This window comes from Sphaeramia orbicularis, chromosome 16 (genome assembly GCF_902148855.1).
Source record: "Sphaeramia orbicularis chromosome 16, fSphaOr1.1, whole genome shotgun sequence".
Classification (NCBI taxonomy): domain Eukaryota; kingdom Metazoa; phylum Chordata; class Actinopteri; order Kurtiformes; family Apogonidae; genus Sphaeramia; species Sphaeramia orbicularis.
In genome coordinates this window covers 7,287,333-7,567,491 of record NC_043972.1, presented here as the reverse complement: position 1 = coordinate 7,567,491, position 280,159 = coordinate 7,287,333, and the positions used below count along the sequence as shown (strand labels likewise).

Genomic DNA, 280,159 nt, shown 5'->3' with positions numbered 1-280,159 from the left:
TGAAGAACATGACCTACTGAATACTAGACTGACCTGCAGGCCAATTCACTCAATTGGAACATACACATGATTAACAAATTAAAGGAAAGCCTTTTTGATAATGTGGAAATTATGTGAATCAGCAGTGCTTTCCATCATCATCATCAAATCACAAAATGAGGGAATATCTCTTGGAAAAATGGAGTTTCCCCATTCACACGTCTTTTTTTTTTTTAATTTGTCACCTGTGTGTGCAGGTACTTACCCCAAAACCAACAAGCAGACAGTTTGATTTCTTATGCTTGTGTCTCACCTCCATTTTCTGAAGTTTATGGTGGTATTCCTCTTCTTGTTTCTGATAAAATTCCTTCAGCTGCATCAAATCTTTCTTTGTGTCTCTACAACAGAAAAAACCCCCAATAAAAACAGAACCATCTTCACCCCTCTTCCTCCCTTTTACCCTTCTTAAGCTCATTGATTTTACTTTTCTAGCTGCATATTTTGACTATTAATTAATGTTGTCATGTGATGTTCTGAGTAACCTCAGTTTTTCAGTAATCTCCTCCTGATCTTCTTCCTCCACTATCTGCTGCAAACAGCTGAAACTCTGCTTTTCCTTCAGCTCCAGATGCAACTTGGACACTTGTTCTGATATAAACTTGCTGCAGAGAGAGATAGTAAGCTGAGTCCAGTAGGTGTGGGTGGTGACACAAAACAATAATAAGATTAAAAGAGTCATGAAGATGTTCTCAGTGCAAAATATGTACCAGTCTTTTTTCAGCTTGATCAGCCTGGCCTTTTCCTAGACATGATCAAAAAGAAACACAGTCAATACTTACAGTAATCTAAAGTGAAAAAACAAAACCATTAGGAGCCAGTGTAAAATCAACCTGGGTCACTTTAAGGCTGGATTTCTTTCTTAACTGAGCTGTGAGAATATATGCCATTATATCCAACCGGTCTGCACAGTCCTCCAGGACAGCTGCTGCTCGGAGACTGGACACCCGAGAGAGACACATCCTTTGAAGAGTGTTGGGAGACCAGGAAATCCCTGGAAAAAGAAGGAATTTCACACAGATGCCTTAGCTTAGCTCGACTGGCTATAGTTAGCTAGACATATTTTGAAGTTAATTCTAACACAACATGATCATAGACAGAATAAGGGAGATGTAGCTAAGTGAAACCATCATCTTCCAAAATTAATAAAGCATATTTTTTACATGTAGTGCTTCATTAATTAGGGAGACAACATCCAACCATGAAACACCGGCTCAACCAGCTAGTGTAGTTAGCTACCTGTTTACTCCGCCCCTTCAACAGTAGTTCACTTTAACAGAGAAATTAAATCATGAATAATGTTCATATATCAACGGCAACAAGAAAATACTCACCTGATTAAAATGTAGATCTTACTCTGGGAGAACAATTGCTTGGTTAAATATGAATATTTCCTTTAAAATTCAACTACGATTAGCTAGTAAGTTTGACGGTGTACATGTTGCCATGGCAACCCGCAGGCGTTCAATAGGTTTAGAAACCGGAAATACAAATCAAATCAAATCAAATCAAATTAAATCAAATAAAATAATGCTACTACTACTTATAATAATAATAATAATAATAATAATAATAATAATAATAATAAAAAGAGGATCATCTACATCTAGTGTTAAGTATTTCTCATTGCATTACATATCATTGCATTTAAAGTTGTGGATAAGGTGCAATGAAGTTATGACAGCTGGTTTATCAGGCTGATGGCCAAGGGGTACAAGCTGTTTTAAAGTCTGTTGGTTCTTGTTTTTAAGCTTTCTCTGTTTTCCACTAGAGGGCAGGAGGGAAAACAGACTGTGGACCAGATGAGAACTATTCTTTATGAATTTTTTTAGCCATTGCTAATGCCTCTGGAGAGGGCAGCTGGCAGCCAATTAAAATTAAATACTCATATTCAACTAAGCACAGGGTTGAAGTATTTTCATTTAACGCAGATTTAAACTAATGCAAGAGGCATTTATACTTTTTATTCCACCACACTGACAGCTTCACTTTTCAGATTATAATTTTCATTCCCTTCTTGTCACGTGATCACAAGTTGACTGAGAATATTTATGAAGATGAGAAATTTAAGCCAAATAAAATCTGTAAATGCTTTTGCATCAGTTGGAAAATGAGCTCATGATAAGTCGTCTATTCAGAGATATGCGTTTGTCACACAGCAGTAATGTTACAAACATATGATTTTATATATAAGACTTATACTGTAGAATATGATGCATTGCTAGTAGGTCAAATGAGCTGAAAGTTAAACATATGAAGCAAAATGAAACATATACATTAATACAGCAGTATATTAAATTAAGTATCATATCATAGCAAATGGCAAACCATTTTACATTCCTTGAGTAAGAGCTAGTCCCTCAGTGACTCTCTTGCCCAGGTTACATCACTTTGGATCAAACCCTTAGTTTACCACCTACCCAAAGAAACATCTGGAGCTTCCAAGCAGAAGAAAAAAGAGAAACACGTCACGCATTGCATTACAGTTTATTGTTGTAGTCATCATTTGTTGCACTCTGCAGGAAATTACAGTTTGAAGGTAATACAGACTGAACGTAACAAGCTACACCTTAGTACATGCACGATGATGCTGTCACACTGTGAGGTTTCGTCTTCCCGCTTCTCCCCTTCACTCCGGTACCAACACCTGTACTGGAATAGTTTTACCTGCCAGCGACACAGACCTACAGTAGTCTTGCTGTCATAGTATCATCGAGGCAACACAGACCTGATCTACAAACAAAGTATGTACAGTAACTGTAGATGACTGTTCAACTAATCATAAAAGGCAATGTTTAAGGCAGAAATCCATTAAGGGGGAAGATAAGGAATGAAATGAACAAAAAATAAAAAGACATCCAGGTGTTTCTTCCTGTTAATTAGAATGAATAATGGAGTAAAATCATAAAGGCATTATATAATGGCTGAACAGCAGGACAGAGTATTGTCATCTGTGCTGCCTGTACAGTGAACTGAATTTCACAAACTCTACGTTTGTCAGAATGATGCGTTCATGGAAGTTAAGATAATGCAAAAAATTCATTTAATATGATACTAATTGCTTAGTTTTTTGTAGTATCTCGAAATAAAAGCAAAGAATTTACATATATTTACTATATCACAACTTATCAACTCAGAAATATGTGTAAGTAATGTAAAAATATGAAAGTATTTCATGTAACTTATTAAAAGACAATAATGTCAGACCTGCACATGATGCTGCAGGCAACGATGTCTCTATCCCTGCTTCAGTGAGTCATGTAAAAATTATGAATGCAATGTGCTTTAACAAGCAGGGGTCAAGCCAGATTGCTGCATCACTGTTTTAAGAACCAGGGAAACTTCTTTTCTTTGGGTCACATACGGGGGAGAAACAGGTTATTTGGCACACAAACAGATCTGTAACAAGACGTGGGTACTGTGACCTTTCCTGTGCACGGTTCCTCATTAAAAACATGCTTACAGGTAACGTATGCTCCATTGAGATGATCCAGAGGGAAAGTCTGATTAAACATCTTCAGCACAAATTAAAAACAGAGGGCGACTCTTCATCGAACAATCATTTACCGTTCACACACATGTAAAAAACTAAACGAAACCCATATAAAATGTACAGTTTGATTTCCATATGTCCTCACTCTTCAGTTCACAACCAGATCTCTGCAGTTCATGTGTCTCTGAGGAAGCCAAACACAAATCCTCCTTCCGTCTTGTGCTTTTTAGATTTAATGTGAGTTGGTGGTTCACACTGTTGTGCCATCACAGGGGAGGGAAGTCCTTCCACTCGGAGGCATTCGTCCTCTTCACATTGGTCAAACGTCTGTGACCAGAAATTAAAGGATCATCTATGATACACTTATAAAAGAAGGCAGATCTACAGTACGCTATTGTCTGGAGGAGCTGCACACGATGATGAAGACATAGCAACAATAACACACTCCAGGGCTCGTATCAGCCGCTCTGATAGCTTTATCTGACTGATATATGCATGTACAGTGAGATCATATCCAGTGTCTTTATAATTGTGCCATCGGGGCTGGAAGCAGCCGTAGAGACAAAGAGAAGAGTTTTAGATTTCATTGATTGTTCGTTCAGAGGGCCGGTAATCCTCCCTCCCTTTCGGAGATGATAAGTAGAAGGACTGGGTCTTGCGTTTTAAGCGAGCCCTCTTGGTGGCCAGTGACAGGCTGTGCTTGCTTGAGGCGATAATGTCAGAGATGAACTTCTTGCAGTCCACACACACCTCCATGGAGGCCCAGTCCTCTGTCAGCTCCGAGGGAAGCTCCAGTTCTTCATGGGATTTTAGAGAGCCGTGCTTGGAAAACCTGAAAAAAACAGAAGCAGGATCAGAAACGTGGATTTAGAGGAGTGTGCATGGAAAATTATTGGTTACTGTGGACTTGCATCACATTAAAATGCCTTTTAATTTAATTTTCACCAGTGTATATTCCTTCCATCCATCCATCCATCCATCCATCCATCCATCCATCCATTTCCACTTCCACTATGTATTACATGTGTATTTCATTGTTTCACTGTATTGAAAATGAGGCTTTCACTTCAATATTTCAAGTAAAACAGGGTTAAACGAATCAATTTAATGTTAATGGTTACACTGAAATGGCTTTTAGTTAATTTTTCATGAGTGTATATTCCATCCATTCATCTGTACATCCATCCACCCACCCACTGATCTGTCTACATATTACATGTATATTTCATTGTATTTCACTGTATTGAAAATTAGGCTTTCACTTCAATATTTCAAGTAAAACAGGGTTAAATTAATGAATTTTAGCATTAATGGTTACATTAAAATGGCTTTTAGTTATTTTTTCACAAGTGTATATACCATCCATCCATTCATCCATCCATACATCTACGTATTACATGTATATTTCATTGTATTTCACTGTACTGAAAATAAGACCTGTACTTCAATACTTCAAGTAAAAAAAAATGATTAAACAAATTAATTTTAGAATCCACTTCATTCTCATGAACCTCTACTAATATATACACATGGAAATCTAGAAGCTAAAAATATTTTAAAAACACAGCAGCATCTCTGCATTATTCTCCAGATGTAATTTTTTCGCCATTATAATAATGCATATGATCCCCGAGTATTCAAACTGACACTGTTTTATACAGATGCTTTGACTGCTTCAGTAACAACGAACTAAAGCCACTTCAATATTTTGAGATCACATGTAAAAGTAGATATATCATCTAATCACAGAAGACAGACCACCGATGTGCAAACACCAACCAAAGCAAAAATAACATCAAATATCAAAATGAAAACCAAAATAGGAGGCAGTAGAGATAGTTATACATTCCAAATTAGGATCCATTTAATGTTGAATTGCTCCCATGGCAACATATGAGCTAAAAATTTAATGAGCTGCTGTGCTAATCAAGTTTGCCTAAGTCACAACATCATAAAACATCAGTAAAGTCATATTTCTGTTTGATATTTACATTCAGTAATTTTTTAAATTGGACTAGTTGAAGATCGTACAACATTTAATTTATACCTCACATGATCCTGTCATAGTTTTTATGAGATAATTTATCATGTACCATGAACTCTATTGTATATTTCCTCAGCTGGAGGTTGTATTTTCATCCACTAGGTGTCATTAAAGGGGAAATGACAGTCCAAAGATGCAGGATAGAAGTATCACCTATGGAAACTAGACTGAGGAGTTTATTTTGAAGAGCTTATTTTTGCTTTTTATGCATTCCTTCTTTTCTCTTTTTGTTTTTAATGCCTGCATCTATTCTTACTTGGACATGGTCTTCTGCAGACTGTGGCGCTGGGGGCTAGAGGAGGATTTCTCTGATTTAACAGCCGCTGATGCAGAAGCTTTTCCAGCTGCTTTGGGTGCTGCTTTTGTTGCTGCTTTCAAAGCTGGGGCTGCAGAGGCTTCTCCCACGGCTGAAGGTGCCGCCACAGAGAATTCCTGTCCGACAGAGGCCATGGCGGTCAGCCTCTCCCTGGGCAGAGTGTTGGTGGAGCCGATGGAGTAGATGGGCAGACTGGAGTAGGGTTTGGATGGAAGCCGCATCTGATGGAGAATGAGAAAGGAAACAGAACAGAAATCATATATGATAAGTGATAAATGGTCCATATCTCTGTTGTTTATATTGTGTAGTGTATTTATGATTCACCGCCTTAACCCATCAAGACCCAAACAGCCCCTGACGACCAAAATGACAGTCGAAAAATAGCTTTTTTGCTAATACTGGCACATTTACAGAAATGTTCACTGATGTGTACTGTCCCTGCTAAATAAACAAATAAATAAAGATAATAAATAAATAAATTAATAAATAAACAAACATCTACTGATCTAAATGTTTAATAACTTCTGAACCACTAAACCTATCAATGTGTTGAAGTATTTCAGGTAAAATGCAGTTTGTCATCTTTTCATCATCATCAGATATGACCTATTTGGACATTCAGAGGCTCTTCAGTTACCGTGGAAACACTGTCATCTTCTACAACATTGAGTCACCAGTAAAACCCATGGAATTTCATAAATAACAGCAGCCGTAGAAACTTGTTTTATGTACAGGTAATAATGTATTTTGCTGAAAAAGACACTTTTTCTTCAGTTTTTCTGTTTTTGATATAATAATCCTCAACTTTAATCTGAGCTTTTATGAACATCTACATGATCAGTAAATTAAATACAGAAAAATACCTGATGTTCACTGAAAAAAACAAAAAAATACAGAGGATTATGTCATAATAAATTGTGATAAATCACTTAAGAAAAGTTAAATATAGAGAACAAAATATTTTGGAACTCACAAAAGTAACAGTGGGTCTTTATGGGCTAACTGAAAATGGAGACTGTTAAACTGAATTGCCCATTGAGGGATAATGTTTATTTTAATGATGATAATGATGTTTTATTATGAAACCTGATGTTCTGTTTACAGCTTTAGGTTTTGCAGTTTTTGGCCCTTTATGAATAAGAAGTTATAAATGTGGTTAAATAATCAAATATATATTCTGAGACATAATAATGACTCAAAAAAGAGAGACAGACTTGAGAGGAATACATGAATAGAAATAAAAAGCTGTGCAAAGACTACTAATCAGCTGATTCATTCTAAATGACTCACCTTTTTGCAGCACTGTGAGCACACAGGCCTGAGGGGGGAAAAGAGAGAAGTCAGAGAGCATTTACTAAAACTTTGGATGATGATTGATTGAGTGAGATTAAGACAATGATCTGAAGCGTTTTACTTTTTGCAAAACTGGCAGATGTAGGACCAGGTGAAAAAGGAAAACCTCTTGGTTCGACAACAGAAGCAAAGCTGTGAGAAAAAAGAAGAACATATCAAAAACAAAATCCTAATTGAGTTTTTATTCAGTGTCAGAACAACACATACAGTATAGGCCTTAATAACAATAATAATAATAATAATAATAATAATAATAATAATAATAATAATAATAATAATAATAATAATAATAATAATAATAATGGATTACATTTATATAACACTTTTCTATTTTTTTTTTAGTCTTTTTATTGAAATTAGAACAATGACAATATAAAAAAGTCATATATAGTATTCAATATATGTGATGTCAGAACAAGAACACTATATCTGCACTCACATGTACACATAATGCTTTTCCATTAACGCATACTCAAAACATGTACAATGGATCCATTATTCATTCACTCACACATTCACACTCTGGTGGTGGTCTTGTTAGGGATGGGAATCGAGAACCGGTTCTTTTTGAGAACCGGTTCCCAGTAGCTCGATTCCATTTCTTCAGAAGAGTGGAATCCCTTCAATATGTTCAAACATTTGTCCACAGCATGTCATTCATGTGATACTTAGTGGCGCTTGTGAATCTAGCGGCAGAGTGAACACCAGAACATCATCTGGGCCTGGTTCCGGTGCGGGTACCAAATGTTGTACCCCCTCAAATACAAGTTTCCGAAGGTAGGGGAAAGGAAATGAGGTGCATGACAACGGAAGACGGGCTGAGCTGGTCCCACGTAATGGAAATGCAGCAATAGAGTTATTAGTAAAGCGTCTTAAGTTTCACTTTCACTGTACGCCCCCCCACCCCCACTCCCCCAAACCGGGTCCGGCGTTATCTGTTATTATTATTTGTACATACTGTAAATGTTATATTTTCTGTGCAGAGATGGAAATATAAAAGACAGTTAATGCAAACACACCCGTTTGTACTCTTTTATTCCCTCACCCAATGACAATCGATAAGAGAATTGATAAGGAATTGGATCGATAAGCAAAATCGATAATGGAATTGGAATCGTTAAATTCTTATCGATTCCCATCCCTAGGTCTTGTATTGTACTTTAAGTATTGGTTGATTATTTCATGCCTTTGGTGCTTTACAGAGTTCATGATATGAGCCGTATGTGTTGTGCAGACGTTACCTTTCCCTTCTTCATGGCATTGTAGACTTCTTTGTACTGCTGAAACTTTTCCAGCTCGGCCTTGACCAGCACCTGTCTGATGTGCATCACCTCCTCCACGGTCAGAGAAAGACACTCCACAGGGAAACAGAACTCCTCCTGCAGATACACACATGTACATATGCATTGTATGTCAAGGAATATCTTTCAGGGAGTTTTAAAATGAAGTGAAGAGGATTCTGTTTCAGCATCTGAATGCACCACAAGCCGCTTTAATGTAAAGTTCAAGAAGAAAGCAGCTACTTGAAGCCAAATTATGTGTTTTATTTAAAGGTCGGAGTTTGAAGCTTTGACTGGTCTGTGATGAAAATGGGTCATGGCATGATTTTCTGACATTTGCAGTGGTTAAGAATCTTAACCTAACCTTTTATGACGAATGAAAACGCTGTGAAAGTACCTGAAAATCCTTACAGCTTCCTGTGTATAATTTTTTCTGAATGTTTGTCCTTCTCTGTGACTTGTATCCACTGCATTTAACAAGTGAACCAAACTGAAGGCACATTCTTTTATTTATACAATTTATAGTTTAAAAAACATCTTTTGCAAAACTGTTATACTTAGATTAATCCAGTGTAATGTGGATTAAACTGAGACCCGCAAAGAAGACAACACAAACTTCTAATTTTCCAATGTGCTCATCAGATCTCACTCCTCGTTTCAGATTTGGGAGGTGATAAAAAGCCTCAAAATGATGTTGAGTTTAAAACCAGTGTCTGAGACAACTCCTCCCTTCTATTTGTACAGATTTTCATGTCAATCCTAATAGTACAGTCTTGACTGCATTGACTAAAATCAATTTCAGTTTAATTTAACACGAACCATCAGTGTTAGATACATTGTGGAAGCTGGAATCTTTGTGATTTTTTTGTACATTAAAGCTATAAATGTATTAAAACTGGATTGAAATGATAAATTCATTCACATTTTCATACAAAAACATGTCATTTATCCCTCATCAACATTTCTACTCCCTTAAAACTGGTGAAATTGTTTATGAGCTTAAAGTCCATGGTAGAGAAATAAAACTGGGAAGAATAAAAATACATTTCAATTACAAGGGTCACTTTATTGTACAAGCAACTACATCTGAACTAGTCAATGGAACAAGATAGTGTTTTAATATTTTATTTCTGCTGGGTATACTGTCTCTCTTGTGGTATTTGGAAGGACAATGGGCCTTAATGGTTTATATTACTTGAAGCGGAGCCAAACCCACTGAACCAGAGGCGTTTACAGGATGTATGTGGTTTATAACCATTAAGGCAGAGCTGACAGCAGTGAAATAAAGCTGATTCGTGGTAAGAACTTACGTCTCTTTTGTGTGGATGAATTGTTTCCTGAAGTACAACAGTGTCATAAGAGGTGGATATTTCATGTCAAATTTTATAGTGATTCAACAGTTTCTTAACTTGCTTTATACTGGTTTTAAAATCATATAACGATAATAATAATAATAATAATAATAATAATAATAATAATAATAATAATAATAATAATAATAATAATAATAATAACAATAATAATAATATATTGGTCATTATAAAAGGAAAACAAATATGCAATGTCCTTAAGTGCAATTTGTGGAAAGTATTTCTTTTTAGATATTTATTGCAGGCCACTGTATTATTGTATTTTTATTTTTTTTTTTTTTTTATCTTTTTACTCTTGATTGTAACTTTTAATCTTTTATCCTTGTACTGTGGGCACCCTCTGCACAAGAATTTCCTATGTACCCAAACAAGTGTAGAAATAGAAGATAAACTTTATCTTTATCTTTAATCTTTAAAGATAAACCCATAAAGAGCCGTTCAAAAGACTCGACTTGTTCACAAACATCACATCTCTAAAGGTTACAGGTCTGGGGATGGACTGGGACTCGACTCACACCCAGAACTAAGGAGAATCTATGTGGTCTTTAAACTTGAAAGGTATAGTCACTGTCTTCAGGTGAGGAAATGCGTCTTAGTGTGTTGTGCAAAATTATTCTCTCAAACGGAAATGAAAATAAACGATATATTGGTAGTGACAATTTATGCCTTGTCCAAATTTTATACAAACCTACGCTCATGCTTTAAAGGGGTCGTATTTTGCTAAAACCACTGTTATTAGTCTTTGGTTCATTTATTTGTGTATTTGGACCCTAATGGTTCAAAAAGTTTGAATTTGAACCCTCCAGGTGCTGCAAAGCTGTCTTTATATTCATTCTGGCAAAAATCGAATGGATTTCTACAACGTGTTTCAATTCCTGCTTAATTTGTTACGTTTTATAACTAGTTACGTCATGACATATGCACATATAAGGTCAAGATTTCTGACGAACATTTCTCAGAGTACGCCGTGAATTGTTTATCAGCAGCAGCGGTTGTAGTAAAAATTAAAAATATGTCCAAACTTTTAGCTGATTACCTAAAATGTTCAGTTGTTGGTTGTATTATCGAACACAAGTGGCTGAACGGGACAGAGCAGCACGGTCAGCAACCTGGAGGGGGCGGGGTGTGAAGTGGCTCATTTGCATTTACAGGGCCAGCGCTCAAAATGACCTTTCTGGTGTCATTACTCAAAAATATTGTTGAAGATGGACCTGTGGAGTTGAATTAATGAAGAATTCAGACCCAAGCATAGCATTTACAGTTTATGTAGACCACAGGGAAATGTTTTAAATTGCATAATTCCATGTAAAAAAGCAAAATATCACTCTTTTAATGTGAATACAACAACTTAGTAAATGCATTATTGATAAACTAGTAATTATTAGTTCTATGCTATTTACATGTCATATTAGTAAAACGCTTTTGTGTTAGAATATTAAAGCAAAGCAATTAATGAAATAATTATTGCATAAAAAATTTTCAGAAGACAAGGGTTTCTGTGTAACATCTAACACCATTTTGCTCTGTTGAATGACCTCTATAAAGCAGAAGTGTTAGGAGACGATGTCCGACTACGGTTACTGGACTGGGATAGAACAGGCAAACCTCAGCGGATTCTTTTCCACGGGTGTAAAAGCCCAAGCACAGAGTAAAAAGTGCCCTCATCAACCCCAAAGCAAACACCTCGATAGGGAAGGAACTCCCAAAAAGGTGAACGGTAGAAGGAGAAGAGCGAAGGAGGAGGAGGAGGAGGTGGGGAATCCGGGGATGCAGCGACGCTACCATCCCAACCTGAACGAGAAAACATGTTTTTATGTGTTTAAGGGGATTTGAATCAAAAAGGCAAACTGGATGAATGTGTGTATTTTCAGTCCAGTATTTTATTTCCTTCCTTGTACAGTTTCTTATGCTCATCTCATTTCTCCTATTTTCTATTAGCACCCCCCACCCCCCTTTTTTTTTTTCTTTGAATTAAGATGTTTGTGTCTGGAAGCGGTTAAAACTGTTCTCAGAAAACCTCCAGAAAGTGGAAAACAGAGATGCATGTGTTCAAACACTGCTGCAGTCCGAGATTCTTAATATTTTACCCCCTAAAGGTCATGAAAAAAAAACAAAACCAACTCTCCTCAAACCAAATATTCTCATTGAAACCAGTCAGGATATAACTTTAAACATTTCCTTTGTGACTCACCAGAGACTTGGAGCTCTGTCTGGAAGGAGGCTGAAACTGTCGGACATTAGTCGGTGTTTCCTTTTCGATGGAGTGTCTCCTCTGGGGGGTCTTGCGTCTCTCTGGTTGAGGTGTTGAGGAGATGGGCAGAAACATGGGAGGAGCTGGTGTTCACAAATGAGGAGGAAATAGAAAAAAAAAAGTCTGAGGCAAAGAAGGTAAATGAGTTTATTACCAGAAAAATCAATAGAACGCTCATTGCGGTGCAAATGAAGTACTTCTTTGGCTGCAAATAGGCAAAAAAAAGGTGCTGTAAGATTAAAACTCATCAATCAGTGTCAGTCTAGTTTTGGTTTAGGCGGCGACTCTGTGACAGGAATAGGGAAATAATTCCTGACTCACTTTTCTTCCCGATTGCAGCCTCCGGGGATGTATCGTCCATCATAGATGTAGCTACACTGGAGCTGCTGGCCGATGTCCGCCCAACTATTTCATCCTGAATATGCAGAATTTGCAATTGCTTAAATCAATATAAATTTCAGTTTTGCAGTGTAATCCACATAAATATGATCAAACTGAACCTCTCACCAGAATACAACATTGCCATTGTGTGTTTCTGCAAAGTAGGGATACAAATCCTACACTGTAAGCCCGGATAAGTAGAGTTTACTCAAAAAATTTGAGGCAAGTGATTGCACTTACATGATTTGAGTAATGATCGACAAATCAATTGGGTTAAGTAGGTTCAACTTTAATGCTAAAAGTATTGAACTTAAACTATTAAGTAGAAAACACTAAAAGACTAGTTATTTGTACTTTAAATCTGTTGTAAAATCAACCCCACTATCCAAACGTTCAACTCAGCATTTTAGGTTACAATGACTAATTTTCTCAATTGCAGCCAAATTAATTTATCATTGATTAAACAACTTTTTTTAAGATAATCAAACTCTAAATCCTATTCCTGACCAAAACTGTTATGAAATTATTCAATTTAATATATTGTAGCTTGAATGGAAGTTAGCTCAATGTCATTTACTAGTACAGGAACTGCTTTTAATTTGCCAAGATATTAAGATTTTCATTGTATAATAACAATCTTTGATGAACAGGAAAGCCATTGTTCTTCCTATGGCTCTGACTCATGGTGCAGCTCTACAAAAATACAAAAACAAACACAAAAAGGCCAATAAACACTGCCATACACACATTAAATCCAAATTAACTCTAACACCACAACCCCGCTGAACCCCTGCACAGAAAAATAACACATTTTCAACAACATGCCCAATACCCACAATGCAATGCGAAGATAAAAAGGTGTGGTCATGACTAAAACTTAGTGATTTAATTCCATTTAACTTAAACTTTTTCGTACTTTCAACTATGTCTACAAATTAGTAGAATATACTTAATTTTTTATAGTAACATCATAAAACTTAAATCATTTAAGTGCATTGTAATTAAAGCATTTTAGTAAATACAAATTGCGGGCTTACAGTGTACTCAAGGTCTCATCAGCATCAACATCTGCAGATACATGTGAATTAAACTCCTGGTCACTCAGAAAAAAGGTTTACATATAACTCTATTTTTATGGGTGAGTTTAAGTATAAACAGGACTTGGTCAAAGTTACAAAAACACACCTGGGCTTGCATAAATACAGAAAAACTCAGCACAGATGTGATGAATATAATTTAGTAAACATGTATTCACAGACCACAGTCTTTTCAAACCTTATTCACAGAACTTTTATGCACTTATTCTGAGACTGGCTCGCTGAAACTCAGAGTAATGGTGAGTATTTCTGTCGTGCTGTGGCAGCGGTGGCAGGATTTTGTCATCCTCCCTCTTTTAGCTCTGTGTATTCTAGTTAAGTTTACTGCTTAACAGAATAACAATATCCAAGCTCTAACTGTACCCTGAAAATGTCAGGTTTTGAAAGAAAGATCTTTTTATGTGCTGTTTTGTTGTGTAGAAGAGGACATGTATGTACTGTATGCATTATTGTTCTGGTAAGTAGTAAAAAGTCATTTCGGATTTTGCATAATTTTTGACTTTTTTTGTTACAGATTTGCGTTTGCTGTTGAACCAAGAGGTTTTTCTGTTTCACCTGGTCCTGCATCTTCTAGCTCTTGTTTTTATGCTCAGTGATTTTAACAACATGATGTGCTTTCTCATGACACTGATATCATGAAATCGTGTTGTATGTTACGCTAGTTCTAATGGTAGTTGTCCTTTTGCGTGTTATTCAATGGCATTTAGTCGCATGTCAATTTCCGCCAAGATCTCCGGTTCACATAACTGCAGATAACACGCCAATTAACACCAATTAAAGGTGGCGTGTATATTTACGCAATTTCATGATATCACGTTGTTCCTCATACACATGCTCTACCACAGTAACTTCTCTCCCAATGCTATTTTGCAAATAATACTGTCCCTGCATCCTGTACTCAGTGCTATCCTAGAACAAGTCAAACAAAGCAGATAAATTTTACCCATATCTACAGCACTATCACAGAGCTAACAAAGTGTAAAGATAAGTTTACATATGCATGACGAGCTAAACCTAAAAGCCTACGTCAGTCAGGATGCAAACACTCAAACACTTCCTGGTTTCTGCGAATTAATCACCTTCTGCCCATTGAGGAACAGCAAAAAAAAAAAAAAAAAAAAAAAAACCAGCAGATCCTTCAGTGATATCAGAAACATACAATGGCAGCATTTTCTCTTGGTGACTGTGCTAAAACACACATCATACTGACATCAGAGTCGGAGCTGTCCAGCTCAGCGAGGCTCGGAGCCTTCAGCAGCCTCTTCCTCTGGGGAACAGACTGAGATCCGGAGGGTTCGATCCTGGGAGAGGCCGACCCGTTGGTCAAAGACAGAGAGCTGGACGTCCTCCTGCCCATGTAAGGGCTGAATTCATCTGCACAGAGCCACAGATGACAGCATTATTCACACAAAGAGATGGAAAGCAAATGCATCGCAAAACTCTGCCTCTTGTGATTCATTGCATCCTTCATTTAATTATACAGTTTCTTTATTCAGATCTTGCTGTTGCTTAATGTGACTTAAGTTGTAAAGATGCAATGAATCCTAATGAATCCGAGGATTGAGTTTTGAGATCCATCTGAAAGTTAAAGGGGTCAGGACCGGGGATTTTAGCTGGTCTGAAGGGATGCAAAGGAGCAGGCCGGTGTTACACACAGAGCATGGACACCTCTTTCATCAAATATTTACATAAAACTCCTAAAAAAGGCACCTCTCCTGACAACCTCTGTGGTACATTTGTGGTTCGCTCTGCTCAGACGAGTCACTTCCAGACAAAAAAGCCTAAAGTTAGCTGCCTTCCTCTAGCTGTGGTTTCGAGAGCACAGGAGGTTTAAAGCAAATAAATGACCTGAAAAGAATAGATTAGAGGGAGGTAGGGTGTGTGAGAAGGGGAGACAAGCAAATGCTGTAGAAGACAGATAAAGAGCTGCAGCCGATAGGATCTATGGGAGCCTGAAAACCTCTTCTTCTCTGTGTGGGAAAATGGGAAAGCACCCACATGAGCTCATCGTACTGTATCAAGTGAAGCTCTGTTTTACTTCTGGACTAGAGCTAACTTTTACTGCTTCCCAGGATTTGGACCTAACGCATGAACAAAGCAGTCATATTTAGACCACGCAGGCATATTTTACACCACAGAGTGAATACAGAATAAATATTTCAATAGGGGAAATATTAGTCTACAGCCAGGGAGGCAGACAGACCAGGTCATTGGGTTAGGGGGCAACACTTCCCTCGAAACAACAGCCGTGTTCATACTTTACCTAATCCTGTACGGAACAAATCCTGTGGCATACTGCGAGTTTTGCCAAAACCTAAAACGGGACAGCTCCTTTGTTACGATCGCCACAAGAACATTTTGGCATTTGATATGACAGTGGTGTGAATATCTCAAAAGCAGCTACAGACCTGCACACACATTTGCTCACATGGTGTCAATTTGAATTAAAAGGTGAATGCTGGGACTTATCAATTTTACTGCATTGCTTTAAGCTTGATGTTAATAGTTTCCTGAATGTGTAAATGCTCATTCTTACATTTGCACATTTAGCAGCTACACGCATAGCCAAAAGTTTAAGCAGTAACATTTTGTTTTTGCAAGTTCTGCTGCTCCATGTTTTTTTTTCATGTGTTTCTGAAGTACACAAAAGAGCAATTAGGCTATAAATTGGAAAAGGAATCACATTTTTGCAAAGACTTATGCTAATTTGTGTCACTGCCAAAACTATTGCCTACGACTGTAGCTTAAAGGTTTTTCTATCTAAAAATATTTATCATATGGAGGAAAATATACTTAGAGTCTTGTAAATTTCTTGCAGTGTGCATGAAGTCATGAAGTAATTAGCTTAGCTTAGCTTAGCATAAAGAACTCAGGCAGCAGTTAACCTAGCTTGCTGTAAAAACTAATACCAGTCACAAACACTTGTAAAAATGGAATAAATGTATTACGCTATAAATTATTTAACCCCATGAAGATGCCAGTTGCCAACTTTGGTCGGACTTATGCTAGTTTTTTTCTGCTGCTTCTACTTTTCTGCTAAGCTAAGCTAAGCTAAGCTAATCACCCGATTTCCATGAAAATAGGTGTCAATTTGCTTATTTAGCGCTCAAAACAAACTCAAATAAGATTTAACCAGTTATACCTGGAACAAAAACAAAAACATATCCAACCAAACTGGACACAGAAATGCAACATAGGCCTAAATCACAATATGTTATGTATATATAGCCTCTTTTTTGTTCTTTATATTTCCTAAATTGCATTCCTCTGGTTACTGATTTAGCATGAGTCAGTGTGTACTATCTCCCCATAAAATATAAAGTGAGAATAAACTGCTCTCTCTGTGATATATTGAAGGGTAGTTTGTACACACATTGATTTTCAGCATGAATGAGTGAGGTGATAAAGCATGTGGTTCGATGAGAGACACTGGATTCAGTAGGAGGAAGCCATCAGCATTAATGCCCATGTCATCTCAAACAAAACACCTTATCATTTGAGATTGCAGTTAAGTTTGTTTAGTCCTGTGCTGTTCAGAGGAGTCTGGAGCCAAGGACCCTTTAATGCAACACAGATCCGTCAACACCCTGATTAAATTCTGCAAAGTCACTATGGCACATGAAAGAGTCTTTTGTGTGAAGTCGATGGCTTTCGGAGACACTTTTAGCTTCGCGGTCCTTGATTAGATGGTTGACTGCAGACTCCTAGTGTCCTTAAGATTCACATTACAGCAGTGTATTTGATACTCGAGGTACTTAGAAAAGGTGACACTTTTCCTCAGTGTTTAAAGCCCAGAAACAACAACTAGGAATAATATAATGTTAAGAAGAAGACAGACATAACCAGATGCTTTTAACACTGCTACAGGTGTACCGGTAGCAGGATGTGTTCTAAAATGTGGCATTTCTTTCAAGTTTATTTTAAATAGAGTTACATCCTCCTGAGACCCAGCAATGCATTTTTATCCTCTGTAGTGGACAAGAGTTTCATGGCTTTACTTTAAAATAAAAAAATAAAAAATGTCCACTGAAAAGGACATTATATTAAAAAAAAGGTTTTTAATGTGTCTGAAAAAACTGTTGCATCAAGCTGTTTCCAATTAAGGCAATTATTTAATGTAAAATGGCAAAAATGTTTCCTTACTGGGTCTCAGGAAGATATTCCAATATAATTTTATTAAATGTGGCAGCAGAGACTTTAAACATCCCAGCTGGACAATTTACTCTCTCCCTGGCACTAGATTTAGTATCTAAACACTCACTTCTTTCCCTTTTACACCCAGAGTTGTAAAATCTTCTTAAATATCTTGATTCGGTCTGTGATCTTCTAATCAGTCGGAGTTGGGTTTAATCTCTCCCTTCAGGGCGGGTGATGCAAATGAAAAGTTAAGATCCTCTTTAGTACCAAAAAAACATCCACACTAAGTTCACAAAAGGATGTTTTCATTCATTTTTACAAGTATTTTTGTTTGATTTTGATTTATGAGTTTAAAAAATGTGTTCTGATAAATTAATCTGTTTTAGTTTAGATTTTAATAAGTTTTACTGTAGTTTTTGAGGTTTTAAGAGGAAAGTTTTGCTTGAGGAAGAAATCATTGTTTATTAAAGATATATTAACCATATTGTGCAAAGTTTTCTCCTTTTTTTCTCCTCACTATGAAAACAGAATGAAGCTGATTTTACATGTAATTTTATGTACATCGTGTTAAATTATTCATATAGCTTAATTTACGTTCTGAAAACTGTTGTATTATTTTCATATCAATTAACAAAGATACATACATTTTTTTCAATACAATACAGTATATTTTATAGTTCCTTTGGGGATATTTGTCTTAGACTCAATGGACTCTATGCACAGCCTCACTACTTCCTGAACTTCAAGTGGCTCCTTTATTTCCTGTCTTTGATTATTGGACACACTGATTAATCCAGGTGTGTCTGCTACTTCTTGTTGTGACTACTGATTAATTCGGCACACCTGGATTAATCAGTGTGTCCAATATAATGAAAGACAGGAAATAAAGGACCCACCTGAAGTTCAGGAAGTAGTGAGGCTGTGCATAGAGTCCATTGCTGCACAGTAATTTAAGCAAAAATACAAACAAAAATGCACCAACTCTATCAAATACATTAATGCATTTCACATCGATATTCCTCACACCCACAGTATATATATATATATATATATATATATATATATAAAACAACAGAAAATATCTGGTTGTAGTTTTAGTCTTAGCTTTCATTGACCTGAATTGTTAACTGCTTCATTTTATTTAGCAAAAGTTGTTTAATAAAAATGTTGTATTCAGATGTTCTTTAATAAACTTTGTTCATATTGTTAACTGTTTAATTTGCTTGACATAAATGCAGGTTCTGACATATGAATGTATTACGGAGCAACAACTGCAGAATGTAAACACCCTCCAAAACTGTAAAAAAAAACAAAAAAAAAAAAACATTACCACCAAAAATACCATGGACATTGCATTAATGTGACTGAAAATTCTCCTACTGATCAGCGTCAACCCCCACCATGTTTCACCTCCACAGACCGAACAGCCAAACCGTCACCAACCACGGAAGCATGAGGTGAAATGTGAGCGCTGATGAGTGAACTGTAGGTGTTTATATGCGAGCAGATGAACACAACACAGAGTAGGAACAGAAAGAGGTAAAAAAGCCAGGTAAGCAGCGGGGTGAGACTTTACCTGACGCATCAAAACTGAAAGACATGCTAAGTGGCCGAATTACTGCAACGAGAAACAGTCATGACATCGACAGTCATTGTTATTAGAAGGTAAATTAGAAGGACTTAATACAGAACAGTAAGTCATCTGCTTGTATTTGGCAGTAAATGCAAGGGTAGAACATGCTGATTGTCTGGGATTACTGCTGCAGATTACAAACAATCTACAGTCAAGGGTGATAGATTACTGACATCAGAAACAGTACACGTTTAGAGTTGTTAGTAGTCATAATGGGAATTGCAGACACTTAGCATCATTATTCATTGGTAATTTTCACTATATTGCAAACAATATAGTAAATATAGTAAAGAAAATGCTTGCAACACAAATGTGAAAAGTTGGGCAGCATTATAGCTTCAACAGCAAAGAGCAAATAATAGTAGAGAAAAGTAATGGATCAAAAGATACTGTTAATATTTCATTTGTTTTGCAGACGAAGCTCATCAGTATCACTCATCAGCTGCATTTATCCTTTAAAGAGACACATTCAGAGTGAAGAGTGCGTGCATGTGTAGTGAATTTCCCCCTAGGGATCAATAAAGTTCATCTGTATGTGTATCTGTGTATAAAATGTGCAGATGAAATAAAAGACGAGGGGTGTGGCGGCGTCTTACCCAGCCTCCCCCTGCGGACCTCATCCGGGGACACAGGCCGCAGCTTCCTCTCCGCTTTGATTTCCTCCAGGATGCGCTCATGCAAGGTGGGAGGAGCCTGAGCCTGAGGTTTCAGCTTACGGGCAGAGACCTACGACGGGTTGACGAAGCCGTGAAATACAGCAGCAGACACAAACCAACTCCCCCCTCTCATATCTGAGACTGAATGTTCACCTCATTACTCAGAGTTCAACACCCGCCAGATCTGCTCTGAGATTTATATCAACAGAGAACTCACAGAGCAGTATAACTGGAATTACTTATTTATATTTCATTTAACCAAGAAAAAATGACTCGCTGAGAATAAAAATCTCAGCAGAAGTTACAGAATGTAGAAATTTCATCCATACATTCACACTAAAAATGTACAAAAAACACATAATAAAACTCAGTGCTAAAACCATACAGTTTTGTTGATTATTTTCTTCATTTTGTTGATTATTTTGGTCCTTTTTACACATTTTTACCTCCGCCAAGGAGGTTATGTTTTTGCCGGCACTGGTTTGTCTGTCTGTCTGTCTGTGTGCAAGATAATTCAAAAAGTTATGGATGGATTTGGATGAAAATTTCAGGAAATGTTGATACCGGCACAAGCAACAAATGATTAAATTTTGGTGGTCTGAGTGCTTTTCTAGTGTTAACTAGAATGTTAACACTAGTGTTAACTAGAAAAGCACTCGGAGAGCGCAGACCTCCGCCAAGGCAGATCAGTGCCCCCCCCCCGATCACCACCAAAATTGAATCATTTGTTCCTTGTGCCAGTATCAACATTTCCTGAAATTTTTATCCAAATCCGTCCATAACTTTTTGAGCAATCTTGCACACGGACAGACTAACAAACCAGCACCGGCAAAAACATAACCTCCTTGTTGGAGGTAAATATTGTTATTAATTTTGTGATTAATTAGTTTATTTTTGTTCATTGTGTTGATTATTTGTATTTGTATTGTTTTATTATTATTACTATTAACCTTTATTTAACCAAGAAAAAATGACAACATAAAATGAATGACATATAATTCATGTTTTCTATCTTGAAGGGGAAAAACACTGGAAATTAAAAATGCAGATCATCCTTCTATAGCTGTCTCTTCTTGTTCCAAATCTAAAAACTAAAGCCTGATATCATTTAATGCTGTTGAGAAACAGAGGGGGTAGCAGAGCGAAGTCCAGGTTGTGTCTGATCAGTGATTGATTAATAAAGCTGTCAATCACATATTAAACCTGCCTACCTATCTGAAAAAAACCCTGTGATTGGGCAAAACCAGAAGCATGGAAACACAAGTAAGGAGCAGATGCAGAACTTTCATGTCCTCTCAGACTACTTGAGCTATAAATGTGGTGAAAAATAATTATGGCTTTTTTCCCCCACTAATTCTAAAAATCTAAAAACTCAGCTGTTAAATCCTGGGCGTGTTTTTCTACTCACAGGGTTCAGAGGAGGTCTGGACCTGATGAACTCCAGGATGACTTCATGAGCGCTCTTCTTTAACCTGGGGGGGATGTCTCCATTCACCTGAACACAAAGAGTACAAACAGTTTTCATCTGGGAAGGGACACGAAACATAAAAAAACAACTGTATATCTAATCCATTTCCAAGGCCTGTCAAATTATATCTAACATTTATCAGGTGTAAAATTCAGACAATTAGATTTCAGGCTTTTTAAGACTTTGAAGGACCTGCAGAAACCTTGTATAATCCTTTTACAGTTTGCTAAAGTGGTAAAACCATATTTTTAACAAACAACAGTGGAAACGTGGGTTTTGTCGTTTGTAAAATAACAAAATCTCACCATGACTTTGCGTAGTTTGTAGCGTTTGGAGCGGATATCATCCATGAGCATCTCATAGGGAGTGAGCTGGTACTCGATGGGCAGAGGGTTGTACTGACGCTCCTGCACCTTCTTCAGCTTGACTCCTTCTCGCAAGTTCCTCATCACCTGGACCCAGCATCGAGCCTGGAGGAGGAAGAGGAGGAGGAGGGGGAGAAGGGGGAGGAGGGGGAGGAGGGGGAGGAAGAACAATGTATGAGCGTTGTTCTCTGAGAATATGGAGATAAATACTTCATGGGGTTATAGAGAGGACGGGGTTCATATTATTTTTGCTCCTGTAGTTTCTGTTTATAATCAATAAAGGTCAAAGGTCACAGGTCAGGAGTCTCGTACCCAGTCAGCGTTTTGTAGTTCATTCAGTTCTCTGCCGGGCTCCTCTGATGAATCCTCCTCCATCTTACGGAGATTCTGGAAGAAACGCAGTAAGATTTAAGAAAAGAATCCAAAAAGATGGTTTAACATTGAGAAGCTCAAGAAGAAAAGAGTCGAAAAATAAAAGTGTGGAAAGTCAGTGCATATTGTGAAAGTAAAAGAAACCAGATGTGTATTCATGGATTAAAACCTCTAGATCTCAACTCATTTCCCTTTAGGATCCATCATCATTAAGTCACAACCTATTTTTAGCATTAGCATTTAAGCATTTAGCATTTAGAACATAGTCTGGTGAGGTCATATTCAACACAGGGGTTAAATTATACAGGGTGTCCCATAAGTCTCCATACATAGGACACATAATACATATGGTTCTACCATGTATTTCTTTATATTTCTTCTTTATAGTTCTTCAGCAGTGGACGACATGCATTGAAATGTGTTCCCGACAAAATGGCAGTCATATAGAGCATATTATATAAATAAAAATGGTTTGTGTTAAGAAACGTTTATTTTTCCTATGTATGGAGACTTATGGGGCACCCTGTAGAGCAGATGAATTAAAGCCAAGTAAAAACATGAATCAGTTTACAGGAATTTCTATAATAAAATGTTTAAATAAATGTAAGGATGAGGAAAAGCAGTTTCATCCAGGACAGTAAAGTCAGTGTTTCAAGAAATTTATTCTGTGATTTATCGAAACAATTTGATTTGTGTGTAATGGGAACATATAAGTATCTATCTATCTATCTATCTATCTATCTATCTATCTATCTATCTATCTATCTATCTATCTATCTATCTATCTATCTATCTATCTATCTATCTATCTATCTATCTATCTATCTATCTATCTATCTATCTATCTATCATCAGCATTATACATCAGAATATCCACATTTCCTGAGTTAATATTATATTAATATCATACCAACATAACTCTGTGGCAGATGTTCTGGTTCTTAATTACATTTCACATTACATTTACATTTACATTACATTTCAAAGGGTCACCAATTCTATTCCCCAGACCAACAGAGAAAATGTTGTCTGATATGCCCTTGAGCAAGGCACCCAACCCCCCATTTGTTCCCCAGGCACCTGACATGGCAGCACACCTCCCCCAGCCTGCAGTGTGTGGTGGTCCTGCATGTGTCAGCTAGTGATGACTTAAATGCATACGGGGAATTTCAGTGTGTGTTGCATGTCTATATACTGTTTACATATACTGACAAATAAAGATTCTTAATTCTTCTTAATTAATTAATCTGCAAAATAAAAGTCTGTCATCAGTTAGCTGCGCATTTATAGAATAGATAATATTACAGCAACATTAATAAAACACTAATACCTCAGAAAACAAAAATAGAGTGAATAAAAAATTACAAAAACTGAAAATAAGATAATAAAATTTAATAAATTTCTTTTTTTTTTTACTAAAGTAACGTAAGAATAGAGCTAAGTAGAACAAAAAATTCAAAATACACATAAAATATGAATAGACACAATATTTACAATATTAACAGTATGTATTACCTATGAAAACAGTATGTATATCTATAAAACAGAGCATATTATACAGATTTCTGGGTTAAAACTACTCTTTAAGGTCAAAACGACTAATAAAATGTATGCGTGTGATTTCAGTGTGTAATCTGTGGGAAACGAGGCGCTGATCTATAACCTGCCTTCATCTGCTGCTGGTTTTAAAGTTCAGCAGAGGACAGCGGGAACAGTGTGGGAGCTTGTTCACAGAAAACACTTTGCTAGTTAAAATGATTGTGAGTCTGTGCTTGTCATAGACAATTTAATGCCATGGAGCCTGATAATCACGGGAGTCTGCCCAGCTGACTGTCACGTTAAGACCTAAACCCACACAGGAAATCACAATCCACCGTCATCCACCCTGGAACCAGCTGCCTCCACTGGACAGGAGGTTCAGTGTCGCTGTTACGTAATGATGCATTTTGCTGCATCATAACTCTGTGATCCTGCAGCACATACAGTATACAGTGAAACATTTTAATGTAAAGGGTTAAAAAGAGCCCAGTTAACCTTTAAAGAACTGGACATATTTATGTGGTGACGTCCACATTTAACCTTAATCCCTACATTTTTTTTTTTTTTTTTGGTTTAGTTTATTTCGAATATGCAACAAAACAAAAGTAATCTTACTTAGTCCTTAGAAATAAAACAGATAGTAAGAAATTATGGAAAAAAAATACTTATACATATACATGAAAACAAAGTATGACTTCATTTGCACATTCGAAAAAGAGTGGGAGAAAGTATAATTTATTAAATCCCGCCCCTTCTCTACACTTTCCTGAGGTATTTATCACCAAGTTCCACAATATTATCCTTTATATTTTCCATTTTTCAGTGAAAATCTGGTATTTTCCTGTATTTAATTTACAGATCATGTACACATTCATAAAAGCTCAGAGTGAATTAAACTCTGTACCCTTACTACAGGATCATTGCACTTGCTTTTAGCCTTTTTTGGTTTTTTAATACATGTCTCCATATGAACTGTATCTGTTTCTTTTAGTAGTGGTAAGACATATTCTACCTGCTAATAATTACTCTGTTTAAAATATCACTGTAAATAATATTCTGTTTTAGCACTATTATGGCTTGTCACGTGACTTTGTAACTTGTAACTTGCTTCTTTGTTTCGTTTTTTTGTTTTATCTGCCTACTATACTGCCTCTTGGCCAGGTCGTCATTATAAACCATGGTTCCATTAAGGCTATTATTATTTAGAAGGGAGCAGGAAATATAAGATTTTCTTCATCCTGCTCCTTTTCAAACAGGGACGTGTAAATGTTTGTTCACCTGATGAATGTTGAATGTCTGCTGATGAAATGCACAACCATGAATGAAATAAATGCAATGAAATAAATTAGAGCTGGTTCTCAATTGACCTATCTGGTAAAATAAAGGTTAAATAAAATAAATAAATTAGTTAAACTAATAAAATGGTTATTATATCAAAACAGACAAAACTGAAAAATGTAATTTGCTCGCAAAATAGATCATTAACTGATTTAAAATAAATGTCTACAATGAAACTACAGTCACAGAAAAAAATATTAGACCACCCCTTGTTTTCTTCAATTTCTTGTTAATTTTAATGCCGGGTACAATTAAAAGCATATTTGTTTGGACAAATATAATGATAACAACAAAAGTAGCTCATAAGAGTTTAATTTCAGAGCTGATATCTATCCATTTTCCATGTTTTCTTGATAATAACCAAAATCACTTCAGTTCTTACATCAATATCTATGGCATTGTACTGACAAAAACAGTGCTTTTAGACATTCCATGTTTTCTTTTCTGTCTGTTTTAGTCACATGATACACACAGGAGTTAGTACTTAATTGTATAACCATTGCTTTTGATGACTTTTGATGGTCTTATAATTTTTTCTGCGACTGTATATGGGTTTTATTGGTGGGTCAGTGTTGCAAAAGATGACGGTGTTTCCACGTTCACTACGGAGCCTCTGAACGTCCAAAAAAGACAAATCTGATTCCACAGAAAAGCTGAGAAACTGCATTTCACCTGACTTATTTAAATGTGCTGATAACATTAGTAGTTCAAAAGTTATCAAATATTTTAGATCATTAGATGCCTTCGGTCATCGAGGGTTAAAGCAGAACTAATGAACCCAGTGGAAAGCAGATTATCTTATCAGCGTCCAAGTGCCATCATCTCACATCATGACGCCACATCAAACCCACGTATTTACACTTCAAAAGGTTTATCTAGAGCTGTTTTCTGTAAGTGATGGTGCAAAATTTTAATTAAACCATGCAAAGTGACCCTCTTGAGGCTGACTGCTGCAAGTCCACATGAACAATTAGGCCAATTACCACACCTCGTTTTTCCAGCCCCGCTCACACTTATTCACTTTCTGTCAACAGCTGACATGAAGCACTTATCCATGAGCAAACAGAGGCCGAGCTGTTTCCGTGAATTGCCTCCGATTCAGTCGCTTTTCAGTGAATCTGCAGCAGCAGGAGGTGTCTTTGTGAGAGACAAAGCCCGTCTCTGGTTGCGGTGGATGGATAAAAGCAGATCCCCTGTGGGAAGGCTCTGCTCTCCAATACAGACCATGAGGGGGGGGTCATGGAGATCTGGCACATAGACTGTACATATGGACACAGATTCACTTACATTCACACACCAGACCGCCGTGCACACTCATATATGCATCCATCTGCTGTGGTCTGGATGTAGAGCAGTCACAACACTGAAATCACACCATACATTTTGTGTTTTTTCCAGTTTTCTTCTTCTTCATTGCTATTTTATCTTTTGCATAAAGTGATGCGTGTTCATTTATTCTATCTCCTTTTTATCTGTTTTAACGTCTGTGATGTGTGTATGAGAGCAGCAGACTGCACAATTTCTTTCAGGATTAATAAAGAAATTAGTCTAAGAAATTAGACTTACCAAATTACATTTGGTAAGGAGCATAATATTGTTAAAAAATTTGGAGTTTGGAACTAAAAGAAGAACAATTTCTCATTCAATTTCTCATTTGCCCAGGTCATTGTTCTTCTTGGTTGTTCTTTGAGGTTCAACTGGACTGGTTTTGCTTCAAAAGAGCAAAACTAGTCCAGCTGAACCTAGAACCTAGAAAAATGGAGTTGTCACTGTTTATAGGTTATTATGCTATTATTTTACTTCAGATCATATAGGTCTGTATGTGGAATCTGAGCTAAAATGAGTTTCACACCCTTGATTGTTTATATCTTCAGTGTGATTTTTTTCATTTCGCAAAGTCATCCCGTGGCCCAGATTGGACCTTTTGGCGAGCCGGTTTTGGCCCCCAGGCCGCATGTTTGAGACCCCTGGTTTAAAGGATGTTTAAAATGTATATATAAGTTGGCATGGTCTTCAAACCTGTGGAAATATGTATTTCACCCAAAATCTACTGCTTTTGCCTAAAGTTTGATTAATGTTTAGTTTTTTGTACCAATATCTGTGCATTTGCATATTTGTTTGTTAAAAAGAAATCGTCATACTGTTAAATTACCTAGTTCGTTCTGGTATATACACAAAAATAACCTAATAATGAGTTTTCTTTGTTCTGTTATTTGTCAAATATGATTTGTTTGTTTTTTTAGGTATTTGGAAATAGGTTTTATTTCTAAAAGATATTACCGTTAATGACAGAAGGAACACAATGAACCCAAATGGTGGAAAATCACATGACAGTGGTGATAGAATATAACATGTGATTAGTTCATACAACTGACACACATTATCCACAGTGGCATGAACACAGAAAACACACACTGCAAACTGGTCTAAATGAATTTGACATATTAATACCAGTTCACATTGTTCGTTTTGGATGTTTTTATAATAGTTCTTCTGCTTATGCGATGCTTTTGTAAACATACAGTACATTTGAGGACTTCAAAGACCATAAAGGGAACTGGTTGGAAACTAAAAATACAGACGACAAATTACACAAGATTTTTTTCTGTTTGAGGTGCCAGGTTTAAAAAGTTCCACTTTTCCTCTTTCAAATGCTACTTTCTTAGCTCTCATCACCCTGGAATCTGGAGTCTTCTCTGTTCTCTCTTACATAACTGACCAAATCCCCTCTTTTCATTCAGATGCATTACGCACACTCAAAAGGGCAGCAGCAGTAGTGGTGCATAGCAAGAAGGAAGCCTGAGGTGACACACAAACACACACTACTCCTCACAGCTGAGCTCCAAATACCTCCTGAGGAGAAACAAAGCCCAAAATGACTCCTGTACTTTCACCAACAAGACCAGGCTTTGTGTTGAGAGGAGCGGTCTGAATGTGAACGGAGGGGAAATGAGAACGAGCTGATGATGTGTTTGTGATGAAAGAGTCTGATTATCAACTCATATTCATTTTCCCAAAGTCACGATCAAAGTCAGACTTTTCAGCAAGTTCAAACGTAGGATCTGCAACAGAGGACTAATGAGAGAAACTGTGTGGAAGAATTTCACGTCACAGAAAATCAAGTCATGGACACTTCACAATGTACTTGCATTCTGCTGTTGTGTAAATAATGGGAACGGAACCTGTACTCAGGACGTTTCACTATTCACTTTAGTTAAAAACACCTGACATCATTATCATTACTGTCACCTGTACATCCTGCACATTTTATTGATACCGGACTCACTTTTGCGTGTGTGTGTTTGTGTCGTTCTACTTGACTGTTTTTCTATTTATATTTTTATTCTTGACTGTTTTTATAATTAATGTGTATATTTTTACTCTGAGCACCTTACAGAACATAGAACACATTTCGTTGCACTGTACAACGGTATTTTGCAATGACAATAAAGTCTATTTTATTCTGTTTAATTCTTTTCTAGTCTTAGAATTTCTTTGTAGTTTTGTATATAGTCAATATTTTTCAGTTTATATTTTCAGGACAATTTTGTGTGATTTTTTTATATACTTTACACATTAGGCTATGTACATTTTTATACTTTATATATAATTTTTATATCATATACATAGTCTTTCTTCACTTTCACTTAAAGTACTTGTTGCTTAAACAGATTTTCATTGCTCCTGCAACAGTGACAATAAAGACCTATTCTATTCTATTCTATTCTATTCTATTCTATTCTATTCTATTCTATTCTATTCTATTCTATTCTATGTATTTTTGTAGTTTTGCAAATAGTCAATATTTTTCAATTTCTATTTTCAGTATAATTTTGTGTGATATTTTATATACTATATATTTTTTTATACTTTATATAGCATTTATATTATCTATTTTATAAAGTCTTAGTCCAGCCTTCGCCCATAGGTGAATGAATATATAGTCTTTCTTTTTGCACTTTAACTATTTGCTGCTGAACAGATTTTCACTGTTCCTGTTGCAGTGGTAATAAAGATCTACAGGGGTTGGACAAAATAATGGAAACACCTTCACCTCAAGATGATAATGCCCCAATCCATACAGCTAGAATTGTTAAAGAATGGCATGAGGAACATTCTAATGAAGTTGAGCATCTCGTATGGCCGGCACAGTCCCCAGACCTCAACATTATTGAGCATTTATGGTCAGTTTTAGAGATTCAAGTAAGACGTCGATTTCCACCGCTATCATCTCTAAAAGAGTTGGAGGGTATTCTAACTGAAGAATGGCTTAAAATTCCTTTGGAAACAATTCACAAGTTGTATGAATCAATACCTCGGAGAACTGAGGCTGTAATTGCCGCAAAAGGCGGACCTACACCATATTAAATTATATTTTGTTGATTTTTTAAGGTGTTTCCATTATTTTGTCCAACCCCTGTATTCTATTCTATTCTATTCTACTCTATTCTTGGTATTTCTTTGTAGTTTTGTATATTATCAATACTTTTCCATGTATATTTTCAGTATAATTTTGTGTGATATGCTATGTTTATTTATTATGTACTTTATATATATATATATATATATATACATATATATATATATATATATATATATATATATATATATATATACATATAGTCTTTCTTTTAGCACTTTAAGTATTAGCTGCTGAACAGATTTAAATTGTTCTTGTAACAGTGACAATAAAAACCTATTCTATTCTATTCTATTCTATTCTATTCTGTTCTGTTCTATTCTATTCTATTCATTTCATTTCATTTCTGTTCTACTTTACTCATTTCTATTCTATTCTATGATTATTTTATTCATGTGTGAAGCTATGAACCTGAACTAACTGGTCTTGACAGAATGAGAGTCAGCGAGTCTGCAGATTCTGTCGTCTGTGTCCGACATGGTCATCAGTTGTGTCATTCCTTCTTCACGGCGGCTCATTTCAACCTGTCAACCCATCGACCACACACCGGACAGATGCCTCAAATGAAAAACAACAACAGTGACGCACACGCGGCCTGTTAGTTTCACTTATAGAGGTAAAGATGACGATGAGCACAGAAATGACATGAGTGAAAGCTATGACTTCAGAGATACTGAAATTTATGCTATAGCATGAACACTAAAGGATGTGTGATGAATTCCACAGCACATGTCCACTCATGTCTTTATGCACACTCATTTCCACAGATGCACTTCAGTGTCAGCTGGTTGTTCTCTGTTCTAAAACAGAGAGCACAGATGTCTGATGGCTGTTCCTCTGCTGTTCATGCCTATTAAATGCTATAATCCAGATCTTTTAGCAGGAAAGATGAAAAAGATGCAAGTACAACACAAAAATACTGCAGAGAGGAAACGTAGCATCATATACTGTCATCGTTTAACTAAAACAGAATAAAATATCTTTATTGTTATTCATATTGTTTATCTGCAACACATATTGACATTCCTTCTTGTGAAACAGTCAGAATGTGTCTTTTTTCAGCTCTGAAACTAAGTTTCGCAGGATCTGTGGTGGTCATTGTTATGCACAATCAAGATATTAATAGAAATAAAGAGAAAAAAATAGGGTTACTAGTGAAAAATAGGGAAAAATAGAGAAGGAAATAAATTTTTGTAACTGAAACGGAATTCTTCATTTGGCAAGAATAGAATTTGGCATCCTTCATTTTTCTGTTTATTAGTTTAATTTAAGCAGTATCTACCCACACGAATACAGTTGTAGGCAACATTTTTGGCAGTGACAGAAATTGTCTCTTTGCAAAAATACAATTTATCTGCCAATAAAACTCCAATAAACCTCTAAAAAAGTGTTCTTCAATGCACCTGGGAATAAATATCTAAAGAAAACTGGGGCAGAGTTTACAAGAATAGAATGTGGTTGCATGTGTTGCATAGTATCCTGAGGGTTTTTTGGATGTTCAGCACAAATTTCAAGCAAATCAAATGAAAAATAAACAATTATCAAGGTTTAGATGTTTAATCTCAAGCATCTATAGCTAAAAAAGTATCTAAAATCTCATGAATTTAGGTGAGACTTTTCATATTTAGGTTCATATTCATATCAATTTTCCATACAAAATTCAAGCCATATTATATTGAATATTTCTGGGTGATTTGGTATGGAATGAGCGTTCAACAGGAAACAAAATCAATAAATTAGCAACTAAATCTTCAAAGTGTCTCAGTGGTATGAATGACAATCGCTTAAATGCAGACAAACATGCTCTGTGTAACGGACCAGTTTTCACCACATTCAGCAACAGTTTCCCTAACTCTGCTGCTGGTTTTACCTCACCCGGTGCTGTCACTGAGCCCAGTTCACTCACAACACAGGAACCACATTGATCAGTAGAGCGTACAGCCACAAACCTCCTGACGATGACGGCCCGTGATCATCCCGTGGCCTTGTTTTACAGTGGATCATTTTGTGCATCACGTTTTCCTTGTTAGATATGACGCGTATATGATGCAGATGTTTTACTGTGCATGAATATCTAGTACAACCAACGTATAAGTAAAAAAAAAACAAAAAAGGATCAACGTCCCTGTATTTCATCAGCATGTTCTATCAAGAATCAATAACAAGTTGAATTTGTGAGGTTGTCAGGTTCTGTCTCTATGTTAGAGTCCTGTGGTCTGGATGCAGGAGATCAATCTCCCAATAGAAGTGGATGGTACTTTCACTGGAGGAGAACTCAACTAATCCAATCAAAGTCCATGTATGACTTCTACCAGTGATCAATAGTAAATATATTGAGATCTCTAACCATTTCCTTGTAATAAACCATCAAAATGTGGACCATTATAACTAAAGGCAAATTTTTAATATTTCAAAAATTCATACAAGAAATCCAAAAATCCCAATAATTAAACACTCTTAGTTGAAGATTTACAGGTATGTTATTAATGTTATAAAAAGACAATTTATGTTATGCCTCAAGCTCTTTATATTAGGTGACCCTCAAGTGCTGTCCGCATTTCCCAAACCACTAAAAGACTGGATACAGACTGTTCTAATGACTGGACGACAAATTATAATGAGGAACTGGAAGAAATATGGAGAACCTGCATTCCAGGAGTGGATGACAGAAGTGGGAAAAGTAGCGGCATATCCTCCTGAGACCCAGCAATGCATTTTTGTCCTCTGTAGTGGACAAGAGTTTCACAGCTTTACTTTAAAATAAAAAAAATTACATAATGTCCACTGAAAAGGACAAAATGTAGAATAAAAAAATGTATCTAAAAAAACTGTTGCATCATGCTGTTTCCAATTAAGGCAATTATTTAATGTAAAATGGCAAAAATGTTTACTTACTGGGTGTCAGGAGGATATGAAAAAATGTCATATAGGATGCAGAGCAAGACAGAAGAATATTTTTTTGAAATGGAGCAAATACCTGAAATCTTCAGATCTCAAAGACTAAAGGCTAAAGAGGACTCACACTGAAAAGACAATGATCACATACCTTATGTTTGTACGTGTGTGTACTATGATTAGATTGTTATGACCCTGGGTCATAATTTGTTTATTCACGTGTATATATGTATATATGTTTCTGTTTAGTGTGTGTGTTCTCCGCCCGTCCTGTAGGTGTGCTATGCCCTTTTGTGTCTGTTTGCTTTACAGGAAGCTGATTAGTGGAGCGTGATTGCCCGGCCCCTTTAAAAATGGCACTGATCCTCCAGTTCGCTCTCTCTCTTGCCTCCTGCCAGCTTGCAACCGTGTGTTCCCGTGTGTGACCGTCAGTCTTCGTGTGTTAGTGTGTTTATTCGAGATTGTATATAGCTGTAAATAGAATCCATTTGTAAATTCGATCCCTTTTTGGTAGGGGAGGTCGGCTCTTTTATTTTCACCTTTTTTCCTGTTTTTGGTTAGGGAGTTTAGGTTAGTTTTCTGCATTTTATTTCTTGCGTTTATTTTGGTTTGGTAATTTAGTTGGAACTCCGAAAGAAGATATTTTGTTTGTCGTTTTAGCCGTGCCCTCCCCTAACCCTTCTTTAGTTGATTTAAAAATAAATACTGTGAACTTTAGTTTTTTTTGACTGACGTGTGTGCTTGGGAGCTGGGAGGGGATAAAGTGAGCATATTATGTAAACCCCTAGGCCGGGGCATAACATAACATAACCTCTGTGTAGATATTTATGGTGTATATATATATATATATATATATATATTATATACATGGATACTCAAAGTTGATGTATGTGGGATAAAAAGCCACTATATCGATATGAAGACCCCTTCTGGTTACAGGTGGGTAATTTACCAGTGCTCTAATATTAGTAGTTTATGCGTGATGATGTGATATGTTTGGAAAAAGGAAATAAAAAATCCAAAAATCTCAAAATTGTGAAGAAACTTTGTTGACACGGTCCCGAGGAAGATACATATAAAATTTGAAGTAAATCCAACCAATAGTTTTGTAGAAGAAGATGACTGGAAGAAACTGATAATAAAGATGAAGATAGCGACAACAATGATGAGGACAATGCCGGACACAGCGCCTTCACAATAGCTGGTGGTCTATTGGTCGGTGAACTCACAAAACTACATGAGGAGGAGGACCCACCTCTTTGGCGCTCTTGATCTTCTCCAGGAAAGTGCGCAGCTCCCTGGTTTCGGTGTACAGAGCCCGACACACCGCCTGGTAGTGACTGGGGGCGTCAGACATACTGGGCAGATGAGCTGTGCACAGCTAAAGACAAAAAAAAAACAAAAAAAAAAACAGTTACACTTATCAGTTCATCCAGACGCCTTTATGATATATTTACACTGCAATAGAAAATCATTTACTGCAGGATTTTCTAGGAGGGTTTACAGCTATTTCAGACCCTCAGCAGAAACCAAACATCCTTCTACATGGACTGTGTAAATCAGGGGTGTCAAACTCCTTTTAGTTCAGGGGCCACATTTAACCCAAACTGAACTCAAGTGAGCCGGACCAATAAAATAATAACAGTGAAAAAAGTAAAATTATATCATGACCAGGTTTACATCTACAAAGTTTCCTTAAAAATCTAAATAACATGAACAACTTGAATTGTCTTAAGAAAAACAAGTGCAATTTTAACAATATTATGCCTCAGTTTCTCAGTTTATCATTTACACATGTGCAATACAATCTGCATTACAATTGCAGAAAACATTTACGAACAGGCAGAATATCGGTTAAATTGCATTTGCTTTTCTTAAGACATTTCCATTTCGTCATATTTGTTTAGGTTATTCACATTTTTAATAAAAGTATAGTTTGGTAATGTAAACATTTTCATGTCATTTTAGTTTTTTTAAACAAAGAGAAAATTTGGGGTTGTCATTATTTATACGTTATTATGATAATATTTTACTGGTCTGACCCACTTGAAATCTAATTGGTCTGTATGTGTCTGTATGTGGATTGATTGTTAATATCTTCAGTGTAATTTTTGCATTTCACAAATTCATCCCGCGGGCCGGATTGGACCCTTTGGCGGGCCAGATGTGGCCCCCGGGCCGCATGTTTGACACCTGTGCTGTAAATGGAATCTGAACATAAATACATTTTCTTAACCCTTTCATGCATGAATTATGAGAACCTTAGTCAAGATTATTTTTTTCTGGCATGTTTTTATACCTCCTTAGGCATAAAAAAACAAATTGCGATCAAATTTTTTTTTTCATGGAGTTACAAAAATGTCCATGCATTTAGTTTTTTAAGTAGAGAAATATGTATTTAAAACCCAATATCAGAAAGTAGAATGAAAACAATGAAATAAAGACATTTTTAAGGCTGCTAATTTGATGTTTTCTCACATTTTAACATACTCTAATGCTAGTTATTACCTCATATAATATGCAAAAAACAACTCTTTTTGTCTAATAAATAACAACTGATTTACACTTTAACCTTTTCATGCATAGTGGTCACTACAGTGGACAGCTATTCAAAGGTGTTGTTCTCTTATATATTTAAGGATTTTGTTGGTTTATTTCCATATCAGCCAACACAGTGAACACTTATGCATCATCCCATACACTGTAATTCACACCATTACTGTAAATTTGCTGTTCTAGATAAACCTGATCTGCAGAAACATGTTTGAGTGTAAAAAATTTCTAATTGTTATTAGACTGTAATTAACTGGGTTTTTTTTCGTTTGTTTTTTTAACAAAAAGGTTGTTTTGGGTTTTTTTGGCAAATTATCTCCATGCAGGTATGTTAAAATGTGAGAAAACATCAGATTAGCAGTATTAATGTTTTTATTTCATAGTTTTTATGCAGTATATCAGTAAATACATGTTTCTTTACTTCTAAAATTAAACGCATGGTGTCCAGCTGAGTGGATATTTTTGTAACACCCTGAAAAATAGGTTCATAAAAAAATTCAATCACATTGTTTGTTTGTTTTTTCATGCCTAAAAAGGAATAAAAGAAAAACAAGGACAAAAAATCTTGATTAAGCTTCTCATAATTAATGCATGAAAGGGTTAACATGTTACTGCAGATCAGGTTTATCAAGAACAGCAAAGTTATAGTAATGGTATGAATTGCAGTGTATTATGGGATGTTGCATAAGTGTCCAATGTGTTGGTTCATATGGAACTAAAACAACAAAACCTATGAATATACAAGAGAACAGCTGGAGAAGAACTGTCCACTGTAGTGACCACAGTGCATGAAAGGGTTAAAGTAGGGGTGTCAAACATAAGTGGGATGAATTTGTGAAATTCAAAAATGACACTGAAGATATTAACAATCAATGGTGTCAAGAGTTTTCTAGTTCAGGGGACACATACAGACCATTATAATCTCAAGTAGGATGGACCAGTTAAATACTATCATAATAACCTATAAATAATGACAACTCCAAATTTTTTTAAAAGTTTTTAAAAAATGCAAAAAAAAAAGGTCAAATAACATTAAAATTACAAATTATCCTTTAACAAAAAAAAGTGAATAACTAGAACAATTATGAACAACCTGAAATGTCTAAAGAAAAGTAAGTGTAATTTTAACAATATTCTGTCTTTTACTAAATGTTTTGTGTATTTGTAGATCCACTCCGATCTGTAAGTTGTAATGCACATGTGTAACCAATAAACTGAGGGAGAATATTGTTAAACTTGCACTTATTTTTCTTATTAAATGTTAGGCTGTTCATGTAATTCACATTTTTAAAGGATAGTTTGTACATGTAAACATTTTCATCATGTAATTCTAAATTCTAAAGTCTTCGCTCTAAAACATGATAGAAAAGTTTGGTGTTGACATTATTTATAGGTTATTGTGTTTTTATTTTACTGAACTGACCCACTGGAAGTCAAATTAAGTTGAATGTGGCCCCTGAACTAAAATTACTTTGACACCTATGGGCTAAAGCATTTAATAAGTGTAATTTTGGCTGTTTTATTTATGTATTTCCTCTGCGTAAACCAGAGCTGCAACCATAATAGTCAAGTTGTTCTATGTATATTGTTGAGTGTTTTATGTTGTACTTCTGTATTTGTGGTAGTTTTGAGTATAAAGACTGTATATTTTGTGTAGTTGTGTATGTAAGAGCCCAAATAGTAACAGAGGTTTTAGCAATACAGAAAAACAATACATGCATCATCAGTTTTAATACTCTGAACTGTGTCAACTGCCTTGTTTTTGTTAAGAGGTTCAGTTTTGAGAATCTGGTTGCATATTTAGTTGTTTTTTTTTTTTTTTTTTTAATTTATCTTATTTCGTTCATGGTTGTGCATTTCATCAGTAAACATTCAATAACACTGGTCAACAACAAATTTATTGTTTAAGTTTTCTGAGCTGATTTAGGATAATTTTGGTGTGCTGAATCCAAAAATCACATTAATTTTGCTCAATCAGGTCAACTTTCTGAACTATGCTACATATTGGCTTTTTTTTTTTCCCAACTATATTTATTGAACATTTTCAATGAACACAACAGACATATCAATTTGTAACAGTCAATGCACAGTCAACCCATCCCTTCCCACCCACCCAACCCACAGGCCAAAAAAAAAAAAAAAAAAAATCAATCAATAAATAAAAAATAAGGAAAAACATAAAAGACAATCAAAAACGGAAACATAAATAATGATAAAGGAACTCAAATCGTAAAAGTAAAACGTTAGTATAGTACACAGAAATAAGAGAAGAAAGGAAAAGACTACACATAATTTCTCGTTCCCTCTTTTCCTCTCCTTTCCCCTCTTTCTCACACATATTGGCTTTTTAACATTTTTGCTTACATTTATGGGCATTTTCACATCATATGATACAAAATTCTTTATTTCTTGCAATAAACGAGTTCTGAAGATTTTACTTTTGCCAATTTATGATTAATGTTTTTTTTAATATTACAGGTGAATGAAATGGCTTCGACTAGAAGATCTTGCAAAAATAAGCCTGACGTATTCTGCTACATCTGCGGTGAATACACCATTGTACCTAACAGGAATCCTGTTAGAAAATGATTTTTTTTCTCTTAAAACCTATTTTGGGTGAGAACTATATAAAAAATCAACTGATAAAGTCACAAAAATGAAATCAATTTTATGAGAAGATTAAATTTTTAAAAATCAAATTAGCAAAAAAACCTGACCTGATTGAGAAAAACAGATGTCATTTTTGGATTTAGCGGTGCAAAATGGTCCTAATTAAGTTGAAAAAACCTAGACAACTTGCAAAAAACCTTTTTTTGTAACCCAGTGTAATCATCAAGTAAACAAACATGTACACACCCATGCTCGAAAAGGAGCAGGATGAAGAAAATCTTATATTTCCTGCCCCCTTCTAAATAATAATAACCTTAATGGTTAGCCATACACAACTAGCTATAAAATCATACTGTATAAAGTCAGACAAACCAACTAAATACATCCAAAGATAGTACCAAATGAATACAAAACCAAGTGCAAAACTACATATCCAGAAAGTACAAAACATAAGTAAATATAAACCTGATGAAATGATGCAAAAACATTTTACCACCAAATTAGGGAAGTAATATATGTGTCTGGATATAAAACCTGGTTAAATGAGAAAAAACTGGTTAGACTTAGAGAAAAACACCCAATAACAGCATCACTTCTTTGGACTCAAACTAATCATATTATTGTCATTATTATCAGATCATATTAACATTATCATCATTATTTTTCCTATTATTCAATCTGCATTGACACTGAAGCTGTGTTTTTAACATATACAGTCGACATTCTGTGCAGGTCTAAGATATGGAACATCCCTGATTAGGAGTGAGACATTTTCAGACATTTGTAAACAGCTGTTATCCAGTGTTGAACTACAGACGTGAAAGCGACGCCTGAGGTCGACTCTGCTGCTGAAAACGCCAACAACATGAACAGAATGTGTCCTTGTCTTGTCTCTGAGTAACAGATGGTACGACGGCGCACTGTTTGACATGCATTTGGCATCTATTGTCCATACTGCAGGTGAAAAGTAAAAATCTATTTGTATCCCTCTAGTATGTTTTTGAAGGAACAACAACAATGACATACGCTGTATGGACAAAAGTATTCTGATACAATGATTTCCGGTGTTTCTTTAGGTCTCTCAGCATTAATTTTTTTTTTTTTTTTTTTATCTGTGACTATGATTTTAATGAAATGTTCTACTACTAAATTTCTAAAATATTTTTCATGCCCTGACAGTAAGTAAAAATTTTCTACCACAACCATCTATTTTCTTCACATCTCACTTATGAGGAAAAATCTCCCATTAGACATTAAGGAAATATTGATGTTTTTATCTCAAATCACCATAAACAGGACATTTTACAGCTGTAGCCATGATGTGTCCCAATATTTTTGTCCATATAGTTTATAAACATCAATTTTACAAACATTAGTCATGGATTAAAAAAAACAAACAAAACAACAAAATCAAAGTTGAGAGAAATTAACCCATAAAGACCCAGTGTTACTTTTGTGAGAGTTCATATGAAACAATTTTCTTTCTATTTAATCGTTTCTTATGTGATTTATCAATATTCATTATAATATTATCCTCTCCATTTTGCATTTATTTCAGTGAAAATCTGGTATTTTCCTATATTTATTTTACTGATCATGAACTTTAACCATTACGTGTAGATTACATTTCAGGATTATCATACCAAAAACAGAGAAAACATGAGAAAAAGTAAAATCTATCATTAACTGAACATAAATCAAGTGTCTCCATCCACTGTCATTGATCAAACTTCATGGATTTTACTGGTGAATCAATGTTGTAGAAGATGATTGTGTTTCCATGTTCACTATGGAGCCTCTGAACATCCACATGGGTCATATCTGATCACCATGAAAAGATGATAAACTGTATTTTACATGAATTATTTACATGTATTGATAGGATTAGTGGTTCTAAAGTTATTAAACATTTTAGATCAGCAGATGCTTTTGGACACTGGTGTATATTTGGGTCTTTATGGGTTAAGTAAAAACTATCTCTGAGACATTTTGGAAGCAAAGATAACAATTTAAACAACATTGATTGGTTGACTGATTGATTGATTGATTGATTGATTGATATCTTTATTTTGATTATGTAAATGACAATTTGAATACAGAAATGCAAACAAATGATAAACAAGAGTAACTTAAAACTGCAATTTCTTAAGCTTCAAAATTTACATGAGTGAAAAGGAGGAAGAATTAACCAATGCAATATTTATCACAATATAAAATTTTATTATTACATTTTGTCATTGTTGCTTTGTATCCCAGATCCCTGTAACCCCTGAATTCAACGTGTCCCAATACTTTTGTCCATATAGTGTAACTAGGGTGAAAGAGAGCAGATATTTTTTGCCAACACACAGAAAAGCAGCAGTTACAATAACAGAAAAATAAAGCCTTGTTGGCTATAAAAGCCATGTCAGCTCGATATTGTACAGTAGGGCATGAGGTAAACAGAAGGGCACAGAGAGCGAATAGAAAACACACAGATGGAAATCGAAACTGACAACTCGCTAGCCATCGGCCGAGCCAGATCGCCACGCTGCTCTGATCCATCTCCTTCGAGAGCAGTGTTGTCGTTGTTATGGTTGTGTGTATTTGGGCGTGTGACTGGCTATGCCTTATGTAAACAGTATGAGGCCATGTGAGGACTGACACAGTGACTCGGACACTCAGGGACACATGACCACGAGGCAGGATGAGCCAACGTAGACGTAATATCTGTGTTCAGAACCAGCATTAATGGTTTAACCTTCACATCTGTTCATCTAATCTCAACAGTTGAATTAGTACCACTATACAGAGGTGTCAGAAGTATTCACATTCATTACTCAGGTAGAAGTACAGATACTAGGGTTTAAAAAGACATAGAAGTTGAAGTGTCAAATCAAGCTTTTTACTCAAGTAAAAGTGTAAAAGTACTGGTTTCAAAACTATGTGGATTTGGATGAAAATTTCAGGAAATGTTGATACTGGCTAGGGATGGGAATCGAGAGCTGGTTCTTTTTGAGAACCGGTTCCCAGTTGCTCGATTCCTTGGAATCGTTTGCCTGCCTGCTTAACGATTCTGCTTATCGATTACACCTTCATTGCGCATGTGCGATGACGTCACACGTACGCCGCATTGTTTTGGTCAGAACGTAGCCAACATGGCATTGAGGCAGAAACGGTCTAAACAGACGACACCAGGTCCTCTTACTTGGAACACTTGCAAAGCTCCCATGTCTTCAAAAGGGTGGAATCCCTCCAATATCCTCAAACATTTGTCCACAGCATGTGACTCATTTACAGGAATGTCACGTATTTGATACTCTACTTAGCGGCGCTTGTGAATGTAGCGGCAGAGTGAACGCCAGGCCAGTTCTGGTTCCAGTGCGGGCAACAATCATCGTAACTCCTCAAATACAAGTTTCCAAAGGTAAGAAGGGAAAGGAAATGAGGTGCACAACAATGGGAGACAAGCCAAGCCAAGTCAAACCGGTTCCACGTAGTAGAAATGCAGAAACAGAGGAATTAGTAAAACATCTTTAGTTTCACTTTCACTGTACAACCCCCCACCCCCACCCCGAACCGGGCCCGGCATCATCTGTTATTATTATTTGTACATACTGTATATGTTATGTTTTCTAAGCATAGATGGAAATATAAAAGACAGTTAGTGCAAACACACCCATTTGTACTCTTTTATTCCCTCACCCAATGAGAATCAATAAGAGAATCGGATCGATAAGCAATATCGATAATGGAATTGGAATCATTAAATTCTTAATGATTCCCATCCCTAATACTGGCACAAGGAACAAATGATTAAATTTTGGTGGTGATCAGGGGTGGGGTGGGGTGTGTGTGTGGGGGGGGGGGGGCACTGATCTGCCTTGGCGGAGGTCTGCGCTCTCCGAGTACTTTTCTAGTTGCTGTTTGTCATGCTGCTGCTGCTGCTGCTGCTGCTGCTGCTGCTGCTGCTGCACTACAGTTTCCTAGTTTGGGGTCAATAAAGTATATCTATCTATCTATTGATAACTTACACTGTACCGAAAACGGAGGTGATTTGTGGTTTTACTGTGGCTGTTTTCAGTCTAAAATCAGAGCTAAGCTAACAGAGCTATAATGTAAACTATGATGCTGACGTGGAGATTATAAGAAGCAGTGTTAATTTGAGTGACTGTTAAAATAAGCGTCTATGAGTTTTAGTGTGAAGAAAATTTGATGATACCATAATACAGATGTGTGGAAACAATGAGTTTTATACTTTATTTAGTCAGTGATACTGTTTGTGGATACATAGTGTTGATTTGTTGGTGGTTTTGGTGCTAAGTGTGTTCTGGTGGTACATCAGTACTACACAGAACCACTTTAAGGTCTTCCCACCATGAATCACCCAGTAAAGACTGTGTCTTGGGACCAGACTGACCCCATAAAGACTACACATTGAGACAACACATCTGCCTACCTTGAGGATGTCTCTGTAACCATGGACACCAGAGACGCCGTCGGGGTTGTCCTCTGCCTCCTCGTCTTCCTCTGTGGCCTCGTAGCCTTCGTCGGGGCAGGCGTCGTTCTCTGTCTCGGCCATGTTGGTCATGAGGTCGATGAGCTGCTCCAGAGGAGGACTGAGCTCCCTCTCCTCATTCTCCTTCAGACCAAAGTCCAGAGCTTTGTAGATCATGATGCCCAGAGACTCAATGACCTGCAAGATGCCAGAAGAATATGTTTAATGTATGAATGGATGGAAAAATATCAAACAATACAGCATTAGTAAAGGTGGGGTCTCCTTTATGGTTGTGATTCATTCAGGCCTGATTCAGGTTTAACTCAGTGATTTAAAGGGGTCATATTTATCTAAATCCACTTTTATTCGTCTTTGGTTCATTTATTTGTGTATTTGGACCCTAATAGTCAAAAAACTTTGAATTTGAACCCTCCAGGTGCTGCAAAGCTATCTTTATATTCATTCCGGCAAAAATTGAGTGGATTTCTACAACCTGTTTTAATTCTGGCTTAATTTGTTCTGTTTTATAACTAGCTGCGTCATGACATTTGCACACGTAAGGTCAAGACTTCCAACGAACATTTCTCCATAATTGTTTATCAGCAGTAGTGGCTGTAGTAAAAAGTGAAATTATGTCCAAACTTCGAGCCGATTACCTAAAATGTTCAGTTGTTGGTTATATTAACGAACACAAGTGGCTGAATGGGACCGTAAGCAACAACCTGGAGGGGGCGGGGTATGAAGTGGCTCATTTGGATTTAAAGGGCCAGCGCTCAAAATGACCTTTCTGGTGTCATTCCTCAGAAATAGGGTTGAAGATGGACCTGCAGAGTTGAATTAATGAAGAATTCAGACCCAAGCAGAGCATTTACAGTTTATGTAGACCACAGGGAAATATTTTAAAAAGCATAATTCCATTCAAAAAAGCAAAATGTCACTCCTTTAACAATTACACTGTGAAAGGGTCAGCATCCTGCCCACCAATGGGTCCAATCTGGGATGAATTTACAAAGTTAAAAAAAATACACTGAAGATATTAACAGTCAAGGGTGTTAGTTCAAGGACCACATACAGACCAATGTGATTTCAAGTAAAATACTGACATAATAATCTATAAATGATGAAAACTTCAAATGCTCTTCTTAGTTTAATGTGGGGAAAAAGTACATTTACATTCACAAACTATCCTTTCACAATAAAAGTGTGATTAACCTGAACAAATATGAGCATGAACATGAAACATTTTAAGAAATATAAGTGGAATTTTAGCAGTATAATGCCTGTTACTAAATGTTTTGTGTGTTTGTAGGTCCACTGTGATCTGTAAATTATGTTAATAATAAGCTGAGACATAATATTGTTGAAACTCCACTTATTTTTCTTAAGAAATTTTAGGTTGTACATGATTATTCAGATTATTCACATTTTCATAATGTAATTTTACTTTTTTCACACTAAAACAAAGAAAAATTTGGATTTACAGGTTATTATGCCTGTTATTTTCCTTGTCTGATCCACTTGACATCAAATTGGGTTGAATGTGACCCATTAACTAAAATGAGTTTGACTGGTCCAGAGGATGCACCATGTTCTCCTGTTAATTCACTGAGGAATAAAAGCACATATGGATTGCATCTTTGTTATGCAATATGATCCTCTTGTTTGCCGTCCTGTGTTGAGCTGCTGTTATATAGTGACCTAATGACATGACATTAGACCGGAGCTGCCTCCATTTATACACAAACACCGGCTTCTGAGCAGCTGACCAGCAGATTAATGATGCAGATCTTGTGATTAAGCGACACGTGGCAAAAAAGACTCATCACAGCATCACATCCGGCATGTCCTTGTATATATACAGGCAGTTTTTAGAGCGTGAAATAATTCATAAGAATAAAATATGATCTATGATAACGCTGCCCACTGCTCCTACTTTACCAATAATAAACAACATGAACTGGTTTTATTTTCCTCCACAGCCTGAGTGTTCCATATACAAACAGTACAGCACATCCTGCAGCACAGAGCAACTAAAACAACAGCTGTAAAGCAGATTACATAACATAATTCACCACTAGGAGCATCACAGAGCCCTGTGCATTAAGAGGAGATTCCTATGAAGTGAACACAAAACAATGGGTAGAAACCGTTTTCAGTTCCAAGGTTTATTTTAGTTGTTTGTACCAGAGGTTTGTACTGAACCCACAAAATGAGCTGGTTTTACACTGATTTAGAGGTAGAAACTTGGCTGTAGATGTTCAGCCTGATTCAGTTTTATATTGATAATTTTCTGGCCAACATTTGCTGCGTCATGCATCTGTTTTATTTCATCATTTATTTACTGTAATGTGATTTATCTGACATGTGTGTATGTTTTGTTGTATCCCTGTCTAAACCCTGATAACTGCTGCACGTCTCTGTCAGGACGCTCTTATAAAAGAGATTTTTAATTTAAATGAACCCTTCCTGATTGACTCTCTGACAGTTTACTGTGTTATAACATGACAATTAATTGCCTCTGTGTGACATTACAAACACAGGAAAAATATAAGAAAATATACTGTATGAATAAAATACTGCAGACATGTTCAACTTGAGTCTTACATTCAGTATTTTGCTACAGTCTTTTATAGAAGGTTAAATTTTCAGTCATCTTCTATTTATACTACAGTTCTATTTCCCCATTGAAAACTATTTACATTCTGCAACTCAACCCCAATTACAAAAATAATTGGGACAATGTAAAATGTAAATACAAACAGAACGCAGTCATTCATTCATAAAATGTTTAAACTGAGAAAATGAATCACTGAGGAAAAAAAAATAGGAAGCAACATATCTCAAAAAAGTTGGAACGGGTGCAACAAAAGGATGTCAAAGTAAGTGGCACTGAAAATAAAACAGCAGGAGGAACATTTTACGACTAATGAGGTTAATTATCAATAGGTTGGTGACACTACTGGGTGAAAAAAAAACATCTAAGAGGCAGAGTCCCTCAGATCTAAGGTTCAGCACTTTAACCTTATAACTCCAAACGTATCATATTTGATACATGAGTTTTGAAGCCCTCTACATGATCAGTGTGATTTTTTTTTCTAGAAAAACCTGATGTATACAATTAAATACATGCAATACACGGATAATCCACCAGGGGGGAGGATATTGTTCACCAGAGGCCTTTCCAGTGACACTAAAAGACTGTCATTAATGAAGAAGGAGGAAGAACTGTGACAATTTTGAAAAAGAATAACCAATTTGTTAGACATGTTTGTGCTGTATTATGGGTTTTTTTGTTAAAAAAATAATAATATTTGAGCATTGAGAACCGATGTATCAAATATGATACAAAATTGAAACTCATACATGGGAATTGATATTTGAAAAAAAAAAATTTGGGTTGTTCACAAGGACCAATAAAGGCTCCAGTTTCAAAGAACTGAAATTTTCTGTCAATGATTTAATGGTTTACAGGGTTAAGAAAAACAGTATCTAGACCAGGGGTCACCAATCCTGGTCCTCGAGAGCTACTATCCTGCATGTTTTAGATGCTTCCCTCTTCTAGCACACCTGACGGGTCATTATCAGGCTTCTGCAGAGCTTGATGTTAGGCTTATCATTTGAATTAGGTGTGTTGGAAGAGGGATACATCTAAAACATACAGGATAATGGCTCTTGAGGACCAGGGTTGGTGACTGACCACTGATCTAGAATGTGGAACAATTTCAGAATAATCAGCCGACTATGACTTCTCCTACTTGGTGCGTCTCCCTTTATGTGCCTCCACATCAAATCATCTTCTGTCCACCTAGCTGTCTCCTTCACATCCATAAATCTCCTCTTCAGTTCCATCTTCATCATCCTTCTACAAATGTATTCACTTTCCCTCCTCTGCGCATGTCCAACCATCTCAGTCTGGACTCTCTCACTTTGTCTCCAAACATACATCCTGAGCTGCTCCACTGATGTGCTCGTAGCCAATCCTGAATATTTCAACTTCTACAGTCGATAATATAATAGAAAAAAAATGAGAATGTGGAGAAACCTCTGCGCCCAACAGACAAGACTGAAAATCAATACGGGTTCTTCAATTCTCAGGCAGAAATGCATTAAAAGCAGACATGATTCTGTAATGGAAATCACGGCATAGGCTAAGGAACATCAAAGCTCTATCATGAAAGAAGAAGCCATACGTGAACAGGACAACTTCATATATTTCATCGAGCAGAGCGAACCCAATCTATATAAGACATGATGAAATACAGATGCTTTAACCCAGTGGTAATATATCATCAACGAAACATAAACCAAGTGTCTCCATCCACTGTCATTGATCCAACTCCTTTGGTTTTACTGGTGAATCAATGTTGTATAAGATGACGGTGTTTCCACGGTAACTACAGAGCCTCTGAACGTCCAAATGGGTCATATCTGATGACCATGAAAAAGATGGCAAACTGCACTTTACACCAATTATTTACATGTATTGATAGGATTAGTGGATCAGCAGGTATCAAACATTTCAGATTAGTAGATGCTTTTGGTCACTGGTGGATATTTGGGTCTTTATGGGTTAAAGGGGTCATATTTTGCTAAACCCACTTTTATTAGTCTTTGGTTCATTTATTTGTGTATTTGGACCCTAATTGTTTATAAAGTTTGAATTTGAACCCACCAGGAGCTGCAAAACTATCTTTATATTCATTCTGGCCAAAATCGAATGGATTTCTACAACCTGTTTTAATTCCTTCTTAATTTTTTCCATTTTATAACTAGTTATGTCAAGACATTTGCACGTATAAGGTTAAGACTTCCGACAAACATTTCTCAGAGTACGCCTTAATTGTTTGTCAGCAGCAGCGGTTGTAGTAAAAACGGAAAATATGTCCAAACTTCGAGCCAATTACCTAAAATGGTCAGTTATTGGTTGTATTAAAGCTATACCTACCGATGTGGAATTTCTCACAGCAGTTAGTAAAAATCTATTATTTGATTTTTTTTGTGTATTGTTTATCATTATTATTATTATTATTTTTCTGTTGTTTGATTTTTTTATTTGTGTATTATTTATTATTATTTTTATTTTTGTTTCATGTTTTGTATTATGTCTGTGTCTGAAATAAACTAACCTAAACCTAAACCTAAAAGTTTGAACATGAACAACCCGCCTCCCTCCAAAGCCCCACCCACTTCCCTCTGCCTGAGCTCTGAGGCTCCTCCTCCTCTCTCCTCCTCTCACCTGATGCGTGCGGAGGAAGCAGAGGTGGAGGTCCACTCCGCTTCAGTGTGTCTGCGGACCCTTCCCTCAGTAATCAGATATATCATGCACCTGCTGCGTGCCCACGGCCCCTGTTCCATCAGTAGACCCTGTATTTAAGGGTCTGGTCTGCGCAGTGCTGGGTCAGTGTCTTCACTGCACCTCATCACCCAGGTGACGGGCACGTGCACTGTGAACGCGTGACCTCCGCGAATTTTCTGTGGACATTTGAGGTTTCATAGTCCATACATTTATCATCCTACACAGTGTGACACCATGTACATGTACCTGTATGAGTCCCACGGTCATAAAAGCTGACCTTTATGCAGACCTGTTTAGTCCAGTACACCTGACTTCCGGACTTCTATCTCCATCCTTCATTCATCAGACTCCTGTTTGTTCCCCTTAGTTGTTGTTTCTTTTAATAAATCCGTTTTTTCCCTTCCACATGTGCATTTGAGTGTTATCCATTCACATCCTAGACAGCAGACTGTGGTCAGTGACAGGAGAAGCAGCACGAGTGAAGCCTCAGATTCAGAGGGACACACATTGGATGCGGGGATGGCGATAATGGATCGGATGCTGGGCGGCCGTAATTGATGATTGACAGGAGGCTCAGTCAGGTTCGGCCAATTATTTCATTCAGACCGAATAAAATGATTGGTCAGACTTTTGTCAGAAATATATGAGAATTAAACATTTTTGAGTTTCAGTACCTGGTGGATTTCTTTTACATTTTAGTTTGACACATGCTTATTAGGAGTATTTTAAGATGACAAAAGAAAAGTGTAAAAATGCAGCATTATACGGTATAGCTTTAATGAACATAAGTGGTTGAACAGGACAGAACGCACAGTCAACAACCTGGAGGGGGTGGGGTCATGTGCATTTAAAGGGCCAGCGCTCAAAAACAACCTTTCTCATTTCATTACTCAAAAATAAGGTTGAAGATGGACCAGTGGAGTTGAATTAATGAAGAATTCAGACCCAAGCAGAGCATTTACAGTTTATGTAGACCACAAGGAAATGTTTTAAAATGCAGAATTCCACTTAAAAAAGCAAAATATCACTCCTTAAATATTGACAGAAGAATGATCCACAAACTACTATCAGGCCCTGTCATGAAACTCCTGGTTCTACCACCCAGCGCAGTGCACTAAAGATACTGAAACACATTATTAGTTCGTCTAAGATTGATGTTTATGAGTCAGAAGATGCTGAGCTCAGTTCCTGCTGTGGAAATGGTGGATAACGCCAGCGATGCCAAAGCCGAGACAAAGGACAAGAGTGAGAAATCACACAGGGAATTATTCTGCAGCCCCGAGCTCTGGAAAAAACGATTGAGTGGGCGCAAGACGGCACATAAACAAATGAGAGAAAAGAGGCAGTGAGGATGGGGGAGGATGGCTGAAAGAGGGAATGAATGAAGATACAGAGAGTGATCAGAGATGTCAGGAAGCAGGAATAAAATGATGGGTGTCTTCCAATGGATCGGAAAGGTCACGAAAGGCGAGGAAAGGTGAGACATCAAAAAGAAAAAGAGCCATAAGAGAGTGAGCCTCCACATAATGAAGATCAAGGACAGATCAATGGACGCTTATGTGTGGAGGAGGGGTCATATGAAAGATACACCCCACCCCACTCCCACTCCCACCAGCGGCTCAGAGCTGGGTTTCCTCAGGGGGTCGAGGCTTGAATGCGACCTCTTTGTCTTCACACCCGATGATATACGACACCACGGAGACAGGCACGCACGCCCAGAAACGTACACTCCACCAGGACCGAAACCCAGCGTCAGCACACAGCTACAGGACATATGGAGCAGAAAATACGACAATAAGACTGATATGGATTGCCCTGCCCAGTAGCAAATAGTTTCATGTGGATTTTCTGCTCATGTTTCTTATCAGCAGATTAACTTGGTGTCTAGACCTGCCACACCTTCAGCCTCACAATGAATGAAGGAGAAATCTGGACATACATGATTTTAGAACTGATTGAATTGTTTCTGCTTTGAGATGCTCTGGGTTTACGGCAGCAACTTAAAAACACATACAGCTTTCACAACTCATGGCATACATCAACTTACTTCCGAGAAAATTCCTAAGCTTCATAGGTAATGCTAAGCCTCATGGGAAATGTAGTTATCCCAACACAAACAATCTTAGCATTCAGTATTGCTTCTTCAAAGTTCTCGTTTGAATATTTGCTACTACCACCAAGATCTGCACCCGCGGCGGCTCCACCCGGGCCCGCGCCCTAGGCTTCCGTGCTCACTGCGGCTGCCCTCCTACATTGAGTGTTAATAAATTAACACTCAATGTAAAAAAATGTAACTTCATGATCTTCTGCAACAAAAATAAATCCTACACAAAAGACGAAGCTAAAATATTAATTAACGGAACTGAAATCCGTCACGTACCTCACACCACATTTTTGGGTGTTGTTCTGGATGAAGGTCTTAATTGAAATAGCCATATCAATCATGTATGCAAAAGATCAATGAAGATGCTTGGTATACTGAGAAAAGTTTGTCCCCTGATTCATCACTCTGCTCACTTGACTTTGTATTATAGTTTTCTGTTTCCATATATGAATTACTGCAATATTGTCTGGTCAGGAACTTATCCAACTTATCTCAGCAAACTCTCGATAATCCAGAAGAGATTCCTGAGAACAATCTCACTGTCTAGTAGATACGAACCATCTGCACCAATTTTTAGGAAATATTCAATACTACCCATTCATGAACTCAGTGTTTATCACTCATGTTTATTTGTGCACAAGTTTATCAATAATAAGCAAGATCTTCCGGACACTTTTCATAATTTTTTTAGTTTTTCATCCGATTTACATTTATACTCAACTAGACATAGCGACAATCTTCATTTACCCTTCTGTCGAACATCTGGTCATCAATTTAATATTTTATTTAGAGGTCCTAAATTGTGGAACAATCTAGACATGTCTCTGAAGTCTATATTGTCATTTACATCTTTCAAAAACCCACTGAAAAAACATCTCCTGTCCTGACTTTTTCAGTGTTTTCTATATTGTTAATTGTTGTTTAATTATTGTTTTCTTATGTTTGTACATTCTATTTTTTTAAATTTTATAATAGATGATGGGAGTGGAACTCTGTACAAGCCCTTTGGGCTTCGTTCCTTCCCTGCACTGTTTTTTTTATTGTGCTAAATAAATAAATACAAATACAAATTGCTTATTTTAACTCCACTTTTAAAATAAATCACAAATGAAATGTATTGTATCTTTTACTCAGAAATAAATTAACTGCAATTGCATATGCATCATGAAATTATAACAAATCCAAACACAAATTACTTATACTTTATCTTCCCCAAACAAAGTCACAACATTTATGAAACATTGTTGTGTAGACAGATTGAATTCTATGGAGCTGAATTCCTGTTTAAGTTTTTGACAGGAATTTAGCGCCAAAATGTAATTGCAAAAACCTGTAGGGCACAAAAAATAGAGCTGTGAAGTGTGGCCAGTCATTTTAAAGGACTGGGAAAAGGACAAATCTGGATGTAGATGTTTCTGTAATTAGTGATCTGCAAAAGGAGATTAACAGAAAGAGAAAAGCTGCAGGATGATGATTTTCTACATTAAAATACACAGAGTTAATGTGTTTCTTCTCATTGCTTTTTTAAATTAATTAAAATAAGTGTAAATGAAAGTATGCACCGTCTCTAAAACAGACTATTGTTCATATCTGCTCTCATTCACATCTTTTTTTAATAATCTTTTTAATTAGGACACATTTTCAGTATACATATCCTCTCAGCACAGGTACAAGCAAATGTCCAATTTTCCAGTTTTCCAAAAAACTAACTAACAACAAACTATTCTATTCTGTTATGTTTTCTATAGATGATTTATCAAAATGAGGGAGGAAAGGCTTCCATGCTATGTAAAATTTCTCAATCGATCCTTGGAGAGAAAATTTTTATCTTTTCCAGTTTCAAGGTTGGTTGTGGATGCTTGGTTTTATGTTCAGTTAATGATATATTTGGCTGAAAAATTAATGCTACGTTCAGACTGCAGGCAAATGTGGCCCAAATCCGAATTTTTTTGCCCATTTGTGACCTGTATCTGATCTGTTAAAGACACTTTGAACAGCACAAATCCGATTTTTTCAAATACGATCCAGGCCACTTTCATATGTGGTCCTAAATCCAATACGTATCTGATATTTTGCAGTCTGAATGGCCAGGCCACATTTAATAATAATGGATTAGATTTATATAGTGCTTTTCTATGAACGCATACTCAAAGCGCACACAATGGATCCATTATTCATTCACTCTCACATCCTCCCTCTGGTGGCGGTAAACCACATATGTAGCCACAGCTGCCCTGGGGCAGACTGACGGATGCGTGGCTGCCAATCTGCGCCTATGGCCCCTCTGACCACCACCGAACATTCACACACATTCATACACCAGTGTGAGTAGCAGCACTGGGGGTAAGAGGGGTGAAGTGTCTTGCCCAAGGACACAACAGCACATGGACAGAGCGGGATTTGAACCGCCAACCCTTCGGTTATTGGACGACCTGCTCAACCAACTGAGCCATGGCCGCCCCGACCTTTTTTATCCGACCTCTACGTCATTGAAACGTGACAAACATCACAATTCTGCGGCCCAGGAGGAGGAGCGGCGGTAAAAACACACTTACTTCCATAAACACAGTGCGTGCCTGTGTGGTCGCATATTGCGTCAGGATCTCTTTTGCACATGTGGGGTCGCATTCAGTTCATACTCAAAACTGATAGAAGTCGCATTTAATGTGTAATATGAACGAGCACACAAAAAAATTCAGATTTCACAAAAAAAAAAAATCTGAATTATGCACTAAAACCTGCTTTCTGAATGTAGCCTAAGTTTCTCCAGTCTTTGCTGTTTTGATGGTGTTTTTCCACATACTCATAGTTAATGCATTCCTTCTTTAAATCCATTAACATAAATGTAAACGAAACAATGCACCGTGCTTAGAACAGAACATTGTTGACGTCTGCTTTCATTTATGTCTAAAAGAGTCATTTTTTACACATCCTTCACATCTATTAACTGCAAACTATGACCAATTGCTGGAAATAAAGTCATCCTTGTTCTGACTCCAAGGCGACAAAGAAAACATGTCTCCATTATTCTTAAAAACCCCAGACTCTCAGACTGGTTCCCAGGATGCAGTGCAACCAAGCAGAATGATGGGATGGAGGTGAAGGGACGCTGTGGGAAGAAGAAAGAGAAAACGTGCAAAGAGGATGAAGAGATTTACCGGAGCTACAAAATACAGCAGTGGACATCATCACAGGAAAAAGAGCAACATCAAACGGCTTCAGCTTCAGCTTCAGCTTCAGCCTCAGCATTCCTGTCACGTAGAGGAGACAGGCCACAGGGACAAAACAAAAAACAGTGACGCACACAGGAATGCTTTTACATTCTCACTAGTGACCGGAGCGTTTCTGGAGGCCTCATAACCTCACCTGAACTTGCAATGTAATCTAATGAGTTTGGTGTCATGTTAAGGACATGTGCAGCGAATAAACTGGAATAAAGGCTTCATAGTTTAACTAATGCTGATGAATTACTCTCATTGTAAACAGTAGTTACTAGTACAGTATGGAAGTATTTCCATTTTGTGCAAATATTGTACTTTTTAGTTCAGCTTATTTGCACATTTATGTCACAATACTGGAAGGTCTGGGAGCGAGTGTGTTTCTGCACAGTTCGGAGAAATTGAGACGTTTTCAACTGGCCAATTTAGTACGTACAGTTGAGGAACAGTCCCATCTCCACATTAAATATCTTGGCAAGTTGATAGGACGTTTCATAGTTTTGTCGATTCTTATTTATTTCTACGTGCATTGCTTACGATGTATTTATTTATTCATTTATTTTATTTATTTATTCATTGTTTTGTTATACTTGTTTATGACTTATTTCCTTCATTTAGTTAATTTTGTTTATTTATGATTGTATATCATTATTAGACACTGCAAATACTTTTTTTATTTCAAGTCTTTGGGGAGGCCCTCGATAAACCACTTTGGTTTTTGGCTTCCCTGGCATGTTTTTTACTGTTATTATTATTGTGTTTTATTGTCATGTATACATGCGAATAAACAATTAAAGAATTAAACCAATATTTTGGGAGATATTAGTAATTTTTGAACACAATAGCGTTACAATCATATTGCATTGCCCATTATAGTGACGGACCTGCCACTGCTGGGTGCGGGTGGAGACCTCATTTTTGACGCACTTCCAACAATTAATGTCCAAACAATTAATGTCCAGACAGAATCCTTCGGTGAGCTTTTCACTTTTATTGAACATTCTTAGACGATCACATCAGTGTCTCATGAAGATTAAAATACAAACATGACTACTAAATGATGCTGACTTCTAACTGATAGTGGTAAAAAACGTATGATCTCCCCATCCCTTCCCAGTGACCTAGTTATCTACCCCTTATATAGATTTCCGTTCACCCCCCTAACTCAAACCGGAAATCCACAATTTACTAGACACAAAAAAAAAACAAAGAAAGAAAGAAAGAATGGCTCCTACACCCATGACTGATCTAAAATGTTTAATACCTGTTGATCCACTAATCCTATCGATCCATGTAAATAGCTGGTGTAAAATACAGTTTGTCATCTTTTCATGGTCATCAGATATAACCCATTTGGACATTCAGAGGCTCTATAGTTACCATGGAAACACTGTCATCTTTTACAGCATTGATTCACAAGTAAAACCCATGGAGTTGGATCAATGACAGTGGATGTAGAAGCTTATTTTATGTTCAATTAATGACATATTTTGATGAAAAAGTCCATTTTTCCCCAGTTTCCTCTGTTTTGATGTAATAACCTTCAAATATACTCTGCGCTTTTATGAGCATCTACATGATCAGTGAATTAAATATAAGAAAATACATGTTTTTCACTGAAAAAGGAAAAATGCAGTGAACTGTATTATAATGAAAGGTCATGAATTACTTAGAAAGGTTAAATGTAGGGGGAAAACTGACATAATAACAGTTCTAGGTCTTTAAGGGCAAAACAACAACTAGCAAATTGTGCTACAGAGGTTGGAAGCCAAAAAATAAAAAATAAAAATTGCGACTTCTATACAAATTTTCCAGGATTTATACAGACATTTGTAGATCAGCGTTGCTCTTAGGATAGAATATTCTACAACTCAGTGATTTTCTCTGTGTTAAGAATATCTGTAACTGAAGAGTGTAATTACTATTTCTTGATGGTTTTGTCTCGTGCGTTTCCTTGTGTTTATACACAAGAATCGAATCGAATCGAATCGAATCGAATAGAATAGATCTTTATTTTCACTGTTACAAGAACAATGAAAATCTGTTTAGCAGCAAATACTTAACCCTTTCATGCATACTGGTCACTACAGTGGACAGCTATTCTACTGCTGTTCTCTTGTATATTCATGGATTTTTTTGTTCTTTTCATTGTTTCTTTTTGTTAGTTTGTTTTTTTGTTTTTTTTTACTCATATCTTTATTAAAGTTTTATGACACTACATATCTTTTCTGACATGAATTGGTAACATTATGTAGATTTCTCCTGAGCATAAAACCCCAGAATCACAAGCCCTCCCCATAGTTTTCACACAATTTATCAGTAAATACATATTTTGTGTGCATCAAAAATTAAACATGTGGTGTCCAGCTGAGTGGACATTTTTGCAACTTCATGAAAAATAGGTTCATTAAAAAAAAAAAAAAATCATTATTATTTTTTTAATGTATTTTTTAAAATTAAAAAAATATATATTTTATTTGTTTTTGTATTTTTATTTATTTTTCAGAAGAAAATTTTCAATCACATTGCTTTTTTCATGCCCAAAGAGGAATAAAAACACTCAGGAAAATTTTTTATTAAGGTTCTCATAATTCGTGCATGAAAGGGTTAAAGTGTAAAAACAAAGAATGTACATAAAAATATCACACAAAATTACACGGAAAATATAAACTGAAAAATATTGACAATATACAAAATTATAAAGAAATATTAAAATTTACAAAAGGCCAACTCTACACTGCAGATAAAACAACATATAAAGGCTACATACAGGTAAAATAAGGTGCATGAGTCATGTCTATTGTACTAATGTAGAGCATCTATCTATTTATCATCTCTGTTTACTGTCATTAAAATAAAATAGGTTCTGGTGTGGTGTTTTACCAAAAACAAAAAATCCTCTGACCTACATTTACAGGGACACTAGGTTTTTACATAATGAATTCTAATCATTCAGGAGGAGAAACCCGGATGTTGCCTTCAGGTGTCGGTTTCTGAGTCAGCCAAGGTTAGATTTCACTACAGCTTTGGCGAGTAACTGTAAAACATGGACTCAGGTAAAAGAACATGACACCTGAAAGAAATGACATAACAGCGGAGCCTCGGGCTGAGCAGAGACATTTAACCTTCATGATGTAACGCTGATATTTGGGTGAATTTAACCTGGCGTGCTGTGTTTACTGTCACCTTCGTGCATCAGCAGACTCTAACGACAAATGAATAATTATCACATTAATGTCAGCTCACACCTCCACACTTCTACATCATATCAGTGTGTGAATATAAATCAGTGTTGTCAAACATGCGATCTGTGGGCCAAAACCAGCCCGCCAAAGTTTCCATTCTGGCCCACAGGATTTGCAAAGTGCAAAAATTACACTGAAGACATTAACAGTCAACGGTGTCAAACTTGTTTCAGTTCGGGGGCCACATACAGAACAATTGTGATCTCTAGTAAAATAATACCATAATAACCTATAAATAATGACAATGACACATTACACTATGAAAATATTTACATTTACATTACACAAATTATCCTTTCACAATAAAATGTTAATAACTATGAAGGTAGATTTATTTCTTTATTGCTTTAACCAAAAAAAATAATAATTTCAATCCAAAAAAAAAATATTTTTGATTAAAAAAAAATTCACTTCGATCAAAAAAAACCCTTTTCAATCAAAGAAAAAAGTGTTCAAATGCAATTTTTTGGATCTCAAATTTTTTTTTGCATTTAAACAGTTTTTTTATTTGATTGAAAAGTTTTCTTTTATTGAAGTGAAGTTTTTTTTTTTGATTGAAAATATTTTTTTTTTGGTTAAAGCAAAAAGAAACAAATCTACCTTCATAAATAACCTGAACAAATGTGAATAACCTGAAACGTCTAAGGGAAATGAAGAGCAATTTTAACAACATTATGCCTGTTACTAAATGTCTGTGTAACATTGTGTTTAATGCACATGCACAAATGATAAGTCGTGGCATAATATTGTTAAAACTGCACTTAATTTTCTTCAGACATTTCAGGTTTTTTCACTTTTTTTTGTGTGAAGGGATAGTTTATAAATGGAAATGTTTTCATAATTCAATGTTTTTTATTGCACTAAAACAAGAAGAAAAACTTGGAGTTGTCATTATTTATGGGTTACTATGCTATTATTTTACTGATGTGGCCCACTGGAAATCAAATTGGGCTGAATGTGGAACCTGAACTAAAATTAGTTTGACATCCCTGATATAAAACGTACCCCATTTAGACTCATAGCGTTCTTAAGCTAGTCTGGATCACACTATTTTTCACAGATCGGAGCCAGTTGTGTTAATTAAACCCTGAGTAAAATCTATGATCTGCACCCAGTGGAACAGCCCTGCATCCATCACCATTAGCCAACCAGCAGAGGATTACCAGGATCAGCACAAACTGGTCAGAATTAAAGGACTGGAAAAACAATGTGGGATCTGAAACACTTCTATTTCCTCATTACTGGTTCACAGGAATGAGGTCACGACAGCGGAGAGAGTAAACAGGAAGAGAGATACATGGAATATTATTAAAACCCGTTATTGTGTTATGATAAAACACAATTTAAGTGTTAGTCCATCTGGGTAGGTTTCACTTTGCTTCTTAACAGCATTGATTGTTCTGAGGCATAAATTCAGCTGAACAGCTTTCGACCAATTGAAAACACACAGATCTGCTTTAACTACCTCCCAGAATCCTTCACTGCTCCTGTGATGATCCAGGCCTCGATAACAAACAAGACAATCCTGTTTATTCTGTCAGTTTTATAGAGAGATGTGACAAAAACATCTATGGAAAAAAAGATAAAGTGATGAAAATGATTCGACAACCAGACAAAGTAAGAAATGAACAAAATTAGCATTAAATAGTAGCATAAAATTTAATAAATAGAAACAAGAATGAATAAAATAATGATTTAAAAAAAAAATATGGAAGCGACAAAATATCAAAAATGAACAAAAATGGGAAAAAAAGTCAAGAAACTCAACCGAAAAAACTACAAAACAAGTACCATACGCAAAAATAAACAAAGAAGCAGAGTACAAAATAAGTAACGTAGTAATGAGCAAAACAACCCAAGTGAAAAAAGTAATAAAATGAGGCTCCACATGCAAAAATACAGGTTAAAAAAAAGCAACACATGAATAAAAATATCTGCACAGGCTCTTCTTACTTAATTTCTCTCAACGTTGATTTTAATGTTTTGTTGTTTTGTTTTTTTAATCCATGACTATGATTTTAAATGTTTGCCTCTAAATTTCTAATATATTTTTTGTGTTCTGACTGTAAATAATAATTTTCTACCACAACTAAACATCTATTTTCTTCACATCTCTATTAATGTTTATCCCTATTGATGTTTGTATCTAAAATCAGCATGAACAGGACATCTTACAGCTGTACCCATGATGTGTCCCAATATTTTTGTCCATATAGTTCATAAACATCAATATTTTCTTAAAATTTAATGGGAGATTTTTCTTCCTAAGTGACATGTGAAGAAAGTAGATGGTATGGAAGCAAAGATAACAATTTAAACAAAACTAACCAGTGCAATGCAAGGATATTTATCTCAATATAAAACTATATTTTGACATTTGTCGTTATTGTTTTGCATCCTAGACCCCTGTTATTCAGCATGTCCCAATACTTTTGTCCATATAATGTACATGAGTCATGAAAGCCTGTCTGCGTCAATCTAATTTCCACAAATGTTACACTAACAGCTGTGAGAAAAGACATGACTGAATAGTAAAGGCTGTTTGTTTATGTAAAAATAATGTAACGTCGACAAACAGGCGTCGTATTGTTAAGATGGTGAATTATTTCCTCCCGAGCACAAACAAACGCACATCAGATTCTTTTCTGCGATGCTTACGTTACTGCCGCGACCTCTGACTGTCATATGACCGAGCAGCGGTAAATGGGTTCACATAAAGAACAGCGAATACATACAAAAAAACCCCACAAAAGCACATGCATTCTAATGCTCCTGTGGTGTTTTTAATCTCTTTCATTCCATCCACTCACTTGTAACATCCCTCTTTCTGTTTTTTTTTTTGTTTTGTTTTGTTTTGTTTTTTTTATGCTGCTTTATACCTTTTGGCCACGTGAACGCACATCAATCAGCTGACCTCAGTATTGAAGCAGTTTCATTACTCTTGACTGAATTTTGTGTTGATATTAAACACTGAATGTGACACTCGCTCTAATCCCTGCCCAGACTTCAAAGCTCAGACATGAAGAGAGCACAGATCATGCATAGTTTGACTGTGAGAGCCAGGAATGTGATAAAAACATAATCCGCAAATGTCTGAGGTTCCAGAACGTCACGGGACAGGGGAGTCCAGGGGTCATCGACAAAAGAAAAAAAAAAAAAAAAGCACGAGGAAATCACAGGAATGTGTAGCTGGAGAACACAATTATCACGTTTAAATGACTGGAGACCGAACAGCTTTTAAATATCATATGGAGATAATGCAGAAAATCAGTCTGTTTGTGGTGAGTTCAACCCATTGGCTGTGAAGAAAACATCATCTGACATTCCCAACAGAACCATTCGCTGCAGCTCATGTTGTTTGAAGCCACGTGGAGATAATGTGTGTCAGCTACCACCACACATGTGTACGGGCTCATCCAGCTGTGGGCTAATTCCACACTGCTGGATGTTAACAGAATGCCTCCGCTGCAGGATTCACTGCCAAGCATCCACGACTCAAACTACATGCCAGTAGTTTTCTCAGTCAATCCGTTATTGCTGGTACAAAGCTGCTTAGCGGGGATTTGTCTATAAAGTTTCACATTCTCTGCCTCCACTGTGAACACTACGGTTGTGAGTTTGCGTTATTCACTGTCCATCTGTTATCACAGCGCTATTGGACCTTCAGAAAGCATGAAAACGACTGCAAACTGTCTTTGAGAACTGGGAAGAGGAGGCAAAACACAGCAGAGAACCCATAAAAACATCATAGACGTATGTAAATTTCTGCAAAGCATATCCAGCAGCCTGTTTTTTTTTTTTTTATTATTTCATTTCAAAATCCGCAAACGGAAAAGCATTTTTCTGTTTTCAGGTCAAAAACAGCAGAAACTACATGTAAAAATAGGACCAATGGTCCTGTAGCTTACCGGCCAAATTAAAAGCTTTGGGAAATGTATCCAGATGCCATTTATTATCACCCAGTTCTGTGTATTTATTATGTTACAGAAATAGCCCATGTTTTGGTCATATTCCAATCAGATCTGTAAAAAATTCAAATTCCAACTTGATATCATTGATACTGATTTATTGGATCAATCCACTTCCTATCTCTTATAATGGGAAATTTTTTCGAAGTCGCCCCAAATCCAGAATCAAAATAATTTCAATACCTTGTGTGGACACCATCATACAGAAGCTGTATACCAAGTTTGAAGTCAATCAGAACTGGAGTTTCGGAGAAGAAGACGATTGAAATGTTTTCCTCATAAGAGCCCATGTTCAATTTTCCGTAAGTTCCCAGATCCAGAAGAAGATCCTGATCAGCATATAGACATTATGTTTTGGTCATCTCCCCATCAGGGCTGGACTGGAGAAATTTACACTGGATATCATTTATATTTACTGAGTTATTGCATCGATCCACTTCCTATCTCTTATAATGGGGAAATTTTTCAAAGTCGCACCAAATCCAGAATCAGATCCGGATCCAAATAATTTCACCAACTTTTGTTGACATCATCATAAAGAAGCTGTATACCAAGTTTGAAGTCAATCAGAATTGTAGTTTCAGAGAAGAAGACAATTGAAAGTTTTGTAACAGACGACAGACGCCGCATGACAACAATAGCTTACAGCCTCTCAGCCGGTAAGCTAGAAAGGACTTGACTTCTTTTACTTATCATATTGATAATAATTGTCTCATACAAATTGTACAAATTGCTGTCATAATTGTGCTCTAATATAGTGTTTTTAATGTGAATATTTAGAATATATTTATGTGTGTGTGTGTTTAGAGTTTTACATCTATATGTATATATACAGCTCTGGAAAAAAAATTAAGAGACCACTGCCATTTCCTGTGAAATCAGCCTGTCTGCATGTATGGCAGCCATTCCATTCCTGTGTCTGCTGAATTTCACCACAAACACACCTTATTCTACTGAATAAACACCTGATCCCTGTCTTATTTAAGAAGGAGAAGTATAAAAACCACTACTGTGGCCATCACTATCTTCTTACAACAGACAAAAACAGTGCTATTAGTACCGAAAAAGTAACTGGAATCCAAAAATAACTATTGAAAACTACTGGACTTCTGCTCTGACAATGTTCCTAAACTCTGAGGACTGTTTTTTCTATCAGGACAATGCTCCTGGGCTCAGCTAGGTCCATAAAGGTGTGGAGGTGTGGTCTGCCTAATTGTTCATGCTGTCCCCCAATTCCCTTCAAATCCATGAAAAAATTCCAGCATGTGTCCACGTGTACTGTGTGAAGACTGTATGATGTCTTATATTTGTGCTTTGCATTATCTTCTGTTCGTCACTGCAATTTTTTCGAAGAAAGGGGTTTATGGCAGCGCTCCACTTAGGAGCAGCGGCCTGATGTCCCTAATCATTAATTAGTTAACTAAACTAAACTATTAATTAGTTAACTAAACTTAATTTCATTTGATATACTCTGTACTGTCAAATGATAATAAAGACAATCAATTCAATCAATCAGTTCAATCAATGACGGACCACCAGATGAAGACCCTGTCATGGCCAGCCCAATCTGCAGACCTGAACCCATTTTGAAAACTTCTGGAAGCAGATGGATGGTCACAAGCCATGGAACATTTCTGAACTTCTTGAATTTCTATGTCAGGAGCTGTATAAAGTCATCCAACAGTAATGGAGGAGAGCCAAGACATGTGAAAGCTGTCATTGAACATCAGGATTATTCCACCAAATGCTGATGTTTGAACTTTTCCCAAGTTAAAACACTAATATTGTGTTTAGAAATGAATATGAACTGGTTTTCTTTGTATTATTTCAGGTCTGAAAACACTGCATCTTTTTGTTATTTTGACCATGAGCCGTGTTCTGCAAATACATGCTCTAAATAATAATATTTTTATTTGGAATTTGGCAGAAATGTTGTCAGCAAACACATACCTATAAATGGTAAAATCAGAGACAGTGATAGTGATAATTTTGCAGTGGTCTCATTTTTTTCTAGAGCTGTATATTTTTGTAGTATTGATCATTTCTTTCCTGCTCCTTCTTCTTATACTTGCATGGAGCAACTGTAACACACAACATTTTCAACCGGGGATTAATAACGTATTCTGAGTCTGATTTTCCTTTCTGGCCTTTGTGAAACAGAAAATAGAAAAGGTTTTTGTTAAAGTACTTTTATACTGAATATATCTCTCTCTCTTCACACCTCTAGTGTTGTAAGACACTCCATGCAAAAGCGCCTACTTTTCATCTGTTTCTTTATTGCTTATAATGATAAATAAAGGCAAAATCAAGTGGTTTGTAATGATTACGTCTGATGTTTCTGACCACAAAACTGAAAAAAATTTCTTCCAAAAGTCCTGTCTGTTTCAAACACACCAACTGAAAAGCCAAAATGAGCATAAAAACACACTGTAGAACCACTATTACACCATCCATTAACAGCAGATGATAACAGTACAGGGACACGCTGGGAGGGGATGGGCGATGTCATTCAGCCCTTTAATTAACTCTGAATTTTCTCTCATCACACAGGGGGTCTGGCTGGGTGACATTTCCAACCAGTCAATCAGAAAAACCAGCTGGAGGACACATAACGGGAAGGAGGAGCCTGGGGATGAAACTCAATAATGGGAACGTTTGTCTCTCTAGGCTTATTTATACAATATTTGAAAGTATAGTTCGTAATATTAAAATGATCAATGAGAAGGGGGAGACCATTAGCGTGGTGCAGTATCAGAGACACTGAACAGTTGAAGAATGAGTCCATGAACCATTGGAAGCTGAAACCCCACCCCTTCTGCTATGCCCCATGGGACATCACGTCAGAAATATAATATAAATATGCATGTCAGTGGTGAGAGACATTGTGCCACCAGTTACACATATGATGTTTATCAAATTAAAAGATAATTTTACAAGCTAAGTAAGTCATGGTTTGATGCAAAGATAGTAAAGAAACGTCTTTAGTGTGAAACTTCATGCATTATTTTACTGTACAGTGGTGAAAAAAGTGTTTGTTCACTCCAGACATGTGTGATTCAGTGTATTAAAAATCACTTTTTCTGTTATTTTTCTCATTTAATGCGATTTTTAATTTGTACTAAAAAAAAAAAGCCTGAATGGAAACACTGAAAATCTGGCAAAACTTAAAACTGCTGAATTAAAGGTGAACATGGACAACAATTCTGTGAATAATTCAGTGATTAAGACAAAACAATCCATTATTAGTCTCACAATGAGGAAATTTGCCGTGTTACAGCAGCATAGGGATAGTAAAATAAGTAAAGATTATGGTAGAAATATAAAAAATATATATAGTAGCACTGGATAGAAACAGCAATAATACAAAAGAACAGAAAATATACGTAAAAGAGCAAAGAATGGAGTATTACAACAAGTCTGGCACCATGCTAAGGACCATAAACAGTATAATAACTGTACATTGTCATTATGTTTTAATTTATTATTTATTATTTTTTGGTATTATGGTCTATAAGGTTGTTAGTGACAGCCTCAACTAAGGTTTATTCAGATGTTTTTCAGTGACTTCAATACAGAGCAATAACTTAACAGCAATCACAAAGCTTAGTTTCATCTTGTGCAGGAGCCTCTAACTTTATATTCATTAAAGTAAAAACTATGCTTGTTTTCATGTATTTGCTTGTTTGTTTTGTTTTGTTTTTTAGAGATTCAGGTGTGAAACAGATCCTTGAGGAATAAGTGTAATTTGTTCCATCTCTACAGCCTAAAATCCAATAACTTCTCTATGCACAGGTTCCATCTGGATGGATAAAGTAAACTATTTTTTTAAAATTTTATATTGACAAAAGCTGGTCTAGATGGGTCTCTTTCCTTAAGCTAATCATGCAGCATCCATGCCTCTCATATCACATTTTAAGTCATGACATGATCCAATTATTCCCACAAAAAGTCAAACAACAACAAAAGCCACCAGTTTGGCTTCACTCTGCCAAATGTCAGACATCATGTGGGCGCAGAAACACAGAAATGACACTTGAAAACACACAGTCTGGTTCATCTGAGTCCTAATGTTTGCAGCACAACCTTAACTCACTGCAGAAACATCACAACTTGTTTTATTTATTAAAGGTATTAGTGTAAGCAGTGGGGGAACTGCAGCCGCTGCATTGCAGAGTTCAGGATTATCACATCACACACCCAGGGCTTATGACAGTTTCAACCACACACTAATATCAGTTGTTGCACTTGAACTAATCCTGCAGCGAGGCCACTAATCTTAATCGACGCTGTGAGGGGCTGAACGCTCCGACTATAACTGGCTAATGAAACCAGCTGCACAGAGCTAATATTTACAGAGGAAATGCGCTATTGTTGTGGTTAAACCAGCCATTACCTGCTGAACACCTACATGTTCTCTACCGGATGCTCCTTGTTTTCATTCATTAACTGATTAGTTCACAGAATGTGTTCTCAGAATTCATTCTCTGAACATTTAGCCACTTTTCCACAACAGGAATGTCAGTTGTCATCAACCAACAAAATATCAGTAATGATACATAAAAGGTTGATAAGTAAAGAAAAGGGAAAAAAAAAATTAAAAATAAATAAATAAATGAAATTAAACAAGCTTGAAAAGGAGTAGGAAGAAGTAAAAACTTACATACTCCTACCCCAAATCTCTATTCCTTATGATCTCTATATAGCAATTATTATTTTACATGAATATCAATATAATAATAATAATAATAATAATAATAATAATAATAATAATAATAATAATAATAATAATAATAATATCACACATCCTTATCCCTATAGACACTAGTATGATAATACCCATTTACAAATTTATCCAGGATTTGGAAAAATCTTGGCACATTTCCACTGAAATTATGCAGGAAAAATATTTCCATCAACCCCAAACTTTCCCTGGAAAAAAGTTCCTTGTAGGGGGCGGGAATTTTCAGGTTGCCAAGAATTCTGTGGGGCGGGGCTTTGTGCTGAAGAACACTGATTGGTGGAACACACTTGCAGCGTTCCAGATTTCCGTTCACCTTCCATGTTTAATCCAGCATCTGCAAATTTATTTGTTCCATTTCTACATGCTTCATTTCTGTTTTGATCATTTGGAAAATGGACTCCTATAAGTCTATTATAATAATTTGTCTTTCCATCTGTATAAGCCTGGACCTCATTGAAAATATTTCCCAAATACACTTAAGAGAAATTCATCTAAACTTTGAATGAGCATCTTGAATAAATTTGGAATAAATTTCCACGAACTTTGAGGTGGAAACACACAACACAGAGATTACTAGGAATTCTCTTACCAGGTAAAAGAATTCCTGGTAATAAAAGTTCCTGAATGTTGGTGGAAAAGGGGCTTTGAGGTAATCCACAAAAACAGCACAAATGTTGCCAAACTACTGAAACTAATCCACTCGTGATCAAAATATTCCACTTAGACGTGTACAGTTACATAGAGATCATTTAGTTTTACTTTAAATGAATGCAGAACGGTAGATAAAACAGTGGAGTCACTCACCTCTGTCGTTGTACAAGGGCTGTATTTACCTGAAATAAGAAACAGAATTATGATTAGAGCAGGTTTAAGAAGCTCAAACATACATTACACTTCAGTGCAAATATATAACATAATTCTGTTACAAAACTTCAAAAGGAACTATTGACATTAAGGGAAAATAAAATAACAGTTACAACAAACTAGAATCACCATTAAGAGTTAGTTTAATGTTCAGCTCCAGGTTTATTTAGTTATTTATTACTTTGACTAAGATGTTCAGAATCTTCTAATAAAATTAATTTCCAACAATGTCTGATTTTTCTTCCTTTCATTCAACCAATATCAACCGATATCAGTCCAACACAATAGAAAAAGAATCATTTTTGTTACCATTATAGCTGAAAACTGCCTTCTGGTTACCTTTTTTCATATCGAACCATTATTATACTATTAATATTTTCTATCTTGTCAGTTCAATTTTGGTTGAGAATAAAATAAATAATTATATATCAGTGAGGTTTAATTTTTGAGTGTGTAAATCCAAATGTGAGCAGCAATAGCACCTCACATTTAGTCGCATGTAAACAATACAATTTGCAGTAAAAGTACTGTAGAGTAAAATAGAAATAGAGTCTCTTTTTGTCACTTTTAGTACAATCCAGCATGAAATTAAAAAAAAAAAAATCAATCTACAAACAGATGCATATATAATTATCTGAATATGACATGACCAAGACTAGGATTTGAACTTTTTAATTAAACATTTTTGCATTTTAACAAAACAATAACAATAATACAGTAAAATAGACTGATTAAACATGAAGAAAAGGAGGAGTAAATAGGTCTTTTTCTTAGAGCTGAGACAGTTCACCAGATCCAAGTTATATAAAAAATAATTAGAATTGCCACTGGGAGTAGAAAAGGAAAACAACCAGTACTTGATATAAACTCTGATACCAGGATTTGAGGTTTTGGTCATTTTTTTTCAGCCTTATTTTAATTAATAAAATCTAAAAAGTGTTCACTCTGCTCTGTGGCATCGAACTGTCTGCAGTTCACTATAAATGAAGACATTTTCTCTTCTTCCCTAAATTAATCCCTCTGCGTTGTAGTTATCATTATGAAACTGGATCACTTTTAATAAAACCTCTGTTTGACTTTAATTACTCTATTCTCTGAGCAGAATGTGACTGATGACGACAGAACTCTTCCCCACAGAGTCTCTATCCATGAATGCACTCCTTCACAAAAGAAGACCCACTTTAATTCTTCCTCAGGCGATGGCATTCCAGCTTTTACCTAATGAACAAACATCCCGCTCACTGACGACCTCCTTAACAAACGGCTGTTTTGTGTTGTAACGCGCGGTAACCCGACATAACAGCGGCTCTGACATCAGCTCATGACCAAGTTGCATCAGGAGACATGAACACCTCGCTGACGTATGGATCAAGTGGAGAGTGTGATGTTTGCCGAATAAAGACGATAAGAGGAATAGTTTTGGGGCTGAAAAGTCCATTTTTGATTTGATTTAATCAGATTCATTGTGTTATATTTAACCTCCTCAGATCCAGCTATGGGTTTTCTGTCCACAAGAGTTTCACAACTTTATACAAAAAAAAAGAAAAGAAAACTGTCCACCGCCAAGGACATTCCATAAAGATTTTAAAAACTGCATCTGAAAAAACTGTTGCATCATGATGTTTCCAATATAGGCACTTATTTAATAAAACACAAAAAAACCTTGTACTTTGCTGACATTTCCTGGGTCTTTGGAGGTTAATGACTTACAGGGTGGGGAAGCAAAATTTACAATATTTTGAGGCAGGGATTGAAAGACAGTGTATGACCAATTAGTTTATTGAAAGTCATGAGAATTTATTTGCCACAAGAAAATGTACATATTAGAAAATGTTTTTATTCTATGTGTCCTCCTTCTTTCTCAATAACTGCCTTCACACGCTTCCTGAAACTTGCGCAAGTGTTCCTCAAATATTCGGGTGACAACTTCTCCCATTCTTCTTTAATAGTATCTTCCAGACTTTCTCGTAATAGTTTTGCTCATAGTCATTCTCTTCTTTCCATTATAAACAGTCTTTATGGACACTCCAACTATTTTTGAAATCTCCTTTGGTGTGACGAGTGCATTCAGCAAATCACACACTCTTTGACGTTTGCTTTCCTGATTACTCATATGGGCAAAAGTTTCTGAAAAGGTATGGATAATAGTGTTAGGTGTGATTATGACATCAGTATATGTTTGGTTTCAAAACAACTGACGTAGTGCCTGCTGAGAAAAAACAACTAAATGTTCATTGTAAATTTTGCTTCCCCACCCTGTATAACAGTGTTTTTCAGCCTTGGGGTTGGGGTTGGGTGGTGCAGTGGTTAGCACTCTTGCCTCAGAAGAAGAAGGTCCTGGGTTCGATTCCAACACCAGTGGGACCTTTCTGTGTGGAGTTTGCATGTTCTCCCCGTGTCTGCATGGGTTCTCTCTGGGTATTCCGGCTTCCTCCCACCATCCAAAGACATGCACTAATAGGTTAATTGGTTAATCTAAATTGCCCATAGGTGTGAATGCGAGAGTGATTGTTTGTCTCTATATGTTCAGCCCTGCGATCAACTGGCGAAATGTCCAGGGTGTACCCCACCTTCACCCGTAAGTAGCTGGGATAGACTCCAAGCGACCCCCGTGACCCTAGTGAGGATAAAGCGGGTTCAGAAAATGAATGAATGAATGAATGGGGTTGGGACCCCACGTGGGGTCACCTGGAATTCAAATATGGCCGTCTGAAATTTCTAGCAGTTGATAAAAATAAACAAAAAAAATGTACTAATAAAAAATATATGGTGAGTTGAGAGAGACAATCCCAATCCATAAAAGACATGACAAACTGTGAAGCTGAAACTGAAGCACTGTGGTTCTGTTTATCTGTCAAATGTTCATTGTGGTCCGTTTCAGATGCTGCAGCTCTTTCCTAATTCATAGTTTGAATCATTGTTTGCACAGTATTCATTTGCAGCCCTGTAAATACAAGCTCGACTGACTGCACATTAAAAAAATTTAATTCTCACTTTGTGCAGTAATCTACACCTGGCTTTTCTGCCTCCATCCATAATAATATACATTATATAGACTAAATGTCATCTAAAATTATTGTTTATTTGCAACATAGTATTGCAAACTATTACATGATCAAAAACAAATAAATTTTACCAAAAAACAATGTCTCCGTTTTGAATGTCTGGGGTTGCCAAAAATTTGTGATGTTAAAATGGGGTCACGAACCAAAAAAGGTTGGGAACCACTGACTTATAGTATATATGCATGTGTCTCAAAAACAATAAAAGACTACATTTTTCCAAACTTCTGAAAAACAGTGTAAAAACATAACAGAATCCATGAACACTATGCCAATTTTTTTCATGATTATACACAAATTAAGACATAATTATGATAAACATATTCCATTTCTGCCATTTGACTTTCAAACTATCTCACAAACTAGGCCTTTACATGAAAAAAAATTAATTAATAAGATTTATATTGTATCATATGAATATACAGTATGTCTTCTTGTTGGTGAGTGACGTTTGATCTGTAACTCAGAGCACTAATGAGTCCAATTAAACAAAAAGAAACTGATGTAGCTGCTTTGTAAACAACATAAACTGATTATTTACTGCACTTTGGCCGATTAATAGGCACTAATAGGATGTTTACAAACTCAGCATTGGCAGAACTAAGCTCTGATTGTGGCTGATTAATGGTAAAGAACTGGAATTACAGACTGGTGTCTATGGACATTTAGAGACCTCACAGAATCTATTCCCATTGTCTAAAATATTGTATCTATTACTATGCCTGAGTAAACTGTAACAAACTAAAAGAGAAATTAGAATTTTTTATCCTCGCCTGTTTTTTTTTCGGCTGGATTGACGATGATATGCATAAATTAACTGTTCGTGTTGGAGATTTTTAATAGCGTATATTTCACCCCACAAAGATTAAAAATCATGTTTGAACATTAAAGTTTGCACTAAAATACACTTTTGATGTACTTTTATTAGCATTAGGGTCTAAACTTTGAGCAAAAGTTGAAAAAAACATCCATTGTCCTGATTTATTATATTTTTACAGTAGATGAATATTAATATAATTTTTTAGCCCTAATATAATTTTTTAAGGGGGGGCTAAAGGGGTTAAAAGTATTTTTGTGGATCTTTAGTTGAATCCTTTTCCATCTTCCCTCCATTGCCACTTCATGAATAATTTTCTAGATCTGACATTAAGCCTGTTTACATGACCATAAAAGTCCGACATCTGGGAGTAATTGGATAATTTACATGCACTTAAGAAATGCGATAATCGAAAAAAAAAACCTGGTTTAGACGCTCCAGTCCATTATCGGATTTCGTTTGGAGTATGAAGTGATGGTAGACTTAAACTTCCTGTTGTCTTCTGCTCACATTTCACTATTTAACTTTCGTTCTCTTTTATTTTTTAATTGCATTTACACATGCGCAGACGTAAAAGAACAAAATAAATCAGATTAACCTGTATGCATGCGTGAAGACACTGGAGTGTTGACGAGAAATCTAGATGTGTTAGTCTGATTTCTCATAATCAAAGAACTGCTGTTATTGGATAAAGCCTATCACATTATCCTGTTTACATGATCACTGGAATAATCTGATAACTCCAGAAATCGGATAACGATCGGAGTATTGGTGTGCATGTAAATGGTCTCAATGAGTAAAATAATCCCAAATAAAGGTTTTAAATTCTAACAGAGACCTGTTGAGAGTAAAGTTATCAGAGGAAAGTTTCAGAAGAGTAGAGATTCCTTACCATTCTTGGCCCAGATTTATGTCATTCTTTACCTAGACGGCTTTATCTGCCTGAGATTTGGTTTCTAACAGGTGTAGATAACAGACAATTAGATCAGCACATTACCCTGAAACTGAAACTGTGTGGATAACACTCAAAACTACCTGAAAGCATGTGCAGAACATCTAAGACAGGGGCCAGAGCAGTAAAATGCTATCAGAATAACCTATACATGATGACAGTTCTAAAAATGCGAAATTATGAAAATGCTTACATTTACAAAATATCCTTAACCCAAAAAGACCCCGTGCTACTTTTGTGACAGTTTCCAAATGAATATTTATCTGTATTTTTAATATTTCTTAAGTGATTTATCACTATTTACTCTAATATTATGCTCTGTATTTTGCATTTTTAAGTGAAAATCACCTGCTTTCCTATATTTAATTTACTCATCATATAGATGTTCATAAAAGCTCAGATTAAAGTTGAGGGTTATTGTATCAAAAACAGAGAAAACTGAAGAAAAAGTGACTTTATCAGTAAAATATATCCTCAACTGAACATAAACCCAGTGTCTCCATCCACTTATCTCCGTGGGTTTTACTGGTGAATCAATGTTGTAGAAGATAATGGCGTTTCCACGGTAACTACAGAGCCTCTGAACGTCCAAATGGGTCATATCTGATGACCGTGAAAAGATGACAAACTGTATTTTACACCAATAATTTACATGTATTGATAAGATTAGTTGGTCAACAGGTATTGAACATTTCAGATCAGTAGATGCTTTTGGTTGCCGATGTATGTTTGGGTATTTATGGGTTAAACAAACCAAAAACATGCAAATAACCTAAAAAAAACAGAAATTTCTAAAGAAAAATAAGTGCAATTTCAACAATATTATGTATCAACTTTTCATTTACACACTAGTTTATCATATGGGCCAGATTGAACCCTTTGACAGGCCGGTTTTGGCCCGCTGGCCCTATGTTTGACACCCCTAATCTAAGAAATCTGATGAGAATGTAGTGAACAGATATTGTTGTTTATGCATCTTCATATTGAATTGTTTCATGCTTTTTAACTCATAAAGACCCAGTGTGACATTTGTGGCAGTTCCCAAATGAAATTTTCTCTATATTTAACCATCCTTATATGGTTTATCACCATTTGTTGTAATATTATCTTCTTTTTCTATTCTATTCAATTTTTTCTATTCTGTTTTTCTTCTATTTTGTCTTTTTTTCAGTGAAAATCAGGTATTTATCCATATTGAATTCACTGATAATGTAGATGTTCATTAAAGCTCAGATTAAAGTTGAGGGTTATTGTATCAAAAATAGAGGAAACTGAAGAAAAAGTGACTTTATCAGTAAAATATATCAACTGAACATAAACTAATTGTCTCCATCCACTGTCATTGATCCAACTCCATGGCTTTTATTGGTGAATCAATGTTGTAAAAGATGACGGCGTTTCCACGGTAACTACGGAGCCTGTGACTGTCCAAATGGGTCATATCTAACGGCTACAAAAACATGACAAACTGCATTTTACACCAATTATTTACATAGATGAGTGGATCAACAGGGATTAAACACTTAATATCAGTTGATGATTTTGGTAGATGGTGGATGTCTGGGTCTTTATGAGTTAATATGAATATTTAATGTAACCTCATCTAAGTGACAAACCTCTGAATTTCTCTAATATTTTGCTCATTCGGCCTGATTTGACAGAAATTACATAATACTGACAGTGTCTTTGTCTCTAATATGAGCAATAAAACTCTAAATATGACATGTACTATATATTCCAGTGATGTACAGGAGGAACAGCACCCCCCCCCCTCCTCCTCATCTCTAATGGTAGCGTCCATACTCTAAAAATAGCCCATTCATTCAGACCTTATGTACCTACAGGCCACAAACAGCAGCATCTCAAATGCACTCATAAAAGTTGATTAGACAAAACATGTGGCGCATTTATTAGATGAAAACATTGACTCAGCGCCGTTGTGCGTTTGGTGTGTGTACACGGAGTTAAAGGCCCGTCCCTCAGGCCCTGGGGTACTCCATTACAGTCGGAGGAAGACGGATGGAAAGGCATTTAGTCAGTCTGAGCTGCAAATGTGACCGGTTTGACAAGTGTTCGGTTTAAGTGCATTGGTATTTGTTTTTGTTTTTTTATTTGCAGACACACCCGTAGCTACAGCCTGATGTGTTTGGTTTCAGTACAGTTTGTTAATCCCTTAAATAAGAGAAGGAATGCAGCTCTAATGTAATAATAGAATCTCTGGGAAAGCACTGTAAATGTAACTCTAACCCATATGAGGCACTAATGACCATAAAGTGCAATAAAGTCACTATAAAGGCTCACTGCACATCCCAAATGAGACGTTCCCACAGTACTGCTGGGATTTGTCACTCGGCATGCTCCGTCTGTCCTTGTGTTCTCGGATATTTTCATCTTAGCTGCATAACAGGTTTCACTATTTCACTCTACTATAGCTCACCCCCGTCTGATGTCTCTGGTCATGAATCTATTCGCACTTAACCCTTTATCGGGCAAGTGACTATTTTCGTCATCTCCGCACATGTTACAAGACAGTGACAGCAATAGTTCCAGTGAGGACAGTGAGGCAACAATCTCAGGTCCAATGTGGTCTACAGGGTCTAGAAGGTCCACCTCTGCATGAACAGTGAGTGGACCTGCTTTGTTCGGTAACATGAAGTAATGGTACTAATGTAAGGAATGATGTTCAAAGGGATCATGTGGATGTTTTTGTTACAGATGGAAATTAGCACTGCAGCTACAATCTGGCATATTTCCAGCTGCAATTGTTGTAGATGTTCATTAATATGCACTGTCCCTAATAAATAAATAAATAAATAAATAAATAAATGTTGACAAGTGTCTGGATCAGCACTTACAGTCGTGGAAAAAAAATATTAGACCACCCCTTGTTTTCTTCCATTTCTTGTTCATTTTTATGCCTGGTACAACTAAAGGTATTTGTTTGGACAAATATAATAATAACAACAAAAATAGATCATAGGAGTTGAATTTCAGAGCTGATATCTATCCATTTTCCATGTTTTTTTGATAATAACCAAAATCACTTCAGTTCTTACATCAATATCTATGGTGTTGTACTGACAAAAACAGTGCTTTTAGGCATTCCATGTTTTCTTTTCTGTCTGTTTAAGTCACATGATACACACAAGAGTTAGTACTTGATTGTATAACCATTGTTTTTTATGACTTTTGATGGTGTAATAATTTCTTCCGCGACTGTATGTTGCTCTAATGTTTTAAAAGTGATGTTCTAATGTTCTACAATACATGTTCCTTCCACATTACATCTGTATTTCTTGTATTTTTTTATATATACTTCTTGGATTTTTTGTCATTTTGGCAGAAAACCAAATATGGTAACTTCACTGACTTTGATTTTCTACAGGACTTGCACTTGATAATGTTTTGCTTATTGTAGTTTAGCACTGATGCTTGATTTGATCCTCTCTTTTGTGAGTGACGATAATTTTTCTTTAAATTTCACAGAAGTAATAGTCTTGTCATGTCCTAAAATAACACACTAAGGTTGAAAGTTTGAATCTCAGAATATTTCTGAGTGTCCTATATAGGGTTAAATGTCATTTTGCACCTTCTCATTCTGAATATTACAGCTTGTTTTGCACCTTACAGTTTTATTTTGCCACACAACAGGTTCTTTATCCAGATATTTTTCATACTTGTAGTTTATTATGTATAGTGTTTGCTTTTGTGTTCTATTTTTGTGTCGTGCTGCTGCTACACTGTAATTTCTATCTATCTATCTATCTATCTATCTATCTATCTATCTATCTATCTATCTATCTATCTATCTATCTATCTATCTATCTATCTATCAAGTCAAAGCTGCATATTTATAGCACATCATTAAGTACTGGTATAATGAGAAGCTGAATCATCTACAGCAGGGGTGCCAAACATGCGGCCCGGGGGCCAAAACCAGCCCGCCAAAGGTTACAATTCGGCCCGCGGGATGAATTTGCAAAGTGCAAATTAGGGCATCGAACTCAAAAATAATATCATAATAACCTATAAATAATGAAAACATAATTTTTCTGTCTTTGATTTAGTGCAAAAAACATGAAATCATGAAAATATTTACATTAAGAAACCATCCTTTAACAATAAAATGTGAATAACCTGAACACATATGAACAACCTGAAATGTCAATAGAGAATTAAGTGCAATTTTAACAATATTCTGCCTGTTACTAAATGTTTTGTGCCTTTGTAGATCTGATCTGTAATGCATATGTAGCCTATAAATGATAAGTTGAGGCATAATATTGACAAAATCATACTTATATTTCTTAACAAATTCCATTTTTTTTTCAGGTTTTTCACATCCTTTTTGTTTGTATAGTTTGTAGATGTAAAGATTGGCATAATTGAAAGTTATTTTTTGCACTAAAACAATTTGGAGTTGTCATTATCTATTGGCTATCATGCTATTATTGTACTGGTCCGGCCCACTGCAGATGAAACTGGACTGAATGTGGCCCCCGGAAGAAAATGAGTTTGACATCCCTGATCTACAGAATCAATAAGGTCCAAAAAAAATCATCTATTTCAGCACACCTTGATCTGATCAATGTCCACATTTTCACTTGTAATGCTTTAATCAGATGGAACACAAGTGAACACCCTGATGTGATGTGATGTGAAGCGGCAAACCGGCTTTAAATAAAAGATGAAACCACATGATGACCACGCGTGCCTCCAGTGATGGAGAAAGAGTGAAAAATCAGTGAAAACACCATGAGGAGCCATGGAAGTGGGAGCAGCAGGGGCCCTAGAGGGGGTGGAAGGGTGGGATGGGGAGGGATGGGGGGTACAGACATTCCTTTGTTTACCAGGTCAAGTGTAATGCAGACTGGACTGTGGCTGTAGATAAAGGAGTAATCCTGGAAATGAAGGAGGGAAAACATGTATACAGGCCTGACCCAGAGGCACCACAGACACACACACTGACTGTGCATCTGTGTTTGGACCACAGGATGTTGAGCTCACACAAAACCATCAGCATCTGCTTTACAGCCTGTTTTTTTTTTTTGTTTGTTTGTTTGTTTGTTTTTTTTCCCATATTCTCATCATTACCTTGTGGTTCCTGGTGCTGCACCCTCACAGACCCGTCCTTCTGGATCCTCACATCCCCGGGTCCGGTTATCCTCCTCGCAGCCGCTGAGGATGCTCCGGCCCCGGCGGAGCCCCTCCTGGCCCGGTGGCCCCTCGCCATGGTCCTGCAGCTCTGGAAGCACACGGCCCACGCCTGCTCCTCATTGATGGGCTGGTTGTAAAGCGTCAGGATCTCCTCCAGAGACAAATCCTCCGCTTCCTCCGACGAAGCGGCCGCCGCTGCAGCATCCATCAGCCCTCCGTGGTCCCCGCATCTCCGCTCCGACATCCTGGCATTATCTCAGCGGAGGAGGCCCGAGGAGGAGAAAGAGCCCAGGCCGATGTGCGCCGAGCAGCCCGGAGGCATGGATGCGTCCGGAGTCCGGGTCCGGATCCTGCGGCTGGTTCACGGGTGGACGGCGGCTGTTTGTGTGGATCTACACGGAGTGTGCGTCCAACATCACAACACAGCGACTGGGTCCTGGTTCGTCTCCTCCATCACATGATCCCTCCTCCTCCTCCTCTTCCTCCTCCTCCTCTTCTGTTTCATAAGGTGTTCCCACTGATCCAATTCTACTCTTTCATTTCCGTTTTGTTTCTATCCCTAGAAGTCTGAATAACTATTTTATTATTTCTGCAACATAAGCAGTGGATCCTTTATTCCAGGGGTAATCTGACTATTTTAGTGTGAAAAAGTAAAAGTATATTATGAAATTGTTTACAAAAATTCATGGGAAGGAACAGTGGCGGCACCAAGGGGGGGCATGGGGGGGCAAATGCCCCCCCAGTCACAACCTTTGCCCCCCCAGTTGCCCCCCCACCCAGATTTGGGCAAATCTTTGGGAAAATTCGGGCAATAAAGAAATATGAAAAATCCGTCAATGAAAGCGTCCATAACACATTTTGATCCAGTTATAATCCAACCAGGCAGACAGTCCCCTGGAATGGATTCATACCTCCGCTTGTATTGCATTCATGTTTCTTCTACATAAGAAATGTAAAGCAAAGAATTAGCACAAGTAGCATAAGGACTAGTTTTTTATGTTTTGAACCCACCTATTAATTACAAATAGTTTTGTTAACTGTTCAGGTCTGTTTTATCACTCAATTTAAATTTCTGCTAGAAGATTATACTGGTTAGTATGAAAGTGTACCTAAGCCTATAGATGTTGTCAGTGATTATATACAAGTGCATGTAGTGGAAGCCATTGTATACATACGTTTTGTTTGATTAGTTGGTTAGGCTATTAGTTTTATTTTGTTTTCAACATTTATTAACTTGCATTCATTGGCATTGCTGTTTGTTTGCTGCATGTTTTTCTGATGTGTTTAGAGAAATATGTGACAGTAGATTGTACCTATTAAATAATCATAACAGAGAGTCTGAGTTGTTCATGCTGTAGGTTTTAATGAATACCTTGAATACATTAAGTATTACCTGATTTTACCTAAAACTGCCCTCTATATAAAGTGTAATGGATAGGATATACTTTATATGAAAAAAAAATAAATAAAATTTAAAAAAAAAAAAAAAAAAATATATATATATATATATATATATATATATATATATATATATATATATATATATATATATATATACATATATATATATACACACACACACACACATATATATATATATATATATTCATATATATATATATATATATACATATATATATAAACCGCTAAAGCGCAAAATGTTAATTTCGCGCACTATGCATGAAATTTTTTGTCCGCCCCCCCAGCATTCTCTTTGCACTCCAGCTGCCCCCCCACTTTTAAAATCCTGGTGCCACCACTGGTTCCCACTGATCCAATTCTACTCTTTCATTTCCGTTTTGTTTCTATCCCTAAAGTCTGAATAACTATTTTATTATTTTTGCAACATAAGCAGTGATGGATCCTTTATTCCAGGGGTAATTTGACTATTTTAGTGTGAAAAAGTAAAAGTATATTATGAAATTGTTTACAAAAATTCATGGGAAGGAATGCTTGTAGGACCAAAAAAGTTTGTTCGAGGTACTCTTTGGAAAAAGGGATTCATAAAGTAGATGACAAACTGGAAGAAAACTCCAAGGCACTCTCTTTAAACATTAAAATGCCTTTATTATTGTTATTAGTCATATCCTTCTGACACCCAGTAAGTAAACATTTTTGCCATTTTACATTAAATAATTGCATTAATTGGAAACAGCATGATGCAACAGTTTTTTCAGATACTTTTTTTTTTTTTTTTTTTTTAAATACAATGTCCTTTTCAGTGGACATTATGTATTTTTTTTTTTTTTATTTTGAAGTAAAGCTGTGAAACTCTTGTCCACTACAGTGGACAAAAATGCATTGCTGGGTCTCAGGAAGATATCTCGACCTTAAAAAAGTGTTTTTTAAGGTCTAGATATGACCATGCCATGATAGTAAAGGCATTTTAATGTTTAAAGAGAGTGCCTTGGAGTTTTCTTCCAGTTTGTCATCCATGAAATTGTTTAGATCTACAAACTATTGTTTAAAAAAAAAAAATGTAATAACATGAACAACCTGAAATATATAATGCCAAACGTATCATATTTGATACATGAGTTTTGAAGCCCTCTACCTGATAAGTGTGATGTTTAAAACCTGATGTATACAATTAGATACATGCAATACACAGATAATCCACCAGGGGGGAGGAATTCACCCACCAGAGGCCTTTCTAGTGACACTACAAGACTGTCATTAATGAGGAAGAACTTTACCAATTTTGAGAAGGAATTATCAACTTGTTAGACATGTTTGAGTTATATTGTTTTTGTTTGTTCATAAATAATAATATTTAAGCATTGAGACCTGACATGTTAAATATCATACAGACTTGAAACTCATACATGAAATTGATATTTGAAAAAACATTTTTTGGGTTGTTCAGAAGGACCAACAAAGGCTCCAGTTTCAAAGAACTGGATTTTTCTGTCAGTGATTTAATGGTTCAGGCTTTACAGGGTCAGGAAATAAAGGCCAGTTTTAATAATATCATGTCTCATTTTTCCATTTACATCTAATCTCTGAATCAGATTTACACCCAGTTCTAACAAAACACTTCTATGAGATTATTAAAGTACATCTGTTTATGACCATTTAGACATGCCACAGACACATTTAACATCATTTATATACATGTTAAAAGTGCATTTCTATGGTGGAAGTGTGTTATTCTTTTACCCCACTACGTTTTAGAGGCAATTATTGACATTTTCACTGAGCAGAACTTTAACTTGTGGTGAAATATTTTCATTTTCGTACCAATACTTTTAAAAGCTGCAGAGTTTGGTCTTGTTCCTATTGTACATGAAGAACACACAGTATAATATATCAATAAACATTTTAAACATATTTTTGTGTATCTGAATCCATTTCCATTCTCCCTCCATTGCTACCTCATGAATATTTTCAACAACCTGAAATATATTAAGAAAAATAAGTCCAATATTAACAATATTTTGTCCAATCTTCTCATTTACACATGTGCATTACAATTTACAGATCATAGCGGATCTACAAACACACAAAACATTTAGAAACAGGGCAGAATATTGTTAAAATGTTGGCAAAGTCAGGTATTTAGTGTCTTAATCTTCAATTCTTTTCTTTAGACAATATAGACTTACCGCACTAATATTCTAGTATTTAACACCATATTTCATTCTAGGCTGCTTTTTATCAAAAGAACAGAGGTCACATTTACTACAGATTTTTTTCAAAAATCATTTATTATCTAATACAGATTTTTATCAAAAACATACATTCAAATATATGTGTAAAAAAGATTATGCAAATATATGAAATATTTCAATGTAAAAGACTGGAATCAAAGAACTTTTCTTAAAGATTACTCAAACCTATAATCAATTATATGAAACAGTTGGATGTTAATTTAATATTTAGTAACTAATCAATGAAGTTTATTAGAAAAGGTTTTCATTAAATGGATGATGATGCTTCATTTTGACTTAAAACATAAGGACTATTTGTATCTTCAACATGCTGTTTTCTATTTTCTATTATTTCATTCATCACATACAATGTTGTCATTAAAATATGCAGGTTTTACAGTATTTTTTATGCTTACGAGAAAAAAAAAACACTCAAAATAAATTGTGTATGTTTACATCTAAATATTATCTTTAATTAATGACAGAAAAAGGTGTAGAAACATTTTTCACTGTGGAATGGGAAGTCACGTCTGCTGTTGCTTCATTGATGGAGCAACCATCTCCAGAAGAGTCTGAAAACAAGGAGAAATAAGAACTTAATTCATCTGACAGAGTCCACTGCTGCTCAATTAAAAGCCTGATTAAAAAGAACCTTCACCTTGAGCTGCTGGTTGGTTCTCCTGAGGAACTGAATCTCTCCTGCAAACTTCTCCTCCTGCACCTGACGCTTTTCAGTTTCACTCTGTTTTATAGCGTCACATTCAGCTTCGACCATGTTGAACTCCTTGGTTAGTTTATGAATCTCAGCCTCCATATCAGAAATCTAAGAGCAAAGCAATTAGTTCCATATTAAAGATCAGTTACTCTTTCATCATCCAGGCTTTGTAGTACATTTGAAAGGGAAACAGTGCACTCTGCTGGTCACCAAATGAACTGCAGCTGTACAGTGTATGAGGATTTGTCCCATGTTTCCCATTTTCTCTGTTATTTGGTATTTATTTAGTCATAACAGCCTAAATAACCCCTTACTTTTTTTCCCATGTCCTCTCTTCCCAGAAGCTCAGCCTGCACGGCTTTCCTCATGCCGAAATTCACGCCGTCTTCGTGCAGTTTCTGGTACGCAGAAAGAGTCATCTGAATTTCATCTTTGACCCGTGATAGCAGCAAACCACTCTCCACAGAGGTGATGGTCACCAGTCTGATCAGCTCATCTACATGAATAATACACAGTGTTACTGTACTGGAGTTAAGGAAAACCAGACTTTCAACGATCAAACTGAATAAACACAAAACCAGTTCTAGAAAACTTTTGAATATCTGTTATCATGATGATTTCTGAAATTTCAAAAAGTCATATTGACTCTGATCATAAAATCTGGATACTTGGTGATGTCAGCTCCTTGAACATGACGTATTATATATAGGAAGTATTTTATCTAAATCCATTCTTAACAACTGGAAATCTGAGGAATCCCCTGCAAGACAATAGTGGACAAATGAACTTCTGTCTGAACTCCTGAGAAAATCCACAACTCTGTTTGGGGAAAACCTTTTTTTTTTTAATAAGAAAAATGGAATGTATATGTGTTTTGTTTTCACGTATATTCTGTTTGCATACTGTGTGCATACATTCCAAATAAGCGTATCTTTACAAAAACAGAAAACTCTATAAATTACTGTCTTTAATCTCTCTGTGTGTTACTCTGCTGTATGTGTTTATATGTTATACAGTTGCAGAAAAAATTATTAGACCATCAAAAGTCATCAAAAACAACAGTTATGCAATCAAGAACTAACTCCTGTGTGTATCATGTGAGTAAAACAGACAGAAAAGAAAACATGGAATGCCTAAAAGCACTGTTTTTGTCAGTACAGTGCCATAGCTATTGATGTAAGAACTGAAGTGATTTTGGTTATTATCAAGAAAACATGGAAAATGGATAGATATCAGCTCTGAAGTTAAACTCTTATGAGCTATTTTTGTTGTTGTCATTATATTTGTCCAAATAAATGTACCTTTAATTGTACCAGGCATTAAAATGAACAAGAAATTGAAGAAAACAAGGGTGGTCTAATAATTTTTTCCGCGACTGTATGTGTTGACCCATCCTTATCCTCACCAAAGCACTGTGAATAGAGCTCCCTGCGCACTGGGCAGATCCCTGTCTCTCTGGCCTGCCTGGCCTTCAGCCTCGAGTCCAGCAGCGCCCCCAGCTCCACCACGTCTGACCGGGTCCACGGTGCCCTGGACACCAGCTGCACCCAGACATCATTCCCCTCCTTCCATTCCCTGAAGGAGCAGAAACCATGATAAATAATAGGATTGACAGGGCTGAATTTTATTCCTTATAGAATGTAAAGAGGGAAAATTCCACCTGGATGGAAAGATGGTATTGAGGACCTCCTCAGTTCTGGGATCAGGTGAATCTGACTTTGGTTTGGGGGGCGGCGGAACTGGGACGGTGGAGTCGATACTCTGCTCTGAACTCACTTTCAGAGTACGTCCCTGGAGATGGAATGTGCAGTATGTTACAGTGTTAAACGCAAGTACAGGACTGTGATGGCCATGTATGGAGTTGGTGAACACTGCATCCATTAAAAGACTGTTTTGATGTTAGTTTGGACATCCTGACACTCATATTCATATATACACAAACCTAGAGCTGTACAATTAATAAAATCTCAATGTCTGAACAACTATAGAATTATAAAAATTTGCAAATTCACAAGATGCTTCTGTATTTTTTTTTTTTTTTTAATTATTTGCAAAAAATACACATTTCAAAGTGATCAATAATGTGTGTATTTTCAATATCTTTTTTCACAGAATACATAGTAAGTAAATTCAAAGTTACATTTTAATTTTAGACATGAACTGGTTGGGTAAATGACAGGGATTTAGTTACACTTTTATGACCTGAGTCACTGCTAGAACTAAGTAAATATCTTAAAAGACAAATCAGAAATCTCTGCTCGTAACTTTGCATTTATAAATCAGTTTTGGACAGATTACAGATTCAACCAAACATTAAAAAAATAAAAAAATAAATAAATTGTAATAAATAAATAAATAAATAAATTAAAAAAAAAAAAAATAATAATAATAATAATAATAGAAACCTTACATTTTGACCACATTGTCAGTATGACATGTACCTTTATTAATTCATGGAGGAAATTAATGTATTCTTCAGTTCAACGAAATGAAGAAAATCAAATTAATCACCACCAGTGGTTCCTATGTTATTGGTAGCAGGATGCTAATCTTACCATGCTAACTAAACTTCTAAACCTACCTTTGATGATTTTTTCAACAAAATCGGATCATCGTATTTCAGAAGAGACTCGAGTGGTGTAACCATTATGTTTTACCACGTAATTAAAAACTATTCACTATAGAATCACTAAACTTTTCGTTTCAGTTTAATATCAGTGGTGAAAACACTAGCCGTCTGTTAGTGTCGTCATGGCAACAGCCTATCCGCGTTTCACTTAAGTTGGTCCGGATGGAAACAGAGGCTGTGCCAGTGTCACAAAAATAAGTTTAATTTTAACTAGAACAAACCTGAAAACGTGGAGCATTCTGAGTTATGTATTTAATTTTTACATTTTACAATGTTAAGCGTTTTCCAACTTCAAACTATTTAAACACAATTTATTTTTATTAATTTTCAATACTTGATTAAATCTCATTTCTGCTCCTGTTTTAATTGATTTGTTTTGTAATTCAGTGTCTGCAATTACCCTGCACTTAAGTCTTGAAATAAGCTTTTTACTTTACAGGATTGCATTTTATTATTGTTTGACATTGTATATTGTATATTTTACTCCAATATACTGAAAATGAGGTGCTAATATGAATGAAATGACAGTAGACTACTCAGATCTGTGTTGTAGCAGTGAAAACATCAGATTTGTTCAACTCATCTTCAGTGAGAATGGAGCCAGTCTCTCTCTTCAGTGCTTTTCTAGCAGCTTCTTGGATTCCTCATGATTTCCACTGAAAGAGGAACTTTCCTTGAAATCGCCATTGGCTCTGCAGATGGTCATGAGTCATCCGCAGCTCCTCTTTATCTACTGTTTATACAGAACTCCCTCATAACATTTTACACTGTGTCCTATTTCAAAGGCTTCTCACTCTACAACTGTGGACAAGATCACAAGATGCATCCGGCAGCTACGCTCATATTTATTACTTCACTGATTCCATCATATTTATTAAATCAATGGCAACACGATACGCAGATATAGATCTCTTTTGACAGCAAATATACACAACATGAAACAACACACACTCATAGAACATCTCACAATGTCTGCAAGGGCGATCAACAATCTCAAATACATACCGGATCTGGTTGCCGTGGATACAGCGATGCGATTGCCCATATGTAAACACAAATCAGTGAACACCTACACAGAGGATGTAGCTATCGATACACACCAACACGAGTGGAATGACAGTAAAGATACAGCTCTCGATTGTGATTTAATTACTCATTTCACATCAAAAAAGCAAAAAATCTGTGTGGCTCGAGAAAGGAAATGAATTGTAAACAAACCAAATATTTCAAAGTCTTTATGTCCCTTTGTTGTTAAAGTGGCTGAAGCTTGTTGATGACCTTTTCACCACAAGGAATGGACATGCAGCGTCTTTCAAGCAGCGGATGGAGACGACAGTGAGGAGGACGACAGTGAGAAGGACAGGAGAAGAGGGACGGGGGGAAGGTGAACCAGGAAAAACATAACTTAATTAAGATTAAAAATGAGAACGAGGGAACAGTTAAACTTTTAGGTCCAACAGGTTGCATTCAATCTTGTAGTAGACGTAGGGGTAATACTCCTGCTGGCTCAGGTTTAGGCCTGGGATGTCCATCGCCGACTGGAACAGAAAGACAATAGTCAGGTTTCCATCCCAAAAAATCAGAACTTTAACCAAATTCCAACTAAACCAAAATTCTAACCAATTCTAAGAAAAAAAAAAAGCAAAATACGATGTACATTCATGCATTTCCATCCACTACCATCATCGAGGTATGTCTTATTAACAGTTGCATATTTTAATATTTTAGTTGAGCTGAAGCAATAATTAACACTTATAAAGTTTCTGTGCTTTAGTGCTTCAAAATATCTTATCGTCACAAAACATGTATTTAAAGCTGATTTTCTTCTTATACAGAAACATTTCATTGTCATTTCCAATCCAATATGTTTGATCTCTTTAATTAATTCAAATAATCCTCCATCTCCTCATTAGTCCAGATATAAAGACACTCATTTAATCATTCAGTCTTGGAGGAAGGATGTAAGGTTTGTACATAAAATGGCTGTTTTTAATTTGCACTTTTTTAACCAGTATTATGGTCAGACTATTTATACATTCTGGTTTTGACTATATGGTTTTATAAAGTTATATAATTAGAATTAAAAGATGTGTATTTATTTTAATACATCATATATAGTTCTTATCTTGCGTTTTATAATGAACTTCACATTTTTTACTTGTTTGTTGTTCATTCCCTATTACTTTAATTCAATAATGGGATGAACTAATTACATTTCATGAATCTATTCAATTTGCTGAATCATTAGCTGAATGTTCTGTATCTTTTAAAGAAGCTTTAATTTTTCCATCTCTCCCAAGCATATAAACTTTTCTGCAGGGTTTTAGGTTTTGCCAGATTTTTAGCGTTTCCACTCACAGCTATAGTGCAAATTGAAAGAATGAAATTTGCACTAAATGAAGAAATATCCAAAGTGAAATGAAGAAAATATCCAAAATGTTATTGTCACAGTGAGTCGTTATAGATACTACACTATACACTTCAATTTTAATATCAATTTCGGTATTTACTTCCTAGGATGGAAAATAAATTATTGCAGCTTTTTACATTAGAAAGAAAAGAAAAAGACTGCAAAGCTTTGGTTAAAGAAGTGATATTTTGTTTTTTTTAAATGGAATTCTGCATTTTAAAACATTTCCCTGTGGTCTCCATAACCTGTAAATGCTCTGCTTGGGTCTGAATTCTTCCTTAATTCAACTCCACAGGTCCATCTTCAACCCTATTTCTGACTAATGACATGAGAAAGGCTGTTTTGAGCGCTGGCCCTTTAAATGCAAATGAGCCACTTCACACCCCACCTTCTCCGGGTTGTTGACTGTGCTGCTCTGTCCCGTTCAGCCACTTGTGTTCATTAATACAACCAACAACTGAACATTTTAGATAATTGGCTCTAAGTTTGGACATATTTTCAGTTTTACTACAACCGCTGCTGCTGATAAAAAATTATGGCGTATTTGGAGAAATGTTCGTCGGAAGTCTGGACCTTATATGTGCAAATATCGTGAAGTAACTAGTTATAGATGCAACAAATTAAGAAGGAATTAAAACGGGTTGTAGAAATCCACTCAATTTTTTACAAAATTAATATAAAGATAGCTTTGCGGCACCTGGAGGGTTCAAAATCAAACTTTTTGAACTGTTAGGGTCCAAATACACAAATAAATGAACCAAAGACTAATAAAAGTGGGTTTAGCAAAATATAACCCCTTTAATGTAATAATGTTTTGGCCATTAGGGTGAGCATCGGTGAATGCATTAGAGATACCGGATCTCATAGGGGACTAAATAAGCCTAAATGTGTGCAATAATAACGTGTCAACACTCCATTTTCAAAGCACTCACATCAATGATCGCTGCTGCGCTACTGTCCAGATGTTTGTACAGATCATTGAGCACCTCCCTCAGCCTCTTCATAGTCTTCTTGTTTGGCTGCAGAAGCATGGCCTGAAAGTTCACAGGAAGCCCGTACCTGTAGGAAAACAACACTGCACAGATTACCCCCCTGCAGCTGCATCCTGAACGACCTTTGGTTTCACTGTAACGGAGACGTGGGTGCAGAGCTGTGATGTACGACCACAGTACCGTAGAACAGACTCCACAAACACCCTCAGAGCTTTGATGTGGATCCACGCGATGAAAGCTTCACTGAAGTTCACTTTCAGCCATCGGACCAGTGGACCCTGCAGAGACAAACACCGGTCCGTTACAGTGACCATCTGTTTTAGACGTGTCAGCCTGCGAATCTTGGCCAAACTGAAGAGAACGACATTTATTTTTTTACTTTTGTGTCCTGAAATAGACACTTTTTCTACTGCATAGTAACAAACTTTTCCACTGCAGTGGATTTGTGTGAGCTCAGCATTTTCTGACCGTTGTTGGCAGCAGAGAACAATTATTTATTTATTTATTTATTATTCCACTGGCTTCAGGCTCTGCGATGGTTCTTTTCTGATAAAAACATATATTGCATTTTTTTCCTGCACAGAACAGAAGGAAAAGTAATAAAGTCTGTATTTAAGGATGCATTGACTGAGTTTTATGAGTTTCATTCTGGCCAACATCATTAATCCTAGAAATGAACAGATATACGTAATGATTTTACAGCATCTACATTCACAGAAACATCTCTTATCCCTTAAAACTATTAAATCTTGGATGTTAAAGCACCCTTTAAGTCATAACGAAGAGAAGCTTTCAGTGTGGCTTTACTGGTACTCACTGCTCCAGGATTATCATGTAACTCAAGACATAGATTATTTATTTCAGGTAATGAAATTAACGTGTAGAATCCCTTACAAACTGCTTCTTCTTATCTGTGGAGAGTCGTGTCATCTCCTCTTTGTCCGCCTTCATCTCCTCCTCATTGTACTGGAAATCTCTGACTGTGAACCTAAAAATAAGACAGAAAAAATGGAATTTAGCATCATTCAATCAAAGATAATTCAGGTTTTAGTTCAGAGATTTAAAGCTGTCAGACAGACGCTTAAATGTTTGAGCTGATCAATCTGAGCTGAGAACTGACACCACTGTGCTTCATTTAGTCAATATTTGCTAATTAAAACATATTTACTCAGCATTCTTGTTTCTTCTAAAAATCAAGCCCTTTCACACCTTTTTGTGATTCATACAGTCTTGTGAGAGGACAGTGTAAGTTTGCACAAAACACAGTAAAGCGGTTCTTACTTGTTCTCTCTGGCTTTGTGTTTGAAGTCATCGATGGCTTTTCTGAACAGAGTCACACTGAAGAGTCCACTGTCATTGTCTTCAAATAACAGACTGGAAGAAGAACAGAGACACTGGTTTTACAGTCGATCAGACACTAGTGAGACGAACTATCCATCAACAATGATTGTAAGGCACAAATGGGACAGTAAACACACACAGATACATACTTTGAGGATCGAGGCACCACCATCTCAGCCAGTGTTTCATATGTTTTCTGCCACTCGGGATAAGCCGTCCTGAAAAGACAAAAAAAAAGTACATACACATGACAGATTTATTCTATCTTCTCCTAAAAACTGCAGCCACGTGTTACTTTCTAATTCAGTATCTGCGTTAAATCATGTTTGTAAATTATCAGAAGTGATGCTTACTTTGGTACAACTGCCAGTAGAGTAATCAGATACTCTGAGTCAAGTACAAAGTCATCCTTCTTCACGATGTCAGCCAAGCTCCTGGTCAGCAGACTCCCCCTGGTGGTAAAATATGGTATTACAATAACATGAAAGCTGCACAGTTATCATGCATAATGTTAACAATACTTTGCAGTGTTCAGTCATATTCATAAGGAAACTTAGAGGAACATTAAGTATAAGATCCGTATAAGTTTCAACATACTTTGTCTTTGTAAAAATAAAGTGTAAGTAAGAATCAAATTTGGTTTTATTACCAAGTAGGTTTTCAGGAATTTGCTTTGGTCGGTTGATGCAATGAATGAGCAGTTGTGGGTTTTTTGAAAACAACAGACAGACAACATAGCGCAAAGGGAACATGGATATAGTGCAAAACACTATTAGTTAGTTATAAAAAAAAAAAAAACTGGAACTGGCGGAGACTAGAACCACCAACAAAAGACAGATGGTTGAAAACTGGCACAAACTGAAACTATAAGGAGCACAATTGGATGAAAAATGGAGAAAATTGACAGTAAAAAAAGACTGAAACTGGCAAAAAAAGTGCTTGGTTCAATGTTGCTGATCTTTAACAAGTAAAAAAAACCTCATGAATAATCATAGGACAAGGAAAAGAAGAGCACCAATGCCTCTGATGCCTCTGTTATAACTTAAACAATACCTCAAATGCCAGGGATAACGTGCCAGTAACCGATGTGGGTGAAGAAAACCTGTTTTGGTTCTTATGCTCTTATGCAGGAGGTTTTTAGCTCATTAACTTTAGTTTGGCTTAAAGCACAAAGTCAAACCTCAGCAGAAATGTAGCGTTAAAAACAAAAGCTGGAGCAAAAAGACAACTTACGCATTCTTTCTCTCCAGGTTCTGCAGGTTTCCCTTCAGACTGTTGTACGCTGAGGCTCTGGTCTTCAAGTCATTGTCAATCTGAGTAACTTGCTGTAGCAGAAGAAATGGCGTATAAACAACAATCTTTCACAACAGTGACCAAAAAAATCAGCACTAATACTTAAAGATAAGCAGTATTTTATACCACAAACTATATTTCTGCTTATCAGATTCAGAGACGTACCTTTGAGATGATTTCAGAGATGTTTTTAAGTGACTGTTTGATGGGGTATTTGGCCATGTCCCACTGAAATCTGGTGATGTAGGTGACAAGATCAACTGAAAAACAAACAAAAAAAATTTGTCAGTGTAATATTTCTTTTATAGGATTGTAAAAGGAGATTATAGAGGAAATATACTCTTTAGAAGGTTGAAATGTTATCTGAGAAAAAAAGACCCTTGAATGAAGATGGAAGAAATGTACAAGTCCCATTCTCCTCATATTTAAAGGAGAAAATGATCAAGTATAAACTACTATACACATCATGAGTACCCCTCCTTTCTGTATGTTTTCTTTTTTTTTTTTTTTATTTTGGAATATTGACTTAAAAACTGTTCTCAACTACATATGTACATTTATGTTAAATTGTATTTCGTTACTTTTTCTGTGATTAATGACCGTTGATGGGTGCATATGTTATTGATTTCTTGCTTTTATTGTTTTTTAGTTGTTTTTTTTACTTCAAAGTTTGAGACAAATAAACTAAGCTGAATTTTAATTAAAAAAAACCCAAAACATCTCATTTTATTCTCTGTATTTGTTTTGTGCAAGTAGTTTCATCTTCATATGCTGACATTTTTCATGTGTCCTTGGGATTTGTTATCCCCATCTACACCCAAAAATAGTTTATAAATGTGAAATTTAAGCCTGTGTATCAGTCAACACTTCATTCTGATCCACAGGTCACATTGTCAGCAATTTTCATAAGAACATTTCTATATTTTCTGACACAAATAGTCCATATGTGGGGCCAGTAGCAGTGAAATTTGTAGGTACAACTTCTGTTAAAAATAAAAATGGAGGTAATGAGTAATCTGTGCAACAAACAAAAAGATAATGAAGTTGAATTATTTTTTAAAGTTGTAAATTCATTTCATCTGGTATAATTAGGTGTTTTCAGAGAAAACTGACAGATGTTTTTTTGAAATTCCAAAGGTGTGTCTTTCTCAGTTAAAAATATTAATAGCATTTAATACAGTATGATATGCTTTGTAAATATTGTGACTGTTTGACTTAACTTGTTCAAGACTGATATTAAAATCAATGAAATGTGTGGAACTGTACCTCCATTGGCCAGCAGATTCTCCTGTACTTTGTCTCGACTGTCCTCCAGTACGTCGGCCATGTACTGAGCCACCTTCTTCACCACACTGTGAACAACCAGGAGACATCAAAACACGGCTTGCCAACACAAACTACATCTACAAAGCGACTGGAAACCACACGTTCGTCCGACACATGCTCCGATGACCAGCACGACCTCATTCTCAAAACTTAACACAAACATACACACACATCAAACACTTTCACGTACTGATGCTGAGCTAATGTTCTGACAAGGCAATTTATAATACGGGAGACGTCCAGGGTTCATGGTTTTTAAACACACTGTTCGGCTTCACATCAAACAGAACTATGTCTACAGTAGTGAAGCCATGGGAAGACGGAGAGCCAAGTCACATTCATACCTAAAATGATCATAGGAGGGCATGACTGCTACTTAGAGTTTATTTCTATTATATATGATAATTATTAATACAGTAATACTTAAAGATGACAAAATCATCCAATGAACGCCTGAATAAAAACCCTCCATAGAGCAAAATATACAAGTGAGGAGTGACAGAAGTGCATTTCTCTGTTTTCAACAAATGGCGGACACTTTCAAAAAGGAACTACACTGAACAGAGGCTGTAGTCAAACAAGTGAAACTGTGTTGTAACATTGGCTGTTCTCACAGCTGTGGAAATATCCACAAAGGAAGCAAAGTAGAGCATTTGCAGTAATGGCTGTGTGTTACTTTTAGATGTCAATATTTCCAAAAGACTATAAATTACACTTCAACATACAAGCGGCACATAAGTCACCAAGTATAAATATGACTAAAGAAAGAGCTGGTGATGTGTCACCCAACTGTAAATTGCCAAGTTTAGACTGAAAGGCTCGCTAGCCTCGGGCCCTTGTGAAATTCCTCATTGTTACAAGGTAAGGGAAGGGATTAGGGAATGGTAAGACGGCTACATCACAGTGTCAGGGGCGCTGCGGAGGTAAGAGAAGAGTTTTTTCAGCAGTATCTCACGTTGGTGAGAGATTGTGTCGTTTTATGTCACGTACTCCTGTTTCTAAACTCCACAGAATGATTTCAAAGAGCACGGCCAAATATGCTTCTCTTTCTTCTTTAGCATGACATACAGCACATGCCAGTGCATCTTAAGTAACAGCAATTTGGTGGACAAAGATCTGCACTTAAACCCAAACCACCTATATCTGAATGAGGCGATTGAGAAATTGAATGTATAATAAAGGTAGCAAATGCATACTTTTACAAGAATATCACTCCTCACCTTAATGCCAAATGTCAGTGTAAGATTACAGGACAAATGTTTAATAAGTTACAAAATTTAATAAAGGACATGCTGAGTTGTCATTATCAAATTAACCTTAAAGGAGAATACTTTAGTTTATATTGTGATTTTATGATGAAGTTATAGTTCACCTATTTACTCTTCATTTTAATAATCCTATAAACCATAGTATTTATAATTGTTTAAATGCAAAATAATGATATGTAATGGAAATAATGGTGAATGATATAAGCAAGCATGGAAATCCACTTGCTGTGTCTAGTCGGTCTGCATTCTTTTATATGTTTAAAAAGATCATGAACTGTGATTAAAAATACTATGACATGGTCTTTTGGTGGCGTACCTTTCAACAAAGGAGTCTAACTTTGCCAGTTCATCCGACAGTCCCACCAAGACATCTAGCGTCCCCACCTAGTTTCGGAGAATGAAAACACAAAGTACAACATCAGCACATTGTGACGTTCGACTCATGGCTGCAGAGATGTGGGTCAGAGGGGTTGTGTTTAAACAGTGTCATCTGGGGCTCAATTGGCCCTCAATGACGTCCACATGCAGGGGGCCCTATGTGCTTAGGATGGCGCCTCTTTGTCCCGAGCCACTCATGCGTTGCTAACAGTTCCTGGAGAACATTACAGACCCATGCGGCAGCAAGGTCAGCAGGGTCACTTCAACTTCACCAAGAGACCCTGAACTAGATAAGCTGAGTGGCTCTGTGGATGAAACCCTCACCAGAGCAAAACCTCAACATGCAGGCAGCGGATCTGTTCAAAGGCGGCTTCCCATACAAACAATCAGCTTATTCTTGACAGTGGATGCATAAGGTGAGTCTAGTAAATTGTAACAGTTTTATTCCAACCTTGAGGTCTGGGATGCTGAATTTGTGGTTGGTGGAGAGGTTGTTGGTGCGTGTAGTGGCTGCCATCATTTTGTCCCACGTCTGCTGGCATGTCTTCTCTCCCGGAGCAGATATCAACCAAAACTCTGTCATGATTCCAGCACTGATGCAGCTAGAGGAAACTAAAAAGAACCCAGTATTAGAAGACTATCTCTGTTTGTTTGACGCCTTTTAATCTCATATTCTGTGTGTGACATCTGGTGTTAATCCAAATGAAGATGCAGATCATTTCTGTCACTATCATTGCAGCACTTTTAAGGTAGAAATACAAGCACTGTGTTGTTCTATGGTAAAAAATCATTTAGGAAGATGCTAACTGACAGTATATTTAACAGTAAAACAAGCTAATGAAATGATGCTACACTCGCAACATGTATTCTTTCACGGTTGACTAAATAAATACTGATGTTACTGTTTAAATACAATATATATCCTTATCTTAAAACAACTTTCTGACGTTATTAATTCATATACGAGATATAATGACACCTAAGCAGGTAAAAATGATGGTTAAGGTCAAGTAACATCTAGCAGGGATTAGCTACCGTTAGCCACATAGCTTTACTCACAACAACACGAATGACTGTAGCTATTATTTAACAGCTTTACTCACCTGTGTATCAAAAATATGGCCAGGGAAAGTAAAGCTCTTTGTAGTGGGTCTATAACCTGAAAATTTTCATAGTGGCAATTCAGTACAGTTCGTGAGGTCTCCTGACAGCAGCATCAGAGTCAGCTGATCTCTGCCAGAGGAACCGGAAGGCCTCACACAAACCGCACCGACAAAACGCAAACAGCGACCACAGATGGTAGACAGCGGTACTGCAGGCAGAGTTCACGCTCTAGAACAGGGGTCTCAAACTCATTTTCTTTCAGGGGCCACATTCAGCCCAATTTGATCTCAAGTGGGCCGGATCAGTAAAATAATAGCATAGTAACCTATAATAATGACGACTCCAAATTTTTGTCTTTGTTTATTGCAAAAACCCATTAAATTAAGAAAATACTTACTTTTATAAACTATCCAAATAAAAATGATGTGAATAACCTGAAAAAATCAGAAATTTCCTACAAAATAAGTGCAGTTTTAACAATACTATGCCTCAACTACAACTACAAAGACACTAAACACTTAGCACAGGCAGAAAATGTTAAAATTGTGCTTATTTTCTTTAGACATTTCAGGTTGTTCATATTTGTTCAGATTATTCACATTTTATTGTTACAGGACAGTTTGTAAACGTAAATATTTTCATAATTTAATGTTATTTTTTGCACTAAAAACAAGACAAAAATTTCAAGTTGTCATTATTTACAGACATAATGAAATACAAATTTTTTCACATAAAACCGAGAAGAAAATATGGAGTCATTTTTTGCAGGTTATTATGCTATTATTATTTTACTGTAGATCATATTGGTCTGTATGTGGAACCTGAACTAAAATGAGTTCCACAGCCTTGACTGTGGAATTTTTGCACTTTGCAAATTCATCCCATCGGCCGGATTGGAACCTTTGGGGGGCCACATTTGGCCCCCGGGCCGCATGTTTGAGACCCCTGCCCTAGAACATAGGTGTCAAACATGCGGCCCGGGGGCCAAATGCGGCCCCCCAAAGGTTCCAATCCGGCCCTTGGGATGAATTTGTGAAATGCAAAAATTACACTAAAATATTAACAGTACTTTTATTTCAGATTCCACATTCAGACCAATTCAATCTCAAGTGGGCAGGACCAGTAAAATACTATCATAATAACATAGAAATAATGACAACTCCAAATTTTTCTCTTTGTAAATGTAAATGTTTTCATGTATATACACTAAAACAAAGATTAATTTTGCAAAAAATGTGAATAACCTAAAAAAAATATGAACAACCTGAAATGTCTTATGAGAAGGACAATTTCAGCAATATTCTGCCTGTTACTAAATGTTTTGTGTGTTTGTAGATCCACTGTGATCTGTAAGTTATAATGTACATGTGGAAATGATAAACTGAGGCTTAATATTGTTAAAATTACACTTATCTTTTTCGGTTTGTTCATTGTTATTCACATCGTTTGAAAGGATAGTTTGTAGATGTGAACCTTTCCATAATATAAATTTACTTTTTTCACTCTAAAACATAGAGAAAAGTTTAGAGCTGACATATAATAACATAATAATATATAAATTTTACTGGTCTGGCCCACTTCAGATCAAATTTAGTTGAATGTGGCCCCTGAACCAAAATGAGTTTGACACCCCTGCTCTAGAACCACGGTTCTCAGTCTTTTTCTGTCGTCCCCCCCTTTTGGAGGACGAAAAATCTCCAGCCCCCCCCCCCCCCCCCCCCCCCCCCCCAACCCCAGCAACATTGTAACAGTGGTGCAATTCTAACTTTTATTGAAAGAAACGTCAATATTGTAACAATACTTTTTGTTTTTCCTTGAATAATTTGTTGTTCAAATTAAAAATAACTTAGATTTTTGCTTGAATAGACTCAACCAGACTCTTCTGAGACAATATTTTTCCAAATAAAAATTGGAAATGCGCAATTATCTTACAACTATGACAGCAAAGTTACTTTTTTTAGAACAACAAACAAATTTTGGTAATAAAGATGAACATTTTAACAATATCAGTGGCTGCAATGAGCCCGTTTCCATTGCACATCTCAGAACATTAAAGTGCAAACTGTACAAACTGTGCAAAAACAGAAACATTCCACATTTTTCTTTTCCAGTCCAGTCCTTGTCCATTGTCCAAACCTAAACTCTTTGTCTAATCTAGTGACAGATCACCATGGCAGTAGATTTGTTTGTTGTTCGTCCCTAAAATGAGTCCAGGGTGCTCCAATACTAAAATATTAGTTCCACCTGCTACATGCTCTAACCTGAAGGAGAAAAAAAAAACAGCCACCCAGGAGAGATCCCATGCCCCCCCCCCCCCCGGCACACCTTCGCACCCCCCCTGGGGGGCCCGCCCCACACTTTGAGAAACACTACTCTAGAAAGAGTTTGAGGTTTAGTGTTTAACATTTTATGCAACTTCATGCTTCATCCCCAAAAGGTAAATATTGTATTGTTTACTCCACTTACAACTTTTCAGATTACAGATTATTTTTGATTCCTCCAAATGTGTTGATTCTGAAGTTTAACCCATAAACAGCCACCGACCATAACTATCTACTGATCTTAAATGTTTAATAATTTCTGATCCACTAATCCTATAATACATGTAAATGATTGGTGTAAAATGCAGTTTTTCATCTTTTCATGGTCATCAGATATGACCCATTTGGACGTTCAGAGGCTCCGTAGTGAACGTGGAAACACCCTCATCTTCTACAGTGTTGATTCACCAGTAAAACCCATGGAGTTGGATCGGTGACAGTTGATGGACACACTTGGTCTATATTCAGTTAATGATATATTTTGCTGAAAAAATCACTTATTCTGCAGTTTTGTCCATGTTTGATATAATAATCCTCAACTTTAATTTGAGTTTTTCTGATCATTTACATGATCAGAAAATTAAATAGAGGAAAATACCTGATTTTTCACTTCAAAATCCAAAATACCAAGAATAGTAATTTTCTGGTGTCCAGAGAAGTGGCATTTTAGAAATCCAAACTTATCACACTTCAGTAATGTTCCAAAAATATACTATTTTTTTTTTATCATTTCTCATGAAATATTTGTGACAATGTGATGTATTCTTGATAAATAAAGTGTAACTGGGACTCAGTATATAACCACTGCACCTTGTCAAAGATGATTACTTATGTGTATAAACGGAATGGGTCTAAAAACAAAATCATTCCAACTTTATGGATATCAGTGGATAATGATCTTTGAGAGCACGATGCACTCCTGTAGCATTATATAAAATAGTTTAAATGAGCTCAGCCTTAGATATCTACAGTAATAAACACAAAGTCTTTATTAATACAGCAGTTATATCAACTTAATGCTTTGCTTTTCAAACCGCAAGTGCAATTTACTGATAATACTGTTTTGAACGCCAAACTTTTACTTGCAGTGGAGTAGTTTCATAGTGTGACATCAGTATGCCTTCCAACACCGGTCATAATTTCTCAGGTTCATAAATACTTCAACGTGGCTCTTAATATGTAAGATCCTTCATATAATTGATGGTTTAACATGGATAGGTCTATGAAGTCGACAGCTCAGTCAGAGGTTGTAATAATTTTTTTTTTTGCAGAGTGGGACTGATGTCATAATAGCCAATGTTATAAAAGCTACCTAAGACAGGGGAACATTTTGTTTATTGACATGAAATTTCAGCAAATTTCCTGATACACTAAGACCTCCACCCCAGACTTAAGTATCAGTCTGTTATTTCACTCCAACATTCCAAGCACATTATTACCTTATTAGACAAGGAGACAGACGACCATTGATGCCAAGTCAGCAGCAACGCAGCTTAAGAGTTGCTAAATTTGGAAAAGCCGGGTCAGGTTTCCTGACTCTGGGTGTCTCCTGTATAGAATCTGAGGAAAACGCCCCCAAAGGGACATGTTTATAGTTCAGTGGGTCTGGGGTTCATTGTTTAGGACACAATGCTTGGTCTGCCTGGAGCCAACCCTCGACATCAAACAGCAGGGTGAGTTTGCCCATGGCTGGATAGAGGCCAGTCTGCAGGGATGTTATCAGGACACGCAGACGGACCGTAATCAGTCAGTCTGCAGAACGCCGCTGCTCACAGTCTGGTGGCAGCAGCTATTCTATTCAATAAGGGGGAAAACTGTGACAGCAGTAAATAACCCTGAAAACGCAAGATAGTATTGACAGGGTTAATACTATCACCTCTCACATATTATCCAGTGTCCACATGCCTGAACACCAACAGATCTCTGGAAACCAGCACTGGAGGATGAACTTGCTCCCATCGCCTCTGCTCTTCACTCATTCCTTTAAGAAAATGATCCCCGTGTCTCTTTTTATTCTGAAACAGAGACACAATTTGAGAATTTTAATAGTTTTAGAAGTTACATTTGCAGACATATTTGACACAGTTGAGTAGACACATGCAAATATGAATACAATCTGCACAAATTACTGTATTCCCACATTTGCACTGCCTATTTTGGCACTTTTTAAAATCTCTCTTGTTCTATTTTTTTATGTTTTTATCATTTATCTACTTGTACTTTATACACTTTTTTTTTTCTTTCTTTCTTTTTTTTATTTTAATATTTGGCATTCTCTGGATGGCAAAGCAAGAATTTCATTGTACATGGAACATGTTTCCTCACCATGCATAAGACAATAAACACTTCGAATCTTGAATCTTGAACAAACACAGAAAAATCATAAGTTATTAAATACACTAATTTCTCAGTTTCTATGACACTTGACTAGCTTTAAATTTACGGCAAATTAATGATCTCAGTCACTGACAAAAAGTACAAGATGAACTTATAATAAATTACACTGTGACAGAGAGGAAATGAGGTTGAAATGTTCAACATTTTTTAGATTGTGTTATTGTTTGACCATCATACTATATCTTACAGTATCTCTCTGCCACTTTGACACTATTGTTATTAATGACATGTTCTCGGAAAGCCTAGAGATAAAGACAGTTCCGCTTAGGTGGCATGTTGTAGGACCAGAAATGGAACCATTTGTCATTAGTGCAAATAACTGCATTCTTTTTTTCTTTTTTTTTTTTAACATATATTTATAATAATTTAACCAAAAAAAAACCAAACACATCCATAAGTCCCTCCACATATTTGTTTATTCCTGCATTCACTGGATTTATGGCCCTGTTTAACATTCAGATCAGTGTGAGGATGTTTGCTTGTGAGTTCCTTAGCAACATTCTTGGGAAAAAAAGGGGTTGAAACCAATGCTGAGTGACTTAACAACACTTACAACATTTAAGTCTATTGCACAAGACCAATTCATGGTGGAATTAACAAGTTACTCATTCACAAACTGCTCAAACTGCAGATCCAGAGAGAGTGTCTGACTCCACAGATGCTGTTCGTGTACTTATATGCATTTGCTGTGAAATTACATGCATAAAAAAACAAACCAAAAAAAAAAACAGATATTAATTCATTTTGGTTTTTACTTCCATAATTTTCCATTTCACCTGTTGATATTTGAGTGATTCCATCTCAGACTCTTGTTCTTTCAGGGTTAATTCAGAGCCTTTCTAAGCCTGTGCATTGATGTAATCTGTTTGCAATGTTTGCAAATAAGAATTCCTGCTGCACAATGCAGCCACTGGAGTATTTGCCCTCGCTGTGGGTGGTACACACGTCTTGGTCCCGCATACCCAGTGGCTGCAATGGCTATTATGGTCCAAACAATGGAAATCCAACATTGTGCGTTACTGGAAGCCACTTTAGATGTTATGTGTGATTAGACTTACATGTACATAGTCTCATGTAGTGTTGGTGAAAACAGGCACAAAACACGGAACAGCTTTTGTGTTGGAGACTGAGGAAAAGACGCTGGCTCTCCAGCCTTTACAATGGACCAAGCAATAGTTTTATTGGAGAAACAAACGCTGCTATTGTGTATTCCTTCCCCAAGGAGCGCTTAAAGCCCATCTAGAATTTCCAAGAGAGAAGAATTTCAGTTATGTGAATTTCTAACAGTTCTAGTAACACACGTGTTCTGAGTGATATAAGTATTTGGTGCATCATCATAAAAGATATGTGAGAATTTTGCTACAAGTGTTCAAATCTGTTAAAAAGCTTTGGTATGTTTTGTTTGATCAATTACAGAGTACATTCTTAACAAAACAACTGAAAACTGGCCAAAACAGCATGAGACACGCCTGAAAATGAACTTTGACAACAAAAAACAGATCTATATCAAGGGAATCCACAAAAAGGTGATAATAGGCTATAAATGCTGGTTCTTTCCAAATACACACAGACGTTTAGTTCTGTGATCTGATTTTCTCTCCAGCTATGTTGGCCTTTTGATCATGTGGTGATGTCAGTCGGTATTGATAAGGAGTCAAAACAACCTCAAGAAAAAAAACACTTTGCTTCTGTTTAGCAAACAGTAGCCGGGCTTTCCTTGGCACTCTCCTCCTCCTGTGTTGAGGAGGGAGACATGCAAATTTATCTTCTTGAAAAAAAATCACTGCCCCAGACTCTGCTTTTTCAGAGGCAGGCACAACTGCTCAAAAGTCACAATAACACAGGCGACGGTCGGGTACATCCAGTTTGAGCTTGCACTTGAAGAAAAACACATCCAATGCTTCGGTTTACTCATTACTCGAGGAGCTGAACATCTGAAGTTACTGATCGTGGCAACAGAAAAATAAGAGGAAAACTGCATACTTTATTGGACAGAATTTTGTCCTCATCACTCAGCCATGGGGGAAAGAATGAAGACATAACACAGGTAATTTATGCACATTTATAAAATACAGATAGCAGGATGCAGTTAACTTTATAGCCAGTTATATCAATTTAGTATTCATAATATATGTCAAGTCTTAATGCAGAAACTTACAACTTTGGAAACAGTTGTGACAAAGTCATGTAGAAGTGTAAGTCATAAGAATTCTTTATTGTCATTATACACATGATGAGATTTCAACGGGTGACTCAGCTTATAAACAGACAGTGTGACACTATCTTAAAATATGTAAAATATGCAGCATTTGTCCTAAATGTGTTTTGTAAAATAAAATACAAACAAAAATTTTTATGGTGTGCAAATATCAGGTAAAGATATGGCAAAACATATGTGGAATACTTGTTATACAAATGTAATATAGAAATAAAGTCAGTTTAAATTCATGATAAGAAGTTACACAAATTAAGACAAGTGATGTAGAAGCAATTAATATTCCAAATAATAAAAACTTAAAATGTTGAATTTCATTTTTTGCGGAAAATTACGCTCTTCTTCTGCACTTTCTTCATTTTCTATTATTATTATTATTATTATTATTATTATTATTATTATTATTATTATGTCAGTTGTTTTGTTGGTATTTGGGTTTAACTGCAGAATCAGTCTGCTACGATAAACTACTTTTCTTTTTTGAGTCATAGATAACAGAGAAGGGTGTGTGAAGGTGAGTCAGACGTATTATCAAACCGGTTTTGAATTTGACAGTTCTAAACTCCGCCCAGATAAAAGATGCATCATTTTCACACAGTTTAACAAGATCAGACCGGAAAAAGAGTTCATAATAATATTTAATTCTAATGGATTTATCACAATAATTTGACGGATGTGCAAAAAAACTCTGACAAATCACACCTGTTACTTAAAACACATTAAGCTGAATTTCATTTTTACGTCCCCGTGTGGATTTTTAACACTTTAAAACTCGTCTTTGTTGTTTTATTTTGATACTCTTAACCGGATGTGTGTCTGCGTCTGTCGGTGTTTCTGGCCGGTGTTCGTCCGTCCGTCTGCCGCTCATTCTCCATCCGTTTGTTCGGAATTAACGGATTACCCGTACGAGCTCAAACCGACAGAACCGCCGCAAATAACAACCCCGCTCGTCACGTTCATGGCAGTTATTCTTTTCTCTTTTAGTATCCCCACCACTCTTTAAAAATTCCGCCTAAAAAGAAAAAGCGTTCTGCCCCCTCTTATGGGTTTACAGCTGATGTAAGTATCGTTAAAATAGCTGACTGCGTGGTTAGCTTGTCAGTTAGCAGTTAGCGCTAGCATGCTGGGAAATGTACCGTAGTTTATCTCATTATAATGAACCCAAAAACGTCATACAAATACTGCTATCGTCAACAACTACTAACATTGTTTAAAAATAGTATCAAATGTTCAGCTTTTGCTTAGCTAGCATGCTAATGCTAATCGTCGATGTAGCTGTATTTACGCACAGTTAGCTAGCTAATCTACCTGTTACAATATTACAACGTATACCTGGCTAACTATATAAATATTAACCGTGATTATGAACAAATAGAGAGACAGTGTTAAATAATAACGCTATAGCATAGTAATAGATCTCCATCATTACATCAGCTCTTGATTATTGACCGTGTCATTGTTGATAAAGGGTAAAATGACAAAAGCAGAAATACCATTAGATATAAATGTTACAAGCTAAACACAGTATGTTTTTTGAACCAGGTCTGCTTTTCCACTTGCCCTCACATTACAGATTTGGACAGCTCATGTTAAGTATAGGACTGCTGTGCCAAAGTACTATTCTTGTGTCCAGATGTCATCACAAATATGTAACTAGCTGTCCTTAAATGAATGGCAACAATATCCCAACAAAAGTAAAATTCCAAAAACAGAACATCTAAAAGGGATATTGAAGGACTCTTATGTAGACTTTGTACATACAATCCATGGAGGTTTTGCATGCCAAACAGTGTGTCTGCTTAGTTAACCATTTACTTAACTTTTCAACAGTCGTACAGAAATGTTTAATACACTTGTGATGCATTAACATGAAATGAGAATAAAGTATACACCAGTGGGATTCAACTACCTGACCTCCTCATCAGAGTTTTTATCTTTCACTGACTGGTTCCTTTGTGCTGTCTCTTTGCAGGTGTACAGTAATTATCCAGAGGATCTAGGGGCAGCTCTATACAGAGAGCCGTTTGACTTCAACGCCGAGCCACCTTGGGATCCTAGCTGATAGTGGACGAGTTCAACCCCGGACTCATCCATGTGAGTTGATCTAGAATTAAATGACAAATACGTGCATGCTCTTTGACCCACATTTTTGTTTGCACCTGTATGGCTGTTTTTGAGGATTATTAATAATGCTCAAACTTGTTGTGAAAGAATGTATCACCAAAATAGCTGCAAGGAAGAAAAAACTCAGTGAGGTTGCCAACAGCATGTCCCAGTTACTTCACAAATAGTATGTAGTTATTTTAGATCTTGCATTTCAGATCTATTTTAAGCACTTCTATAAAAAATAACTGGAGTTGATGCTCTAGACTGTTTTCAGCTACAGTATTTCTTTCGGTCTCTCAACATAGACTGATTCGGTGTAATTATGTAAATGTAATTTTTAAGTTTATCTTTTGGTGCAGAGTCTTGTGTTCATGATTAACTTAATAAATCAGTATGTCCCTGTTGAAATATTACAAGACAAAGTTAAGCATTTTTCCAGTTACATAAAGACACTTTTGGTTGATTTTTAAAGAGATAACCATGTCGCGGCATTTTATTTACCAGTGTTTCAGTCACTAAGGCTGGCCTCCTTTATAGGGACTTGGTTCTTATCACACTGGAGGTCTGTCTCATGTGTTTCAATCTATAGCCCCAGTATTGTTGCAATAATGTACAACACAACACACATTTTAGGTAGATGGAGACACTGATACTTTCCTCTTTTAACCTCCAATTTCACATCTGGTCCAGACGAGTCTAGCACAGTGTCTGCCTCTCTGACGCACTGTGCAACATTACTGAAAGTAAAGTTATGACACCGATGCCGCCAGTATTGTACCTTAGTTAATGCCATAAAAAAGAACCTTTACGGGTCACCACCTCTGGGATTAATGGTGATTGTTGAGAGTAATTGATGGTAAAGTGAATGAACCCTGTGCCCCAGACTCTGTGTTTTCACAGGGGCTTTCCAGAAGAATAGGACTCTTCCACAAAGCTATCCCAGAACGTTGAACCTGCTCTGTGCTCTGATTGGAGGCTGACTAAAAAAATTACTTGTTTGAATTGGGTGCTCATCACAAAGGTTTAGCTGGGAGTTAGACGGCATCAATAAATATCAATTACCCTGAAATGACTGAAATGTCTTATGTCTTGGACTTTGATCCTTATGTTGAATTTTTTCTTGTTCTTGCACAGTTTGTTGCATAGGTCTAGGACCCAGGGGCTCGAGAGGGAGTGAGCAAGACCACTTTGGACCAGCCATAATCTTTATGCCTGTCGGATTAACAGAAAACGGTTGAGAGGATGAAAGGAATTGCTGATGAACCACAGTATTCTGTTGGCCTACTGGAGGGAGGCACAGCCCTCTGTGATGTGATCGACAATCATATTTATGAGCAAACTCTGGTAAGAGATTTCACTGTAACATGAACCTTTGACAAATCTAAACACCATCATCATTTTACAGTAGATGTTTCAACACTGGTGACAGACTCCCTGTCATGTCTTCTGACTCATCCACATCTATGTTTCTTTCTTCCTCAGTGTGAGAAGAATGCCTTCTTTGTAGCAGACCTGGGAGTTATAATGAGGCAGCATGTTCGCTGGCGGACCCACATGGCACAGATCAGACCGTACTACACTGTCAGATGCAACAGTAGCCCAGCTGTTATTGAAGTTCTTGCTGCTCTCGGCACTGGATTCATATGTACCAATAAGGTATTTTACTGTATAGACAACTGCATCATTGTTAGTTAGAACTATTAAAATGTGCTTGGGTTGTTGAGCACAATATATGGGAAAAAAAATAGCTTGGTTAACAGAGTTTCTGCTTGTTCTAAAAACTCTTCAAATACCTTAAATTGTAAACACTATTTATCGGAAGCCCATTGAAAAAATTATTTTAAAGCCCATCCCACTTTGAAGAAAATAAACATTAGACACTAGAGTGGCATAGCAGTCTGAAAACTATAAAGACACCAACAAACACTTAAGCATCTTCGTCATCACAGTCAGGTTATTTTATTTATTGTTTATTATTATTTAACCAGGTTGGTCCCATTGAGATGAGGGATCTCTTTTTCAAGGGAGACTTGGCCAGGACTACAGCGATACAGTCACATCATTACAGTTTTACAAATAATAAAAGCATTTGCAAACACTGAAAAAGCATGTATAATCACTCAAAACATTTACAGACCAGCAGCCTTGATTCCAGAGTTTTAACATTTGTTGTAATGTGACGAGATGTGAAACTATATTAATAATGATTTTTAAAAGTTTTGAATCCAAGTTGTTGAAACCTGGAGGAATCTGTTTACAATCAAAGTCTGAGTGTAATTGTTGCTCTGTGTTTGTCTGTTTCAGTCTGAACTTGAGCTGGTGCAGAGCCACAGTATTCCCTCAGAAGATATCATCTACAGTGCTGTTTGCAAACAGATTTCTCAAATTAAATACGCTGCTAAGAGTGGTATTGACCTCCTCGTGTGTGATAACGAAGTTGAGCTGCGCAAGATCGCTCGCTGCCATCCCAATGCTAAGTAAGTGTTTCTGTGTGTGGGCCCTGGGCCAGTGATCATATGATTTACAAGCAGACTTGTCAACATGTTTAGTAACTGGCCTTTCAAGTCACTAGATACCATTTGTGTTGTGTAATTTCATTACTCTTACATCATGCTGTAAAAACATACTTTCATTTCAGCTTTTTCTGGAAAATTTTCATTGAACTCCTCTGCATTTTCCTCCTTTTATAGCAAAAAAAATTATCCAGATGTTTGTTTTGATTCAGGCTGCTGATCCAAGTGTCAACAGAAGCCTCTACTCAGGATGATGATATGAGCATGGCCTTTGGCTGTTCCCTCAAAGACTGCAGGCATCTGTTGGAGAGTGCGAAGGCGCTGGGGGTGCAGGTGGTGGGTGTCAGGTGAGATTAGATGAAAAGTTCTGTATCTAAAATATAACAAATTTTATAGCAAAGCTGATTTTGTGCAGACTCTTCAGTCACAATATAGCGACATCAGTGTTGATATACAGTAGAAGTTTCATTGGAACTCTATAAATAAGTGGTCATATTTCACTTCTCTTTGTCCTTCACAGATCTCACATTTCCAGCTCCTGTGACGATGACCAGATGTATATTCATGTCATCTCTGATGCTCGTTGTGTCTTTGATATGGGAGTAAGTCATTTTACATTTTCCTACTTGGTTTCTTAAATGTGTTGTTTCCAGGGGTACATGTCCAAAAACACTCATATACACATTTATGTTCTTTTGCCTCAGGAGGAAATTGGCTTCAATATGAAGATTCTGGACATTGGAGGTGGTTTCAGTGGATCTGAAACCCAACTGGAACAAGTCAGTGTCTTTTACCGACTCTGCATGACATTGTTGTGTTGTAGATACACAGAAGGTACATTTGAGGGGAGGCAGTGGTAGCCTGATCTGAAATACTCTGAGTCACATCAGAATGTGAATGGTACATGTTTGGATCCTAGTTTTTATCAGTGTTATTTCTTTCAGATCAATAGTGCTGTCATGTCTATGGTGGACCTCTACTTCCCTCCTTCTACTGGTGTTTCCATCATCGCTGAGCCCGGTAGCTACTTTGTGTCTTCTGCTTTCACATTGGCGGTCAATATCATTTCCAAAGAGGCTGTGGCACGAGATCGTCACGATCAGGGACATGGTCAGTGAAATGAATCATTTACTAAGACATTACGACCTATTTAGTGGAAGTAAACGCTAGGGGAAACGACTGTGTACCAGTCCTCATATGATTAAACTGAAGAATAGCTTTTTTTGTGACTTAGTTGCATTCTCATGTTTGTGCAATGCAATGATGTATAATGGGAGAAGCATCTTAAGTACTGGGGTATTGTTTCTTATCTGGAACTTATAAACATGGATAAATATTACAGCATTTAAAGTCAACCTTACAGCTGTTCAACTGAGAACTACACAAATGTTTTAATCATAGAATGATGCAAAAATACAGGTTGAAAATAGTATCAAACTCATGGATCCATCTCACTTATCAGGCTTGTTTGTCTTTCTATCTGTACAGATGATCCGTCTCCTAACGATGAGCCAGAGTTCCAGTATTACATGAACGAGGGAGTGTATGGATCATTTTCCAGCAAACTCACTGAAACACTGATTGCTGTTCCGTCTGTGCACAAGGTGAGTTCTAAACATTATTGTGTTAGTTAAGATGAAAACCAGGGCTAAAATGAGCAGTGAAGTGCAATATGAACAAAATCCACAAAATAGAAAATAAAATCAGCTTACTTTTCCATTTTCCCCCCACAGTTTGCCCTATGGTTGTTACACCACTGTGTCCGAATAAACAGGACTTAGAATGATGACACAGTAATGGATTACTTCCAGAGGGTGGCAGCAATGCAACGTAGCTGATTTTAGCTCCCGTAATACTCCAGGGAAGAAAATACTTGACCTGCAGGGATATTTTCTGAAAATGGCTGAATTACCAGGCAGAAAATGGCTCAGTCTTACTTTAATATATTCTTATTTTAATTGTTTTTTCTACATACTCGTTAGATATTAATTATAAGTTTAGCTCAGACTTCTGCCATGAGTCAGACAGTTTTAATAATTCATGGTGAAAATAACTCAATATGGGACATTTAATAAGCAGTTGGTTTGCAAATCATGGCTGATGTTGGGCTTTTATCCTACATTTTCTAGCCTCTATAAATGAATGCTCAGTCACTTTCTCAGAAATTTAAAAAATAAGTCTAAACTAATTAGATCTAAACTGAAATCAAAACCAAAGAGATGGACTACATTAACCCATAACGACTCAAACAGTCATCGACAGTCAAAATCATACACTGATCTTAAATGTTTAATACCCGTTGATTGACTAATCCTATCAATACATGTAAATAATTGGTGTAAAATGCAGTTTGGTGTCATTTCATGGTCATCAGACCCATTTGGACGTTCAGAGGCTTTGTAGTGAACGTGGAAACACCATCATCTTCTACAACACTGATACACGAGTTAAACCCATGGAGTTGGATCAGTGACAGTGGATGGAGACACTTGGTCTATATTCAGTTAATGATATATTTTGCTGAAAAAATCACTTATTCTGCAGTTTTGTCCATGTTTGATATAATAATCCTCAACTTTAATTTGAGTTTTTCTGATCATTTACATGATCAGAAAATTAAATAGAGGAAAATACCTGATTTTTCACTTCAAAATCCAAAATACCAAGAATAGTAATTTTCTGGTGTCCAGAGAAGTTGGCATTTTAGAAATCCAAACTTATCACACTTCAGTAATGTTCCAAAATATACTATTTTTTTTTTATCATTTCTCATGAAATATTTGTGACAATGTGATGTATTCTTGATAAATAAAGTGTAACTGGGACTCAGTATATAACCACTGCACCTTGTCAAAGATGATTACTTATGTGTATAAACGGAATGGGTCTAAAAACAAAATCATTCCAACTTTATGGATATCAGTGGATAATGATCTTTGAGAGCACGATGCACTCCTGTAGCATTATATAAAATAGTTTAAATGAGCTCAGCCTTAGATATCTACAGTAATAAACACAAAGTCTTTATTAATACAGCAGTTATATCAACTTAATGCTTTGCTTTTCAAACGCTTTTCGTTTATGTTCCGTTAATGATATATTTGACTGAGGAAGTCACTTTTTTCTTCAGTTTTCTCTGTTCTTATATAATAACCCTCAACTTTAATCTGAGCTTTAATGAACATCTACATGGTCAGTAAACTAAATATGGAAAAATATCTGATTTTCACTGAAAAAAATGCAAAATACACAGGATAATATTATAATAAATGGTAAAAAAAAAAATCACTTAAGAAGGGTTAAATAGAAAAAAAAATCATTTGGGAACTGCCACAAAAGTAGCACTGGGTCTTTATCTGTTGAAGTTAATAAAAATGACAAAAAAACCTTAAAAATTCTCCCATGGATATTTTATTCCTTTTAAAATAACAGTCCCCACTGATCCCTCCAGAACACAGACTGTATTCTCTGTCCATGTCAGATTTGCAGTGTTCAGTGCAGATCCCAGTTGTTGCATATTGTCTGATCTCTGCTTGTCATGTGACAGAACTCAGCCCTGGACACCCCCGTGTTCAGCAGCAGCCTGTGGGGTCCGACTGGGGATGACATGGACCAGGTGGTGGAGCACTGCCTGCTGCCGGAGCTCCATGTCGGGGACTGGCTCCTGTTCACCCATGCAGGGGCCTACAGTCTGGGTCAGCCGGTCTGCACCTCCAGCGACTCTCCACCCCCTCCCGTGTACTACGTCATCTCCTCTAGAGACTGGTGAGAATCCCAGGGGTGTTTTTGAGTTCACATTTTCAGAGTCACATCTGTCGCGGTTAGTTTTCATCCACCACCCGTTCTTGCTTTGCCAGGTTTGAAATGCAGGACACCGGTGTCACCCAGGAGGCTACACTGAAGAACTTCTCCCTGATCCCTTATTTCTTAAATTCCTGCCAAACAGAGGCTGCCCTCTCTGTTCCAGCTTAGCAATCATCAGACCAGGATGGCTTCTAACTTTCCTAGCTGGTTCCTGGCAGCTCCCTCTGGTCTACGTTCCACTAGGATGACCTGAACCCACAGAACAGATAGCGCTTCTAGTTGCTGGGACCAGACTGAATTCACCCTGAAAACCCCAGTGTACAGCATAGTATGTGATTAGACCTGGAAAAGCTAAGTAGATGTTAGGAAATTAGTATGCAACAAAATGGAAGACTCCAAAAATAAAGATGCATTTTTCCCCTTTGCTTTGGGCGTTCCGTGGCACTGCAGTTTACACTCGTACAGTAGAACTATTACTGATTTCAAGTCATTACATTTATGTGCTATATGTCCATCGCTGTTGCCAGTCTTGTAAAGATTTGTATTTCTGAGTGAATCAATATATTTAAACAGAAGGTGTTCTGATATTGTACTTTACGGCAACATGTGTATTTATGATTTTAATTGGTTGTATAATGTATTTTGTGCAACGAGACCTCGATCCCTGTTTTACATTTTTGAGTCTGTCGTCCTTCTCAGTGTTCTGACGTCTGGGCCTGAATATGAAGGTGCATTTATTTACTCATCCATTTGATGCAGTAAATAAAACCAACGTGATCCAAGCACAGTGTTCACACAAATTAGGAAAACGCTATGTCATGACACAGGTGGAAGGTGTATTCGCCAGCATGTGCTGCAGGTTGAACATTGGAAGTGTCGATGGATTTGGAATCAAGTGACATGTGACGTGATCTTTTCTAGTGCAAGAGCATTTGTTGCCATTTGTATTGATATTTATATTTGTTAAAGTATTATTCTGTGCAAGGACACATCTGTGAAGTTGTCTCTCAATTTGTGTCAAAGGCATGATGAATATTTCGGCATTTGCCTGTTCTTATTAACTTGTGGCTTGTGCTTGTACAAATGATCAGTAATAAACACCTCGCTGACTCAGCTGGGACTCACTGCATCTGTTTTGTATAAATTCCTGTGCAGAAGTCTTCCACCTTTACCCTACGGCACAACAAGAAAACTAGGAAATATGTGTGGAGTCTTATAACAAAAAACTGATCAAAATAGGCTGTAAAGGTTAATTACACATTATTTAGCGTGACCTCTGACCCCATGACAAGACATAGCACAAACAAGAAACATTTGACATGTTGAATCAGACCTGTTTTTTTTTGTTTTTTTTGTCCATTTGTAGATTTTTAAAAATTATTTTGTTCATTTCTTCATGTTTTTGTTCATTTTATTCAGTATTGTCAAAATTGCACAGATTTTTCCAAGAAATTCCAGGTTACACATAAAATAGAATTGCCATTATTGTCATTGTGTTCAATGAAATTAGGAAAAAAATTAGGAATAAATATTTTCCCGTAATTTTAAATTTTCACACTAAAAAGTGAAAAGATTGGAAGTAGTCATTATTTGCAGGGTATTTTGATGGTATTTTACTGGTCTAACCCACTTTAGATCAAATTGGGTAGAAAGTTTCCCCCTAACTAAAATGAGTTTGACATCCTTGATTATTTATATATTCAGTATATTTTTTGCAAATGCATCCTACAAGCAGGATTGGACAATTTGGTGGGCCACACACACTTTAAGATAACTATATTCACTTTAAACAAATGTAAATCCCAAGACAATGGGGAATGCAAGATTTTTTTCATTAATATTAAATTAGGGTTTATCTTTATCTTAAAATATGAAAAAACAAGACAAACCCCATGTTAAAAGAGTAAATGTATATGCAGTTTTATTAAAGAATTTTCCCCGTAAGATAAAATGCTTTTGTGCAAAAAAAACAATATTTAACATTCTTTGGTCAAATATTACAGCAAAGTAATCGTGCATTGAGTAAAATTAGTTACAGTTGATGTAACCTTATGATTTCTCTCAGGTTGGAGGTTGAATGTAAACAGAGAAACATGATTCACACTGAATAGAAACCATTATAATAACAGTAACGCGGCATAAAGTTACACATCATGTTTGCATTTCTGTCATGTAAACAATTTGGGAAGAGACTTTTTCATGCAGAAACTTGGCTTCTTCCATCTTTCCATTGTAGTCTCTCAGAACCCCTCAGACCGTCTGACCCAGAGCTGTAGAGGCGCTGTGGTCGGCCGGATGGTTGACCCCCGACGTCCAACAGGTCGTCTTCCTCGCTGTGAGGTGTCGTCGGGCGTGTTTGGCCAGGTGGTCGCTACGCATGAATCGGCTCAGGCACAAGGGGCAGGCGAACCTTTTCTCCCCGGTGTGGGTTCTTCTGTGACGAGACAGTTCATCGGAGCGAGCAAATTGCCTCTCGCAGCCTTCCCATTTACATCTGAACGGCTTCTCACCTGTTGAGACATAGAGGGTAAAGTGGACATTTAACATCAGACTTGGACATATGAATCACAACACAAATGCAGTCCTATAGAGCGCTACAGATAACAGACAGACAGTGGTGGTAAATCCCATGCATTTGTGATATATTACATTATTCCATTCTCTCAACTCACATACTCCTTCTGCACATGCTCTGTTCCATCAAGGTCAAAACTGAATGTTTCAGCAGATAACACTGGTCTACAAGGAAAATGCTTCCAGAATAAAAGTAATGAAATTTTACCACATGAGAGTCACTGATAAAGAAAAATCAAGTCAAAAATGCTGGTTGGCTGAACTTTGCAAGATACAACCTTGGGTCAAAATGTGAAACTCAAGAATTAACGAGAGAATGGGTTTGACTCAAAAGGAATATTTGTCTCAGAGCTACAAGATCTACTTCAAAACACTGTCTGCACATTAGAATACATTCACTTTACAGGTTCTATTTAGTGGAAGATCTCTAAAACTATTATATAAATGTATATAAACCAATATATATGTGTAATAACACTTAAATCATATACCTTGAAAACATTAGCAAACCGGCACTTTTGTCATTTATTTTCCAATTAATCTTATTAAAATACCTAACATTTATCACATTTAATGTCTGAAGCAAATCATTTCTAAAAAATTGTAGACCAGTGTAATGAAACAGATCCAGTACATGGCATGTCGAAACTGTCAAAAATGGTTTTGTTATTTTATATTGTTTAAAAAAAAAAAGCATTTGCATTTGTTGAAACATAAAAAATTGTTTCTGTAAATATTTCATGATAATATTTGAGATTGTGAAAATTTTTATGGGTGTCCCAAAACTTTTTTCCACTATTGTACAGCTAAAGATTGCAAGTGTGTTACCTGATCTAAGTTATTTTTCTGTCTAGCTAAGGGCTGTTATAAGCACATTTTGAATTTGCACTAAAAAAAAAAAAACTGTATGGAAACACTGAAAATCTGGAAAAATCTAAAACATTGCAGAAAAGTTTTTACACTTGAGATGGGGGGAAAAAAGATGGAGCATATATAACAGACACAGAAAATAAAGATGAGGTCAAAGGGAATAGATTCAGCAAATAAATGACTAAATGTAATTAGTTAATCACATCTGAATTGAGGTAATGGGCAATGAGCAACAAACAACTCAACTCTAGGGACTATGAATACAAAATTAGCATTTTCACTATATTAACATCTGATGTTGTTCAATGCATATGTTCATTAATGTTAGTGAAGCACATGTAGAGCAGATGTCGAGCACATGTATAAAAAGTAAAATCGTAGAAAACAGAAGTTACATAGTCAAACAACAGGAAGTTTGAGTCTTCTGTCACTGTGTGCGTACATACTCCGATAATGGACTGGAGCATCTAAATCAGGGTTTATTGATTATCAGATTTCTTAAATGCATGTAAACTTGTCAGATCTGATTACTGAAATTTTCTGATTACTCCCCTTTATTAGATTTTTCTGGTCATGTAAAACAGGCTCAGTGTGCGTGTACACGATTCGGACCTTCTCATGTCTAACCTGTGTGTGTCCTCATGTGAGCCTTGAGGTGGGAGCTCTTGAAGTATGTCTTTTTGCAGTCGTCATGGCGACAAACATGGCTGCGGATGCGGGGTGCTTGCGGCTGCGCGGGGCTGCTTCTCTGCACCGACGGGCCTCGACTCAAAGCGGGGGCGATGGCTGGTAACTTGGTGCCACTGGGGGTCACCAGTGGACGCTGAACGTAGATGGGAGGAAGAACCGGCTGAGGAACGAAGAGCATCAGAGGAGCTTTAGCCACCTGAGGCCCGAGGAGGATGACTTGGGCTGGTGCTCCTGGTTGTTGTTGTTGTTGAAATAGCGGCGCCTGTTGCTGCTGGGTGTTAGTCGTACTAAGTGGTAGAGGAAGAATCTGGCAGTAGAACCCAGATGGAACAGGACAAACAGACTGAGGTGGCTTTGGTTTTTCCTCTGGGCGTGAAGAACTCGTCTGGGGCTGAGGTTTCTGTGATGCTCCATTAGAGTCCAACTGTGTTACAGCACTCTCCTTATCAGAGTCCGTCCTCATCTGCACGCCTTCAGAGCTTAACTCTGTCACTTTAGCGTGGTTGTCCATCAGTCTGTCCTCCCTGGAGATCGGATGGACGTTACAGGAGCAGTGCTGTCCGTCGGCAGTGTGGCGGATTACACTGGTGCACTTGAACGGCTGAGAAGCAGAATGAGGCTCCTCCGTCGCACGCTCGCTTTGCTGATGTTGGCTCAACGATGAGGTGGGATGGAAGGCTTCACAGTGGGGTGGGCTGTACGGAGGGGTCATACACTGGAAGAAAAAGAAGGTTTTCAATGCTTGTAGACTGGCAACATTTGGATTAACCCATAAAGACCCAAAAAGCCACCGGTGTCACAAACCATCTACTTATATAAACTGTTTAATACCTGTTGATCCACTATTCCTATCAATATTGGTCTAAAATACAGTTTGTCATTTTCTCATGGTCATCAGATATGACCCACTTGGACGTTCAGAGGCTCTGTAGTGAACATGGAAACACTTTCATCTTCCATAACATTGATTCACCAGTAAAACTCATGGAGTTGGATCAATGACAGTGGATGGAGACGCTGGGTTTATATTCAGTTAATGATAGATTTTGTTGAAAAAGTCATTTTGTCTTCAGTTTTCTCTGTTTTTGATATAATAACCCTCAACTTTAATCTGAGCTTTTATGAACATCTACATAATCAGTGAATTAAATATAGAAAAATACATAATTATCACAAAAGAAGCACAAATACAGAGCCTAATATTATAATAAATGGTGATAAATCACTTAAGAAAGGTTACGATAAAGAGAAAAATTCATCTGTGAACTGCCACAAAAGTAGCACTGGGTCTTTATGGGTTAATCTGATGAAGAAAACTGAAAAATATCTCAAATTGGAAACACAACCTGTTTGTTTCTGTGAATGAGCTCCTGCAGTCATATACATATAGTTTTAGTAAATAAAGACTACGTTTCAGTTCAGGTGGCCAGAAAACAATCAATTAAAATCCTAAATCAGGGGTCAGCAACCCTGGTCCTCGAGAGCTACTATCCCTTCATGTTTTAGATGTTTGCCTCTTCCAACACACCTGACGGTCGTTATCAGGCTTCTGCAGAGCTTGATGATCGGCTTATCATTTGAATCAGGTGTGTTGGAAGAGGTGCTACATCTAAAACTTGCAGGATAGTGGCTCTTGAGGACCAGGGTTGCTGACCCCTGCCCTAAATCATCCATAATGTTGAAAAAAAGAGTAAAATTTTTTTGGCTGTATCTACTCCAGATGCACCTCTTGTCTGATGTTTACCTGGGATGATTCAGTCTATCTGCCCGTAACAGGTTTGTGACTCATCATAACTGGAAAAGCCCAGTTAGACCAGTTCAGGGAGTGGCTTATTTAAATAACATAAGGGTTAATTTCATGCAACACTTTCCCGATTTCATCAGCTACCTGGAAGAATTTTTTGTTTTTCTACCGGGATAAGGGAGTTAAATTTATGCCTGTGACAGTTTCTACAAGTCTTTTCATTCATATTTAAGTCAAATCATTTATTCATATGTTTTTCTAAACTCCTGTTTTTTTTTTGTAGAAGGGCTGATGAACTGACATTCAATTCAGAAAACTTTATCTGTCTAGAGCTGCTACAAGTCACATGAAACAAATAATATAATATATGATAAATACTAATAATAGGAAGAAGAGCAACAACATACAATAAATAACATGTGAATGTATGAATATGGTGGTAAAGCAGATAAAGTGCTGACAGAATATGTCTATAAGATGAAATGTGCATTATGGGAAATTTTATATTTACAATTGTTGTTAAAGAGGTAGTCATGAATAAGTAAATATAAATGACAAGAGAAGCAGTTATTACTCAAAAAAAAAAAAAAAAATTAAAACTAGGAAAGAGTCCATAAGGTGCAAGATTGGTGTAATGTTCCAATCCAATCCAACTTTACTTATAAAGCACTTTAAAACAACCACAGTGGACCAAAGTGCTGTACAGAAGAATAAATAAAAACCAAAATAAAAGAGTAAAATACAAGAATAGATTAAAAGACATAGAACAACTGAAAAACTGGACCCCCCCCCCCATAAAAAAGTGCTGTACAGAAGAATAAATAAAACCTACTTAAAGTATGAAATACAAGAATAGATTAAAAACATAAAAAGCTGTACAATTCAAAAATACCAAAAAATAAGAACAACTAGAAGCACTCGGAGAGCGCAGACCTCCGCCAAGGCTGATCAGTGGCCCCCCCCGTGGGCCCCCCCACCCCCGATCACCACCAAAATTTAATCATTTCTTCCTTATCCCATTTCCAACAAACCCTGAAAATTTCATCCAAATCTGTCCATAACTTTTTGAGTTATGTTGCACACTAACGGACAGACAAACAGACAGACAGACAAACAAACCCTGGCAAAAACATAACCTCCTTGGCGGAGGTAATAAACCAATACCAAACAAAACAATTGAACACTGACATTGTTAAGAAAATGTCTTCTTAAGTGTGTGCTTTGTGATAAGCAGAATTCACTATAAATATGTGCAAATTTATACAGTTTATATAATAACAAACAGTATAAATATGCATTTTGTCTTTTATTAGTTTACGTTTTCTTGCTGTAATCATTTATTTTGTCAGCTATTTGCCTGATGCATCCAATCAGTCATTGTAATACACCATAATGCAATAATCTAGACTAGATTACACAAAACTACTGACTTGCACAAAACAACAATTCAATGGAAATGTCATTTTCTTACCAAAGGAGTGTCTTGTGATGCATTAGAGCTATCAGAGGCAGAGTCATCGTCTGAGCAGTCTGGAGATGGTGTCAAAGGTCTGAAGGGTCGTAACCTGAGGCTCCTGGTTTTCCAGTGATTTGTCATGGACATCAGAGCCTCCACAGCCTCCATGTCACCTGCACCCAAAGGAGCCGGCTGGAATTCCCCCTGGATGTCTGAGTGGGATTCTTCAACTTCCATGTCAGAGTTCTGTTACAACAGACAACAGACGACCATAAATCAGGATCAGAACACAAGGGTTTTATCTTGGCATGTACAAAGGAAACAGATGAACCCATAAAGACCCAAATATACACCAGTGTCCAAAAGTTTAACAGTTTAATAACTTTAGAGCCAATAATCCTTTCAACACATGTAAATAATTGGTGTTAAAAGCAGTTTGTCATCTTTTCATGGTCATCAGATATGACCCATTTGGACGTTCAGAGGCTCCATAGTGAATGTGGAAACTAGTCACTAGTAAAACCCATGGAGTTTGATCAATAACAGTGGATGGAGACACTTGGTTTATGTTCAATTAATGATAGACTTTACTGATAAAGTCACTTTTTCTCAAGTTTTCCCTGTTTTTGGTATGATAACCCTCAAATGTAATCTCAGCATGATGACTAAAGTACATGATCAGTAAAATAAATATAGGAAAATACCTGATTTTCACTGAAATAAATGCAAAATGGAGAGGATAATATAGTGATAAATAGTGATAAATCACATAAGGATGGATAAAATAGAGAGAAAAATTAATAGATGAAGTCTCACAAGAGGAGCACTGGATCTTTATGGGTTAAAAGATCATGTTTAAATAGTGAACAGATACTGGAAGTAGAATTAATAAGTAATAAAACAAGAAATAATATAATACAATTGTTTGCAATAAAAATATGTGAGGATATAAGAAAAAAATCTGTACATTTTAAATGTTTTTAAAATGTAAAATGCTGCTCAGGTTGTGCAAGATTGTGCAAATGGCAAAATCAACATACCTAGTACTATTTAAGATGACTATAACAACGATAAGCAGTTTCCAAGTATTCACACTCAAAAGTCTTGTCATGTCTGGTTTAGTAGTTAAACATGTCCAATCAACAAAACATTACATAACCAGACACACACAGTACCAGTCAATGCTTCACATCATTGATTTTGCCAATAATCAACCTTTAGATGACGGGCTGTGTGAAGGAGCATGTGAAGTGAGCATGGTCAGCTGCTACTGCTCAGCTCCGGGCCCTTTCACCTACTTCCAACTCGGAGAAAAACTCCAACTGTGCCGGTTACACAAAAAGTCACACAACACCTGACATCCCATTCCCTCCTAACCTGACCTGGCTTGACCTGACTTACCCAGCAGCATTCTGATCATATCCACTGTAGATCATTATATAACGATAATAATAATGAAGTTAATGGCAGTTAATGAAGTTGATATGATGTGTAATCTGGTATATAAATAAGGCAAGTATAATTAGAAATCCAGGAAATTACAGGAAAAGGTACATTAAACACTTCAAATTATTTACCACACAAAACACTGAATAAGCAGAAAGAGTTTTTAACCCATAAAGACTGTTCTGAACCTTTCAAAAGTGATTTATGACCATTTATCAGAATTTATTAAAATTTGATTTGATTTGATTTGATCTATCTCCCCTTTATGTGAAGCACTCTGTAACATGTTTTAAAAAGTGCTATATAAATAAAGCTTTACTTACTTATCATATCATCCTTTGCACTTTTCATTTTTCAGTGGCAATGTATATGTTCATAAAAGCTCAGAGTAAATTAAAAGGTTATGACATCAGAAAAGAGAAAATGAAGAAAAAGTGACTTTTTCAGCAAAATATATCATTAAATGAACGTAAAAACAAGCATCTATAACCTGTATATTTGTCAAACTACATGTGTTTTACTGGTGAATCAGTGTTGCAGAACAATGACAATGACAAACTGCATTTATCTGAATTATTTTACTATTATTGGTAGGATTTGATAGAAACATTTTAAAAGGTACAGCTACATTTTAGGATTAAAACTAAATGTATACACTTTAACCTTAACAAACAAAATCTAAACACAAAACTTCAGATAAAGCTGTGATTTGTGTGAACACAACATCATACTTCATAATTCTACTTATATTTGGGAGTAAAAGTTAGTAGTTGTCAGAAAAATACTTGTACTTTCTCCTGTGTACATCATCAAAACAGGCTTGTTACTTTAGTTTTAACCCTGCTGTAGTGATTTCAAAATGGATTTATTACAATTTATTATAATACTGCCCTGTACATTTTACATTTTTCACTCTAAATCTGATATTTTCATGTAAATGTTCTTAAAATATCAGAGTGAATTCAAAGGTTATTGTACAAAACAGCAAAATATATCATACTTGAACACAAATCAAGTGACCCCCATCCACGGTCACTTATCCAACTCTATGGGTTTGATTTAAGTTGTAGGAGATGACGGTTTTCCACGTTCACTGTGGAGCCTCTGAACGTCCACGTGGGTCATATTTGATAACCATGAAAAAAATGACAAACTGTATTTTACTCCAATCATTTACATGTATTGATAGGATTAGATGATCAACAGTATTACACATATTAGATTACATGATTTTGGATGGCAGCGACATTTTGGGTCTTTAACCCTTTCATGCACAGTGGTCACTTCAGTGGACAGTTCTTCTCCAGCTGTTCTCTTGTATATTCATGGGTTTTATTGTTTTAGTTCCATATCAGCCAACACAGTGGACACTTACGCACCATCCCATAAACTGACTTTCATACCATTACTGTAACTTAGCTGTTCTTGATAAACCTGATCTGTACTAACATGTTTAAGTGGAAACCAATCACTAATTGTTATTAGACTGTAATTACCAGTTTTTGTTTTTGTTTTTGTTTCTGTTTTTTTTAAGTAAAAATTTTTTTGGTTTTTTTTTGCATATTATCTCCATGAAGTGAGTCATAATTTGTATTTGGGTATGAGAAAACATCTGATTATCAGCATTAAAAATGTTTTTATCGCATAGTTTTCCATATCACTTTCTGATATAAACTTTTAAATACATGTTTCTTTGCTTCAAAAATTAAATGCATGGTGTCCAGCTGAGTTGACATATTTGTAACTCCTTGAAAAACAAAAACAAACAAAAAACTCAATCACATTGGTTTTGTTTTTTTTTTTTTTTTAAATGTCTAAAGAGGAATATAAACACTCAGGAAAAATATCTTGACCAAGGTCCTTATAATTCATGCATGAAAGGGTTAAATGTTAAGGTTTTTTTAGGATGTAAAACCTATTAGTGTAAATTTTCTACTTACATTAAATGTCGGTGAAGTGATGAAACCCAGACCTACAGCTGACCGTCTTTTCCTTCCGTCTTTCACACATAAATAGTGTGATTTGCAGCTTCTCCTTCAGTTTCATTCACATTCATACTTTCAAACCCGGTGGGAAAATGTGGGTGTGGCCTCGTGTCTCAACCAATGGGGCGCAAAGGTGTGTGAGGCCCGTAGCCAATGGGAGGGGGGCAGGGTGCGTGATCGGGGGCTGACGGCGCCGTGGATGCAGCGTGGTACACAACAGCATGGGCGTGTGGAAAACACATTCCATTCTACAACCTCCTCCTCTCAGACTGGGATGAGTCACTTCATCTCCTGCAGATCTGTAGTTCTAATGTGACTCAGCTCAAAGAGGAATTAAAAAAAACATCCGGGTTCAGCATGGAATTGGGTATCAAATATAAGGTCCACGGGCCAAAACTGGTCCAATATGGACTTGTGCTGAATTCTGCTCCCTGCTGAAAACTGCTCCCCCTTCCTAAATCAGCCATGAAGAGGACGCTTTGCACCAAATTCACTCTGCTCACCCTGGCTGATTAACACTTTCATGCATGCATTATGAGAACCTTAGTCAATAATTTTTTCTTGAGTGTTTTTATTCCTCGTTAGGCATGAAAAAAACAATGCAACTGATTTTTTTTTTTTTTTTTTAATGAACCTATTTTTCGTAGAGTTACAAAAATGTCCACTCAGCTGGACACCATGCATTTAAGTTTTGAAGCAAAGAAACATTTATTTAAAATCTCATCATCAGAAAGTGATATATTGTGTGAAAACTATGAAATAACAACATCTTTAATGCCGCTAATTGCTAAATTGCTACTGTTTTTTCACATTTTTATCGTTCTATAATATTAGTTATTACTCATTTCATGGAGATAATGTCCTCCTGAGACCCAGGAAACTGACAGTTTTAGCTTTTTTACATCAAAAAATTGTCTTGATTGGAAACTGCACAATGCAACAGTTTTTTCAGATACATTTTTAAATTATTTTTATTTATTGATTGATTTTTTAATGGAATGTCCTTTGCAATGCATAGCATTTTTAAAGTAAAACTGTCAAATATTTTTCCCCTACAGAAGACAAAATGCATTGCTGGGTTTCAGGAGGATATGCCAAAAACAACTTTTTTTTTTTTTCCAGAAAACTGTTAATTACAGCCTAATAACAATTAGCAATTGATTTACACTCAAACATGTTACTGTAGATCAGGTTTATCTAGAACAGCAAAGTTACAGTGATTGTATGAATTGCAGTGTTTGTGATGATGCACTAGTGTCCACTGTGTTGGCTGATATGGAACTAAAACAACAAAACCCATGAATATACAAGAGAACAGCTGGAGAATAACTGTCCAATGTAGTGACCACTGTGCATGAAAGGGTTAAATTTTCTCCTTTCTGACTGTAGAGTATGAAATTAATTGTGAATTATTCAACCTATTAACACCATCAGTAATTAATAATATTGTAAGATACTGCAGTAATGTTTTTTTCATCTGTTTAATAATAAAGAATGTGCAAACTGTAAGGCAGTGTTTTTTAACCCCACGTGGGGTTGCCTGGAATTTCTAGTAATTGACAAAAATTTAATAAAATAAAATAAAATTACTAATAAAAGTATATGTTGAGTTGAGAGAAACAATCCCAATCCATAAAAGACATAAACTGTGAAGCTGAAACTGCAGCACTGTGGTTCTATTTATCTGTCAAATGTTCATTGTGGTCGGTTTCAGATGCTGCAGCTCTTTCATAATTCATAGTTTGAGTTCTTGTTTGTTCAGTATTAATTGTCAGCCTTGTAAATCCAAGCTGGACTGACTGTACATATCCTGACCAAGGAAAATCAAATTCTCACTTTGTGCAGTAATCTACACCTGGATTTACTGCCTCCATCCATAATAATATACATTATACAGACTAAATGTCGTCTAAAATTAGCGTTTATTTGCAACATTATACAGCAAACAATTACATGATCAAAAACAAATTAATTTTAGCAAAAAAAATTCTCCATTTTGGGGTCGCCAGAAATGTTTGATGTTAAAATGGGGTCATGAGCCAAAAAAGGTTGGGAACCTTGATTACATTTTGGTGGTGATCGAACAAATGATTAAATTTTGGTGGTGATCGGGGGTGGGGGGCCACGGGGGCCAGCTGATCTGCCTTGGCGGAGGTCTTCGCTCTCTGAGTGCTTTTCTAGAAAAGAGAGTGCAGACCTCCACCAGGGCAGATCAGTGGGCCCCCGTGGCCCCCCACCCCCGATCACCACCAAAATTTAATCATTTGTTCCTTGTGCCAGTATCAACATTTCCTGAAATTTTCATCCAAATCCGTCCATAACTTTTTGAGTTATCTTGCACACGGACAGACAGACAGACAGAACAGACACCGCTGGTATCGATCCAATACACACACACCTTAGTAGCAATACTATCAATATTTAGATTGATACTCCCTGCCATAAATTAAGTAGATGAACATATTCTTATTGCCAATTGAGAGTTAATATTACTCATAAAAAGTGAGTAATATTAAATCTTAATAATAATTAATCTTAATAAATCTAACAAAATATTCTTGGGAGCTTTAGTAGACCTAACATTTTTACATTCATGAACTAATCCAAAGCAATTTTTGTTAAATATTTAGTTAATCTTAGAAAATGTCTAATGTACATTGCACACTTCTAGTTTTTCATGTGAATACTTTGGTTATATTCCAGATACGAATGCATACACTTCGACCTTGTTGATCTCCAGGGGTGAAATTCACTTACATATTCAGGTTGCATTTTGCACATTTGATTAACAGCTGTAGATTTTTATCCATTTGTTTAAAATGAAGGATGATTCGGGCAGCGTGTTCTCATTTTCACAGTTAAACTTCACGTTATCCCTATAATAACACTACTAATGGAAAATCTTAACATGCTAATCAGTGTATTTTTGTGTTAAAGATCCACTGTAAACACACACTACAGTATCTCAATGATACTGAAGAGCTTTCTTCAGCTGACTTGTTTTTAATTTTCTCAATCCACATGCAGTTTTATTTCCAGGCCTCTCGTCCTTCATGGGAGAAAGAGGTCAGCCAGCAGGAGCTCGCCTCCGGCTGGCCTGTGGATTAGGTAAGTGTCATCTGTCTAGACCTTCCTGCACAGCACAGAGAACCAGAACAAAAGGCCAGCTGTAGACGCACAATGGAGAAACACTCACACAGACGCACGTCACTTTGACAGTGTCTGGCACTCTGGGATGTTCCTCAAAAGCACAAAAGAAACGAGTTTGAGTTCAGATAACACAGAGATGCATTCACGCATTTTTACACCTTTATTCCTGCAACAATTAAACAATTAAGGCCTCTTTTTTACTCACACAAACCCTAAATATGTCTCAATTGTTTGAATTGAATAAGAAAAATAACTTCTCACATTAAAACAGCATAGATATTTTGAGTGTGTTGGCATGTTGAAAAGCAAATTATAATGTATATCCTCTATACCTTGGAGTATGTATTGATAATAAACTGGACTGGGCCAAAAGCACATCATCACTCTACAAGAAGCACCAGAGCTGTCTCTACTTCCTGAGACATCTAAGGTCATTCAACATATGCTGGACAATGCTCAGGATCTTCTAGGAGTCTGTGGTGACCATGTCATCCTCTATGCTGTTGCATTCTGGGGCAGCAGGCTGAGGGTTGCAGATGTCAACAGATTCAACAAACTGATCTGCAAGGCAAGTAATGTTGTGGAGATGGGGTTGGACTCTCTGACAGTGGTGTCAGAGAGACCAGTGCTGTCCAAAATCAAGACAATATTGGCCAACTCCACCCACCCACTGCATGACGTCCTGGTCAGTCACAGGAGCACGTTCAGTGAGAGACTATGTCTATGTCTATTTGTTTTTTGCTTGCTTGTTTGTTTGTTTGTTTTGATGATGTCTATGTCATCATTATGTGTATTTTTAAAATTTTTCATCTACAGTGAAAGAGTGATGTATTAATGTTGGCTGTTTTATGTCTTGCTTTGTCACCTGCTTAGGGACTGCAAAGTAGTTATTTGTACTAATACTGGCATATTTACATGGGTGTATTTTTTATACAATGATGTTATAAATATGCATGGTCTCTATTAAATAAATCAAATAAATAAATGACTGATTCCACCCAAATGTATCACTGAAAGACACAGGCAATCATTCCCGCCTGTGGCCATCAAACTGTTTAACTCTACCTTATAACCACATCATTATAGTTACACACAACTATAGTTTTGCAAAGTTATTATGTATATTTCTTTAATTATCATATTGATAATATATTGTCAAGTGCATATTGTGCAAACTGCTGCTCCAATTTTGTGTTTTAATAGAGTGGTTTTACATATATACTAGATTATACTTGAATGGAGTGACTGTAACACCCAATAATTTCCCCTGGTATTAATAAAGTATTCTGATTCTAATTGTGATATAACTATTATAAACGATTTTCTATATCTAAATACATCATGAAGAACTGTGCATTTGTGCTATGAATCTGCATTTATTTGTCCACAGTCTAATTAATATGTGTCATGCCTTTAGAAAACAATCTAAATATCGTCAGAACGTCACTTCATGTATTTGTAATCAGCGTTTTTTTTAAATAAATCATCTAACTAAATTTCTCAGTGTTGCAGAGAAGCAGTCATTAAAAGAACATTTTTTCATTGGTCCTGCTCCATGCTGTTGGTCCTCAGCCAGTCAGGTTGCCCTAGATTTAAAGGATGATGCAACGGAGACCCAGTTTCTTTGCCAGAATGTACGTGTCATCGATTGCCACACTTCCTTTCAATGAACTGATTAACACAGATGCTAATTCTGAGCCAGATTTTGGTTGATTCAAGTGGCAGCATTGGGCCAGATGTTACTACTTCCTAAGTATCACCCAAACAGCCGGTGTTGGCTGTGAATCCAGGCCGGTGTGAACTCACTTCTCTGTGTTTCAAAAGTGGACACTTGCCTCTATCCAAAAAGTAAAGGTCCTTGTGAAGACTGCAGCCAGGACCAGATCTTTAATGCTCTTTATTTCAGTTGTGTGTGCAGTGTAAGTAATGCCGTAAGCAACAGGCTGCAGGAGCAGTCAGCCAGCGCCCAAGGCCTGGACCGTCCTGCTGGTAACAGACACTCATGGTCAGTCCTGGGCCTACAGAGATATGTCACAGCCACTGCAGAGGGGAGTTATTTTAAAGCCTCACGCTCCAGCTACGATCGTGTTACTACACAGGGAGAAATTTATAGTTCTAGTCAGACTCTGACTGACAGGAGCTGGTGCTGGTGCTGGGCCTCTTTAACTTGAATTATTCTGTTAGGTTACTGATGACTGGTGACAGATCAGTTTGTTTGTCTCTTACACACTGTATTAGATATAATATGACTTTATCTATTCCACTGTGGTGAAATTGTAGTGTTTATGGCAGCAAAATACAAAAACCAAAGACAGACAAAAAGGCAGAACATTTCAAGAGTGAAAACATTCAAGAGTGATTAAACCTTACTGCTTAAAAACTTATTATCAATACATCAATACCCATCAATACAGTGAGACTTGTTAACCCTTAAACAACATATTTTTTTTGGCCTTTCCCAAGAGATTTATCACCGTTTATTATAATATTATCCTCTGCATTTTGCATTTTTCAGTGAAAATTAGATATTTTCCTATATTTAATTTACTGATCATGTAGATGTTCTTAACAGCTCAGAGTAAATTCAAAGGTTATTGGATCAAATCAGAAAAAAAAATTAGGAAAAAGTATCTTTTTTCAAAAAAATATATCATTAACTGAACATAAAAAAACAAGTGTCTTCAACACCATACTTTATTAAACTCCATGGGTTTTATTGGTGAATCAATGTTGTAGAAGATGACAGTGTTTCCACAGTAACTACAGAGCCCCTGAATGTCCAAATGGGTCATATCTGATGACCATGAAAAGATGACAAACTGCATTTTACTAGAACTATTTACATGTACTGATAGGATCAGTGGTTCAACAGTTATTAAACATTTCAGATCAGTAGATGATTTTGGTCGATGTTGGATGATGAATCTTAATGGATTAATTAAAGCACAGTTTTCTATCTAACATACATTACCTAAAGCTTCAACCCCACTAACCTTGCTCTGATTGTAGTATAGTCTTTGTACCCATATTTAACAACATCAGAGGTCATTTGATAACCTAGTGTGCAACTATCTATAAATAGCTGTGGAGATTTCTTGGATTTGTTTGACATGAAGTGGGTTATAGAGTTGTTTCAGGAGGTCAATGGAATAGAGTTCAGTTGACTCTGTGTTGGACTGTAAACAAAGAGAAACATTCACAGAAAGGGAGATCACATGGAAGTAAATTCATTCTAATATAACAGATGTTGGCACTATGGCCAGTTGGTTTTATTATCTAAAACACATTTCTGTCAAATACTATTGCTGAGAACATTATTACAGCCTAATAATTTCACAGACATAGTTTAATAGAACTCTAGTGTATATGACCATGAGTTATGAGCAGCATTGTGAAATAGTGCTGAACTGATCAAGATAAATAAGGAACTAAACCTAAAGGGAAACAGAAATATCCTTAAATATGTGTCACGCTTTATTTCAACAGGACAACTTATTCTTGAGCAACCTCTCTTGTCTCCTGAGAACATTTTTAGCCAACCGTTAAGATATTTAGGATGTATGTTTCCCTATTTGTGCTGTATGTGTAAACGTATGCATGCTTTACTTCCTTTACTTTGTGCTTTTTGTCAGAGTGTACATATTTTATATACTTCCATAACACCAACCTTATGGATTATGTCAAGCTTGGAGCAGCAGTGAAATGCAAAACTCTAGCACCCTGTGGATTTCTGGGTACTTATCCTCCTTTCATTATGAAAGGTAAACGCTGCCATCTGCTGGTGTAAAAAGATAAAGGCTTTCATTAGATTATACACGATGCAAATTGCCTGTATTTCCCTTCGGGTTGCAATATATAGGAATATTCTCAGACCGGCTCTATTTTCTCTGAGAAGTGACAGTGAGAATAGGATTTTTCTTTCAAGGTATAATTAAGCAAACAGGAAACATGGATTTTTTTTTCTGTATTGTCTGTATTGGATGATTCAGATCCATCAGTGTCATCTTTGGATCCTCTTCCCCCTCCTCTTCATCAAATATCTAGGCTAGCTTTCCTCCACACAACCAGGACACCCACCAAAAACAAAGCACTGTTTAGAAGTGTTATTTTTACACAAGATTACCCTGAAACTTACATTCCTTTGTCTCTGTTTATTCTATTTCTAACCGGTACTTAGATTGCATTGTGGTTGAATTTTAATACAACTATTGGAAGAGCAAGAGGTCCTACATGAATATTTTCACAAGTGCATAATAAGTTACCGCAGTACTGTGGCAGTACTTTAAATTCCTCAGCTGAAATGTCACTATGTACATCCTGATCTGCAGAAAAATGAGCATAATCCTGTTGTTTATCCAATAAATAATGACATCAGAATTTGGGTGTGTTGTCATAACATTGCTTATCCTTGGGATTTTGAAACGTTAGCCAAGATTTGTAAAGAATATCTAGCAAGAAGTTCATAGTCTTTAAGAAATAAAAAATGAAAACTTTATAATAAATCAAAAGTCCTAAAATGAGCCACAGACTAGTCTAATACGCTAAATGCTGCGTTGCATTCGAAGCTTTGACTATTGATCAGGGTGTGCATCACATGATCCTTTTGTCTATGGCATTTGCCCTATTGTCCTGGGTTTAGAAGACGAAATATAAGACGTGTAGACTGATGGCTTTCAATGATCAGAGCATTAAAATGACAATGTGTAATAGAACATGCAAACAAAGAAACATACGATGAACCGAAGAGGAACAAAGAGCGTGGAGTGTGGAACTCTAGTATTTTTTTTTATCACAGTAAACATGCCTTTCTTCTTGAGGCCAATCGCGTCCAATTTAACACATTTCCTGTTTGTGCTGGAGCTCCAACCAGCGGAGCGGTTGCATGTGCACTAATCAACACACAGAGGAGCAGCCTGCTGGAGTTAAGATGGCGGCATGTGGGTGAGGAGGCTGGGATCCAAACTCGATCGCCATTAAACGATTCCTATGAATCCAAATATATACAGTATTCGAAAGAATAACTATTTCCTCATCTTTCACACGTCTGTGTGTGATTTTGGATTGACCCCATGACATCTATACACTTCGTGGTTCACCCGCTGCCCGGGACCGAGGATCAGCTCAATGACAGGTATTTTCTTGCGGCCCTTGGAAAAGAAGAATTAAAATCAAAATATATGTATAGGCTGTAGTATATAGAATTCAAGGTTGTATTGTTGGACGATGTTAGTATTGTCATGCGTGTAAATGGGGGTTTAAACGGTTTAAATGACCCCCCAGGGTTGAAAAAAGGCCCGGTATCTTTATCTGTTCTGGTTAGCATGATGCTACCTAAACAGTCGGCTCAGTACTAAATGCTAACCCGTTGAGAAGCTATCGGAGGAACAGCTAACGTTAGCAGCTCGGTTCTCTGGCAGGATTGGCTCCCAGTCAAAGTTGAGATAGACAATGCGGGTTGGGGGATGGGGAAAAGAGAGGGAAATACAGGTCGTAAAACACTGCTTTGTAGAGAATCTACACGTTTTCTGCTCTAAATTACACATAGACTCTTTGGGCACGGACCAGTATTTGTTTAGTGGGCGTCTCGTTAATTATCACGATCAATGAAGTAGCTAACGTCAGCTAACCGATAGCTCAGTGCTAATGCTAAGAAGCAATGCGCTACCATGCTCTTGACAAAGCCAAATATTTGTATTGCAGGGTCTTTGGAGTCAAGGTATATTTTAGAACCGCAATGACACAGTTTTCCATCGAAGGTTAATACAAATAATGATTTCGACTGGCTTTTTGTAACACTGCATTCTAAGATGAATATGTAAAAAATGCAGTGATGCACAACTAGCACATTGCATTAACATTAGGTTAATCCTGTTATCACCCTTTAGTAAGGCGAACAAGATGGGACCTAGAAAGTTAGGAATAATCAACGTTTTAGTGCTGCATTGGGCACGTATCACTCATTTAATTAAATTTTCCGTATTTATAACTGACTTCAGCGTTGACATAGTAAAATGGATTGCATAAAGTGTCAGCTTGTAAATTATACCTGGCTTATGTACTCTGTTTAGTGGCGTCTCTGGAAGTATTTAAACTGACAATATCGCTATTCAGTTGGAACGGTTAAAATCATGGAAATTCTTTGTGTGACCTGTATTTTGACAGAACATGTGATTTATAATAAACCTATTTTTATCATCCATTGAGATTGAACTGATTAATGAGGTGTTCTACTTAAAGACAAAGAGGTCGAGAAGTCACAGTGTTTTTAGAATGACCTTGAGATTAAGATCTGGATATATGGATGCATCAGAGTCTTTTCAGAGTCTTTTGTAGGTTGATGTTCAGTTCAGCTCTGTGCTCCCAGCTCTGTCAGTTCACAAGGAAGCTGCTGGAGGTCTGAGATCTCATTATGAGAAAGGCACTCAGGCATCTTGGTGGTGTAGATCCTCAGTTCCTTAAAGAGGTCATGGCAGTTTCATCCTCAGGCATGCATGCCATTGCCTGCCACAGTTACCATGTGCTGCTGTGGGGGCCCCTCCTCTATTCCCCATGAAGGAACTTGCAGTTGTCAAAGCAGATAAGTGCTTCTATCTGAACTAAAAAGGCTTGGTCCGGCATGGCTCATTAGAAGTTCTTCCCTGGCATGAACATCCGGTCAGATTTCCTCAAACAAATGCCAGTGGTTTGTTGTGCCCAACTGAGGTCTGGGAAGACATGTTAGCACAGCACAGTGGAATGATAAATGGCTGCAGTCAGATGGTCATTTAATCTTCTTTCTGTACTTAAAGTGTTTTAAATCACCAATAGAGTCAACTAGACTTTGTCATTTGTTAAACAGGTAGATTAGTGAATGACCTAGTGTTTTTACTCATGAAGTCATGTCTAATGTGTATCTGTATTTTTAGATGATTCCTACCTCTGATACACCTAATGCACAGCAATTCAGAATGTGTGAATAACAGTGTCTTATATTTAACTAGCCTATTCCAAAAAAAACAGACATTTGTGCATGAGAATACATAAATATTAGGTTGAACATGTGCAACTCATGAGAAGTTGAGTTGATGAATGTTTCTTGGCACGTGACACACGTTTAGCTGTCACGTCATGTGTGTTTCAAAGGCCCTCCATGTAGAAAGATGGTGCAGTGTATGCTTCACTGATGATATGAAATGGTTCATTTCCTGTTTCCAAAGTGGATGTAGTCAGAGGGATTGAGAATGTTTTAGAGATATGTGAAAGTAGATTAATATTGTTGAAATACATTAATAAGAACTAATGCCATGTTTTGCATCATTATAGCATAATTAACATTTGGTTTATTTTCCAGCACATTTTTCTCTCAATGGTATTATATTTGTATTCTGACAGTTTGTTACTGAGACAGAGAAATTCATATTCATTTCTCCCATTGAAATAAGAGACAGAATCTTCAGCTAGTCTTGTAAAGGGGTGGGGCCGTGGGCAAACCTTGTGACACTAAAATAGGAATTCACTCCCCGATGAATTGTATTACTCGAAAGCATCTTTGATGCTATCTAGGCATGAGGTTATTTGCATCTGTCCTGTATATCCTATCTTTGTCAGAAGGGATTTCAGCTTGTACAGGTTAAAGTTATTCTTAAGGAAATATGTGTCTAATTGCTGTCCTCATTGTTTACTCTGCAGAATTTCAGTGAACTACAACAAATAGCTGTTAAAGTAGATAGTACTGAAGTCAAGTCAGCAGTCTGTGAATGTAGAATTCCTTTTAGTTAACTAATCAAACCATAGAGTTCATGTTTTAGACTTGATTTACTATATAATTAATAGCATGTGTGCTATTTTAGATGGCTAGAGTGTCAAATGTTGCTCTTCAGTCTGTGACTGTTAAGTTACTGGCAGGTGGCATAGGCAGTCACACATCGGTTTAATCGTTAGGTCACAAATTATTCAGTGTGTACTGTTAAAAAAGATAGAGATCTTTGTGGCAGTCCATAAACACAGCACTTACTAGAGCAGCCTTTTATTTTATTTTAGTTTTAGGTCAATGCTGTGTCTATTATTAAAGTATGGAACAAAACAGTACAATTCAAAGTGTTAGCTCTGCTATGATCCCTGTTTCAGATAAGCATCTCTCCCATAGCAACAGCTTCTTCAGTGGAGATGTTAATGTGATTTAACATTTTTAGTCTTCATTTTGTATCTTCAAATAAAAAAACATTACATTTTTCTGAAGATTTTTAACCATTTGCCACAGCAAAGTGCTTCTGCACACATTACTGCATTGTTGAGGTATGTTAGATAAGCCTCATCAGAGAGGGTGAATATTTTCCATTTATTAGGCTACTTTTTAACAGAGAAAGAGACCTGTGCTATGATTGTTGTCACTGCTGGTTGTAAACTAATGAATGTTCAACATCAGCAACAGGCACACAAACCAATGGCACATACGTTTTAAATCACTGGTATTTTGTCACCAGTTAATTCCCATAATACATATGTTGCACTGTGATATGAAGCAGTGTTCAGATGTGTTTATATGTTTTTACTTCTACATACTTTGTGTCAATTCTTAAATGTTCTGGGTTTTATGTGCTTCTTTCTGTAGGTACATTAACAAAGATGTACAGGAGCTTGAGTCATTAGAATATTTGTCTAGTTTTTTGTTGATTGTTGAATATCTAAAATTTAAACATTGTCAGTAGTTCATGTTTGTATTTATTACATTAACTTGTGTTTCTCTGGTCTTTATCTTCCATCAGGCTCCGTGAAGTCTCAGAGAAACTTAACAAATACAGCTATAACAGGTGAGTTTGTTTCAACACTGTAACCACAGACTGCTTTGATCAACTGTTGTCACTGCGATACTGTGATGTTCTTTATTACTGTCATTTAATTTGTCTGCTCTCGTTTTATCCTCTTCCAATGCAGTCATCCACACCTCAGTCTGCTGGAGCAGGCCTCCCTGAAACAGTGTGTTGTTGGTCCAAACCATGCCGGATTTCTCCTTGAGGTAATGCTGTAAACATGATGGCATGTCCTGTTCACGCTTCAGTAGTTCTACAGTGTTTAGATTTTATCCCGGATATCTATTATCGGATGATCACTTACTCAGCTCCAGGTTTATTTTTGATGATGGTGTAGAAATGGTGTAGATGGTTTTAGGCACACAGAGACCACATTCACATTGGCTTATGAGGGTTAGTATGGGAAGTATGTCTTAAGTTGTACCTGTATAACCTGTTTGTAAAGTAATCTGCACAACCTTAACTGTTTGAGCAATTGTCATGTAGTTGAAATCTTACTTTTTCGATAGCTTTTAGCTTTCTTATATGTTTAACTAAAATTGTTTTTTTAATTTTCTGAAGGAGTTTGACATCAACACAATGGACGTAGTTTTACATTAATAATGGCATGATTTTTTCTGCTTTAACAGTTGACTGTGCGTCATTAAATGCCTCTCTTTCAGGATGGACGTGTGTGTAGAATCAGCTTTGCTGTCCAGCCAGATCGCCTGGAGCTCAGCAAACCGGATGGCAGCGATGGGTGAGACTTCTTTATGAAGGGATTTGTCCCAGAAATGATTTTAGCTTCGACACTGGCTTGGAAAAGAGATTGCTCATAGAGATATATTGTGAGGTGCTGTGAACATGCTCAGGCTTACTGATTCTGGTTGTTGTGATTTAAATTCCATTCGACACTTGTGCCCTTTTTGGCTGAATATGAAGCATCTAGGTGTGTTTTCTCCTCTAGAATAATACTTGAGTTCACTGCTCCCAAAGCTTTCTGTTTGTCAGGAGCAAAACATACATCTGGAATTCCAGAAGTTACATTAATTGGCTGTTTTTGGACTGAAGGCATGCTTTTGTGTTATGCTTGCTGACATTTTGATATCTGTTAAATAAAGCATTATTTCATACATTTTATATGGATACTGTTTCCCAAAATGAAGTGAACATCTGCCTTTCTTTGAACCTTGACTCAAAACTCACCAAATTGTTTTTGTAGCTTTCTGAAAGCTAGATGCATTAATGCTGTGCAAGTTTACACCTCATGCCATATTTCTTTTTCTATAAAAATAGCTTTTTACTTGGTGTTCTGTTTTGTGTTGGCTCTGAGCATGTATTTTTGGTGAATTTCACACTGATAGTTGTTGTTATCCTGCCAACACATCGTCCAACAGTGATTTTCGAGTTTTCAAGACCCCTCTGGCTGTTAAACATGCATGTGAATGAGGCTGTAAAAGGCTGAGGGGGTCTTTGCTTCAAACTCGTCTGCAGAAAATGTTTTGTTGCCTGCTGTAGACTTGCACAAGACTTGAGATGGTTTCAAATTGGAAAAGTTTTTAGTCAGTTTCTCGGAAGACTATAGAAAAGTGTGTTAAACTCTTGCCAAGTTTGTCAGCACTAAAGTGCTGATATCCTCAGTGACTTTTTGTTCATGTGTTTCCACCTGGTGCTGTTGGTTTTAATGCTTTTTCTTTTATGAGGGCTGCAACTAAAGATAATCTTCATTACTGATGGATCCTCATTTACATGGTAAAAGATAAAATAATAGTGAAAACGTCTCTGGTAGTTCAGACTATTGTAACTTCTGTTTTTCGTCATCTACAAACTGAAACCTAAAGATGTTTCATTGACTCTAAGACTAAAACAGGGGTACAGAATTGGCTTAATTGTTGCATTTGTATATCTGCTGTTTGCATTGTTTCCTGAAAAGTCACTGAAACAATTTATTAACATCAACAGAGTTAGATTTTGAAGTGTTGCTGTTCTACTTTGATTTATTCCTGCCTAATTCATATCCCTGTCTCTGTATGCCATTGTCCTTTGCTCAGGTACTATACTAAATATTATCATTTGTTAATATTTTTGTTGTTTCTAATCTAATATGTTGGCAAAATTGTCTTAATAATGTATCATTGCCTCAACAAAACTCTGTTCATACCAAATGTCTGCTTTGAAAACATTAGTTCAGAATAATGTAGGAAAGTAGCTTTTGTAGACGGCGAAGGCATCCCTTAATAAGAATTCTTAAAATAGGAGAAAGCAGCCGCAGCCCCAAAACCCCAAGAACTTTTAAAAATGGAAAGTTTTGAATGTGGAACGAGTTGCAGCCAATTCTGATTCCCAAGGGTGTTGCCATGCTAGTCTCCAAAATAACCCCCCCCTGTTTCACACAGTCTTGAATCAAAAGGAATAAATCCTGAACCGAGGGGTGTAATTTGACAGATACCTGGGGTAATTCTACTATTTGATCACCCAGGTCATAAAACAAGTTTTTTAGTCCTTTGCAGGACTTCTGTAGGTTTGTAACTGATCTCCCATCTTTTGTTTCCAGTTCAAAGTTGAGCAGTGGTTCAGGGACAGGAAGGAGCTCCAGGCCAGGCAGGACTAGTGATCCGCCCTGGTTCCTGTCTGGTTCTGACACACTGGGCAGACTGGCAGGCAACACCCTTGGGTAAGTTCTGGCAGGGTTGACAGAGACAAATGGTCCTGTGAAAGCTCAGTGTAAAGAGCATAGCACTGATGCTGCAGTGTGTTAGGGGTGTTGTACCCACAGGGTTCAGTGCCACACTTGCTGGAGAAAAACCTCAGCAGTGCTGGACCATCTGACAGATAAAGAGTCCACCAAATGGAATTCATCAAAAGACCTGACCATTTCCATCGACCCAGTTAAATTTGCAGCGTTTATGGTTGTGTGCCCTGTGTTTTGGTGATTATTTCTTCCAAATATAGTTTTAGCAGCTTCTGAAATTAGAGTTATGTTGAAGCACAACAAACCTGAAACTGCAGTCGAATGGAAACAAACCAGTAGATTATATATCCAAACATTACCTGATTAAATTATGAGAAGGGCCACTAAATAATTTCTGTCTTCCTGTAAATGCTGCTGAAAGTCGTCTGCTCTGCACTGTTTCTGCTGTCACAAGGCTGAATCCCTTCAAACCCAGATGTGTGCGTGCTCTGAGCCTGCTCTGTTGGTCAGATGGTGTTTTTGGCAGTTGTGTCTGACCTTGGCCTTGTGCTGTATGTAACAGGAGTCGCTGGAGTTCTGGTGTAAATGGAGGCAGTGGAGGAGGTGGAAGTGGAGGAGGAGCAGGGGGAGGTGGAGCAGGAGGTGGCAGCAGTGGAGGAGGAGGGGGTGGAGGAGGAGGCGGAGGTGGAGGCACATCGGGCAGGTCGTCAACAGCTGCCCGTGACTCCCGTCGGCAGACCAGGGTGATCCGTACGGGAAGGGATCGTGGCTCGGGCCTTTTAGGCAGCCAGCCTCAGCCTGTCATACCAGCCTCTGTCATCCCTGAAGAGCTTATTTCTCAGGTACAAAATGCTTAATGTGGGTTTTACCGTTGTATTAACAGCTGAGTTCACGTCGGTATAAACCAAATATTTTCCTTCCCACATCCTTTTCCTTTCTCCAAAGGCCCAGGTAGTTCTTCAGGGGAAGTCCAGGAGTGTGATCATTAGGGAGCTTCAGAGGACCAATCTGGATGTCAACCTAGCTGTCAACAATTTATTGAGTCGGGATGACGAGGATGGAGATGATGGTGATGACACGGCCAGCGAGTCCTACCTCCCAGGAGGTGTGTTCTCAAAACAGGAAGTGATGACTCAATGGGTGGCAATGCATATATAACCAACAAACTATTAGAAAATTTCACTATTTGTATATACTTTGTTCACAATATTAGGTTAGGGTCTTCCCTCATATTGCATATAGTTTTTGTTAAATATTTTTTTATTTTTAGCTGTTACAAATAAATGCTGATGCTGTAATATTATGCATCATTTTTTCATTTGATCATATCAGCCTGCACTATTTTGGACTTTTAATTCACATGCATACACATCAGCATCTGATCTCATGTCAAAGAAAACACTATTTAAAGGATTCATATCACAGTTATGAAGGCTTCTGTTGGCAACATTTGACAGGATAAATCTAGTCATCTATAACAAGTGTCTGAGGTTTATACATTCATATGAAGAGCCAATGTGACCTTTTGTTTAAAGTTTGGACCTCTTTGTGCCCGTCTCTCATGCAGAGGACCTGATGTCCTTGTTGGATGCAGACATTCACTCAGCCCATCCTAGTGTGATTATTGATGCTGACGCCATGTTCTCTGAGGACATCAGCTATTTTGGCTACCCCTCCTTTAGACGCTCCTCTTTGTCCCGCCTGGGATCCTCCAGAGGTAACTCAATAACTCATGTCTAACTAGTGGAGCGAAGGCAGGGTGTTGGAGAGGCTTTGGTGGCTACACTGGTGATGGCTTTTGTTTGTGGGGGTGGAGCTTTGAGGGCTTCAGAAGACAAAACCACAGAGATCAGGAAAGGAAGTTTCAGTCTATGAGATATACATAAGGATGAGGAAGACCTCATAGAGATGGTGAAAAGGGGAAATGTATTCTACATTTTTGGTGCTGTACAGGGGTGTTGCAAGATTTTATGCAGATTTTAAGCTTATATACAGGGGAAATCTAATGTTTAGCACTGTATGCTGCATGGCTGTAGTACATACTGTGAGCTCTCTGAGAAAGGCCCGCTAGGCCCACCTGTGTTAACAGGGACCCTCTAAGGCAGTCTATTCTAAAAACCTACCTAGCCCACTTTTAGCCCATATGCATGCTTTCTTTCTGTCTGTCCATTTCCTCTTCTACCTCGCATTTTAACATAAGAGCGTGCAAACTGACTCACCCATATACAATAATTTAAGACTCCCACTCAATCTTCAGTACTGCAATTATGATTTGCATCACAGTGATTCTAAAGAGTCTATCTCTCTCTTCTTAAAACTATGTTGACGGGTCTTTCCCAGAGAGTGGCTTACTTCTATCCCACTGGTGTGACCTTATTGCATACCAGTTCTCCTTCTTCCCTTAGAGCGTGACTCAGAGCTGTTGCGTGAGCGTGAGTCCGTATTGAGATTACGTGAGCGGCGGTGGCTCGATGGGGCCTCGTTCGACACGGAGCGAGGCTCCACAAGCCGTGAGGGTGAGCCTAGCCTTGACAAGAAGAGCATCCCAGTCCAGAGTCCTGTGTCCCTAGGAGAGGAGCTGCAGTGGTGGCCTGACAAGGTATGATGATAATGAGCTTAAACAGAACTGTAGACTGAATGTTTTATGTACTGTATTTTATTTGTGGTTCTGGTAGGGCCTCAAAGTTACAGTTGTTAGATATTCATTGGAAAGTGTATGAAAACAGCATACAAATGACTTAAATAGTAAAATGTTCTCAAGTTCAATTAATGCTAAGCTTGTTGTGCTTGGGTGATGATAATCTCTGGTTTCCTCCTCAGGATGGTGTGAAATTTGTGAGCATTGGAGCCATGTTTTCTGAGCTGGTAGCTGTTAGCTCCAAAGGAGAGCTTTATCAGTGGAAGTGGAGTGAACCTGAACCTTATAGGAATGCTCAGGTAAAGAGCTTAATCTCTGCCAATTAAATTACACATATGCTTTTGGTTATAACAAGCATGAGAAGGTCAGAATTAATTAAAAAAACATGTATCCATCCTCTGCTAATATATACATCTAGTGACTAATATTCTTTTTGTCTATTATTACTGTCAAATATTTAAAAACTTGACAATATTTGTTTTTTTTAATGATTTATTTTCTAGTATAAGATAATGAGCACCATGAAATATGTCTTAAGCCACTCTCTTTAACCCTCGTACCACTTATCCAACAGAATCCTTCCATTCATCACCCTCGTGTGTCCTTCTTGGGTCTGGCCAATGAGAAGATCACCTTATTGTCTGCCAATAGCATCAGAGCCACTGTAGCGACAGAAACCAACAAGGTAGATTGGATTTGCTGGTCTCGTGTTTGCTGTGTTCATGCTGAAGCTTCTACAAGCTGATTAGTATAACTTTTACACTGATTGAGTAATTAGGTGTTACAATATTAAGTTGTACCCTGACATCATGCAAATATGTTGAATGAATTATTTACTTTCTTGAATAGGTGGCGACCTGGGTGGATGACACACTGAGCACAGTGGCCTCTAAGCTGGAGCACAGTGCTCAGGCTTTCCCTGAGCTGCAGGGGGAACGTATGGTGTCACTGCACTGCTGTGCACTCTATACATGTGCACAGCTGGAAAATAGCCTCTACTGGTGGTGAGTTTCAAATTTCAACAAAATGAATGCTTTGTTTTTAACAATATCACTAGTTCGTTCCCAGTACATTCTTATTTTGTTGAGTTGTCTTTTGACTCTTTACTGGTTGCGTCTGTCTGTAGGGGTGTTGTGCCTTTTAGTCAACGAAAGAAGATGCTTGAAAAGGCCAGAGCCAAGAACAAAAAGCCAAAGTCCAGTGCTGGCATCTCCTCGATACCCAACATCACCGTGGGAACACAGGTACTGAATAATCCCTAGAATGAATAACTTGTCCTTCTTTCAGTTGATGTGAACAGATTTGTTGATATTCGGTTGACATAATTTCCTTCTTCCTTTTTAGGTATGCTTGAGGAGTAACCCCCTTTATCATGCCGGTGCAGTGGCCTTTTCTGTTAGTGCTGGGATTCCCAAAGTAGGCGTGCTTTTGGAGTCTGTCTGGAACATGAACGACAGCTGCAGGTTCCAGCTGCGCTCACCAGAGAGCCTCAAGAACATGGAGAAGACCACTAAGACCCAGGAAATCAAGTCAGTGTAACTTTATGTGATGAAAAAGTCTAGTTTTCAAAGTAACTATGTGGTCTAGACCTTAGGTCTTTTCATTATGTTATAAAACCAACCATCTTATAAATTTAATTCCTTCTCACTATCTTTTTTTTTTTTTATCCCTCAGAACTGAAAGCAAGCCTGAGCTTGTTAAAACGGAGATGGGTCCTCCTCCATCCCCAGCCTCTACCTGTAGTGATACCTCTTCCATCGCTAGCAGTGCCTCGCTGCCCTACAGTATGTGCACTTTCTCATTTATCCCCTTCCTCTTAACCTCCAGCTCTCACAAAATAAGTCTTGACTTTTTTTCCTCTATCTCCCAGGCACAGAACCAATTTCTTCCTCACTCTGTCCTCTCATTAGTCCTTTGACTTTGAAACAGATGGTACACAGGCTTTTATCAGTGATTTTTTTTTTTTTTTTTTTTTTTTCCCTCTTTCCCTGTCTGTTTTCCTGTGGAAGAAGCACAGCCAGCTCACGGTATACACTGTGCTGTATTTGGTTGGCTTTCTAAAACCTCTTATCATATGAACCATGTGGAAGTTCTAGGTTTTTTTTTTTTTTTTCTTAATTCATTTTCCTTATTCGACAAAGTTTTATCACCTGGTCAGCAAGTTTTTAATGCTTGGAGTTTATGTTAAACCTTTGTTTTCAATGTTTGGTGCAAAGAATGATACATTTTCGGAGATATTCTTATAGTTAGTATTCTGTATGTCTTGCAGAGCGAAGGCGCTCTACCCCAGCTCCCAAAGAGGAGGAGAAGGTGAATGAAGAGCAGTGGCCTCTCAGAGAGGTGGTGTTTGTGGAGGATGTTAAAAATGTCCCTGTGGGAAAGGTGGGTGTATCTGGAAAAACAGTAACAAACAGGCCAGAGTGTGCAAATACAATAATATCCTGTAAAAATTCATGTATAATGAAATCTCTTCATTTCTTGGTTCTGTGTGTGTGTGTTTTTGTTGTCATGAAATGTTGGTTCCATAACTTATTACTTCTCACTGTGCCCCAGGTGCTGAAAGTGGATGGTGCATATGTTGCTGTGAAGTTTCCAGGGACATCGAGCAGCATGAGCAACCAGAGCACTGCTGCTCCCACCGATTCAGACCCGTCATCACTGTTGCAAGACTGCAGGCTTCTCAGAATAGATGAGTTGCAGGTACAGACACAAATGGATCAAATATTTCTGTCTTTAGGAACTTCAGTGGGCATATTTGATCTATATGTTTTATGTCAGTATCTGATGAAGACATTCTTCATCATTTAGTTCTTTTTCTGTTTTTTGGCAGGTGGTCAAAACTGGTGGAACTCCCAAAGTTCCTGATTGTTTTCAGCGCACGCCTAAAAAACTCTGTATTCCTGAGAAGGCTGAGATTCTAGCTGTGAATGTTGACTCCAAAGGTTTGTCCTTTATTCATAAATCGCTATCAATGTTGTTGTTTGTGTTGTTTTGTGTGACAAAATATAAGGCAAAAGATTGTTGTGAGCACTATTGCAGCATCAATTTTTAGTGTAGTTGATTTATCACAAAAAAGTCATTTTAACTTGAAACAAATTTTGACTCAAATGTACAAGCTGAAACAAGTATTAAATATACAAAGTAAAATATACATTTTACACAGTGCCTTTCTCTGCTCATTGTCATCAAATCCAGCTCATTACCATACAACAGAGGTTGTTTTTTTCCTATTTGTGCAGTTATATCACCCAAAACAGTCCTGATCCTGACCTTTTTCAATTTTAGACAATTATATAATTGCGCAGGCTGATATTTTGATTCAATTAATTGTGCAGTTTTCATTAAGGTTTATATTGTAGTTCAATGTAAAGTATTTTCTGTCCTTACACATGTCTTCATCCTTCAGGAGTCCACGCAGTGCTGAAAACTGGTAACTGGGTAAGGTACTGTATCTTTGACCTGGCTACAGGCAAAGCTGAGCAGGAGAATAACTTCCCTACTAGTAACCTAGCCTTCCTGGGACAAAGTGAGCGCAATGTTGCTATCTTTACTGCTGGGCAGGTGAGTTGTCTTAAAAAGGTGATGTAGCTTTACAAATTTGTACGACCGATTCTAAACAGCACTGAATTCAAATGATGCATTGATTTTCTTTAGGAATCTCCCATCATCCTACGGGATGGAAATGGCACAATCTACCCTATGGCCAAAGACTGCATGGGTGGAATCAGAGATCCTGATTGGCTGGACCTTCCTCCTATCAACAGCTTGGGGATGGGGGTGCACTCTCTGGCTAATCTTCCCACAAACTCCACTATCAAAAAGAAAGCTGCTATCATAATTATGGCTGTGGAGGTAAACACTTCAGTGTAGACTTTTGCCAGCTCTTTTCCATGATATTTGCTTAACACATCAAAACACAAAGTAATGGGTCAGTACTCATACAGGTAACACCTCTTTGTCTTCAGAAACAGACACTGATGCAGCATGTGTTGCGCTGTGACTATGAGGCGTGTCGTCAGTATCTGGTGAACCTCGAGCAGGCGTTCCTTTTGGATCAGGGCAGTCAGGCCCTTGGGGCACTTCTGGGACACCGTTGTGATGGAAACCGCAACATCCTCCATGCTGCAGTGTCTGTCTGCTTTCCTGTTAGTAACAAGGAAACCAAAGAGGAGGAAGGTGAGCTCAGTCTGTCCACACTGAGGCCTCTTGATGAGCCAAGTTTGATAACATAGAACATCACTTTGCTCCCTCGACTCTCAATTTCAGCTTCGAGTGTGCTCACCTCTATGTGTTGAGTTTCCTGCTGCCTCTTGACTTTCCTGTCCACACTAATAGACTGTGCTGTTAAATTTCAGAAGCTGAAAGGTCAGAGAGAAACACATTTGCAGAGCGTCTGTCTGCTGTGGAGGCAATTGCCAATGCCATTTCTGTGGTGTCAAGCAACAGCTCTGGAAATAGGACTGGCTCCTCTAGTAGCAGAGGGTAGGTAACATTTTTAACAGATTGAATACTATTATTTTTGTGCTGCACAGGCTAAGTACAAAAAATCTGAAAAGCAAACTGCAAGTGTCTCAGACACTTGATGATAATGATCTTTCTGCTGTCCAGTTTCACGGAACATCGACTTCTTCAGTTTTGACATACGTGTGGCAGAACTAATCGTCATTTTTATTTTGCGTTGTGTCCAGGCTTCGTTTGAGGGAGATGATGCGGAGGTCTTTAAGAGCAGCAGGTCTTGGCCGCCATGAGTCTGGACCATCTTCCAGTGACCACCAGGACCCTGTATCCCCACCCATTGCCCCACCAAGTTGGGTCCCTGACCCCCCACCCATGGACCCTGGTCAGTGGATTTTAACTAGACTTCAGAAGAGAGAATTATCTGATCTGGTTTATGTGAATTGTTTAGACTGACTCTATCATTGCCATAGTTTTAAGTTTGAAATACAAGGTTTAACACTCCTTTGTGTAGATAATACTCACTGTGTCCTTTTAATAGGGTGTATTGTAACAGTATTGATACTATACTGAACTGTGGTTTCATTTCATCAACAGATGGTGACATTGACTTCATTTTAGCACCAGCTGTCGGGTCACTCACCACAGCTTCCACTGGGAACAGTCAGGGACCTAGCACCTCTACCATACCGGGTAAGGATGACAAAACAATTCAGTGAAATCAAAATGCTGTATGTTCTTTTAAACCTGCATGGCTGTAGCATTACAGCTTTTTTTTTTTTTTAAATTACACTTCCTTAAATTGTAAACTATGATATCATTTGTTACAGTGGAGGTTGTGTTGGTTATTAGTTTTAATTCTTTTTCTAATTCTGCTTTGATTTTCACACGTGCAGGTCCATCCACAGAGCCGTCTGTGGTTGAATCTAAAGACAGGAAGGCCAACGCTCACCTTATCTTAAAGCTGATGTGTGATAGTGTAGTTCTGAGGCCACACCTACGGGAGCTGCTCTCTGCCAAGTACGTTTGTCATCTTCATATTACAAATGCCATTTTGTGCATTACATTATTCAATTCACCACATTTGTTAGCTGATTTGCCTCTCTGCCTGCTAGTCTGAGTTTGTTATTGCTTGGACAGGGATGCCCGTGGAATGACCCCTTTTATGCTGGCCGTCAGTGGGAGAGCCTACCCAGCAGCCATCACTGTTCTAGAGGCTGCTCAGAAAATGGCCAAGGGTAAGACAACAACTCGGCTTTCTGCTAAAACTGGGTTATTATTGATGTGAAGTTAAATGCCAACTTTGCATATGTCCCCGTGTGTTATGTGCTTTTTCTACACATGAATTTCAACATTCAGAATGAATGTGGCAGGGAGTCGGGGATTAGGTTTGCTCTGAATAGATTCCTGTCATCTCAACAGGTTTGGTAACAGTAGAAACCCGGGAGGTTATCTATGAGTCATGTGAAACCTGATCTATTTTACTGCCCTGCATTCAATAACTAATAGTGTTGTGTCTGGCATTCCTCCTTCTTCTTATCTGATCTTTTGCTAATGTTTGCAGTGGGTGATCCGGGCATTGCAGAGAAAGAGGATGCAGACTCCGTGTTCATGGAAATGATTTGCCCCTTGGGGACCAATCCAGATGATTCGCCCCTCTATGTTCTTTGCTGCAATGACACCTGTAGTTTCACTTGGACAGGAGCTGAGCACATTAACCAGGTCAGAGGAACGTGATAACCTCACAGTCAAAATCAGAAAGTTAATTGATTCTAGAGAAAGTGGTCAACAATGTAGTGAGCATTATTGTCTATACTGACAACTTAACCTTGGACTATTTTCACTTATTTCCACTCACTTACTCTACACCAGTGTTTTATTTGTAAATTCCATTATGGTGTTTAATTAAAAACTGACACCACTGCTGTGATTTTGTCTCAGGATATCTTTGAGTGTCGAACCTGTGGTTTGCTTGAGTCCCTCTGCTGCTGCACTGAATGTGCAAGAGTATGCCACAAAGGACACGATTGCAAGTAAGTCTTAGTTTTGAGTCTTGTCTGTTTTGTTTTTGCCACTGGTGTTAATTTTAAACAAGACTGAATGGGTTGTGATAAATTTGTCTAACTGTTTTTTCCAGGCTGAAGAGGACTTCCCCTACAGCTTACTGTGACTGTTGGGAGAAATGTAAATGTAAAACACTAATTGCTGGACAGAAAGCTGCCCGCCTGGATCTGCTGTACAGGTTACTTACAACCACTAACCTGGTCACCACACCAAACAGCAGGTAAGACTTAGATTAGCTGTCTAATTCTTTAGTAGACTATCTATGTTGCAAACCTGAAGTATATTGCATATGATTTGTTTTATACCATTCATTTATGCTTATATCTTGTATTTTTGTTTCTCATCTGTAGAGGGGAGCATATTTTACTGTTCCTGGTGCAGACTGTTGCCAGGCAGAGTGTTGAACACTGTCAGTACCGTCCTCCACGTATCAGAGAAGACAGGAACCGCAAGGCAGCTAATGCAGAAGGTGGGTTCATATTTTTACTAAAAAAATATGTAATCTTGTCATCTCTTTACAGACTTCAACTTTCTAAAGAATTGCAATCAATCAAAGTGTTGCACTCCTTTTCTTCAGACTCTGATATGCCAGATCATGACCTGGAACCCCCTCGATTTGCTCAGCTGGCTCTGGAGAGGGTCCTGCAGGACTGGAATGCCCTCAAATCTATGATCATGTTTGGTTCTCAGGAGAACAAAGACCCGTATGTATTACCGTCACATTAGACAGACATCTTCTACTTCAGTATTTTTTCCTACATATACATCATTGCCATATATCATATCTGGGTTGGTGTGGTTATTCCTGTTTATCAAACAGTACTTTGAGTTTTGTCTTGTCTGTTAGACTTAGTGCCAGCAGCAGAATTGCCCACCTCCTGCCAGAAGAGCAGGTTTACTTGAACCAGCAGAGCGGCACCATTCGCCTTGACTGTTTCACTCACTGCCTCATTGTCAAGTGTGCCCCTGACATCACTGTAAGTCCACTTCAGCTTGATAATACCTACGACCATGCATTGTCCTCTTTCACTGCTGGTATCGCACCAAATATTTTTGAGATGCTAATGATTGGGGGGTTGGCTTGTCCTTCATTAGTTTATCGATACATTGCTGGGTACACTGGTGAAGGAGCTACAGAACAAGTATACGCCCGGCCGGAGAGAGGAGGCCGTCAATGTCACCAGGAGGTTCCTGCGCTCTGTAGCCCGAGTATTTGTCATCCTCAGTGTGGAGATGGCCTCATCCAAGAAGAAAAAGTAAGAATTCAGTTATGCAGGCTATTTATTGATGCCATGCTGCCTCGGAGTGCTAACTGTGTTTAGTTTTTATTTTCCACCCCTAAACTAATAGCTGCGTGTCGAGGTTTGATCTGTCAGCTGTTTTGATTCAGACCCCTCCAGAAGCTGAATAATTCGAGTTTAAGCTTTAAAGTAAAGTTTAAAAGAAAATCTTGACAAGTACATTGTATCTTGAGGTATTACTCCATTTTGGCCAGGTTTAATATCATTTTTTCACCTGAAACAAATGCTGATGCAGTGCTGATAATGTCTTTTCTCAATTTCCTTCATAGCAACTTTATCCCACAGCCCATTGGGAAATGTCGGCGAGTTTTCCAGGCTCTTTTGCCCTACGCTGTGGAGGAACTGTGTAATGTCGCAGAGTCACTGATTGTTCCAGTGAGAATGGGTATTGCAAGACCTACAGCACCTTTTACTTTGGCTAGCACCAGTATCGATGCTGTTCAGGGCAGCGAGGAGCTCTTCTCTGTTGAGCCTCTGCCACCAAGACCCTCACCCGATCAGTCCAGCAGGTCAGTTTTACCCTCCTGTCAGGAAGAAACTTATGCCAGTTGGTGGCATTTTGTGCATCCGCAGCTTGGTATTTAGAGAGGGATGATTTCGTATTCACTGGATATAATGACTCTGGGCTCTTGTGTTTAATTTCCCTCCAGCTCCAGCCAGACGGCTGCCTCTTATATCATCAGGAACCCCCAGCCTCGTCGCAGCAGCCAGTCCCAGCCTGTCAGAGGAAGAGATGAAGAGCAGGATGACATCGTATCAGCAGATGTGGAAGAGGTAGGGAGCCTCATTACAAAATCATTCAGGTCATAATGAACTTTGTATGGAAGTGAGTCATCGCAGTTTGGAGAGGTAGCAAATAGGATGTGATGCCTCCTAAAATTGGCTCAGGATGTGCACTACAAGCTTTCACTGAGACTTTACTGTATTTAGTTTCAGGTCAGAATCTCACAACTGTTGTACCTCTGGTCATATTATAAGATATGATTGTTTCATATTTTTCATGTAGGTTGAAGTTGTGGAGGGAGTTGCCGGTGAAGAAGACCATCATGACGATCAAGAGGAACAAGGAGAGGAAAACGCTGAAGCAGAAGGGCAACATGATGAGCATGATGAAGATGGTGAGCACACAACACATTTTTTAAAGAAACTTTACTGTAGCCAGAAGTACCAGCTAGCAGTAAGTGAAACTTCTCTTTTTCTTTAGGGAGCGACATGGAGCTGGATCTGTTGGCAGCAGCTGAAACGGAAAGCGACAGTGAAAGTAACCACAGTAATCAGGACAATGCCAGCGGCCGCAGGAGTGTCGTCACAGCAGCCACGGCTGGCTCTGAAGCAGGTTGGTCCCCAGAGGTTATTTTTTAATCCTGTAGTCTATACTTAAGTGTAGATTTTCTCAAAAACTTAACTTCATAAAACATTCTCTTTAATTTCTATGTAGTGCTTGGTGGAAATGTGATTACCTGTCTTATTGACCTCCTTTAACTGAAGTCTTTGCAAATTTTTCTAAGCACCGACTGCTTACCAAATGGAAATTTCTATCTTGCTGCACTGTTTTTTTCCATCAACTACAGACTAATTCGGCCCTGAAAAAAAAAAATCACTAGGACATTCAGCATTTCGGATTGTGGGGGATTTATGTTTGGAGAGCTAATGAACAGCAGACAAAATGGTCCTTGGCTGAACACCCAATGTATTTCATTTGCAGGCAGTAGGGTGTCCTTGGCATTTCCTATTTTTGGTATGAGCTCCTCTTTACTTCAATGCATATACAGATGTCAGGGAAGAGTGAATTTGCAAAGTGCATACACAGTTTCCTGCTGAGAATTCCTTCAGTTTGTCCCCTTCTCACATTTCACTCTTATTGTGTCTGTCATTTTTAACTAATACTATCCATTACAAACCCTTGATGTTCTTTCTTCCAAATAACAAACTAATCAACTTGTAGTTTTTCCCAAAATGGTGTTGTGTTTTTCTCCTTGGCTATCTAAAACATGTGTTTTAGATGGCTCAGAACATCCCTTACCCAGAATATCGAGTACAATTGAGACATGGCTGGGTTTTCTCATATAAAATGTACAATAATATAAAAGCAATAAAATAGAAAATAAAAGGTTCAGTGTGTAAGATTTAGAAGGCTATAATTACAGAAATGGAACATAATATTCATAATGTTTTCATTGCTTCACGATCATAATGTCCATTGTGTTATGTAGTAATTCCAGAGGCAGTAGGTCTCATGTTTCAACAGTACTTCCTCTTCCTCCTGTGAATGGCATCCAGTGTAAAGGTGCATTATATCACCTGTGGACCACTATTAATGTCACAGTGACTAAACAAACCAAGCACTGACTAATGTTAGTATTTTTTGCAGCCACTATGGAGAAGCTGAAGGTGGGGATGCTCAGTTGGTCATTGCTAGATTTCAGTAAATGTTACACACTGAACTTTTTGCGTTGTATATTGTTTAGAACCAGTCGGTCAACAGAGAGTGCAGCTGTTGTTTTGACTTGCAGCCTCACCGTTTTCACTCTCATTAGTGTTGTTTGGCCTTGTAGTGGTGTGATTCACTAACCCGCACTCCTGCCTGGATAAATCTGATGTGAAAGACAAAACAGGACAATGTGGTGATGAGTTGACAAACCGATTAAACACGCCCCCTTGATGTTCTTTCTTGATTCCTCCTCCTCTCCCCTGAAGGTGCCAGCAGTGTCCCTGCCTTCTTTTCAGAGGATGACTCCCAGTCCAATGACTCCAGTGACTCCGACAGCAGCAGCAGCCAGAGTGACGATGTCGACCAGGAGACATTCCTCCTGGATGAGCCGTTGGAAAGGACGACCAGCGCTTCCCACGCCAACAGCGCAGCCCAGGCCCCTCGATCCATGCAGTGGGCGGTCAGAAACACCCCAAGCCAACGGGCCACTGGGAGCACACCCTCCAGCACCTCCACTCCTGCAGGTCAGTGAGACTTCATCTCCTCTGTTTGGATCTGATTTTCTGTTGTATTCCGATGATGAACTCCACAGAGATGGCGTATGTTAAGTTACATATGTTTTCCACAGCGAGCTCCACAGGTCTGATCTACATCGACCCTACCAACCTTCGTCGTTCTAGTGCAATTAGCTCCAGTGCAGCTGCAGCAGCAGCTGCTTTGGAGGCCAGCAACTCCAGCAGCTACTTGACATCTGCCAGCAGCCTGGCCCGGGCCTACAGCATCGTCATCAGACAGATCTCAGACCTCATGAGCCTCATTCCCAAGTACAACCATCTGGTCTACTCCCAGTATCCTGCTGCCGTAAAACTGACCTACCAGGATGCAGTCAACCTGCAGGTATGACATAGGAACTTAACAGAAGTGCACTGTTCTACTGAGGCACTAATACAGAAAATATATATAAAAAAATGTTACGTTGACTAATGTGATTAGATCATACCAAATCTCTCTTATGTTAACATGAATATATATTTAAACTGTAGTTGAACTTTATGGTATCCATCACATTTGGAAGTGGTTGACAGTTTTTTGAGTAAGAAAGTAATGTTTTATCCTGTGTTGAACCAGAACTACGTCGAAGAAAAACTCATTCCCACCTGGAACTGGATGGTGTCTATCATGGATTCCACCGAGGCTCAGCTGCGATATGGGTCAGCCCTCTCCTCTGCTGGAGACCCCGGCCACCCCAGTCACCCCCTCCACGCTTCCCAGCACTCAGCTCGCAGGGAACGCATGACTGCCCGGGAAGAGGCTAGTCTCCGCACCCTAGAAGGACGAAGGTACAAGAAAAGACCATTATAGAAAGAAGAATCGCTGCAAGAAGTGCTGCGTCCAGGTCTACACTGGCCTGTTTTGGTCATGTTAGAAATGTTCTCACTGCTTTATGTGCTTTTTATTTCAGGAGAGCGGCCACTCTACTGACAGCTCGTCAAGGCATGATGTCAGCACGCGGTGACTTCTTAAACTATGCTTTGTCATTAATGCGCTCCCATAATGACGAGCATTCCGATGTGCTTCCTGTGCTGGACGTTTGCTCCTTGAAACACGTGGCTTACGTTTTCCAGGCTCTTATCTATTGGATCAAGGCCATGAACCAACAGACTACTCTGGACACCCCACAGATGGATAGAAAGAGGTGACTAAAAATGAAGCAATATGCTGCCTTCACATTAAAAAACTGAGAATTATTAATTAATTATTAAGAGGCTGCATATTATAACTAATCCTCTGGCTTTTCCACATATTCCTCTACAATTACTGTTTAACCTGAAGTACCTTCATATTTATCTGATAGTCAGTGGAAATCACTAGATGTTTTCTTTTCCTTACGGTACTTGAATTTAATCACAGTTTCTCTAATTTTGTTTCCATTATTTTATCTTACAAAACAAACCGCAAGAAAAGTTGTCTGGGCCTTTCTGACTTTTATTAACCATTTTATCTTTCCTTTGCAGGAATCGTGAGATTTTGGAATTGGGTTTGGACAATGAGGATTCTGAGCATGAGAATGATGAGGACACAAATCAAAGTAAGTCACATCAAATAGGTTTACAAAGGGATCTAGTAAATCAAAGTTAATAGTGTAAATATTTATAAGAACCGATTAACATACTGCTTGTCCCATTGCAGGTTCAACTCTGCAGGACAAAGACGAGGACCCAGTTCCAGCTGAAACTGGTCAGAACCATCCCTTCTTCCGTCGCTCTGACTCCATGACCTTCCTGGGCTGCATCCCACCCAACCCGTTCGACGTCCCTCTAGCTGAGGCCATTCCACTTGCAGACCAGCCCCACCTCCTGCAGGTCAGAGCTTTGGCTTCTTGGATGACTCCCCACTGCTTCCACGCTCCACATTTTTGTTTTTTTTTGTATCTGTTAATTTATTCAGCCTTTATTAAATCTCGAAAAATATGTTGAGGTAAAAGCCACATTTACATTGTAGACAAGTAACAATAAGGGTAAAATGATGAAAAGGTAAGTCTGTAATATATAAAAAAAAAATCAAAGCACTAACAACTTCGATAAAAAAGTAATTGGAAAAAAGATAAATTTGTCAAACAATTAAAATGATTTAGAATAATTAAATTGGTTAAAATAAAAGCCATATGAATTGGCTTAAACAAGAACAGCAGAAGTAAAATATAGTGAAACTAAAAATTTTAATCGTCCTAGAAGTAACGAAACTTGTTCTGTGTTCTTCTCCCAAGTTGTACCATTACTATGGCAGTTGGTGAAAAATCATGTATTATTGGATAATGAAATGGAAATATTCTCTCTTTCCTGCCCTGATGATACCCATAGTTGGTACTTTTAACAGGTTGAACAGGGTTGGTTGTACAGCTGTGTGACTTAAAGTGAAAGATGTCAGTTGACTACACAGTAAAAAATGTTAATGTCTCTGTTTTGTCTCGCCTCGCAGCCTAATGCCAGGAAGGAGGATCTGTTCGGCCGTCCCTCTCAGGGCTTGTACTCCTCCTCGTACATGGCAACCAAAGGCTTGGCCGAGGCGAGCATGGACAGGAACTGCCTGGAGGTAAACATGGGCTCCTCTCTCCCCTCCCCTTCTCAGGTATACCACCCCTCTTCACTGGACAAACACGCTGGCAGCTGTGCTCTAATATCCACAAATGACTGCCGCCATATAAACTCTGAAGGAACTGCACTTTAACAAATTATCTCAAAAATATCCAGGTTCATTATGTCCTATTCATAGTTTTCAGTGTTTTAGAGAGCATTGGGGATTCTGAATAGGAATAAATAATGCCACTACTGGAAAGTCTTTTCTGCTTACAATCATATGTGGATGTTGGATCACAGCCTGTGTTCTGTGTCCCATTTCCATATTTCCATTCTTTAATCACCACACTGTCATCATCTAACACTTACATGTGTTCATGCTACTAAAGAAAAACTCTGAACTGCCCTCAAACAGATCCTGCCCACTAAGATGTCGTACTCAGCCAACCTGAAGAATGTGATGAGTATGGAAACTGGCCAGCGGAGCCCTGAGAACCAGTCTCTGGCGGAGCAGGAGCTGGAGGCTTCAAAACCCGGCCCTTCACCCCACGACCTCGCCGCTCAGCTGAAGAGCACCCTCCTCGCCGAGATCGGCCTCACTGAGAGCGATGGACCTCCCCTCCCATCATTTAGGTAAATGCCAAATCCACGTATGCCTTTTCAATATTAAGACAAAGACTTGACGCTATGCATCAATATGTTTGTTTATCTTTAACGTGTTGTTTCTTGCGTTTGCCCAGACCTCACTGTAGCTTCATGGGGATGATGATTTCACATGACATGCTACTGGGCCGCTGGCGTCTCTCACTGGAACTGTTTGGCCGTGTCTTTATGGAGGATGTGGGAGCTGAGCCTGGATCGGTATGTTTTTCATCTCTCCGTTACCAAACTCTCTGCAAATGTTACACAAATGCACACGTGCACACACACGCCCAGAAGAATTGGAACCACTCATGCGTTCCCCTGGTGTCTTTGTCCTGCTACAGTATCTACTTGTGTTTCTTCCGTAGTCTGTAATTCCTGAGGATAATGTTTGATTTGTAAAATGTTCCACTTTCCTCATCAAGTATATTTGATTTTGTACCATTTTGTGCTCACTGGAGTAAAATCAGCTTAAGTGAACTTGCAAGTGGCCCAGTCCCACTTTTATATTTACTATATTTAATCTTATATTTAAACAGGTCTCATTGAGATCTGAATCTCTGTCATGTGAGAACGTTAATGTTGCAGGTTTTCATTGAGTTTCTTGTATTTTAGATTCTCACTGAGCTTGGCGGCTTTGAAGTGAAAGAGTCCAAATTCCGCCGGGAGATGGAGAAGCTAAGAAACCTGCAGTCCCGTGACCTGGCCCTGGAGGTGGATCGAGATCGGGACCAGCTAATACAACAGACCATGCGTCAGTTAAATACGCACTTTGGCAGACGCTGCACAACCACACCCATGGCCGTCCACCGAGTGAAAGTCACCTTCAAAGATGAGCCAGGCGAAGGCAGCGGCGTAGCCCGCAGCTTCTACACAGCCATCGCCCTGGCCCTCCTGTCCAATGATAAGCTGCCCAATCTGGACTGTGTACAAAGTGTCAGCAAGGGCATGCAGGCCAGCAGTACGTGTCATCACGATTACAATTCAAGTATGACAATACATAGAACCTCATTGTTAATGTTTACTGGTATTTTGTGATAAGAGCAGATATCACATGCAGAAAACAGATATTTTACAGGAAAGAAGTGACATTCAAAGTCAACCTGTTGTGTTTGATGTGTAGATCTAATGCAGCGACTGAGGAACAGAGATAGAGAAAGAGAGAGAAGAAGTGGAGGCCTTCGAGCAGGATCTCGGAGAGACCGAGACAGGTACACTTTACTTAGTGTAGACTCCCCCTTAAAAATAACGTCAGTCACCAGAGACCAGCTTTGATTTGATTCTTAACTTGTGTTTGTGTGTTACAGAGACTCGAGGAGACAGCTGTCCATAGACACCAGGCCTTTCAGGCCTTCGTCAGAGGGAAACCCCAGTGATGAGCCCGACCCCCTCCCTGCACACAGACAAGCCCTGGGGGAAAGACTCTACCCACGCGTTCATGCAATGCAGCCGGTAATAGGATTTCTGAAACTTACAGCATTAAAACTAAATATTGAATCAAAAACAGGCCAATACATCCTGAGTATTAATATTAACCACACTGACTTCCCACTGTAACTACTCAGACCACTGTTTGTTTACATAGTGAATATCTGACTGGAATGATTGAAGACCATTAGGGAGTTCTTAAGAATTTACTGTTTTCTTGATCATTCTGAGACCAATTGTTTCTTTGCCTTGGCAGGCATTTGCCAGTAAAATCACAGGCATGTTGCTGGAGCTGTCACCTGCCCAGCTGCTGCTGCTGCTCGCTAGCGAAGATTCCCTCAGAGCCCGAGTAGAAGAGGCCATGGAGCTTCTCATAGCACATGGAAGGTAAAAAAAAATACTGGATTCAACATATGAACAAAGACACATCGTTGCCTCTTTTTTTATGTTGTGTTCAAGTTTTAGTGATTCACTCTAAACTACATCAAAATGATTTTGGCACTGAACCCCACGAATCATGACATATCATGAACGCTTAAAGCCATCTTTATAAACTAATCTCTTTTTCTCCACAGGGAAAATGGTGCTGACAGTATACTGGACCTGGGTCTCCTGGAGGCTCCAGAGAAAGCACAAGTAAGCAAAACATCGGTTTACACTCAGTACTTTTTAACTAAATTACTAACTCATAATCCTGAAACATCTGGGCTCTCCGAATGCCATGTATTCCTTTTTTGATACCTGTTCATCATGAATGCCGCTTGTAAACAACCTCTCTTTCTTGAATTTTTCTCATTACTTATGTGCAACTACAGCAGCAGGAAAACCGTAAGCGCCATGGTTCAACTCGCAGCGTGGTCGACATGGAGCTGGATGACCCAGATGATGGTGATGACAACGCTCCTCTCTTCTACCAGCCAGGAAAACGAGGCTTCTACTCTCCTCGGCCTGGCAAGAACACAGAGGCCAGACTGAACTGTTTCCGTAACATTGGCAGGTAATGACTTGTCCTTGTATATGACACAGTAAAAGAAGACACATAATAGCAAAGGATTCAAAGGTGCATCATCTTCTTTACAGGATACTGGGGTTGTGTCTGCTGCAGAATGAACTCTGTCCAATCACGTTGAACAGACATGTCATTAAAGTGCTGCTTGGGAGGAAGGTAAGAAAAGGACACTGTTTTTGTGTTGATCATCCTTCTTGTGTAACTCTGTATCTTACAAAACTCTGAATGTGCTTGCTGTCTTTGTTACTTCAGGTGAACTGGCATGACTTTGCGTTCTTTGACCCGGTCATGTATGAGAGTCTGCGGCAGCTCATTCGCCATTCACAGGCTGGGGAAGCAGATGCAGTATTTGCTGCCATGGACCTGGCCTTCGCCATCGACCTCTGCAAAGAGGAGGGGGCTGGACAGGTAATGGCCGACGTCATCATTGTCACAATACTAGGTTTAGACTGTTCAGACACTACACCTATTTTTCTGAAATGGAACATTAAGAACGCTGTTAGTCTTTGGTTTTGTATTTATCTCCCGATTTCACAACAGTATGTAGTCTCACTGGTGAAAGCATTTTACCAGAGCCTGATCAAAGTAAATTCCTCATCTGGCAGTTGCTCTAACCTAACTGTATATAACAGTGTATTAGGAAAAAAATGCACAATGTGCTGGTATTGAACATGAAATTGGATGGAGGACATCCATTAGGAACGCTTACCGGAAGTCAGGATTTATTATGAATTTGTTGATCTGCCAATTATAACATTTATGCAGTTATTGCAGTCAGATTTCAGATTAAAATTTACCATAATCAGTTCATGTTACTGACTCAGATTGCTGAAACCTTGTTGTCCCTGTTCCAGGTGGAGCTTCTGTCTGGGGGGGTCAACATGCCTGTAACTCCTCTCAACGTGTATGAGTATGTGAGGAAATACGCCGAGCACAGAATGCTGGTAGTGGCTGAGCAGCCTCTCCATGTGAGTCCGAAACCAGAAAACATGTCAGGGCTTTTTTCTCATTTAGAGCAGAATATGCATTCATGCTAATCTGTTTGTGTTTTAAAGGCGATGAGGAAGGGTTTACTGGATGTTCTACCTAAGAACGCCCTGGAAGACCTGACTGCTGAGGACTTCAGGCTGCTTGTCAATGGCTGTGGAGAAGTCAATGTCCAAATGCTCATTAGTTTCACCTCCTTCAATGATGAGTCTGGTATGTTGTACTGTATATATGTTCTCTGAACAGTTTTTTCATTTGTTCCTGTCGACATTTATGGCTGTGCGTATTTTTGTTACACACTAAAGCTTGTGTTCATCCAACAGGGGAAAATGCAGATAAACTGCTCCAGTTTAAACGCTGGTTTTGGTCCATAGTTGAGAAGATGAGTATGACTGAGAGGCAGGATCTGGTACGTGTCTTAGACGATCTTTTTTAAAAACAAGGAACTTCCATGAATGTGGTTCTCAGTGCTTCCAGTATTAGAATAAATTCCATGCACTCCACTCTGACACACTTTTTGTTGCACAACTTTCTTACACAAGACACCAATGAGTAATCTGTTGTATTAATTGGAAATTAAAAAATTAAACCAAGAGCACTTCAGTCAGGTTTCAGTTCTCTGATTTCTCTCTCCAGCTGGATTTCATTCATTTGCACGCTGACCCACCCACAGTGAACATTTATGCTAGAGCTGAACAAAAGTCATACTGTATGTGTCCTTTTTTTATGAGTTTGAAGGAAAAACAGTGTTTGATAAAGCTTTGTTCTGGGTCACGGAAGCCATTTTCCTTTTCAATCTGGTATGAATGCTAGAAAAAAAAAACTTCAGCACACACGATTTTAAAGTGTAACTGAGCTCCTCTTCCGCCTCCTCAGGTGTACTTCTGGACCTCCAGTCCATCTCTCCCAGCCAGTGAGGAGGGTTTTCAGCCGATGCCCTCCATCACCATCCGGCCTCCAGACGACCAGCACCTCCCCACGGCCAACACGTGCATCTCGCGTCTTTACGTGCCACTCTATTCTTCAAAACAAATACTCAAACAGAAACTCCTGCTAGCCATTAAGACCAAGAATTTTGGTTTTGTGTAGAGGTTCGACTGAAAACAATTTAAAAAAGGAAAAAAAGAAAAAACATGTTTACTGTTGTGTAATATTTACCTAGCTCCATTTTTGTAGATTTATTTTTTGTCTATACAATTTTATGAAATTCGATATACTGTCGCTATCTCCCCAGGCGGTAATATTTGTTTGTGTTGTGAACACAAACAGCTTGTTATTTTTATTTCTATTTTTATTGGGGTTTTTTGTGTTCATGAAGAAGAGGTATACGGTCCAGAACATTCCTGTATTGGCACTGTAAAATATAAAGCCCCCAGCTCTGCTCTATTGGCTTAAACCTTTGCTTCCCAGGAATTTGGTTTGACAGAAAACTGTCTGCCGAAACCCAGCCAAAGATGACAGCAGTAGAAATATTTAAAAGAAGAAAAGATGAAGACACACTGTGATTATCTTTTTTTTTTTTCCTTCCCTAGAAAAGTACTATCACTGACTGACAGTTCACTGCTGCCTTTGTGGAAAGTCCTTTTTTCTTGTACAGGGGGAGTAGGGAATTTCAAAATAAACTTGGATGCAAATAACTTGTCTGGTTTTAATTTTTAAGTGTCTTGTTTTACATAGTGTTGAATAATTCTGGTAAAACTCATAAGTAGGTTGACTATCAGTTCTGTAAACCTACTTTTGATGGAACAAGTATTATTTTGATATACAGTATTTAGTGAATCTAATGCAGCAATGCTCAGTCTGTTAAAAATCACATTCCAGGTGCCCAGTGGGTGCAGTAAATGCAAACAGGGATATTATATGGACACTTAATTAGCTTTTAATTTATGGTAGTATAAACAATATTGGTCCCATTTCTCTTTTGTAAGTTTGAGAATCTATGAAGTGTCTTTCAGAACGCGCCATCATATTGGAGTTTATTTCCTATGAACGACCGTCTCGTTGCACATTATCCCCGGAAATAACACTATGTTAAACATGAATACAAACCCTTAATTTCTGGTGTTGATTTGAGTCTGTGTAATCTGTCCCGCCCTTTAGTGCTGCATTCAAATGCAGTAGAAATATCTATATCTCCATCAATCATGCTTTATGAAATTATTATTGCAACAGCGAAGCAAAACCAAACTACACGAGCGTAGCATAAATCACATTAGTGCGTCAGTTACATTTCATTCAAATTTTGCGGTTGGAAATCGCACCGCGTGATTTTGTGCGTGTGATGTCGAATGTGGAAGCTCCGTTCCCCCAGCGTCAGGGAAGGCGGCGCGTTTCGACCAGTCAAAACGGAGCCATATGAGGTGAACCTGCTGCACCGCGGTCACACTCAACTAAACGCATTGTGCTGGTCAGCTAACGGTTATCTGAGGATGGTATCAGCTAGCTGCTCTGCTAGTTAGCTCGCTAGTTTAGTCACAGGGAAGTTTACTGGGTTTAGGTAGATAGGTAGTTTGCTAGCTGGCTATCTAGCTAGGCCGATGCTGCTGGCGGAGGAGGGGACGCATTTATTGTTATCCATAATGTCGAGCTCGTCCCGTTATTTTTAGCTAGCACTGCAGGCTAGCGCGGCTAATAGCAGCAAGCAAAGCGTGACTAATCGGTCTGTTAGAAAAACAATAGAAATGGAGCAGTGGCAGGACGCGGCCTCTCAGCAGCTCAAGCTCATTTCCAACCGCCTGAACGAACTCCTATCCACAGGGCTGGACTGGCTGCGCTCCGAGCTCGGCGTGGATTTGCGGCTGAAGCCTGAGCTTATTCCGCCATGGGTGATCCTCTTAGCGGCATGTTCCGGGCTGGTGCTGATGGTCGCTCTGTGGGCCTCAGCCTGCCGGACTCTGTTCAAGAAACGCCCCGCTATACACGCCTCGGACGACGGGGTGGAGGTTAAGAGAGGTGTTAGCAAACCAGTCAAATCAGAAGAGCCGAAGAAAAAGAAGAAGAAGGCGGAAAAGGTGAAGGGAATGAGCCTGTACCGGTCTGTAGCTTCTTAACCTTACACTTAGCTAGGCTAGCTGTCATGCTAATGCCCCATTGACAGCTGTAGCTTGTTACTACACTGGGGTAATGTCTGACATGGGTAATGTTTAACACTGCCTCACAGGAACACGGAAGGAATTTTTTTCATGACTTTCTACATCTAATCTTAATTTATTCATTTTAGAAAGCCCAGCCAAATGGGAGAGCTGTGGTTGAGCCACAGGAAGAAGCCATAGTGTCTGAAGAGATAGTGCCACATCACCAGCCTCCCCCACCAGAAGTCAAGACCGAGAAGGTTGCAGAGGTAATTTACTGTACCATAGAGCTGGCAAGCCTGGACATCTTTATTTGTCTCTGTACTTTTTGAGTGGGCTCTGCTTGGCAGCTGCGTCAGTCATTTAAGGAATCCTCTTCAATGAATGAAAACCCCCATGCTTCCTCACTGTCATACTGCAGTGATGTAACTTGTGCAGCTGGCAGTGTAAGGTTACAATTCTAAACCTGCAGAAGCAGCATAGTCCTGAAGGATGACTCCTGAGTGAAGGCAACACAAGAAGCAGGCCTTCATTGAAATCTTATAAGATACCACACATTAACATCACCTATGGCCCTACATTTGCTTTATTAAAACAATTATACACAAGGAAATGTTTACAATAGTGGTATGTAACAGATTTTCTAACCCTTGGAGTGGACAGTGTGTAGTTTCACTTATAAATAGATGTGGTTTGGACATGCTGGTTTGATGGACTGTCCATGATTCAGAATACCTGGGATTTGTGTCTCCACTTTTAGGTTTTCAAAGTGAAGTTTCTCTCTTTCATTTCTTTCTTTCTATACTCATTCTCACTACTGCAGGGCATTTTTTTCCCTGGAAGTTTTCTTACTTAGTGCCCATTGTTTTGTCTTCTTACAGTCAAAGAAATCTAAGAAGAAGGCCAAACAGGCAGTAAAGGAGACAAAGCCAGTATCTACAGATAGCAAGGAACCAGAAGAAGGTGAATGTTATTATACTCAGAATCTTACCATCTAAGACACATTATTATACTGTATTCTACCTAATGAATGGCTTGTGTATGTATTCTCTCATGCAATTCAATGTGACCTTTGTTAGAATTTGACTTATAATTGAAAGTCTGACCCTTTTTGCTGAACACAGTCTCTACATTGCCTGTTGTTCTCCATCTTGCCTAATCCATTCCATATTTCCTCACTAATCCCATAATAAACCCTTTGTGGTGTTTTGCAACTAATTCCACACCCCACACTCACTCTTAATTTTCAGGCACGTGGGAAACCAAGGTCAGCAACAAGGAGAAGCGTGAGCAACGCAAGAAGGACAAGAGTTCCAGCGATGGCTCGGCGAGTCCTGGAGGCGGGGACACACCTGTGAGCACCCCCCCAGAGCAGCCCAAGGCCACTGCGACCCCCCCACTGGCAACACAGAAGAAGAAGAAAGGAGGTGAGGAAGTTGTATGCATTATGTGATTAACTTTGTTGTGTCAAATCAAATGAAATTTTATTTATATAGTGCCAAATCATAACAAAAGTTATCTCATGACGTTTTACATATCGAGTTGGTCGAAACCAGACTCTAAGCCAATTTACAGAAACCCAACAGAATCCTCCAGGAGCAAACACTTGTGACTGTGCCGAGGAAAAACTTCCTTTTAACAGGCAGAAACCTCGAAGTATTATGATGAATGAGGTTACTGTTGTAAAAGAAGTAAGGAAAACTGTGAGAGAACATTTTTGTGAAAGGAAATGAAAACTAAGCTTCAAAAAAGACATAACTGGAAGGGCACTGTGTAGCTACAAACTGAAATGAACTAAAATTCTTGTGATATCTTTTAGGTTTGTCTGGCACCCATCTTTTCTATTTATCTTGCGGAAGCTGTTAATGCCAAGATTTTAAAGATGACATTAGAGCTTTAATTGCACTGTACTTACTAATAATTACTTTTGAGTTTTACCCTGACAATTATCTGATAGGACAAAAACCACTAAAATAGGAACGTTAAAACTAAACTAAAATGCAAACCTAGTATAACCACACTGACAATGGCCCATCTTTGCAGGGGATTGTGTCTCTTTTGGTGTGTATATGTACATACAAAAGCTCCAGGCCTTCTTGATAAACAGCCTAATTTGGCATCTAGAGAGCGAGATTAGTGTTTTTCTGTGTAGTCTGTTGTTAAGTTCAGTTGGTCTCTTGTGGATGAGCTCACTATAAATAGGGGAATGCGAGTCTCAAGTGATAGGTCTCTTGTTAGTTCACAAACAGGCTTGTATGAGTCATGTACTTAACATATTGACCTATTCATCCTGTCCTCTCAGGAGAATCCACAAAAGTGAAGCCAGAAAAAGTGGAGGCTGTTGTGCCTAAAGGTAACTGTCAGCAGAAATTAATAATCCAGTGATTTATTTGTTGTTGTGCCATTTAAGTTGTGGTGTTTGAAGTTCACATGCTCCTTGGGTTAGTCTATATTGGATGTGCAGCCAACCTGATCTTAGTATCAAATGTCTGTGTGTCTATTAGTTAACAGGAGTGAACCGGCTGCAGTAAATGCTGCTGTGACTGACGTGGCCATGAAGGTTCCTCCTCAAACTGTGGCCCCACAGATGGCACACTGGACATCGAACCGAGAGACGGCATCACTGTGGGAGTCAGAGACTGATGGTAAATCTGTTACCTCAGAAATGCAGAAATGATACAATAATGAGATTTATTGGGTCAGCACTGTTGACTGAATAGATTTGTCAAGAACTCCTATTTTTTCATCCTATACTATTTCGTGTTTATTGTAAACTGTCATCAAGAGATTGATCAAAATTATTTGCACTTGGTTAAAAAAAGTTAGGTTTGAGCTGTAATTTAATTTTATTGTTTTTCTGCAGGATTAAATTTTAATCTGCATTAAATTCAGTCTTGCTTTTAAAAATGTTTTTGAAAAAGTTTTGTATTGATCTCATTGTATCAAAACTACAGATCAAAACCAACTGGCAAACTGTGCTGCCTGGTCAGAATTTATCGAGCAAAAAGAAAAAGCTGCTACGCGTAGACGTAGCAAGATAAAGTTGTATTTAGTATCGCATCATCAAATTCGTGTGGACAGTATGTGTCTTAAATCTGGTAAACTTTTTATTGAGCTGTCATGCGTGTGTGTTCTAGGGTCGTGGACTGTGATTAAGACTGGGATGCAGCCAACTGATCTAAATCTGGTCTCCTTCAGTGGACTTGGAGTTCCTACTACTGGTAAGAAAACCTTGTAAATGACGGATGTAAACTGGTAAAGTGAGTATTCTCCTAAGCGTCCCTTACACTGGTGCTGTCCTGTGTTTCTGCAGAGCCCCAGCCTGTCGGTGACATGGCCTGGCTGAGTCAGCCTAGAGTCGATGACGAATGGTCTGGCCTCAGTAAGGATCACACACAGCCTTCTGTCTTTATCCAGCTCTGTTTAACTTTCACAGAACTTTCTTCCCACAATAGTCCTTCACTGTAGTGATTATCTTCTAACTTGGATGCTTTGGTTTTCCAGACGGTGGTTCAGTTGACCCCAGTTCGGACTGGAACGCCCCTGTTGAGGTCTGGGGCAACTATGAGGAGCCCTCTCCTGAGCCGACTCCTCCTCAGGAGCCACCGTGTTCTGAACCAGCCAGCACTAATCTGCTGATCGGAGCAGCTGTAAGTACGACCAGGCCAGGGATGAAACTTTGGTAAAAACTTAAAAAAATAACAATCCAGTAATTGTTGAGTCCTCTGGGTTTGGGCCCTGGAACAGCTGTCCTGGTTCACTCATGACTGTGTCCCTGTTGCTCATAGCTGTGACTCAGCAGAATACACCACTTCAGCATGCAGCCTCTTCAGGGTTATGGTTTTATTTTAAGAGTGTTACAAACCTAAACACTACATCCACACACTCTCCCATTTATTGTAGCTGGCCTCCCCTTAGGACTGCACAGTTCATTCTCAGCACATTTACGTAACTAATTGAGTGTGATTATTAACGTATGATATCATTATCAGTGTGTTTATTGGTCTGTGCTACTGTTATTCTTAATTAGTATCACCAGATGGCGCCAGAGTAAGACTTAAATCTTGAACTATGAATAGTGATTACGTTTACAGGGTATGACTTTCAGTCTGAGGTCTATGTAATGATTTACCAAAATCCAGAATGTCCAAACATTCAGTCATTTTCTGTATTTTTCTTTAAATTTTTTTCTGTTGTACAGGATGATGAAGAAGATGAGAAGGACAAGGGAGACACCTTGGCAGACGGGGCAGCTAAAACTAAAAAGAAGAAAAAGAAGAAGAAGAAGGCAGCTGAAGAGGGAGGGGCCCTTGGCCAGGTACCTGCAAATGAAATGGAGTTTTTCTCAGCAGCAAAAAATAGGGAGCGTTAAATGACCTGTCATTCACTGAAATTGTAGTAGTTGATGAAAACCACTGACCTGCAGAAAACAGAGCAGAAGTTTGCCAAATAGGAATTTCAGTTTTTGACAAGCTTAAGTAAATCGCTTTTGCCTTTGTTTTCTGTGAAGGTCGAGGAGCCGGACAAGGAGGCAGCGCCTGCAGCCTCAGCAAAGAAGCAGCCACCTGTTCAGGAAAACACTGCTGCCGTCCAGCCCATCAAGGCAGCTGCTGTTGAGGTCAGGAGTGTCAATATCGGAACCAGATCAGAGCAGAACTTCTGAGAGGGTTTCTCCTCTTTGTAGACCACACAACTGCTCCTACTGTTGTGTACGTAGTTCTTACATATGCAGCTCTTTGAATTACCGCTTTTCCTCTTTAGGTGAAACTGGAGCAACCAGTGACGAGGACCAAGGACAACATATCCCAGAAACCTCCTGTCACACAAGTGCCACTAAAGCCAACTGATGGAGAGCCCACTGCCAAGCAGAACAACCCTCCTGCTCCAACGCAACAAAGTAAGAACATCTGTGGGCATATTTTGAATGTTTTTACCTCTAAATATGAAATATTGGTGCTTAAAGAGGGTTTTGTGATATTTCTATTCGCAAAATTCAGAATGATCTGAAATTATAATTAGGGTGTTTAGAGAAGAGTTCTGACAGTTTGATGTTGGATATTGTAGAGATATGAACTGAATTTATTCACTACTGTCATGTCACTGAGTGTGTGTGACCACTAGAAGCAGTATTGAGTCGATCTGCCAGTATCTCAGTTACAAAAACTAAACCAAGATCAAGTTGAGGATGAAAACTGGTTCGACACAACTTTTAGAGTCAAAGAAAGAGATCAAAAATACAAGTACTACCTTTTGATATCACCACTGGACTCAGCTATAAATGAAAAGAATGGAGTTTGATGCTGAAATGACAGTGCTTCTTCTACATGGGTGAGTTTGAGTCTGAGGCTTATGTGGGTATAATTAAGGGTAAGGGTAGAAAGTGATTATGGGGTGTTATTATCTTTGCTAAGTTGCCATTTGCTTATCCACAGCTCAGGCTAAACTGACAGTTCTGACCTTGTTTGTTGGATTCCAAACAGATGTTTAGTTCAGCTACTGATAATACAAACTGTACAGAAAACAGAGGTGACTTGGTAATATTAAGACCTGGTGGTATTTTATTTGAAGGTGTATCCTGATGATACCATAATACAGATGTGTAGAAATGATGAACTTTATACTTTATTCAGTGAGTGATTCAGTCTGTGGATACATGGCATTGATTTACTGGTCGTTTTGCTCCTAACTGTGTTCTGGTAGCAGACTTCCACCGGCTGGCATCTAAAATTGGAAAAATTGAAGAAATTTTGGAATATAAAACTAGAACCACTTTAAATGTCAAAATGGTAGACACAATACTTTTCAGCTATTGTTGCAAACAAATAAAAAAAATAAAATAAAAACAGGCCTGAAATGGGTGGAAAATATGAAACCCAAATGTATATAATGCAGTTGAACTGTTCTGAACTCCAGTAGCAGAGAAACGGAGGCCTAAAAGCACAACAGGTCTACGACATTTGTCTGTTTTGGAGATGACTTAAAATACAGGTTTCTGGTCTGTGTCAGGCTTTTCAGAACCAAACCATGTCCATGAGACCGAAGTAAGTCCTCCTCAGAGAGAACTGTCATTCTCCTGCTCAGAATTAGCCTGTTTCGTTGTGGTGACTCCTCTGTGTTTCCTTCAAGCAGATGTCTTTCCTGTATTTGTACTGTGGACTTGCTTTAATGATAATAAAATGTGTTCATTCAAATAAACAATGGTGCATACTATGAAATGATGTGAATCTTTTATTGTCAAACCAACACTCAAAACCTGAGCCTCAACTTTCGTCAGATCTTTAGTCGCGTTAATAGGGGATATCTCTTCTTTGCACTCAGCCACTCAAATGTCTCATAATGAATCACCTGTCTACAGAGCTCTCTGACTAACCTCCCCCCTCCCCCTTTTGTTTTTCCACAGAGAAACCTGAGGAGAGCCAGGCGCCAAAACCAGCAAAGAAGAAGAAGGCAAGGCGAGAGACATGAGACCACATGAGTCCAATCTGCAGACCTCTGTATGCAAAAGACTTCATATCCTGTTTATGCAACACCTTTTTGTGACAAGAACTTTGAACCAAGGTCTATATGATGGACTTAACCTAAAACTGTCTGGAAAACGAAACAACTTTTCTACACGTTGAGTGTCAGCCGTCGGATCATTCAAAACTGAACCTAGATGCAGTGCAATCTAATGTAACGCGGTGTTAATGATTTTTAAGTATGCATTTGATACTCTGATTCTATCTTCTAATCTCACTGAATCAAATAACTGAAGGAGTTGTATTGTAGTAATTAGAGATGTAGAAAATACTGATCATGTTAAGAAAATTTGATGTTGTGGTGGCCAATGACTGGAGATTACTGTGCAGAGAAAGAAAACGCTCAAATTGCATCAGGACATAGAACACAGGGCCGTAACATGGAACTGGCCTTTGCTTTGCGGTCTTATTTTGCTCTTACATTTGTGAGCCATGATGGTGCAGAGGTGACTGCCTTTAGGTGAAATGGTAACACAGGGTGTAAACACTTGTGACATAAATACAGTAAAAGGGAATCACATTTCTACATTATGTGTAACTACAAACATTTCATCAACTCTCATCATCCGGTATGTCCCTCGTCTGATGTTGTAACGCAGTGTGTCGACTACGGTTTCCTTGCTGTTTTTCTATTTGTGACTGCTTTGTGACCACGGCCATTTGGGAGCCTGTGATCGTAGATGTACCATCGCAGTGTCATCAGCCTCCATGATTTTCCACCTGTGGTTGATTCAAAAGTCTTCAGAATCTTTTGTACAACCTGTTTGTAATAAAAGAAAAGCTAAAGCCATATGTAAAAAGACTAAATAAAGGCCAGTTTTTTAATAATTGGACTTATATGAGAAAGTATTTTACTGCACCAACCAGCGTCTTGTGCTTGAAGCCCACCTTCTCAATGATCCATAATATAAGGTTCCAAATTTGCCTTTTTGTCAGAACATTTCAGAATGATAAAGCTTACTGCTCTAAATTCCCAGTATTCTAGTTACTTAATATAGGAAGAAAGCAGCTTTTGGGATTTTTTTTAAATTTATTTATTTTTTTAAGTCTTCACCTGTAATGTCTAGATTAAGTGTTACATTTCAGCTTTCTCCAACATTCTGGAAGTGACCAGTTGCATTACATCATGGGTTTGATCCCCTCTGCCTGTCACAAGCTCCGGTGTTTATCAGTTGGATGAGAAACAGTCGTGTCAAGCTGGAGCAATTTACCACCATTTGACAGGAAGTAAGGGATTTTTTCCGTAAGAATAAAAGCACACACCCTATTTGAACTAAAAAATTCTAACTTATCTTGTTGCTGTGTAGAGAACGAAGAGAAAATAATTAAAACAATTGAAATGTATTAATGAATATCACATTACTCCAAATTTTATGGTAACTTGCTATGTAATGTAAGTGAACAGATATTCCTTCAAGATAATATAATGGTGTCCTGTAGGTGTTTTATCATCATTAAGCCGCTACAACTTCTACAAGTTTCATGAATTTTGCAAGATGTAAGATGCACACAACAAATATTGCAATATTAAAATGGGGCTTTTTAGGAAAAAATATCAGTCAATGGTATGAGAATTTAAAGAATTTTTATTTTATTTTGTACACATTATTTTAAGTTAATTTCATGGCTTGCAGTTTGCTGTAAAACTGTTTAAGTATCAGACTGAAAATATTTGTATGTAGTACTATGTGAGGACTATTCACCTGAAAGTCATGGTGGTGATGTCATCGTAACTGTCTGTTCAGAGTCTGAAAATGATTCTGCAGCTTGAACCTGACCAGAGTTGAGGTGATTTTTCCAATATTTTTTTTTTTTTTTTTTTTACCTCCCTGTTGAAAATCGAGGTGAAACATGCATAATGTTAGTGACGTGACGTGTCATGTGACGAAAGATGTAGTCCATTGCGAAATGTCACACAAAACTAGGTGTCACTTTACTATTACAACAAACTGCAAATTTATTGACTCGTAATTTTTTAAGTTAACAAATGTGACAAAATTCAACCTGGATAAAAAGAATGACACTAACCACGGTACATATTTTTCTGAAATTTGGTCCCATGTGTGCCCAGCGAAAGGGGCAGGGCTTCGGTTCTGGAAAAGGTTACTTCACTTTTCCATTTCTTCCTTTTTTTTTTTTTTTTTTTTTTTTTTCTGAATGTCAGTCTGATTTTTATTGCAGCTGTCACCTCCCATTCACATTTAGTCTGCAAATAATAATAATAATAATAATAATAATAATAATAGAAACCGTCTGGCGCATTAATCCTAACTAATGTAATGCGGTCAGTGGACTTTTTTTTTTTTTTTCATTACGGCCCCACGCGACTCAGTTATTCCAGTATTTTCGGTTAAACTCACAAAATTTCTGGATAAATTTTTTACTTTGTAGTCACAGTTGCTGTTTAGTGATGACCAGCATATTGTAGGTTTTATTTTGAAACCGGACGCGTCGTTTTCCCCCGGTGTTAGCTTGACAGTCACCGCTACGCTAAGCTGCTCACGGTATTAGTATTAAGGGACAGGCGGGTCACACGCATCCGATCCTGTTTGTCATTCCTCCGCGAGGACCGAAGCACGGCGGACGTTACTCACCTGGGCATCGGCTCTTCGCTTCAGACGGACCGCTCTCCTCCCGTACATGTTTGCTCCGCTCTGTGGTAAAGCAAACAGACGTTAAACCAAGATGATGATCTCACCGTGGGACCGCTGGTACTCCACAAGCTGCTGTCTGTGCTGCCATGTCCGCACAGGAACCATCATACTGGGGGTCTGGTACATGGTGAGCACCGCCTCTCTGTCACTCACTGCAGGGATGTATGGAGACACATCACACATCCATCACAGAAACAATGACGGAAATGGAAAAAAAATTAGCTCATTAGACAAGGGCTGTAGTAGTTTAGACTCTTACAATCAACCCTAGTTTAAAATGTTTTCTTTAACGGAGATCCTAGTATAGATCAGATCTTTAAAGCCCTAGTATTGTTTTTGTGATGATTTCCAAATGAGATTGTCTTTACATTTAACCTTTCCTATTTGATTCATCACCATTTATTACAATATTATCTTCTTCATTTTTCATTCAAATCACGTATTTTCCTATATTTAAAATTTTCTAGTCATGTAGAGGCTCAGAGTCAATTCAAAGGTCATTATATCAGAGCAGAGACAACAGAAGGAAAAGTGGACATAAAAATATATAATTAACTGAATATAAATACATGTCTCCAACCACTGTCATTTGTCAAACTACATAGGTTTTACTGGTGAATCAATGTTGAAGAAATGACAGTGTTTCTATGTTCACTACAGAACCTCTAAACATCCAAATGGGTCATATCTGATGACTATGAAACATGACGTGATGACTCATTTTATGATTTTCTTGAATTGATAGGATTAGTGATTCAACAGTTATTGAACATTTTAGATTGTAGGTGCTGTTGGTGCAACTGTTTAGGTTTTTAAAGGTTAAAGAAATGACAGTGAGGCTGAGTAAATGAGATATTCATTACTTATTGGTTATCTGACTAATTACATTGGGAGAAATAGCTTGTTTCTTTTTGGAATGAATGAAACATGTGCCAGTAAATTTCCAATTCAGGTTTTGAGTGATTGTCAGTTTCTTAAAACCGTCAGTGTGATGAAGTGAACATGCAGGGAGAGGGTTAAGTAAACCAAACACCACATGTGGAAAAATCCTCTGCTCGCCTCCTATGAATAAATTAACAGCGGGCCTCTTCAGGTAGCAGTTTTTGTGTCAGGCTGTCTATTGACTGCAGAGAATTTTCCATTGCATTCACATGATCAATGGGGAGTGTATGAGTCATATGCATAATTGGCTGCACCAGGCCAGACCAAAACAAGGTCTTATGTGTTTGGATTCTGAGCGTTCAATGTAAACATGGCATTTACCTCATTTCTATGCAGAGGTTTAACTGTAACACTCATGGCTGTCTTTCAGGATGCCGTTAACGTCTGCTCTTTTCTATTCTGACTTGATCCACTTTACCTCTTGCTCATATGTCTGTTTATCTGTCCATATGTTTTCTGTCCTTAAGCTCATCAATGCCGTGGTGTTACTCATCCTGCTCACAGCGCTCAGCGATCCAGAGCAGTACCACCTGACCAGTGCTGAGCTGGCTAATGACCTGGATGTCATGGATGATGCCAGTAAGTAGCTCAGAAGGCCAGTACTTCACAGTAAACGTCCTGTTAATAATTAATAGTCTAACAGAGCTGTAAAATAGATTTGAGAGGACAATAAAACAACACACTCACGGTCAGTTGATGTTTGTTTAGGTTTTGTTCCATATACATCTATTGTAATTCACTGTAACATGACTTATTCTGTGGGCGATGTGCTCTACTGGCTTGTCATCTGACTCATGACATGGTTTGCTGCATTATGAGAGGGACCTCACACATTTGTCTAGACGACTGTCAGCACTTCTTTTTAAATCAAACATCCAAAGCCACAGACGTGCAAGCCTAATGTCCATCTGTGCAGAGCATTTGAAAAGCCTTCTTAACAGACCAGGTGTACACTGGAACAGTCTGACGGGACACAGCATATGCCGCTGCTGGTACCCTCTGATTGGGAATGACTGTATTGTCCCAGTTCCAGGGGATTAGGACTCCTGTGATCCATTACTGCAGGCAGGACCAGCCGCTGCCACCCCGACATGGGCACACACAATCTGCCTGAGAAATGACTTCTGCTCATGTAATGTGGTTCAGTGTTCCATCTCCAGTGTTGGGGAGAGCAGAACTGTGAAAACTCCCAACTACTTCACACTCGAAGTTGAATGATGGGAGAACCACACTAGGAAGAAATCTAGTGTGTTTAACTAAATCTGCTCAGGAAAAGTAGTTCAGTTGACGTTATTAAAATGATCAAATTGGCAATATACATGTGATATGAAGTTATAACAAAATATAACATGAAAAAGTCAAGTTTATTGCCAAATCAAACTATTTGCATTATTCTGGTTTAGTATAAATAAACAAGAATAACAACAGCAAAGAAAGAATATTTAACTTGTCTTAACAGTCTTCAGTAGCTTGTTGATTTTGTCTTTCCCTGTTTGTATCTGACAAACTGTTCATGTTTGGTGATAAATAGTCTTTATCAGTCCAAGCTGCTCACATGCAGCACCGAGATACTAACCATCATGTGTTTGTTTGAGCTGTCTTTACTATCTTTGCAGCAGAGATTATAGAATGCACTGTTTTGTCAGTGGAGCTGTTGTTAAGTGTTTGGTTTAGTAATGACCGCGGTGTTTCTTAATCAGGATCCATGATAATGTCACAGTGTAATCACCCATTTGCACATACAGAAAGATCAATTACATTGGCGAGAAGAAATGATAATGCTTCCCTTAAAGATCCATCATTTCTACTTTTTTTTTTCTTCATTTTAATATGTGTGTAGCATAACGTACATAATGTATTTAAACTAGTAGTTGATATTGCCTTATTTTTTACACTTGTTTATCTCAGCACTGTTGAATGTGAAGACAGATATCAACAAGTTTAATTAGCTAGGTCTAGTAACTTTTGAATTTACTCTAAGGTTTTATGAACATCTACATAATAGGTCAATTATATGTTGGAAAATAACAGATTTTTCACCCAAAAATGCCAAATGCAAAGGATAGTGGAGTGTGGTGAAAACTTTGTGTGTGCCTATCTTACGAAACAGGCTAACATCTGTTGTGTGGAATTAAACTTTTTACATCTCGGTCTCACCATGACTTAGAAATATGCCATTAATTCCACTGAGTAATACATCTGATAACCAACTCAAAATGATTCATCGCTGTGTTTTCTGCCAAATAGAACAGTAGGCCATGTGTTTATTTTGTTGACAGAGCCACTTGCAAATACTAAAAAAATATAATTGGGAACTGCATCAAAGCTTCCACAGCTACCAAAGCTGGAAAAACAGAGCCTTCAGAGGGTAAAACAGGAAGCCTGGTTCTGCCCAGTGATAAAATTACACCAATCAACACCTTTACAGCTCATGGTGTAACAGTGTCAATTAGAATATGTGTTTGTTTACAGCGCATCTTATATTCTGCAAGAGATGATCCACTTGTTATTTTCATATTTACATTTCTGTGTGGATTAAATATTTATCAGGTGCTCATAGGTATATGTTTCAGCCAAACTAACAATTCCTCTGCTTTCACCTCCCAGACACAACCTTAAAGGAGTGATATTTTGCTTCTTTAAATGGAATTATGCATTTTAAAATAGTTCCCTGTTCACACTCCACTCCACTTCACACTCCACCCTCTCCTTGTTGTTGACCATGCTTTCTGTTCCGTTCAGCCACTTATTTTCATTAATACAACCAACAACTGAACATTTTAGCTAATCGGCTCAAAGTTTGGACATATTTTCAGTTTTTACTTCAACCGCCGCTGCTGATAAATAGTTATGTCGTACTTGGAGAAATGTTCATCGGAAGTCTGGACCTTATATGTGCAAATGTCATGACGTAACTAGTTATGAAACATAATAAATTAAGCAGGAATTGAAACGGGTTGTAGAAATTCACTCGATTTTTGCCGGAATGAATATAAAAATAGCTTTGCAGCACCTGGAGGGTTTAAATTCAAATTTTTTGAACTATTAGGGTTCAAATACACAAATAAAGGTACCAAAGACTAATAAAAGTGGCAAAATATGACCCCTTTAACACACAGGACTTGGCAGAGTGTCATTTGTTGATGGCTTTTGTTTGTTAATAATTAGTGTTCGAAATAAGTTAGAGGAAAGACGTAGCACACAGTCCATATTGTACGTTTCAGCAAATGCTATTAATCAACTGCCTCACTTGCAAAATACACTCATTATCATTTTAAAATAGAAAGTACTGTAGATAGAATGGTGATGGTCCTGTAGTACCACTTGTGTTTAGATTTTCCACAGGGCCACCCTTATGTAACAGAATGATTAGTTCTGTTCTGCTGAGTTGATATGAGGGCAGCCTGACATGAAGCAGATCACAGATTGTTTGGTAACAGATGCACCGCGTTATCCTTCCTCTGTGTGGATTTTTCTGTTGCCGTTGTAAACATGTTGAGCAGTTTGATTTGGAACTGAATGTGTCTGTACCAAAGTGACCTCACATTCACTGAGACTAAAATAAAAAAAAAAACAGCAACAGATGTTTGTATAAATGTACGTAGTTTGTATTTTTACATCTCTTTCTCTCTCTGCTTCAGACATGTGCATCGCCTCGGCCATCTCTCTGCTGATGATACTCATATGTGGGATGGCAACATATGGTGCATACAAGGTAACGACTGGTAGATTCTTATTTTTACCGTTTAGAATACTGATTAGAATTAAATGTAATGAACGCACCAGCCTTGACTGACAGACTGAAGAGGTTGAAATGAGTCAGTTATAGCAGCTGGTGATTTCCAGAACTGCCTTAGACACTGCATCCCCCTTTTTTTTTCTTTCTTTTTTCACAATTTTTATTTATTTCTCATTTTTATCAGTATAATACAATACAATCTTCTCAGGTTGAGGAGCAAGAAAAGAAACAAAAGAACTAGAAAACAAACAAATGAAAAGAACAGCCTGTGTTTGTGTCAGAATATGTTTAGGTCCCTTAATAGATACATTTGTCCCTGAATGTCAGCCATTTTCCCCAGTTTTTTCTAAAGAGATTTTCTTTCAACTTCAGTTTATATGTAAGATGTTCCATGACACGTATATCATCTATGATTGAAAGCCATTGTTTGTAAGACGGAGCATCAGCCTTAAGCCAATTCTTTGTTATGGCCTTCTTCCTGGCCATCACAAGGATCTTGACAAGATATTGGTCTCCTGTACTGCATCTCCTTTTTAAAGTCTCTGAAAACAGAACAAATCCAAGTAGACTTTTGTCCTGTTTCATTATTTTACACACTGTAATCTCCTCACGACCCAGTTCAAGGTCTGATTTATGTCCACAGATAAATATATCAGCCTGTGATTACCTAATACAAATGTCTGTGTTTCAGCTGCGTGCCGCCTGGATCATCCCATTTTTCTGCTACCAGTTATTTGACTTTGCCCTGAACACTTTGGTGGCTGTCAGCATCGTGGTTTACCCCAACACGATACAGGATTACCTCCAGCAGCTGGTGAGAAACTGGCACAGCCAATCACACCTCACAGCTCTATTGTTTTTGGGTCCCAAAGATTTTTGCAACCGTATCGTGGTGCTAAATTTAATAAAAAACTTACCAATGAAACAGGAATTCAGCTCTGTGAAATTCACTTTTATCATTCATTATTTGGCAACTTTATTGGCTGTTTTATCCCCATGTGTAGCCTGAAAATTTCCCCTACAAAGAGGAGATCGGTGCCCTCAGTAACATCTGCCTCGTCCTCATCGTACTGCTCTTCATCGGCTGCATTCTCGGCTTCAAGGTAAAGTTAATTTAGATTTCTCAGCACAGTAGCACTAATGAGATTACCAAACATTTTTTTTTTTTTTTTTTTATGACAGAAAGAAAATACTTATTATGCAATTTTTATGCAACACTGCATCCAGATGTGGCTTTATTACGGCCTAAAATTAGATCCTGAAAAGCACAAGGCATCCAAAATTAAGATTATTTTAGGAGATAGAGTATTAGTTATTAGTTTTTAATTAATTAGTAATTAGTTAGTTAATTAAGTAATTAGTTAATTAGTTAGTTAATTAAGTAATTAGTTAATTACTTAATTAAGTAATTAGTAATTAGTTTTTGGGAATAACTCTATAATGTGTAATCAGCATCGTTATCACACCCTGTGTAGCATCTGCAGTGGACTTGGAGTCAAATTGTGTAATCTCTGCTGCAGCAACTGGATCTGTACAGCTTCCTCAAGAGTATGAAAATAACTGTGCTATTAGAGCATTAAAGTGACTCCTAAATTGTGTAATTACTGCAGTCAGAGAGCTCAGCCAGGCTTTGTCCACGCTGCTAGATGACTAAAGCAGATGGTGTTGGAACTGGATGGAGACTTAGTGATTCCTGGATGATACAGAACAAAAGGAACTTGTTTTTTTTGCTTCCTTGCAGTGATATATATAACCTGAAAATACAGTCTACAAACACTCAAATAATAAAAATGATTGATGTTTATATTTTAAGTGAGTTCAGCTTGTTGTCATGCTGCCATATGTGACTGTCTGTGCAAAAACAAATGATATTTTCAGAGAAACCTGGCATTCTTCAGTATATAACAGTGCACTTGTGCCAATACTTGTATATATATTTGAACCAGCTTTGAAAGGAAGAATGAAATCCGTAAAATAAAACAAAATATTATACATCTGAAGTGAACATAGGCCCTTCCAGATGTTTTCTGAATATGGTTGATTTATTTATAGATTGTAATGAAGTAAGGTAATGGAGGAAGAGGGTTTGAAAGAGACATTTTTTTCTGTTTCAGGGAATTGATTAGAGGAAGTCTGACAACAGAGAAGAGCAAAGTCCATAGCGTGACTGGTGGAATAGGAGAGGATGTTAAATAATAGATATTGATTATTGACTTTCTAATCAGTGCTTTCTTCTCTTTCTGTGTGACACCAGGCCTACCTGATTGCATGTGTATGGAACTGCTACAGATACGTAACCGGACGAGGTTCCTCTGAAATCCTGCTCTATGTTACAACCAACGACACCACAGTAAGTGACATCAGCCGGTTTCAAGAATACATTTAACACAGGACTTTATAGAGCGTAACAGACAGTAAAACACTGAAGTGTAGCCCGACATCATTAGAGTTAGCCTCCCTCTCTGCAGGCTGACAGTCTGACAAAAAGGACCAAAAGCTGAGTCATAATTTGTGCTTCGCTGGTAATATTGTAGAAACTGGAAATATACAAAGATGATATCTGAGAACACTCCTGAGCATCACTGAGGAGTTATGACAAATGCAGAAAGCTGCTACATTAATAATATATTTTCTGAATCTTTGCCATAACCTTGTAACACTTACACTGAGCTGAAGATTATCAGTAAATCTCCAGTTCTAGTTCTGGACATTCGCTGTGTGAATCGGTCTGTTCTCTGTTTAACAGGCCACTTTTTCTGGAGGCTGCACTGAAGTTAAACAAAACTAGTTGAAAATAACTTTTGCACTGATTGTTTTTCTTAGTTCGACCACCTTTGTGAGTGTTAATCACATTTTCCAATGAGCTGTTACTAAGGTGTTTCTGCAGAGTTCACCATCTGAACACTGTCACTTCAACGCTTCAACTTCAATAATACAACACTCCTAATGTTCAGCTGAACTAATGAAACGTCTCCACAGCAGATAAAAAGAGACTGACAGACCAAATAATGGACATTTCACCAGATGGCATACCTTTAATATTGACATTGTCTGTTTTCTTTTGTATTTTTGTCACAAACAGAAAATCAGCAGGTATAAAGTATCTTGAATGAATGAATGTTTTAATTCGGACTTATAAAAAGCACAATACAACCACCAACAAAAGCAAATGCTCAATGCAAATTAACAACATAAGACAACCAAAACAACAAAAACGAAACTTAATAAAACTTAATAAGAAATACTTAATATAATTTATGTGTTCTTTACACATCTGACAGGGAGTGGGAAGAAGTAAACACTTACTTAATCCAACCACTTTAACATTGTACGCGTTTGTTTTTGCCGAACTAAACATGACAAGACAATACAAGTCAACACCAAACAAAAATAGCAGCAAACTAAAGGCTAAAAAAGAAAAGAGCCTTATGCTATTTTTCTTGAAATCTGTTCTATATTAGTCGATAAACTTAAGTCATTCTTTGTAAAATTTATCAAGAAATTTCTTGAGTCTCAAAACGAATCTTGTTTCATTACAGAAGGTCATGTATCACAGAGTTAGAACTCTACCATTAAACTCTGTATGACGTCTGTTTACTGCTCTCCTACATTTCCACTGTCAACAAATCAAATTCTGTGGAAAAATGACATCCTGTTCATTTTAGACCGCGAGTCACGTTTTTATCGTCTGCGTAGGTTTCCTGTGCTCAGGCCAGCTTGGCAACAGTAAAGTCATCATGTCGGGGGAGGAAGGAAGTTTAAAGGTGGGCTGTTGTGGCAGGTAGTTTTACACAGGCATCAGGGACGAAGACGGAGGGATGAGGCTCTGCACTGGCAAAGCCATTACGACAGTGTCTGAGGGACAGTGGTCGTACAGTGAGTTCAGTGCGGATGAATCAGAGTCTGTCGGTGTCCTGTTGCCCAGGTCTGGCTCTCTGACCACTCAACGCTGCCACCCACACACTTACAACAGCTACTGTTACTCTGACAGGAGGGAGAAGACGAATGAGGCTGTAAAAACATTAACGACCTGTTATGACGATCACATGTTGGCTTTCACAGGTATTCTACTCCATCTGCACCCAAAGACTCCTCAGAGTGAAACATTCCACTGAATATGAAACAGTTCACCACAATGAACACTTTAATACACTCAGTCTTGATGGGATGTTTGGGGGGGTTTTCAGAAACAGAAACATTTATGTGCTCATAATGCATAAAACACCTGAACCGAGGCCATTCTCCAACTCGCTGACATCACGAGTGAAAAAAGCCAGAAAAACAGTAGCCTGCTCCTTCGTTCCATAACATTAGTTTCACCTCTGCATGTTTGCTTTTTCAATTGGAGGCGGTCTTATTTAATTAGACCTCCCCACAGACCTGGTTTGTGGCTTGTGTGGCTGTGTATCAGCTATACAGCGTTTAGGTCAAAGGTCCGTAATGCATTCCATATGAGCTGGATTCCTGGCTGGACATACACAAAACCCAGCACACACTCACAGTTAGGGGCTTTATTTGGCATTGAACAGTTGATGCACAGCCTCAAACACCAAACACACAGCTTTATTTCTCTCCGTAAGGTTAATATGAGGGATTACTCAACGGTTAAGGAGTCAAGTGCTCTGAGATTTCTGGTTTTCAAAAGTAAAATCGTATCCAGATCTAAACAAAGCAGTGGTTGTAAGGACACTCTGTTTAACTATAGATCAGCTCAGTGAATCTGACTCATGTTTTTGTCATTAAGCCTCAGAAATATTCATATAATCCTTTATTTATTTCAGATACGGCATGAAAATGTAGTCCAAGTACTGAAGTTTTGTCTCTAGGCTTTTTCTTGAGTTACTGGATGATTTGAATATTTATTGATGTGAATCCATGTGAGAAATTTAGAGGGAAAAATCAGAGGCTGTCGACATCTGAAAAGTGAGCACAACAACGCTTCTTTGCTTTTTCTAAGACGTCAGAAGCTGAAAAGATTGGAAACCACTGGTTTAATCTTGAATTTAATCTTTTAAGCCTTTCCACTATGTGAAATCTTCCTCTTAAAAGTAGCCAAAGCTGTCAAATAAATGTGATGGAGCGTAAGTTTAAAGTAGCATAAAATAGAAATAAAGCACCAGAGTAAACATACAGAACACAATGGCTTTTATAAATTGTGTCTTTTATAGATTTGTGTTGAAGGAGCCAGCGGAGGCTCTTAAAGGGTATTGATTAGTTTCTTTTCTCTTGTTAAAGATCACAGGGGTTAAGCTCTGACATTGAGCCTCCCTGTGATGAGAAAAACCCTCAGTGCGTCATTGTTTTAAACATGGCTGATGGAGGTCAGACACATGGCGCTGGTATATGAAGTGAACTGAAGCACAAAGATAAACTACAACGTCTGTTTGTCATGAATGTTACAGCGAAACCAGAGCAACTCACACACATACAAAGATGAAGCATAAACAATAAAATGTATAATTCTGACTCCAGCTACAGGGAAACACCAGAGATTAAAGTATGGATGCTTCTATGAAACTGGTCCCTAGAAACAGGACAGAAGGGCTAAAAATTCAAACCAGATGTAGACTAATGTTATGAAGCAAGTTTGGAAGCACTTTGGGTCTATTTTAAAAATAAAGACTTACTGAGATAAAAGAGAAACTATTTTTCAGATAAAACAAATTTTTATATTATTTTACATTATATTTAATACAAAAATCTGCATGTAAGAAGGACACGAAAATTACGCACTACTATTTTTTTGAATATGTTTTTATTCTCTCACAGGTACATTTTGGGAATTGAACTAATTATGCAAGGCAGAGTGTTTCACAAAAATGACTGCTGTTGCAAAATCATTTGCAATTTATGTGTGTTTAACTGTGCAGGTTCTGTATGTAACACAAGTGGACACGATGGGTTACATATAAAACCTGGAATGAGACTGAGATTCATGAAAAACTTGCATGTCTGGGTTACAAAAAACACTAGGATCATCAAGTTTAACACAGTGTCTTTATTTATAGCGCTATATAAGACCATTTACAGACATGTGGTCCAGGTAAAATGCACTGACACCTAGGTAGTTTTTCATGTCCCAGTTTTGGTCCTGTTTTTGCTCCCAATATTTTGGCTCAGAGGAAGAGTATAATTCTTTTTGCATTTATCTGAGGTCATCATTAGGTACATCCTGGGGGGAAATATGTCTACATTTCTCTTTAATTATTGGGTCAAAAAAAGCTGGCAAAGTGCCAGGTACTAAAATGTACCCAGTTTCATAGAAGGACCCATATATTTCCTGCTTGCTGTGATTTCTCTGCTTCAGTAACAGAGAACCAAACTGTCCAAAAGAATCTGACACATACGTTCAGCTACAGATTGACAGCTATTCGCTAAATTTAGTATCTGTCACTACTTAGCCTACTTTTACTTTGGAGTGATGGATGAATAATAGAAGCCCTGTCCAGTCAGATGATCAGAACACAGCTTTTAAACTAAATCTGCAGCCGACTCATGCTTTGTGTTTTTCTTACTGCACTGCACCCTAGAATTAAGCCATCACTCACCTCAGTAAAAGCCTGTTGTCACCGAACTCCAGAAATATTACTAATTATTATTATCAGTGACTAGTTCAACATCTACCTCTGTCGTCTGTGGCTGATTCCACAAAGCTCTGCTGATCGCCCCCAGAATTTAATCTAATATAGGCTTTAATACTGCGCATGCCTGGAACCAGTTTCCAGAATCAAGACTCAGTAGATGTAGTTTGAGTCAAACAAAGTACTTCATTGTAAATTATATGATTTATTCGTCTCTTTTTGTCTCTGTGGGGAAAGTATTTTGATTCATCATGTCTAAAAATGTGCTGCACAAATAGAGGGTTGGATGGAATGTGTCACTTTAGAGCATTAGTTTACAGAATTTGCAAGGTAGAATCTCAGATAATGTAAAAAAAAAAAAAAAAGCAAGTTCATATTTTCTTTTAAATAATGAAATAACTATTGTTTTACTTAGGAATCAATATTGCTGAAATGTTACTGATTTTCACTCCCAGTTTTCCACCATACATCACATTGCTGTTTGGTGTTTTATGCCATAACTGAAGCAAAAGTGGTTTCTTAATGATCATGTGCTGTACATTCAGGTTGTACCATGTTTTTTTCCTCTATTGTAGCCAAAGCTGACATGAACATTTTGCAGGTTTTTCAGGCTCATAAAAATGTTGCATATGTATATATTTTGTCCTTGTTAAGTATTTCCTTCTCCTTGTCCTTTTCCAGGTGCTTCTGCCACCATATGACGACAGTGTCAGCGTCCCTCCCAAACAGGCTCCACCTCCATACTCCACTGCGACAGCATGAAGACACTCCTGAGATCCTGCTGACTGGCCCCTGCTGTTAATAAAACCCCAGCAAAATATATGCACCACACTGCCTCTCCAGTCTACAGGATATTCATGATATATTGTAGCTACGCACATACAGTACAGAACAGCCATGCATGCACTGACACGTACAAAAGCATGTGTTTACACACATCTCACACACGTCAGCTCCCATAAAGACCACCACCACCACCACGGTGACCTTTCACCCCTTCCTGTTATATATATTAATGAAGTCATAAACTTCCTGTAACTGGTCCATTTATCCCGTCTGTTTCCAGTAAAAAACCAGAAACGATGCACATTTTCTGTGCATTTGAAGCTAGTTGAATTTGAAAGAACTACAAAGTTTGATAGATGAAAAAGTATCTCTATTTTTAATAATTCTATTTATGCTCTGTGTGTAGCTGTTTTAGTATTGTGTAAGTCTTACCTTTGATAGACATCCTCCAACAAATGCAAAGACGACCACCCTGTTTCTCACAGCAGTGAGAGGAGAGTCGTCCTGTTTCCTGTTTGTCTCGTCTCTGCTCATGATCACGGTTAGATTGCCTTTATTTCTAACTTTCTCTCTGATGGGGTGCACTTTCCAAACCTGTGTGTGAAGTGTCACCTTGACTGGAAGTTTCCCAAAGAAATGCATCTGCCTGAATTCTGACATGATCAAAGAGCAACCTAGTGTATATCAAACATATCACCGTTTATTGTATGTGTTTAAAAATCCGAGTGTTGAGTTGAACTCCATAACGTCTAAATGTGTGTTTCTACTGATTGATGACAAACGTCACGGGCTGCTATTTATCTGCTCAGACAGCACAGAAGTAACACTGATCTGGAATCAGTTGCTCTTTGAGGTCACTTTGAGTGAGTTGCTTACGGAAGCTACTGTAATGACTCTGTATGTTCAGACATCCAATAAATATGGACTGTGTTGTGTTTTTTCAATTAAGTCAATGGGAAGTAGTCTGTGTAAACATGAGTCTGTTCCTCCAGATGGAGATATTGGCAAAAGCCTGGACACGAAATGTCTGGCAAGGACATGACATCAAACCTGAATACTCCTGGATGGAAATGTAAAGATTTGTCTATTAAAATCTAATTTCACTGGCAGGTGGTTGTGTTTTGTTTTTGACAATAGAAACTGATGCATCAAAATGAACAGAGGTCAGTTTCAGGTAAATACATGAGGTCACATAAATAATAATCACATCTCAGCTCACCCAACACAGTGGATGATGGATAGATTTTTTTTTTTTTTTGTACAGTTTTATGTCTTTTAATCTATTGTGTTTTATTCTGTTATTTTGGTTTTTGTTTATTTTTCTGTACAGCACTTTGGTCCACTGTGGCTGTTTTAAAGTGCTTTACAAATAAAGTTGGATTTAGATAGATAGATAGACAGACAGACAGACAGACAGACAGACAGGTGAAAATCATGACCAAACTGACCGAGTCTTTCCATAAAGCGATGCTCAGCTGCTCCAAACATCACTTACAACATTATTCTGTGATTCTTTCTGCTACATTACACCATGAACAATAGTTTGTTTCTGTTCCCTTTTTTTGTACTCCAGTGTGAAGTTAATTATTTATTTGCTATTTCATGTTGACACACAATTACAAAATTCCCTGATCCGTACTTGTTTGTACTTGTCTTAGTTTGGTTTTATTTCCACATGGAAATATAGAAAAACATATAAAACATTTGCAAGGGAATGTGAAGGACAATTAAATTATTGAATTTAATTATACAGACTTCATACATAAACATTAATGAACACTGTTAATTGTTCATTGTTGATTAGAGCTCTTTGATTGTAAAAGCTCTTTGAACTAACTCTAATTCACACTAATCATATTACATCAACCTCTCTTGGTGGAAACCAGTCGAAATCAATTAGTCAAATCCTTTTGGCACTGCAGAGAATTTACAGTAAAGGCATTCAGTCCCTGCTGTGTGAAATAAATCTAGATAAGATGTGAATGTGATTTAAGTCACAGAGTTACTGTTGAAGGAGAGGCGTCTCTGTGGTCGGAGGCAAAGCAGGGGGAGTGGATGGAGGAAAGGGGCCGAGCAACACCAGTGTGTGTCCAGAAACCAGACGGAGGCTTGGGATGTGAGCATGGTTACAGTCTGGAGACGCTGCTTTCACTGACATCCCCTTCTATTTCTGAAGAACATTTGGGATTTATTGAAGATTTCTGCAGACAGGATTGAGAAGTACTGTTCTAAAGCAAGGTAAGAACATGTTATTTCTCCTCTGTGATACAGATGAAGACAAACTTGTAATTAGTATTTAAAGACACAACTAGTACGTGTTCTTAAGCTTGAATAAAAGCAGTAAAAATGTGGAACAAACAGCAACCATGTGTTCTTTATTTACCCCAGATCAAGGTTCAGCTGCATTTTTCCATCACCTGCATCATGAAAAACCATCAGAGTCCTAGAATGTGCAAAACAGATATCAGCTCCCATAAAACACTGTTCAGTACAAGCTGTTTTCGTGTCGTATCTGGGCTTTATGTTTATGTTTATGTTTATGCATTTGGCAGACGCTTTTTTCCAAAGCGACTTACAGGGGAAAACCAATTAAATCACTCAATCAATCAAATTTTATTTATATAATGCCAGATCACAAAAAAAGCTATCTCATGACACTTTATATATAGAGTTGGTCAAAAACCAGACTCTAAGCCAATTTACAGAAACCCAACAGAATCCTCCAACAGAATGGGCTTTAATTCATGAGGAAATCCAAAAGGGGTTCCTGTCCTGTCATCTCAGCCTGGATTGAACCCATTTGATTGAAACGTTTGTTCCGCTGATTGATATTTGAAAACACTGCCAGAGAGGCATCAAACAGATGTGAGGTCAGAGGTCGACGGTGCTGTTACACTGATACCTGACCCCGGCAGGTCTCAGGTCAGCAGTTACCATATACATGTCTGTGTGGTGGTGTTCAGAATCATCACCCTGAAAGATCTGCTCAAAACTCTATTTAGAAATCCTCCAGGTTTCCCGTTTAAAACTCCTCCCTGCCACATCATTCTGTTTTTATATCTGGATGCATTTGCTGTGTGTGTTCACTGGTTTTAGATGAGCCTACAGCCTGATATGACAGGTAATAAATGGCTCTTCTGGGGACTGGATAGGGAAACAGTCTGTGCACCTTTCAGTCTGTCTTAAATCACCTTAAACCACCTATGCAGCAAAACAACCAGCAGCTCCTTCATATGGAGTCATACTGACTTCATATGATGGACGCACAAGAGAATCTGTCCTTCCTGTTCAGCTTCATAAACACAGTTAAAGCCGGAATAATTAAAAAAATTAAATGCATTTAACCCTTTCGTGCATGAATTATGCCTTAATCAAGATTCTTTTTTTCCTGAGTGTTTTTATTCCTTTAGGCATTAAAAAACAATGCAACTAAAAAAATTTTGTGAACCAATTTTTCATGGAGTTACAATAATGTCGACTCAGCTGGAAACCATGTATTTAATTTTTGAAGTAAAGAAATATATTTATTGATATACTGTGTGAAAACTATGAAATAAAAACATTTTTAATGCAGCTACTCTGATGTTTTCTCACATTTTAACAGATAATACGCAAAAAAAAACCCCAAACTGTTAATTACAGTCTAATAATAATAATAATAATAATAATAATAATAATAATGATAAGCAACTGATTTCCACTCAAGCATGTTAGTGCAGATCAGGTTTATGAAGAACGGCAAAGTTAACGGTATGAATTACAGTGTATGGGACGGTGCATGAGCGTCCACTGTGTCGGCTAATATGGAATTAAAACAACAAAATCCATGAATATATAAGGAACAACTGAAGAATAACTGTCCACTGGAGTGACCACTGTGCATGAAAGGGTTAAAGCAGTCATTTACATTTACATTTCTTCTCTTTTCTGTGGATGTGAAAAACCTGTATCTGTTTAATGATATGCACTAAAATGTGAAATATGAAGCTCAACAGGTCAAACATGCGAGAGGTCAAAGTTCTCCCTATTTATATCCGTCCTCATCATTAACTTGTTTCACATCACTGACCACCGCGCTGACAGGGACTAGTTTCCTTTTCTGGGTTGTTTGTGATCAATAATAAAGAGATTTCAATCAAAGATAAGACAGGAGACAATTTATTTTTCAGCTTCTGCAGATTTCTACGAATCAAACCATAATCCAGCACCTAAAATATTAACTGATAATAGTGATTGATTTTTATTTTTCAGACCTACTCCAATTGTTGGTGGTTGAATCTTTCCATCTGTGGCTCATACGACACAAACAGCTGAACTCTGTGACCAAATTTATAGAAAAACGTAACCCTCAAGGACTTAAACAGGCACCAGCGACCAAAAGCACCTACTGATCTAAAATGTTTAGTGTTTTTCGATCCACTAAACTTATCAATACATGTAAATAACTGAGGGGAATTGCAGTTTGTCATCTTTTCATGGTCATCAGATATGACCCATTTGGACGTTCAGAGTGAATGTGGAAACACTGTCATCTTCTACAACTTTAATTCACCAGTAAAACCCATGGAGTTGGATCAGTGACAGTGGTTGCAGACATTCAGTTAATCATATATTTAGCAAAAAAAAAAAAAAAAGACCATTTTTCTTCAGTTTTCTCTGTTTTTATACAATAACCTTTGAATTTGCTCAACCATATATGTGAAATAATAGAAAATTCCTGGTTTTCACTAAAAATGCAAAATGCAGTGGGTAATATTATTTATTTTACCTTTATTTAACCAGGAAGTCCCACTGAGATTAGGAATCTCTTTTGCAAAGGAGACCTGGCCAAGGTAGCAGCCATACACAGTCCAAACAACATAAAACACATACATGATACACAATTAACAGTAAAACACAATAACAACTATTCAACCACAATGGCATCAAGAAAAACAGTCACATTCCTCCTTCACTGCATTCTCTGTGATACTTTTAAAATCATTAACAGAAATGAACGTATTTAGTTTTACAGTTTTTTGAAGATTATTCCACGACCATTGTGCACGGTAGGAAAACACTGTTTTTCCAAAGTCTGTGAGAACTCAGGGAATAAATGGTGATGAATCACTTAGGAAAGGTTAAATACAGGGAAAAAAGTCATTTGGAAGTCACCACAAAAATAGCTCTGGGTCTTTAAAGGTTAATGAGAGCTGTCCACATCTGCAAATCTACACTTTAATGTGAAGACCATGAGTTGGATTTACATAACTTTGCTATATTTGAGTCACCTGATATGGTATGTGTGTATTCTGTAGTACAGTTTTAATGGGTTATTATGTCGGTCTGCCTCAAAAAATAGATTTTATCTCAAGGGACTTCCTCAAGGTTAAATAAATAAAGAAATGCATCAATGAAAATCAGTAATACCCAACAGCATATCAAAAAGGTAAAACATAACACACTAGTATACAAACGAATACAGTAAGGAACAAATGATTAAATTTTGGTGGTGATGGGAAGGGGGGGGGTGCACTGATCTGCCTAGGCGGAGGTCTGTGCTTTTCTAGTTATTGTTATTTTCTACAACTGTAGAGTCATGGCCTTTGAGGAACAAAGTGTTATGTTTACAAGTTTCCACAGACTTTATGTTTGCATTTCCCTTATTGTACTAAATGTGCACTATTACAATAATGTTCTGCTTTCTATTATTTTCTGTTATTTTATACAGTAATAACTTAAGCAGGACTGAGTTCTGTTAAAGAAAGATATTTATTTTATTCTACCTTAAGTTAAACCAGACAGAGTTCTGCTAAAAAAAAATATTTTTACTCACTGAACTTTTACAGGATAGGTCTAAGAAATATGTTTGTTTTATTCTGTTACTTTTGTCATTTTACACAAAAAAAAGTACATTGTTAAACTAGAAAAGCACTCGGAGAGCGCAGACCTCTGCCAAGGCAGATCTGCCCTACCCCCCACCCCCCCATCACCACCAAAATTTAATCATTTGTTCCTTGTGCCAGTATTAACATTTCCTGAAAATTTCATCAACCCCCCCCCACACCCCCACCATAACCACCAAAATTTTATTATATCATTTGTTCCTTGTGCCAGTATCAAAATTTCATGTAAATCCACCCATAACTTTTTGAGTTTCCTTGCTAACAGACAGACAGACAGACAGACAGACAGACAGACAGACAGACAGACAGACCTCAATGAAAACATAACCTCCGCCGTTACACTTGGCAGAGGTAATAAATATACTCTCATTAATGTTCTGTTTTCTCTCCAGTTGTCAGTGTCCCTGCAGTGCATGACCCTGGGCCGTCTGTTCTTTGGTCATTGGTCACGCCTCTTATGGGTGTGGCTTACAATTAGAAAAACACCTCAGCAGGTGTGCTCTCTCCCTTTCACTGACTGTTGACCTCATGCTGAACACATTGGTATTGTTTGATCCACACACACTGACCTCACTCACCCAGACATGCATTGCATTACTGATATCTGCCATCTACAGCCTGTATTTTGACTTGTGTTTAGTTAAATAAAGTGTTTCTCTTTCTTAAGGGACATAGGTGTATTATCATGTTTGTAAGAATTCTAATGGGACTTTGTGTTTGATATCCTTTTCTCTGTTGTTTCTCATATTGTAGGAGCTCTTCTGTCAGCTGTTCCTCCATCTTCGTTTCTTCATAAACGCTGCAGTTGTCACATCTTGTCAGAATGAGGTCCTTGGTTCTCGGCCTCTTCTGCCTGTTGTGTTGTGATGCGTTTCTTTTCAACCGACGGCGTCCGAAGCCCCTCCCGGGCAAAACGCGAAATGAGACGACGGTCCAACCCAAACCAACAGGTGGGATATCAGATGCTGATCTATTGGTTGAATCTGAGTCCAAACAGTTTCCATGTGACTCATTCCAAACTACACCCCCATGTCTGTCCCAGATATCTCCTGCAAACCCACCCCTCTGGATTTCGTCTTCGTCATCGACAGCTCCAGAAGCATCCGCCCAGACGACTACGAGAAGGTCAAGACCTTTATCATCAACCTGCTCCAGTTCCTGACGGTGGCTCCTGATGCCACACGGGTCGGTCTGCTCCAGTACGGTAGTGAGGTCCAGAACGAGTTCTCCCTGAAAACCTACAGCACCAGGGCCGAGGTGGAGCAGGCTGTGAGGAACATGGAGCACCTGGCCACGGGGACCATGACGGGCCTGGCCATCCAGTACACCATGGAGACGGCGTTCACAGAGGAGGAGGGAGCCCGGCCCAAAGAACTGCTCATCCCACGCATCGCCATGATCGTGACCGACGGGAGACCTCAGGACACGGTGGAGGAGGTGGCGGCTCAGGCCAGGCAGTCCGGCATCCAGATCTTTGCCATCGGAGTGGGCAGGGTGGACATGAACACCCTGAAGGCCATAGGGAGCGAACCCCACTCAGAACATGTGCATCTGGTGGCCAACTTCAGCCAGATCCAAACCCTGACCTCAGTGTTCCAGTCCAAACTGTGTGGAGGTCAGAATAAAGAACCACTTAACACTACTACTACTACTACTACTACTACTACTGCTACTACTACTACTACTACTACTACTACTACTACTACTACTACTACTACTGCAGTTAAAGTCACATTATTAGTGTATTTTCACATTAGTAGTGTAGTTTTATTAGTGTATTTTCAGTTTTATCCAACTTTAAATCCCCACGGTGGGGTCAATAAAGTTTTATCTTATCTTATCTTCATCTCCATCCTGTTTAACTTTTTTTTTTTTTTTTTAAATTGTGGAGAAATTGATGCAAAGTTCCTCATTTCTGAAGATAGATTAAATGGCCCAACAGTGCACAAAACAACTTAAATAAGCAACATCCACAGCAGTTTATTCAATATATTATACATGTTGATGCAGCAGTAACATGAATTCAGAAACATTACAGGTTAAATGTACTCTGGTTAAAAATACCATCTTCATATTTTGTTTATCTTTTAATGCAGACATCCTGTTTCCAGTGATAGAACTGGTCTCATGGTAGTCCTTGAAATACATAAGTAATGTACATTTGCAATATGTGTGAAATGACATGTTTTCCCTTATTTTTACTGTTTCATAAATCTGAATATTTTATCTCCTTTAGAAAAATATAGTCGCCACAATAGTACTAAGAAATATTACAAATAAATGCCAAAAACTGAAAGATCTGATCTGCTTCAGGGTGTAAACTAGGGCCATAACTGATCTGAAGGACAAACGAGTACAATCAACAAGGCATAATTTGGCAAGCAGAAGTTAAAGATGTTTTAAAATGTACCTAAGAACATCTCCTGAAAAATTCATACATCTATAATAAATCCTTCTCAAACTATGCATCATTTTTTGCCCCTTGTTTTTACAGGAAAATTAATGTTTGAAAATCAAGACAGCTCAAAAACTAATGGAGATCTAAGGCTGAAACACTGTTATTTAATAAGATTAATGACTGTGACGTTGGCTGGCCGTTTAGCGGGTGGAGGTCCGTGAAATGAGAAGGAGGTGAGGCAGAGGCAGGAGATGGTGTGGTCCACAATTTTTTTTTAAATATTTTCAATAATATTTATCTCACACAAAGTGCAAGTGCTGAAAGTGCAAAGGCTAAAAAAGTGCAAATGCCAAAAAAAGTGCAAGTGCATGTGGAGGTTGGAGCAGCAGTATCTTCTCCAGCAGTCGAACCACAACTGATGAAAATGGGCGCCTTTTATATTGTTCAACTTAACTGGCTAAAACCACTACAACTCCATAGGGAAATTACAACTCAACATAAATTGCTAAAACTAATCTAAAACCTCCATAACTAAAACCCACAACCATAACCTATCTAAAACCCAAGCTAAATATCTAAAACTCTAAATCTAAACACCAAAGTTACATAAAAACCCATAAACCAATAAAATACATCTCCAGACTCCCCCACACATTTCCCTGGCTTGGTCCAGGCCGGAACCTTCTTAAGGGCTGTTGTCCACGCTGGGACTCTTTTTGCTGACGGACCTGGACGCAAGGACAGGGTAAGTACAAACACTAAAACACCATTCACTAAAACACTTTAAAATCCACTCACACAGACACTAAACAAACCAAACTTAAATACTGCACATTTACATTGCACTTTATCTTTGTATCTAATTTGTGTCTCCTTTTCTCCAGGGCCAAGCAATCATCAATCAATTAAAATACAAGCACCACTGGATGTAAAAACTGAAAAGGAAAGACAATAAAATCAATAAACTACTTTAAAAAAACCAATTGCGTGCAATTACTGTTTGTGCAAATATGTTTAAAGTGCTGTGCTGTAAACTACATGTGCAAGTTAAAGTGCTTAAGTGAACACAGGTGTCTGTATTTAGTACTTAAGTGACACACGGCTGTTTGTCACAATGACATTATTTCATGAAAGTGTTACATAATTTGACCTGGACTGACCCCACTGATAAAAGACGACAGGGACCATTTTGCACATTTACTTTTCATATTCTAAATACATTTTGCTGATAGAACTAAGGTTTGAATGCAGTACTTGTACTTGTAGTGATAGGCTCTGAATTCTTGGTCTTATTTTACATGTATTTTAAGGCCTGTTTTTTCTTGTACGTGTTTGTTCTTTAGGTTCAGACATGTGTGAGGTGGTTGATCATCGGTGTCAGCACATCTGTGTGAGCAGCCCGGCCTCGTACAGGTGCAAATGTAGGAAAGGCTTCATCCTCAACCCAGATGGAAAGACGTGTAAAGGTAAAAAAGCCGCTCTTAATTTTCTTCCCCAGTCACTGTCATCTACTGTTGGACTCACTTCAGCGTCTTCACTCTGATTTGCTTCCTGACGGCTGGGTTTGTCTTGTTGTTTCTCTGTAGCTGAGGATATGTGTGCTGAGGTGGATCACGGCTGTCAACACATCTGTGCCAACATCCCCGATGGCTACGAATGTCGCTGTCGTCCAGGATATCAACTCACTGTGGACATGAAGACATGCAACAGTAAAAAGAACAGCTTTTTCTTATGTCATGAAAAGTCCCACTCATACTTCTTGTTCTATATTAACACTTAGATGCTTTTATTGTTATTTTCTACTGATAATGTGGTTTTTGGATCAATTACACTGGTCCACTTCTTTTTTTTTTTTTTCAGAAATTATCTGCCTTAGAGATTAAATGCATTAAATGTTACGTATTTTAATAAGATTAATTGGAAAAAAAAAATAAAAAGTGCTGGTTTGCTGATGTTTTCATGGTATATGATAAAGTGATGTGCATTTATACAATAGATTTATACATCGTCCACTAGATAGAACCTGTAAAGTGAATGTATTGTCATGTGCAGACAATGTTTTGAAGTAGATCTGGTAACTCTGAGACTAATATTCCTTTGGCGTTAAACCCATTCTCTCATTAATTCTCAAATTTTACATTTTGACCCAAGACTGAATCCAACCAGCATTTTTGACTTGATTTTTCTTTTTCAGTGACTCACACAAAGTAAAATTTCGCTACTTTTATTCTGAAAGCATTTTACTTGTAGACCAGTGTTTTGTTTTTTTCTTGTCATTTAAGTTTTTAGTGGTTTCATCATATTTTCAGTCATTTACAGAAAGGAAAAAAAGTGGAAAAAAAGGAAAACAAAAACCAAAACAATCAACAATTTAAAAAGGCAGCTGCACCCCCCACAGCACCCCCACAATTCTTATACACATGTATACGTACACATACGGCATTTGTAGACCAGCGTTATAGAACTGTGGAAGCATGTTCTAGTTCACATTTAATCATTTGTGTGCCTATAACCTCAACTAACCCTGGATATCTGTTCCACAGCGGCCCATATATGTAGGGTTATGTAACCCTGTGAACCAGCGTTAAGGTCTTCTCATTCTGATAATGCACATAAAGTGAGTAGTAGCAGGAGCTCTGATGCATGCATTCATGGACTAGTGAAGGATTTCAATAGACTTTCAATCCTAATGAGTCCTGGCTCTGATGTAGCAGTGATGTCCTCCAACTCGCCCACCAGAAACCATCCCCTGTGCTCCTCTGGTGGACTTTAGCAGAAACTTAAAGAGGGGGAGATTTCCTAAAGGAAGTGTGCTTTTGCAATCATCAGAGCAGCTGCTGAAATGTGGAAGTGCATTCAGGGTGTCATTGTATCACAGAATCCAAACAAGAACGGTCATTTGAGCTTTACTGCCTTGGTTTCACAGCTCTGCACCTTCACCAGAGTCGTATAATTTTAACGTCCTGCAAGAGGAAATTTACAGTTCAGAGCAGACATATAGACGTATTCAAAACAAAAAGCACATGAGAAGAGCGGCAGTATTAGTAGAAGTAGGTGAGCGTTGTATTAATAGGACATTCATTGTGTGCAGGAATAGACTACTGTGACCTGGGGAACCACGGCTGTGAGCAGGACTGTGTCAGCATTCCCGAGTCCTACATCTGCAGGTGTTCGAAGGGCTACGTTCTCAATCCAGACGGCAAGACCTGCAGAAGTAAGTTCTTTCAGTAATAAGGTGTGAGCCATGGAAACAGCAGCAGCAGCAGCAACAACTAAACAAGTCCAAGGTGGTAAAAGTGATGCACGGTTAGTTAGTGGAAACACAAGAACACACACTCTAAAATAAGATTACTGGGCATGTTTGGAGGATGATGTGCTACACAAAAGGATGTATAAATCCACTATAATAACAAAATATAGATCATTATAGAAGCACGCATAAAATAAGATATTATTGTAGTTAATTGGTTATCATGATAAGAAGAAATTATCACACTTACTGATCATTGTATTTGGAGTAAATATTTAAAGTGCATATAAATATTATAGTCTACATTAAAAACGGTTGATTACGCAAATCTGATTGTGTGTGACGTGACTAAAAAAGTGTATATGAATGGTTTGTATGGATGTTTTGTGTTATTGTAAAAATATGCAGACAAAAACGTGTTAACAAAGCAAAGGAAGCGGATCTAGTTTATTAGTTTGTAAAAAGGGGGTGGGAGTCAATAAGTTATACATCTTCCCACTCCTTTTCGAGCGCAGAAAAATTTTATTTATTTTTTATCCATGTTGTATGATTCTTTGCTATCTGATGATTCTATGTGTTCGAAATAAAACTACTACTACTACTACTACAAGAACAGATCCTGTGAGATTAAATTTCTTTTAACTGAATTATTACTTAATTTTTTCAATTGTTTATCCATACTTTTATTTACTTTTACTTTCATTGTCATTATTTAGCCATATTATACTACATGTGAACTTTGGACACACTTATACTGTAGTGGCTTTACCTTTAGCTACTACAACGGTGTGGAAGGGTTCAACCTGTTGTATTTTCGACGCGTGAATGAATGAATGTCCGGCTGGGTTTCTTTGCGTTTGGATATGCCAATCCATTTATTTTCCAGTGTGAAGTCCAAGAGTTCATCACAGTTCACAATTGTCTTTCCAGATACTCTCTACATATAAACAAAATAGGCTTCTTAATACAAAAGAAAACATTCCAAACGCCGACCAACTCAGTCTCTCGCTTTCACGTTTACGTTCTGAAAATTGTTTGGGGCTGTCCTCACACACACCTCGCCCACCTCACACAGCAGGTATATGCAAGTTTGCCATACCCAAGATGAGTTGCACCTGTGGCAATCATCACAGCCACACCCACTAAACGATTAGTAAATTAAGGTCAAAACAAAAAAGAGGAATAAACAAACAAAACTGTGTTTTGGCTCCAACATATACTCTGTATAAAATCCATACAAGCTGTGAGAAATAATTTTAGTGTGTCAAAGCCTTCTAGAATACAGTGGTGCCAACTAAGCCATGGACTTATCTACAATTTACATAAACACATACATGTAACAACTCTGAAGAAACCATAAAAACACCAGTCTCCATATGCAAACTTGTACTCAGATGGACTCAGATGCTGATACTCTGTTTATCTTGTACGCCAAATAAATCCTCCCTCTTTGAGACGACCCCATGTCTCTCGTTGTTTCTGTGAAAAAACGACGACACAATCACTGTCAAAAAGAGGCAGTAGAATAAGCATAAATAGAGATTGAATTAATCCATAAAGACCTAAACATCCGCAATCGACCAAAAGCATCTACTGATCTAAAATGTGTAAATAACACTGTTCTACAATTTTTTAGAAATGATTTGCTTCAGAGATTAAATGTGCTAAATGTTACGTATTTTAATAAGATTAATTGGAAAATAAATGACAAAAGTGCTGGTTTGCTGATGTTTTCAAGGTATATGATTAAGTGTTATTACACGTATATATTGGTTTATGTACATTTATATAATAGTTTTATAAATCTTCCACTAAATAGAACCTGTGAAGTGAATGTATTCTAATGTGCAGACAGTGTTTTGAAGTAGATCTTGTAGCTCTGAGACAAATATTCCTTTTGAGTCAAATCCATTCTCTTGTTAATTCTTGAATTTCACATTTTGACCCAAGGCTGTATCTTGGAAAGTTCAGCCAACCAGCATTTTTGACTTGATTTTTCTTTATCAGTGACTCTCATGTGGTAAAATTTCATTACTTTTATTCTGGAAGCATTTTCCTTGTAGACCAGTGTAATTGGTATAAAATTAAGTTTATGAAAAGAGGTGATGACACACACACCCAGTCACTAAAGGGTGTGCAGGATCCCAAAGAAACGGTGGATGAAAGAATCAGATAAGGTCCGCACAACCTGTGAGCTCCCAAAAAATGTTATTCACCACAAGTAGTGACGTTTCAGGCCATGGCTTTTCATCGGACATGGGACAGATCATGACACACAGCTGTTTATATAGGGTATTAATTGCAAAATCATGTGACAGATGACGCAAATAATGTTATCAATAACTTTTAAATAAGGATAAGTGTCTTTAAATACATAATTCATACAAGCATGATAACCAAATTACTTTAAATGAATATAAATATGGTGAGTTCATGCAAATGCATACAAACACAATGATCAAATTACTCCTCGTAAAAGGAAGTTTGTCATCAGATTTGTTCCATTTGGAAACATGGAAGCACCATCTTCTACAACACTGATTCTCCAGTAAAACCCATCAAGTTTGATCAATGACAGTGGATGGACACACTTGTTTTTATGTTTAGTTATTGATATATTTACTGATAAAGTCACCTTTTCTTCAGTTTTCTCTGTTTTTCATAGAATAACCCTCAATTTTAATCTGAGTATTTATGAACATCTACATAATCTGTGAATTAAGTATAAAAAAATCTATGAATTTCACTGAAAAAATGCAGAATACAGAGGATAATATTAGGATAAATTGGGATCAATCACTTTAGAAAGGTTAAATCCAGAGAAAAAATCATTAGAGGGCTGATACAAAAGTAGCACATGAGTTAACATATGTAACAGTTTGATTTTACTGTTTTCCATCCAGAGATTGATCACTGTGCTGATGGAACCCACGGCTGCGAACAGGAGTTTATGAATACTGACAAGGCCTGTGTGTGTAAATGCAGAAAAGGATACACACTCAGGCGGGATGGGAAAACATGCAAAAGTAAGTTGTTGATGTTTTTTTTCCTCTCTGGAATGTTCAAGTACTGGGATGTCAATCTGCAAGGAACTCAAGACCCCCTCAGTGCTGGGAAGCAGTACTTGTTAGAGATGTTTGCTTAAAGTTCAAAGTACGCTTTTATCGTCCCTGTAGGAATATTGAACCCACCAAATGCAGACAAAGAGCCATGGGCAAAAGGGCTGACACCAGATCCAAACCAGTGCATTGGTCTGGAGAACTGACAGGAGAAATAACATAGCATACACGGAAACTAGAGGACCTGGAAGAAAACTGCATGACATGAGAAAAACATGCAAAGTCCACACGGAAAGGCCCTAAAACCATAGGGAATCAAACTCAGAACCTTCTTACTTTGAGGTGACAATGCTAACAAAGAAGCTTAAAGAGTCCAGTGGTTTTTAAGTAGATTAGGAGTAATTTAGTTGAAAAGTGTCAGTGGTGGATGATCCATAGGGGGTGCCAGCCCACTTGTAATTACTTGGAAAAGAATACAGTGATTGAAAAAAGTTTCTGGACACCCCATGCATTTGTGATTTATTGCATTAAGAATCACTCCTACATCAGGTATTGTTCCATTCTCCAAACCCATATGCTTCTTCTGCACATGCTCTGTTCCATCCAGGACAAAACGGGATGTTTCAGCAAGATAAAGACCCTTGAAACTCATTTTAGTTCAGGGCTCACATACAGGACAATTAGATCTCAAAAGAGCTGGACAACTAAAATAATAACCTATAAATAATAATAATAATAATAATAATAATACATAAATAATAATACATCAGTTTTAAATAGCGCTTTTCTAGGTACTCAAAGATGCTTAACTAAAATAAATAACAATAATGATGATAAATAACTCCAAATTGTTTCTTGTTTTTGTGCAAAAATGTAAAACTGCTATTTTAACCATATTATGCCTCAGCTTCTCATTTACACATTTACATGACCACTTACAGATCACAGTGGATCTACAAAGAAAACACAAAACATTTAGTAGCAGGCAAAACATTATTAAATTCCATATATTTTTCTTAAGAAATTTCTGGTTGTTCACATTTTTTTGTGAAAAAATAGTATGTAAATATTTTCATCATGTAATTTTACTTTGTTCATACGAAAACAATATTAAAAAAAAAAAATGTAATTGTAGTCATTTACAGGTTTATATTGTCCGATCCACCAAATTGGTCTGTGTGTTACCCCTGAACTAAAATGAGATTGACACTACTGACTGTTAATATCTTCAGTGTAATTTTTGCACTTTGCAAGTTCATCCCACAGGCCATATGTTTGACACTTCTGCATTAGAGTTTTGGATGAAGAAACAGAAAAACCATCATCTTTAAGGCTTGTATACATTCTTTGCTACATAAGATCAATTTTTTGAGGTGTTTTATAATGTGTTTCACCACAGGTTACAGTATGTATGCCCTAAAAAGTACCTTTTTCTGTCTGATTACTCAATATGTTTCAATACTTTAGATTGTTTCAACATTTTGAGTCTTGTTTTGGATTTGTCATTCCCTTGGATTAGATTTAGTGATTTCATTCATTCATTCATTCATTCATTTGTTTTGAGCAGAAGAAAAAAATCTAATATCTTTTGTGTACAAGGAACCAATGGTAGAGCAAAAACATGATCAAGACAAAATAGCAATTGCCATGTGCACTAGTAATAACAAAATAAATTCAATATGTATTGCTCAAAAAGGGGTGGGAAGAAAAACTTTTTAAATCCCACCCCCATCTCACATTTATACAACTTAACACATTACTTTTGCTTCTTTAACGATATAAAAACATTTGCTTAGAATCCTAATAATGTAAATAACAGAACATGCAATGAGATGCAACATCCCAGCCAGCCAGCATGTCCATGTGGGCCCCAGAAGGGTTACAACTGGGCTGCATATAAGGGTCCCGTGTGGGTTTGTCCGCAGTTTCCATGGTGGCCCCACATGTATTTTCCCAGATCAGAATCACAATCTCTTTATTGTCATTGTACCAAGTATATTGAAATTGAGATAGAGCTCTCAGGTTCAGTGCAAGAATTTACAGTAAAACAACAACAAATATCAGTAAAAGGCACAGTTATTTACATTAAAAAATAAAAAAAGTTTTGCAAATGAAGATATTTCTTAAACATAGAATTTTAGTCGTGCAAATAACATGAGAAATAGTCCAAATGACATGAAAAATAAATATCGTGGGATAAATAATGTGAAGAATAAATATTACGAGATATTCAGATCTCTGATTCTGATTCTGATCTGGGCAAACACATGTGGGGTCACCATGGAAACTGCAGACAAACCCAAATGGGACCCTTATATGCAGCCCAAATGTAACCCTTCTGGGGCCCACATGGACCTGCTCGCTGGGATATATGTAAAAAGAGAAATAATAATAATAATAATAATAATAATAATAATAATAATAATAATAATAATAATACAAAAATCAACAATCAAGACAATCTTAGAAAGAAAAACACAATTTTATTGCTTTTAGGGACTGACATTAGCGATACCTTCAGTATTTCCAGAGCCAGTGTCTGCATTTAGAGTGTTGTACCTACTCTAGATTTTACACATAGTGGAACAACATGCAAACTGCCTCTTTAGTTTCCATCTCATGTAATTAAGATGCATATGTGATCGATGTAAGAGCTGCAGATAAAAGCTTCTCTCTGGTCAGTGCAGGCATGTGTTATCTGTTCTCAGTAATTACCCTGTCCTTTGTCCCGTCTTCCCTGCAGAGATCGACCACTGTGCGGACGGGAAACACGGCTGCGAACAGGAGTTTATGAACACTGAGGATGCATGTGTGTGTAAATGCAGAGAAGGATTCACACTGCGGCCTGATGGAAAAACATGCCAAAGTAAGTTAGCATTTTACTGTGATAGGAAACAAAATTCAGATTATAATCTTCCACCAGCATGGTTTCAAATTTGGCTTCTGACCACAGAGCTTTCCTGGTATTTGCATGTTACATAATTCTTCTCATGAGATCAATTTTAATCCCAGCTCTCACTAAAAATGTAATTCCCCCTTCTGGATTAAAGAGCAGAATTTGGTGCTTATGTCCACGATGGAGCGTTCATCGTTCATAGTGTTTAATCCTCCGGCGTTACTACTAACCGTGGTTCAGCACTCCGTTTAAATAGGGTCCTGACCTCTTGTGTCTGAACTGGGGTCTTACCCTCACGAACTAACCCGAAGAGGTACTACTCAGCTGAACTTATTTTGGAACACTCGCCTGTCTTCTAACTACCTTTAATCCCAACCTCTGCCCCGCTAACCCTGGTACCAGAACTGCCAGGAGAAACCCACTCTGTGGTCAGTAATAATACCAGTCCAGTTGGTTTTTGGTAGCTGTTCCACATGGATTAGTGCACTTGTTACATGACAGGTAATAATTTAAAAGCCAGGAAAATAGGCTTTCGGGACATAAAAATGGTAGGTGGATAAAGGCTAAAATACTTTCAGGACCTTTGAGACTTTTGATGTTATGTACACAATAAACCTAACGTTTTACATTCACCAACATATTATGCCACACAGGGAAATAACTCAAGGAGAATTTAGAATTTACTTTTTATAAATTTATTGTAGGCAATTTTAGCAAAGCAAAGCATATACATAAATCATCAATCAATTAATCCCTAATAAAATCATTAAACTGAACTTCTAAAACCATAAATCAATATCCTGTTTATTAAACCTAAACTGTCCTCAATTTTCCTTACTTCAACGCAATCCCTGTTGTAATCTCTCAACCCACAGTTCAGCCTTGTGAAAATGTCCCTAATTGTTGCCTCGCTTGATGTCCTCAAGGGGAAGAAAAACATAAAAATAAAATGGTGTTGAAAGTCTCTTTTCTTCAATCAAAAATTGAAAGAAAATCAAAATTGGAAAAGTTCTCAAATGAAAATAATTATTTCTCTAACCCTAGTATTAATCGGAAAAAGTTACAAAACCGGAGTATTTAGAAAAGTAAAAATCAAAAATTAAAGCTTAATCAATATCAAAAACCTAAATAGGAAAAAGTCAAGAAGTTAGAGAAATTGAATAAATGTAGAAAAATCAAAAACCAAATTTAATCTAATTACTGTAAAAAGTCAAAAGGTAAAAATTAATTTATTTTGCAAAGACAACCTCAACAGCTTGATCAGGGCTGCCGAGTTTGTCTTAAAATACTGGGTAAAAGAAAAGAAATAAGAAAATGTAAAAATTCTTCTTCCTTTTCAGTCCGGGCCAAAGTGGAGAAAAATACCAAAAGTCTGTTAAACAGATGGTCCGTCGGCAAATGTTCCCCAAAAGGTGGTAAAAGCTCTTAAAATACAATTCTTGCCTTTAAGAGTCTTTGGTCCTTTGTCATCTGAAGAAATAGGTCTTTGCTTTTAAAAGTTCGATCCGTCGATGCAAAGTTATTCTATCAGATGAACCTCCAGCATTATTTGAGAAGTAAGATTAACTCCGAAGCCAATCTGCCACGCTCCTTTCGGGTCTCAAAAGAGCATCGCTCAGAGTTATCTTCTCTACGTTTTACAACGTAGGGCACGCAACTTCTTAGAGCGTCTCGCACTTCTGAAAATGCTATAATAGCGGTTCTGGTTTTTAACCAAACTCTAGGCATTACCTCATTGATGCCTAGACAGTTGACTTCATTGATAGATGAGTAATGTCTAAATGCCTCTGGCAGAACTTCCCTTTTTTACTGGTCTTGACCAGTTTTGGGTGCAGAAAATAGCCTATTGTTTATGTCACTTCTCTTTTCTTAACGTTATCAGTTAGCTTCAGCTGCAGATGGCTCGGTGCTGCTTACTTTACTTCTCCTTTTCTGCCGGACTTTGTCCTAACATGCCCTTTCACTGCTTTAACATGTCTCAACTTGTCTCCTCTACACACAGTAGTCACAAATGAATCAACATTCATTTAAACATTCTTTTCTTAGCTATACTTATTGATCACATTACATATATCTAATTTAATGCAATACATCAGTTCAAATCATCTTTTTAATACTAAGCTGTACTTTACATTGGTTAAAATGCTGGGTGTTACACTTCTTTATGAGGCCTTCTGGTGCCTGGTGTGACCTGTGGGGCCCTGACCTCTGCCTAACTTGACACCCCCTCCTAGAGGTCAAGGGCTCCCAGGTTATACTTATCACTCCGGGGAATCTGGGGCGATCGAAGACCACATCAGCTGGGTTGTGTCAGACCTGACGGAGTCCAGTGGAGCCAGTGGATGCAACAGGTCAGGATGATCGGATGGATGGTGGCACCTCCTGGGCCACCTGAAGCTCCTCCAACTGCTGCTCTAGCTGTACCTGCTGTGATGCCCGCTGTGTCATCCACTCCAACTCTGGTTCCCGATCACGGAGTCTCCGCTCTGCTGCCTCGATCACTCTGTCCATCCCGTTGGCTGCATTCGGCTCCCGATGACTCTGGAGGTTCTCTCAGTGGTCGCAGGGACTCGATGGGGTCCAGGAAACGCTGCTCTTGCCATCCTTCAGCCTCCACCGCTTGGACCATACACCCCGCTTGCCTCAGGAGTCTGCAGTCATCACCGTCCAGCATACCTTCTCCATCCCACCGACAGCTGCAGTGGTTATCTTCATCTGCAATCTCTCTCACCACCCACCTGGCGATGACTTTGATTCTTGGTAACATCGTTACACGGCATATTCCACACACGTGTGAGTCCAAAACCTTCACTGGTTTAGGATGTTGCTCTTTAAGTTCTCTTGGATCTTCTTGGAACCGCGCCAGCTTGTTTCTTCCCGGGCCAGTCCAAATCACAGGCACTGTGGTGGGTTTCAGGCACACCACACAGCTGTTTCTCAATCTCCTCCATTGTAGTTGCTCAGGTTCTTGTAAAAGCGCTGATCTTTTTGCTTGTTTCAAAGTCTCTAGGGCTCTGCCTACTAAGAGTCCTCTGGCATGTCGCTTGGTGACAACCACCCCTTTCACAGTGGCCAATCTGACGAAGGGTGGTAGGCCTTGTGTGCTATTGGCCATGGTTTTCAGTCCCCAGTATCCATTTAGCCAGAAACTGGTTTCAGCTGCTCTATCCCTTGGATTCCGGATCTCTAATTGTACTGTATTTCTGTCTAAAATCTTGACCACTTTGTCATTTCTATCATACTTAGCCCTCACGGCTGCCCCTGCCACTCCCATGGGACCCCTGCCACATCCATGCAGATCAATCCCCGTGGTATGGAGCTCTTGATAGTGAATCCGCCGCTCTGCTGTCCTCTCGGTCCTGCGTTGTATCGACTGCACAACTCACAGTTCTTTAGGACTCGGCGTACCTCACCCCCCGGAATCCAGAGCCGCTGAACCTCCAGTTCCCTGCGCATTGGGTCAGCGCCCGCATGGCCCAGTGTCTCGCTGCACTGCCATCGTCACCCCCTCCACGCAGTCTCTCGGGACGACTTTCCCCCTGGGTGTAGTCTCCCATTCTTCTTCACCGACAATGACAACTTTTCTCAGCTGGACGAAACGATCCACCTCGTCGTTCCCTTGCCAGTGAGGACCTTCTCTGGTGTGAGCTCTCTGATGCACCACCACAAGGTCTACATTCAGTCTCAACTCTGCTATCTTCTTCCGCAGATCGTCACGTGCTCCTTTCTTTCCTTTCGCCGTCTCGAAGCCGTTCTCCTCCCAGATGGCGATCTCTGCCTTTCCTTCTTGATCCGAAGGTGCCTCGTTGCCCCTTGAGCCTCCTTTCTCCGGCGGTTGTTCAGGCGTGGACTCCCACTGCGGTGTCGATCGGCCCCCATCCGTCTGCTTCGGGTGGTGCTCCGGGCGCAGCGATGGTCCTGGTCCCTCTGGCTCCGGTGACGGTTCTGGTTCCCCCTCGTGCCGCTGGACTGGCGAAGGTCCCCCGCCATCCTGGCCTGGTGCCCTTGGATCCGTTGGCGGTCCTGGTCCCTGTCTGCACCCCTGGTCCGCTGTCGCTGGAGGTTCCCCGTCCTGCCGGTCTGGTGCCCCTGGACCCAGCGCCGCCGCCGCCACCGTCGTGGTCTCCGCCATCACCATGGTCGCCGCTGTCGGACGATCTGTGGTTGGGGGATGAGGACGTCCCCCATCTCTCGTTGCGTTGTCTGTTGTCGGGCTGCACCACTCCTAACCCCCTTAGCGCATCGGGGCAAGAGAGGAGGGATGTCAGCTGGTTGGGTTTCTCCGCAGAGCCGTCTTCTCCTTGGCGACTGCTGCTGCTTCCACGCCCGCTGCTGTCACATCTAGCAGGTCTGGAACGTGGATGGGGCAGTTATGGTCCTCTCAACTGCTCCGCCCTTCTGGGTCCTGATGCCGTCAGGACTGCTGCTGCTCGGGTCAGGTCTGCTCCCAGAAGTCCTTCGGGGATCTCACACGACCAGTAGTCCCTTGACCACCGGCTTATTCTTTTGTCGGGACCCCGAACTTTCCTTCGTTCGGAACTCGTCCCTTCGTGGTCGCCACGTGTTAAATCCTCCGGCGTTACTACTAACCGTGGTTCAGCACTCCGTTTAAATAGGGTCCTGACCTCTTGTGTCTGAACTGGGGTCTTACCCTCACGAACTAACCCGAAGAGGTACTACTCAGCTGAACTTATTTTGGAACACTCGCCTGTCTTCTAACTACCTTTAATCCCAACCTCTGCCCCGCTAACCCTGGTACCAGAACTGCCAGGAGAAACCCACTCTGTGGTCAGTAATAATACCAGTCCAGTTGGTTTTTGGTAGCTGTTCCACATGGATTAGTGCACTTGTTACATGACAGGTAATAATTTAAAAGCCAGGAAAATAGGCTTTCGGGACATAAAAATGGTAGGTGGATAAAGGCTAAAATACTTTCAGGACCTTTGAGACTTTTGATGTTATGTACACAATAAACCTAACGTTTTACATTCACCAACATATTATGCCACACAGGGAAATAACTCAAGGAGAATTTAGAATTTACTTTTTATAAATTTATTGTAGGCAATTTTAGCAAAGCAAAGCATATACATAAATCATCAATCAATTAATCCCTAATAAAATCATTAAACTGAACTTCTAAAACCATAAATCAATATCCTGTTTATTAAACCTAAACTGTCCTCAATTTTCCTTACTTCAACGCAATCCCTGTTGTAATCTCTCAACCCACAGTTCAGCCTTGTGAAAATGTCCCTAATTGTTGCCTCGCTTGATGTCCTCAAGGGGAAGAAAAACATAAAAATAAAATGGTGTTGAAAGTCTCTTTTCTTCAATCAAAAATTGAAAGAAAATCAAAATTGGAAAAGTTCTCAAATGAAAATAATTATTTCTCTAACCCTAGTATTAATCGGAAAAAGTTACAAAACCGGAGTATTTAGAAAAGTAAAAATCAAAAATTAAAGCTTAATCAATATCAAAAACCTAAATAGGAAAAAGTCAAGAAGTTAGAGAAATTGAATAAATGTAGAAAAATCAAAAACCAAATTTAATCTAATTACTGTAAAAAGTCAAAAGGTAAAAATTAATTTATTTTGCAAAGACAACCTCAACAGCTTGATCAGGGCTGCCGAGTTTGTCTTAAAATACTGGGTAAAAGAAAAGAAATAAGAAAATGTAAAAATTCTTCTTCCTTTTCAGTCCGGGCCAAAGTGGAGAAAAATACCAAAAGTCTGTTAAACAGATGGTCCGTCGGCAAATGTTCCCCAAAAGGTGGTAAAAGCTCTTAAAATACAATTCTTGCCTTTAAGAGTCTTTGGTCCTTTGTCATCTGAAGAAATAGGTCTTTGCTTTTAAAAGTTCGATCCGTCGATGCAAAGTTATTCTATCAGATGAACCTCCAGCATTATTTGAGAAGTAAGATTAACTCCGAAGCCAATCTGCCACGCTCCTTTCGGGTCTCAAAAGAGCATCGCTCAGAGTTATCTTCTCTACGTTTTACAACGTAGGGCACGCAACTTCTTAGAGCGTCTCGCACTTCTGAAAATGCTATAATAGCGGTTCTGGTTTTTAACCAAACTCTAGGCATTACCTCATTGATGCCTAGACAGTTGACTTCATTGATAGATGAGTAATGTCTAAATGCCTCTGGCAGAACTTCCCTTTTTTACTGGTCTTGACCAGTTTTGGGTGCAGAAAATAGCCTATTGTTTATGTCACTTCTCTTTTCTTAACGTTATCAGTTAGCTTCAGCTGCAGATGGCTCGGTGCTGCTTACTTTACTTCTCCTTTTCTGCCGGACTTTGTCCTAACATGCCCTTTCACTGCTTTAACATGTCTCAACTTGTCTCCTCTACACACAGTAGTCACAAATGAATCAACATTCATTTAAACATTCTTTTCTTAGCTATACTTATTGATCACATTACATATATCTAATTTAATGCAATACATCAGTTCAAATCATCTTTTTAATACTAAGCTGTACTTTACATTGGTTAAAATGCTGGGTGTTACACTTCTTTATGAGGCCTTCTGGTGCCTGGTGTGACCTGTGGGGCCCTGACCTCTGCCTAACTTGACAATAGTTATGAGTGAACATGACAGAAGACAAGACACACAATTAAAGAAAACAGTAAATGATGATAATTAACCTGAATTAATGTCCCAGGTCTGGATCTGTGTCAGACTATCGATCACAGCTGTGAACACCTCTGCGTCAACACCAACGACTCCTACGTTTGCAGATGTTTTGAAGGATTCATCCTGGCTGAAGATGGGAAGAGCTGCAAAAGTATGACCAGCAACGTTTACTGATATAGTAACAAACTTTCCCCTTCATATTATTTAATATTAAAGGGGTTAAATGTAGTGTAGATATTACAGACTTTCACCAGTAGGGGGCAGTCTGGTACCTGAACACATTTAGAACCAAAACCACAGATAAATCAACCCTATGCATCCACAGACTGTATCGCTCACTGAATAAAGTACAAAGCTCGTAGTTTCCACACATCTGTATTATAGTATCATCAAGTTTTCTTCTTCAAACTGAAACTCATGGACACTTATTTTAAAAGTCACTCAAAATAACACTGTCTTATAATCTTCACCTGCTGCATCAGCTGATAGTTTACATCACAGGTGTCAAACATGGGAGCCAAATCGGGCCCGCCAAAGGGTCCGATCTGGCTCCTGGGATGAATTTGTGAAATGCAAAAATTACACTAAAATGTTAACAATCCTTTTAGTTCAGGTTCCACATTCAGACCAATTCAATCTCAAATGGGCAGGACCAGTAAAATACTATCATAATAACATATAAATAATGACAACTCCAAATTTTTCTCTTTGTAAATGTAAATATTTTCATGTATTTACACTAAAACAAATTATAATTTCACAAAAAATATGAATAACCTGGACAAATACGAATAACCTGAAATATCTCAAAAGAGGTAAGTGCAATTTTAACAAGATTCTGCCGGTTACTAAATGTTTTGTGTATTTGTAGATCCACTGTGATCTGTAAGTTATAATGTACATGTGGAAATGATAAACTGAGGCAGAATATTGTTAAAATTACACTCATTTTTCAGTTTGTTAATGTTACTCACATTGTTTGAAAGGATAGTTTTGTAGATGTAAACCTTTTCACAATATAAATTAACTTTTTTCGCTCTTAAACATAGAGAAAAGTTCGGAGTTGACATTTATTTATTATAATATTATAATTCTACTGGTTCGGCGCACTGCAGATCTAATTTGGCTGAATGTGGAACTGAACTAAAATGAGTTTGACACCCCTGGTTTACATTGTAGCTCTGTTAGCTTAGCTCTGTTTTTAGACAGAATACAGCCACTGTACAACCACAAATACCTTCATTTTCTGTACGATTTGTAATGTCATTAGCTCAGGGTTCGAATTTTTTTTTTTGTCTCTAAGGGGGTCTCCATCTCCAAAAAAAAAAAAAAAAAACAAACAGATCTTTAGAGCAACTAATGATTAGCTGCACTAAAGATCTGTTTGGAATCATCCAAACAAGGTCAAAACTGTCACAGTTTAGTCTGAACCATGAATGAACAAATGGCGATTTAGCAAAGATAATAACATCCCATAATAACTTTATACCTTCATAATCAAACTCACTCATGTAGAAGAAATGCTGCCATTTCTACATCAAATTCCATTCTTTTTATTTAGAGCTGTGTCCAGTGGAGAAAACAACAACAGTGCTTCTAGCTTTTATCTCAGAACCATTTTTAATGACTCTAAAAGTTGTTTCTTTATGGTTCTCATCCCATCTGGTCCCTTTCTGATGCTTTGGTTAACCCTTGTATGGTGTTTGGGTCTGTGGGACCTGTTTTCATTTTTTTATTAAAAGAAAAATGGTGAGTAATTATTTTTTAATGAGTTTTTTCCTCTCATATCTTGATTATATTGCATTTTATTAAAACAAACTAACTAAAAACGAGGAGCACTTTAATTCATAAATGGGATCTAGCAAAGGCAAAACGCAAATATTAAACATATATGCTTGTAATTTGGATGAAGTAAACATCTGCTGAGTATTTTATCATAAAATTGTTTGATTTTGTTGAATTAAAAACCCACAAATGCAGCAGGTCTACCACATCCACGAACACTGGCTGAATAACAAAAATATGAACACCACACAGGTGTTAAAGGCCCTGTAGTGTTAGTGTTCCTTACCATGGGAAAGCAGCACTTCATTTCTTTGACTGTAAAAGTTGTTTCTTACTGGTTCTCAACATGGCCTTGGTTGGTAGAGTGACTCCCCACTCCTTCCAAGGTTATAATAGCTTTGGATTTTTCATTTTAGTTTAGTTTTTTTAGTTTTGACTTCTTTTTTTTCCTCTAATTCAGTTAGTTTTAATTCGTTTTTAGAGCAGGTTTACTAGTTTTTATTAGTTTTTGTTCTTTTCTAAATGCTTAGTTTTAGTTTAGTTTTAGTTTTTTTTATATCTTTTATCTTCTTCGCCATCGTATTCAAATAAATCCCAGACAGGACTCTGCTTTCTCCCAACTTTAGTCTCCATGTTTCCAGGTAGAGTGGGGACCAGAAGACGACTAAACGACAAGTGACGGACCATGAAGTACTGTATGCTGCTGATAGCTAAAATTGCTAGAGCAAAATAAATCTCTTTCGTATCAATCCAACATTGACAAAGACGAAAACGAAAGGAATTTTATCCTGAATTTTTATACGTTTTAGTTGGTTTTGTAAACACACAATACAGTTACAGTTAGTTATCGTTTTTTTCTTTTAATTACACTTTTTATTTATTTCAGTTAACGAAAATGTTTTTTCAATTCTAGTTTTCGTCATTTTGTTAGTTTTCGTTAACAATAATAACCTTGACTCCTTCTAGTGGTCACATAAATCCCCAGCCTGTCACTGGAAATAAATTCCGTCACGTCTGTACAATTTAATGCACTGGCATCTTTGGCAGAACTTTACAGAGCTTTATTCTAAACACTTTGGGGATAATTTCAGGTAATTTTAAATATTTTGAAAATAAAAATACTACATAAAGCCCCTTTAATAATGAACATGTACATTATAAATACAGCTCTCCCGGTCAGATGCGGTGTGTTTTCTGAAACACGTCCTTGTTTTTGTCAGAGTCCGAGTGCGGTGATGGTGTCATGGATCTGGTTTTTGTGATCGATGGTTCCAAGAGTCTGGGTCCCACCAACTTCGAGCTGGTTAAACAGTTTGTGAACAGCATCGTGGACTCTCTGGACATTTCCAGGACGGGTACACATGTGGGCCTCCTCCAGTATTCCACCAAAGTACGCTCAGAGTTCACCTTGGGCCAGTTCACCAGCGCCCAGGACGTGAAGCAGGCCGTGTCCCGGATTCAGTACATGGGCAGAGGATCCATGACGGGTTCAGCCTTACGCCACATGTTTGAGGTCAGCTTCTCGTCTAAAGAAGGAGCCAGATCCAACATCCCGCGGGTCAGTATCGTGTTCACTGATGGACGATCACAGGACGACGTCTCTGAATGGGCCAGTAAAGCCAAAAACTCCGGTACAGATTTGATCTCACTTTCCGAATGCAGATCTGAATGAATGCCATGTGTTTTTCATGTTTTTACCTTTTTTTCTTTGACTTTTAGGAGTCACTATTTATGCCTTGGGCGTTGGTAAAGCCATCGAACAGGAGCTGAGAGAAATTGCATCAGAACCGGATGAGAAGCATCTTTATTATGCTGAGGGGTTTGAAAAAATGGGAGAAATTACAAAGAAGCTCAAGTCCAGCATGTGTATAGGTATTTATCAACTTATCAAATAGTCACTCGACCTTTGTTAATACAAAAGGGACCAGAGACCTTCAAATATAATGACATCAAGTAAATATTAAAGGTGGGGTATGAGATCTTAGAAAAACGGTTCGAGCAAGCTACATTTTGGGGAGGGGCAAATGGCAGTTGAGTTTGATAGACATATCACCACTCAATCATTTCGATTGGGCACTTAAAATGATTGGATGGTGTTTTTTCAGTCCTGTCCGTTCCACAGGGGACTAAATTTTTTTAAATTTTAGTGTTAATAATTAGTTGTGAAGGGGATTTTAAGCAATATAGTAAAAAATGCTCCAGGAAAACATCTCGCACCCAACCTTTAAGCAGTGAAAAGGGAAAAACGAGATTCACTGACAAAGAAAAACATTAAAAACCTAATGTTTACCTGGGACAGATACAGAAGATACATAAAATAACTGTAAATGAAGTGGCAGGACATCTATCAATGGGGTTATATGTAATATTTTTACTTTCAAATAATGAAAAAAACTAACCTAAAATGATCATTAGAGCAGTGGTTCCCAACCTTTTTTGGCTCATGACCCCATTTTAACATCACTAATTTCTGTTGAACCCACACATTCAAAATTGAGAAATTTCTTTGCTAAAATTAATTTGTTTTTTATCATGTAATAGTTTGCTGTACTATGTTGCAAATAAATGTTAATTTTAGATGACATTTAGGCTATATAATGTATATTATTATGGATTTGACAGATAAACAGAACCGCAGTGCTTCAGTTTCAGCTTCTGTTTGTCATGTCTTTTATGTATTGGGATTGTCTCTCTCAACTCACCATATATTTTTTATTAGTATGTTTTTTTATTTTTATCAATTACTCAAAATTTCAGGCAACCCCATTTGAATTCCAGGCAACCCCACATGGGGTCCCGACCCCAAGGTTGAAAAACACTGCACTGGAGTCTTTAAATTAAAGAGCTGTGAAGTTCTGCCAAAGATGCCAGTGTATTAGACTGTAGAGATATGAACTGAATTTATTTCCAGGGATGGGCCAGAGGATTTATGTGACCATTACAGGGAGTAGTGAGTCACTCTACCAACCAAGGCCAAGTTGAGGATGAGAACCAATAAGATACAACTTTTAGAGTCAAAGAAACAAAGTGATAAAAAAAAAATAGAAGCACTAGACACAGCTCTAAATGAAAAGAACAGACTTTGATGTTGAAATGTCAGCATTTCTTCTGCACGGGTGAGTTTGATTTAGAGGCTTATGAAGGTATAAAGCAGGGGTGTCAAACTCATTTTAGTTCAGGGGCCGCATTCACCCCAATTTGATCTCAAGTGGGCCGAACCAGTAAAATAATAGTGAAAAGAGTAAAATTATATTATAATCAGGTTTAGATCTACAAAGTTTCCTTCAAACTCTGAATAACATGAACAACCTGAATTGTCTTAACAAAAACGAGTGCAAGTTTAACAATATTCTGCCTCAGTTTTATCAGTTTATCATTTACACATGTGCATTACAATCGCACAAAACATTTAGTAACAGGCAGAATATTGGTAAAATTGCATTTACTTTTCTTGAGACATTTCCATGTGTTCATACTTGTTCAGATTATTTACGTTTTTTTTGTAAAGGTATAGTTTGGTAAAGTAAATATTTTCATGTAATTTTACTGTTTTTACACCAAAAAAACAAAGAAATTATTTGAGGTTGTCATTATTTATAGGTTATTATGATAATATTTTACTGGTTCTGACCCACTTGAAATCTAATTGGACTGTATGTGTTTGTGTGTGGATCCTGAATTAAAATGATTTTGACGGCATTGATTGTTAATATCTTTAGTGTAATTTTTGCATTTCACAAATTCATCCCGCGGGCCGGATATTTGACACCTGTGGTATAAAGTTATTATGGGATGTTATTATTTTTTGCTAAGTTTCTGTTTGTTGATCCACAGTTCAGACTTATATGTTCGATTCAAAACAGATTTTTAATGCAGCACAAACCGTACAGAAAACAGAGGGGATTTGTGGTTTTACTGTGGCTGTTTTTGTCTGAAAATAAAGCCAAGCTACCAGAGCTAAGCTAACAGAGCTATAATGTAAAGTATCAGCCAGTGCAACAAATGAAGATTTAGCATAAGACACTGTTATTTTGAGCAACTGTTAAAATAAGCGTCTGAGTTTTAATGTAACAAAAACAGATGTGTGGAAACAATGACTTTTATCCTTTATTCAGTGATACAGTCTGTGGATATATAGCACTGATTCTAAGGTGGTTTTGGTCCTAAGTGTGTTCTGGTACCAGACTGACCCCTGCTGGACAGAGTTTGGAATATTAATACTATAAAATCAAGATACAGTGAAAAGTTAGATGCTCTCTTTGCTTTTTGTTGTTCATATCTGGCTAAAACTATGCATTTTTACATGACTTTTATTTTTATAAATGATAAAAATCCAAGTGTACTGATGAAAGATGAAAATCCTGAAGCTTTTTCCCAGTGCAAAACTCCATCTGTTTGGTCTGATATGGTGTCATTATTTGGTATCTGTTCAATTAAAGTACCAGAGAAATCTCAGCCGAAGGTGCAGAAATGCTTCACCTCATCCTTACAATGGGAGGAAAAATGCTGCAATGTCAAGAAGAGTTTCTAAAGTGGAGTGTATTGATTTGAAGAAGGTGCTATAAACAACCCACCAAACATGGTCTCTTAAATGTCTCTGAGTTGTAATAAAAGCCTTGTCCAATTACAGACCGTTACAATTACAGCTCAGATTCAGCTTCTTCCATTAAAACAGTGCATCACCACCACCACCACCCACTGCTGCCCCCATGTCCACGGGTGGTGTTTATCATGTACCATCAGTGTTTTCTTTTCTGCAGTCGTGTGTCATGTTGTAGATGAATGTGTGTTCACATTCCATAGGACAGGAAAACTGGAAAGGAGATGTTAAGAGGAGATAGTGGCTGAAACGGGAAGACAAAACATGTCATTTTCTCTTCATTCACAGATAAACCTGATGAAATCATGTGCAAGTGTGAGAACGTGATGATGTTTCAGAAGGAGGTGAATGAGAAGCTGAAGGACATGATGAAGAATAATATCCTTTTTCTTACAAGCTGGGAATGGAAACATTCATTGGGTAAATGTAAGGTGAATTTTTTTTGGAATATTCTGTGTGAACATCTTTAACCCTTTATCGGGCAAGTGACTATTCTTGGTAATTTCCGCATACATTACAAAACAGTGACAGCTACAGTTTTGTTCCAGTGAAGACAGTGAGTCAACAATCTCAGGTCCAGTGTGGTCTCCAGGGTCTGTAAGGTCCACCTCTGCATGAACAGTGAGTGTACCTGCTTTGTTAGGTACCATGAAGTAATGGTACTAATGTAAAGAATGATGTTCAAAGTGATCATGTATATGTGGACAGGTGTCTGGATCAGCAATTATGTTGTTCTAATGTTCTAAAATACACATTCCTTTCACCTTACATGTGTTTTCCTTATATTTTATATACTTTTTTTGGATTTTTTTTTTTTTTTTTTTTTGCCACTTACACTGGTCTACCAGGAAAATGCTCCCAGAATAAAAGTAATGAAATTTTACCACATGAGAGTCACTGATAAAGAAAAATTAAGTCAAAAATGCTGGTTGGCTGAACTTTCCAAGATACAGCCTTGGGTCAAAATGTGAAACTCAAGAATTAACGAGAGAATGGGTTTGACTCAAAAGGAATATTTGTCTCAGAGCTACAAGATCTACTTCAAAACACTGTCTGCACATTAGAATACATTCACTTTACAGGTTCTATTTAGTGGAAGATTTCTAAAACTATTATATAAGTGTACATAAACCAATATATATGTGTAATAACACTTAATCATATACCTTGAAAACATCAGCAAACCGGCACTTTTGTCATTTATTTTCCAATTAATCTTATTAAAATACGTAACATTTAGCACATTTAATCTCTGAAGCAAATCATTTCTAAAAAATTGTAGACCAGTGTTATAGGTAAGGAACCAAATATAGTAACTTCATTGACCTTGATTTTCTACATGAAAATTAAAAGTGTAGAACATTTTTACAAAAGTAATAAAATCTTGTTTTGCCCTTCAATAACACAGTAAGGTCGAAATGTTGAATGTCAGAGTAGTTCTATGAGTGTCCTATAGAGGGTTAATAAAAGATATGTATTTAATTTATGTGAAACAGCCAAACACTGCTGCTTCTTTACAGAATAATTCACTAAATTAACCCTATTTCTGCCAAACAGCCACTGTTCACTGTGGTATGTTGTCTGGTTTTGTTCTTCTGGATTCCTGACCATCCTTAACCTTTTCTACTTGAAGCCATGTCGAAGAGGCTGGAGACGCTGGAGAATCAAGTTGTGCGTAAATAAAAATCCAAGTCCGACTTCAGGCGTCTGAACGTCAGAGTCACAGGATCCATCTAATCCTGCTCACCATCATATGCTAAAACATATGCAAATGCTTTCTACTGAAGCTATTTATACACTTTTGTATACAACAAAACATTCTGTATTTTTGTCATTAATGTTCTTTGCAGTGTAATGCCGAGTCAGTAACATTTTTGTACAGAAAACTGACAAATAAACATTTTACACCTGAATTTGGTTTGTGGCAAAATCCCATCTATACGACACTGAAATGATTTGATAAGGATTGAAATGTTCATTTATCATTAGGGGTTGGGTTTGTTGGACAGTATCAGGTCATAACTCCTGGTCTTACAGCAGTGGTTCTCAATCTTTTTCTGTCAGGCCCCCCTTTGGAGCACGAAAAATCTCCAAGCCCCCCTCAACCCCAACACCATTGTACCTGTGGTGCAATTACTAGTTTTATTGAAAGAAACGTCAATGTTGTAAGAATACTTTTTGCTTTTCCTTAAATAATTTGTTGTGCAAATTAAAAATAACATAGATTTTTGATTGAACAATACAAATGAACTCAACAAGACTGCTCCCTGAGACATTATTTTTCAAAATAAAAATAGGAAATGTGTAATTATCTTACAACTATGACAATAAGGTTGTTTTTTTTTTTTTAGAACAACAAACACATTTTGGTAACAAAGATGAACATTTTAACAATATCAGAGGCTGCAATGAGCCCGTTTACGTTGCACATCTGAGAACGTCAAAGTGCAAACTGTGCAAAAACGGAAACATTGCACATTTTTCTTTTCCAGTCCTTGTCCACTCTCCAAACCTAAACTCTTTGTCTAGTCTAGTGACAGATCACCATGGCAGTAGATTTGTTTGTTGTACATCTCTAAAATGAGTCCAGGGTGCTCCAACACTAAAACATTAGTTCCACCTGCTACATGTTCGAACCTGAAGAAAAAATAAACACCTAGGAATGATCCCATGCACCCCCTGGCAAGCCTTCGTGCCCCCCCCAGGGGGGCCCGCCCCACTTTTTGAGAAACACTGTCTTACAGAAAGAGTTCATCATATTCAAGAAGAATTATTAGATTAAACTGACACTGAATAATTCTACAGGGTGGAACAAAAAAACCCAAAAGGTTAAAAACTATGAAACAAAATACACTCTAGCCCTGCCCACTTTTAATGATGAAACACCTGAATCCAATGTGTAATAATTTTATCTATATAGTGAACACATAGATGAGCTCACACTGTTTGGTGTTGTTGTAAAAAACAGTAGATGCTTCTCCTACTACCTCAACAACTGAATCTGATCAGCCAACAATCGCAAATTTATTACAATCACTGAAAACTTCAGACGAAATCTGCACCCGAGGTTGGATTTTCTACAAAAAACAGACTTCACAGACGTGAGAAGAATTAATGTTTCATCTGTAAACACCTGAATTAGAAAATACTGAAAGGTAATTATGGAATTTCTGCTCAGTAACGCAAAAAAACAAGAACAAAACAAACAACAACAACAACAACAACTATGAAGCACTGCAAAATTAAGTTTCTTGTCATTCATTCAGTAATTTGAGAGTGAAATCAGGTTGGATAAAACTGTAGAGATAAGATGAATAGAATAGAATAGAATAGAATAGAATAGAATAACATTTGTTGTCATTGTGCGTACAATGAAATCTGGAGTGCTACACCAGTTAGTGCAACAATATTAATTTTAAAAAAACAGTACTTCAGCAAATAAAAACAGCGAATATGAAATTACAAAAACTAAGAAATAAGATAAGAAAATAGAATAGAAAATTTTACTGAAGTAAGATGAGAATAGAGCTAAAGTAGAATACAAATAAAAAAGACAAAATATGAATACACACAATATTAATAATGATGTCAGTATGTATTACCTATGACAACAGTATATATATCTATGAACTTAAGTCTTGCTCAAGATATTATTGATCACACAGTGGGGAAGTGTATTCAAGTAAATATGGTTTATTCTTCTGTAATGATTATTCTGCAGTTCATCAGTTAGCACAAAGTATCTGATCTGATTTATTGTGACGTGTTATGATTTTTATCATGTGTTTCTGTTTTCAACCCAAAAAGAACCAAAAGTCTCCAGATCCAAACCAAACTGTGTTTTGTGTCTTCACCAACATCCTAAATAAAAACAATTGTAAAAAATATCTCTTGGAACAAAGGTGCTTCCTCATTCCAGTAGAGTTAAAATCAACCTTAACCCTTTCATGCGTAGTGGTCACTCCAGTGGACAGTTATTCTCCAGCTGTTCTCTTGTATATTCATGGGTTTTGTTGTTTTAGTTCCATATCAGCCAACACAGTGGACGCTTATGCATCATCTCATACACTGACATTCATACCATTACTGTAAGTTTCCTGTTCTTTTATCTAAATCAATTGCTAATTGTTAGTAGACTGTAATTTACAGTTTTGTTTTTTTTTTGCATATTATCTGAGTGAGTAATAACTAGTATTATAGTATGTTAAAATGTGAGAAAACATCAGATTAGCAGCATTAATCTCCTGAGACCCAGGAAAATGACCATTTTTAGCTTTTTTCCATTAAACAGTTGTCTTGATTGGAAACTGCATAATGCAACAATTTGTTTGTTTGTTTGTTTGTTTTCAGATACATTTTTTAAAACATATTTTTATTTATCTGTTGTTGTTTTTTTAATGGAATGTCCTTTGCAATGGACAGCATTTTTTCATGTAAAACTGTCAAACTTTTGTCCCCTACAGAGGACAAAAATGCATTGCTGGGTCTCAGGAGGTTAAAAATGCTTTTATTTGATAGTTTTCACACAGTATGTCAGTAAATGCATGTTTCTTTGCTTCAAAAATTAAACGCATGGTGTCCAGCTGAGTGGACATTTTTGTAACTCCATGAAAAATAGGTTCAGAAAAAAAAAAAAAAAAGAAAAAAAAAGAAAAAGAAAAATCAATCACATTGTTTTTTTCATGTCTAAAGAGGAATAAAAACACTCAGGAAAAAAAATCTTGATTAAGGTTCTTATAATTCATACACAAAAGGGCTGGACACCTCAGTTGGCCACTTTCTGTTGTTTTTTCCTTTAATTTGTCACCAGACTCCCTCTGCATGTGCGGCCCTGAACTCCACCACCAGGAGGGGACAGTCCTACAAACACACTCCTGCAAACACATGCACATGTTAGCCTCCTCCTCCCCCATATGAATGGTGTGACTGTGGGCAGGAAACACTCAGCAGTAGAGGCTGCTCTGCTGATCTGCTCACAGCAGATCGTAGTCTGTGGGCAGGAGGGCAGCAGGCCATGCACGAGCACACAGACCGACAAAGGGAGATGAAGATGCCCAGCTTCTCTTAGGAACTCAAGAGCTCTACTGTCCATGTTCTCTCTTCCAGACAGTCTTTATCTTTACTGACAGAAAGCAGTGGGGCCTCTGTTTCTTCTTCTTCTTCTTCTTAATTGGTTGCAAGTTTTTCATTCATCTCAGATCTTTTTGTTTTTCTTCTAAACATGGGGTGCTCCTCATCCAGCGCACAGACTGTAGATCAGGAGAAAAGACCAGGGACAAAGCCAGAGGAGGCCAATGGAGACACAGTGGGTAAGTAGTCACAAACAAACCCAGATAAATGTGTACAAGTATCCACAGAGGTGAGACAATGTGCAGTTCTCGTCTGGAATATGGGCATTTTTGTGGATATTTGCAGGATTTCCTCCACTTTGTGTCCCCTCCATTGAGTCAGGTCTTGCTGAGGGGTGTGTACTTGCCGGTTGTTCTGGTACACTGTGTGCTTTCTCACTCTACCCCACTGCTCAGCATACCACAGCACCTCATGGACACACAGTCCCTTATGTTTACCTCTTTTGTCAATCACTGGGTGAAGTTATATCTCACTTGACATTTGCTGACAGCATTTTGCACAAAGGTTTTTAAAGCACATGGCATGATTTATTGATGAAATGAGACCTGAGAAGGATCTGACTGATATGATCATGTTTAATTCTCTATTTCATTCCATAAAGTTAAGTGCATGTTATTCTTCTGATGAATCAATTCTGGGAAAATTAGTTTTAGTTGCGTTCAACCCTGACAGAAGCCCCATGCGAAAACCATCTGGGAGTGTTTAAAGAGATCATCTGCAGCCTCAGGCCAGAGTTGCAACCCAACCTGTTTGTTGCGCCTCTGTAGTCTGGTTTTAGACATTCTTCTTGGCAATGAGTGTATCTTATACAAACGAGGAAATATTGTACAGCAGCTTGACAGTATGTTGTCTAAAAAAAAAAAAAAAAAAAAAAAAAAAAATTCAGCTCTTAAAAAATAGCTGCAGGTTGAGGAGAAAGAAAGTGAGGAAACCAGAAGATTAAAAAAACAAAAAAACTTCCTCTGCTAAATCCTCTTTGTGGAACAGCAAAGCCTCTGTCTTACCTATGCAGAACAGTTTTACATCTAAATAAGCCGGCGTGCTCTAAACACAGGGAGGAGTGTTTGCTAATCAGCTTGCTTTGTTTGGTTTTGCATATGGATTCTATGTTCCAGGATGTGATGCACTGACATATTTCACATTTTAATTTTCTTTAGTCTAGTTTATTTAAATGACTTGTTTTAATTCCAAATTTTGCCATACCATGAAGGAAATTTTTATTAATTAAAACTAAGAGTGTATTAGAGTATTGAAAGTCCCGTCCTGTGCAAAACTATTTCATTCTTTTATGCCATGAACCATTAACACTGATTGCAAAATTCTTTTCTGCTCTTTTATTTTATTTTTGTTGCCATTTCTCCCCCCATTAATAACATAATCTTCATTATAAGTGTAAAATAGCTCTTATTTCATCCCTTTCATCACATTATCTTTGAATGAACTCAGATTCACACCAAAGCCTCTAAAACAGCACAACATAAATATCGGCCGCTGACATCATTTTTGCCGTTTAACCTTTTATTGTGGTCTTTTATTTGTAAGTATTAACTGTGATGTTTTCTACTACCTGCCTGGGTACTGTGGATGCAAATGAGCATTTTCTCCATAATCTGGCATATTTACATCTGATGTTGTTCAATACAGATGATCATTAATATGCATTGTCAATACTAACTGATCTGCCTTGGCGGAGGTCTGCGCTCTCCGAGTACTTTTCTAGTTATTATTATTTTCTACAACTGTACAGTCATTGCCTTTGAGGCACTAAGTGTTATGTTTACAAGTTTCCACGGACTTTCTGTTTGCACTTTCTTTATTGCACTAAATGTGCACTATTACAAGAATGTTCTGCTTTCTATTATGTTCTTTTATTTTATACAATATTAAGTTAAGCAGGACTGAGTTCTGTTAAAGAAAGATATTTATTTTATTCTACCTTAAGTTAAGCCAGATAGTTCTGCTAAAAAAATTTTTATTCGCTGAACTTTAACAGGATAGGTCTAAGAAATATATTTATTTTATTCAGTTACTTTTGTCATTTTGCACTAAAAAATACATTGTTAAACTAGAAAAGCACTCGGAGAGCATGACTTAAGGTCAAGGTCAAGGTTACTTTATTTATACCCGTAGGTAAATTGGTTTTGCAGTCTAGGTTCGGTCAGTGTGGAAGTGTGCCAGTTTCCTAAGGCAGTGGAGGTGCTGATGGCCCTTTCTACAAACAGATCTGCAGTTTTCATTAAAACTCAGTTTTTCATCAATTATCGTCCCAAGATATTTGTATGATTGCACTTGCTCTATAGTCTGACCTTTAATTAAAGTGACTCCGTGCCTGTCCTGTTTTTTTCTAAAATCAAAGATCATATCTGTTGTTTTAGATATGTTCACGTGAAGGTAGGACTCCTCACACCACTGGACAAAGTCATCAATGATAGGGCCGTGACTGGTCCTATTTTGTCCTTATCTTACTAACTAACCAACCAACCAACAAGCAAACAAACAAACAAACCCTGGCAAAAACATAACCTCCTTGGCAGAGGTAATAATCAGTGCAAAGACATGTGATGGTGTTTGATATGCAGATACTAACGTCCTGCTGATATCTGTGCAAAAATGAAGCTAATTTTACTAGCTTGTGTTGCATTATCACTATGTCTTGTTTTCCTTAGTTTTTTTACTGCTACTTTTCATTTTCTTGGATTATATTAATCCTGGCACCACAGTTGGACATTAAGATGTTGTATGACAAAGACCATGATTGTCCATTCATGATACAACTGCATGTCCATGTCATGCCACGGCTGCATGTACAGTATGTTCTCATCTTCCCACACATACATGACGGGCTTTGTTCTTGTCCATACTCTTCTGTTTGGTTGTGATTGTTTTCTCAAGTCAAGACAGTAAATACAGAGAGTTTTCTAAGAAGTAGGCGAGTGATGAAAGCCTACAGAAATACATAAGTCACTATGGACTGTATGCAATCATGAACAGCCTCTCCGTCTTCCTGTGACAGCTCATTGTTTTTCGGTCACCTGGAGGAGCTGACGTCAGCCCAACAAGAAAACCACTCATTGTCCTTTTTGCCCAGGCAGGCGTCTCTAATGTAGCTGAAATCATACAGTGTCCAGTCTGTCTCACAAACCAGCTGTACGCCATCCAGGCCCCCACCGGTCCCATCCCTTGTCCGTACCCCTCCCCTCCCTATCCATCCATCCATCCCTCCGTCTGTCTGCACCCCCCCTCTCCCAGCCCTGGCCACTGTTTTGACTGGGATCTCTGTCATCTTTGGCTGTTAAATCATGTTGACACCCTGGTCATCCATGCCTGGAGAGGTCGTCTCTGTCTCGACCCCCAACTCACTAATATTCAGTTTCAGCAGCAGACAGCAGTTTTTATCATCTCTTGATGTTTTTACGTGAAGAAATCCAAAGAAAAGGGAAATATTTTCAATCTAAACCCATGATAAGTATATGGAAATTTGCAAAAGAACACCTTAAGAATCCTATACTGTTAAAATTCTACACTCCTTTATAGGAATCGTGCTGTGTATCTGCCGGTGTTTCCTTCTTTCGTGTTCTTCCTCTGGCTCATTTTCATGTTCTGTGCCAGGCCGTCACATTCCCTTCCACCCATCGCTCCCAGCTCGTTTTACCCCCTCTGACAGACAAATAAAATCAGGAAGCCACAGCGTCCAAACCATCCACGCGTTCAGCTCACTCAATCCATCTGCCTTGCCTCATTTGGGAACAATGTCGACGCTATGCTTTTGCGAGGAAGTCGGTCATAAACTAAGTAGATGTTTTGCTGTGATTTCTGTAACCGAGACCCTGATATTTGAGTTAAAGGATCCATGTTCACCATTGTTCGTCACCTACTGTAGGGACGATTGCCCATTCACACCCACTCCTGTAAAACCAATGATAATGAAGGTTTGGTGTCTCTCTAGAGGCAGGAAAACCGTCCTCACGTGGATTTTATTTCCTCACGATGCTGTCCAATGTCCTCTGGGCCTTAAACAAACACAGGCTTCAAGAAATTATTTTTACCTACGGAAATGAAAAGATGTTTTCTTAAGCCTGCAATCTCAGTTCTGTATTGTTTATTTCCTTCTCCTGCATTCCATGTGTTTCTTCCAGTTTATGGGTTTAATTATATGTTATGAGTGAGATTATGACTCTAAATGACACATTCAGTCTGATCTATAAATATATGCTTTATCATCTATAGTAGAGCATAACAGAGTATATACCATGTACCCGCAGGAGTTTGCATAAGGGACATTTCATGATGTTTTATACTCCATTAATTCTCAGAGAAAAGTCTTGACACTTTTACACAATGGCACAAGTTTTTAATGCGACAAAAACTTTATAACAGCACTTGTTTTAAACATTTTTGTCCTCTATAACAAGTTGTAGATGTCTGAAATGTGAGCTCAACACTGGTTTAACTCCACCAAACTGATTTTTCTTTTTTTTCCCTTTCCTGACTTGGCACATGGTTTTCATTTCAATAAACGTTGAAATCATCCAATATCTCATTGAAAATCCATGGATTAGAGGATAAAAAGTCCATAAACTGAGAACAGATTTTGTTTTGTCTTCTGTCTTCTTCAGTTAGACTTCATGTTTCATGTGAGGAGCTTTCAGATTGATCTGGTGTTCCTTTATATAAACTCATGCCAACTTCAGCAGCTTCAACAGGAGCCAAACCAGTACTTCTACTTAAATACTTTAACTATGTTTTGCTGTTGTGTTTAATTAAACAGCATTTTCCCTGCAGGATGTTTACCTCTAATGGAGTATTTTCCCATTGTTGTGTGTTAGTGACTCATATGTAACACTAAACCTGGTTAGTTAATGTTTTCATGGGTGTTAATACTGTTGTCATGCCTATGTGGTCGTTAATTAACCACTCACAGAAACATTATTTAACCATATTTATCATCTAATCAGCTCAGTTCCAGGTCAGGTTCTCACCCCCCAAGACGTTTAACAAACCTGTGTTGTCATGTAGACAGTTGCATATTAACAACAGAACATGAGCAGAAATGATTGATGGCTGCAGCTCATAATCAAGTCTTTCTCATCTCCTCCAGTCAGGAATGGCATCATCGCAGAAGATGCAGAAACCATCGAGGACCAGATGCAGCTGCCTGTGCAGACTGCCTTACCTGATGATCTCCAACGAGGACCTGATGAAGAGACGGAGCCCGTGGTGATGGCCCTGGAGGCCCAGGAGGACCTCGGGTCTGGGGTGGACCTCCTCGCTGCTCCTGAACCTCAGCCAGAGCCCGTTGTCTCTGAGGAACCAGCTCCAGAGACTGTGAGTGCTGCACCTGTGGAGGCGTCTCCTGAACCGGAGGCTGCTGTGGCAGTGGTGGAGGCAGCGGAGGAAGCTGCTCCTGTAGAAACTGTAGTGGCTGAAGCCCCCGCTGTGGTCGAGACCCCGGTGGAGGCTAAGGAGGAGGCCCCCGCTGTTGAAGCCGCTGTGCCGGTGCAGACAGAGGCCCCTGTTGAAGAGGCCCCGGTGACAGCTGAAGCCTCCACTCCTGCTGCTGAACCTGCTGTTTCAGAGCCAGTGGAGACCCCAGTGGGCGCCGAGACCCCCGCTGAGGAGGCAGCCCCTGTTGAGGCTGAGGCTTCAGCTGAGAGTGCAGCACAGGTTACTGCACCAGCTGAAGCAGCTGAAGCACCAGCTGTAGCTCCAGTTGAAGCTGCAGCATCAAGTGAAGTTTCAGCTGAAGCTGAAGCTGTTGCACCAACTGAAGCCTCTCCTCCTGTTGAAGCTGCACCACCAACTGAAGCTTCACCTCCAGTTGAAGCTGCAGAACCAATTGTAGCAGAAGCAGCAGGTGAAGCTCCTGCACCCACTCCAAGTGAAAATGTAGCATCAGGTGACACTTCAGCACCAGAAGAGGTTTCGGTACCAGCTGAAGTTTCTCCACCTGTTGAAACCTCAGTACCTGCTGAAGCTGCACAGCTTGTAATAGATATAGAAATTGCTGCTGCGACTATTCCAGAAATGCCTATATTATCTTCTGCTCCTGTTGAAGATGGAGCCACACCTCAACCTGCTGCCGAACCGGCTCCAGAACCCCAACCCGCTGCTCCACCAGTAGAAGAACCGTCTGCTGCTCCTGACTCGGTCCAGGAGGCCCAGGCTCCAGCTGCAGAACCAGCAGCTTCAGAAACCTCAGCAGAAGCAGCAGCCCCCGCCTCAGAGGAAACAAACACTGCAGGTCCAGCTGATCCGGACCCTGAACCCTCACCTGCAGGTAGGAACACTGTCAGAAAACACATCACACTCATCAGAAACTAAACATTTTACTTTGCAGGAATTTACCCAGAAGCAGATGCATAATTATAACTGAAAGATGATTTATCATGTGATGTGATGTATCAGAGTGATGTGTTGAGACATGTCTTTATTTTCGTACCAGTGACATACCATTGTTTCAGAGGTTGTCTTTGACAGATTTTCTGGTTAAGTGATTTTACTTGATTTAACATGAAAAGTGACAAGGTGCCATGTTTTAACCTGCTCGATAAGGCATAAAAGACAACCTCTGACAGACTGGAGGCCTCGTGGTTTTTGGGTGGAGGTCAGAGCAGTGCAGCAGAGAATCTACGCAAACATAAGCGTGTGCAAACAAGAAGAAATAGGAGAAAGGGTGCAAAGACTCAAAACACTCAGTTATGCACAAATAGATGAGACTGTCCTGTTTGCATAGGGGTAAACATTAGTGTTCCTTCAGGTGTATTATCTTAGCAAACAAATGAAGATTATTTAGCTTGATTTGTTTGAGGAAACTTCACAACAGCTCTCCCTCAAAGGTTCAGGCATCAGTTTCTATGCTGGTATCCAACACATTCCCGACAAGAAAACAGTGAGTGAAGCATTCAGCTGTTCCTTTAATGAACAGGGCTTCTTGTAGGTTCCTGTGTGAGCTCCTGTGATTGGTCGGAGCTGACAGGATGAACAGGAGATTGTTGGGCTGCATCGCTGAACAGATAACGCAGTGTGAGAAACAGAAAGCAGCAACACATACAGAATAAGAAACGAAGGCTTGTCTTGAGTGTGTTGATTATCGCACGAGCATGTTGTCAGCACAACGGCTCCAGTCACGCAACTAACACTCGTTCATTCTATTGTTAACTGCCTGCAGAATAATCACGCCCTGCTGCTTCCAATTACATAACACAATGTAAATGCTCGACAGGCCTGGCTGGATTCGGGTCATCATGCAAAAACTGTGATGGAAGCGCAATTTCAGAGTTCATTTAATTTTAAGTTCCACTGAGTCATCTGATTCTAGCAAGATACTAATTTACTTTCGATTTACAGTGACGCGTCTCATTTAGCTCGTTACAGCTTCTTGTAATGACGTCATGAATGTACAGTGTTCCCTAAGGGCTAAAAATGCATTAAAATCTCATGTGCTTGGCCACAAAATGAGGGATTTTACACCATTTCAGCACAAAGTACAGTATATGATTGTACTTGGCAAAGAGATTTGTAGAAATATATAATATAAACCTGCAAGTATATGTTAAGAAAGAAAAAGGATCACATAGGATTACACCTCATACTGATTCTTCATGATCTGTATCAGTTGAAACCCTTTTTAATGCCACACGTTCGCTGGAGAAAAAGACTGTAATGTGTGTTTCAGGTAGGATATTATGTTAGTATGTTGTAGACAGACAGACAGACAGACTTTATTGATCCCAAAAGTGTAAATATGTAAAAAAGTGTAAGCAAAATGAAATATAATAATAAATTCTACTTGTATCGCATTTTACATCTATGACAGACAGACCTCAAACTGCTACAAGACAGGATGCACAAAGTCAAACCAATAAAAAACAGTAGACACAAGTAAAACAAGAAAAAGACACAACTAAAAACAGAAAATGTAAGATGGTTTATATGCTTTCTGCAAGAGAAAAGTTTATAAGAGCATTTCGAAGGACTCCACTGTCTGTGGAGCTGCTACCTGGAAAGTGAATATATACAGTCTTGGAAAAAATGATCTGACCACCCCTTGTTTTCTTCAATTTCTTGTTCATTTTACTGCCTGGTACAACTAAAGGTACATTTGTTTGGACAAATATAATGATAACAACAAAAATAGCTCATAGTAGTTTAATTTCAGAGCTGATATCTATCCATTTTCCATGTTTTCTTGATAATAACCAAAATCACTTCAGTTCTTACATCAATATCTATGGCATTGTACTGACAAAAACAGTGCTTTTAGGCATTCCATGTTTTCTTTTCTGTCTGTTTTAGTCACATGATACACACAGGAGTTAATACCTGATTGCATTACCATTGATTTTGATGGTCTAATAATTTTTTCTGCGACTGTTTGTGAAAAGCAGCTGAAATAGTGGGATAATGGTGATATATATGGAAAATATGACCATATACCAGGCTCTTATAATAAATACATGGTTCCTGCAGGGAAAGTCTTAGTCTTGAATTTACAAATCTGCATTAAATACCTTAAGAAAGTCTTTAAAAGATATAAAATTTGGTATTGTAGATCTCGAGTTATGTTGCCATTAACTTGTTCGCTGTATTGTGTTTAAATGTCCGAACTGCAAAGAAAGCAACATCAGTCGACTCTGTTCTTCCTGTTCCTACATGACGATTTATATTGAAATTACGAGCCAGTTATCACTAACTTTGCAGCCCCTGGTGAGAAATAACTGGGGACAGTTGGAGTAAATAAGTACACTTCTCCAAATTCTAGGAGTCACGAGTTTTTGTCAGTATGTCCATGAAATAGGCATTAAATTCTATTCTAAGTAGTCTTAAAAAGGTCTTAGAAAGTAACATCAGTCGACTCTGTTCTTCCCATTCCAACCCGACAATTTCTATTGGAATTAGGAACCAGTCATCGCTAACTTTGCAGCCCCCCAATGAGAAATGGCTCGGAGCTGTTGGAATAAAGAAGTACATTTTTCTAAATTCTAGGAGTCATAAGTTTTTGTCAGTATGGCCGTGAAATAGGCATTAAATTCTATTCTAAGTAGTCTTAAAAAGGTCTTAGAAAGTAGTCTCAGTCGACTCTGTTCTTCCCATTCCAACCCGACAATTTATATTGAAATTAGGAACCAGTTATTGCTAACTTTGCAGCCTCCGGTGAGAAATAACTCAGAACAGTTGGAGTAAATAAGTACATTTCTCTAAATTCTAGGAGTCACGAGTTTTTATCAGTATGGCTGTGAAATAGGCATTAAATTCTATTCTAAGTGTGTTAGAAGGTAATGTCAGTCGACTCTGTTCTTCCCATTCCAACCCAATAATTTATACTGAAATTAGGAACCAGTTATCGCTAACTTTGCAGCCCCCCAATGAGAAATGACTTGGAACTGTTGGAATAAAAAAATACATTTCTCTAAATTCTTGGAGTCACAAGTTTTTGTCAGTATGGCCATGAAATAGGCATTAAATTCTATTCTAAGTAGTCTTAAAAAGGTCTTAGAAAGTAACATCAGTTGACTCTGTTCTTCCCATTCCAACCCGACAATTTATACTGAAATTAGGAACCAGTTATCGCTAACTTTGCAGCCCCAGATGAGAAATAATTCAGAACAGTTGGACTAAAAAAGTACATTTCTCTAAATTCTAGGAGTCATGAGTTTTCTGACAGTATGGCCATGAAATAGGCATTAAATTCTATTCTGAGTAGTCTTAAAAAGTATTACATGCAACTTGTCTAAACCTAAAGGAACCCTGTAAACAGTATTGAAAGAACATTTAGTTTTTGGTCCATATGAGCAGGATTGAACTGTTTGCTTATTTGGTTGCAGTCTCCAAAAACACTGTCAACCACTGTTGTATATGACTTTCCTGGTAGAGAAAACAGAAGAACTGCCTTTTAAAAGGACAACCCCAGCTCTCTAGCTCTTCTTCTTATTTTTTTTTTTTTTTTTTTTCTTCTTTCTTTTCTTTTCTCTTTTTCTTTTATGGGCTCAGCTGGCTGACAGGCTGTACCATTAAGGCAGCAGCCGACACCAACTGTACTCCCAGTCATCATCGCCCATTTTTCTGACACCTTCGCTTGTGTACCCTCTTTTATTTGGACATTTTACCAGGGAGTATCTCACACTAGTTTTTTTTTTTTTTTCTTTTTTTTTTTCCCACTCGTCTTGTCCAGCATCCTAACAGCAGAATGGTTGTCTGGTTCCTCCCAGTGCTGAACAAATTTGCTTTGCCAAGGGTAACTTCATAAAGTATATGAAGCGCCCTTTGATATTCTACTGTGTTTATTATGAGTTCTGTTGAACCACATTTCAATGCTGGACCTGACATGGGGGGGGGGGGACAAGAGAGAAGAAGGTGGCAAAGACCCTCACAAGGAAGTATCAACAATACAAACAGTAACAACCATGGAGACAATTATAATGGTAACAATAACTACAACCAGAACTGAGTAAACTGGGCAGAAGAGAGAGAAAAAACAAACAAAACAAACAAAACTACAAAAAAAACAAAACACAACAATGAAATACACAAGACCTATGAAATGATGAATGTAAGAAAGCATGAACAAAATATCGTATACCACGTTCACACAAATAGCGCTTCTTAACTCCTCAGCTGTTCCTTCAGTGGTCAGTCATCTGGTGTAAAGTAGAGCTCCGTTCACCCTGCACCCCACTCCTGACGCTCAGAGAACATGTTGTACTTTTAGGGCAGAGACGCCCCTCCAGGCTCCACGTGTAGAATACCAGTATACTGTGGGAGACGCATTGCATAACTTTTACGGGATTTTTTTTTCCCTCTTTAGAGTCAAACCTGCATTCAGACCAAACCAGTTCTCATGTGTGTGTTTGTCAAAGGGTAGGTTCAAGGAGCATCCATAAATCACGTCATGAGTCGTAGCTCTTCATTTCTTCCCTGTGAGGTAGTGTGACCGTTATGTCTTGGGTTCAGTGAAGTCATAAGTCAAACATGCCCTCAGTGTTGAAGCTCAACATGTGGCTGGAATTGAATGAAAACCTTGTGTATTGACTTTTGTGTGTCTGTGTGTCTGCAGTGGCGTCTTCAACAGAAGCCGCTCAGGAGACGGAGTGTGAAAAAGCCAAAAAGGAGGACTGAGCTGGTGAGTTAAAACCACAAACCACACTTTAATGCGACACTGCCCTGAAGGATCCAACTGACAAGAAGTACACATCCGATACTGTACATACTGTGTTTCTTATAAAAATACCCTCTAATCTGGTAGAGTAATTGGGTTGGAGGAAATTAACTGTGACAAAAGTGTCTGGAGATTTCTCACAAGTGTCTCAATCTGTTCTTTATTCTCTTCCAGGCAACGGAGATTCGCCAAATCGATGACATTTCCGAAGCTACAAACAAAAAAAAACCTATCGGAAGGAAAACACTATTTTCCTCAGAATTGCCTTATCAAATCTCACAAACCACACAACAGCAGATAACATTATGAGGAAACATTCAGAAAGTTTTTCCAAGTAAGACCTAAAGTGCCTGTAGAGCCACGTTCTGCTCATGTTCTGGAAGTGCTATGAAAACCCTTAGGACTGTTCTAGCGGAGGATGCAGTATTCCTTGAAATCTGTGAACTTCTTCTTTTTAGAGGTTGTTTATTCGTCAGTGTCTGGGGTGAAGTGTATGAAAGGATGCTTACAGTAAATCTTTAATTATTTAAATTAGCTGCTTCTATGAGGAATAAAAGCCAAACACAACTGTGAATGAAATGATGCAAAGAACCTGCAACGGAGACACAAACTGGAGATGTGACCAAAAACGGTGGGTTCACTCCCACCAAAAACTTCATGAAACACTTTTATTTACTTTTTAATGCAGTTTTCAGTGTTCGAAGAGACACGGATGGAAATGTTCATGTTTTTGTCTGATATTTACGATTTTAATTTCATCTTTCTAATAGGAATTACAGTACTAAGTGTTGAATAACAGAGTGTACAGTTTACAACTGATGAACACTACTGTTAAAACGTCAAACCCACTTTTTTTTTGTTTTTGAAAATCATAAACTTTTTGTTTTTGTGTGTTTAAAAAAAAAAAAGTAAACTATCAGATAAATGGATGCATAAGGTTACAGATCGCCCAGTTGACAGGATATTTAACTTATCATTAGTTTTAGGTTTTATGGAATGAAAAGAGTGTAAAGGTTGTAGAACATGTTTGATGGACGTGGTGGGAACAAATGCTTGTTTTATGTCTGATATCTTTGTTTCATCTGATGATTTTTTTTTTTTTTCTCTGTAATATATTCACTCTATGTCTGTCTTTGTCTATGATTGGCTAACCTAGTTTAGAATAAAGTTTCTCACTCATATATGCTCTTTGGGCTTTTGTGTTTTGACATGTCTGTTCATTAGATCCTGTAAGTGATGAAACGTGTTTTACAGGACAAACACGATGCATCCACTGAAAACGACAAACTCGATTCACTTTAAAATGTTTGGTTCGTCTTCACGATTGACATTTAGAGCTTTGGAAATGATTCCTTAACCGCTGTGGTTTGGTGTTGAAATTAATTTTCACCCTTAAATCAGACAGTGTTTCCCTCAGCTGATAAATTCCCTCAAATGAAAAACCAAAACGTCAGTCTTCTCCGCTCTTGGTTGAGATATAAATGAGTTTGTACTGCCTTAATCTTTACATACATAGCTAATGCACATAAAATTAGTGTTGTTAGTTATGTGATGTGGAATTCAAAGATGCTCCTCTTTCACTTTTCTTAGGTCTTAGAGTGGTGGCGTCATTACTTCACAGCAAGAAGCTTCAGACTTTGATTCTGCGTTTTTCAGTGCAGAGTTTGCATGTTCTCGCCCATTTCTCCAAATATCACAAACATGTATGCTAGGTTAACTCTCTTTTAGATCTGCAGTTGGTCCCCGGGTGCTGTTGGTGTTAAAGAACAGGTTAACCGGGACAATAAAAATGCTGCTCCTTCTAATTTATTGACAGTAGCTTATTCATGTGCGACACAGAAATCAGCCTCATGTCTTAAAAATGTAACCTTTACATCTTTATGAGCCTCAAGTCTGAGTCGTGCCTAGTCTTGTATCAGTTTTAGTCGAGGAGCTCAGAGGTCCCAAACATTTTGACCAAAATTCTCCATGTCGTCTGTGATGAATGGAGAAGACCCAGGACACATTGGAGGGATTATGTGTCTTGATTGGCCTGGGAATGTCTGTGCACCCCCCCCTACCAGAGGAACTGGAGGAGGTGGGAGGGGGAGGGATGGGTGGATGGATGGATGGATAGATAGATAGATTAAATTAGATTAGATTAGTTTAGATTAGATTAGACTTTATTGATCCCACAACAGGGAAATTCAACAGTCAAGGCAGCAACAGAATAAAGTGCAAAAAAAAAAGTATACAGGGTGGGGAAGCAAAATTTACAATATTTTGAGGCAGGGATTGAAAGACAGTGTATGACCAATTAGTTTATTGAAAGTCATGAGAATTTATTTGCCACAAGAAAATTGACATAATAGAAAATGTTTTTATTCTATGTGTCCTCCTTCTTTCTCAATAACTGCCTTCACACACTTCCTGAAACTTGTGCAAGTGTTCCTCAAATATTCGGGTGATAACTTCTCCCATTCTTCTTTAATAGTATCTTCCAGACTTTCTCGTAGTAGTTTTGCTCATAGTCATTCTCTTCTTTCCATTATAAACAGTCTTTATGGACACTCCAACTATTTTTGAAATCTCCTTTGGTGTGACGAGTGCATTCAGCAAATCACACACTCTTTGACGTTTGCTTTCCTGATTACTCATATGGGCAAAAGTTTCTGAAAAGGTATGGATAATAGTGTTAGGTATGATTATGACATCAACATATGTTTGGTTTCAAAACAATTGACATAGTGCCTGCTGAGAAAAAACAACTAAATGTTCATTGTAAATTTTGCTTCCCCACCCTGTACATGCATAAGGATGGTGAAAAAAAAAACGAGATGGTGCAAAAGCAAACAATATAAAATAAAAAATAGTAAATTAAAAAATAAATAAACTATATACATATTTACAACAGAAGGGAAACAGCAAAGATGGGACACAAACAGGACAGGGTCACACTGTTGTGTTGTATAAACTGACAGTGGTGGGGATGAATGATCTCCAATAGCAATCTTTCCTACACTGTGGGTGTAGGAGTCTGCCACTGAAGAGGCTCCACGGATGGATGGATGGATGGATGGATGGACTTTTGAGAAAAACTACAGATGTCAAATTGTGACAAAACTCGCATGTGGTGTAATTATTTCCAAAGCTTAATATTCCATATCTACAGTTACGGAAAAAATTATTAGACCATCAAAAAGTAAAACTTAAGGCTTTCATTTTGTTTCAGCTGTTTTCAGTGTTCCCCTTGTGGAGCATCTATATGACAAAGGCATTGATATAGGGAGAAAAAAAGAGCCACCCCACCCGACAACCAAGTCAGAATAAAATATAGGAGAATTCAGTCTTCAGTTTCTGTCACTATTTAGCCTGCAGTCATGTCACTTATGAGGCATTAGTCTTCCACACTGCATCTCTCAAGGCACAGGGTCTGTCAGATTAGTGGATCAAGGTTCACTTCAAACTTAAGTCTTGTTTAACGTACAATCACAGAAAAAATTATTAGACCATCAAAAGTCATCAAAAGCAATGGCTATGCAATCAAGTATTAACTCCTGTGTGTATCATGTGACTAAAACAGACAGAAAAGAAAACATGGAATGCCTAAAATCCTTTTTTGTCAGTACAATGCCATAGATATTGATGTAAAAACTGAAGTGATTTTGGTTATTATCAAGAAAACATGGAAAGTGGATAGATATCAGCTCTGAAATCAAACTACTATGAGCTATGTTTGTTGTTATCATTATATTTGTCCAAACAAATGTACCTTTAGTTGTACCAGGCATTAAAATGAACAAGAAATAGAATAAAACAAGGGTGGTCTAATAATTTCTCCACGACTGTATATTATAAAAGCCCAGTGGCCTCTGTGTGTGTGTGTGTGTGTGTGTGTCTGGGGATTCACACAAAATCTAAAAAGAGCTGACTGCTGCATTTTGGTATACTTATGTATTTTTGGTCAAGGAAGACAGTAGCGAAAACAGCAAGTTTACTGGATCAGTATTTTGGAAAATATTAGTAATTATGGAATACAATAGCCTTACAATCATGTTGTTATGGCCAGAAGGCTTTGGCGGGGACTGCTGGATAAATGTGGTACAGCATGCATGAATACACAACAGCATAAAAACATCCACATCTAGAACCTGTGGATCCCCACAGGTCAGCACTCTAGTTATATATACAATCGCAGAAGAAGTTATTAGACCAAATCTTGTTTTCTTCAATTTCTTGTTCTTTTTTTTTGTTTCATATTTTTATTGATGTGTATACAAGAAAATGAAAGGTACATGCCAATACCATGGCACACTGATGTCAACATTAACCAGGTTTATAAGCGCATTACTTTCAGATTTGCATATTTTTTTTTTTTTAGGAACAAATAACAATGAAACCTGGCAAACAATACAATGAAAAGAATACTAAGACATAGTCAGAATAAAATAATTAAACTGGTGACATAAACATAAGAAAATAAATAAATAAATAAGTAATAAAGGGGAAAAAAAAGGGAGGGGTAAGGGAATTACATTGTCTCAAAAAAAAAAAAATCCATAAATAGTTGCCATGTATTGTAGAATTTCTTCGTTTCCTCGTTTTGAATATCTAATTTTCTCTATTTTTAAAATTTCTTGTTCATTTTAATGCCTGGTACAACTAAAGGTACATTTGTTTGGACAAATATAATGATAACAACAAAAATAGCTCATAGTAGTTTAATTTCAGGGCTGATATCTATCCATTTTCCATGTTTTCTTGATAATAACCAAAATCACTTCAGTTCTTACAACAATATCTATGGCACTGTACTGACAAAAACAGTGCTTTTTAGGCATTCCATGTTTTCTTTTTTGTTTGTTTTAGTCACATGATACACACAGGAGTTAGTACGTGATTGCATAACCATTGTTTTTGATGACTTTTGATGGTTTAATAACACTGGGTTACAAAAAATTTGTTTTGCAAGTTGTCTAGGTTTTTTCAACTGAATTAGGACCATTTTGCACCGCTAAATCCAAAAATGACATCTGTTTTTCTCAATCAGGTCAGGGTTTTTTTTGCTAATTTGATTTTGAAAAATTGGATCTTCTCACAAAATTGATTACATTTTTGTGACTTTATCAGTTGATTTTTTTATATAGTTCTCACCCAAAATAGGTTTTAAGAGGAAAAGAATCATTTTCTAACAGGATGTACAGGGGTTGGACAAAATAATGGAAACACCTTAAAAAATCAACAAAATATAATTTAATATGGTGTAGGTCCGCCTTTTGCGGCAATTACAGCCTCAATTCTCCGAGGTATTGATTCATACAACTTGTGAATTGTTTCCAAAGGAATTTTAAGCCATTCTTCAGTTAGAATACCCTCCAACTCTTTTAGAGACAATGGCGGTGGAAATCAACGTCTTACTTGAATCTCTAAAACTGACCATAAATGCTCAATAATGTTGAGGTCTGGGGACTGTGCCGGCCATACGAGATGCTCAACTTCATTAGAATGTTCCTCATGCCATTCTTTAACAATTCTAGCTGTATGGATTGGGGCATTATCATCTTGAGGTGAAGGTGTTTCCATTATTTTGTCCAACCCCTGTATTTATTTAGTGTTACAAACTTTAATTCCCGTAAACTGAATAATAGATGTTGATAAAGGTAAGTACATGTAAACTGAACATTAAAGCAACCATGTGTGGTGCCCAAACTTTATCTTGGTCACCAAGTTTAATACCAAAATAAGATTGGTAAGCACACTTTATGAAACTTGTGACTTGATTCCTGTTAGGTACAATGGTGTATTCACCGCAGATGTACCAGAATACGTCAGGCTTATTTTTGCAAGATCTTCTACAGTAGTCGAAGCCATTTCATTCACCTGTAATATTAAAAAAAACATTAATCATAAATTGGCAAAAGTAAAATCTTCAGAACTTGTTTATTGCAAGAAATATGAAAGAATTTTGTATCATATGATGTGAAAATGCCCATAAATGTAAGCAAAAATGTTAAAAAGCCAATATGTAGCATAGTTCAGAAAGTTGACCTGATTGAGCAAAATTAATGTGATTTTTGGATTCAGCACACCAAAATTATCCTAAATCAGCTCAAAAAACTTCAACAATAAATTTGTTGTTGACCAGTGTTATTCTTTCCGCGACTGTATAGTGTTAAATGTGGACCTACATGACAACACATTTCCACTGTAAAAACCTGAGTTCAACACAGACCCATCCTCCTCACTCATTATGTAAATCAGTGAAGTTGTTACGAGAACAAAACGTGCCAGGTTCAGCCACATGAAATTTACTACAAGGTTAAACTTTGCATGAGAAGGTCGGTGCTTCACTTCTGAGGCTGAATATGCGTATGTACGACACCTGCAGAGCATTAATACCACAACGTATACATTAAACTGACAGAATGCGTACACTTAGGGCGACGACTTGGACTCTGCTGTATATTTCTGATTAAACCCCAGTTCATTGAGCGGTGAAATCAGCCTGTGATGTTGACATGGAAACGCCTGCAGGTGCACAGCGTTCAGTGGCGTGTACTAACCTGTTGCTGTTGTAAAAACTTTGTGGAGTGAAAAAACATTGAGGAGCATGTGTGCAGTGAGAGTTTCTGTTTAAAATCAATGAAATCAGAGCGGTTATCTGGAAAAAAAACAACAACATACGTCATCATGCAAAAGTCCTAGTTTATTAAAGTTCTAATTAGCACATATGCATTCCACTTTTTGAACTTTTACCCTCTGGCAGACACTTCCGGACGCTAAAGGCCAGCACAAACCGTCTGAAAAACAGTTTTTATCCCAGGGCCATAATTGCACTGAATACTGCTGGACATTAATTAATTGTGTGGAATGCTGAATGTTGTCCAGAGTATATAATGTTTTATGTCTGTTTTATACTTCTAGTAACACTCTTTTTTTTATGCTGCTTTTTAGATATCTATGCCATCAGGATTTTTTTTTTATATTTTAGTTTTTATACTCTTTTATATACATTATTTATGCTTTTTTTATGGCACCTAGGACAATTGCACTTTTTAATTTCATTGTACCTGTACAATGACAATAAAGACATTCTATTCTATTCTATTCTATTCTATTCGTCTCTGTATTAGATCCAATCTGATACACTATAAAAAAAAATTTAAGGATATTTTTAATTTTTGGGCTATTTTTTTTTTTTTTTTTCAGTTGGGGTTCTTGCACAGCACTTTTTACTTTTTTGTGTCTGAATTGAATTGAAACACATTTTTTTAATGACCAGACATAGTTTTATTTTTTCAAATGGCAAAAATGACACAAAAATTACAAAAAAAATTAAATACCCTTAACTTTTTGTTTGTAGTGTATATGTGAAGTATGTACAGCAGAAAAAACGAAAGTATCAGGGATTTAAAAATAAATAAATAAATAAATAAATAAATAAATAAATAAATAAATAAATGGTTTCTACAAACCAACATCGTAGTATTTAGTATCTATGTGATGTCTTTAATTTTTTAATTCATTGCATTCATTTCCTGATGTTTTAAACCAGGTTTCATTCAACACGTCAGATGTTTTTACTTGTCTGTGCTGCTTCTTGTCATGGAGTCAGAAGGTCACACTAAACACTGACTTTAACCTTTACAACCCATTTAGTTCAGTTTTTATGTGTCTTTTAAGGCTGTGCACATATTTTCTGTATTTTTTTGTCATAGTTGAAGAAAAAGAATGACAAATAAGCATGTATGTATCATTTCAACCCTGAAAAAACAACAAAGATAAAGGTAGAATAAAACTTTTGCACAGGACTGTTTATATAGAATTACTGGCCTGGCTTTAAAATGAGGCTCAGAGACACGGAAATATCAACAAATATAATTAAATAACCAAAAATGGACCATTTTGCATGAGAAAATCATTTTTAGACACCTCAAAGTCATTAATAAACATTCTTTTTTGTCACAAGTAAACTGAATGCACTTTTTCAGATTACAAAAACTGTGCTACTGGTTTTTCATTTAAGGCAATAAAAATCAGAGCCGCAACGTTTAGTCGACCAACTGTCAAAACAAATGATGACTAAATTATTTGTTTTGGAGAACGGCCTGTTTTGTTTTGTTTTGTTTTGGGGTTTTTTTGTGTTTTTTTTGTTTTTTTTACAAGAAGCAACGAATCAAGCAATTATCGAAACAAAAACCAGATTAACATAATGAAAAAAGACTATTAGTTGAAAATCTGACAGTTTTTGTCCCTCTGTATCTTTATTTTGATGGTTCTTCAGGCCTTTTTGAGTGTTCTTGTCCATAATAATTTCATTTCATGCTTTGATGATCACTGTAATTGTAGAGTTCTTCCAGAGCCGCCACAAAAGAAAGGTAATTACACTCCAGCGTTCTTTTTGCTCCTTCAAAATCTAGTTAATTGCACAAGAAATGCCATTAAACTGTACAGATGTTTATACTACACCCTTATGTTTATAGTTCATATGTATATAAAATTTCTTTTTTTTTTTTGTTTTACTTTGTTACATTTTTTTAAAAAATTATATCTTGAATTTTTCATTTACTAGAGAGACATGTACTGGTAAACAATTCCATGTATGTGTTTACATAGTTGGCAAATAAAGCTGATTCTGATTCTCATCAATTGCTTACAAAAGATGGATTCAGGGTCGTTTAGTGGTAAAACAAAGAACAGACAGACAGAGAATGTGACTGGATTCTTTGACTATGACCTTGTAAGACTTTTGCACAGTATTTTATTTTATTTTATGACAAATAAAGAATAAAAACAGTTGTTATGTATCATGAACTGAGCTTAGAATAAAAGTGAACAGTTCAGATAAAATCAACAAAACACCCTTTAAGTAAATTGCAATATTTTAATGACTTATATTTGATCATGTATCATCAGATGCACAACAACATAAGAGTAGTGGTGTAATTTAATACAGCAAACAAGTTTAGGTACTTTGCAGCTATCGCTAGTGAAATATGAGATGGAAATAAAATGCAGCGTCATCTCCAAACGTCTGTCATCAATGTTAATGAAGATGAGAAAGTGCCCTGAGCCTGGTGTTAACCTGCAGGCAGACTCATGTTCACATCAGCGCTACATTAGATAAAACTGTACAAACATCACAAGTCTATAGCAAAATGAATTAATCCTCCAGGGAATTTAATTGTATTATATCTTGTTGAACACTGGTCCACAAAAAGGCACATTTAGAGTTTAACGATGATTAGTTTTCACATTTTAATCGCCTCCTGATCGATGCCGTTGTTAGGATGCGTCTGTCAGAGGCCCCAGGACGGCAACCGCTTCGATCTCAACCAGTCCACCCTGAAAAACAGAAAAAAAAAACAAGAGCAGAGAGTAGACGAGGAGCAGAGACGACAGCTTTCCACTAAACGATCAATGTAAAAAAAAAGAAGAAAAACACTCACTCTGGGCAGAGCAGCGACCTGGTAGGCAGCTCGAGCTGGGAAGCTGCTGCTGAAAACTGAAAAAAGAAAGAAGATATATGAAAAAACATGATTATAATAATTCTAATTGTTTAATTTCATTTACCCCTTATTAATGCAGGACAAGAACTTTCATCCTAAATAATATTCCACTATTATTGGTGTCATCTCAACAGTATTTTCCACTTTTCTGACATTTCAAACATATAGGATATACTGATGCGTCTATTTTAACCCTTTCATGCACAGTGGTCACTACAGTGGACAATCATTCTACAGCTGATCTCTTGTATAGGGTGGGGAAGCAAAATTTACAATATTTTGAGGCAGGGATTGAAAGACAGTGTATGACCAATTAGTTTATTGAAAGTCATGAGAATTTATTTGCCACAAGAAAACTGACATAATAGAAAATGTTTTTATTCTATGTGTCCTCCTTCTTTCTCAATAACTGCCTTCACACACTTCCTGAAACTTGCGCAAGTGTTCCTCAAATATTCGGGTGACAACTTCTCCCATTCTTCTTTAATAGTATCTTCCAGACTTTCTCGTAATAGTTTTGCTCATAGTCATTCTCTTCTTTCCATTATAAACAGTCTTTATGGACACTCCAACTATTTTTGAAATCTCCTTTGGTGTGACGAGTGCATTCAGCAAATCACACACTCTTTGATGTTTGCTTTCCTGATTACTCATATGGACAAAAGTTTCTGAAAAGGTATGGATAATAGTGTTAGGTATGATTATGACATCAGTATATGTTTGGTTTCAAAACAATTGACGTAGTGCCTGCTGAGAAAAAACAACTAAATGTTCATTGTAAATTTTGCTTCCCCACCCTGTATATTCATGGATTTTGTTTTAGTTTCATATCTGCCAACACATGCATCATCCCATACACTACAACTGATAACATTACTGGAACTTTGCTGTTCTTGATAAACCTGATCTAACATGTTTGAGTGTAAATCAATTGCTCGTTACCGTTATTAGACTGTAATTAACAACAGAAAGATTTTTGTTTTTGTTTTTTTGTTTTTTTGCATATTATCTCTATGAAGTGAGTAATGACTTGTATTAGAGTTTGTTAAAATGTGAGAAAACTTCAGATTAACAGCAATAAAATGTTCTTATTTCATAGTTTTCACACAGTATATCAGTAAATACTTGTTTTCTTTGCTTTCTTTGGTGTCCAGTTTAGTGGACATTTTTGCAACTCTATGGAAAATAGCTTCATAAAAAAAAATGCCTAAAGAGGAATAAAAACACTCAGGAAAAAAAAAAAAAAAAAATCTTGATTGAGGTTCTCATAATTCATGCATGAAAGGGTTAAAGTTCCCTGTGAAAATGTACTTTTACTGGAAAACATATCTAGGTTTTATCTAATCTGCTTGTTTTTACCTTTTATTTGATTTTTATGATATTTTATTCACATCCTTTATGTTTTTGTATTTTATCCATTTCTTTGTAAAGAACTTTGTACTGAAAAGTCTTATTCTCCTCCTTCTTGTTCTCTTGTTCTTTTCGCCTTCTTCTTTTCCCTCCTTTGGACATTTGCACATGTATGGATCACATTCTGAATCTAATCTAATGAATCTAATTAGCACATTTTCCTGCAGGGTATAGAAATCAACCACATGCTCATCTGGAGTAAAGACACTGGTCATTCACGGTAGAGATCTGGAAAAAGGTCCATGAAACTCACCTAATATTAAACCTTTTGACAGAGGAGATCAATGGTTTTATGGATATGAGTAAATATTTATTAGATGACATTACTGACACTCATGAATGTCACAGACTCAATGTGATGCTGCTGTTTTTAACAAACTGCTCTGAACATTTTTTTTTTCCCAATTGAGAAATATGGCGCATTAAATTAATATTTCTGCTGTTATGATGCTGGACAAGACACGTTAAGAAAAAATTTTAATTAACATTTCAGGAAATAAAAATTTGAGAAACAGATAAATGTCATTAGAGAGAGCCATACTGAGGTGTTTTGTTTTTTTAAACAAAGTATACAAGAGGTAAGCAAACTTACATAAAAAAAAATATTAAAACCTACATAGAAAATAAATAAATAAGTAAAATGAAATAAATGAAAAGAAGAAAAATTTCTTGTTTTTAGGTGTTCTTTTGCTTCTTAAATCTATTTCATCCATTTTTTAACACCATAAGAATAAAATATTTAATCTTACCTATTTTTACATTTCATCATTTTTAGATTTTTAGATTTAGGTTTAAATTATTTCTGCACTGACTACTAAAATTATTACTAAATATATTATGTGCTTTTTGATGTTAAGCTGATGGACCTAAGTCACTAATTTTTTTCCTTCATGCGCCACCACGTTTGAATGACAACAAAATTAACCTTGAACTTTTTTTTACCAGAAGATATTTGAAGCAAAAAAACAGGGAGGAACATCTGTCACTGATGGAAAACTATGAAAAAACACATTTATATGGGTATATACAAGAATTTTACATGAATATTCACTTTCACTGGTCATGTCAACGGCTTATTCAGAAGATTATCTGTTATGGAATTGGGGAAAAACCAGAAGTGAGCAAGTAAATGCATTCACTAATCACAGGTGCCACTAACGGCCCTAATAAAGGATCGTTTGCATTCAGATTTGCACAGGAAACATTATCAGGGACAGTAATGTCACCTGTGCTTTACCTGCTCTGTTCAGTTTATCATCACATTTAATACATACTATAAAAAAGAATCGTGTTTTAAATAGAAAATAATAGAGATTAGGGGCAATATTTCAGAACAGGTAAACTTAACAGATATATTGAAGTACTACTCTTTTGAAAAGTCTCAGCATTATTTACTTTATTCTGCAAACTAGAAGCACTCGGAGAGCGCAGACCTCCGCCAAGGCTGATCAGTGGCCCCCCCCCCCATGGGCCCCCCCACCCCCGATCACCACCAAAATTTAATCATTTCTTCCTTATCCCATTTCCAACAAACCCTGAAAATTTCATCCAAATCTGTCCATAACTTTTTGAGTTATGTTGCACACTAATGGACAGACAAACAGACAGACAGACAGACAAACAAACAAACAAACAAACAAACAAACCCTGGCAAAAACATGACCTCCTTGGCGGAGGTAATAATCTGTGAATGTGTTTAAAAGAAAGTCTACTGTACATAAAAACAGCTGCAACACAGAAAAGAACACAGATTCAGAAAGCCACATTATCAGACATAAATAACACTGGTCAACAACAAATTTATTGTTGAAGTTTTTTGAGCTGATTTAGGATAATTTTGGTGTGCTGAATCCAAAAATCACATTAATTTTGCTCAATCAGGTCAACTTTCTGAACTATGCTACATATTGGCTTCTTAACATTTTTGCTTACATTTATGGGCGTTTTCATATCATATGATACAAAATTCTTTCATATTTCTTGCAATAAATGAGGTCTGAAGATTTTACTTTTGCCAATTTATGATTAATGGTTTTTTTAATATTACAGGTGAATGAAATGGCTTGGACTAGAAGATCTTGCAAAAATAAGCCTGACGTATTCTGCTACATCTGCGGTGAATACATCATTGTACCTAACAGGAATCCTGTTAGAAAATGATTTTTTTTCTCTTAAAACCTATTTTGGGTGAGAACTATATAAAAAATCAACTGATAAAGTCACACAAATGTAATCAATTTTGTGAGAAGATCAAATTTTTCAAAATCAAATTAGCAAAAAAACCTGACCTGATTGAGAAAAACAGATGTCATGTTTGGATTTAGCGGTGCAAAATGGTCCTAATTCAGTTGAAAAAACCTAGACAACTTGCAAAAAAACATTTTTTGTAACCCAGTGTTATCAGGGACAGTAATCTCACCTGTGCTTTACCTACTCTGTTCAGTTTATCATCACATTTAATACATACTATAAAAAGAATCGTGTTTTAAACAGAAAATAATAGAGATTAGGGGCAATATTTCAGAACAGGTACACTTAACCGATTTACTGAAGTACTACTCTTTCGAAAAGTCTCAGCATTATTAACTCTATTCTGCAAATAATCTGTGAATGTGTTTAAAAGAAAGTCTACTGTACATAAAAACAGCTGCAACACAGAAAAGAACACAGATTCAGAAAGCAACATTATCAGACATAAATAATAGTTGCTCTTTGGTGAATGTAGTGCAATAAAGTGACAGGAATGATCATGTGAAGGTCTTCCACACCTTGACAGATTCACTCAGGTGTTTTCACTTGTTCTGCTTGATTTAGTCTCTGTGGAGCAGCAGCGTGAACACGAAACCAACTACGATCATCACATAAAGGTATGAGAACTTCACCTATTTTACTTCTTCAGGTGAATAAATCATAGATCATAACATTAATATCTTTCACTGAAATTAGAGTTTTCCAAATACCTCAAACATCCTGAATTACTTTAATCTTTTCATGCACAAATTATGAGAACCTTAATCAAATTTTTTTCCTGAGTGTTTTTATTCCTCTTTAGGCATGAAAAAAGACAATGCGATTGAAAATTTTCTTCTGAAAAATAAATAAAATAAAAATAATTTAAAAATTAAAAAAAATAAATGAAAAAAAAAAAATAATGAAAAAAAAAAAAATTCTTATGAAACTATTTTTCATGAAGTTGCAAAAATGTCCACTCAGCTGGACACCACACGTTTAATTTTTGACACACAGAAACATGAATTTACTGATAAATTGTGTGAAAACTATGGGGAGGGCTTGTGATTCTGGGGGTTTATGCTCAGGAGAGATCTACATAATGTTACCAATTCATGTCAGAAAAAATATGTAGTGTCTTAAAACTTTAATAAAGATATGTGTAAAAATAAATAAATAAATAAATAAATAAAAAACAAAAAGAACAACAAAATGCATGAATATACAAGAAAACAGCTCTAGAATAGCTGTCCACTGTAGTGACCAGTATGCATGGAAGGGTTAAATACCACTGAGGTGAATATGGATGTTTTCTCATTGTGAGTGTCTGTGGATTCCCATGAGCAGGGCTTTGTAATCAGAGTAAAGTGAGCGGTGGATGTGGCATGTTGTTTGACATTTACTTGAGGCTTAATCCACCAGAAGCAGCAGCTCAGGTTTCACTTTCCTTAATGACTCAGCACACTCCTGCAGGCTTTTGTTTCCACATGTTGACAAAATTGCAAAGACCCTGAACGCTTCGGGTGCATTTGCTCAACATTTACCCCTTGGTCTAGTTATAATATGAATAAAACTGAGTCTAAAGAACACAACTGAGTGAAAGGGAGCCTAATTATTAAGCACAATATGTGTCTGATTGAAGCAGGTTTTCTGGGTTGTGCTGACACCTAGTGGCTCAATCTGTACTGCAGCGTAGAAGAGCCTACAGGGTATCCACAAAGTCCCTTTACAATTTAAAAAAAAAAAAAAAGTTTCTACATGCTGGAAGGGTTTCCTGGGACAGAGAGGCAAACCACACCCACATTTTTTGGTCCTGTATGAAAATTACAACTTTTTGGAAATATGTTGGAATAAAAATAGAACAGATTCGGGGTTTTAAATTACAGCAACCCACTTTGTCACTATTGTTAGAAGATCTTCCTGATGATTTAACAATAAATGATAAATACCTTCTAAAAATCTTTGGTGCTGCAGTAAAAAAAAAAAGAAAAAGAAAAAAATCGTAAATAGCTTCAATTTGATCCACTAGTGCTGGAGGACTGGTTGAAAACTGTTGATGAAATTCATAAAATGCAGAGATTAACATTTATGCTGAGGCTGCAAGATGAACTTTACATGATAAGATGGGGCAAATGGATTAGTTTCTTTAAAAACAATGAGTGGTTTGTCTCATAGTCCTGTGAAATTCTATATAAACTGCTGCTCTAAAAAATTTATTAAGTAACTTGATTGCTATTTCATAACTGTAACCTAAATTATCATTACTATTAGATTGTGACTAGTATCTGTTGCCGATTGTTGTTTATTTTCTGTATGACAATGATAAATAATAAAAACTAAGTGTAAAAAAAAAAAGTGGTTGACGAAACATGTTAATCATATTTGTTCTACGTAGTCAGTGGTAATCAAAGTTTTTATTACATTATGGCATCATGTGCAATCAAATCATTGGTTAATTTTTCTTCAACGAGAGATCGATTATTGCAAATGTTTACCTTTGACCTTTTGACTGAATATGTGTCACCACAACTGGATGACCTTCAACCAACTATACTCAGTGCCAATGAAAACACAACACTTGAATGTGTTTTATTGTTCCTGAGCTGCATCAGTATGTTTAAGTTTCACCTGTATCAGATAATCCCAGTCAATTTCTGAACAACCTGTGACGGGTTGAGCTATTGTCACGCTTGAATGAACTTGTCTGCATTCATAAGACTTGTTTTTCTCATTGCTCAGCAATGAACTGCTCAACTTAAGGAACTGTGGTCAGTTAAGGAGTGCTCATGTTCTGTATATAAAGGCAAACTGAAAAGCACCAAAATCATTTGCAATAACTCAGCAATGCCTAGACTGATACGTGACCACAGATGCCATGCTACGGGGCTCCTGGAGGCCGGAATCTCTGCTCGGCAGGTGGCGCGCCGTTTTGGATGCAATGTGTCCACCATAGTCAGGATGCAACAGAGGCATGAAGAAACTGGCTCAGCTGCAGACAGACCTGGACCTGGACGAGCACGTGTGACCACGCCACAGCAGGATCACTACATTGAGCTGCAGCACCTCCAGGACCGCTTTGAGACTTTTGGTTTTGGGGGTCTTTGAGTTTCTGTCTTTATCCTTATTTGTTGTCAACAAATTTGGATGTGATTTTTTTTTTTTTTTTTTTTACTGTACAGAAATGGCCTATGATTAATTCCAAAGAGCTTATGGAATAAAAATCCTCACAGATTAAAAAAAAAAAAAAAAAAAAAAAAAGAATCTTCAAGTGTTGCGTTTTCATTGGCACTGAGTATATCATTTTCCAGGTAGACGGTGCACCACCACATTAGGAACTGCATGTTGGTGGGTTCATAAATCAAACATTTCCACTACATTTCCCTGGACACCTTGTTCACCAGATATCACCCCCCTGGATTTCTTTCTATGGTGTTATGTTAAAAATATTGTGTATGGAACAAAGATATAGGACCTGAAGCCAAAGCTCACTGATACCATTGACCCCACTGATGAGGCTACGATACAGATGACATGGAAAGAAATCCAGTATCGTCTGGATGTGCTTCATGCAACTAATGGTGTCCATATAGAGGTGGATTAAAGGAGGCAAAAAAACCTTCAATATCTACTTTTTATTTTGTAATAATACCCACAGATTTGTCTATTCATTTACTTTTGTAATAAATTTGTTAAACTGTAAAGAGACTTTATGGACACCCTGTATAACCTTGACAGAACTGTAGAAAAACAGAATATAAATAGATAATCAAATATAGATAATCATACTTACACTGCTTGTAAACATCATTGACATTAGTGAAGTCGTTCATGTCGGCTAAGAGCACCGTGGTTTTCACAACTGTAAAGAAAAAAAAAAAAGATTAAAACCTCTGCTTGCATCCACATTTCAATGACTTATTAAAAATGTTTCACTTTTAGATAAGGATGCACATTTTCTTACCGTTCTCATAACCACAACCAGCAGCTTTAAGGATTTCACCCATGTTCACAAGAGCCTAAAGGAGGAAAAGTGAGGTTTTTGCAATTAACAAAGAATAAAAGGTTTTATTGTGGACATTGTTCACCCTGGCAATCAGTGTTTCATAAAAAGAAAATGTATAGGGAGACATCTGTGACCTCCTCTTCTGTTTTTATTATACTTTGCAGGAAAATGAGCATATTCAGTGATTTATTTTGAGACGAGTCAAGGTTAGCCATCCCAAGGCTGCACAACTGAAAAATAAGTCAATGCAACTTTGTGTTTCCTTTGCAACGAGTTTATAACCTGAATGTTTGGTCAAAAAGTCCTCAAAGTATATTTGATTTATTCGTAACATGTTGATACGAGAAATAATAATCTGTTCAACTGTACACAGTATGTTGCAGAACTCCCTGTTTAAGGTGGATTTGTGCTGGGTTACCTGTCTGGTTTGGGCCTGAACGCCACCGTCCACCAGCTGACCGCTAGCGGGGTCCATCCCCAGCTGTCCGGAGATGTACATGGTCCGATCTACCAACACCGCTTGACTGGAAGACAAACAAAATGAACAGAGGGTCATCTAAGGTAGGACACAGGGTTTTCACCTTCAATAAGTTAAATCAGTCAGGGAAAGACAAAACTATTCCCCTGTAGACAAAATGTTCCTGAAGGTAAAATGGACCCAGAAGCCACATGGTGTTCATATCCATTAATAAGTCAGGATAGAGCTTGAACTTGAACTGAACTTCTGAAAGACAAAAAACATCAGTAGAAATAGCAGTCCATTGTGGGGTTAAAGTACAAACTAAAACCTGCACTTTGCTCCAGAGAAGCACATTTTACTGTGTGATTCCTGCCCCCCCTCCAACAACAGTGCAACCAACACAACTGCACATTCTCCAAACATGCATGAATGGAAGACATTCAGATTTTTACTCATTTAAAAGTATTAATACCACACAGAGGAAATACTTAAAGGTGTTCTGAGGACAGCAAAAGTTGTCACTGTGCAGTAAGGAGTAGTTTTTTCAATTATATGTTATGTTTACGGAGTCAAATGACTGCTTAATGTGAATGGTGCATTTTACTGCTGTACATGTTTAACCCTCCGGTATCCTGTCCAGTAAGGCCCCTACTAAGCACCAAGTGTGCCTTTTTTGCACACTTGTGGAATAATGTCAAAAAAAAGTTCATACAGTTTGTTTTTAATTCTTTTACACTTTTTTCTATTTCATCAACTTGAGTCGTAAATAAAAATACCAAATACTCAATAACTGTCACATTTTTTAACCCTTTAAAAGCCGTGTTTTTTATAATGTAAACAAACCTTTTTTTTTTTTTTGGATGCAAAAAACAAAAAAAAAACAAACATTTTTTTTCAATATACTACACAAAAAGTGGATTACATATTATTTGATTTTTGCAGCCTGGCATATGTCAATGATTAACTCCAACAGTGGTTAATTTGCATTAGTATTTTTGGCGCCAGGTCAAATGTTCAAAAATACTAGCATCTGTCACCAAGTGTGCGTAAAATGCACACCTATAAATGAAACTATTAAATATTATATATTGATTTATTTTTCTGCTCTAATTTGATTTCATTTTTGTAAATCAAGGTCAGCCCTAATCATATATCAAATGGAAGAAATAGTGCGTTTTAGGCACACTTGGGAGACAGATGCTAGTCTTGTAATTTTCTTTTGTTTACAATGTGCAAATTTTAAAGATCATGCAAAAATGAACAACTTTTGAATTCTAACCTTATTTAAATTGTGAAAAATAATATGAAGTTTTTTAAAATGAATGAATATGCCTAAAAGGCGCACCTGGATACCGGAGGGTTAATGTTATGGCTTTAACTAATAAAATAATTTAATACTACAATAATTTAATACGTTATAAAAGATGATCCTGTAAAACTGAATGACAAAAAGTGCAGTAAAATGTAGAACTGCCCTCTGAGATGTAGTGAAGTAAAAGTGCATCATAATACATGTAGTAAAGTACCTTAAACTTCTAACTCAGTGCAGTATAAGTTGGTTACATACCATTACTGTTCCACTACTTTGCACATGTGGCCTCCGTTACTTCAATGACTTTACTCGTTATTTAAGTTATTTAACTCTATCATGCCTCACCTGTACGGTCCGATGGCAGCAGGAGCCTTACTTGTGCTGATGATCTTCCTGATTAATGTAGCCATATTTAACGAAAATATCTGCACTTAACCCAATTCAATGTCACAAGTGTTGCAGCAGCTGCAGAAAGAACGAAAAAAACAACCTCAGGTGACATAAGCAGATACACCGTAATGCATGGTTTAGACGCGCAGAAAATATTTAATTTATGTATTTTCTCTTTTGTGCGACCACACAGAGATTGATGGCTCATAAATTCATTCTATAATATTAAAATATTACGTTATTTTAAAACTTAGTGTATTTATTTCTTCGTGTATATTTTTCCTTGCGCTTCTATACTACAAATCCCATGAGCACCACATACCCGGAAGTAAACGTCAAACCAAACAGCATGAGTGAAACTCACATGGTAACTTTAGCTAGCAGGAGAAACGGGGAACTGTTCTATTTGAAACATATTCCTGACCTATTATCATACTGGGGGACCTAATGGTAAAAATTCAATATTAACTATTAAATATTTGTCACTTATACGTGTTTTTTGTGTCCATTAACCCAAACGATCCAATTTGAGTAACGTAGCTAGCTAGCTAACATTAGCAGTTGGAGATATTGACAAGTCATGATGATGTTATATTAAAGTCTCCGTGTTTTGATCTTTGTAGAAAATGTCTGCATCTAAAGTCAAGATGCGGGAGAAGAAGATGAGGGATCAGCCCGTCAGTGTGCAGTATTCTTCCCAGAATGAGGCAGGAGGCAGCAACGAAAACGGAGGTGAAACCCGCAGCACTGGTAATGAGACTCTGTCCAGATATTATTGTTTGTTAAGGTCTTTTTATATTTTCAGATCAACTTCGTCATTGAGGTTTCATCCTGTCTCACCATGATTTGTGTGTTAAACGCTGGAGGTGTAGGGTTCCTCAGTCATGCCAAAAAGTGATCATGAATTTGAAGGGTTTATTCTGGCAGAGAGGATTGTATTTGCTGTGATCTTCAGACATAAAGCAGGTCAAATAATGCAATGTTGTCAAGCATAATGTAAAAAAGATCTCCTTATACTAATCTACTTGTTCTAAAGGTCTTATTAGAATATTGGATAGGGCTACAGGATATGATGAACAAGTCATGCACAGACTGCTGATCATTTGTGCATATGTTTTTTTTTTTTTTAAAAAAAGTGTGTGTATATATGTATAGTGACTTTAATTTTAACAACACAGTGTAGAATCCAGAACATCACCAAACTCATACTGCTCTTTTAAATTGCAGCCTTGTTTGGGTACATAATAACATAGACTGCCAGAATGACAATAATGCAATTACCTGGCAATATTTTATGTTTAATAGTAGTCATATAAAACACATGTTTATTTATTTTTTTATTTTTTATTTTATTTATTTTTGCACATCATAGAACAGCAAGAGAAAATAAAAAACAACATTCAAACAAGTAACATCATTGTGCAGGAGAGGTTAGAAGCCAAAAAAGGCTTACATGAATACCTCCCCAGAAATGAACAATACACAGAGGAAAAAAAAAAACATAGGAAACAATTTTAGAATATTTGATATCATCATGTATCCAAGTTCTGATTTAAAAAAAAAAAAAAAAAAAAAATAGAAAACCAATATATTTGTCTCAAAGTCTCAAAGACAGACCTTTACTATGACTATAAGTGTAAAGTTATGTGTATTTGCCCCTTAAGACTGTTTGATCTGGATAAAAGCAGTTGTAGATGGATATAAACTGGGAAATACAGTTTTTGGTTTAACAACTTTTTTGTGAATTGATGAATATTTACTGCCATTGCACCATTTACACTGACATTTATGTGCAGCTCTGGGGATATATAGTGGGGACAAGCAAGTAAACTGTGTTCTTAAACTGTATAATGTTATATACCGTGTTGTCACCGTATTTGTTTACTGACGAAACAACAATATTGCCCAAAGGTGGAGATCCATCCACAAATAGGCCGAAGCGCTCTCACCATCAGCCTGGGTGGGTTCGTGGACACCAGAAAGATGGAGGAGACTACTCCAAAGAAATGCCCAAGTATATCACTGGTAATCATTGTTTCATTTTGTCTCTTTGCGTGTCATGTTTGTGTACAGTTACACTGAGCAGAAATTAGCAAAAATAGGTCTTTCTGTTTCCAAACTGTCGCAGCTGGAGGGTTTGCCAGGGCCCGGGCAGCGGAGGTGAAAGCCATGCTGAAAGCTGTCACAAAGAGACCAGCCAGTTGTCATGTGTTTGAAACTCTGCCTAAACACATGAGGAGACGGGCCATGAGCCACAACACCAAGCGGCTTCCACGGAGGCTGAGACTCATGGCTATGAAACTGGTAAGCTTTTGGATTTGTAGTTCTGCTGCATTCACACTGCAGGTAAAAGTGGCCCAAATCCAACTTTTTTGCCCAGATCAGATTTTCTTTTTTTTTTTTGGATACTCACATTTTTATTGAAGTTTTTCACATTTTAACAAAGAGATACATATTCAAATTGCATATTCCATTGTAGAGTTGGAGAAATAAAGCCGATGTGTAAAGTAACAAAAACAGAAGAAACTAGAAGCACTCGGGAGAGTGCAGACCTTCGCCAAGGCCGAACAGTGGGCCCCCCCCACCTACCACCCCGATCACCACCAAAATGTAATCATTTGTTCCTTGTGCCAGTATCAACATTTCCTGAAATTTTCATCCAAATCCATCTGTAACTTTTTGAGTTATCTTGCACACAAACAGACGGAAAGACAAACCAACGCCGACAAAAACATAACTTCCTTGGTGGAGGTAATAACAGTCATGGCTACTGATATCTATCATTCAAAATAAGATGCATACTTTTGAGTCTGTCAATCCTTAAGCATTGTTCTCTGTGTCATACTGTGACCATTTCTCCTATTTAGTCATAGACACTTTGTCTCATTCTAAGCTGATGGGTCAAATCTGATTATTTTATGACAGTCCAAACGGCACAAATCAGTTTTTTTTTTTCCCCAAATCAGACCCAGGCCACTTCCTTATCTGGTCCTAAATCTGATACGTCTGATACATATCTATCCATTTTTACTTCCATAAACACAATGTACTGCATGTGAAGTCTTGTCTTCATCTGTGCATGCAGGTCAGTTCGGGACCAGAGTGTTCATGCGGGTCTGATGGCATCACATTTGAGTTATAATGTAAACAATTACACAAATCAGAATTGACTGTTTAGACCTGCAGTGTGAACGCAGCGTTAGTATCACCATGTTGTGTAAACAGTTGGTCTGTTTCAGTACCATTATTTGTGTTTATACAAATGTGCAATCCACTGCTTATGTTTGAGTATTTTCACATGTACTCAAAAGTGTTGATAGTGGAGCAGATTCAGTGTCTCCTTCCATACTCACACCCTCCTCCTCTACACAAACTGTAACTTTACTCTGTTCAGTAACACTTTGGTTGTTCTCCTTCTCTTTTCTAGCGAGAGAAAAGCCTACAGGGCGGCTCCAAGAAAAAAAAGGAACAGACTAGGAGTAAGAGTCGCAAAGCTCGCCGTCGGCATGGAAATCTCTTGTTGGAGTTTAACCGCCGCCAGAGGAAGAACATTTGGTTGGAAACGCACATTTGGCACGCCAAGCGATTTCACATGGTTAAAAAGTGGGGCTACTGCCTCGGGGACAGACCCACATACAAATGTTACCGCCCCTGCTACAGAGCTATGAGCAGCCACTGCCTGCTGCAGGTAACCAGACCAACCTGGGTTCGATTTGTCTTAGATATACAATTATACTCATGGGGATTTCTCTGCCAAGAAAAATGAGAGTAACGTTTCCTGTTCTGGTTGCATAGGACCTTTCTTACTACTGCTGCATAGAGCTACAAGGAGAGGAAGACCGGCTGCTGACGGGTCTGAGTCAGCTGACCAGCAAGGAGGCAGGTGAGAGGATGCCCCGCCCACACATTACTGTTCAGAGTAAGGTAAACACTGTCTGACACAGACCATAGATGACAAAACTTAGTAACAGCTTCTGCTGCAGATAAAGTGGTGGCCCTATATTACGTAGGTGGAAGATTGAGATGGTTGGGACATGTGCAGAGGAGGGATAGTGAATATATTGGTAGAAGGATGATGATGATCTCTACCAGGAGGGAGGTGAAGAGGGGATTTATGGATGTGGTGAAGGAGGACATGCAGGAGGCAGATGGAAGCAGATGATCTGATGTGGCCAACCCTAAAGGGAGATGCCAAAATTAGTAAAATAATGCACAGTTAAGGCTCATTTATGCTCCGTTAAAGATGCATACGTATATGGACGCAGCATTCTGTCTGTCCATTACCTTCATTACATGTGTATTTCTGTTGGTTTCCTGGGAACTTGCGGATGTGAACCCAAACAGAGTATGGAGCAGTACCACCAGGAACTGTGGCGGCAGTGTTGAGATTAGCAGAGAATAATTTCCAGAAATGGCTGAATTTTTCAAAGAGCAACTGTGTGAGTTAGTGAGAAACTACCGACATTTACTACAAATACCCCTCTCAGCACCAACGTTACTAGTCCCTCCTCTGTTGTCGCCATGTTCAATAGTGACTTTCTTCTTCTCTCAAAAAACTTTACTCCTCTTCCTAGTATTCAGCCAGTATATTAATTAAGAGCGGCGTCCTCTGGTGGATTGGTTGACAAATGCTCACTCCAGCGCAATGGATGTATGGAAGTGTAGAGGCAGTGACACTTAACAGGTTGAAACGGGCGTACCTATTTGTGTACATCAAGTGAACATGAATGGGCCTTTGGAGGTTCAGAAACATCCAAGCATCCAAAGACACTCTGGGACAAAATTCCGTCAGAAATTTTGACCTTTGATGACCACAAAATGAAGCTGCTATGGCATTCATCTACTCAACAACCAATTCAAATTCAGTATGAAATTGAATGACGCATTGATCAACTTGGCACATAAGTTTCTGTAGCTAAAAATAACAGTGACTTCATGACAGTGCAACCATTAGCTTTGTTTACAACTGCAGTGTCACAGGTAGATGACATGTGGGGATGTTGTTTTGTTCTTGAACATTCACCGCCATCACAACCTGAGATTCAGTGAAGGTTATCATCGCACATTGTATCCAAGTTTATCAGATTCCTATTGCACAGTGTGGCTGCTGATAAATTTATAAGACAACTGAAATCTCAGTCTCTATGAGCCTGAAAGAGCCAGACTGAGGGAATAAAACATATCTGGAAGTCTGAAAGAAATGCTAGTGTCACATGATGTATGAAATTTTAAAATTGTTGATTTATTTCTCTTATTTGTTGTAGGTTAAAACAATTAATATATGAATAGTGAAAGATTGACTTAAGGTCCCTAACAATGAGGACACAATGGAACAAAAAAATAAACAAGATGTCAACGAACCTTATAGCTTTATTAAACTATATTCAGAGGTGCTATATTTAAAATGGGAGTTTTTGTGATCAGTGGGACTTTATTTTTAGTTAAATGAAGCTGGACATTTAAGTTTGCCTCATCAGAATCAGAATACTCTGTAATCTGTCATGACCGAAAATCATCTCCAGCGTAGCTCATTCACAGCCAGACAAAAAAAAAAAAACATACGGCAAGATTACACAGATGAATCCTGGCATAAAAACAGTAAAATGTTAATTTATGACTCTAAATGTAAGTTAGTGTAATAAGCAGATGGTGTGTGTTTTCAGGTCCCACATTTGCTGCAGCCCTGTGTCTATCAGGGAGGAGACAGGGCAGTGTGGTGGTCTACAGAGCTGGACAGTACCCCTCCCAGCCCCTGGGCCCCGTTACCTTCCTCTGGAGGCCCCGAACCCAAGGCTCGACCCACAGACAGCTGTGGATCTGGGCTCATCCCACCCTCAAACAGGTACTTTCTTCCATTAATGTGGTGGGAAAGCGTAATGTTTTGACCTTAATGTTTAAAAAGGTTTAAACTCAGCATTGAACCTGTTTACATTCACAGTAATACTCCAATCATTGTCTGATTACTGGAATTATCAATTATAAGTGATCATGTAAAGAGTATAATCTGATTATGAGAAATCAGATTACCATGCCTGGATTTCTCCCGTGTTTTCATCCATGTATACAGATTAATCTGATTTATTTTGTTCCTTTGCATCTTTGTATGCGTTTAAAAAAAAAAAAGAACTTTAGTCAAACATGAGCAGAAGGCAATAATAGTAAGTTTGATTCTACTGTCACTACATACTTTGAAGGAAATCCAATAATGGACTGTAATGTCTAAACCAGTAAAGGTATCAGATCTGATTATTATAATTGTCTGATTACTCTCACTTATGGTATTTTCATGGTCATGTAACGGGTGTAGTGATAACTCCAGACTCTGCTCTTTCTCCAGGATCTTCTTGCTGAGTTACGAAGTGTTTGCGATTGTTCTGAGGCAGTCGTCCCTGTGGTCGTGCCTGAGCCGTCACCTGCAGAGGTCACTCCCACCGTAGACTCGGAGCCAAAGCCTAAAACCACCCCTGGAGCCAAGAGGAAGAGGAGCTCCAAGGACCAGAGCGGACCCCCAGCCAAGAAGATCCTGGGTGATGGAACCAGATCTCCCACCACTCCTGTGACCTGGAAGTCCAGCTCATCTACAACAGTCATAAAGTTAGTCTTGTTTCACTCAAGTCTTCGCCTGAAATGCAGATGTGACTTGTTTAATTTGTTGTTTAATGTGTTGCAGTGATCTGACAATGGAGATCATTCGCTACCGTCTGATTGGACCACAATCCCACACTGTGATCACAGAGGCTTTTGAAGCGGCAACATCTTGTGATGTAAGATTCATGAAAAACAAAGAGTCTGTAATCCATATTTAAACTTAACGGTTAATATTTCAATCTGGTTGTCATGTTTCTTTTAAGGAAATGAACAAATCCCAGCCATCTTCACTCTGGTGGCCTGAACACTGCAAAGATGAAAACAAGATGCATCTACACCAACAACAAGCTGATGTATTTCACTTACTTAAAGGTGTTGCATGTCCTCAGTGTGAATCAGAATTGTACTTTTTCTGTCTTAGTTTTACCGTCTGGTTTGGTGTCTGTATGCCCATCGATTTTAACTGTATAATTTATTTGTCCAGGCATCTTTTCCACCGCAGAGCTCCCCCCAGGCACAATCCTCGGTCTGACTGTAGACGATCCCAGACTGACTTTACCAACTAAGAAGGTTAAAGCTTTGCCCTGTGTAAAGCAGGCACAAGGTAAAATCTGACCTACCTGACACACAATGGAGGATTTTATTTAGATGTTGTTTTGTTTTATTGTTTTTATTTCCGTCTGAAGAACAAACACAGTCCATAGATTCAACAATCATTCCATGAAATGAACATTTATAATACAAGCTTCACTAATTAAGTAATGAATTTATAGTCAGACTGAAAAGGAGTAGGCTGAAGCTTTCTGCTTATTTTTCCTACCTTTTATACATTATCTTGCAGCACATCCTCAACTTAAACAAGCAACATATTCACACCGACAATGGAAAACAATATGAATGCTGAAATAAATATAAAATGTTGTATACAAACTTAAGGCTTAAATTTCGTATATTTATTAAGAGTCATATTTATATATGTTTTTTTAAGGTGAGAGAGAGGTACATAATTTCAACTGATCTGTGCAGCTGTTCCACAGATCTGCTCCTCTGACAGACAGAATTTCATAACATTTGTTTTAAATGTTTTCTTTGTGAATATTTCAGTCCCTCTAATATCATAATGACTGTCTCTAATTTTGAACATTTCTTTGATTGCTTTTGACATGAGGTTATTTTTAACTTTGAATATTATTTTAAGAGTGTATAGGTCAAGTAGATCATAGAATTTTAGTGTTTGCAGGTTTATAAATAATTCATTTGTTGGCCCATTTTAAGTTGTAATTTAGTGATGAAGTATTTTCTTCTATATTGATGTCGTGCAAAATACAGACTTGATTTAAAGGCCTTTTTTTTTTTTTTTTTAATTTAAATTCCCCCAGAATCAGTCTGTTTCTGGTCCAAAGGCTGTTTCATCGAGTACTCATCTGGTTCTGTGCTCCAGGGGGCCTCTGCCCAGCCATGCAGATGTTCCAGGTTCGAATCCTGGCAGGACCCTGTACTCAGAACACGCCTTCAGTGACAGAAAACGGCTGATTCAGTGATCAGGAAAGGAAAGTAGAGGCTAGAGGGAGGTTAGTCAGCATCAGCAGCTGTCGACGGCAACGGTTTTGCCAAAATTTCAATTCCAAAGTCTTAAAATGACCTGCTTTTAAAGTGATCACTGCACATCCCCTTAACTCCCCTCCTGAATTCATAAATCTAATTATTAGTGCTAGATGGGTAATAAAATGCCTTGCATCAATTATTTTTCTGACATTGCAATTTTAAGAAAATATTTTCCAACATCCCATCTGTTTAATTTAATGTAGATCTGGAGAGCAAAACCAGCAACATTTATAGGAACAAAAGAGTAATGTTTTGCAATAAGAAATATAGATAAAACATTTCATAACCCAAAGTAACTAATATTTTTTTCTTAAATACTTATAATTCATTTTCAGGGGTATTAAAAGTTGTCTGATTAAAGTTGTAGAACCGCTTAAAAATGATGGCGGTTATTAGACTTGAAGCTGTTTTTTGACTCATAGTTCCACATTTAGGCTCATTATGTTATTTTAATAGAATCCAAACAAATCATTGTATTTTGGTATCTAATACACGTGCTGTTTGTATTACTGAAATTGCTGCTGATATTCCCATAAGAAGATGTTTTTATTGTCCCACAATGTTGCAATAGCAGTAGCAAAAGTACAGAACAGAATGAAGTGCACTCACAGTAAAGGATAAACTAAAAAATGTAATATTAAATCTCCAGTCAATTATTTTCATCGGCATGGAAAGAGTGGATTTGAGTGGGTGAATATAATACTTGAATGAAAGAAAAGATCCGGACTTGTTCTGCAAAACAGTATTATGATAACTGATGATACACAATTTTTGAGAACATGTACAGTCTTTTCAGCGACCTGCAGTCCTTAACACTGCAACAAGAATTAGATTTTCTACCCATAAATGTCATACTCAGCCATTATAACTGTACTAAATGGAATGAATCTACTCTACTCGTGCTGAGGGAATATTTTGTTGTCCTTTCTGAATATTAAATCTGCAGAGTCTCTTAAATTTGATAACCTGGGTTCAGCTTTTCTACTGATCCTTGTGTGTGTTGTGAAGCTTGATGGCGATGTTTGCCATATCGGTGGATTTTATGTCTGTTGTGTTTCTTCCAGAGGTGGATGAGGAGAAGAGAAGGGAACTGGTACTCAGCGGTGTATCAGAACACTGCTGTCAGAGCTTCCTGTGGGACCGGTCCGTCCGAGACAACGTCATCGATAACAAGATATCGGAGCAGGTACAGGAGTCATTTATGAGGTTTGTTGCAGCTTTGGTTTTCACGTATCTGCTTTAACCGTCTGTGTTTTGCCGATGCTGTAGGAGTTAAACCGTATGAGAAGTGAGGTTCTGGTCCCGGGGTCCAGACTCCCTGTCCCCCCACAGGGTCGAGTCCCCGTCCTGCTGGTTCATCAGCCTGGGAAACAGGTGGGACATGAGATGAGCTCCTGGGGGGCTGGATGGGACCTGCTGCTTCCCAAAGGCTGGGGCATGGCCTTCTGGGTTCCACTGGTGGGTACTTTTATTTTGGACAGCTTTCTTAACTTTTTGTGTGAACACTGATCAGCCATAACATTCTGACACTGACAGGGGAAGTGTTAATAATATTGATAATTTTGTTACGACACCTTTTACTGTGTGGGATAAATGAACATTTAGTCCTCAAAGCTGAAGCAGGAAAATGAGAAACATCAGGAACTGTGTGATTTTGACCAGGGCTGTACTGTAACGGTGATGACTGGGTCAGAGCATCTCCACAGCTGCAGGGCTTGTTGAGTGTTCCTGGTCTGCAGTGGTTAGTATCGACCAAAAATGGACTAAGGAAGGACAGTACAATCTCAGGACCCTTGATTACACTGGTCTGCAATTTTTTTTTTTTTTTTTTAGAAATTATCAAGATTAACTGTGCTAAATGTTATGTATTTAATGAGATTAATTGGAAAAGAAATGACAAAAGTGCTAGTTTGCAGATGTTTTCAAGGTATATGATAAAGTGTTATTACACACATTTATTGGTTTATGTACGTTTATACAGTAGATTTATAAATGTTTCACTGATAGAACCTGTACAGTAAATATATTATCATGTGCAGACGGTGTTTTGAAGTAGATCTGGTAGCTCTGACACTAATATTTCTAATGAGTTAAACCCATTCTCTCATTAATTCTCGAAGTTCACATGTTGACTCAAGACTGTATCTTGGAAACTTCAGCCAACCAACATTTTGACTTGATTTTTCTTTATCAGTGACTCACACATGGTAAAATTTCACTACTTTTATTCAGGTAAGCATTTTACTTGTAGACCAGTGTTATCTATGGGAGATGTTGGACAAATAAATCTGATCCATGTAGATCCACCTCACGAATCCGTTTACTGACGTTTCCTCTGATTTGTCTGGTTTCACCTCCTCAGCGTACATCCAACAATAAAAGCTGTGACTTGATGGTTAAAAATATCTACACTACAACAAGCAAAAATAATCAACAAAATGAAGAAAATGACAAACAGAACAAAAATGAAGGAACGATCAACAAATGAAGATGAAGTAAATAGTCAATAAAATGAACAAAATATTCAACACAAGGGCAAGGAGGAAGAAAATAATCCAAGAAGTGTAAAAAAAATGAGCAGAATAAAGAAAAGTGTCAACAAAACGGACAAATGAAAGAAATAGTGACAAATAACTAACAAAATAGTCAACAAAAGGATAAAAATTGCAGGATAACGTTAGTTCTACAACTGTGTGGACACAGTTGTTGTGTATGGAGATCCACCTCTGTACTTCCAGGACTTCAGGGACTTCTGCTGCTAATGTCCAGATACCACACACACCTTCAGAGGTCTGATGAAGTCCAGACCTCGGGTCAGAGTTGTTTTTGTGGAAAAAGGGGAACCTGCACAATAATAGACAGGAGGTAATAATGTTCTGCTCCTATAGATGCTGGATTGGTTGTTGTTTTTTTTTTGTTTTTTTGAGATGCTTTTAGTAGGTACTGACCAGTTGACATTGGGAATGAAGATGATCTAGAGCTGCTCTGACCCAGTGGTTTGACCATTGCAATTTATTTTTTCTTAAAGTTGCTCAGATCCATTTTCTTGCTAATTTTACTGTTTCTAACACATCGACTTAGAGGTCAACATGTTCACTTAGTGTCTAACATATCCACCCACTGACAGGTCCCATTGGAATGAGATAATCCAAAATAATACCACTTTAAATGTCAGTGTCACAATGTTATGGCTGATGTATTTACATTCTGTAAGGTATAGATTTTATTGAAACTCACAGTGGATGCCATGTAAGCTCTGTGTTTTCATTATTAGTCTCCTTGCCACTGGTTTTTGGCAGTTTTTTTTTGACAAGTACTGTGAAGATGTTGAATATACCTTGACATTTATAGGAAGGCTGTGAGCGCTCTGGTTTGCTTTATTTTCCACATCTTTAAATGTAGTTTTCCTGTTCTTCGCCTCGTTTCTCCAGGTGTACAGAGGAGTCCGCATCGGTGGGCTGAACATGAGTCTGAAACACTCTCAGAATAAAAGCGCTCCTCACTTCCCTCACGATTACCCAGACTGCCCTGCTGGCGTTCACTTCCAGGAGGAGCAGGAGGCAGAGCTTCTGGACAAGTTCAAAAGGTCAGATGAAGACTGAACAGAAGGGAGATGACAAACTATATGTTTTTTTTATTTGTGCTTTAAGGTTGAATGATTTGTAAAATAATCATACTATTGTAAAAGTTATTGCAATGAAAATAGGAGGCAGGATATTAGAGGAAATTGCACTGGATGTTCCTCTCATATCTAGAGAATATGATTTATAGTCTGGGGCATCTCTGCAGCACCACAATGCTTCATTTTGACACATTTTACCTTTAGTTCAAAAAATTGCAGCTCCTGTATTTTGTATATTTCTGTGCTGATAATATTTACATAAACTGCTCTGCTGTGACAGAACATAAGCTTGACTTTTAAAGAATATAACCCAGTGTGAATTTTACACCTTAAATACTTGTATTCTTTGAAATTGTTGAAAACTTTACTTTATAAGGTTGCCTAGTTAGGTTGTTATAAATGTTTGATGGAGATGGTTAATGGTAGGGTTTAGGTTATCAGGATTAGCATCAGTCTTTTGCTGTAGACCCTGGTTGTATTGGTTCTGGAGTTTTTAGTTAAGGGGATGTGACCTGTAGTCCACACTCCAACATGATGCACTTCAATGCTACAAAGCTACTCACTATAAATGGAAAAAAAAAGGTTATCAGGTCCATTTTGAGCCGCTTGAGTAAGCGGACAAAAACCTGCTCCTTCTGCAGATAGAAATGACTCATTCTGCGGTGACAAAACACAATGAGCCCGTTTACATGACCATGAAAAAAATAATAATCAGATCTGACACCTTTACATGCATATCAGAAATGCGATAATCAGAAAACCCTGGTTTACATGTTCAGATTTCTTTGAGTAAGTGCATATGTAGTGACAGACTCAAACTCCCTGTTGTATTCCCCTTACATTGTGACTGTCATTTCTGTTTTCTACTACTATTTATGTATTTTTATACATGCACAGATGTACAGGGTGGGGAAGCAAAATTTACTATGAACATTTAGTTCTTTTTTCTCAGCAGGCACTACGTCAATTGTTTTGAAACCAAACATATATTGATGTCATAATCATACCTAACACTATTATCCATACCTTTTCAGAAACTTTTGCCCATATGAGTAATCAGGAAAGCAAACGTCAAAGAGTGTGTGATTTGCTGAATGCACTCGTCACACCAAGGAGATTTCAAAAATAGTTGGAGTGTCCATAAAGACTGTTTATAATGGAAAGAAGAGAATGACTATGAGCAAAACTATTACGAGAAAGTCTGGAAGATACTATTAAAGAAGAATGGGAGAAGTTGCCACCCGAATATTTGAGGAACACTTGCACAAGTTTCAGGAAGTGTGTGAAGGCAGTTATTGAGAAAGAAGGAGGACACAGAATAAAAACATTTTCTATTATGTAAATTTCTTGTGGCAAATAAATTCTCATGACTTTCAATAAACTAACTGGTCATACACTCTTTTAATCCCTGCCTCAAAATATTGTAAATTTTGCTTCCCCACCCTGTAAAAGAAATAAATTAGATTAACAGGTATACATGCACAAAACATAAGTATTTGGAAGAAACCTAAATGTATTAATCTGATTTCTCATAAAATATCACATTACGCCGTTTACACGATCACTTGAATTATCATTTAACTCAGAAATCGGGTAATTATCAGATTTTAGTGTGCATGTAAACAGGCTCACTTATTTCATTAGTATATAATCATGCAAAATAAAAATCAAATTGCAACATGATAATCCTTTTCTGCAAATACATCATCTAGAATCTCCAAAAAACTATTTTTATGCGTTTTGTTGTTTTATGTATTTATCAAACTGTAACCAACTATCAAAAAAAAACCAAAGGAACCAGTGACCACTAACGCAAACTGTGCAACTCTTAACTTTGAAGTGCTTTCTCCTCTTTCTATACATGTAATAAATTGAAAGCAAATGCATTTACTTTGCAAGTAATTCTGTGACTCCAGGGTGTAGGATGTGAATTATCCTCCTCTGTATCTTGAGTCTGAGATGTAACTGTTAAAATCCTGCTTTCACTTACACCACTATACAGTAAATTGACCATCAGTAAACTAAAAGTACTGTAAAGCCTCTCAGACTTTGCAATGTTACTGTTAGGCTGAAGACAACCAGAATACTATCTGGAGTCGGACACTAAGTAAGTGTGCAGATTTGCGGTTTCGATAGGAAGCGCCACAGAGCTCTGACCTCAGTTAATTCCCATTATGCTGATCACATTGTGCATGCAGATGAGGCGGTGTTTTGGCGGCGTGCTGTTCTCTAGTCATGCTTTGTTTCCTAAATTGGCAGGGATGTCCCAACAGTTTGACAAGGGTTTGACCTTCTGACCTCCTCCGTAGGCGTCCGCCCGCCAAAAGGACCAATTACATTAAACATGGATGTCTGGCTCCGTTCTGTTGCCCGTGGCAACAGCTAGCCGAGGAGTGGGAGCACATCACGAGGGAGGGAGGCGAGGAGAGAGAGGGGGCTGGTCGGAGTCGAACCACAACAGAGGCTGACACTGTGATGGAGGGGAGGTGGCGACCCCTCGTCAGGATGTCACCATGACGATGGCACAGAGATTCACTGTACTGAGGTAAGTGCTTTGTTTGTTTTTTTTACTATGCCTGCACTCTTGTTTGGGATTTAACTTCTGATTTATGCTGTTCTTATCTCCTCCTTTGTCTTAATTGTGAAATTAAAGTCGTATTAGAATTCGCACACACTCTGCAGGTTCACGCCAAGATCTTTCAGAACCTCATATCTAAATCTCACCTCTAACAATATTAATGCAGTGGACTTTTAAAGGTCCCCTGAGCACAAGTACACACAGTTTCTAAGCTTAGGGCTCCAATCATAACTTCTTTTTTTTTTAATTAAGAGGCCATAGTGCAGAGTTTGACAGACTTGATGCATGGTGCTTCCCCAGTACACCTCCCTTTCATCATAATGTCCCTGATGAGAATACCCAAACTACATCCAGCCTTAAATTGCTGCAATACATCACAGAGATTAGTAGAGGAGAAGAGTTGCATCTATCCTCATAAAGCCGTCACACAACGTTTGAGTAATGACTGACTTTATGAGAAAAAAATTGGATAGATTTTTAGCGTCCATTGGCTGCCTTTTTGTTTTCAGCATTAGGGATTAAAAAATGTTCTTCGACCAAATGTGAATTCTCAGAGGTTACGTAAAAAGCCAACCAAAAAAAAGCAACGTTTCCCCTTAGTATTAATCATTAAAAGGATCCTGCTTGTTTTGTGACTTCTTAGGAACAGAAAGTCTTTGAGGCTGCTCTCTGGTTGGTGCAAACCCACCACATCCAAAGGTCAAAGGGCGTGTCGTCTCAGGCTGCCACCGCCATCTCTGGACCTTTCAGCTGTGAAGTCATTCCTCACTTCACATAGGATGACGCTGGTGTGGGTGCGACTATCACTTCTGTCCGGCGGCAAACCAGAACTCCACGGTATCGTGTGTGTGCCGACCTCTGAGGATCTGAAGCAGCTCAAAGCGCCCGGCGCCGTCGGCCCCAAGAGCCCCCGCATAAGGATCACTTCAAAAGCAGAATAAAGCGAAAGAAGAGCTCAAAGAAAGCCGCTGCACCCTCTCTGCCTTCTGATAAGACTGTGGAGAAAGAGACAGAGCTCAGTTCTGCTTCTGACCCAAATATTCCCATCACCTCATCCTCTCCATTGGACCTGGTTTTGGGGCTGTGGCCTGACCCCCTGCCCAGCGTCGCCTCCCACTGCTCCCGGCTCACCCTGGGCTGGGTCACCCAAGGGGATTTCTCTCTATCCGCCGGCTGTGGGGAGGCTCTGGGCTTCGTCAGCGTCCCCGGGCTCCTTAATACCCTCCAGAACCAGCCGATGGAGCACAGAGGGACGGTTCTGCTGCGTAATCCCACCTCCCTTCAGTACCGCTTCGCTAAAATCAACACGAGGTCTGAGCCTATGCACAAGTTTAGCTATTGTCAGTAGAAAAAAAAAAGTCTAATCTTTCACCTCAGTAATACAGTTGTGGAAAAAATTATTAGACAGCCCCTGTTTTTTCTTCAATTTCTGGTCATTTTTAAGGCCTGGTACACTAAAGGTACATTTATTTGGTCAAATATAATGATAATAACAAAATAGCTCGTAAGAGTTTAATTTCAGAGCTGATATTTATCCATTTTCCGTGTTTTCTAGAAAATAACCCAAAATCACTTCAGTTCTTACATCAATATCTATGGCATTGTACTGACAGTAACAGTGCTTTTAGACATTCCATGTTTTCTTTTTCTGTCTGTTTTAGTCACACAACACACCCAGGAGTTAGTACTTGATTGCATAAACCGTGTTTTTGATGACTTTTGATGTCTAATATTTTTTCCGCGACTGTACGTTAAACAAGACTTAAGTTTGAAGTGAACCTTGATCCACTAATCTGACAGACCCTGTGCCTTGAGAGATGCAGTGTGGAAGACTAATGCCTCATAAGTGACATGACTGCAGGCTAAATAGTGACAGAAACTGAAGATTGAATTCTCCTATATTTTATTCTGACTGGTTGTCGGGTGGGGTGCTCTTTTTTTCTCCCCATATCAATGCCTTTGTCATATAGATGCTCCACAAGGGGAACACTGAAAACAGCCGAAACAAATGAAAGCCTTAAGTTTTACTTTTGATAGATTTGTTCAACCTTTAATCAGCTGGGCTTCACAATGTCTTAATTTGTGATTTATGCAGCCGTCTATATCCAGACTGAAGACTTGGAGCCTGTTTGTGGCAATTTATTATTGTGAGTTTAAATTAATTAGGTTGATTGGACGTGCCAATTTCTTTTAAGAGCCCCTGCATTAAAGAGACAGTAATAAATGACTCAAACTGTATTTGACAGACGTCATCTGTGGTTAAAAGCTTTAACCTTCAGCTCTGTTATTAATGCAACGCACAACAGTGGAACAACCGATACTTAAACATTCGTTCTTTTATAGTGACACTGTATGAACACTGCTTTCCCACATATCCCATAATGTGTAGGTGGCAGGCGAGAGCGTTGCCTGGCAACACTAAAGTTTGGAAGCAGTTCAGTGTGAGGTTTATCTAAGGTAAGAAGTTGGTCAGATTGTGCATTTAAAGGCTTTTAGGAGGTTTATTACCTGTGAAATGGCTTTTTAAAGAACATCAGTGCCTGCCACTAAATTACAAACACAAATTAGAATCCTGAATGAACGCAAGCAACAAGTTTAAATACTACCGAATCATGTTTAATTCTTACTTTAACTCGGGTCAGATCAAGTCACCGCAGAAAAACATGGCTCATATATCAACGTCATGTGTTCACCTTTGAGCTTCCCACTACCATTAGGGGGCAGTAGAGCACTACTTTATGACAAACTCCTCATAGTCTGAAATGGTCTCCTGGTTTATTGACAACTCATGTAGATACATTGATGTATTCAGTTGATTAAAGTGTTATGTAGGGAATTTATCACAAAGGCCTCCTGGACCTCCATAGAACTAAAAGTTGGAGCAAGTATAGGGATCTGATTTTGCACTGAGCCAAAAGGCATTTCTTTTTGAATTCATTTCATCATTACTGTATACACCACACAGGGAATATTTCTTGGTTAAGTAGAGCTATTCCGTGAGGTGATTTACACTTCTGACAATTAAAATCCAACACCAATATGGTCTCTGGCACTGGTTTAAGTCGATGCCCGCCGTTCTGGGCTATAAATAGAAATATTATTGAAGTACCCAGGATGAGGCCAAATCAAACCCTCAAATCCCACAAAACTACAGGCCAACAGATGGAGCCGGTCCTATGAATCGTCTGCTTGGCCGCTCTGTTGCACATAAGTTTGGCTGCCAGTGATCCGTATGTCCTAGTCGTTGCCTCGGGCTGCACTTTGTCTGTGTGCCTCCTCCCTGTGAACACAGACAGAACAGCTCATTAGATGGACCCTGCGCCACGGCTGCAGACTTTAGCAGTCAGATAAATCCAAGGGTCAGTCAGTAGATATCCGAACTGCCACTGGCTGTTAATCAATGCACTCTGCTCAACACAAATAGGTCGACACGCAACATTTGCAAAGTGACTAGATTAAAAAATGAAGAGGACTGACCGGGGATCTTATCCATTGGGAATGAAATTGCGGTCCCTGTTGCTTTATCTTTGGCCTGTTCCGTGCAATCAGGAAGACTCCCAGGAAAGAGAGAAGACAAACTGGAAAAGAGTTTCAGGGAAGATCGCCTGACAGTAAATATCGTATTTAATGAGCTGCAATTACAGGTCTGTTACTGAGTACTTACCCAAAGAGGAACATGAAAATGTTCAGTAAAGCCAAGTCTTCAAATTCCTGGTAAATATTATCCCTGCAAAATGAATAAACACATAAAATGCATCTCATTCTAGCAAAATAAACACGGATTATCTCTAGCGCTTTGTTTATACAGCAAAGCCCTGCAAATAATTTCATTTAGTTTCACAGATCAGTAGAGATTGGCTGTTCAGAATCACTGATTACAGTGTCACATACAAAACTCTCCTCAGTGACCAGATACTGTATTAATGAATAAAGTGACAAAAAAAGCTTTTCCCTATTTATACATTTATTTCACTGCTCCACAGCTCTTTTGTTGTGACAACCCCTAAAATTAGCATTTTCTTCAATGTGAACAAAACTAATTTTAAAGAAGAAATCCACCCCCAGATATCTGTATAGTGCCAGATACAAGGCATCAGCAATTTGTTGTTCAATACAGTCAATTTTTGGGTTATGTGTGTGGGTGGAAAGTAGTGGTAAAACCAAGAGCAATATTAGAGAAAGATTTTCAGAAAAGGTGAGAAATCCTCAAACTGCCAGATTCCGGTGATGGATGTCAGCCTGTATTATTACAGGATATCAGTGCAAAATTGTGGTAAGAAGCTGTTGCTCTTCTGTTCTAGGTGACAGCGAAAACTGATGTTTACTGTTGATGTTTCAGACAGCTGGAACATTTTCTATTACACCTCGCTGAATCTGGACTGGAAATGGCCTGAGATGACGTCAAGTCACGGTAGATGTTGGACAATTTATCTTCAAGAAAAATGGCAAATGCTCTGACAGAAGATGTTCAATCGTGAGAAAATGACACTACATCATCTAAATTCTATGGTTTCATGTATCAGGTCATAAAAAAAATCATCTGGTCTAACCTCAAGTGTAAACACAGCAGATTCCATCAGGCTATTATTTATTTAACAAAAATGAAGCCAAATTCGAGAAGTAATGTGTGAAAAACCTCACTGCTTCCACAGGAATTAAGACACTAAGCAGCAGACAGATGTTCCTTAATGTTACCCTGAATTTATTGACCATCGCTAAGTGTGATCACCTCTATAACAGCAAAAGTTTCCTGGCCTGGAGCTGTCAGGTGTGTGTGTTAACTCAACACCGAGGAGGAAAGACATCAGAAATGAGCTTAGAGAAGAAATTATTTCTGCAGATAAATTTGGGGAGAGTTCTAAGGTCACAACCAACAATCTGAAGTGCATCATTCTGCTGTGAGGATGGATTATTTACAAGAGGTAATTATTAATGACAGTTGCCGATTGAAGCGAAAATTCAAGGTCAGACCAGGCAACGATCAGAAAAACTGCAAGAACCACCTGAGAAGTTACAGGACAAACCCTCTTCTCTCTACTTTTTATAGACCCAAAATCCACCACCGACCAAAACCATCCTCTGATCTAAACTGTTTAATACCCCTTGATCCACTAATCCTATCAATACATGTAAATAATTGGTGTAAAATACAGTTTATCATCTTTTCATGGTCATCAGATATGAACATCCATTTGGACGTTCAGAGGCTCTGTAGTTACCATGGAAACACCCTCATCTTCTACAACATTGATTCACCAGTAACAACTATGGAGTTGGATCAATGACAGTGGATGGACACACTGGGTTTATGTTCAGTTAATGATAGATTTTTACTGAAAAAGTTACTTTTTCTTCAGTTTTCTCTGTTACTTAATACTTAGCACATTCTTGTTTAGACAGGCTTTTTATGACCCACCATGATGCTTTGTTTTATTTGCTTAGTATTTTATTCTCGGTATAGTATTTTATTTTTTATTGGACTGTCTTCTCTCTGTAGCGCTTTGAGATTCTGCCGAATGATAAGTGCTTTATAAATGCAATTTTTTAAATTATTATTATAATAATAACCCTTAACTTTGATCTGAGTTTTTTTTATGAAAATCTATATGATCAGTGTATTAAATATTGGAAAATACTGGATTTTCACTGGAAAAATGCAAAATATGGAGGATTATTTCATAATAAATGGTGTTAAATCACCAATTAATCGCGCTAGCTGCTGATTGCGCTAATGGCGTGTTATTTTATGCGGCATAAATATACATGCTGAAAGGTTATAATGCGTTCAGATAACATCAATTAAAAGTAGCGTGTTGCCTATACACAATTCATGATATCACATTGTATATAGAGAAAAAAACGTATTTGGGAACTGCCACAAAAGTAGCACTGGGTCTTTATGGGTTAAAAGAATATAGCAGCAAAGTCCCATCTGATCAAACCCCAGATTTGTAGGAAAGTGTTTGACAGATGAGACTAAAGTGTTGTTCAGCCAGAATACACAGCTCTATATTTGGCAAAAACCAAACACGACCATCAGGACAATCCCCTCATACCAACTGTGACACACGGTGGTGGACGGCTGGTATGGCCTCGATTTGCAGCTCCAGGACCTGGTTACATTACAGTCCCTGCATCGACCATGAACTCCGCTGCAGTCCAGAGTATTTCACAGACTAATGCGAGTCCATCTGTCTGACAGCTAAAACTAGGTCATGTAACAAGACAATGATTCCAATCAAACCAGAAATTCTACAGCAGAAAGACTGAAAAAGTGGCCCAGTCAAAGTCCAGACCTTAACATGGGTGGGAATTTAAGAAACAATGTAAAGAAGAGCAGGAAAATATTAATCCACAATGATATGAGAGACTGATAAAGTCAAACAGACAGTGATTACTTCAGGTTTTTCTCCTAAAGGTGGTTGTACAATTTGTTGAACCATGGGATGTGCTGCTTTTACATTTTTGTTAAATAAATCACATGATTAATCTGTTTGTTGTTTACATATGACGTTATAGTTACATAATTTTAGAACATTTTCTGATCTGTAAAACCACAGAATTCAAAAGTGCACTTTCTTTTTCTTCCAACTGTCAAAAATATCACTTCAAGTTATTTTTTTAGATGCACAACTGATCAAACACCACAACTATTGACAGGATAGGAGCATGCATCATGTTCCACTATTATGTCATGAATGGAGTATTGAATTACAGTTTCCACTCCTGCTGCACAGACTCTTTGCTGTGGCTGAAATATCTAACACAATGCTCACGAATAAAAAGGTGTTAAATTAAATGAAAAAGTAGCATCATTTTCTGTGTGTCGGTAGTTTTCTTGCTTCCTTGTCACATCTAATCCTATGTGTGCCTCCTAAAGAACTAAATCATAAGCAAAAACATATAGTTTTAGCAGTAGGCTTGTGTATTTGTAGAGTTAATACACATTAGGTGTTCAAGTGGCTTGTATTTGGAGTATTGTGATGGTGCATATAGGTTTGAGTCGATCTAAAATACAGGTGCAAAAGCAGATAATACTATTCAGTGGAATCATGTAGAAAAATAGGCCTCTGTCCTATTTTTTCAAAATGTAGAAAGTGATAAAATTTAATTTATCCATATTCAGAAAGTACAAGTTAAACTGATAAGTGAAAATATTTAACAGTTTTTGTACTTTCTTCAGTTTATAGATTAAGTTCATGTATGATTTTCCTTATCAACAATTATCAAAACTAAATCCAGTTGATAAAGCAATAGTATCATTAAACCTCCGATATCCGATAAAGGACCTTCCAAACCACATAATCTGCACAGCGCTATAGTAATGTCAAAAGGTTTTTCATACATGTTTTTAACTTTTTTAAAAAAAAATTTGTATTTCATCAGCTTGAGCCATAAACAAAAATCCCAAACCTTTTTTTTTTTTTTTTTTTAAAAACCTTTAAATACCATGTTTCTACTGTAAATAAACCATATTTTTAATGCAAAAAACACAAACTTTTTTTTTCAATATATTACAGAAAAACTGGATGGCTCATGCATTATTATTTTTTGTGCTAGGTCAAATGTTCTTTGGTATTTTTAACACTTAAATAATATGTTTGTAATGTAAATAAACATTTTTTAGTACAAAAAAACCAACCTTTTTCAAGCCAGTCCATAAAAAACAGGAGTACAATTTTTTATCCTGCCCCCCCGGCCCCAAGGAGTACTGGTTTAAGTTTGGTTTGGTTTGTTTGTTTAACACTCTAGCAGCAAAAGTATTGGTTTAATTTATACCAAATTGGGTTCATAGATCTCATTACATTTTGGGAAAAGTAGGTCAAAGTTTACATTTTTAAGAATTTTTTAATCTCCCCCATTTACTTATAATGGGTGAAATTTTACATGTCTATAAAAACAATTTTGTTTCAATTCACTTCAGACTTGACACATATGTATAGAGGCAGTTGATATGCTGACATCAGTACATGCATAGACATGATGACATCAGCTGGATCGATGCCAAAATAAGATACAATACATGCAAGGGGCGGGGTTTGTTGTGCGTGGCACACATGTCTGTTAACGCTCTAACAGCAAAACTATTGGTTAAATTCATACCAAACTGGGTTTATAGATTGCCAGTCACCCTGAATAGATGTAATGACATTTGGGAAAAGTAGGTCAAAGTTCAAATTTTGTGTGATTTTTAGAAATATTCCCATTTACTTATAATGGGTGAAATACGTGTAAGGGGGGGGTTTGTTGCACCTGGCACCACTTGTTAGATTTTTTTCAGCCTGGCATATGTCAATGATTAACAGCAACACTGATTATTTTTTGTGCTCGGTCAAATGTTTGAAAATATGAATTTTGTACTCGCTTAGGGGAAGGGTGCTAGTGTTGAAATTTTCTATTGTTTCCAATGTCCTGATTTCAGTGGGTTAGTGGGTGGGTTAGAATTTTAAAAATCATGCAAAAATTAGCAACTTTTGAAGGAGGGTTAAGTGTTTGACATACCAGCAATGATGGCACTTGCTGTGAAAAACACAAAGTTGATGGGCACCACTTCTGTCGCATCAAACATTTTCATCGCCTCATTCAGAAATCTGTTAAGAAAGATGACAATGATCACGGTTACTGAAACCCCTCAGTTTTTCAGGTACAGGAAAGCAAGAGTTGCATCTAGGATCAGACAGAGAGATAAAAAACCTTGACTAACTTGATCTGGAAGGCGCAGGAGACGATCATGACCACGAGCATGACATAAAGATGGGGTAGATGAACTGCAGCTGGCCCTTTATGGTCTCTGTGATCATCCCTGACACCGCTTTGACCGAGATGACTGTCAGAGACGCTGCACAAACACAGACGCAACAGATTAGCTTCAGCATCCCCAACAAAACTTGAAGTAGCGATAAAGAACTTCCTGATTTTTTAGGGCTTGTGTATTGTTTTTCTGGGAGTTAAGGTAAACGATTTCCTGCCACTGTGCTCTTATCTTTTCTCTGCAACAACATCAGGCTCTTAGAGATGAGAACAGCACCGGCGTTTTTCTGTAGCCAGGCAACAAAGCAACCTCTGATTGCCTAAAATTGTAATTCATAACCTCTGTCCTCAATCAGATACTTGTTCGTACCTAGCAGAGCCACCAGCAGCATGACAATGACGATGTGCTTCACGTTCCTCCTCTTGTACAGATAGAGCAGGATGCAGAAGAGGATGATCTCTATAAGCTGAGGAGAGACAGGAGGGTTACACAAGTCATTAATTCAAATTCCATTTCCTCTAACTTTGCCCAGAAAATGAAAATCTCAAATGCACTTGAATTGTACTTTTACTGACCATCTTATCTGTATTACAAAGTGCTGCATGCAGGCACCGAGAGGCACCGAGTAATTGAAACAAATGACCGTGGCAGAAAAATGAAATGAATTGCTGGTCTTTAATGAGAGCGGCCCGTGGCTGTGCTTCGGAGTCCGACAGTATTCAGCTGCTCAAGGACCTGTGATGTAACAACACACGACTCTAATGGATAGAGACCAAGGAAGGAGCACAAAAGTAAAATTGAGGGAGGAAAAAAGGTCAAGCTGACCTTTAAATGTCTCTCACAACCATCCCTGTGTCTCTGGAAATACCGTATACTTAATAGAAGGCTTATTTAAAGGATGTCACTGGCCTTTTTGCCCATAACCAAATGAATTTAGAAAAGCCTGAGATATTTGTTATAGATATAGCATTTTACATTATGAATATATGAAATGGCAGCAGTTTAATTGTTCAAGTCCTGCTAGATGAAATTGTTTAATTATATAACCCCAGTTTCAGTGAAGTTTGGATGGAGCGTGAAATGTAAATAAAAACAGAATATAGTGATTTTCAAACCCTTTATGACCTTTATCCGCCTGAGACCCAGCAATGCATTTTTATCCTCTGTAGGGGATGAGTGTTTCATTCTTTTTATTTATTTTTTTTAATTTAACCTTTAACTACCCAGGCAAGCAATTAAGAACAGATTCTTATTTACAAATGCAGCCTGATCAAAGAGCAATGGCTCCTTGAGGGGAAGGGGTGAGGAGGCTAAAAGTAAAACAAGGTTAAACAATTACAAAAACAAGTAGTTAATAAAAAAATTACAACAACTTTACTTGAGGGAAAAGAAAAAAACAAAACACTGTCCACCGCAAAGGACAGTCCATAGGAAAAAAAAAAACCCTGTTACATTATGTCATTTCATTCATTTCATTTGTTTGTTTATTTCGAGCATTTACAGAATACATGCAAATTCAAAATCCCCCCCCCCCCAAAAAAAAATTCATTTATAATCGAAAAGGAGTGGGAAAAAGAAAAACTTATTTAATCCCACCTCCATTCTCATCATCAATAACTTAATATAATTACATTTTAAATACTCACTCCTGTCCTTTGACTTCAAGCCAGAGCAATTAACAAAATAGGCCTAAACCAAATTAGAATGAACTCATTTGACAGTATTTACATTATATAACCAAAATGTGTGTAAAAAAAAAAATAGAAACAAAGTAGATTCCTGGTGGTGTTACCACAGGTAACAGTTAACCGTCAATTTACATGATAATAATTACATACCAACAATGGTAAAAACAAAAAACTGCAGTACACAAGTGGTAAAGAACAGCAATAATTACATACCAACAATGGTAAGGAAAAAAAAAAAAAACTACAATAGCATTAATGGTAAAGGGCAGCACATACTAGCAATGGTAAGAACAATACCAGATGGTAATGGACACACATTTCCAAACAAGACATTTATTTAAAAATTTTTTAAAAATTAAAAAAAAATTACTTATTGGGTCTCAGGAGGATATCTAATCCAAGATATTTAATGTTTAAACTGATAAACTTTGATAATACTGAATTAATTAATTAATTAATTTATTTATTTATTTATGAGACCCAGGAATGTAAAAGTTTTTGCTTTTTTGCTTTAAATAATTGTCTTGATTGGAAACAGCATGATGCAGCAGTTTTTTTAGATACATTTTTTATCTTTTTAATGGAATGTCCTTTGCAGTGGACAGCATTTTTTTAAGTAAAGCTGTGAAACTCCTGTCCCCTACAGAGGACAAACATGGGTCTCAAGAGGATATATATATATATATATATATATACTGAATACAAGTCAAAAAGGAAAAATCATTGTATGTCATTTTTATCTCACTGGCTGATGATCTATTGTGAAGATGCTGTCTCCGTTACATGTTATATGCAACTTCCTTGGGACAGTGTCTAAGATTGTTGTTCATAGTTTTGAGAAATTCTGATTTGTGAATTTTTGATGCATTTTTCAAATATTAAAAATGTGCCTTTACTTATAATGGTCTATATTTTGATGGTTTATAACATGTAAATGGTTAGAGATATCAATACAGTTACTATTGATCACTGATAGAAGTCACATATGGACTTTGAATTAGTCGAGTTCTCCTCCAGTGAAAGTACCGCCCACTTCTATTGGCAGATTGATCTCCTGCATCAGGACCACAGGACTCTAACAGAGACAGAACCTGACAACCTCACAAATTCAACTTGTTATTGATTCTTGGAACATGCTGCTGAGATACAGGCATATTGGTCCTTCTATTTCTATTTCTATTTATTTATATTTTATTTAGCACAACACCCCAACCTTCCTGGAATTGGGGTCACAGTTTGTCCTCACGTAGACTGATGGATTTTCCGTCCTCTGCAGGGTGACGTCTATATGTACTATGCGTCGTCTGAACCCAGTGCATCAATCGTTCTAACTAGTTTCACTTAGGCCACCTCAGTTTGCAGACAGTCACCCCCATCTGTACTTTCTCAACATTTCTCTTTGGCTTTCCGCGCTGCAGCTTCATTTCTGTCTGCTCGAATTCATTCAGCAAACACAACTTGATTCAGGAGTGGAATGAGAGATTGTGGAGAGAAAAAGCGGTGCCCTGAATAACGATTGCACAACTACTGCGAGCACATATTCACCGTCTCCATCAGCGGCTAATGCTCTGAAGAAGCTGCAAGTCTTATCTTATAGTCTTTTAGGACCATCTTTGTTTGGTCGGATGGATTATGAGCAGATAATGGAGTGTGTGTAAACAGAATGTAGATTATACAGGACTCTGAAGGAGATTCAGACGTGACTCTTTTTTTTGGTCAAGTGTGAAGCCTGAGCAACAAGTGAATCACATGCAGTATTCTGAAAATACTCATTTATTAATTCAGTTTTAACCCATAAAGACCCAAACATCCATGATCGGCCAGAACTATGGACTGATCTAAAATGTTGAATAGCTGTTGATCCACTAATCCTATCAATACATGTAAATAATTGGTTTAAAATACAGTTTGTCATAGGGCTGCACGATTTTGGCAAAAAATAAAATCCCGATTTTTTTCCTTGAAAAACTCGATTTTCGATTTTTTTTTGGGTAAAACTACAAAAGACAACAGAAGTCAGCATGTCGTTTTCGTGAGCAGCCCACAATGCAAAGCACCGTTCCCTTCCTCAAATCTGTGATGGTATCACGGGATGGGCCCTCAGAAGTTTTATTTTTTCTTCATTCAATCTTTATTGAATGAAGTAGAGTATACAAACAACGTATACAACAAGAAAATAACAGAACAAGTTTGCCAGGGGGAATACACTACAATACAATGTCCAAATCAGAGCAAATACTGATGGTTTTTAGAGCCTTTTTGTTTCCAGATTTATCTAACAGCTTTAAATAAAGTTCAAAATCTTTCAAAAAATAAATACTATTTGGTTTTGTGTTACAGAACTTACATTTGTGAATTAAACATTTTGCAAGTAAGGGAAATAATTCAATTATATATATATTTTTTTTTCCTTTTAGGGGTATCTGGACCCACAGGGAGGCATGAGAGAGATGAAATCGATTTGACAATTTCCCTTTTTTAAAAATTGTCCTACTTAAAAAATCTGATTTCGATTTAAAATCAATTAATCGTGCAGCCCTAGTTTGTCATCTTTTCATGGTCATCAGATATGACCCATTTAGACATTCAGAGGCTCTGTAGTTACCGTGGAAACACCGTCATCTTCTACAACATTGTTTCACCAGTAAAAACCCATGGAGCTGGATCAATGACAGCGGATAGACGCAATTGGCTTATATTCAGCTAATGATATATTTTGCTGAAAAAGTTACTTAATCTTCCATTTATCTGTTTTGATTGATATAATAACCTTTGAATTTACTCAGATTTTATGAACATCTACATGGTCAGTAAATTAAATATAGAAAAATACCTGATTTTTACTGGAGAAATGCAAAATAAAGAGGATAATATTACAATAAATGGTGATAAATCATTTAAGGGCAAATATAGAGAATTTTTTTTTTGCGAATTGCCACAAAAGTCGCAATAGTTCTTTATGGGTTCATGTATTTATTAGGTAAAAACAATATACAGTTCATGGGTAATGCTTATTTCCTATCTTTATTCATTATTAGGGGTTTACATAAAATCTATATTTATATATCTATATAAATCTATTCATCCATCCATCCATTTATTTTTTTCATTTGGTATTTTTCATGTGCTTATAGAATTAAACTAACACTCAGAACATTACACTTGGCATTATGGAAGCACATATTGCAAAATTATGGGCAGATACCCATATTTAAAATGACATTTTGGCTGATACCAATATTACCAGCTGTTTCTTTAATTTGTTTTAATTGTTTTTTAACCTCTTAATGAAGAAATCTTCATTAAACAAAATATAAAAAGTTAAAGTTTTAAAGTTGTAAAGTCTTTCAGTCCATCACATTATCTTTGAACGAGTGACTAAAAATAAAACCCTACACTTTTTAAATATTAAATGTTTATTCTCATAACCTTTTTCTTATTGCTGTAACAGTATGATTTTTTTCTTCAAACACTACAACTTTGTTCTCCAATTTTTCCTGTCATACAATCTCATTATCACCTTTGTAATTACATAAAATGCCAAAAGACTACAATTTAACAGTCACAATGTGGAGGACACTCAGAACTTTACACTTGGCATTATGGAAGCAAAATTATGGGCAGATACGCATATTTAAAATGACATTTTGGCTGATACCAGTGTTACCGGCTGTTTCTTTATTTGTTTTCATTGCTTTTCTACCTCTTAATGAAGAAATCTTCATTAAACAAAATATAAACAGTTACAGTAGTAAAGTCTTTCAGTCCATCACATTATCTTTGAATGAGTGACTAAAACCCTACACTTTCTGAATTTAAATGTTTCTCATAACCTTTTTCTTTTTGCTGTAACAGTATGATTTTTTCTTCAAACACTATAACTTTGTTCTCCAATTTTTCCCTTCATACAATCTCATTATCAGCCTTTGTAATTATGTAAAATGCCAAAAGACTACAATTTAACAGTGACAATTTGGAGGATATAGTGACACTGAGCAGAGGGAGGTACTGTGATAAATTAAGTTTTTTGATTTAGTTCAAATTTGCGTATTTGAGCTGCTAATGCACTGACACAAACCACAAAATTGTTCAAACTAATCGCAATATGACCATTTGCCACTGAATCAGGTGCTCAAATTAACAAAAAAATAATATAAACATAAATTAATACTAATAAACAATCATTTTTTCATCGAGTACGCTCAGATGAAATCTTGCTGTCCTTGAGTATCCATAAAAAGAAATGTCTTAATTATCTTATTTACCCTTATGACCGTCTATTGAATTAAATCCAGTATAAAACTAATAAACACACGAACAGTGTGTGTTTTACTGTGGGAATTGAATAGATTAGATCCTTCGTGAACTTGCATTATTCTAATTTCCTGCTGCGTTGTAGGAGGAAGTTCAGGACCTCTGCCGGTAGTTTCTTCAGCAGATCACAGGTGTCATCCATTTCTCTTCACTCTTTTACTCTTGATTTACACAAAATGCTGGATTTTTACAAGACAAATATAACCTGAAAGGTGAAAAACAGAGTGCTGCATCTCTGCTGCTTCTGGCATCATTGGAAACTCAGCAGGATATGACCTTCTGCTGCTAAAATCCTCCTTTAGAAAAAACACTGAAGGTGGTTAAGACTAAGAGTAGTGTAACATCTGAGGCAAACATTTACATTTTTTGTGAAGAGAAAACGCTTTCTTCAGCTCTGAGGCAGATTCATCACTATGGTAACAGCTGTGTTTATGCCATCCCAGCAAAATTGGAGTAGAGTAGAAAAGCACATGGATAAGTGTTAATGCATCTGCAGATTGAGGTGAAGGGGAGGATTTTGTAAAAGAGTGAAAAAAAACATGGCAAAATCAGTTTTTACAGAATCTCTCACTGAGGTAAATAACGGCGCATTATTACAATCTCAGATCCACGACTGAAATTTGACGCATTTAGTCGGTTATTTTGTATAAATCAGGCATGATATAATACACTATATGGTCTTCATTCATTTGTTGTATTCTGTGAGAGTATTATCACCTCAGTATTAAACTGGTCTACAATTTTTTTTTAGAAATTATCTGCCTCAGGGATTAAATTTGTTAAATGATATGTATTTTAATAAGATTAACTGGAAAACAAATGACAAAAGTGCTGATTTGCTGCTGTTTTCAATGTATATGATAAAGTGTTATTACACATATATTGATTTATGTACATTTACATAATAGATTTATACATCTTCCACTAGATAGAACCTGTAAAGTCAATGTATTGTCATGTGCAGACAGTGTTCTGAAGTAGATCTGAGACAAATATTCTTTTTGAGTCAAACCCATTCTCTCATTAAATCTCGAATTTAACATTTTGACCCAAGACTATATCTTGGAAATTTGAGCCAACTAGCATTTTGGACTTGATTTTTCTTTATCAGTGACTCACAGTGATGTCTCCTATCATCTATTCACGGATGACATCCAGATATACTGCTCCTTTAACTCTGATCCCCACAAACTGAGTTCCTTAATAAACTGCTTGTCAGAGTTGAAGCAGTGGCTAAATGATAACAGCCTCCAGCTGAACTCCAGCAAAACAGAGACCCTCATCATTGCCCGGACAGTGCAATCCCAGGGATCAAACATCACCTTGGAGACCTGAGTTCCTCGGTAAAGACCAAACTGAGGAATCTGGGTGTCATCTTTGACCAGGACATGTCTTTAGAATTCTACTCCAAACACCTAGTCAAAAACTGTTTCTTCCAACTACGCAACATCTCCAAACTCAGATCTATGGTGTCCATCAATGAGCTCGAGATGATCGTTCACGCTTTTGTGTCTTCTCGCTTAGACTACTGCAACAGCCTGTTACATGCTTAAACAAGAAGGAGCTGGCCCGTCTACAGTTTGTCCAGAACTCTGCTGCCAGGCTCCTGACCCGCACAAACAGGAGAACCCACATCACTCCCATCCTTAAATCTCTCCACTGGCTCCCTGTTCTATATCGTCTTCATTTCAAAATTCTTGTGCTAACTTTCCGGGCCCTACATGGCCAGGCCCCTGCATACATTGCTTCCCTGATCCAGCCCTACAGCTCGACTCGTAGCTTGAGGTCTTCAGGACAGCACCTGCTGATGGTTCCACGCACCTGTTTTAGCACACGCGGTGACAGGTCTTTTAAAGCTGTGGCACCACGTCTATGGAATGACCTGCCTCTACATCTACGGTCCATGGACTCTGTAGAGAGCTTTAAGAAACACCTCAAAACCCTCCTGTTCAAAAAGGCTTTTTAGTCTCCCACCTGACCCAGGACCACCACAGACTGATTACACTCTATGTATTCATCATAACGTACTCCATGTGTCATCCCCCCCCCAGTCTCTCTATATCTCTATCGCTCTCTCTTTTCTCCTCCTTTACTCTCTGTGCTCTATAAATAAAATTTACTTACTTACTTACACACGGTAAAATTTTGCTACTTTTATTCTGGAAGCATTTTACTTGTAGACCAGTTTTATCAGAAACCTCACATATACAATCAGGGCCCGTATTCCTAAAGATTACACTGGTCTGCAAGGAAAATGCTTCCAGAATAAAAGTAATGAAATTTTACCACATGAGAGTCACTGATAAAGAAAATTAAGTCAAAAATGCTGGTTGGCTGAACTTTCCAAGATACAGCCTTGGGTCAAAATGTGAAATTAAGAATTAACGAGAGAATGGGTTTGACTCAAAAGGAATATTTGTCTCAGAGCTACAAGATCTACTTCAAAACACTGTCTGCACATTAGAATACATTCACTTTACAGGTTCTATTTATGTTTATGTTTATGTTATGTTTACGCATTTGGCAGACGCTTTTTTCCAAAGCGACTTACAGGGGAAAACCAATTAAATCACTCAATCAATCAAATTTTATTTATATAGCGCCAGATCACAAAAAAGTTATCTCTTGACATTTATATATAGAGTTGGTCAAAACCAGACTCTAAGTCAATTCTACAGAAACCCAACAGAATCCTCCAGGAGCAAACACTTGTGACTGGTGACAGTGGCAAGGAAAAACTTCCCTTTAACAGGCAGAAACCTGGAGCAGACCCAGACTCCTGGAGGATGGCCGTCTGCCTTGACCAGTTGGGGTTAAAGAGAGAGAGTAGAGAAGGGGAAAAAGAGAGAGCGATAGAGATAGGGACTGGGGGAGAGGGGGAGAAGGGGGGAGTAGGGGGAGACACATGGAGGCGGTTGAGGATAAGTGAGTGGTGATGATGAGGGCAGGGAAGAGGCCGGACCACCGCAGCAGGTCCAGAGATAATCGTGAAAGAATCTGTGGTTATCCTGGGAAAAACCTTATTAGAATATTTAAAATGGAATGTTTGAAAGTGCTAGGACAGGAGGTGCTCTCGGAAGAGCTGGGTCTTCAGGAGCTTCTTGAAGATAGGCAGGGATGACTCTGTTCTTGTAGCACTTGGTAGAGCGTTCCACCAACGTGGAACGACCCATGAAAAGAGCCTGGATTGTCTTGTACAAGGTCTGGGGACCACCAGACTACGTTCCCCAGATGAGCGGAGTGGTCGTGGGGCGACATAAGCTTTTATTAGTGCACCTAAGTAGACAGGAGCAGACCCACGGAGAATTTTGTAGGCTAGGATTAAAGATTTGAATTTGATGCGGGCAGCTATGGGTAGCCAGTGTAACTCAATGAGTAAGGGGGTGACATGTGCCCTTTTAGGCTGATTGAAGACCAGACGCGCTGCTGCATTCTGGACCATCTGTTTAGTGGAAGATTATAAAACTATTATATAAATGTACATAAACCAATATATATGTGTAATAACACTTAATCATATACCTTGAAAACATCAGCAAACCGGCACTTTTGTCATTTATTTTCCAATTAATCTTATTAAAATACGTAACATTTAGCACATTTAATCTCTGAAGCAAATCATTTCTAAAAAATTGTAGACCAGTGTTCTTAGTGCAAAGAGTTGCTCCTAGTTGCCAAATTCTTAGAAATCTTATCTTAGAATCATGATGTTTTCTTAGAATTTCCCCTAAAAATGCAGAGTAGATCCTAGTAAAGAGAAAAGCTATTCCTAAAGAATCCTAGCCCTTTAGAGAGCTCCAAAGGTGAGATCTGTTCAGAGCAGGGGAGAGGACTTTTAAGGGGAAGAGGAGTTCCCTAAGCAGAGGACAAAATGGAAGAGGCAGGAGGGATATTCTCCAAACACTAGATGACAGCGAATTAATTAAACGTTACAGATTGGATCGTGCAGGAATCATGTTTGTGGTTGATCTCATTAGAGATGCACTTACTTCTCCAACCCAACGCCACAATGCAACACCACCCCAAATGAAAGTCATCACAACACTGAGGGATTTGGCAACAGGGAAAATGCAACAATGTAGCAGTGATGACCTGGGTCTGTCCCAACCCTCCATCTGCAGGGTCACAACCTCCAGAGGCCGGTCAGCAATCACAGACACTGATGAAAGCTGAGACATTTTACCCTCGTTAAAACCAAATTGAGTTGAAATGTTGAAAGGGCAAAAATTACCAGCATGCCAATTAATATGAGCAAATAAATATAACTATCACTATGTGAATACTGTGCAAGTGGGCCTGAGTTTTTTCACACATTTTTGTCGGATAATTTTAAAGTATAGCTTACAATTCATTTAACAGATATTTTCTTTTATGTGAAACATTATTTACAATTACACAGTCTTCATAAGATTAGATTCTATGATTAAGTTTATTGATTTGAGGGTCCATCCCTTGCCCATCATCACTAAAGTATATTTTTTTTCTAGCTTTTAGGATCAACCAATCACAGCTTTTGAAATGATGACTCATACCTAGCAGCGGGGTCAACCACACCTCCTCACTAAGATAGGAATTTCTGTCCGTTCCTTGCTCAGAGTTCTCTGAGAGTGTTCTGGAATCACTCCTGGAAAGACTCCTTGCTAGGAATTTTTAGGTTAAGTTAGGAGCTCTGTGAGAGGATTCTAAGAATCTTTAGGAATACAGGCCCAGGTTCTGAAAATAATGGACAAAAACCTAGTGCATCACCATCAAATATGAAAAGACACAATCTACTAAGTTCTGAAAGATTCACAATTTTTTGTCGAATGTATGTTCCAGGTATTGTATTTTGATTTATTTTAAAATAAAAATGCAATGCCTTCTTTTATAAAGGTGTCCTTATGTGCACTTTAAGCTACATTCTATTGAAGTATGACTTTAATTAGTGATAAAAATAGTGGTGTAAGTTCCTAGTTGATGAATAGAAAAACATTAATCACCGGTACCACAGTAAGTCACTAAAAATATAAACTAAGGATATAACGATGTGAAAATTTCATATCACGGTTATTGTAATCAAAATTATCACAGTTATCATTATTATCGCGATATTATTGAAATGTGCTTGAAATGTTCAAAAAGTTCTTGTCTTAAACACAACCTGAAATAATTTAACCAAGTTGTATTTTGGAATAAAAAGAAACAAAAAAACCCCAAATAAAATAACAGGGACAATGCACTTTCTGTTGGCAGAAACATTCAAATAAACATGTAAACATCAAACATACAAATGTGCATTAAAGATGGAACCTTATGGACATTGTTTAAACCATTTTCATAAAAAGTTTGTGTTGAAAGTGTGATAATCAACACGGTTATCATGATAATTAGAATTTAAACGGTAATACTAACCATCGGGACTTTTACCGCGGTTTATCGTTATACCGGTAATCGTTACATCCCTAATATAAACATTTATTTGACATAAGCTCATCCTTCTCTTGTACTGAAAGCTTGACAGGAGGCCGGGTCTTAGTTAAGGTTGCTAATGTCTGATTGGACAGCAGCTGTTTGGGGGAGGGGCTTATTAGTGAAAGGTCAGTCTGAGCACCCTTACACTTTAAATATTTTATTGTTTTTATCATAATAGTAGTTTTATAAATGTCTATTTAAAGGTCAATATGTCCAAGTGCATCACATCGTTCATGCTCTGTGTTGGAATTACGTGTTTTGTCCAAATTAAATAAATAAATCCAAGTCACTCTGCCCCATCCTGTCAGAACAGGTTAATCATCTACAGTGAAAACACCATCACTGTGTTTTTTTTCTCTGCCTTTCGATATCAAAACAGCAGCACCTGTCACAGTCACACGGCCTTTCTGACATTTTTTACCAGCAGTGTCAAACATCACATTTTTATATCAGTCAGCAGAAACCAACAGCATCCTAAACACATAAACTATATGGACAAAAGTATTGGGACACGTTGAATTCAGGTGTTTCTTTTCTAACAGGGGTCTGGGATACAAAACAATAATTATTAATATCAGAATATAGATTTATGTTGTGATAAATATCATTGCTGTCGTTAGTTTTTGTTTAAATTATTATCTTTGCTTCCAATATGTCTTGACTTAATTTCTCCCAACATTGATTTTTTTTAATATCCTTGATTATGATTTTAAGTGTTCTACTTCTAAATTTCTAAATATTTTAAAAACCTACTTTCATATCTCACTTAGGAAGAAAAATCTCCCATTAAACCTTAAGGAAATATTAATGTTTATAAACATTATGGACAAAAATATTGGGACACATCATGGCTATAGCTGTAAAATATTCTGTTCGTGATGATTTGAAACCTCAGTATTTCCTTAACAATTTAAACAAAACTAACCAATGCAATGCAATGATATTTATCACAATATAAAACTAGATTATGCCACTATTGTTTTGTATCCCAGACCCCTTTTAGAAAAAAACCCCACCTGAGTTCAACGTGTCCCAATACTTTTGTCCATTTAATGTACATGATGCAGACGGGAAGGTTTTAAGGCAGTGACACATACCAGGTAAAGGAGGAAGTACCAGCTGACGTAGTAGTACTGGATCAGATGGGCTGTGATGTGTGTGGAAGTGTGGGGGGCAAAGGTCACCAGGAGGTACGTTCCCGTTATTGCCAGAGTTCCACCTGAACAGAAAAAAGATGAGACGATAGTGAGGAGATGCAGATCCACTGACTTTACATGAATGATTAACTTTTTATGGACAAAAGTATTTGGACATGTTGAATTCAGGTGTTTCTTTTCTAATAAGGGTCTGGGATACCACTACTATTGTAAATAATAATTTTCCACTACAATTAACCATTTACTTTCTTCACATCTCACTTAGGTAGAAAAATCTCACATTAGACTTTAAGGAAATATTGATGTTTATTAACTATACTGACAAAAATATTGGGTCACATCATGGCATTTGAGATATAAACATCAATAAGTCCTAGATGGTTAGTTGTGGTAGAAAATATTATTTACAGTCAGAGCATGAAGAGAAATTTAGAGGCAGAACATTTAAAATCATATTCATTAATACAACAAAAAAAAAATCAATGCTGAGAGAAATTAAGTAAAAACCATCTCTGAGGCATTATGGAAGAGGAGATAACAATTTAAACCAAACTAACCCATGCATGATATTTATCCCAATAGAACATTAAAATCATAATCAAGGATATAAAAAAAAAAAAAAAAATCAATGTTGAGAGAAATTA

At 37.6% G+C, this 280,159-nt stretch overlaps 11 protein-coding genes and 1 pseudogene across 19 annotated transcripts; 7 read left to right on the top strand and 5 right to left on the bottom strand.

The window, feature by feature from the left end:
* Positions 1-2,504: 2,504 nt before the first annotated feature.
* Positions 2,505-75,894, bottom strand: spire1b (spire-type actin nucleation factor 1b). 3 transcript variants are annotated; one of them, XM_030157887.1, is made up of 17 exons: positions 75,446-75,894; positions 65,461-65,489; positions 42,046-42,282; positions 33,700-33,825; positions 22,193-22,267; positions 21,821-21,985; positions 21,456-21,542; positions 19,988-20,117; positions 19,335-19,376; positions 14,832-14,995; positions 12,465-12,558; positions 12,084-12,226; positions 8,484-8,621; positions 7,304-7,374; positions 7,180-7,207; positions 5,830-6,110; positions 2,505-4,361 (listed from the first exon to the last, which is right to left on the bottom strand). In XM_030157887.1, exons 1-17 carry the CDS (start codon positions 75,750-75,752, stop codon positions 4,106-4,108), a joined length of 2,373 nt encoding a protein of 790 aa, XP_030013747.1. In that variant the 5' UTR covers positions 75,753-75,894; the 3' UTR covers positions 2,505-4,105. The 3 variants fall into 3 exon arrangements, with proteins under 3 accessions (XP_030013747.1, XP_030013746.1, XP_030013748.1); XM_030157886.1 differs by lacking the exon at positions 19,335-19,376 and adding an exon at positions 15,885-15,935; XM_030157888.1 differs by lacking the exon at positions 19,335-19,376 and having other exon boundaries at positions 75,446-75,893.
* Positions 75,895-79,560: 3,666 nt separating this feature from the next.
* LOC115435464 (33 kDa inner dynein arm light chain, axonemal-like) lies at positions 79,561-82,663 on the bottom strand. The gene is made up of 6 exons (XM_030157889.1): positions 82,455-82,663; positions 81,534-81,664; positions 81,279-81,448; positions 80,188-80,369; positions 79,817-79,981; positions 79,561-79,730 (listed from the first exon to the last, which is right to left on the bottom strand). Exons 1-6 carry the CDS (start codon positions 82,518-82,520, stop codon positions 79,683-79,685), a joined length of 762 nt encoding a protein of 253 aa, XP_030013749.1. The 5' UTR covers positions 82,521-82,663; the 3' UTR covers positions 79,561-79,682.
* A 664-nt stretch (positions 82,664-83,327) lies between these two features.
* Positions 83,328-92,763, bottom strand: LOC115435944 (V-type proton ATPase subunit C 1-A). Its single transcript, XM_030158581.1, has 13 exons — positions 92,614-92,763; positions 91,962-92,122; positions 91,449-91,516; positions 89,805-89,890; positions 88,704-88,798; positions 88,479-88,570; positions 87,599-87,697; positions 87,395-87,463; positions 87,186-87,278; positions 86,799-86,892; positions 86,085-86,182; positions 85,845-85,971; positions 83,328-84,040 (listed from the first exon to the last, which is right to left on the bottom strand). The coding sequence occupies exons 2-13, from the start codon at positions 92,091-92,093 to the stop codon at positions 83,942-83,944; spliced, it is 1,152 nt and encodes a 383-aa protein (XP_030014441.1). The 5' UTR covers positions 92,094-92,122; positions 92,614-92,763; the 3' UTR covers positions 83,328-83,941.
* A 7,637-nt stretch (positions 92,764-100,400) lies between these two features.
* On the top strand, positions 100,401-109,087 carry LOC115435546 (antizyme inhibitor 1). The gene is made up of 12 exons (XM_030158021.1): positions 100,401-100,606; positions 101,520-101,641; positions 102,788-102,997; positions 103,136-103,309; positions 103,958-104,130; positions 104,379-104,513; positions 104,687-104,768; positions 104,871-104,945; positions 105,111-105,276; positions 105,655-105,770; positions 107,714-107,931; positions 108,024-109,087. The coding sequence occupies exons 3-12, from the start codon at positions 102,896-102,898 to the stop codon at positions 108,136-108,138; spliced, it is 1,356 nt and encodes a 451-aa protein (XP_030013881.1). The 5' UTR covers positions 100,401-100,606; positions 101,520-101,641; positions 102,788-102,895; the 3' UTR covers positions 108,139-109,087.
* A 311-nt stretch (positions 109,088-109,398) lies between these two features.
* On the bottom strand, positions 109,399-118,816 carry LOC115434858 (Krueppel-like factor 10). The gene is made up of 4 exons (XM_030156981.1): positions 118,691-118,816; positions 115,320-115,550; positions 112,042-112,819; positions 109,399-110,480 (listed from the first exon to the last, which is right to left on the bottom strand). Exons 2-4 carry the CDS (start codon positions 115,539-115,541, stop codon positions 110,221-110,223), a joined length of 1,260 nt encoding a protein of 419 aa, XP_030012841.1. The 5' UTR covers positions 115,542-115,550; positions 118,691-118,816; the 3' UTR covers positions 109,399-110,220.
* A 7,979-nt stretch (positions 118,817-126,795) lies between these two features.
* ubr5 (ubiquitin protein ligase E3 component n-recognin 5) lies at positions 126,796-155,014 on the top strand. 5 transcript variants are annotated; one of them, XM_030157649.1, is made up of 58 exons: positions 126,796-127,016; positions 130,630-130,674; positions 130,799-130,880; positions 131,337-131,413; positions 133,208-133,327; positions 133,908-134,187; positions 134,291-134,450; positions 134,913-135,062; positions 135,733-135,944; positions 136,166-136,282; positions 136,558-136,668; positions 136,833-136,987; positions 137,110-137,227; positions 137,328-137,512; positions 137,658-137,767; positions 138,253-138,365; positions 138,537-138,683; positions 138,814-138,925; positions 139,390-139,544; positions 139,638-139,835; positions 139,949-140,159; positions 140,339-140,465; positions 140,672-140,823; positions 141,036-141,131; positions 141,335-141,458; positions 141,579-141,676; positions 142,003-142,160; positions 142,380-142,471; positions 142,576-142,722; positions 142,853-142,971; positions 143,080-143,206; positions 143,350-143,479; positions 143,598-143,758; positions 144,073-144,312; positions 144,454-144,577; positions 144,810-144,921; positions 145,008-145,139; positions 146,501-146,758; positions 146,863-147,131; positions 147,363-147,574; positions 147,697-147,930; positions 148,250-148,323; positions 148,425-148,597; positions 149,214-149,327; positions 149,727-149,944; positions 150,052-150,172; positions 150,569-150,914; positions 151,077-151,164; positions 151,261-151,405; positions 151,638-151,768; positions 151,957-152,017; positions 152,200-152,378; positions 152,462-152,546; positions 152,643-152,798; positions 153,245-153,358; positions 153,446-153,590; positions 153,701-153,786; positions 154,254-155,014. In XM_030157649.1, the coding sequence occupies exons 1-58, from the start codon at positions 126,955-126,957 to the stop codon at positions 154,464-154,466; spliced, it is 8,481 nt and encodes a 2,826-aa protein (XP_030013509.1). In that variant the 5' UTR covers positions 126,796-126,954; the 3' UTR covers positions 154,467-155,014. The 5 variants fall into 5 exon arrangements, with proteins under 5 accessions (XP_030013509.1, XP_030013508.1, XP_030013507.1 ...); XM_030157648.1 differs by having other exon boundaries at positions 150,569-150,941; positions 152,197-152,378; XM_030157647.1 differs by having other exon boundaries at positions 149,214-149,363; positions 152,197-152,378.
* A 649-nt stretch (positions 155,015-155,663) lies between these two features.
* LOC115435325 (protein LYRIC-like) lies at positions 155,664-163,799 on the top strand. Its single transcript, XM_030157652.1, has 13 exons — positions 155,664-156,388; positions 156,598-156,717; positions 157,330-157,411; positions 157,699-157,875; positions 158,751-158,801; positions 158,953-159,093; positions 159,586-159,669; positions 159,762-159,830; positions 159,953-160,098; positions 160,650-160,766; positions 160,959-161,066; positions 161,210-161,345; positions 162,849-163,799. The coding sequence occupies exons 1-13, from the start codon at positions 156,059-156,061 to the stop codon at positions 162,911-162,913; spliced, it is 1,626 nt and encodes a 541-aa protein (XP_030013512.1). The 5' UTR covers positions 155,664-156,058; the 3' UTR covers positions 162,914-163,799.
* Positions 163,800-165,490: 1,691 nt separating this feature from the next.
* Positions 165,491-178,774, top strand: LOC115435327 (lysosomal-associated transmembrane protein 4B-like). Its single transcript, XM_030157656.1, has 7 exons — positions 165,491-165,747; positions 167,030-167,141; positions 170,204-170,277; positions 170,993-171,115; positions 171,306-171,404; positions 172,556-172,651; positions 177,564-178,774. Exons 1-7 carry the CDS (start codon positions 165,652-165,654, stop codon positions 177,642-177,644), a joined length of 681 nt encoding a protein of 226 aa, XP_030013516.1. The 5' UTR covers positions 165,491-165,651; the 3' UTR covers positions 177,645-178,774.
* A 408-nt stretch (positions 178,775-179,182) lies between these two features.
* LOC115435324 (matrilin-2-like) lies at positions 179,183-224,186 on the top strand. Of its 2 annotated transcripts, XM_030157651.1 has the most exons (14): positions 179,183-179,906; positions 184,307-184,503; positions 184,596-185,168; positions 187,295-187,417; positions 187,538-187,660; positions 189,043-189,165; positions 192,105-192,227; positions 195,004-195,126; positions 201,827-201,949; positions 204,804-205,214; positions 205,303-205,455; positions 208,472-208,561; positions 209,811-209,888; positions 224,175-224,186. In XM_030157651.1, the coding sequence occupies exons 2-13, from the start codon at positions 184,377-184,379 to the stop codon at positions 209,864-209,866; spliced, it is 2,148 nt and encodes a 715-aa protein (XP_030013511.1). In that variant the 5' UTR covers positions 179,183-179,906; positions 184,307-184,376; the 3' UTR covers positions 209,867-209,888; positions 224,175-224,186. The 2 variants fall into 2 exon arrangements, with proteins under 2 accessions (XP_030013511.1, XP_030013510.1); XM_030157650.1 differs by lacking the exon at positions 224,175-224,186 and having other exon boundaries at positions 209,811-210,176.
* Positions 213,096-225,649, top strand: LOC115435326 (fibrous sheath CABYR-binding protein-like). 2 transcript variants are annotated; one of them, XM_030157654.1, is made up of 5 exons: positions 213,097-213,492; positions 218,412-219,167; positions 219,369-219,590; positions 224,367-224,432; positions 224,643-225,649. In XM_030157654.1, the coding sequence occupies exons 1-4, from the start codon at positions 213,405-213,407 to the stop codon at positions 224,426-224,428; spliced, it is 1,128 nt and encodes a 375-aa protein (XP_030013514.1). In that variant the 5' UTR covers positions 213,097-213,404; the 3' UTR covers positions 224,429-224,432; positions 224,643-225,649. The 2 variants fall into 2 exon arrangements, with proteins under 2 accessions (XP_030013513.1, XP_030013514.1); XM_030157653.1 differs by having other exon boundaries at positions 213,096-213,492; positions 218,412-219,590.
* A 7,541-nt stretch (positions 225,650-233,190) lies between these two features.
* Positions 233,191-243,848, bottom strand: LOC115435661 (2-iminobutanoate/2-iminopropanoate deaminase-like). The gene is made up of 6 exons (XM_030158224.1): positions 243,716-243,848; positions 242,017-242,122; positions 241,557-241,611; positions 241,386-241,454; positions 233,897-233,952; positions 233,191-233,792 (listed from the first exon to the last, which is right to left on the bottom strand). The coding sequence occupies exons 1-6, from the start codon at positions 243,778-243,780 to the stop codon at positions 233,733-233,735; spliced, it is 411 nt and encodes a 136-aa protein (XP_030014084.1). The 5' UTR covers positions 243,781-243,848; the 3' UTR covers positions 233,191-233,732.
* Positions 243,849-244,095: 247 nt separating this feature from the next.
* LOC115435255 (ribonucleases P/MRP protein subunit POP1-like) lies at positions 244,096-261,762 on the top strand (annotated as a pseudogene).
* Positions 261,763-280,159: the final 18,397 nt, after the last annotated feature.

What these genes read in the sequence shown, in the direction of transcription:
- LOC115435326 (XM_030157653.1), top strand. Translation starts at nt 213,405, where the DNA reads ATGGGGTGCTCCTCATCCAGCGCACAGACTGTAGATCAGGAGAAAAGA. An exon ending in GGCCAATGGAGACACAGTGG is followed by an intron (nt 213,493 to 218,411) that starts GTAAGTAGTCAC and finishes CATCTCCTCCAG; the next exon opens with TCAGGAATGGCATCATCGCA. An exon ending in CCCTGAACCCTCACCTGCAG is followed by an intron (nt 219,591 to 224,366) that starts GTAGGAACACTG and finishes GTGTGTCTGCAG; the next exon opens with TGGCGTCTTCAACAGAAGCC.
- LOC115435325 (XM_030157652.1), top strand. Translation starts at nt 156,059, where the DNA reads ATGGAGCAGTGGCAGGACGCGGCCTCTCAGCAGCTCAAGCTCATTTCC. An exon ending in AGAAGAAGAAGGCGGAAAAG is followed by an intron (nt 156,389 to 156,597) that starts GTGAAGGGAATG and finishes TATTCATTTTAG; the next exon opens with AAAGCCCAGCCAAATGGGAG. An exon ending in GTGGGAGTCAGAGACTGATG is followed by an intron (nt 159,094 to 159,585) that starts GTAAATCTGTTA and finishes TGTGTGTTCTAG; the next exon opens with GGTCGTGGACTGTGATTAAG.
- LOC115435327 (XM_030157656.1), top strand. Translation starts at nt 165,652, where the DNA reads ATGATGATCTCACCGTGGGACCGCTGGTACTCCACAAGCTGCTGTCTG. An exon ending in TACTGGGGGTCTGGTACATG is followed by an intron (nt 165,748 to 167,029) that starts GTGAGCACCGCC and finishes TCTGTCCTTAAG; the next exon opens with CTCATCAATGCCGTGGTGTT. An exon ending in CAACATATGGTGCATACAAG is followed by an intron (nt 170,278 to 170,992) that starts GTAACGACTGGT and finishes TCTGTGTTTCAG; the next exon opens with CTGCGTGCCGCCTGGATCAT.
- LOC115435546 (XM_030158021.1), top strand. Translation starts at nt 102,896, where the DNA reads ATGAAAGGAATTGCTGATGAACCACAGTATTCTGTTGGCCTACTGGAG. An exon ending in CGCTGCCATCCCAATGCTAA is followed by an intron (nt 104,131 to 104,378) that starts GTAAGTGTTTCT and finishes GTTTTGATTCAG; the next exon opens with GCTGCTGATCCAAGTGTCAA. An exon ending in CTGAAACCCAACTGGAACAA is followed by an intron (nt 104,946 to 105,110) that starts GTCAGTGTCTTT and finishes TATTTCTTTCAG; the next exon opens with ATCAATAGTGCTGTCATGTC.
- LOC115434858 (XM_030156981.1), bottom strand. Translation starts at nt 115,541, where the DNA reads ATGGAAGTTGAAGAATCCCACTCAGACATCCAGGGGGAATTCCAGCCG. An exon ending in CATCACAAGACACTCCTTTG is followed by an intron (nt 112,820 to 115,319) that starts GTAAGAAAATGA and finishes TTTTTCTTCCAG; the next exon opens with TGTATGACCCCTCCGTACAG. An exon ending in TCACATGAGGACACACACAG is followed by an intron (nt 110,481 to 112,041) that starts GTTAGACATGAG and finishes ATGTCTCAACAG; the next exon opens with GTGAGAAGCCGTTCAGATGT.
- spire1b (XM_030157886.1), bottom strand. Translation starts at nt 75,752, where the DNA reads ATGTCGGAGCGGAGATGCGGGGACCACGGAGGGCTGATGGATGCTGCA. An exon ending in GTTACAGAGACATCCTCAAG is followed by an intron (nt 33,826 to 42,045) that starts GTAGGCAGATGT and finishes TTTTGTCTTTAG; the next exon opens with CTGTGCACAGCTCATCTGCC. An exon ending in GCTCACAGTGCTGCAAAAAG is followed by an intron (nt 6,111 to 7,179) that starts GTGAGTCATTTA and finishes ATTCTCCATCAG; the next exon opens with ATGCGGCTTCCATCCAAACC.
- LOC115435324 (XM_030157651.1), top strand. Translation starts at nt 184,377, where the DNA reads ATGAGGTCCTTGGTTCTCGGCCTCTTCTGCCTGTTGTGTTGTGATGCG. An exon ending in GGACATGAAGACATGCAACA is followed by an intron (nt 187,661 to 189,042) that starts GTAAAAAGAACA and finishes CATTGTGTGCAG; the next exon opens with GAATAGACTACTGTGACCTG. An exon ending in GAAGGACATGATGAAGAATA is followed by an intron (nt 208,562 to 209,810) that starts ATATCCTTTTTC and finishes AACCTTTTCTAC; the next exon opens with TTGAAGCCATGTCGAAGAGG.
- LOC115435944 (XM_030158581.1), bottom strand. Translation starts at nt 92,093, where the DNA reads ATGACAGAGTTTTGGTTGATATCTGCTCCGGGAGAGAAGACATGCCAG. An exon ending in AACCTGGAGAGAAAGAATGC is followed by an intron (nt 87,698 to 88,478) that starts GTAAGTTGTCTT and finishes TTTTACCACCAG; the next exon opens with GGGGAGTCTGCTGACCAGGA. An exon ending in CTACTGGCAGTTGTACCAAA is followed by an intron (nt 87,464 to 87,598) that starts GTAAGCATCACT and finishes TTGTCTTTTCAG; the next exon opens with GACGGCTTATCCCGAGTGGC.
- ubr5 (XM_030157644.1), top strand. Translation starts at nt 126,955, where the DNA reads ATGACATCTATACACTTCGTGGTTCACCCGCTGCCCGGGACCGAGGAT. An exon ending in GAGGATCAGCTCAATGACAG is followed by an intron (nt 127,017 to 130,629) that starts GTATTTTCTTGC and finishes ATCTTCCATCAG; the next exon opens with GCTCCGTGAAGTCTCAGAGA. An exon ending in GCCTCATCCAAGAAGAAAAA is followed by an intron (nt 143,759 to 144,072) that starts GTAAGAATTCAG and finishes TTTCCTTCATAG; the next exon opens with CAACTTTATCCCACAGCCCA.
- LOC115435661 (XM_030158224.1), bottom strand. Translation starts at nt 243,780, where the DNA reads ATGGCTACATTAATCAGGAAGATCATCAGCACAAGTAAGGCTCCTGCT. An exon ending in GCTGCCATCGGACCGTACAG is followed by an intron (nt 242,123 to 243,715) that starts GTGAGGCATGAT and finishes TTTGTCTTCCAG; the next exon opens with TCAAGCGGTGTTGGTAGATC. An exon ending in TTCAGGCCCAAACCAGACAG is followed by an intron (nt 241,612 to 242,016) that starts GTAACCCAGCAC and finishes TTCCTCCTTTAG; the next exon opens with GCTCTTGTGAACATGGGTGA.
- LOC115435464 (XM_030157889.1), bottom strand. Translation starts at nt 82,520, where the DNA reads ATGGTTACACCACTCGAGTCTCTTCTGAAATACGATGATCCGATTTTG. An exon ending in GCTCTATTCACAGTGCTTTG is followed by an intron (nt 80,370 to 81,278) that starts GTGAGGATAAGG and finishes TTATTCATGTAG; the next exon opens with ATGAGCTGATCAGACTGGTG. An exon ending in GAACCAACCAGCAGCTCAAG is followed by an intron (nt 79,731 to 79,816) that starts GTGAAGGTTCTT and finishes CCTTGTTTTCAG; the next exon opens with ACTCTTCTGGAGATGGTTGC.